We start from the raw sequence: 288,358 nt of genomic DNA on the forward strand, positions 1-288,358 counted from the left end.
ACCAAAACACTGAGCAAAAATACTGTAAGGGTATAAACCCCCACACCGTATACACAGCAGATACGCAACAAATACGAAGCAGATTTGATGGTGCAGATTTGATGCTGTGTTCAGTTATTTAGATCTAATCTGCTTCGTATTTGCTGCGTAAATTAGTAAATACGCTGCGTATACTGTGTGTGGGTTTATACCCTAAGGCTTTGTTCACACAACGTATAGAGACCGGTCGCTCCGTGTCCCCGGCCGGGTCACGGAACGGCCGGTCTTTGCACGGATCATCCCGGATGGTACTTAAGTACCAGCCGGATGATATTTCGGCTGCAGGGTTCTGATGCGGGTGCATCAGCGTGCGCCCGCATCAGAACTTCCCCCTGCACACAATGAAGCAAGCGTCCGGAGCCGCTTGCTTCATTGTGTGAACTGACAGGGTTTCCTATGGCCCCAATTCACTGAATTGCGGCCGCAAAAAACTGACATGTCAGTTATTTGCGGCCCCTTGCAGGATCCCGGCCGGAGGGCATGCGATATGTATATGCTCCGGCCCCCATAGATATATGCTCCGGGATCCCATAGAAAGTAAGGCATTGTTCACCCGTACAAAGTACGCCCGTTGTTGCCGATGGCAACAACGGCCGTACTTTTACGTAGTGTGAACACAGCCTAAGGAAACATAGCCTTAAAATGTCTAAGGCCCCATTCACATGTCCGTGTCAGTTTTTACTGTCAGGAAATCCTGATCGGGAGGCCTCAAATGGCATCAGGAAAGCATCAGGATTTCCTGACAGTAATCTATTTTTACCTTCAGGAAACCATCAGGAAATGTCTTCAGGAATTCCTGATCCGAAGAAAAAATAGGACATGATGGGAGATGAAGTTCTGCAAACTGGATGGTCACAGCTTGCAGAACTAAAACTCCCATCATGTCCGTCTGACAGGTCATGATGGGAGTTGTACTTCTGCAGCCTGTGGCCATCCAGGTTGTAGGGCATGATGGGCAGCGGTGGAGCCGGGCAGAAGAGTGGAGTGGGTCCGGGTGTCGGGCAGGCAGAGAGGTGTGCTGAGGTTGCGGGGGTGCCGGCGGCATTTCAACTAATCCGGAATCTCAGGCACTTTCCTGATGTACATCAGGAAAGTGCCTGTGATTCCTGAGCTTTTATGGGGGCGTCCGTGTCGGAATTCCGGACGAAAATAGGACTGGTTCTAAAAAATCCGGTTCCATTTTCCGGAACGGACACCCTTCCGGAAAAATCCAGTAGGGTGTCCGTCACTAATACAAGTCTATGGGTCTGGAAATACGTCCGGATTTCCTGATAGGAAATCAGGGTGTTTTTTACTGCCGTGTGAAGGGGGCTTAACTTGGGCTAAATGTTTTGGCTAGCCTTCCGTAAGCTTCTCAGACTACATTATGGAAATTGTGTCCCAATCCTCCCAAATTTAAACTGGTATAACTGGCTGGCATAAACTCTGCTTACTACAGTACAGTAGTAAATGGTTTTAGAGCTACCGGCCTCAGAATGATACATGATGCTGGGAGTTCCGTTAAATTTGTTCACAGTCTTCCTCCCCCTCTCTCTCAGCATAGCACATGCCAAGCCCCCCCCCCACTTCCTGTAATCTGTCTTTCTTAGGCTGTTAGTAGAGACATTATTCCTACCAACAGGCAGAGGACAGCATACTGCGGAGCAGTAAGACACCTAGCGGCCAGGCCTTCAGAGTTGTTTTTCTGGGGTAAGGAGTCATTTTTGGTAAATTAAGTGATTTACACAAATGTAAAAAGGCTATCAAATGAATTGAAGTGTTTTGAAAAGAGGGTGACCATTAAAAGTACTCTAAATTATATATATGTTACCATGAAATATTTGCTCATACAAATACTTCCACAGCGTTCTTCCTACCGTACTGCCCCCTATCCTGCTGAATTCCTAGCCAAAGCCATGAATGCTGAACACAAAATGTGATCAGGGAAAACACCTATTCTGGCTGCACGTCGACCCCTGTCCATCGAACGTGTTGTGGTTTTTACTTACAATTTGAAATTTATATAACAATGACATGTAACTAATGATTCCCAAAGTAACATTTTTGATCTGATAGACCACATCTTTTCAGCATTAAAAAAAGTTCTTGATGATTAATTATTAGTTTACTTGGATTGCAGATTCTTCATACAAAAAGTAAAAAAAAAAAAACTTAAAAAAGTTTCACAAACTATGGCATTTTATTTCATGTTTTTTTCTTACATGTCTTTACAATATAGTACATTGTTTACCACCTATTGGACTTAATATGGTATGTCTTGTAAGCTCAATGGAAATTTTCTAAAGTTCCAAAAACACTTGTAGTCCAATGTATTAGGTTTATGAAACAAAAATGAAATGTACCTAGCATGGAACAGAAATACAAAACAGAAAAAAAGATTAATATAAAAATAAAAACTACACAAACACATTAAGTTAACATGTAAAATGGAACACGCCAGAAGGTTTGAATGAAAACTATATTAACAGTCTTGGTTATATAGAAGCACTGCAGTCAGTTTACTAGCCTTAACTATAATTCCAAGCAATGTACAATGTACACTAATGCTCGCCAAAGGCTAGGTTCACATGTGTGTTTGGCTCTCCACCACAATTTTTCTTTTCTGTGCAACCGGGGAACAGAGAAACAGAAATAAACGGATGACTTTGAAAAGACCTGTGTGGTGAGATTGTCAGGTTGATCTCTAACTTGTCACTGCACAAGGAAATGTCTCTTTGACACTCATGGATCCCCTAAAAAATTGTATTTGGGGTCAAATAGCCCACCAGCAACTTCTAGACAGATATGACGTCAGGGCACTTAAATCAAAACTGAAATGAAATTTAACCCTATACAATCCCCACCCATAATCTAAGATTGTGTGTAATAGCTTTTTATTACACAAATTATGCTGTTTTTTCTGCAGCACATCCTGACTCACACCCTGAGGCTATGTTCACACTACGTATATTTCAGTCAGTATATTTCAGTCAGTATTGCAACGAAAACCAGGAGTGGATTAAAAACACAGAAAGGATCTGTTCACACAATGTTGAAATTGAGTGGATGGCCGCCATATAACAGTAAATAGCGGCCTACGTTATGTACCTTCGGTACAGTGTACCTCCCTAACAGCAGCCAGTCAACCTTTCTGGATCAGTGTCTTCTGGCGGTAGAGGATTTCTTGGAGGGTCTGTTGGTTTTTGGGGGGGGACCTCAATATGGCGTTGGACCCTGTTCTGGACTCTTCGTCCGGACACTCCTCTCTCCCCTTTTCTTCCCTGCATCGCGCCAAAAGGTCTCTTTACTCCTTCCAGTTGATGGATGCATGGCGCATCCTGCACCCGCAGGACAAAGATTTCACTTTCTTCTCTCACCCTCACAATTCTTACTCTCGTATCGATTATCTTTTTGTTTCCCACTCTCATCTGGACCGTGTGGTCGCCGCCTCTATAGACCCGATCTCCTTTTCGGATCACGCTCTCATCTCCCTCTCTCTCTCTTTTCCCCTACCGCACCCTAGATCGTGGCGCTGGCGCCTTAATGAGACCTTACTGAAGGACCCGGGGGTCCTCGCCGAAGTGCGAACTGAACTAACTAATTACTTTTCCACCAACGTCACCTCCGACGTGTCCCCATCAGTGATCTGGGAAGCTCACAAATGTTACATCAGAGGCACCCTTATTAAGCTCGCATCCCGGCTTAAGAAGGAACGCTCAGCGAAGATAAAATCACTGGTCTCCCAGATCGCTGATCTGGATAAAAGTCATAAGCGGACTCTTACCCCGACCGTGGGTGCGGAGCTGGCCGCCCTCCGTAGCAAGCTCCGGGACCTTACCTTCTCCTCTGCCAGGGCCTCGCTGGCGCGTTGCCGCCGCCACTATTTTGAATTCGACAAGAAGCCGGGCAAGACTCTGGCTCGTGCGCTCCGGGTCCAAAGGGCTCGCTCCTTTATACCTTTCATATCCTCTCCGTCGGGCTCTAAACTCTCTTTAACCTCGCACATAGCAGACGCTTTCCGTTCATATTATCATGAACTGTATAACCTTCCACCCTCGATGTCCTCTTCGGTTGCTTTGCGCTCGGCGATTTCCGATTACCTGTCGAGCTCAGGCCTCCCCTCCCTGCCGGAGGAGAGCATATCCCTATTGGAGGCCCCCATCACATCCACGGAGTGGAACTGGGCTATCAAATCCTCCCCGTCGGGAAAGGCCCCTGGCCCTGATGGGCTTACGCTTCCGTACTACAAAATCTTCTCTCCCCTGCTCCGTGATCACTTTCTAGCGGCCTATAATTCCCTTACTGCCGATTCTCATCTTCCCCTCGACTCCCTGCGCGCCCACATTACCGTTATCCCCAAGGACGGAAAAGACCCCTCCCTTTGTCAGAACTATCGCCCTATCTCCCTCCTGAACCTCGACCTAAAACTCTTTTCCAAGATCCTGGCCTCCCGTCTCACTCCACTTCTACAACCTATCATTCACCTAGACCAAGTGGGCTTTATGCCCACCCGGGAGGCCAGGGATAACACCACTAGGGCCCTTAATCTCATACACTATGCCCACTCTGGCACCCCACCCACGATGCTCCTCTCTACGGACGCGGAGAAGGCCTTTGACAGAGTCGGCTGGCACTTCCTGACCGCCACCCTCCAACATTTGGGACTAGGTCAGAACTTAAATATATCGGGGGTACGAGTGGGGTCGGTCACCCACAAGGTAGCGGCCTACGCGGACGATCTGCTCTTTTTTCTCACCCACCCTACGGTTTCTCTCCCCAATCTTCTCTCTGAACTTACCAGATTTCAAACCTTATCCAACTATAAAATTAACCTTCAGAAGTCCGAGGCGCTGAACCTCTCTCTTTCCCCCCTCGCTGGCCTCCACTCTCGCAGAATCTTTCCCTTTTTGCTGGTCGAGATCCTCTCTATCCTATCTAGGAGTCCAGCTTACCCCCTCTATCTCCGATCTATTCAGGGTTAATTTCCCTCCTATGCTGAAAAAGATTGAAGCGGACTTGTCTGGGTGGCACCGGGGCACCTTCACTTGGTTCGGCCGTTGTTCCATCTTCAAGATGAACATCCTTCCTAGACTTCTGTACCTCTTTCAAGCCCTGCCGATGTCGGTGCCCCTGAGCTTCTTCAGACAACTTTCCTCTTTGCTGACCAAGTTCATCTGGGCCCACAAACAGCCCAGAATAGCGAAATCAGTCTTGTATCGGCCAAAGACGCGTGGTGGGCTGGGCCTCCCCAACATTCTTCACTACTATGTAGCCAGTCACCTCGTCAGGGTTATAGACTGGCACCGACACTGTTCATCAAAACTGTGGGTCGGCCTTGAAATGTCTCTCGTCCCCCTCTCCCTGTTGGCGGCTCCTTGGCTTCCCAACTCCAGCAGTCGTCCCGACTCTTAAGATCTGCCAGAAATACTTCTCCTCGGCCTCTCTAGCTCCTCACCCATCCCCCTTGTTTCCGGTCATCGGCTCCCCCTCGTTTTCGGCTGGATCCGCTGACCCTGTTTTCCGGGAATGGCTCCAAGCTGGCTCCTTCCGTGCACGTAACTTTCTGCGGGGGTCAGCCTGGGTGTCCCTTACTGAACTCCGTGATCTCCCCGACCCTGCCCCTTTAGGGTTCTGGAGAGCCCTACAGTTGCACCACTTCCTACTCTCCTTACCTGCTCCATCCTCTTTTTCTCGCACGCTCACTCAGCTAGAAACGTTATGCCTTGGTGTGGGCCCTCTCCGACACTCTCTCTCCCTTCTATACGCCGTGCTGGGCTCCCCCCCGGAACAGCCGCCTCCTCCATTCCTTACCGCCTGGGAACAAGACTTACACATCTCATTTACGGGCCCACAAGTGGACCATATTTATACTTGTACTCATACCTCCTCCATCTCCTCCCGCTTACAGGAGGCGGGTTATAAGATTCTCTCTAGATGGTACCGGGTTTCGGTCCGCCTTCACAGAATCTTTCCTGATGTGTCCCCCCTGTGCTGGAGAAACTGCGGTGAGGAAGGGACCCTCCTCCATACCTTCTGGAGTTGCCCCAAACTGGTCCCCTTTTGGAGAGAGGTTTGGCGTATTGCCTCGACCTTTACTGACTCTCCTTTACCTTTCACTCCGTCACTGTTTCTCTTGCACCTGTCGGACATCCCGCTGAGAGGCTATCGCCGCTCCCTTCTCCGCCATCTGGTCAATGCCGCCAGGGCCTGTATCCCTGCCCTCTGGAGGCAACAGGCTCCCCCCACCGTTGCTATGTGGTTACGGAAGGTGGAGGACCTGAAATATATGGAGGACCTTACCGCCCAATTGCATGACCGGAACTCCAGGTTCTTTCAAACCTGGTACTACTGGGAACAGTTCGCTGATTCCGACGAATATAAGACCTTCATCTCTCAGTGAGGTGCCTTGCTCCCCCCCCACCTCCCCTGTTTTGTTTCTTCCAATGTTGATGTGTATGCAGATTGTCATCACCCTTGCCCTTCGTGTGCTCCTTGGTGTTGTAGCTTCCCCCCTTTACCCCTCCCTCCCCCCTCTCCATTTGTTACTGCCTCTCGCTCCTCTCTACTCCTGAGCGACAGCTCTTTTTTCTCTCACATGATGAGTCGCCCCCCATTTTCACAGATGGCCTCCCCGTTGTGGGAGTTACTCGGTGTAAACTCTGTTGGTAATGTTGAGCCATGTTGGCTCTTTGTCTTATAGTTCGCGCACCCGACGGTGCTGTGTTCTTACTCTGAAGTGTACAGCTGATGGTATACTTGTATCTTTTTGGAAAATTTTGAAAATGAATAAAATTTAGAATTCAAAAAAAAAAAACAAAAAACAAAAAAAAAAAACAGTAAATAGCGGCCATTATTTCAATACAACAGCCGTTGTTTTAAAATAACAGCAAATATTTGCCATTAAATGGCAGCCATCCACTCAATTACAACATTGTGTGAACAGATCCTTTCTCTGTTTTTAATCCACTCCTGGTTTTCGTTGCAATACTGACTGAAATATACTGACTGAAATATACATATACTGACTGAAATATACGTAGTGTGAACGCAGCCTGAAGCTGCTGAAAATCCTCACTGCCTGCTCCACTCTGTCTCCCCTCCTCTGTCCATCCCCTCCCTTCTCAGACAGTCGTCACATGATCTTGTTCTCTTCCTCTACCAGGCAAGCTGTAACAACTCATCTGTAACCCCGCCCACCACTGACATCACACAGTAATCACCTGGCCAAGGGCGGGGAAACAACAGCCTCTCCTGAGCAGTATAGGTGAAAAGAGACACTGTGGTTTCATCTCTAATCTATGTAGATGAACAAATAGACAGAAGGATAGATACTGTGTTTACTGTGCAAAGCAAAAGCAGAAGCAGATCAAGAAACATGGGCTGAAACATCCAGCAGTTAGCTCTGGGGTGCCATGCATGCTGGGAGATATAGTTTCCCAGCTGGGTGCCATAATGGAAAAAGTTGGAATTTTTGGGTACGAGCAGTGTATACAAGTAGGAAGGGTGTCAAACAATTAGTGGGCAATTGGTGAGTTCACCTATATGCTTTTTGTACATTTTATTTTCATGGGATTACTGGAGTTCCCCTTTAACCCAATTACATGGTGGTCTCAAATACACTTTAAACTGATGAGTTTATTTCCATATCTCTGTTACCCAAACATAATTAAGGAGGAGAAACAAGCACAGTTACGAACCTAGCCTAAGAGGCAAATGACATCCCGGAGAGAAACATAGAACTGATAGTGTTCAGAATTTGCTCACAAATAATTCCACCAGTTTTTGGATGTGTAACAAGTAAAAAAATGTCCATCTGATTCTGCTCTGAAAGTTAAAGGTACGGAAGTCATCATTATTATAGCGCATTTCCCATCACATTTATTTTTATTGAAAAATGTCAAGTGTACAAACTGAATGTCTGAAGAATATAGGACACGGATAACTGGACTGAAGTACTATTAGAACCAAACAATCTGTGCTTTATTTTACGAATGCCAAGTCAAGCCAATGACATCTGCAAAGAGAAAAACTGGTTTGCTTTCATTAACCATCGCACATTACACTTTCAACTCAACAGTTTCTGTTGAAGAATATTATTATTGGAAAAAAAAAAACAATTAAAGCACAACACATTTAGGGTCATTTACCAAGTGCAGTGCCTATGTACACAACAATGAATAATACAAACTGACTAGTAATATATGGCAGCCAAGCCTATATAACTACTCCCTTTCACTACCCAACATACCATGATATTCACAGACTGGATTATTCCATCACTAAGACAGACCACTATAACTCAAGGCAAGAGATGAGTGAAGCAAGCTTTGTTAGAGTTTAGACAAAGCGAAAAATCAGCTTTTGAATCCCGATGTCTGCCTGCTACGTTGAGAAGGTGGATACAGCCCGAGGACTGTCTGGAAAACATGCAGCCAGTATGCATCCAGCACTGCAATACAGGTTTTGTGTGGACTTGGCATAAAATTACAACTTTTTTTGGCCTCTGATGACCGCTATTTCGAACCCAAATAATGGCCGCTATTTGTGGAATAATGGCTGTTGTTTTTAAACAGCCATTATTTGAGCTCGAAATGACATCCGTAAAAAAAACAAAAAACCTGCCATAAAGCAATGGGGGATATTTATGAAAAGTCCTGCACGAGGCATACGCCAGAGAGAAGGCGCAGATTTACCCCTTCTGCCTGGCGTATGCCTGCCGTATCTCCTGCAGCATGGCGGGGAGGAGGTGTGGCCTCCAAGCACGCCTCATTATTCATGATTTACACTTGCCAGTAGGCATAAATCATGATCCAAATCTACACCTGCTGGAAGATTTGGTACACCGGGTGCAGACTCGTGCAACCGGCCAGATTTACATGCACCTCTTAGTGAATCCGGCTGAGAAAGAGTACGACAGTCTTCATAAATCCCCCCCAATGTGTGGTTGTGGACTTGCATCGCAAGTCCACAGCAAATATGCTTCTAAGAGTGTATGCAGATTTTGTGTGGATATTTCTGTAACATAATATCCACATAAGATAACATTTTTTGTGGTTAAAAACAGGTTTTATTTAGTGCATTCTATGGCACAATTCACATTATGTTTTGGGGCTCCAAAACCATATTTGGATACCATTAATATATTGTCATTCTGTTAAAAAGCTATGCTGACTTAGGGCCTGTTCACACTTAGCAAATTCAGCGGAATCCCACGTGCCTCAGTGTCAAACAGAGTGGCGGAATTCCGCGGTGGGCCATAGACAAATTTGCTCAGTGTAAACAGGCCCATATACTGCACCGTAATGCCCATTCAATTCCCATGCAGCAGGCCCATTCATTCCTAAACATGATCAACTAGTGACTAAGGGGGACAATTAACAAAGATACGGCGGGCTGTATGCCAGGGAGAAGGTGCAGATTCGCCCCTTCTCCCTCGCGTATGCCTGCCGTATTCCCCACTCGCCCAATCCCCCCCCCCCCCCCCCCCCGCACCTCATTTATCATGATTTACGCCTGCTCGCAGTTGTAAATCATGGTGGAAATCGACACCTGCTCCAGCCATATGGCAGAATTAATATATATATATATATATATATAATTTTTTCTAGAAGAAGGAGAGGGGAGGAATGCTGGCAGCACGCTGATGAGAAAAGCACCATGAACCCACATCGCAGCCACAGACACAAGAACGATACTGTTATATAAACAACTTATGCTAAACATCACGTTGCGCCAGCCTGACGGCGCAGGACAGGATACTACTGACCATTTATGGACTAACCAATCAGAGTGTGACATGTATGTGTCTTGGGGCTTAAAACCCCGCCTGCATTAAACATTTATATATATTTCATGTGAAACCAAATAAAGGGTGAGTGCGCACTCCTAAACTCAGCTGAGTGAAGAGGATATACAGTCTTTTTGCCTGGTGTCATGTCCTTATCGCTACTTAATTTGGACAGGGATAGTCACTTGGGAATAAGGGAGATAAAATGTAAATCTTGCCTTATCAATACTACATGTCTTGTACTGCACTTTACCTGTGCTAGGATGAGCTGCTCCTTTGGGAACCAGGTGATGGCAGTTTCATTTAATTTTTTTCTGGGACCTTGTGTGATCTGTACAGGACCCTGAAAATGTTCCTGTCCTCTACATAGAAAGGAATTTACAGTAGGCTTCAGTAGCTATTTCTGACTGTTGTATGTAAGGATTTTATCCATATTAGTAATCTGCTTATTTTTCACTAAACATACAATGGTTGTCCTGGAACCAAATAATATTGTATGTTGAGGGACCACTAACAATATATATATATATATATATATATATATATATATATATATATATATATATATATATATATATATCTTTACGTTAGCGACATGGTACACTCATTTTTTAATATCTATAGAGCAGTTGTTTACCGTGTGTACGCTGGGAGGAGTATATACGGTGAGCCCTTGCACCTGTGAGTTGCTGCTGCACCTTCTGTTTTTTGTCTGTACTTAAGCCACGAGCAGCATGCAACCTGCAGTGTGAATAGATGTGCGGCCAATTTTCCCTTTTTTTCTGTTGAATGTGGGGTGTGTGGCTACCTCCTGTTGGCCTGCACTCCACCCATGTCTCAAGGGTGCTATAAAAGAGATCATTTGGCTCCTATCTGCCCAGTTGTAGGCTTATTCAGCCCAGGAGAGGCCATTGCTAGTGTGAATATGCTAGAGTAGGGACCATGTCTCGAGGACGCCTTAACGTTGGCGACATGGTACACTCTGTTTGATGAAATAGTTTGCTAAGATCCTCATTTTTTAATATCTACAGAGCAGGTGTTTACCGTGTGTACGCTGGGAGGAGTATATACGGTGAGCCAAACTGGATCGGGGGGAGGGAATGGCAGGTCCCACTACCAAACCTACCTGCCATTCCATGTACATTCAGGCCCGGCAACAATAAATAATAACTCATCTCACACTACATATCACCCTAGGTGAGATGTACACCCCCTCGAACACTTCTCCAGTGACATGTCTACTATATAATACTATATATACTCAGAATATACAGTACATGGGGGAAGCCCTCAGTAGCTGTGTATGCGCCAGCCTCTGCAGAGCAGCTTAAAATAACAATTACAGCCCTGCAACTCTGTGCACAGGTCCTATTCTTTTTAGTAAGGTTTGTGCATGGAACTTACACGTGGTTAGAAAGTTTCCACAGCAAACTGAACGCCCGGCAACAGCTGTGGTAGCACACAGAAATTCAGGAGCCTGGAACTATCCCTATTGGCTGTACCAATGTTTTCTCGTACTTCCTAGGGCAGCATCCAACTTCTTCAGCCACCGGTATGCAAATGCCGAATGATGGGACTCAAGCATGCTCCAGTTGCACTTATCTCTATCCGGTACACTAAACAGCCCGGGGTACTAAGAACAGCCCTGGGCAGGAGAATGCAAAGCTGAAAGGGACTGTACTACCAGGCCCAGGCTGAAGCACTGGAGGCGGGCCGACCCACCCCCAGTGGGAAGAAACTCCAGCCCCTCCATGATGTAACTCCATTAGAATCAATGGAACCCTATCATAGAGGGGCTAGGGTTTCCTCCCACTAAGGGTGGGTCGGCCCGCCTCCAGTGCTTCAGCCTGGGCCTGGTGGTAGAGTCACTTGAAGGTGAAGATGCTGCAGCTGCACATTTTCCCTTCTCCCAGCAAAAGATTCAGAGCTGTAAATGGTTTTATGTGGGGCCAAATGTTTAAGCCTAGCAATGCCCCTGGTCTGTAGTGCAAGAAACTGGCATAATGTAAGCTTGTTTACAACTACTGCGTTACAATCTGCACAGCACTTTGTAAAGGACCCTTAATATATTTACTGCAAAACCAGCATATAACATACAACAGTAGCCTCCTCCTGCCACAGCGGAAGGCATCAGGAGCAAAACAGAATTCCCAGTCTAGTTGGAAACAGTTATTGCTTGAAGAAAATCTGTTTACCTCTACGTCATAAAAAGTGCACTTAAGTGCATGGACAACACATCAAAAATGCAATAGAAAATAGTGCCTGTCTGTACTTGCGTTGCTGTAAAGTATAAAAAGAAGTCCATGGCCTCAACAAGTTGAACAAGAGTAAGTGCAAAGTGCCTGGAAAAGTCCCTCTGTCACCTGCACTCAACAGCCATTGCATTCTGTGTTGATGTTGATAGGGATGGGTCTGCTAAGGTCAACATTACAGCTGCAGTGATTGAACTTGAAGAAGGTGATGATGACATGGTGGACAGAACTGCACCTGTGAACAATAAAACATTAATAAAAAAAAAAAAATGACATTAATCCAATATGCATAAGCCTTCTACATACAGAAGAGAAATGTATGAAGTGGCTCTACATTAAATTATAGTAGGGGAGGGTGTATGAAGCGGGTCTGCATGTAATTAGACTGGGGTGTGGTTATGAAGCAGCTCTAAATGTAATTATACTGGGGGAGAATGTATGGAGTGGTTCTACATGTAATTATACTGGAGGCAAGGGTGTATGAAGCAGCTCTGCATGTAATTATACTGGGGTCTATATATGAAGTGGTTCTACATGTAATTTTAGTGGGGGGAGGGTGTATGAAGTGGCTCTGCATTTAATTATACTGGGGGAGAGTGTATGAAGTGGCTGTACATGTAATTATACTGGAGGCAAGGGTGTATGAAATTATACTGGGGGGGTATGAAGCAGCTCTACATGTAATTATACTGGGGGGGTATGAAGCTGCTCTACATGTAATTATACTGGGGGGTATAAAGCGGCTCTACATGTAATTATACTGGGGGGGAGAGTGTATGAAGCGGCTGTACATGTAACTATACTGGGGGGGTTTGAAGAGTATCTACATGTAATTATACTAGTGGGGTTATAAGGCGGCTCTACATTTAATTATAATGGGGGTTATGAAGTGTCTCTACGTGTAATTATACTAGGGGGTTAAGAAGTGGGGTCTACATGTAATTAAACTGGGGGGTTAAGAAGCGTCTCTACATGTAATTATACTGGGGGGAGAGTGTATGAAGTGGCTGCACATGTAAATATACTGGGGGGTTATGAAGCGGCTATACATGTAAATATACTGGGGGGTTATGAAGCGGCTCTACATGTAATTATACTAGGGGGGTTATGAAGCGGCTCTACATGTAATTATACTGGGGGAGAGTGTATGAAGTGGCTGTACATGTAATTATACTGGAGGCAAGGGTGTATGAAATTATACTGGGGGGGTATGAAGCAGCTCTACATGTAATTATACTGGGGGGGTATGAAGCGGCTCTACATGTAATTATACTGGGGGGTATAAAGCGGCTCTACATGTAATTATACTGGGGGGAGAGTGTATGAAGCGGCTGTACATGTAACTATACTGGGGGGGTTTGAAGAGTATCTACATGTAATTATACTAGTGGGATTATGAAGCGGCTCTACATTTAATTATAATGGGGGTTATGAAGTGTCTCTACGTGTAATTATACTAGGGGGTTAAGAAGTGGGGTCTACATGTAATTAAACTGGGGGGTTAAGAAGCGTCTCTACATGTAATTATACTGGGGGGAGAGTGTATGAAGTGGCTGCACATGTAAATATACTGGGGGGTTATGAAGCGGCTCTACATGTAAATATACTGGGGGGTTATGAAGCGGCTCTACATGTAATTATACTAAGGGGGTTATGAAGCGGCTCTACATGTAATTATACTAGGGGGGTTATGAAGCGGCTCTACATGTAATTATACTGGGGGGGTTATGAAGTGTCTCTACATGTAATTATACTAGGGGGGTTATGAAGTGGCTCTACATGTAATTATACTGGGGGGGTTATGAAGCTCTCTACATGTAATTATACAGGGGGGTTATGAAGTGGCTCTACATGTAATTATACTGGGGGGTTATGAAGCGGCTCTGCATGTAATTATACTGGGGGGAGAGTGTATGAAGTGGCTGTCCATGCAACTATACTGGGGGTTATGAAGCGTCTTTACATGTAATTATACTAGGCGGATATGAAGCAGCTCTGCATGTAATTATACTGGAGGCAAGGGTGTATGAAATTATACTGGGGGGTATGAAGCAGCTCTACATGTAATTATACTGGGGGGTATGAAGCGGCTCTACATGTAATTATACTAGGGGGTATGAAGCGGCTCTACATGTAATTATACTGGGGGGGGAGAGTGTATGAAGCGGCTGTACATATAACTATACTGGGGGGGTTTGAAGAGTATCTACATGTAATTATACTAGTGGGGTTATGAAGCGGCTCTACATTTAATTATAATGGGGGGTTATGAAGCGTCTCTACGTGTAATTATACTAGGGGGTTATGAAGTGGGGTCTACATGTAATTAAACTGGGGGGTTAAGAAGCGTCTCTACATGTAATTATACTGGGGGGAGAGTTTATGAAGTGGCTGCTGGGGGGTTATAAGTCGGCTCTACATGCAAATATACTGGGGGTTATGAAGCGGCTCTACATGTAATTATACTAAGGGGGTTATGAAGCGGCTCTACATGTAATTATACTGGGGGGGTTATGAAGCGGCTCTACATGTAATTATACTAGGGGGGTTATGAAGCGGGGTCTACATGTAATTATACTGGAGGTTATGAAGCGTCTCTACATGTAATTATACTAGGGGGGGTTATGAAGCGGCTCTTCATGTATTTATACTGGGGGGGTTATGAAGCTCTCTACATGTAATTATACAGGGGGGTTATGAAGCGGCTCTACATGTAATTATACTGGGGGGTTATGAAGCGGCTCTGCATGTAATTATACTGGGGGGTTATGAAGCGGCTCTGCATGTAATTATACTGGGGGGAGAGTGTATGAAGTGGCAGTCCATGTAACTATACTGGGGGTTATGAAGCATCTTTACATGTAATTATACTAATGGGATATGAAGCGGCTCTGCATGTAATTATACTGGGGGGGTTATGAAGCGGCTCTACATTTAATTATACTGGTATGGTTATGAAGCGGCTCTACATGTAATTATATTGGGGGAGAGAGTGTATGAAGTGGCTGTACATGCAATTATACTGGAGGGCAGGGTGTATAAAACCGCCGTACTGTGCCGACACCCTTCTACATGTAATTAGACTGAAGGAAAGGGTGTGTGATTTGGCCCTATGATTATAATGTAGGGGTCAATTAAGTAACTATACATGTAATTTTATTGGGGGAGGGTGCATGAAGAGGCTCTACGTGTGATTATACTGGAGTAAGGGTGTATGAAGCTGCTCTATATGCAATAATACTGGGTGGGTATAAAGTGGCTCTACTGGGAGAGAGAGTGTATATGAAGTGGCAGTACATGTTAATATACTAGGGGAGGTTGTATGAAGTGGCTGTACATGTAATTATACTGGGGGAGGGTATATGCAGTGGCTATACATGTAATTATACTGGGGGAGGGTGTATGAAGCTGCTCCACATGTTATAATATTGAAAGGAGGGTGCATGAAGTGGTTGTACATGTTATTATACTGGGGGGGAGGCCACATGTGATAATACTGGGGGAGGGTAAATTAAGTGGTTGTACATGTAATTATACTGGGGGGAGGGTGTATAAGGCAGCTCTACATGTAATTATACTGGGGGTTGTATTAAGTAGCTTCACATGTAATAATGCTGAGGGGACTGTTATGAAGTGGCTTTACATGTAATTATACTAGGGGAAGATGTATGAAGCAGGTCTACATGTAATTATACTAGGGGAGGGTGTATGAAGTGGCTGTATACCCTTCCCCAGTGTAAAAAGCAACTGATCAGCTGTTCCCACTTCCCACTTTTCCTTTAAAAGGGTTCTCCAGCAAAAAAAAAAAAAAAAAATTAACTGATGCCAGAGATTTGTAATTTACTTCTATTTAAAAATCTCCAGTATCTCCAATCTTTCAGTACTTATCAGCTGCTATATGTCCTGCAGGAAGTGGTGTATTCTTTCCAGTCTGAAGAGCATGAGAGGTTTTTATGGGGATTTGCTTCTGTTATGGACAGTTCCTGTCACGGACAGAACAACTTCCTGCAGGTCATTTATCAGCTAATAAGTACTGGAAGACTGGAGATTTATAAACAGAAGTAAATTACAAATCTCCTGCATTTTCTGACACCCATTTTTTTCACTTGATTACCCCTTTAAAGAGGTTGCATAAGTAACCTCACCACTAAGGCTTTGCAGGGGCACCACTTAGGCTATTTTCACACACAGCAGTGTTTTTTGTTTTGTTTTTAAGGCTGGAAACACACACACACAGCAGTTTTTGCGCCAAAACCAGAAGTGGATTAAAATAGGATTGGAAACATAGAGGGAGCGCATTTACTTTTCTTTCCTATTGGACCCACTTCTGGTTGTGGCATAAAAACTTTTGAACCAAAACTAAGAGTAGATTTAAAAGTGTTGGGTCCACCACTGGTTTTGGCTCAAAAACTGCAGTGGCAGCTTAAAAAAACAAAACAAAAAAGCACATCTGTGTTTGACAGCCGCCTTACTGAGGCTTTCTGCCATTACCATCACTATTACTGTCAAGACACCTGCACCATTGATCATAGTATGTGGGCCTGGTTTTATCTGCATGTAGCAGCCATGGTGTAAGAATATTTCCTTATTTTATCAATAACTATGAGGATTGGTATGATGTCTATCAGTATTGTATATTGGGAGAATCCTCTGACAGCCAAGGCAGGTTTATCAGATCAATCTAGTATCTGAGAGGACTACAACAAGGGTAACAGTTCAATATTTAAAAAATGTAAACAAACAAACACATACTTTCTCTTTCTTTTTTCTTAGAATGCTTTCTTCTTCTATCAATGGAAGCTACTTCAGATTTTAATGACAGATAATGTTTGCGAAGTTCCTGAAGTTTTTCCTGAAGAAATGCAATGCGTTCAACACTTGACATGTTTTCCAGGTCAGCTGCAAATAAAAGTAAATATTTTACAAGGTAATGATTATAATACTTAAAGGGGTTTGCTAAGATCAAAATTTCAACAGCTGTAATAGGGGAGGAGTGCACGCGGGAACCAGTAAGGTACTGATGAGTAGGGGGTTACCCAGTCACTGATTTCATACTGGTGGATTATTCTAAGGATTTTAGATTTTATAAAACCCCTTTAAAGGCAAAAGAGCTTCCTTCTGTGCAGACAAGGCAGTTTTCCAGCCTCCTCCCCCCTCACTTCTTATCTGTTGCAGAGAAGCAAAGTGAAGACAGGTTTGCTGTGTACATTATAACCTATGGAGGGACCGAGGGGGGTGAGTATGCAGGGAGAGGAGAGAACCGGCTCGTGCAGTTTGCAGTATAGGGGCCAGCACAGCACAACTTGCATTTAACTATGTCTCCGTTGAAATGGAAAACTAGTAGTGAGCTACTTAACAAAGGGAATTGGCAGGTAGCACTAGCTGAGACTGCCCTTAAGATTCTTCATAGGGCATATTATGTCCCTGCTAGGTTGCATGCTGTAAACCCTAAGGTATCTCCACTCTGTTTTCGACGGTGCAATGCTATTGGCAATATGCATTATATTTGGTGTTCCTGCCCCATAGTACAGACATTGTGGTCACAGGTGGTTCAGCTGGTGGTGGACGTGCTTGGACAGTCATTCCTCATTAGCTTATGTGAAAGATATTTCTTACTATATCCCTATGTGACTGCATGACGTATGTTGTACTTTTATTTTTCCAATTTCGTACTGGACTGCAGCTACATGTTTTGTTTATTGTGTGTTAATATTTCTGGAGGCCGAAAAAGTCCCAAAAGCCTTGTATTATACTTCTTATTTCTTTAAATAAAATTGATTTTCTCGACACTACAAATAAGGAGACTATTTTTACCCCATTCATAGCAGAACAATATACATACATAACTGGAAGCTCCACTTGTAGACTTTAGGTAGACGATCATTATATTCCTTTGGAAATGATTCTCTCTCTCTTGTTTTGACATATTTTCCTGGGGTAGACAATCCTTGAGACATTTTGGTATGTTTCGATGTTGCTCCAGAAAATGACCTTGAAGTCTGATGTTTTGAAAGACTTTCCCCACCAGAAAGGTCTTCACTATCACTGGTATTAGCTGGAGGAAAGACAAATGGAACTGAGCTTAGCACTGATACTAGGATTTTTATACAGTAACACAGTATAGTAGTATCATGGAGAAATACTGAATACTGTAGTTGTACATAAGGAAGCCCACACATTTTAACTATTTGGATCAACCCACTTCAATTGTGTTTCTAATAAGAATCTTAAGAGGCAACTATAATGCATTGTGTGTGGACCAAAACTCTAAGAGTTAATTAGGGAAAATTGGACTGCATTGCACTGAGGTTTGTAACTACATCAGTTTCCAATAGTAAATAATGGAAGTGCAATGTGTTTACACCTTAAAGGGGTACTCCAGAAAAAATAAATTTCAGATCAACTGCTGTCCAAAAGTTATACAGATTTGTAAATTACTTCTAATAAAAATCTCAGTCTTCTAGTACTTATCAGCTGCTGTATGTTCTGCAAGAAGAGGTGTATTCTTTTCAGCCTGACACAGTGGTCTTTGCTGCCACCTCTGTTCATAGCATTAGCAACTCCCCATAGAAAACCTCTCCTCCTCTGGACAGTTCCTGGTGGTGGTAGCAGAGAGTAATGTGTCAGATTAGAAAAAATACATCACTTCCTGCATGACATACAGCAGCTGCTAAGTATTTGAATGCAGAGAATTTGAAATAGAAGTAATTTACAAATATGTATATCGCTAGATTTCCCCTTTCAGGGTGTGTTGCAGTTGGCTGTATGCAGTAGGTTGTTCTATTTCTTGTTTTTTTAAATACTTGCCTGTTTTAGTCATTTAGCTATTGGGTTGTAACTACTAAAAAGCACTTTAAAAAAAACACAGCATTTCAGTACATTTATCATCTGCGCAATTTACTTTGTGTCTGTGCATTTTTCCTGTGCTGTGCAAAAAACACACAGACCTTGTTAAAAATGTATCATTAGCTGCACAGGCCTAATTGTGCAATTGTGTCTTGATAAATGTTACTTAAAAATTTACACTGTGCACAAAAACATCAAATTAGCCAAAATAATGGCGCAGTAAGAATACAAAATATGCCCCTACATACTTACTGCAAATGGCCAACCGCAATGCAACTGAAGGGCAACTAAACATTTTTAGAACTATAAATTTGCATCTGCGACTCTGTACCCACAATCTGACCCCCCCAAACCGATTGTACCTTCGGATAGTTGCTTTAAATCCAAGATCTGTCCTGGGGTCCGTTCGGCAGGTGATGCAGTTATTGTCATAAAAAAAACAACTTTTAAACGTGCAGCTTCGTGCCCTATGGCCACGGCTTACATTGTGTAAGCATTAGGCTGGCACAACCTCTCCGTCCCCCTTCCCCACCCTCTCCATCATTAGGAATGCTCCAGGCAGATTGTCTACTATTCGGCAGCTTTGTGAATACTGAACATGGGCGCACCTGTGCAATGTTCACACAGGAGACAATCTGCCTGGAGCATTTCTAATGATGAAGAGGGTGGGGAGGAGGGACGGAGAGGTGGTGCCAGCCTAATCCATACACAATGTAGGGAACGAAGCTGCAAGTTTAAAAATTGTTTTTTTTATGACAATAACTGCATCACCTGCCGAACGAACCCCAGGACAGAACTTGGATTAGAAGCAGGTATCCGAAGGTACAAGTGGTTTGGGGGGTCAGATTGTGGGTACAGAGTCGCTTTAAAAATAAAATTAAATGTAAGAGCATCTTTGGCACAACGATCTGATGAAAATAAATGTCCCAGGAATGCAAAATGCAAATGGAAGGAATCCCACTTCCAGCTACTAGCTCCATGCTTACCGCTTCTACACAGGCACATTTCCCTTTCTTCACATCCTGGTGTCTCTCTCCCACAACCCCAAACAGGTATTTAACTCTTTTAACCTATTAAAGACTAGAACATTTTAATGTATTTTTTTCTATTTTCAATTCCCTCCTCATCCTTAGGGAGTAATCGCCTGTTTGCTTTTTGGAAGAACCAAAAGGCATCTATGGCCCCCTACAAGGGTCCTTTTACACACACAGATATCTGACAGATAATTTGACAGATTTCTGAAGCCAAAGGCAGGAATGGATTTGAAAAGAGGAGAAATCTAAATCTTTCCTTTATGACCTGTTCCCTGTTTATAGTCTGTACCTGGCTTTGGCTTCAAAATTCTGTGTGTGTAAAAGGACCCTTACACGGAGCGATAATCTGCCGAACCAAGGCAATTTGGCAGATCATTGTCCTATGTAATAAAGACGATGACAATGATTATGGGCTGATCGTGTAGCATCGCTACGTGTAATATCAATGCGTGCCCAATGGCTGATGACTGTAAAAAAAAAAAAAAATTATATATATTCATACATACATACATATACATACCTCCCATTACATTCAAGGACTATATGTGGGAACGGTGGTAGTGGTGTTGGTGGGAGTGAAAATGGATGTGTGTTTTTGATCAAGTTATTTTTGTAATGGTTAACTTATAATGGATCTGTGTTTATAGGCAGCAGTTATACATAATATTTTGGTCAGTATTTGGAACCCACTCCTGATTTGGTTAAAAATACTGATCAAACTGTGTAAATCCAGCCTAATTATTGTAAATTATACCATTCCTACAATGAAGAATATACAAAAACAATGAAATAAATATACTTACAAATTTTCCGTTTATGAGTAACAGACTTGTGGTTTCTTTTGAGCTTCTTCACTGTGCAATTTTCAATATGGTCACCGTTATCTTCTGCAAGTCTTTTTAGGCCTATTTGTAATAGAATAAGAAGATGATGATTGTAACAGAACAGAACTACAAACCTATGGAACTTCAAAATACTAATGTATCTAAAAGATGTTAGTAAAATGCCTTCTAATCTGTCAATCACTATCAATGGCTGCACTCTGTCCCCTGTCCCCCAAGTCCGCTGCCTTGGGGTCACCTTTGACTCTGCCCTGTCCTTAAACCACATATTCAGGCCCTGACCACCTCCTGCCGCCTTCACCTCAAAAACATTTCCAGAATCCGCTCTTTCCTCACCCCTGACTGCACCAAACTATTGGTACATGCTCTCATTATCTCCCGCTTGGACTACTGTAACATCCTCCTCTCTGGCCTTCCAGCTAACTCCCTTGATCCCCTCCAGTCTATCCTTAACTCTGCCGCCCGACTAATCAACCTTTCCCCTCGCTTTGCCTCTGCCTCTCCCCTCTGCCAATCCCTCCACTGGCTCCCCATTGCCCAATTTCACTTTAAATTGTTGACCATGACGTACAAGGCCATCCACAACCTGTCACCTCTGTACATCTCTGACCTGATATCCCACTACCGTCCCTCAACCAACCTTCGACTCCCCCCTTGTTCGTACCTCGCACAACCGCTTCCAAGACTTTGCCCGAGCCTCCCCCATACTCTGGAACTCGCTACCCAGACACATCAGTCTCTCATCCACCATCAAGTCCTTCAAAAGTAACCTGAAAACCCACCTCTTCAAACTAGGCTACAACATACAATAACTCTGCATCACACTTGAATGGCTGCACTTTACCTCCTGTTTCTCTCCCTATACCCTATAGATTGTAAGCCCTCGCGGGCAGGGTCCTCTTCCCCCATGTACCAGTCTGTCTTTTGCCTTCATGTAATGTTTTCTGATCTTGTTTTGTTCCTGCCTGTTGCCTATCTATTGTATTTATAAATAAATAATAATAATAATAAAAAATGTATCCAAAAAACACAGGTAGTTTTTTACAAAAACAGTGCCTCCCCTGTCCTGTGTGGTATTACAATTTGGCTCCATTCACTTCACCGGAATTAAACTGTAAAACCCCACACCCAAACTGAAGACAAGAGTGGTGGTGTTTCTAGAAGAACCTGTATAACCCCTTTCATGGATGTGAATGTGCGTAAAAATCAAGAGAATTGAGAAGCCGTTAAAGGGAACCAATCACGCTAAAATTGGCCATAAAGCTAAGAAAACGTGCTGGTACATCACCCAGCACGCTTCCAAAACATACCCTTGTAGCCTGCGTCCCCTGTACATATAGACCGCAAAGTTAGTTTAACAATCTCGCTGTATGTAAATTACCAGCCAAGTAGTCATAGTGGGCGTGTGGCTGGTCTATTAGTAATGGTCCTGGGCTGGTTTCGGCGCTGTAATCATGCCCCTCTGGGGGTGTTGGAAAGCGCCGCATGCTGATGTCACCCGGGGGGCGGCATTGCATGTCTGCGACGCCGACGTCTTTACTATGCTGCACATGCGCAGTGCAGCCAGAGAAGACGCTGCTGTACTGCGTCTGCGCGGCGTGGTACAGCAGTGGCTTCTCCCCCCGCCTGAACCCGCCCAGGACCGTGACTAATAGACCAGCCACACGCCCACCGTGACTACTTAGCTGGTAATTTACATACAGCGCAGGAGAGATTGTTGAACTAACTTTGCGGTCTATATGTACAGGGGACGCAGGCTACAGGGGTATGTTTGGGAAGCGTGCTGGGTGATGTACCGGCACGTTTCCTTAGGGCCCTATTCCACTGGACAATTATCGTTCAGAATCTCGTTAAATCGTTCAAATCTATACGATAATCGTTCGGTTGAAATGCAGTTAAGGATTAACGACCAAACGAGAAATCTTTGATCGCTTCATAAGACCTGGACCTATTTTTATTGTTGCTCGTTCGCAAAACGTTGTTCGGTCATTTGCAGTAGATACGAACGCAGTAGCGAAGAAATAGCGATGAGAAAACGATCGCAAATACGATCATAAGTAATGATTATCGTTCCATGGAAATGAGTGAACGTTTTCAGGTCTTTTGCAATAGCGGTCGTTTGAGATTGTTAAATCGTTAACGATTATGCAAACGATAATCGTCCGGTGGAATAGGGCCCTTAGCTTTGTGGCCAATTTTAGCGTGATTGGTTCTCTTTAAAAGGATGCATTTAAAAAAACAATGGTTGACCTCAGGGAGATCAACCAAAACACTGCAGAGACATCACCACGTGTTTCTCAACGTCAGGGCATCTAGGAACATTGCCCCTGGGAAGTCAAATATGCAAAAATACTGCAGAGACACCAACGTGTGTATCTCAATGTCAGTAAGCTAGCCAGATCTTCCTCAGGGAAGAAACAACCATCCATCTATCCACAGACAGCTGTTTCAAGGTATTTGCCCCTTATCAGTGTTGAGTCGGGTTCTGGCAAGTGGGAGCAAAGCCTAGTAAGTGCATTCTGTCATGGTTTTCGGCATTCTCCTGGACAAAACTACATGCTGTGTTATTCTGTGTGGGATCTTTGACAAAATCTGCAACAGAATTTTCTAACAGCGCTGAAAAGGACCTGGGGGTATTGGGGGTAGTAATCAGCAAGCGGGAGCAAAGGCTAATAACATCATGGGATGCATCTAAAGAGGCCAAAATGCTAAAGATGAGAACAAAGTTTTGCCTGGTCAGAACACATATGAAATGTACAGCACCGAGCAACCGTATATAAGAAGGATGCATACCAAGACAGTTTATCAGATTTAGTTTACAAAAAGGACGTCTTAGGGGCGATCTGATCACAATGTACAAATATATGTACAGAGATCTTTCTAGTGATCTACTTACACCTAAGTCTGTAACCATGACAAGGGGGCATCCTCTATGTCAGAAGGAAATAAGGTTTCACCATCAGCATAGACGGGGATTCTTTACTGTTAGAGCAAATAGACTATGGAACTCTCTGCCACATCATGTTGTCATGGCTACTTGATTAAATAAGTTTAGGGGATGCCTGGATTTTTTTCTCCATAAATATAATATTACAAGTTGTGGGCACTAGATTACATGTGATAGGACGCTGATCTAGGGATTTATTCTGGCATACTGGAGTCAGGAAGGAATATTTCTCCCAGTGATGGAGCAATTGGCATCTGGCTCATGAGGTTATTTGCCTTTCTCTAGGTCAGCACAGTAGGGTTATAGGTTGTTTCTCTTATCTTCCTTAAACCTTACTAAATATTTAACTATGTAAATTCTAACACAGATGTGAACGCTTGCATAGTAGCTGATTTACTGTACATAATCCTTACCTTTTTCTTTGCTCTCATTTTCCAAGTGGTTACTACTACTGGAACTGATACTGGCATCAAATCCAGTAGGTGAAAGATTTCCCTCTGACTGCAGATCTTGTAATTCACAAGAAACACTGTCTACTTCAATTGTGCTATTTGTTTCACTCTTCATGCTTTCAACTTCCTCTTGGTTCGTTTCCACATTTTCCAGGCTTTCAATGGTTGACTGTGTTCTTCTGTATTCACTTGAAGATAAGGTGGACTCTGGCGTCGTAGGGGGTGTATTCAGCACTGAATTACTACCACTGCTGGGAAAGTCAACTTTTTTATCACCAAACTCAACTGTTTTCTCATCAGCTGCTTTAAACTCAATGCCATCAGTTATAGGTTTTAGAAACTCTGCTGACAAATCTCTACTTTCATCTTTGACTGGCTGGGCAGTCGAATTAAGAGAAGCATCATCTCGATTCACACGAGGTGGAGATGCTGCTCCTTCTGTATCAGAGTCAGAGAAAAGTTCTTTCAAAGTCTTTTTAGGCCACTGTCCTTGAATACTGGACCAAACATCTTTGCGCTCTTTAGCCCGAGCCCTTTCCTCTGAATAATTTAATAGTTTTGTTCTTTTTTCCTGCATATCTGCTAAGCTTGTGTAGAAGCTCGATGCTCGTAAAGTTTTCTTTTTGTCATCTGAACTGCTTTTTTTTACAAATAAACCTTTTGGTTTGGGCGTTTCCTCATCAGAAGAAGAAGTGATTGGGTCAACTTCGAACTGATCAAGCGTCTCTTTGAATTTGTTATTTTCATCCTTTAAGTTCGAAGTTAAGAGTTTTCCACAATCTACTGTTTTTTTCCTGCCACATTTAGACTGTGATTTGGTTACTTTATCTACAAAGTCTTTAACAAGCTTTTTCCGTCTTGGAGTCTCCAGTTCAGAGTCTGTGTCATCTGTAGACTCCTTCTCTTGTTTCACAGCCGAGTGTTTTGAATCGATTTTTTTACTGTTTACTCTAAAGTAATTTTCTTCCATTCCTGTGACACCGTTCTCTTCTGTTTGTGTAGTCATGTCGCTCTTAGTAATGCTCGTTTTTTGATCGGTTTCACTGTCATCTGCAGAATTTTCCGTAGCTGCAAGAAGTGATGTGATGTATATGTATACATATATATAAAACACATATAGCAACTGCTGTAGAAAGATCAAATTGTGTATAAAGAAGACATAAAAGTACATATCACTCAGATCAATACTCACCAGATTACAGTTATTACATTAAAGCGTACCTGTCATGAACAAGTATGCTCACCCGATTGACGTGAAATCCATTCTGCCAACGGAAGTTTGGTATCGAGGAATACAACTAAGCCGGGTCATTATTGACCTGGTGTGGTCGTATCCAAGGATACCTGAATAGGTATACTGCGGGAGGATTTCCTAACATACACTTTCAATAGAAGTCTCTGACAAGTATACACATACATCAACCAGACAAAAAAAAAACACTGTATGTTACCCTTTTCTATGCAATGCCTCTGCACAAAATATGATATATACCAGTCTAGGAGATGCCAAAAGGACTCACATATGCCATCTGTTGGGCGAAAGTGTATGGCTATGCTATGACGTGTCTAGTACAATTGAATTTAGTGTTTAAGCACGACTACAGGAACATTTCTGTCAACTAGTTCTATAAGTAAAAACAAGAGTAAGGGCCCTATTATAAGGAGCAATTATCTGCCCCATCAGGCAAAATCGGTCAGACATCGCCCCATGTAATAAAGACAACGATCAGCCGAGGAGCCGAACATCGGCTGATTGTTGTCTTTCAGCAAGTTTGAAAATCATTGACTGCCAACGCCAATTGCTCTCTTTTCCAGAGTGATCTCTGGAAAAGTAAAAGTAAGATAAGGGCCCTTTTACACAGGTTGACCTAATGATGCAAGCAAAGTCTTTTACCAAGCTCAGTCCTATGTGCAGCCAGGCCAGGTGAACGATCAATGTAATGTTCATGAAACTTATTTACTTCATCATAGTTAGCTGTGAGGCTGACTAACAATGATTTAAAAGGAAACTCAGCAGGTACAAACAAACCTGTTAATATCTCTCTATAGCCGCCTACCTCATCTTTCCGGCATTAGTCTTTTCTTTGGTGGCTTTGCCATTTTTGAGAAGGAAAGTAATATGTAAATGAGCTGGTTAGGAGCACTGGGGCAATTATTAACACTGGAGGGCCGAGGAACGCCTCCAGTGCTCCTAACAAGCTCATTTACCTATTATTTTTTATGAAAGTTCTCAACAACAATTGGACCAACAAAGAAAAGAAGACAGCCACCAGAAGGATGAGGTACACAGATGCAGGGAGATATCAGCAGGATCATTTGGACAAACCTGCTAATAGTTTCCCTTTCACTGGCCAAGCAGAAGTTGTAATCAGCTGTGGAACTCGTTTTTTTGATCGCTGCCCTTTAACATAAAACTATTTTTGGCAGTGAGCGTTCCGATCTGCTGATAATTGGCTTATGTAAAAGGACCCTAAATTAATCAGAGTTACTATAGTTCATACTCTGGCAACAGATTATTATTTTTCATATGATGATGGTAAACTACAACTACTAGTGATAACTCTAAAATGACAACAGTTTTACTAGGACCCATCAAAATAGATTGAATGAGATAAAAAAAAAACAAAAAAACATTTAAGGATAAAAACTAAAAAGAACCTTAGGCTGATGGAAGTAATACAGAAGGTAACTGTGCTCTAAGTAAAACCTACCAGTACTGGTCATAGATTTTAGTGATCACTGTTTTCCCAACATGCTGCTACTCTGTCTTCTATATTATGCTTTCCTAGCCTACATTCAAACTATGTTCAGTAGTTTTTCAGGACTGTATATGATCTCTGCAATCATCCGCAATCCGCAAAAGAATTGTCCGTACTGCATTCGTATATGGTCTGTACTAGAACTTGTCAGTAATTATCGTGAATCCGTAAAACACGGATTACAGATCTAAAAAACTATGGACAGTGTGAAAAAGCCCAATAGAAATCAATTGGCCTTAAGTTTGTCTATAACTGCAGATCCACATTACCAAGCAAACTTACGGAAAGTGTGAATGTAGCCTTACTCTGCTTAATTTTTTTTAAATACTTAAATGGGGAGAGATCAATAAATTTAGGATGACTAAATGTGGAGAAAGGATGACTGTGTTTCTCTGAAAATAAGAGCTAGCTTCATTTAAAAAAAAAAGAAAAAAAAAAGGTCCTAGTTACAGTCAGCTGACCAGATCCCTGACACTGGGTGCTGAGCATCAGCCAATCTGTGCCGGACTTGTTATGCCCTGCCCCCAACTTCTCAATACAAGCTGCAGGAGAGGCAGGAGTGGTAAGAAGATGGGGGGGGGGGCAGTATGGGGACTAACTGCAGAGGGAGATTATACAGTATGGGAGAAGAACTACAGAGGGACTTACATCAAAGGAGCCTAACAACAGTGGGACATACAGTATTGGTGGCTAACTACCGTATAGAGTGGGGCTACAGTGTAAAGGCATACTGTGTTTCTCGGAAAATAAGACCTACCTAAAAAAAAAGCCCTATGCCTTTTTCAATGAAAAAAATAAAATAATGTCTTATTTTTGGAGAAACATGGTAGAAGTCATCAGGGACCACCCCAGTGACTTGCCGCTGGACAGTGTTGTGAGCATTATTTCTCTGAAACACTGCAGTGGTTCAGAGTATAAAATATACCATTGTACAAAGGAAGCCTTTTAAGTGTTTCAAGCTACCCGAGGTTCAGACAGCATGAAACTGAAGATAGGCTCCCTTTAATGAATAAATCAGAGGCGTGGACTGCTGCCTGGTCTGCTCCTATGAATGTTCTTATCTTTTGTGCTATTATGTTATATGTACCTTGAAGACCATTCAAAATAGAAGTAATTTCTAATGGCTTCAATGGACCTGAGCCAGAATTTTTACTTTCTGAAGAATCAAATGGTGACTCGTCCAAATCACATGACTGGAATAAAGGTCGTGAAAATAGTCTGCATTGTTTCGGGCAGTTTTCATCTTTTTCTGACTTGGATTTGCTGTTATCTGTTTCCATCTTACTCTGTAAAAAAAGAAGAAAAAAAAAAAGATTGTGAGAATGCTATAAACCTGTTTTAGAAGAAATATTTTTTAAAAAACAAGTTAGTAAATATAAATGAAAGAAAAAAGAAAGCTAACATGCATATGTGTTCACAACGATTTAGAAGAAGGAACATTATCAAAGAGATCCTCAGCTATCATGGCTTAGAGCCTAGAGGGCCAAAAAATCCAGAAATGTCATAAAAATAATCTACTTTCACTTTGCCTACAGGAGCAATGAGGCCAGAAGTTGTAATTATGATAGTGTAATGGTTTTTTCCTTCAAATCAATTAGTGTCAACAAGTGTTATAGATTTTTAATTCAAGTCTTCCAGTCCAGTATCAGCTGCTGTATGTCCTGCAGGAAGTGGTGTATTGTTTCCTGTCTAACACAGTGCTCTCTGCTGCCACCCCTGTACACATCAGGAACTGTCCAGAGCAGGAGCAAATTCCCATAGAAAACATCTCCTGCTCTGGACAGTTCCTGACATGAACAGAGGTGTCAGCAGAGAGCACTGTGTAAGACTGTAGAGAATACACCACTTCCTGCAGGACATATAGCTGCTAAGTACTTGAAGATTGGAGATTGCAAATTGCAAATCTATATAGCTTTCTGACACCAGATGATTTGAAAGATATTTTTCTACTGAAGTTAGAAACAGAAGATTGTAGAAGAAAAATCTAGTCTGCCCTTTTAGTATTACCTTCTTCTTATTATCTTTGGATAGATATATGTTTATCCCCGGCATGTTTATATTCTGTTATTGTAGAATTATCAACCACATCTGCTGGACGTTTGTTCCAAGCATCTACTACTCTTTTAATAAAGTAATATTTTCTCACATTGCTTCTGATCTTTCCCCCAACTAACATCTCACTCTAAAACTCTAAAAACACTTCCCCCGAACCTTATTTAGTAATTTAACATAATTAAAAGTTTCAATCATGTTCCCCCTTTCTCTTCTTTCCTCCAGACTATACAAATTCAAACCTTAAGTCTTTCCTGATATATTTTATGCCCGACTCCCTCCCCCATTTTTTAATCCAGTCTTTGGACCCGTTCTATTTTATCAATATCCTTTTTTAGGCGAGGTCTCCAGAACAGAACTGAGTATTCCAGATGTGGCTTCACCAGAGCTCTATACAGCGGGATCACAATCTCCCTCTTCCTACTGGTTATACCTCTAGCTATACAGCCCAGCAAATGATTTGCTTTCCCTACTGCCTGGTTGCACTGGTGACTCATTTTAAGGTTGACAGAGATCACTACCCCTAAATCCTTCTCCTCTGCAGCCTTTGCCAACAAAGAACTGCTTGCTATAATACTCGGATGGAGAATTCCTTCTCCCCAAGTGCATTATTTTACTTTTGGAAACATTGAACTGCAGTTTCCATTGTTTGGACAACTTATCTAGCAAAGCTAAATCATTTTCCATATTACTGACACCTCCGGGAATATCAATAAGAGCCACTTCCTTGTGCAAAAGTGCGTGTAAAGGGGGCCTGCCACCCCACGTATCGCTACACAGCATGTGAACATGGACGTTCCATCAAAAGTTTGTTCCGAATGGACCAGAAAAGCTCTTAGTGAGCCGTGGACTTGAATTTGTTTTCCTTGTTTATGGTGCGTTCACACCTACAGGATCTGCAGCTGATTTTCTGCAGCAGATTTCATTTAAATAACTGAACACAGCATCAAATCTGCTGCAGATCTGCTGCAGATCCTGTAGGTGTGAACGCACCATTACAGTGTTTTTGCAAAAGTGGTGAAAATGTCTACTGAATGTAAGATGTAAATTTGTCATCCATAAAAATTGCATTAGATATATTTACGTGTTGTTTACATTGGACCTCCAGGAATATCAGCAAACAAAGAAACCTTAACTACCAAACTTTCTTCTATGTCATTTACAAACATATTAAAAAGAATAGGACCCAGAACAGACCCTTGTGGCACACCACTGGTAACCAGTCTCTGCTCAGAAGATACACCATTAACAAACCTCTGATATCTATCCTTCAGCCAACAATAAATTCACTGAACTATCCAGTCCAAACTTCTCTATCAGCTCTCCATGGAGAACTGTATCAAAGGCTTTGCTGAAGTCCAGATAGGCAATATCCACAGCATCACCTTCATCCAGCACTTTTATAACATATTCAAAGAAATCACATTAGTCTGACATGATCTGCCTGCAGTAAAGCTATGCTGGTTTGGATCCATCAAATTGTTGATTCTTAGGTGATCCATTATATTCTTTTTAGGAGAGTTTTCATCATTTTTACTACAGATGTTAAGCTCACTGGCCTGTAGTTACTGGGCTCTTCTCTACTACCCTTCTTGTGGATGGGTATAACATTGGCTGTTCTCCAAGCAGGAACATCTCCAGTTAGGAGAATTGGTTATACAGATCTGTCAGGGGGGCAGCAATCACAGATCTGAGTTCTTTAAGAACCCTGGTGTGGACACCATCTGGACCCATCACCTTATTCAACTTTAAATAGGAAAGTTCCTCTGACAGTCAGCTTTTACTGAGCCCCAAGCCGTTTCAGACATGGGAGGCTGGAAGTAAGCATTAAGGGGCGTCTGCTACCACCAACATTTGGCCTTGTCTGCTACCACCAACATTTGTGCCTTCCCAGTCCTCTGCTCTAGCACTACTGAAAAGCACTATACAGAGCAGGGTCCCGTTTCCCCCTGTACTGTATATTCTTATACATGGGGGAGTTACCCTCCTGTGTATATCGCTGTCCCCACTCATTGATGATCCGATCTGCACCCGCAGGCCCCCTAGTTGTCTTCTGTACTGTGCAGTAGGGATCGGGCTCCTATCATTGACTCAGCGGACATAATCTCAGCACTTTCCCCCCTAGGCTCCTCATTGCTACTTTTTGCAGCTTTAGCCCTTCTGTCCCCTGGCACTTCTTTCAGCTCTCTGCGCTCTTATAAACCTGCTCTGTGCTTGCTGGTTTCCGCTAGCCCTGTCTCCTCTGCCCTGCAATGTGCTTAAAAATAAAACTGCAATACAGACTGCAAAGCAGGTGCAATCTTCCCTACAATGAGGGGTCCTTTAAAGAATTACGGCATTTAATCAGACACTGAGATCTAGAATTAACATGGAAAAGTGAAGAATGTCACTGCAAGAGCATTTGTGGCGTCTGGTACCATAGATATTTTACCCTATCGAGTGGCAAAACTTGAGCCAAGATGATTGTGTATTGCATCAGACAGCTCGGTCTGTGGACTCGATGTATGTTCTACGAATCTAATTACATTGAGGTTACATTACTATCAGAGGCTGTGTGCACTGTGGAGAGGCTAATGCTAATGTGAGTGGATTCTAAAGACAGATCTCACTCTGCATGCTAAGGCTATGTTCCCAAAATGTAAGAATAAGGGCAAGCAATGGCCATATACACTCCTAATACAGTACTCCATTCACCAACAGTGCACATACCATATGGAATGACAACCATCTAAATAATGAGGCTATGTTTACACACCTTCAAGATGATGGCCGTTTTATTGGAAGGACGGGATTTAAAGGAAAATAACAGCTGTTGCTATACAAATAACTTCTGCTATTATAAAATAGTAAACGGCCATTATCTTGGGAACATGGGAACATATGGTGTCCGAGCCAAAGGGATTGAACAGGAAATAAAAATACCTTCATTTTTCTCCTATGTTTTATTTTCGGTACATTTTTATCTGCCGGCCTGATGGTCTTGTCAGCTTTTAAAAATTCTTCGTATCTAGAAGTTCAAGAGTAAATAAATGAATTGATTGATCTGTGAAGTTAGAGGGGCAGTTATCTCGCATGCACAAGCACTACATGGAGAGGATACACACATTTAAGTTTCCTTAAACATTAATCAGCATAGTCGCCTACAAACGAGAGCTGATCAGCGAGATCAGTGCAGTGCCTTTACACGGCACAGCAAATCCAGTGGCCAGGCTGCAAGAACGATCCTTGTATTGATTGTGCAGCCGTGGTAGCTGACAGCACAGATATGTATATATGGAATATAATGGCTGTCAATCATTCTGGAGTGGACAAGGCTTGAAGATAGAGCAGAGACCGAATGCCAGATCATAATCAGCGCGAATGGTGAGTATAAACTGCTGCTTGTGATAGATAGATATATATACACACACACACACACACACACACACACACACACAATTTTCTCATAAGAAATCATTGAAATGCAGACAATTGGTTCCACACCCCCAAAATAATGATTTTTTATTCTGAATAACATGTAAAACAAATGAAACAAACTGCAGAATATGTCATTCCGCAGCTGGCACCCGCCGGCGGACTGATGCAGGCGAGTGTCTCCACCCGTGTCATAGACTCCATGTTATGCACGGGCGGATTCCATCGTCCGTCCAAAGAATGAATACGTTGGACGGAGAGCGGAATCCGCCCGTGCATAGAATGGAGTCTATGACGGACGGAGACGCGCGCCCGCATCAGTCCGCCGGTGGGTGCCAGCTGCGGAATGCACAAAGGGTTATCCTTCGCTTTTCCGCAGTGTGTATGAAGGAAGGGACAGCCGAATCTAGCCCCCACAAACCCCCCCCCCCCATCCTCCGAGATAGTGGGAAGATCGATCGGAACTGATCTTCCCACTGCTGGATAAAGGTTACCACCTGTACGGTGATAACTTTTATACCAGCACCCTCCTCTTCCGGTCCCTCGCTGCCTGAGCTACTGTAGCTTGCGGCACGATCCGAAAATATCAGAAGCAGTAATAGAGCTCTAATATTTAGCAGCCATGGAGCGGACCCAGCGCTTCTGGATATGAAGGACCCCGTATCGCACCAGGGCAACATTTTCCAGGTGATGTCCCCCACACTGGAAAACAGGAGACCCCAGAAGAAGTGCAGAGTGTGGCGTAACAGGGGGATCAGGAAGGACGCCATGTTCCAGTGTGACGCCTGTCCTGATCACCCCGGCCTCTGCATACTGGATCGCTTCAAGGCGTACTACACGTCATTGGAGTTCTACATTTTCAAAATTCTTTCCCTTATTCCTATTTCAGGGGTCACGTTGATCCAGGGATTATTCTGATCGCCATTATCGAGTCGGGAAGGAATTTTTTTCCCTGTGATAAGGCTACTGTCATCTGCCTTACGAGGGTTTTTTGCCTTCCATTTTCAACCTTATAAACTAATAATTGGCCTAATACCCCCAAATAAATTAGAATGGTCCCTTTTCCCCAGCTAAATAGGTATGGCCGCCATTCCCATTAGAGCAGTGATTTTCAACCAGTGTGCCGTGGCACACTAGTGTGCCGTGCCACATGGTCGGGTGTGCCGCGGGGAAAGTTCCCCAAACTATGGTGCCCCTGTGAAGCAGGAGAAAACAATAGGGGAGAGAAACCTGGAGATGGGGGAGAAACAGGGGAGAGAAGCAGGGGGAGAGAAACATGGGGATGGGGGAAATAAACAGCGGAGAGAAGCAGGGGGGGGAGAGAAGTTTGGTGTAGAGAAGCAGAGGGGGAGAGAAGTATGGTGGAGAGAAGCACGCGGGAGAGAAGCACGGGGGAGAGAAGCACGGGGGAGAGAAGCACAGGGGAGAGAAGCACGGTGGAGAGAAGCAGGGGTGAGAAGTATGGTGGAGAGAAGCACAGGAAAGAAGCACAGGGGGGAGAAGAAAACAGGCCCAGGTTTCATACTGAGTGAGTATAAATACATTTAGAATCTAGATTATTAACTATATGTATAATATGTACTGTTTTAGTGTCATTTTGGTTGGTGGTGTGCCCCGGGATTTTTTAAGTATAAAAAGTGTGCCGTGGCTCAAAAAAGGTTGAAAATCACTGCATTAGAGGATGCCATGATGCAATTATAAACCCTCTGTGCTGCCAGGGCAGTAGAAACCCCCCACAAGTGACCCCATTCTGGAAAGCACACCCCATAAGGAATCTAACGAGAGGGGCAGCGGGGATATGGCCCCCTGGTGACGGCATTTGTGCCGTGAAATTGAAAAAAATTGTATTTTTTATTTTCACAGCACATGTTCTACACATGTGCCCATCACCAGTGGGGTCCATATGCTCACTGTACCCCTTGTTGGATTCCTTATGGGGTGTAATTTCCAGAATGGGGTCACTTGTGGGGGGTTTCTACTGTCCTGGCAGCACAGGAGCTTTGTAATTGCGACATGGCCTCCATCCTCCATTCCAGCCTCTAAATGGCGCTCTGTCCCTTTGGTGGCTTGCCCTGTGCCAATATGGCACATTATGTCCACATGTGGGGTATTTTCGTACTCGGGAAATTACTCTACACGTTTTGCGTTTATATTCTTTTTAAAACCCTTGTGGAAATGGAAAAAAATCAAGGCTAGACCAACATTTAGTGTAATTTTTTAAAAATTTTTACTCTAAATCATTGATCTTGTCATGATTTTTTCATTTTCACAAGGGGCTAAAAGATAAAAAAAACACAAAATGTGTAGAGCAATTTCCCCTGAGTACGGAAATACCCCACATGTGGACATAAAGTGCCATGCAGGTGCAGGGTAAGCCTCCAAAGGGAAGGAGCGCCATTTGGCTTTTTTGAGGCTGGATTTGGCTGGAATGGATTTCTAGGGGCCATGTTGCATTTAAAAGGCCCCTGTGTTGCCAAGACAGTTGAAACCCCCCACAAGTGACCCCATTATGGAAACTACACCCCTCAAGGAATGTAACAAGGGGTGGAGTGAGCATATGGACCCCACTGGTGACGGGCACAAATGTGGAACAATGTATCGTGAAAATGAAATATTAAATTTTTTACAGTATAATGTTGGTCTAGCCTTGAATTTATCATTTTCACAAGGGGTTAAAAGAGAAAAAAAACACACAAAATGTGTAGAGCAATTTCCCCCGAGTCCGTAAATACCCCACATGTGGACATAAAGCGCCATGTGGGCGCAGGGCAAGCCTCCAAAGGGAAGGAGCGCCATTTGGATTTTGGAGGTTGGATTTGGCTAGAATGGATGATGAATGCCATGTCGCATTTACAGAGCCCTTGTGCTGCCAAGACAGTGGAAACCCCCCACAAGTGACCCCATTCTGGAAACTACACCCCTCAAGGAATCTAACAAGGGGTGCAATGAGTATATGGACCCCTTGATGATGGGCACATTTGTGCCGTGAAAGTGAAAAAATTAAATTTTTCACTTTCACGTCACATTATTCCACATTTGTGCCCGTCAACAGTGGGGTCCATATGCTCACTGCACCCCTTGTTAGATTCCTTGAGGGGTGTAGTTTCCAGAATGGGGTCCCTTGTGGGGGGTTTCCAGTGTTTTGGCAGCACGAGGGCTCTGTAAATGCGACGTGGCCCTTGAAATCCATTCCAGTGAAATCCAGCTTCCAAAAGCCAATTGGCGCTCCTTCCCTTTGGAGGCTCGTGCTGCGCCCGCTTGGCACTTTATGTCCACATGTGGGGTATTTCCGTACCCGGGAGAAACTGCGCTACATGTTTTGTGGGTTTTTTTTCCTTTTATCCCTTTGTGAAAATGAAAAATTGAAGGCTAGAACAACGTTTTAGTGTAAAAAATACTTTTGTCTTTTTTCACGCCACATTGTTCGGAAAATCTGTGAAGCACCTTTGGGGTCCAAATGCTCACCGCACCCCTTGTTACATTCCTTGAGGGGTGTAGTTTTCTAAATGGTGTCCCTTTAGGGGTGTTTTTTAGGTTTTGGCACCCCAGAGCCTCTGCCAACCTGAAGTGGTACAGTCAGAAATGACCAAATATAACGGAGCCATTGAAATTCACTAGGCGCTCCTTTATATCTGAGGCTTGTGGTTGCGTCAAATAGCGCAATAGGGCCACATATGGGGTATTTCTATAAACTGCAGAAACGGGGCAATAAATATTGGGGTGCATTTCTCTGGTAATAGGTTCAAAATTATGAAAAATATTGGATTACAATAAAATCTCTGCACAGAAAATTTAAATTTTCAAATTTATTACACACTTAGCTTTTATTTCTGTGACTCCCCTAAAGGGTTAAAAAACTTTCTGGATGTGCTTTTGCAGAGTGTGGGGGTGCAGTTTCTGAAATGGGGTGCTTTGTGGGGCTTTCTAACACACAGTCCCCTCAAATACACTTTAAACCTGAACAGGTCCCTAAAAATATCAGATTTTGAAATTTTACAGAAAATTTGGAAATTTGCTGCTAATGTTTTACGCTTTCTATTGTCTAAAAAAAATGAAAGATAGTTTAATAAATGCCGCCAACATAAAGTAGACATGTTGCTAATGCTATTTAATATATAATTTATGTGGTATAACCATTTTCTGTATAAGCAGAAAAGTTTTGTTATTGGTCAGGTCGGTACGAACACAGCGATATTCATTTTATATAGCTTTTGTTACAGTTTAAGGCATTTATTACTGTAAAAACTGTTTGTGTCTTGAAATTGTAAAAGCAGTAATATTTAAATTTTTTCGCCAATGGAGTTATGTGAGGGCTTTTATTTTTTTGCGGCATTTTTTGCTGACATTTTTGATGGTATACCTTTTGGGTACATCTGACCTTTCGATCATTTATAAAGGGGGATGGGGATTATGTATATTTATTTATTAAATTAATTAAATGATTGATTTAAATTATTTATTTTGTGCGGTGTTTAAACTTCACTTTTTCAGGTGCATCTATAATACATTACAGCACATAATCTGTGCTGTAATGCATTATAGAATGTATGAGCTGTCAGAACAGCTGACAGCTCCTTCATACGATTAGGTCATTGACTCATTGCAGGGCCTAATTGTTCTAATCCATAGCAGCCCAGTCGCATAAAGCAGTGTCTGGGTTGCTATGGGTTGCTTGCGCGGCTCCGGGGGGGGGGGGGGGGGGGGGGGGGGGGGGGTGGAGTTTAGGAGGGAGCGGATCTCCCTCTGGTTGCCCCATAGACACTGCGGTGCTTATGGGGTTAACTGCCCGGGGAGCGGCTCCCCTCCGTGCAGGAACATCACTGTCCGATCGTTGTTAGCAACAGCGGGGGGAGGCAGGAAGAGAAGGACGTTTGGGCAATGTCATTATGCAGGAACTACCTGCATTACATGATGTTTCCCAAACGTCATTTTGCTGCAAGGGGTTAAAAAAGAGGTCAGACCGATTTTTTTAGCAAGTGCTGGGGAGGATAAAAGAAATAACATGCTCTTACCTCCCCGCTCCAGTGTTGGTGGCTGCATACCGCTGCTGCGTTTCCTGGGTCCCGGGGTCTTCCTGGTCTAAGTGGGGACTCGGGTCGACCCAGGTCTCTGCTCAGACCAGGTAGCGGCCAGGGACCTGGGACCGGAGCGGCAAGATGCGGCCACCAGCGCTGGAGTGGGGGAGGTAAGAGCACTTTATTTCTTTCAACCTCCCCAGCCATGCGAAAAAAATGGGTCTGGCTGGACTTCTCCTTTAAGTGACTAAAGTCAGTGACTTCAGTCACAGTTGAAGCACTACTTCACTGCACCTTGCAAACAGCCAACCAGCCTTAATAACTCATAAGCAGAATACATATTCCCTTATACATGTGTGGTCATGACATTATTATCATAGTATTTGTAAGCCTGTGTTATACAATACTCTTCTATCATTCTCCTGGGTCATACCTCATGTGTTCTTTGATGCCCACGGAATACATTTCAAGGTCTTCCTCCTCTTCATTATCTTCTCCTTTAATCTCAGTATTGCTCTCCATAACTTCATCCTCCTTCTTCAGCAAACAAGTTCTAATGTTTGACAACATCAAATTATGTCAAAGTCAATGAAAATCTTCTCTAACAGAAGAAACTGACAATATATTTAAACACATCAGATCATGTGGTTATCTAGACATTAGAGGTATTCCAGTGGGGCTTTTTTTTCCCTTTCAAATCAACTGGTGCCAGAAAGTTTTATAGATTTGTAATTTACTTCTATTTAAAAATCTCCAGTCTTTAAGCACTTATTAGCTGCTATATGTCCTGCAGGAAGTGGCATATTCTTTCTAGTCTGACACAGTGCTCTCTGCTGCCACCTCTGTCCATGTCAGGAACTGTCCAGAGCTGGCAAGGTTTTCTATGGAGATTTGCTCCTGCTCTGGACAGTTCCTGACATGGAAAGAGGTGGCAACAGAGACCACTGTGGCAGACTGGAAAGAATACACCACTTCCTGCAGGACATATAGCAGCTGATAAGTACTGAAAGACTGGAGAATTTTAAAAATAAGTAAAATGTATATAACTTTCTGACACCAATGGATTTGAAAGAATTTTTTTTTCTAAAGTACCTCTTTAGCTATGTTAATAAGCAGCGGAAATTCTGCTGATTTTCCATGTGGATTTTCACACAGGAAATCCACAGTTGACTACAGTTACAGTCATGGCCGTAACATTTTACGGACCTCTAGTAAGCACTAGAGTGCAGATTTCTTGACCTGCACAATGTCGATTTTTGCGGAAGGAGCAAGGATTCCTTGTTCATTTTCTTTCATTCACCTCAATAGGAAAATGAAAATAAAATCTGCAATCAAATCCTTTAGCAGCAAAGTCCACAGATGCAGAAAACGGTTTAAAAAGTCTATCTGGTCCTAGTTTACTGATCTCTTCTGATGACATGGTGTAACCGCATTACAGGCTTCATCAGTCACTGAGGAACCAGCCAGAGAACCAGGAAAGCCATAGCAAGGCAGCAGCAGAAAGCCTGTATACAGATTCTCTGGGCATCCGCTACAGAAAATCACCATGAAAACAAGCAGAATCTGGTGCAAATTTTGCAGCTGCAGATCTAGGGTCAGAAAAGCAGCTGAATTACCTCATATGTGTGAACTCAGCTTAGCGTCTATAATGCTATGTTCCCACACATGATTTTTGTGTGGATTGACATTACAGAAAGGCTATATTCACACACTTGAAATTTAGTAGATGGCTGTTTTTTTTAACACATTGCCTGTTGTTTTGAAATAACACACATTATTTGCCATTAACTTAATTTTAAGGATGTGAACACAACCTTTCTGTGTTTTCATTCTGTTCCTGGTTTTGGTTGCAAAATACGGAGCAAAAATACTGTGTGGGAACATAGCTTAATTTTGCACATAATACTTTATCAATGCATCATCAGGATAAAACTAGATCGGATTATCTTAATGATGGAATTTTTTGAAAGGAACACCTTACTCTTCTTTTTTCTCAACACCACAATAGTCTTGCTCTTGATGGATATTAACACCTTCTGGTACACTGATTTGTTCATTTGTTGCAATGCATTCATGTTTCTCTTTTAAATCTCTCTCACTCTGACATGGATCATCTGGGTCTTTGACCTATTGCAAAAAATAAAATAAGTGAAAAAGAAAGCAATCAACCAACTGCACCGAGAATACGCGGGGTTGGGGGGTTGGCGTTTGATCGCTCATCCCGCTCACCACATCCTGTCACTCTCCAGTTTTCCCTGAATAGGCTGTGACAGCTGTGAGCCTGCAGGCTGCCCTCTCTCCCTATTCAATTGGATCATTAATCACTGATACAAGTGAATAGCTGAGTGGCAGGAGAGGGGAGCCCTATGCTGCCTGTCATGTCACTTCCTGTGTAATGCCAGTAGAGTGGTGATTAGCTCCGCCCACATTACACAGGATGCAGACCTCACCAGAAGAGGCCACAGCACCGGAACACAGCAGGAGCCTGGACAGGGGAGATCACCATCATGCCCTGTTGATGGGAATGGTAGTTTTGCAGACTGTGGCTTTCCAAGTTCCAAAACTACAACCCTCATCATGCCATGTGGCTCTCCAGGTTGTAGAACTACAACCTCCATCATGTCTTGCTGACTGTTCATGTTGGGGGTTCTAGTTTTGCAGCCTGTGGCTCTCCCAGTTCCAGAACTCCAACCTCCAGCATGGACTGTCATCAGGGCATGATGGAAGTTGTAGCTGTGCAACCTCTAGTTCTCCAGGAGTTCAAGAGCTACAACCCCCATCATGTCCAGTTGACAGTCTACGATGGGAATTGTAGTTTTACAGCCTGTCGCTCTTCAGGTTCCAGAACTACAACCCCAGTGCGGACTGTCAACAGGGCATGATGGGAGTTTTGTATCCTGTGGTTCTCCTGTGTGTTTATTCTTTATCTAATTGGTGGGAGCAATCAGAAATTTTGCACCAGGGTCTAAGCAGCTTTAGCTTCGCTTCTGATTATAACATGGGAGCTGTTTATGCAGCAACAATGAAAAATTAAGATAAGCCAGAACAATAAAGTCATTTAATGTAAAACATAGCAGTCACATGGAACAAGGCAAGCACTGCAAATAAGAATAACTTCAATTGAAGAAAAAAAAAAAAAAAGGCCCAATAAAAGAGAAAGAAGAAACAGATAGCTGGTGAAGAATAAAATTGTACGTTATGCTTATTGTCAATATTATCTGCATGTGTCATTCACAAAGGGCAGCCATTGCTGATATGTAACAACTAGGGCATTTTAGAAAAAATTCTAATTTTTAAGGTTTCCCTTGAGCAACACAACATGGAAAAGGCATGAAATAATCATTTGTATACTGAGATCTCAGAGGACACATGGATATGATGGTTCCCTACAGCTGGACATGGGTCAGACACCATTTAACATAAAACTTCAAAAATCTCGAAAACAGAGCAAAATGTATAAAAAAAACTTCCTTACATTTTTTTAATGATCACCTTCTGCTATTTGGAATATGTTCCCAAAATTCTTGTTGTGGGGAACAAATAATAAAAATGAAGCCACAAACCATTTCCATTACTCTGGCCCCCTAAACGTTGCACTAAATGATTCGTAGAATAAAACAGGTTAAGGTTGTAACACTTACAAGTTCTTCCTCTTCGGATTGCACTTTGTCGGTATTAATGCAGACATCATTCTTTTCACAAGGCTCTTCTCTGACATTTTCCACAATTTTGGCTTCCTGTTTCAGTGGAACGTTGCTTTCCGTGACATTGTCTTTATTTGCTTTTGCAACTTTTGTTGGCAGGTCCATATGGAAAGAAATATTGGTCGAAGTACAGTACTCTTCAAAACCATACAGATATCTGAAAAACAAATCAGGATGCATATAACTGATGGGGCTTGGCTTCATTACAAAACCCTTCTTTATTAGACATTTTACAACAGGGAAATTTCCTAGGAAGTACCCTAAAAGAGCAAAGAGCAAATACAACGAGCATTGCTTGCTCTGAAAAATCCAACAGAACCATGCAGAGCAAAGTGTTGGATAATGACCAATTACAAGCAACTCTTCATCTTTAGCCCCTTTTCCACGGGCCGACTGAGAGGAACAAACAAGAGCTATTAGCGCTTGTTTGCTCCTCGTTCCCTGCTCTCTGCCGCTGCTGCTCCACGCGGCAGCAGTGAGCGGGTGAGTCTAGGGGGCCGCGGGGAGGTGCGGGGGGCTGCCCAGTTAATCGCTAGAGCGTCCAGGCAGCCCATAGCATACAGCAGCAGATTGTTGCTGTATGAGTCGTTTGTCTTTCAACATGTTTGAAAGACAAACAATGCAAAGATCAGCCGACATGAAAAAAAAAAAAGTTCTATTTCACTACGCAAATATTTTTTTCCTGGTTTCGCAGCATATTTTATGGAAAAATTAAGTCGCCATTGCAAAATACAATTAGAGGCTCAAAAATAAGGGGTCATGTGGGTCTGTAGTTGAAAGAAAGGAAGTGCTATGGCCTTTTAAACATGGGGAGGATAAAAATGAAAGCGCAAAAAAGAAAATTAGCCCAAACCTGAAGGGGTTGAATTTGACCCAAAAATCGCAAACCTCGCAAAACGAATTTTCGTCTGCTTTGCTCATCTCTATTGAGGATGAAAGTAAGAAAATCCTTATTATCTGAATTTCATGCATTATTCTAAGATGCTGTTAATTTCCCTTTAATGCTTTAGTGATTGCCAATACGCCTTATTATGGCAGAGTCAAAATAAATTCATGCAAGCTGCTGCTCCCTCTGTACCTACCCACAACCATAGTTTAAGGGCCCTATTCCACCGGCCGATTATCGTTCGCATAATCGTTATCGATTAACTATCTCAAACGACCGCTATTGCGAAAGACCTGAAAACGTTCACTCATTTTCATGGAACGATAATCGTTACTTATGATCGTATTTGCGATAGTTTTTTCTTCGCTATTGTGTTCGTATCTACTGTGAACGACCGACCGACGTCTTATTCAATGCGAACGTTTTGCGAATGAGCAAGGATAAAAATAGGTCCAGGTCTTATAAAGCGATTAACGATTTCTCGTTCGGTCGTCAATCGTTAACTTCCTTTTTAACCGAAAGATTATCGTTTATATTCAAACGATTTAACGATAATCTGAACGATAATCGTCCGGTGAAATAGGGCTGCAGTCAAATCATGACCACAGCATGGAATGGATTACACAATCTCAGCTTGCTGATCGATATTCATTAAAGCTGAGGGCCCTCTGAAGGACCCCAGGCCGGCCATGTAGATGCCTGTATACAGATATGCCAGAGGCATGGCTGTGTATATTGTTATACTGCTAACGGGCACAATGTAGTGCAGTGTATTGTACCAGCGATCAGGATAATGCTGATGAAGGTGGAACTAGTGCTAAGTAATAAATAAATAAAAATAAGAAAAAAAAAAATTTATAAAAACTCCCCTAACCCTACCCCCAAATAATAAAATGGCCTTTATCCCAAATACAAAATGAACTGTAACAAAAAACAAAAGCAAAACACTATATGTTTGTTATCCCACGCCCGTAATAACCCAAGCTATAAAATTATACCATTATTTATAAAGCACAGTGAATGCATTAGTATTACTTTATTTTGTCAATCCGCTTCGGAAAAAATGTCAAAAAAGGAGATCAAAGAGTCTTATATAAATAAAAACTATACATTTTCCCACAAAAAAAAAAAGACACTTCATCATGAGAAAGATAAGAAAGCTATGGATCTTGGAATGTAGTTTTTTTTATGAAAATTGTTTCTGTTGTGCTAAATTTAATTTATTACTGAAAAACATTTTTCCAAACTAAGAAAGTTGCTTGGTAACTAATGCCCAAAATAGGTTCATCACTACAGAGTTAAAGGGATTTCCTGGGAGTTTAAAAAATTACTATAACAGCAAGAGATTGTTGGCAGAAAAAGCCCCCCCTCCTCCATCTAGTCTGCCCTTTTAGTAATTGCTTTCTTATTATCTTAGGATATATATATGTTTATCCCAGGCAGGATAACATATCTAGATTTAACTACTACTGGAAGTTTGTTCCAAGCATCTACTACTCTTTCAGTAATATTTTCACATGTTGCTTCTTTCCTATGACTTGTCCTCTTGTTCCAATGTTCAGTTTCTTCCCTCTTGAACATTATTTGGTCCTTTAACCAGGGCTGTGGAGTCTGAGCTAGTTTTGGCTAGTCTGAAAAAATGTACTGACTTCAACTCCAGCTTGAAAAAAATCTTTAAAAATTTTATAATTGAGTTTTCATATGAATTTTATGAATGTTACTTATCCCCTCGGTCCCCATCAGCCAATCAGTGCACTGCAGCACTGATTGGCTGATGGGGACTGACGGGAGCCAGGAGCCTCACATGCAGCCGCAGCGCCGAGCAGGTAATGTATGCTCCGGGTTGGGGGCTGCGGGGATTAAAGGGGCCGGGTTACAGCAGAATGAAAATTCCACTGCGGATATGTAACCCCATAGAACTTCACACTACCAGGATCCGCAGCGGATTTCGCTGCAAACTCGCAGCATGAAATCCGCTGCGAATCCGGTACGTGTGAAGCTACCCTTAAGTTGGAACAGTAAGTGCTTAGTACTTCTACTTCGTTAAGCTAATCTAATGTAAATGTTTGTTTTCCTTCTTTTTATAGTAATGAAGCTTTAGACCCGGTTTCCAAGTAATTCTAATTTACAGTTCTGTTTTCTCTCTATCAACAAATGAAAAGAATAAATCTGCATACACACAGGGATGACTAGTCACTGCGGAACACACTTACTTTTTGTAAGCACATTTAACATTATAGCCAGCAGCTGAATTTAGAACAGGAATCCCAAGGTCTTGATAAACTTGTTTCCAAACTGCTCCACTTTCAATCTATGAATACAAAACAGAATAATCAAAGGCATAGCAAAAGTGTGAATAATGGTGCGTTTACACAGAGAGATTTATCTGACAGATTTTTGAAGCCAAGGCAGGAATGAATTTTTAAAAATGACCTGTTCCCTTTTTATAGTCTGTTCCTGGCTTTGGCTTAAAAAAATCTGTCAGATAAATCTACCTGTGTAAATGCACCATAAGACTGAATCAACTAAACATAGACAATAATGAAAGACAAAGTTAGGCACAAGAAAGCAAAAATCAAAACGGTAAATACTTACGTTACTAAATCCTCCGAGTTTATGTACAAGACGGAAAAGTTTAAAAAGATTCAAGTTTCGGTACCCCAGTACAGGTCTCTTGTTGATGGGTGTTCCTGGAAAAAGTTGAAGAACATTTAAGAATCACAAGCATAAATGCTCTTTAACTTTTATTTTATTTTACTGCTTTTAATAAATTAAAACTGAAAAAAAAAACATAGAACACTTCTATATTTTGGTGTATTTGAGAAGGCATTTTTGCCCCATGATCTGTACTTTCTATTGATATCTTACTTGTGTATATATAGGACTCTGATCACTTTTTATTTAATTATTTCTGGATGACATGTGACCAAAAATCTGGAATTTTGAACTTTTTTTTTTAAAACTTACACTGTTTACCAGTATACAGGTATATCTCTCTTAATTTGAGAAAATGGTCCCTATACCCCAAAACGCATTGTTGCTAAAGACAAATAAATGTACTTTTATTAGTACCTGCCTTGGATACTTCTCATTCCCATCGCTGTGAAGAGTCTACAGAAGTTTCACACTTACCAATTGAACTAAGGTAAGTGGACACTGCAAACTACCTGCCTCCTCTGTTGGGACCCAGTAACTCTGGACCCCCGCAACCTTGGAACCTACGGCTACTCCGGCCCACCTCACTTTCTCCACTGATAGCGTTTGTAGATGTTGTGCCCTTAGTACAACATCATAAGGTGAGCGATTTCAGGGAGTTTACTATCACCCAATTCTCTCAGATTTCACCCTATGCTGCCGTGCACAATTCTGTTCAATTTTCACCGTTTGTGTTAACTTAATAGTTCGGGCAATTCCACACATGACGATAGCAGATATGTTTATTTTTTATTTATAAAATAGGAAAAGGGGGGAGATTTAAACTTTATTATGAGATGGGATTTTTTATTAAAAAAACTTAAAATAAAACAACTAAATAGTAGTCTTTCTAGGGGACTCCTAAGAGCAATACTATGATTTCTCATAGGGAACAATGCAACACCTGTGCATTGCATTGATCTATGTAATCAGTGCTAAATTACTAAGGGCTGCTGAAGGCAGCCACTAACGATCACCGTGCCAGGAAGAGCACCATTACTTCACTGAGGCCCGGGCCAGGAAGTATTACAGATCGGCCTCCCATGATCGCATTAGACACTAGACTACTATGGAAGCCTTTTTAATGTAATTTAATAGCAACTGTCCCAGTCTCCTGTTCAAAAAACAAAGCCTGAATAGTACTCTTACCTCTGTCTTCCATAAACTTGTAAAGTTGTTGCAAAAAGTTTTCATTTTCATCAGGAAACGGTTCCACTTCATCCTATCACAAAAAATGAAACATAATTATATTTAGAAGTAAACAGAAGAAATTCTTCACTAGTCACAATGAAAACATCTATGTGAATATGCACATAACTACATATGAGCAATGACCGTACAAGGTATAATACATGACTATAAATATTATTATATTATCACTACAGTTGCCCAGTGAAATTGGCGGATTTACTGACACTAAATATTTCCTATATGTATGTTATTTCCTACTGATCAGCAACAACATATTACACAGCATGTGTGGACTATCATAAACAATGATTTGTAAGGAATTTATTGATGAGTGATGACTACTTTATATGAGAATGAGTGGTCCTTATTACTCAACACTTGCAGATATGATTAATTCTAGAGCCAAATTTTTAGCTTAAAGGGAACCAATCACTGGAAAAAAGCATATAGAGTTTTTGAAATGTGCTGTTAGAGCACACAGCACACTTGCCACACGTGTTTACATAGCCTCCCGTGCCTTCCCCGTGTAAGCCGCAAAGTAACTTTATAAAACTGGCGCCCTGTATGCTAATTACCTGAGGTAGTCACCTGGGCGGTGTTCGGCTAGCAGGTAGTCACGGTCCCCTGGGCGTTCTTCCGCTGTAATCACGCCCCTCTGGGCGTGATTCAAATGTCAGAGTGGCTGTGGCGTCACTCGGGAGCGCGCCGTGCCCAACGTCGGCGCGCTTACGTACTGATGCCAGACGACGCCGCACATGCGCAGTGCAGCCGCTTCCATTCCGGTTGGACTGCGCCTGTGCAGAATAGCCTCGAACTCCGGCTAACGGGCTATTCGAGGCTATTCTGCAAAGGCGCAGTACCACCGGAATGGAAGCGGCTGCACTGCGCATGTGCGGCATCAGAATGTCACAGCTACTCGGCCATTTGAATCACGCCCAGAGGGGCGTGATTACAGCGGTAGCACGCCCAGGGGACCGTGACTACCTGCTAGCCGAACACCGCCCAGGTGACTACCTCAGGTAATTAGCATACAGGGCGCCAGTTTTATAAAGTTATTTTGCAGCTTACACGGGGAAGGCACGGAGGCTATGGAAACACGTGTGGCAAGTGTGCTGTGTGCTCTAACAGCACATTTCAAAAGCTCTATATGAGTTTTTCCGGTGATTGGTTCCCTTTAAAGGAAAACTAACAGCAGGTTAGAAGACTCTTTAGTCAATATGTAAATTTTGTGGTTTGGTGCACTGGGGGTTGGGACTACAGCCCTCCACCAGCCCGCCCCTCCTGACAAATATTAAGATGACACTCTATCCATTCATCACAGAAAAACACTGGATAAATATTCATAAGGAGGCATTTCCAGATCAGTGCAACAAACCACCTAATTTACATATGGTTTAAAGTGAAGATTTGGCAAAAGCAGCACTGAGAATATAGTCGTCTAGTTATAGTCACCTAACCTGCTGTTACTTTCCCTTACTCTTTCAAACACACAGGGTTTAGATAAAACAACTAGAACACTCCAATTTTTACAGTCCCACCTGCCATTACCATTAACACCACCTTTTTTCTTAGGCTGGGTTCACACTGCGTTTTTGAAATCCGTTTTTTGAAAAAAACGGATTGCAAAAACGGATGCATTTGTGTGCATCCGTTTTGATCCGTTTTTCCATTGACTTCCATTATAAAAAAAAAAAAAACGATCAAAACGTATGCTAGGCAGTGTGAAGCCTTAGTCACATGGCTTAGATCACTTTTTTTTTCATGAAACCAACATACACTGGGTGTGTGGATAGCTCAACAGTAACTGATCAGCGAGGTGCTGACACCCCAAACCCACATCAATCTGCTGTTCGGTGTTGCACTACCCACTGAACAGAGTTTGTCTTCTTTCATTGTGTAGTGGTGGCGATGTGTAACTTGGCTAAGCTCCTATTCACCTGAATGGGGCCTGAGCTGTAGTTGCACATCACTACTACTGTGCAGTGATTGTATGCCCTGTGAGTTTTGTAATTTACTTCTATCTTAAAATTTCCAGTCTTCCAGTACTTAGCTGCTGTATATCCTGCAGGAAGTGGTGGATTCTTTCCACAATGAGGGTGGGTTCACACTACGGAACAGGGACGGATAATCCACTGCGGATTTTGTCGCTCGCCCCAACTCGCGCACATCTCCACCCATGCCACAGACTCCATTCTATAGTCGGGCGAATTCCACTGTCCGCCAAAAGAATTGACTTCTTCTGAATTCTTTTTTGGACAGCGGAATCTTTCTGACCATAGAAGGGAGCCTATGGCACGGGCAGAGATGCGCGCGGGCGTGAGCGACAGAATCCACAGCGACATTATCCGCCCCTGTCCCACAGTGTGAACCCACCCTGACACAGCGCTCTCTGCTGCCGCATCGGTCCATGTCAGGAACTGTCCAGACAAGTAGCAAATTCCCACAGAAAACCTCTCCTAAGGGGCCAAGTCTGCACATGAGCAAAGACAAGATGCAAAATCTACAAGAAAACAGCAAAAATGGTCACACTTGCCTCTTCTTCACTACTGTTGTCATCTTGATCGTCTTTGGTCTCCTCATCCTCTGTTTCACTACCTGAGCTTTCATCTTTCACTTCAGCCTTCCAGGTAGTGGGGATAGTTTTATTTCCTATGAATTCCATGGCATAGTCTAGAGCTTAAGAACATAAACAGCGTTTGACATATTTCACATAATTCCATATCCCCTTTGTATAACAGGAAAGGTTAAACATGGATGAACATTGATGAACTGACGCAAACAGCTGAGGACCAGGAAAATGGTTGATCCTCTGCTGGTCGTGTTTAGCGCAGGCTTCACAATGTATCATTATTGGCTGCACATCTTCCTCAGTAAACAGGGGATGTGAGACCTATAGGATATACTGTACATATAGAATATACATATATTTGTGCTGTCACACAGCAGTACGTAATTACCTAGTGTACTGCTTGTGATCCGGCATCTGGCTTTTCAGTCCAGCCACTGCTGTATTCTCTGGACCCCGCTTCTTTAGAATCATTGACAGCTGGAGGAGGCAGGGCCTGAAGATGCAGCAGTGGCCAGAAGTCTGGGCAGCCATATGCTGGATCATAAGAAGCGCAGATGGTAAGTATACACACTGCTTGTGAACTGAAAACTGAAACAGCACAGATATATACATATCTAAGACTCATTGTGCATGTGAAACAACTTTCCAATCAAATTACAGTAACAGTAAACACTGGAAGTAAATTTAAGATGAATTTGCCAACATACACCACTGACCTACACTTTGCCAGTGTATGGGCATAAAATGGCTTCTCTCAACCACAATGCAACTTACCTCTCTGGCTCCTGCACTGCTACCGATATTATGCCGCTCTGGTCCTTGCGGTGGCACTCGGGTTCCAAAATGTGACGTAGCAGGCCTTCTAGCAAGCACAATATCAGTGGCAGAATTGAAGCCAGGAAGTTAAAAGCATGCAATTATTTTTTCTGTTCAACATTTCCCCGGACATACAACTAAAAAGTGTCTAGACATCACTAATGGGCCTATTTAGCCCAATAGGCCTTTTAACAGAGGTGTGGGAGTGCACTGGCATCGTGGAAGGTTGGCTGTGGACATTTCATCGTGACTACCCAGAGAAGAGAAAGCTCTGCTACTAATTATAGTTTAAAGTGAATGTACGATTAAGTGCATCGCTTTGTGTTTTTTACATGAACAGATTGGCACCGATGCAGGTTCCCACGATGGTCTGTTCCCGAGCATTGCCCGGCATCAAGCACTGGGGGTGGACCTGCCCCCCCCCAAGAGTGATGATCTCCCCTCACCTCTGTGACACAGCTCCATTGATTCTAATGGAGCCACATCACAGAAGTGAGGGGGTTTCATCATACTGGGGGTCGGCGGGCCTGCTCCCAGTGCTTCATGCCAGGCCGATGCTCGGTAATAGAACGGTGTCATGTGCGATTCAAAAAAAAGGAACACGGCACTGGCATCTCCACGGCGGTCTGTGCATGTAAAAAACACAAAGCTATGTACCTAGTGGTACATTCGCTTTTAGCCTTTAAATGTCGTGGTTAAAAGGGGTAGTGCGGCGGTAAAGAATTATTGACAGAATAACACACATTACAAAGTTATCCAACTTTGTAATGTATGTTATGTCTGTGAATGGCCCCCTTCCCCGTGTCCCACCACCCCCACCCGGGTACCCGACGTGCCGACTCGTCTCCGATCTTCAGTCTGCGATGTTGTCTTCGGAAGGCCGGCCCGAATCCCTCTTCAGTGTCATCGGCTGCTCAGCCGCGATTGTCTGAGCATAACTGTGCTCAGCCAATCGCGGCTGAGCATCTGATGACGCTGAAGAGGGGGCCGGCACTCAGGACGCTTGGAGGGATTTGGCCCGGCCGCACTACCCCTCTAGAGTCTCACTGTAGTTTTTGTGCAGAAATCAATAGCACAAGCGATTTTAAGAAGCTTTGTAATTGGGTTTATTAGGGCTATCTCCCCTGAAGTCAGCACTGACCTCTGAATACTGGCTTTCACAAAGCTCCCACTGTGTAATATTTTGTTCTCCGCTCTCTGCTGGCGACTAATCTCCCTCCTCTCCCCTCCCCTCTCCAAAGATTAGAAAGGGTCTGATGTAAAAAAGATGCAATTTCCTGATAATGAGCAGTGAATGAGAGAGAGGAGGGGGGAGGGGGCTGGGGAAAGTCTTTTTGAATGCAGATAATGGCATATTTGCCTAATAAACCCAATTACAAAGTTTATTAAAATCGCCTGTACTATTGATTTCTGCAAAAAAAAACTAACAAAAAAAACAAAAACAACAGTGACACTTTACATCACAGCATGTATAAAATCTAGATGGCAAAAAAAAAAAAAAAAATCTAGATGGCTCTCTAACCCTATCAACGGCAGCCCAGGGACACAATCACTGGGAGCCCATGGGTTTCTTTGGCAGCTTGGGGCCCTCTAATGCCCCGCCATGTGAGTGCCTTTGGCATTTTTGCATAGACTGCCTGTCAGTGTTATGCACTACAGTACCAGTGAAAATGTATTGTATGAGCGATCAAAAGATTGCTGGTGAAGGTGTAAGAGCACTAATTTAATTTGTAAAATTATGTTCTGTTTTTTAAGTGTTAAATAAAATATAACTAAATCCCCCATATAACCCCCAAATAACAAAATGACATATTCCTCAGTACCACTTCCACACACACAAAAATGTTAATAAATGTTAATCAATTAGTTGAACCCCAAAATAGCGTAACCTTTTTTTTTTTTTTTTGCAATAAGCCACTGAATCGAATAGCACAGCTGACTACGGTATTACATATAGTTTAAAGGGAACCAATCAGCCCAATCCGCTGAACCGCTGTATACAGCTCCTGCAGAAGCTGCGGTACGTACCGACCGCGGCTGCAGCAGGAGCTGTATAACCTAAAAAAAGCACTTTAATCCCCCTGGCACGTGACAGGCAGAGGCAGGGAGGTAGTCATCTGGGCGGCTCCCCACCCGTGTCTAGTCATGCACTCTTCCTGTCAGTGCGCTCCGAGGGATGATTGACAGGCAGAGAGGCCAGTAACGGATCTCTCTGCCTGTCATTCATCTTCTCCCCGCCTCTGCCTGTCACGCACCCAGGGGATTAAAGGGCTTTTTTTTCGGTTTATTTCAGTGTAATAAAGACAACAATCAGCTGATGAACACGAACATGGGCTGAATGTGTCTTTTGGTCCTGACCTAAAATCGGCTGCCAACAGCGCATCGGTACGTGTAACAGCGATGCACGGCCGGGGGACGTGGAGAGGTACCTATATACTTTATTATTTTACACTAAAGGCAAGGGCTGCATGGACATCGCTAAAAATATTTACATATATAGCCCTTGCTGCACCATAGTCGAGCCAAGTAATAGGCTCAGTAAACGTGTGCCGATCTAGCAGATCGACGCTAGTTTTCATTGGTGATCTGGCCGTGTAATATGGCCCTTAGTCTTATTGCCTACTATACCACTGGTAAAGACCATCCATAACTCATAATCATGACTATGTTTTTCATGTATATTATTCACTCCAACTTAAAGGAAATGTGTCACCAAACTTAATGTTTAAATAATGTTTTTATGTTAAACAATTTAGTTTTGGAGTTCGAGTTGACGTTTTTTCTAACATTTTATTTTTCTATCTATATTATAAAATAATCCTGAGATCTTGCAGTTTTCATTTTCACCACTGGGGTAAAACTAAGCGGAGACTTCCTATTGTGTCTTTAATGATAAGTGGGGGCAGCTGTAAAGTGATCTGTACAGCATTGCAGCGACAAATGACATCAGTACATACAGGAGACAATAGTAGCTCTCTGTGGAATGACCTCTTCACAGGTCACAGAACATACTCAGTAATGTTTTACATTCATCTTAAAGCGACTCTGTACCCACAATCTGACACCCCAACCTCTTGCACCATCTGATATTTGCTTTTAATCCAAGATCTGTCCTGGGTTCAGTTTGGCAGGTGATGAAGTTATTGTGCTAAAAAACTATTTTTAAACTTGCTGTAAGCCTACGACGCCTCTCCGTCCCTCCTCCCCACCCTCTTCACCATTTGGAACGCCCCTGGCCAGGATTTTTGCTAATGATCACTTGTCTAAACACTGCACATGTGGTGGATTGTTAAGGCACATAAGCAATGTTCAGCAGTTGTGGATTATAACAGGGGCGTTTCGGGCGGTAGCCCGGGGCCCTGAGCTTCTGGGGGGCCCATGACCACCCAAAAAGACTTATACTTTAAGTGGTGTACTGTCTCCTGGCTACACTTCCGCCATGATTTGCAAAAATCACAGGTTTTTTTATGGCAATTTTGCACAAATCAGGACATCATGACATTATCTGTCCTGTACTATGAACGCCAGGCTAGTGCTGCCATAGTTAAAGGGGGGGTGGGGGTGGGGCCAGGCTTGGTGAACAGCCCAGGGCCTATGGTAAAGTTAATCCGCCCCTGATGTTCAGACAAGTGATTAGAAAAAATCCTGGCCAGGGGCATTTCTAATGATGATGAGGGCGGTGAGGAGGAACAGAGGCGGTGCAGGCCTAGGGCACAGGTACTCAACGCCATGCCAATTTGACACAAGGCTACAAGTTTAAAGGTTGCTTTTTAGGACAATAACTGCATCACCTGCTGAACAGACAACAGGCCAGATATTGGATTAAAAGCAGCTATCTGAAGGTACAAGTGGTTTGGGGGGGGGGGGGCAGATTGTGAGTACAGAGTCGCTTTAAGGGAACAGACTTTGTCAATTGTCATCTATGTCCATGAGGCTTGCTGTAAAGCATATCACTAGTTGCTGTTAAAAACAGCTCAGGCAAGATGGCTGCCCCATAACAATGTACAAAAGAATAAATAAAAGAAAAAATCCCATTCCGAAAATAGAAACAGATTAGAATAAAAGAACATGTTTTTTTTGTATCTGACTCCTATTAATAAAAGAAAATCTAGGTGACACATTCCCTTTAATTGTTCTGACGATTTGACAGATTAAGCACCTTTGTCCATTAGATGTAACATAGTAGAATGGTTAGTAAGGCTGAAAAATGACCCTCTGCCATCCAGATCCACCTATTCGTTTGCAGTGTTGGACATGAACAGCAATAAACAGTAGTAATAGCATGCTTCAATTATTGCTGGAATCATACAACTTTATACCCATTTCACATCCTATATATAGATGCCATAGATATAAAGAACAAGTACAAGCTGCTCCTACCTGGCTTTAATATGCAGTCATTTTTAAAGGAAACATCACCAATGTCACGGATTTCAGTCTTTACAACAGAAAAGCTGTTAAATAAAAAGAAGTTATTAGATACTGAACACAGCCCATTGTCCCTGGCCGGAAAATAATAATTCCACTTACAATTTCCCATCCTTAAAAGAGCGCACTAATGTAAATTCCTTCTTAACAGCAATATCATCACGGCAGTCTGGTGAAACTACCTGTTAAGGAAAAACACATTGACACACCTGAGTTTCAGGAGAAGAAAATGTCATCTAAATGCAAGGAGACAAGACTAGCTACTAAATTATGACTTATGTATGGAGCACCAATGCTTTCATTCTCCCAGACATATAGTCATGGCTTCCATTCTTAACAGACATGACTACTGTCAAAGTTATGTATTTAAACAGATTTCAGTAAATTAGGGCATATCAGCAAAAACTAAGAAAGAAAACAAAAGACAAAAAAGTTACATTCTATTGTAACTTAAAGCAAACCTATCATTTAAACAAACACCTGACATATTATAGGCCACATGTGAGAAGTGTGTATCAGTGGAGACTAGGTGCTGAGAGCCCTGCCAATTGCTAGAATGAAGGGAAAGATGCGCTCTGCCTCTTCCTTGCTGCTCTAAATTTCTGTTAATAAGAGCGGTCTATGGTTGCAACCAGGGCTGTGGAGTTGGCAAGCTGCAGCGCCGATTCCAACTCCTGAATTTTATCAGGACTGACTCTGACTCCTGCTCCTTTATAAATGGTCGGTCATATACCAGGGAAGCTATTTATCACATTGGCTCAGCAGCTTTTCACTAATGTTCTACATGATCCTGGGGCGACTTCTGAGGGAATAAGCAGATTCTCCTGTGTGTGCAGTGGATGCAGCTAGTCTCCAGCCTCCATGTCCTGAACTACTCACAACTAGACTAGATGGAGCAGGTGGTCTTTTCCTGCTGACAATCTTCTATGTTTCTAACTAAATATTCACCATACTTAAAGAAACACTGCTAACAATGCCAGATACCTGTAATATAGAGGTCAGCCATAGTGATATAGAGGGGGTCACACATAGTTATATAGAGGGGTTACTGTGGGTGTGGGGGCACGCCATAGCACGCACACACACAGCCTGCTGCAGCCATAGCATGCACACACAGCCTGCTGCAGCCATAGCATACACACACAGCCTGCTGCAGCCATAGCATACACACACAGCCTGCTGCAGCCATAGCATGCACACACAGCCTCCTGCAGCCATAGCATACACACACACAGCCTGCTGCAGCCATAGCATACACACACACAGCCTCCTGTAGCCATAGCATTCACACACACACAGCCTGTTGCAGCCATAGCACACACACACACACACACACACAGAACCTGCTGCAGCCATAGCATACATACACACACACAGCCTGCTGCAGCCATAGCGCGCACACACACACACACACACACCCAACTGCAGCCATAGCGCACACACACACAGCCTGCTGCAGCCATAGCACACACTCACACACAGCCTGCTGCAGCCATAGCATATACACACACAGCTGAAGCCATAGAACACTGAAGAAAAACACCACATTGAGGACAGAGGTTACTGCTACACTACTTAGGTCTTCTCCTCCTCTATATTACACAGAATATCATTATATTACACTGCTGCTCATATACAGTCATCCAGCATCCAGGAAGTGAACAGCACAGATCTCCCCCCACACAATGGACTCCTCCAGCTCATAAACAAACTGCCAAATAGTGACTGACAACTTTTCCTCTACCATCCTTAACTAATAGGGCCAGTGTCCTATTAGAATGTTGCTCATAATATATATTGATGAGCAAAACTTATAAAATTCATATCAAAACTCAATTTTAAATTGTTCTAAGATTTTTTTAAAGCTAGAGTCGGAACATTTTTTCCAACTCCAACTCCGACTCCAGCCAAAACTAGCTCCGACTCAGACTCCACAACTCCACAGCCCTGGTTGTAACGGCAGTCTATATAACTTGCAGAAGATAAAAAATTGCTAGAAGTTCCTTGGCTTTTATTATAATTTTATCTACTGATACAGGATTTATAGAGCGGGAAGGGAGAGACAGAGCATCCGCCCCATTTGCTCTAGGTATCAGCGGGGGTCTCAGCAACCGGACGTAAAAAGTGTATATCAGTGGCATGTCAGAAGTTTGTTTAAATGATAGGTAAACTTAATGAACTGTGCTCAGATCAGATGTTTTTATAACATCTTATAGCCTAATGTGCCCCGACTCCACAAGTGCCTTTAATTTATTACTATGCTCCCTAGTTCATTAGATATAGAGGTTTTACTATTTAGTTAACTATTCGCTTTTTTAAATAAATTGTCCGATGGGGTGTGAACGCTAGGCTTTGTGATTAGGGGGCTGAGGGTTGTAAATAATGTTCAGGGGGTATGATTGTAAAGATCCCAGTCCCACCTCCGGAGCTTAGTATTAATACCAAATTTTGCTAAATTTACCATCTATCTGAAAATTAATTGAAAAGTACTGATTTAATATTTCGGGAACCTGCTGTTAGTTTCTCTTTAATGTTCTTTTTGCTGGGTAACAGTAAAAACTATGAACAACATGTACTCACCTGCCCTGCTCCTCAACGACTAGTGTTCTAACTGAGACCTGTCCTGGAAATGCAAAGCACTTCCAGGTCTTGGTCTCAAGACGAAAGTGTCTCCCAGTGACTATTGGCTACAACAGTGACAAAACTCAACCAGTGAGGTGGCCAAGAGATTATAAAGTCTAAAATATGCTAAAGTTTGAACCAATATTGTCTGACTTCTCTTCCTTTGTGTTGTAAAAGCTCTTACAGAAACTGACCTGGGGAGATTTTTATATACTTAAAGATACATATAAAAAAAAGCTCTTACCAACACTGGAACCCAAGTGCTTTTCTTTTTGTCTCCAACATTTAAGGAAACACAAACAACCTTCCCTAGTAACTCATCTCCAGCTTTGTCCTCTTCCTCATCGTCATCACTGGATGATGTGGATGACTCTTCCTCTGGACTAAAATATACAAAAATATGTAAATGCAAATGAAAGACACATAGACCATAAAGGGGGGTGGAGTGGGATCTCACTAAGACAACCCATTTTTTGTGCCCTATTAGGGCATATGAATGTCACAGAGTGCTATGTCCAGCTAGGTACACAATTTTTCAATCCAGCTGATGACCAAAGGAGGCGGCTGGCTAAACAGTGCGGGGGAGTCGAGGAGTGCCCTAGTGCTCCTAACAAGCTCATTTACATATTTATTTTTAAAGTTCTTGAAACCAGTGCGGTGCTGGAAAAAAAAAAGGTACACGGCTGCAGGGAGATGTCAGCAGGTTCATTTGCATGTACTCCAAATACAGTCCTGCTATTAACTGGTCCCAACTGTAACTGGCAATTCTATTTTCTAAATGATTCTCCCTTGCAGCCTGCCTATTATGTGTTTTCCTTCTTTCCATCTTTTGTGAGCTGCCCTCCAAGGTTCACCTTCCTTGTCAACTATCTGATTTGGTCACCAATCACCCCACCATTATTTCTAAAAATTAGAAAGCATAAAGTGTGCATATTACATATGCATGAGGGCTGTATACACAGTATATAGTTAGCAGTGTCCGTGCAGCCCTTATTGTTTACATATAAATTTTATGATTTTCTATTTACCTGTCCAGGCTCCCCCAACGGCCTGCAGCTTTTCTCCCACATTCTCTGCTCCCTTGCTCCAGCTCTTTAGTGACAGGCCGCTCAGCCAATCACTGACCGAGACAGGACAGTTCCGCAACCAGTGATTGGCGGAGCAGCCTGTCACTGAACAGCTGAGGCCAGAAGTGTCAGCGGCGGTTACAGGAAACAGAGAAGACAGGAACAAGGCAGTAGGACACCAGTGGAGTCTGGACAGGTAAGTATAAACTTTACATATAGTGATGCGCAGCCGGCGCCCAATGAATTTTAAACATGTTGAAAGACAACGACCAGATGTTATTCAGCTCCTCTGTGGAACATTGTCTGTATTACATGGAGCGATATATCGACCTGATAATCACTGTGTAATAGGGCCCTCATGCCCTGCTGGTTCTTAGGAATGGACTATCGCTGTGTGCGGAACCAGGCAGCGGTTCAAAAAAAGAACTGCACCAGCAGTCACCGGTCTGTAGGGACATAGCTAGGATTCATAGGGCCCCATAGCAGAAAACTGTACCCCCCCCCCTCCACACACACACACACACACACACACACACAAAGCAGTGCATATACATGTGCATATACATATTCATATATATATATAGCAGAGAGCCAATGGCTGCTTGCTCTGTTAGTCCACTGTATTTAAAGCGACTCTGTACCCACAATCTGATCCCCCCCAAACTGCTTGTATCTTCGGATAGCTGCTTTTAATCCAAGCTCTGTCCTGGGGTCCATTCGGCAGGTGATACAGTTATTGTCCTAAAAAACAACTTTTAAATTTGCAGCCCGTGCCAAACGGGAGTATCTGTGCTCTAACTTTGCACCACCCCTCCGTCCCTCCTCATCATTAGGAATGCTCCACGCAGATTGCCTCCTATTCCCCACCTGTGTCTGCCCGGCACATGGGCTGGATCGTTAAGGACCTGTGCAATGTTCAGCATGTAGAAAATGTTCCAGTAGCATTCCTAATGATGAAGAGGGTGGGGAGGTGGGGTTGAGGGACGGAGGGGTGGTTAAGTTAGGGCACAGATGGCTGCAAGTTTAAAAGTTGTTTTTTAGGACAATAACTGCATACCCTGCCTGACGGACCCAGGACAGATATTGGATTAAAAGCAGCTATCCAAAGGTACAAGTGGTTTGGGGGGGTTAGATTGTGGGTAGAGTCGCTTTAACTATAAGGACCCATTAGGTGCTGTTACGGTTAAGTACATAGGTGCAGGAGCAGACTACCTTCTGATTAACCCCTTATGTGCTAAAGTGTGTAAGTGATACAAAACTCACATGCTGCAGCACATAAAGGGTTAAAAGCAGAAGAAAAGGGGATGGCTAGTGCACTGTTAACCCCTGACTTCTGCAGGATCTCTGGAAAACAAAGGTCAGGGGTTATCAGAGCAGTGAAGCAGAGATCTCCTTCTCTTCTGCTTTCAACCCCCTTTTTTGTTGCAGCATATTAATTGACTTTGGGTCACACAGTAGTATATACGGGGTTTAGCAGAAGGACATAGGATGCTCTTATCTTCCCTGTGCATCCCTGGGCCCCCCTCCCCCACGAGCCCCATAGCAGCTGCCTACCCTGCCTCTATGGTAGCTATGCCACTGCCGGTCTGTTAAAAGCCTATAGCGATGTACCTGGTGGTACATTCGCTTTAATAACTTTTTTTTGCCTTCTGGAGACTGGACCTGGATTTCAGATAAGTATAGTTATTCTGCTTTAGTTAAATCTAAATTGCAAACTTCCTTCATATTACATCTACTGTCGATTTAGACTTTAAAAGTTATAATAACAGTGACAGTTTAAGTGATACATTCCCTATAAGTGCAAAGGTGCCTCTAGCCTTTAAGTTGCTCACACAGTATTTTGGTTCTTATTTTAGTACTTTAACCATACCAAAGAAAACTTATAATAAAATCACTCCTAAAAATCCTGATCAAAATGAGGACCAAAACACTGTGCGTAAACCAAACCTTACCATTCATATGTGACCAATTGGATCATAAAACAGTTTTAAAATGGATACAATAATGTATTGTGTAACCCAGAAAATTTTTTAATGAAATGGTTGTATAAATGTTATAATCCATAGGACACACTCACATGTGATTAGATCTTCTCCCCCGATTTGTTTTCTTTCCTATCACAGGAGTTCCAAAATGTTCTGGGTTGGTCAGAGGGAGTTGGTCTAGTGTCTGTAGAAGAAAAAAGACATGAACATCATCAATCACAAGCTAATACATCTTATACTATTATGGTGTTAAACTGTGACGAGTTACTCTGCTGAGGTTTGTCAACTTTTATAGCCAGTTCTACACACAGACATTTGTCATGCTGCAGCATGTTGCGACTAATGCACTGGTACATGGTCCCTTTAATGCTTTTTTGTTTTGTTTTTTTTTTTAACTTTTTTTCTTCCTATTGTTTATTGACAATGACATGAATATCTCATTAAAAGGAAACTAACTCTGACCTGTTGTTATATTTCTATAGGGTTGGGGGTGCAGAGACTGAACATAGTTTTCTTACCTTCATCCTCAGCACCATTTATTAATATGTAAAGAATGAGGTGGTTTGGTGCACTGGAGATGGTACCAAGTATTTATTCAGCGCTCTGCAGTGATGAGTGGCAGGAGTGATGTCATTATTTAGGAGGCGGCCATAGGCAGGTGGTAAGATCAGTGCACCAAACATATTACTATTCAGGATTTAACATAAATAGTGCTAACAAGCAAGAAAACTACCTTTATTGTCAGTGTCTCTGGCCATAGGGGAATATAATAACAGGTTAGTCTTCTAACCTGCCATTCGTGTATACATCTATGGATTATACCTGTTATGGAATAGTTATTTCATTTGTATCCCCAGCCTTAGAAATGTCACTGCTACATATACTCTGCTCCAAATTTAAAGTCAATCTGTCAGCTGTAATCTAAGGGTCCTATTTCACGGGCCGAGCAGGGCCCTATCAACGATGTAAACGAGCGTCGATCTGCTAGATCGGCGCTTGTTTACTGGGCCTATTCCACGGGCCGATGATCGTTGAGCGAGGGCTGCAGGGACCATAGCGATGCGCAGTGGGGTACCGATGATTTTAGGTCTGGCGCTAAGGGTATAAACCCACACACCATATATGCAGCGTATTTACTGCTGCGATACGCAGCAAACTCGCAGCAAAATCGCAGCAGATTAGATCTAAATAACTGAACACAGCATCAAATCTGTACCAACAAATCTGCTGCGTATTTGTTGCATATCTGCTGCATATACGGTGTGTGGGTTTATACCCTAAATAAACGATCATCCGCTCATCGTTTTCTCTACTCCACTGAGCAATAATCAGTCGAATGGGGCCGATTATCGCTCCCGTGGAATAGGCCCCTAAGTTCCAAACTGCTGACACTGTAAGATCAAGGAGACAGATGCTACCTCCTATATATCAAGCTGTGCTTCCAGAATGTAGAGAAACGCTTTTATTTTCTGGTATATAAAGAGTCAGCGAAGCATTCCCAAGCCCCTGAATAGCTGCAAGCTGTAATGTCTCCTCTCTCCTCCCTCACTGCGTAACTGACACCTAGAAGCGGAGTCCCAGTAGGGTATAGGGAGGGGGGGGGGGGGCTGTTACTGCTTGCTGTACTTCAGGAACTTGGGAAAGCCTCTCTGGCTCTTTGTACAAATCAAATTAATTAGTATTAGAATTTATCTAAAAGTTTAAGTACAATTGTTCACTGAAAGACCTTAAAGGGGTTATCCAGAGCTACAAAAACATGGCCACTTTCCCCCTACTGTTGTCTCCAGTTTGGGTGGGGTTTTGAAGCTCATTGAAGTAAATGGAGCTTAATTGCAAACCACACCTGAACTGGAGACAACAGTAGGGGAAAAGTGGCCATGTTTTTGTAGCGCTGGATAACCCCTTTAAAAGGAGAAGTCCGGCAAATTTTTTTATTAAAACATTGTATTGCCCCCCAAAAGTTATACAAATCCCCTATGTACACTTATTATGGGAAATGCTTATAAAGTGCTTTTTTCCCTGCACTTACTACTGCATCAAGGCTTCACTTCCTGGATAAAATGGTGAGGTCACCACCCGAATCCCAGAGCTGTCCAGGCTGTGGCTGCTGGAGAGGATGATGGCAGAGGGACACATGGCACTGGAGTGACACTGAGCATCCCTTTGCCATCATCCTCTCCAGCAGCCACAGCCCCCACAGCTCTGGGAGTCGTGCTGTGACATCACCTTTCTATCCAGGAAGTAAAGCCTTAAAGCAGTAGTAAGTGCAGGGAAAAAAGCACTTTATGTGCATTTTCCGTCATAAATGTATATTTGTATAACTTTTGGGGGGCAATACAATACTTTAATAAAAATTTTCGGTGGACTTCTCTTTTAATATTTCCTTTAAAAGTAAGAAATACGTATATTTGAAATAGTAGCAAAACCCCAATAGCAAGTAAATCCTGTTAGGACAAGGAGACACATGGTACCTTTTAAATATCTGTCTCTGCTTTCAGAACATAGAAAAATGCTTTTATTCTATAGTCATAGCAGCTGCCACAAATACAACTTTTAAGTCCCTATGTACTTGGGGGTGCCATTCACGTGTTTGGCGGCATACGTGCCACTGACTCGGCTGTTACTATTTTGCTTACCCATTTATGGTCATCTGTGGTGCTTTTGTCCCCTCAGAATTTCCTCAATGGGATTGAAATACATAGGGACTTACAAGTTGTATTTGTGGAAGCCACTGTATTTTTGCAGGGTAATTCAGGGTATAGGGGAAAGCTAGCATGGAGGAGTCGTCCTTCTTGGGGTGAGACGCATAGAGGATAGCGTAAGGCTGTAATAAAGCACGACAGCCATAAATTCCATTTTCATTTTCTACTCGTACAGTCATATGATTGAAAGCAATACCCGCCTCCCATACACACTATGAGCAAAATTCCTGGGAATACTGAATACCAGTAACACTGTGGAAACCAGCAGAACATTGCCGCACCAATCTCTTAAAGAGAACCAATCAAAAGGGTTGTGCAGACATGGCTCCCAGATGCATCCTACAGATCTAGGATGCAGCTCTTCTAGGGAAAAAATCGTTTCACTGCGAGTCCCGAAGCAGGGGCAGCAACTTGTCATCTGGGCGGAGAGCTCCCTGCAGGGATGATTGACAAGCAGAGAGGCAAGTTAGTGGCTACTGGGGACACCTACTACAAGGGCGGCCTTGGCGACTAGAGAGGCTATCTACAAGGGTGACCCTAGCTACTGGGGACACAACCTACAAGGGTGAGACACTGGCAACTGGGGACACTATCTACAAGGGTGACACTGGCTACTGGGGACACTACTTACAAAGGTGACCTTGGCTATTGGGGACATTTCCTACAAGGGTGACCTTGGCTACTGGGGACACTTCTAACAAGGGTGACCCTGGCTAACGAGGACACTGCCTAAAAGGATGACCCTAACTACTGGGGACACAATTTACAAGGGTGACTCTGACTACTGGGGACCAGGGCCATATTAATAGCGGCTGCTACCCTTGGCACTAAACCTGAAGACGCCCCACCTCACACCAGTTAGCATCATGAAGAAATGCGAGCGTGGTTTCAGCCACATGCATTTCTCTGCATGTAGAAACAATGACTGAATCACGGTTTTCATGGTTTTTAACTGCTTAAAACATACACAAATTTCACCACAGTATTGGTAAATTGGTAGGTAGTAGCTCCAGGCGTCACATTGAACACTGCCATACCAGACCTGACCAATTTCACCATACCCCGCCCCAAAAAGACACCAGATTTACTGGCAAGTCTAAACTAAAAACAACAAAAAAGTTGTTTCTTTCCCCTGCTCCCTGGTGCTGCTCTAGGCACCGGACCACAGGTGCCTAGTGGTAAATACGGCCCTGCTGGGGACACTACCTACAAGGGTGACCCTGGCTACTGAGGACACAACCTAGGGTGACTTATTGCCATTTGGGGCACTCTTTGTAGGGAAAAGAATGTAGGAAGCAGGAAGAGTGTGAAGCTGAAGATGTCCTGTACAGATAAATCATGGCTGGAATAAACCTTTTGGGCAAGGTGTATATAATATGTGTATACAGCTGCATTTAAAAAGCTAATTAGCGGTCCCGGCGATCGGACGGTGCCCCCTAACAGCCGCTGTCCTGGGCTGCAGATAGCATCCGGGATCACAGCTGTGATTTTTTTTCTTTTAAATCTGCTGGTGTCAGAAAGTTATACCGATTTGTAGTTTTTTAAATTTAAAAATCTCAAGCCTTACAGTACTTATCAGCTGCTTTATGTCCTGCAGGAAATGGTGGATTCTTTCCAGTCTGACACAGTGCTCTCTGTTGCCATCTTTTTCTAGGTCAGGAACTGTCCAGAGGAGAAGAGGTTTTCTATGAGAATTTGCTGCTGATCTGGACAGTTCCCTACATGGAAAGAGGTGGCAGCAGAGAGAACTGTTTCATACTGGAAAGAATACACCACATCCTGGGGGACACACAGCAGCTGATAAGTACTGGAAGACTGGAGATTTTTTTAATAGTAGTAAATTACATTACATTACTTAAACAAAAAAGTGTGCACTCCGTGGAGTTAGACACTCGTCGGCGCTGCACTGCAGAAAGGTAACTAATATGCTGCTGTCTAGATCTTGAGGATTCCGTATCCTCGATGTAAATTTACAAATCAAACCAAATTACCAGTATGATCAATAGCGCTATAGTACCAAGGAGATATAGTGTCTAAAAATAAGTATGACATAAAGTGAATAAATTCAGGTGGTTATACTAAAAGGCAGCTAATAGTCCCAGGTATATTTGATCAGCTGTTGCACAACACGCTCTGGAGTGATATACAGCTAGTTGGGGAATCCCGTAGTTCCTACCTGTTTTGTGCCGTAATGTAATGTTTTACATTACTTATCTAAATGACTGTCTGACACCAGCTGATTTGAAAGAAAAAAATTGTTGTAGTTCTCCTTTAAAGGTATAAAACTAAAAAGAATACAAATACTAGGGTTGCAACTAGATGAATAGGACCTCTATACCATGAGCAAGGCGTTAGGAAATGCAAGGAACTCATCCTATAAATTACATAACAGCACACATTTTATAGACAATACACGAACAGCCTAAAAAAACAAAACACTCATACAGAAGATTTTCGGAAACCAGTACGCAATAGGAAAATTTTAAGGTGATTTTCAAAGCCAGAAATGCATTTAAACAGCAGTCCCCAAGTCTTTCCTTTATATACATGTCCTCCGTTTACAATCTGGCCCCGGCTTTAGAAATTGCATCAAAACACCTAAACCTGGGAAAACATCTTCAGTTTCCAAATCGTTCTGCCCTAAGGGGACCAATTACTGTTATCATTCAGTCATTGAGTAACAGTGTGATACAGTGTTCAATTAGTACAGTACAAGGCTATGTTCACACTATGTAAAACTTCGGCCGTTGTTTTGAGGTTTATAACTTGGATGCAATATATACGAACTACGGTCGTACAATGCACACTACATATCAGACAAAGGCCGTTGTTTATAAGGCCCCGTGAAAAATGAACATGTCAATTATTTCTGGCCGGTAATGCTCCAACAACGGCTGTGGATTTAAATGCGGCCGCGAACGTAAAACTTATATCTGCCGAATTAAACTTAATTTTCATGTAAAAAAATTTCTGAGTGGTTTCTCGGGCTTGACACAGTATTTAAAGTAAATGACCTGTGTCAGCCCGCTTAGAAACATGCTAGGAAGCAAAATTAAACAATGGCCGTATTTTAACGACTAGCCCGTATGCTCGTATTTCTACAGCCATAGATTCAGGCGTACATGTCCGGCCGGGTGAAAACAATGGCCGTTAATTAACGCTGTGTGAACATAGCCCAAGGCTGTATTGCTAAATAGACAAGCTTACATCCATATGAATATCCATATCCATACATCCATATGAATACAGATACAGTACATGCAGATTTTAGTTGCTAAATTAATCATGATAAAAATGTCAACATTCACAAGAAAAGGTTTGGGCATCTTGGAAGTTCATACTTAAAGTATGAACTTCGATCACAGGTACCAAATTTTTTTTTTGCACGACCTGCTTGGTGCCGGTGCAGCCCTTTTTTCTAAATTTTGCCGGGTTCCTGCGCTCTGCACCATTTTCTATTTGAGCACAGGCCCAGCTCGCAGCACTGGGGGCAGGCCAGGAGCCCCCAGTGTGACCATAACCTCTCCCTCCAGAGACATGTCACCAAAGGGAGTGGTTATGGTAATGCCAGGCCTGCCCACAGTGCTCCAAGCGAGTGACGTTTTGAAAAGGACTGCATCACTGGGATCCCCATGCCAGCACTGAGCAGGTTCTGCAAAAAAAAATAAAAATCTTCTGCTGTAACTACCTGCTCCAGGTAATTTAAATCATTACATGCCGCTGTTGAGTGGGCAAGTATACTCCCCTCATCGAAAGTCCATTGCTGAGGCCTGGCTTCCGAACGATCTTAATGGCAATCCTATCCTGGGGACCTTCTGAAGACCCCCGGGCCTGCCATAGATATGCCTTTACAGAGCCCTGTCAAAAGGCAGCATAATGCTGGCATATACAATACAATAGCCGTTCAGTGTATTGAACCACTGAGCAGTAGATTACTAGTTAATGTACACTAGTGTAAAAATGAAAAAAGTGTAAAATAAAACATAATAAAAAATAAATCCCCCCCTACCCAACCCCCTTAAAATTATAAAGTGACATTGTATTCACCATACAAAATAAACTATTACATAAAACATAAAAAAACACACAAAAAAACAATACGTTTGGTATAACCGTATAACCATAACGAGCTAAGCAATAAAACTATACTGTCATTTATACCGCAAGGTGCATGCTGTAAAAAAAACAAAACAAACAAAAAAACAGAACCAGAATTGCTGTATTTTGTCAATCCGCCTCAGAAAAAAACATTATAAAAGAGATCAAGAAGTCATACATATCTTATTTTTACCGCATACTGAATAGCATACGTTAAGTATTAAAGGATAGTCCAATAAGATTTTGGTAGAAAACCTTGGAATCAGGTGTATCGATGGCTGTACTTTTTGCACTTAGGCTGGGTTCACACTACATATATTTCAGTCAGTATTGTGGTCCTCATATTGCAACCAAAACCAGGAGTGGATTAAAAACACAGAAAGGATCTGTTCACACAATGTTAAAATTGAGTGGATGGCCGTCATTTAATGGCAAATATTTGCTGTTATTTTAAAACAACGGCTGTTATATTGAAATAATGGCAGTTCTTTACTGTTATATGGTGGCCATCCACTCAATTTCAACATTGTGTGGACAGAACCTTTCTGTGTTTTTAATCCACTCCTGGATTTAATCCACTCCACTCCATCTTCACTTTCCTTCTCTGTAATGTAGACAACTTTGCCTTAAGGGCCTTGTCAGTACAGAAGAAAGCTCTTTTCTCTAATAAAACCTATAAGAGTTTCATATAATCGCGTGTACTACTAACAGTTTCTCTTTGTACCTCTGTTTTTTTCTTTGACAGAGCACCAAATGTCCAACATCTAACATTCTGGTAAGCATTCAGATCTACATGAATAACAACTTTTTGACAACTAGAAAGTGATATTATAAAGTTAATGTACAGAACACTTTACATGCATTGGTTGAAGCAGTCTTACTAATTTTGCTTCATAAAAAAAACTTTTAAAAATAGAAATACTTAGTCTTACTTACTTCACTCTCTGCAAAATGTCTCTCTCCCTTTAAGCAAAGTGAAGATCTTCTTAAAGTTTTTTCATCACCATCATCAAACACTATTAATAAAACAAATATTCCATAGTTAGTTCAGTTTACAGATTATACTTCTTCACTTAGATTTGAGATAGCATAACTTCAATCTTTGGCTTGGAGAACATTGATTATCTACAGATTGATTATCTACTATTGATTTAAATCAGCTGGTGCCATAGAAAGATTAGAAGGTTGTCGGCAGAAAAAGACCACTGGGTCCATCTAGTCTGCCCTTTTAGTACTTCCATTCTTATTATTATCTTAGGATAGATATATGTTTATCCCAGGCATGTTTAAATTCTTTCATTGTAGATTTACCAATCACATCTGCTAGAAATTTGTTCCAAGCACTCTTTAAATAAAGTAATATTTTCTCACATTGCTTCTGATCCTAACCCCAACTAACATCTCACTGTGTCTGTGTGCCAGACAGTTATGCAGATTTGTGATTAAGTTCTATTTAAAAATCTCCAGCCTTTCAGTACTTATTAGTGTATTCTCCCCAGTCTAACACACTGCTCTCTGCTAACTCCACTGTCCATGTCAGGAACTGTCCAGAGCAGGAGAGGTTTTTAAAGGGGATTTGCGACTGCTCTGGACAGTTTCTGACATGGACAGAGGTGGCAGCAGAGAGCACTGGGTCAGACTGAAAAGAATACACAACTTCCTGCAGGACATACAGCAGCTGATAAGTACCGTAAGACGAAAGATTTTTAAATAGAATTTACAAATCTGTATAACCTTCTGACATCAGTTGATTTAAAAAAAATAGATATACTGCATAGATCAATGAGATCTATGTTCATTGTTCTGCTGCAGCCGAGAGCAATAGATTACCGAGCCAGGATCAGCGCAATTATGGCGCAGACACCCGGCTTGTACAGATGTGGGGATAACTCCTCCGCGATCGCGTTGTGGGGATGGGAAGGGGGGGGGGGGGGCGATCCGCCCACTAGACCACCATGGATGAAGAAAAGAAGCGACACTGTCACCCCCTTTGTGCATTCTGACATCTCTACACCGATGTAAAGGGTAAATTTAGCAGCTTTCATACCTTATTTTATATCATAAGTCATGGTGCTTGTTCAAGTAAAAAGTGATCTTTTATCAACTGCAGATTGTGTTAAGTGGGTGGGGCATTGCGACATTAGCGCCCCTTAGCCCCACCCACAGCGCTACCGTTGGTCACGCCCCCTTGAGGCCCATTGGTGGGCCGACCTAGAGGGGGTGGGGCCTAGACCTTTAGACCAGTCTGTTCCAATGGCCGACGAGGGGGTGGGGCCAACGGTGGCGTTGTGGGCGGGGCTAAGTGGAACTAATGCCGCGAGGCCCAGCCCACTTAACACAATCTGCAGTTAATAAAAGGGGACTTTTTACTTGAACAAGCACCATGACGTATGATATAAAATAAGGTATGAAAACCACTAAATTTACCCTTTACACCTGTGTAGAGATGTCAAAATGCACAAAGACGGTGACAGTGTCACTTTAAATGCAGCTGTCAACTTTGACAGCTGCATTTAAATGGCTAATTAGCAGGAATGGCGATGGGACCGTGCCCATTAATTGTCACGGTCCTGGGCTGCAGATAGCACCCGGGATCGCGGTGGTTCAGAGCAGCAACACAAACTGATTGTATGGTGAAAAAAAGTAAATTTTTTTTTGTTAAACTGTATTTAAAAAAATACTTTTAATACAATACTCTAATATGTTGAGTAAACTAGCTCACAGCTGCCACTCAAAAACAAATGGCTTAAACAAACCAGATTATATGCATATCATTATATTATAAAAGTGCAACTGAATATGTTCAAAACTCACCGACTGTGTACCAGCTTGCATCAGTTAACTTATTGATAACAGCTTCCTGATAAGTGCCATCTAGACTTTTGATTTGTACCACAGCTCCAATCTGTTACAAAAAAAATCAAAATGTAAAATTAAACATTAACCACTTCAGGACCAGGCTAATTTTCATTTTTGTGCTTTCATTTTTTTTCCTCCAATGTTTAAAAGGCCATAGTGCTTGCATTGTTTCACCTACAGACACACATGAGCCCTTATTTTTTGCAACACCAGTTGTACTTGACAATGACAGACTTAATTTTTCCCAAAATATGCTGTAAAAAAAATTATTTGTGTGGTGAAATTAAAAAAAAAAACACTTTGTTGGGGGGTTTTATGTTTAGGATGAGTCAGTACGATTACAACGATACGTAACATGTACAACTTTTATTTTACCTGACTGTTTTTAAAAAATTTTAATCTTTTTTTTTTTTTAATTAAATGTTCTTAAAATCGCTTTATTACTGTCCTTTAAACACTGTTATTTTTTGGTCTATGGGCCTGTATTTTGCAGAAAAAAAGCAAAAGTTGCATGCTGCATGTGGCTAAAGTACAGACAAAAAACTGAAAGTGCAACAGCAAGTGCAAGTGCCTATCGTACATACTCCCTCCAGCCTACACACAATAAAAACCAGCACTAGAGATATTAAAAAAATTGAGGATCTTAGCTAGAAAACCATTTGATCAAACAGAGTGTACCATGTCACCACGTTAAAGGGAACCTGTCACCCCCCGTGCCGGGGTGACAGGCTCCTGACCCCCGTTAGAGCCCCCTATACTCGCCTAATCCCGCCGGGTCCCGCTTCTGGAGGTGGTCGGGTGATGAAGATCTCAGCCGCTGCAGCCCGATGCACGCGCTGAGAGATGAGTCCAACACCCATAAAGAATGACAGGAGAGTCCAGCGCTCCGTCATTCTCTATGGGTGTTGGACTCATCTCTCAGCGCGCGAGCGCCGGCTGCAGCGGCTGAGATCTTCATCACCCGACCACCTCCAGAAGCAGGACCCGGCGGGATTAGGCGAGTATAGGGGGCTCTACCGGGGGGTCGGGAGCCTGTCACCCGGCACGGGGGGTGACAGGTTCCCTTTAAGGTGTCCTCAGAGACATAGTCCTCATCTAGCATTCTCACACTAGCAATGGCCTCTCCTGGGCTCCACTGCAAAAACTGCACCCCTAAAAGTATTTAAAGTAACATAAGTTTATTAATCCTTTAAGTATTTCACAGAAATTTAGGCAAGTTGGAGGAGAAATTTAAAATTTTCATTTTTTGGGCAGATATTCCATTTTAATCCATTTTTTCCTCTAACACAGCAAATACTGACTGAGAAATACCACCCACTATTGATTCCATTTATTCCAGTGTTTTTGGGAATCCCCCATATGTGGCTGCAGTGCGTCACCTGACTCAACCACAGGCCTCAGACATGACAGAAAACTGTTGAATTTTTGGGCCTTTTTTATTTCAGTTTTTTTTTTTTTAGCCATTATACCATATCACAGAGGCCTTGCGGTGTCAAAATATTTGTGTAAGTTGTGTAAGTTGATATTTCCATCTGTACCATTCTGAGGAACACGTGACACCCTGATATTTTAATAAATTTTTTATTAGATGGTATGGGAAAAAAACATAATTTAGGAGATATTTTTCATCGTTTATTGTATGCAGATTACTATATATTACATATGACATGTTATCGTTATTCGTCAGGTCGGTACGATTACAGTGATATCCATTTTATATGGCTTTTATTATAGCTTATGACGTTTATACTATAAAAACTGTTTGTGTCTTGCATATTGTAAGAGCAGTAATATTTTAAATTTTTCGCCAATGGAGTTATATGAGGGCTTTTTTTTTTGCAGCATAAGCTGATGTTTTTAGCAGTACACCTTTTGGGTACATGTGACATTTTTCTATATTTTTTAGGGAGCGTAATTAACAAAAAATTTCATTTTGGTTTGTTTTTTTATTTCTATTTTTTACGGCGTTAATCGGGCGGTATAATTAATGTAGAAAATTTAGTTAATAGACGGGGTCATTACGGACGCGGCGATACCAAATATATGTATCTCATCTATAGGGGGTCATTTAAAAAAAGGGCATAGGGAATGAGTATATTTATTTATTTATTTTATTTATTTATGTATTTGTTTGTGTGTGTTTTAACTTTTGCAGGTACATACATATAACCAGTGCTGTAATGTATTATAGAGTGTATGAACTGTCAGTACACTGGCAGCTCATTCAAATGATCAGGTCCCTGCCTCAGTGCAGGAGCCTAATCGTTTTACTCATAGCAGCCCAGATGTATTGGGCAGCGTCTGGGTTGCTATGGTTACGATCACACAGCTCCGGGGGGTGGGGTCAGAGGGAGCAGATCTCCCTCCGAATACCCCATAGACGCTGCGGTCCCATGGACCAGGGCGCCTATGGGGTTAACTGCCTGGGGGGGGGGGAGCTACATGTAGCGGTGCGCGGACGGCAGCTGACGATTTGCAAAAGAAATACATTACCTATCCAAGGTCCAGGGCTCCTCCTGCTCTTCTTCTCCCAGGGTCCCGCACGCTGCAGCTTCAGAGCGCTCTGTCTTAGCTGACAGGCCGCTCAGCCAATCACAGGCCGGGATCGCCGTGGCCAGTGATTGGCTGAGCGGCCTGTCAGCTAAGACAGGCCCTCTGAAGCAGCAGCGCACGGGAGAAGAGGAGCAGGAGGAGCCCTGCACCCGGGATAGGTAATGTATACAAGTTTAGCAAAGCCTGCAAGCCCTTATTAAACGATTATGAGGCCGTGTAACAGGCCCTGTAAACAAGATCTGCTAGATCGGCGCTCGTTTACTGTTATTATCGGGCCCCATCGGCCCATGTAATAGTACCCTTATCAGTAGGTAGATAGCATCAATACAAAACAATAGCAGCTCCCTCTGGAATTCCTTTTCAAAGGTCACAGAGCACGCTCAATGTTTTACATTTATCCCAAGGGGCCAGATTCTGTCTTTCGTCCCCTAAGTCCACAAGTCTTGCTGTAAAGTTAAAAACAGCTCAGGCAATATAGCATATTCTAATTAGTAAAAAAAAATAAGTGACACCTTTCCTTTAAAGTGGACCTGTCACAGGGTTTTAGGTGATTAAACTGGAAGGTTGGTTCACTGTGATGAAGACTTAACTAAATAAAGACAAAGTGAAGACTACAAAACTGTGAGTAAATCTCTGAAATTTTAGGAATTAAGTATACACATGAGAATGCTCCAGTTTAACATGTATACTGTATATGCGATTGAAAAGTGGAAAGTGGAATCCCTTAGCACTGTAGAGCGTTACAGACTAATATACAAATCGTCAGGGGAATGTTTTTCCCACACTGAGACTTTATATTGAAGTGATTTCACACATAGGTTGCTTTTACAAATTGAGACCTTCAATGAGTTGTCTTTTTACGAGCTCCAAAAGCCAAAAAAACAGGATTACTGATTTTTTTTTATTTATTTATATAATTATATTTTATATAATTTATAAAAAGTGAACAAAAACTCCCAATTGCACCAATATGATACCAATAAAAACTATAGACTATGTCACAAAAATGAGCACCCAACCAGCCCTGTAGGTGAAAAAATAAATGTGTTAACACTGCCTATATACATATGTGTGTGTATTGGGAACTCAAGGAAGTATTGGTAGATATTTACAATTTCCTGACAACCACAGTTTAGTTTGAAGCATTTTGTAAAATACCAACAATAATATAGATGTAGTGCAAGTATAAACTTTATAAAAAAACAATATTTTAGAAACAATTACCTTCAAGGGACCTTTAACATGATCGTCCTGTACCTCCACTGTTGTGGCATCCCGTCGAAATGTTACCTAAGAAATATGAATTGAATATTGAATAATGCTGCATGAATTGAATATTGAATAATGCTGCATCTTTAATGCAACAGCAAGATAGAAATAAGAATACGGTGACTGACCGGGAAAGAACGATTGTCAAAAGATTAGATATTAAATAAGAGTGTATAGTTTTGATCGGTCCGGGTCTGAGTGTTCAGAGATCGGGAGATAGAGCCGGGCGTGTCCTCTCCTGGCTCTGAGTTACGTGATCAGTCGGACTTATGGTGCGTTTACACAGGAAGATTTATCTGACAGATTTTGGAAGCCAAAGCCAGGAATGGATTTGAAAAGGGGAGAAAACTCAGTCTTTCCTTTAGGACCCAGTGCCTGTTTATAGTCTGTCCCTGGCTTTGGCTTCAAAAATCTGTCAGATAAATCTGGCTGTGTAAACGCACCATTACAATGGAGCTCTATAGAGCCTGACTGATCACGTGACTCAAAGCTGGGAGAGGATGCGCTGCAGTCAGACCCAGACCGATCAAAACTTTTGACATGTCTCTATGACACGTGAAAAGTTTTCTAAAGTGACAGTGACACTTTAAGCTGGCTTAAAAGTGGTACTCTCACTTGTTTAAAGGGATTCTGTCACCTCCAACCAACCCTCCTCAAAAACCTTCATCTGTGTGTCATCTGTAAGTAGGATAAGGGGTGCTGATTCCAAATCTGTAATTTGTAGCTTTCTACTCCTTAGTTGTTTACCGTTGTAAGCCTACAAAGTGGCCATGTTGATGCATAGAGAGGACTACTTAGGAATGCAAGAACATAGAAAGCTAAAAATTGCAGATATACAGTAGTATCAGAGTTGTATACTCTTTAATTGTATAAATCTACTGATAAATTAGCAACTGTTTGGAGGTGTTAGAGTCCCTTTAAACTTCATTCTAGATATTTCATAAGATTAGGCCACTCAGACCCTCTGCGATAGCTAGTTATAAGCAGGTAAAGCCAAAGGCAGTACATTCTGCTCTTAGTCTGACAGAAAAACCCAAACAGGTAGCAGACAGGTAGCTCGATGCTCAAAGCTTCACCCACTGATGGTTGCAAAGGGTTTCAGGACTGAGATCCAGTGCGATCTATACTTTTGCCATGTCGGTACAACCGCTTTATTGGTGGAACCCATTTATAAGCGAGCACATTGTGGATGATTGACAAAATGTCCTAATAATTATAAAGCTGCTTACTAATATACAGGACAATATAGCATGATATTCTGCACTTTGGCATCTTGTCCGGTCAAATGATAGACACCCCATGACAGAAAAAGGACAAACCCCCATTAAAGTTACTGGAGTCAATTAGACACCAATCCATTGGCTGTTTGTGTTCTGTAGAAAATAATTAAGATTATACTTGCCAGTCCAGGCTCCCTCTGGCATCCTGCTACCTTTTCCTCGCTGACCACAGCTGCTGTCCTGTCTCAGCCACTGATTGGCTGAGCGGTCTGTCACTTCAGAGACGGCATCAGAAGCAGCTTTAGTGAGCGGGGAAAAGGGAGTAGGATACTGGGGAGCCTGGACAGGTAAGTATAAGCCTTATTTTCTATACACCTTTCATCAGACATCACTATTATACGGAGTGATGCATAGCTGATGGCCGATGATTTTTAAACCGGTTGAAAGACAATGATCAGCTAATGATCGGCTCCTTGTCTAATCGTTGTCTTAATTACATGGGGTGATATCTTCTCGAATCTAGCTGACAACTGCTCTGTGTTGTACTGCTCTAAGCCTATTTGTATATTATGCATTATCAGAAAACTATGGGGAAGATTTATCAAACATGGTGTAAAGTAAAACTGGCTTAGTTGCCCCTAGAAACCAATCAGATTCCACTTTTCATTTCTCACAGACTCTTAAGAAAATGAAAGGTGGCATGCAATTGGTTGCTAGGGGCAACTGAGCCAGTTTCACTTTACACCATGTTTGACAACTCTCCCCCTATGAGTAAAACACATAAAAGATAATTATGTAGGATGTTGTTCAGTTTACAGCACAGCTTACCTTCACTTTCACCAGCCTTTTTGTTGCCTTTATTTTGGCTTCACAAAATGCACCTCTGTATTTAGCGCTCACATCTGTTCCAACTGAAAGGAAGGGAGGTTCATCTAAAGACTAAGAGAAATCACGATTTACTTTTAGTAATATTATTCTTTTTCACAATGAATAGTACACATTTACATTTAAAATAATTTAATCTATATAATAAAGATTAATGTCTGTCCGTCTTTCTGCCTTTCCTCTATAGACTTCTGATCGCCTGAACCACTTGAACCCAAATTTGGTATGCAGCTACATTGGGTGCCCAGGAAGGTTAGAGCAAGGTCCTTGCAGGTATTAGTCCCCCAGGGGCAATTAAAAAGTGTAAAGAAAAGTTTTTAAAAATATGCCAAAGCTCCTCCCCCAATTGAAAGTTAAACTCATCCGCCTTTCCTATCTTATAAATAAACATGTAAAAATAATAAAACATTTTTTTATATCGTAGCATGCGAAGTTGTCCAATCTATTAAAAAACAACAATATTGTTACCTCAGAGTGAAAAATATAAACAAAAAGCGATAAAAACTGCCTCCATTTACAGTAACATGGGAAAGGGAGATACAGGAGACCATTACTGCAGAGGAGTGGAAGAAAGCTTTCACATTTGCCCACAGGATGCCACTGGCACGCGCAGCTCAGGAAAAAATTATAAACTACTGGCAAGATGGTATAGGTGCCCCAGCCATCTTCATTTGATATTCCCTACAGTTCCCGAGACATGCTGGCGCTGTGGCACAGGGAGAGGTAACATGCTCCATATATGATAGGAATGCCCAGAGGAACATTTTCTTAATTTATGAAGCTATTTCGGGCTCCTCTTTTGAGCTGTCCCCCAAAATTGCCTTCATCAAGAAGATAATAGCAGCCAAAACGTTCTATCAGGACCAGACAGAACAAAAACAAACTTCTATGCAAGGAGCTCACCACAAGTCTCAGCTAGACGAGTCGATCATACGCTGTAGATAATGAGGGGGCGTATATACTCATTGTCTACAGTGTATGATCGACTCATCTACCTGAGACTTGTGGTACCTCTACCTATGCTCCTTACATAGAAGTTGTTTTTCGTTCTTCCTGTTCCTGATAGAACACTTTGGCTGCTATTGTCTTATCCCCAACGCTGCTGGGGTCTTAGGAGCTGTACCACCTGAATGCTTTCATTAGAGTTGTGCCTACATTTGCACAACTACACAAGGTGAGTGAGCCTTCACTCTATGATTCACTTACTCCTGTTCACATTGGATATATTGCACTAGAAAGCGCCCTTAGCCATTTAGTTTCCCCTCTATCAAGAAGGGCATATTGAGACATCTACTGGTGGCCGCTAGAGCGCTCATCCCAAGACACTGGAAGGATGTTAATCTGCCTACGGTCCTAGAATGGGTCCATGAGGTCAACATGATTAGAAGAATGGAGGAGTTGACCACTGAGAGCGTAGGGACCCCTGGTGACACTCATCAGACCTGTGTTTCTTGGACACAATTCTTAGATTCTCAGTATTTCCTTACATTGATAGATTAGAGACCCCTCTTGAATAAGAGTGCTGTGTGTTTTTCTTTTTCTTTCTTTTTACATACACATACTCTTATATACACCCTCCAAAATTTGCAGACTTAAATTTTTTTTTCCATTTCCACCTCAAAAATAATATTATTGGGGTTCCATCACACATTTTATGGTAGATTGAAAGGTGCCATTACAAAGTACACTTTTCCTGAAAAAACCCCAAAAACAACAACAACAACAACAATCTCATACATGGCCCTGTAGATCGTTGTCATCAGCTGATCATTGTCTTTATTGCTCCTTTAAATAGAGGCCTTAGGTTGTTGTTTTATTTGGCCACACTTTTCTTGCTTAGACTATTCTTAGAAAGGGTGTTTGTGATGTCACCACGCTGCCTTGTATTATTTTTTTTTTTTTTTTTGCTTCATATATAAAATATAAGGGTGGGAATGTAATGTCATGTACTCGAGGAAACATCATTACCAATGAGTAACTACTGTTCGACATGACAGCACCATGGAAAGAATACCAGAGAAGAAAAAACTAGAGAGGGATAACAGCCTCCGACCAAAGGCCACACCCAAAGAATCAGCAAGATCTAACCTATAGCCACCCAGCAGATAGAAACACCACTCTGTTATGCCCTAGAAGTAACAATAACTCTGATGGAGTGGGGTCTGAGCCTATAGCCCCTATTACACGGGGCGGCATGAGGAACAAACTAGCGTGCAAAAGCGCCAGCATCGAGCAGGTAAGAGCTGTGGGGGGGCACAGGGAGCTGTGGGGTTGACTGCCTGGGAGATCGCTAGATCATCCGGGCAGCCCATAGAGGATAGAAGCGGTCTGCTCCTATTCCACGGAGAGACGGCAGCAGATCGTTGTTATCTAAGTCGTTTGTTTTTCAACATGTCTTCTATTACAAGAGACGATTATCGGAAGAATACAGACGATAATCGTTTCGTGTAACAGGGTCTTAAGAGGAGGAGAGAGAACAGAAGAAGAACAAGATGAACAGATGGTCTGGCTGATCCATCCAGGTATAGGAGTGGCTACTTGCTTTGCACCCTTTATTATCCCCTGAAAACTGGACAAAAAGTGATCTAGATCTCGTAAATTCTCTGGTAACTTTTAGGTACTGGAGCACACCACGACTGACATCCAGAGAGTGGAATTCTTTTTCCGTGTCCAACGCCCATAGAAAAATACTGCTCCGGTGATTCACAATGGACGTTGGACTGTCATTTACATATCGCGCGCAGACCATTGGGCGGCGATTTCTCCGCGGTGGGACCAGCTTATGGAGCGGAACTTGCAGGACGTGGCAAGTATCTGGGGCTCTACCGGGGGTGCCAGGCAGGCTCTGCCCCGGGTTCCGGGGTGAGAGATTTCCTTTAACAGAAATTTTTGTCAAGGGTTCAAAAAGAGCATCTGTGAGTCTTTTAAAAACTATGCTAACGTCCTAGGTAGACACAGGACTAGAGACCCTAGGAGAAACCCTAGCGCTGCTCTGAAGAATCTCATAATCCAGGGGTGAATAGTAAACTGCTCATTATACAAAGCCCAAGGTCGAAGCCTGCCCCTTCCTGTGGCAGGTTTAGGTCCCTTTTCTAGACCCCTTTGAAGAAAATCAAGAATATTAGCTAATTAGATCTATGAAGACCTATCTTAGCTGTACCCAGAAAGGAGAAAAAAAAGCTTGCCATTTTCAGTTTTTTTAGGCTTTATTTATATTTTCAATTTTGAGAAAATTAAACAGTACTAAAATTGTATAGAAAATGGTACAGTTCTGACAGCACAAACCCCTAGACAGTAGTTCACACACTGAGGTATAAAAGTATATGAAAGCAAAGAATAACACCATAATTGCACAATAGTTGTGCATTAGAACAAAAATGGATGTCACTGGTTTTCTGCTTTTTTAAAATGTAGTTATTACTGCATGAGAGAGATCATGACTTCTAAAGACTATTCTTTCAAAAGCCAGGCCATCAGGTGCCTTTTGGATGTATCGGTCTCTGAGAAAGTAAATCCTTCTGATATGAAAGTAGCCACCGGTCTGCTAATAACATCGATCTGAAACACAAGAATCAGGCTCTGCTAGTCCAAAAGGGTGCTATGATGGCTCTGTCCTGCTTGTTTTTTTACAGCACTCTTGGTATTAAAGGGGTAGTGCGGTGTTATGGTGCGTTCACACCTACAGGATCTGCAGCTGATTTTCTGCAGCAGATTTCATTTAAATAACTGAACACAGCATCAAATCCGCTGCAGATCTGCTGCAGATCCTGTAGGTGTGAACGCACCATAAAAGCGGTTTTTGACTAAATAACACACATTACAAAGTTATAAAACATTGTAATGTTTGTTATTTATGTGAATGGCTCCCCTCCCCATGTTTCTTACCCCCCCCCCCCCCGCCCGCTAGACCCGGAAGTGTAATTCTGCATACTCACAGAATTACTGTCGACCCCTTCAGGATCCATCCCTGAACCCCAATAATTCCAACTGTAGGGGTCTGGAATGGATTTGGGCCCAAGGGACAACAGGGATGGCGGCTGTGAATAAACCCAAAAGAGACATACCCGTCCTGATTAATGTCACAGGATTTGTATTGAGAGAGAATGACCATGGTTTGCAGCTTTTGGATTTTCATTTCCGGAAGAGACTTCCGAAAGTCCAGTAGAATGCCGAGAAACCTTTTCTGCTTTTCTGTTATCAGGGAGGATTTTTCTAGGTGCACCATCCAGCCCAGCTTCTTTAGGATGGATAAGATCTTTTTTAGCAACACATGGAATTTTTCCTCTGATTCTCCTACTAGCAAGAAATTGTGCAGATAAGGAATAAACAGTCCTTCTTTCTCCTTTATATGGGCTGCCATCTTAGCCACTAATTTTGTGAACAACCAGGGAGCAACTGATATGCCAAGTATCAGGGCTCTGAATTGGGGAATTGTCTATCTATGGATATCCTCAAAATTTTTTGTAACTCTGGGTATATGGGCACATGCAGATAGGCATCTTTTGAGTCTATTGAAGCCATAAAACAGTCTTGAGGTAAAAAATGCTTTTTATTGTCTCCATTTTGAAATGCTGGTATTTTTATGCTGGTAAGTTTATTTCACTCTAATTTTTGTCTGGCTGTTGAACCAAAAACAAGGCGGAGTAAAAACCCTGACCTTTCTCCTTGTCTGGTGCAGGAATAAGCACTTCTTTGTCTAAGAGAAACAGAACCTCTAGTTCTAATAATTTCTGTCCACTTTCTCCTGAGTGACTTCTTGTCACCATGAAATCTAAATGCACGCCATCTCTGATGCACTGATACTTCCAAGAACTTCCTCAATTTTTTTCCCATTCCTGGGCGAAATGGCATAATCTGCCCCCCACTGGCGTCACTGGGATGAAGGCTTCTTAATAGGTTCTGACTTTTGGGAGAACATATAACCTGTGGACTTATTGAACCCCTTGCCTCTACAAGAGCCCTTTTTCTGGAATTTATCCTTTCCTAAGTTACAAAAGGAGCGGTATGGTTTGTTTTGAAAATCGTAGGGAAACCCCTTCTTTTTGTTATCTAACAGGTCATTTAGCCCCTTCATCCTCAGAATCAGACATGGAAATGGCTGGGGCTTTTGCAAGAGGGACCGGACCACTATCAGGAACATTCACAGGAATATTTTTGAGTGCATTTTGTATCTCTTCCTTGATAATGTATTTAACTGAAGACAGGATAGTTGCCACAGAAGGAACTTCGGCTGCAATCATTTTAGAGATTCAATTTTCACAAGTAGGCTTGTCATAGTCTGAACCTAGTCTTTCTCTACACAATTTGCACTCTCTGTGTTTGGAAGATCTAGACTGTTTAGAAGATTCATCCTGACAATAAAACCTTTAACAATAGATGAGATGAGATAAGGCTGCTGGACCAGAGGACTCCTTCTTGATCTCACTGCTGGAGCTCATGCTGGATACTGTAGACCAAGTTTTTTTTTATCTAAGAGCTGAAATGACTGACTGACGCCATCAACGTGTTCACTCTCCCTCGAGACCCAGCTGCTGAAGAGGATTCCCGGTCTCTGATGTCACTTTGGTGTGCCAGCTGGGACCCCCACTCTACGGCACTGCATAGCGTGTCACACAGAGAATGCCGGTGTCTGGACAGAAACGTGTTCTACTGCAGCAACCAGTGCGCAAGGACTCCTGGCTGGCTGAAGCAATGGACTCACCACCAGCTGCCGGAGATGGCGAGTCGGACTTAGGCCGTGGCTTGTACATGCTCCTGCGGCCTGTACAGGTTCCAGAGAGAGGAAAACCCCAGTGATGATATTTTGCCCAGCGCAAACACTGTATCCTCGTTGGGGCAGACGGGCTTCTTCTGTATACATTTCTGAGACTCACCAGTACTCCAGGCTTCCCGTCAGGGATAGGAAACCTTAATCTTTTTATCCTCCTGGTTTCTTGTCCCTGGTGGCGGCGTCCCTCTCTCTCTGTGGTACTGTCACGTCAGTAAGCAAATAATGGCACTGCAGTCCAGAATTTGCAATGCCTGAATTCATACCTCCTAACTGTCCTTATCCGGCGGGACAGTGTTGATTTTGGGGTGATGTCTCACTGTCCAGCGACAGCCCCTATGCTTGGATTAGGTGAGTATACATTTTACTTTTTAATTTTTGTGTTGGGCCAATGGAGGGGGGCATTATTACTATGAGGGCACAGGGGGAATTATTATTATGGGGGCACAGCACAAGGGATTGTTTCTATATTGGAGCATTATTGCTATATGAAGGGCACACCAGGGGGTATTATTACTATATGGGGGCAGAGCAGGAGACCCTACATGCATTGGGCAACCCAGATACCTACTCACTTTAGTGCACATTACACCATAAAATGGAACTACTACAGTTTGGCAGCCTATGGGTGGGAAAAGGAAATGAAATTGATGGAAAAGTGCAGAGCCTAACATGTTTGTCTGGCAGGTTCTGAAGAGATGAATTGTAGCTGCAAGAAATCATCATGTTGGTCTGGGCCAGATGGAGAGGAAAAGGGAAAGTGACGCCTCAGATCAAAGAAGACGTCACATGTAAGTCACTGGCTGTAACTGCACTGTGATAACTTATATGGCGTGCAGAACCTGTGCACCATTTGTATCTACCTCCATATGGGTCAGAGTATAAGGGGATACTGGTGTTTGTTTAGTGGATGTTATGTAGCAATGGTATGGGGTATTATCACTATGCAGTGATAATATTTCTTTTTTTTATAATGGTAATAAGTGATGTAAATATGGAACATGGCTTAAGTGGGGGCCTTAGTTATAGAGTGAAGTTATGGGTGTGGCTATGTCCCTATATGTACTCTATATTATGGTACTACTTCTGAGAATAATTTGCATACAAAACAGATTACACAATCATTGCCCAATAGCATAATATTGTTGGAAGGTAAGAACTGGACACATACCTTCATAACTGCTGCAAGCTGAGAAAATGTTTTTGGAGTTTTCAAGGTTCCAGTCTTAGACCTGTTCCAGAAGACAAAACAATAAACATCTGTTATCAGGTATCAATGTAGATTTGATATAAGAACTGGAACTTGGTTATTCATGGCTGAGGGTGTGCTGTATCGACAGTGATTGGCTGAGCAGCTTGTCACTTCAGACACTGGGGGGAGCAAGTTGAAGTTAGCAGGACCTCAGGGAGCGTGGAAAGGTATACAACATTACTATTTTACAAGGGCTGCACAGGCACTGCTAACAATATTGGGCCGCATATGGGCTCACTAAGGATGCCTTTACAAAGAGAGATTTATCTGACAGAATTTTAAAGCCAAAGCCAAAAATGGATTTGAAAAGAGATACCTCAGTCTTTTCTTTATGACCTGTTCTGTTTATAGTCTGTTCCTGTCTTTGGCCTTAAAAATCTGTCAGGCACCCTAAGCGAGCACTGATCTAGCAGATCGGTGCTTACTTACATTAAGTTATCAGGCCCTGTAATACAACCCTAAGGCTGCCGGAAAAACATGGATACAGCCATGGGCTGTTAGGGCTGCATTAAAATTTTTCAGCCACCGCTAATAAAATGCTGAGAGTTCGAGTTCAGATGGACATGAGCGTGCTCAAGGTTTGGTCATCTCTAGTAGTGACAAAAAGGTATCCCTAAGGCTGCTTTCCCACGTTCCGTGATCCTGACGGATCACGGACGTGGAATGCATGTACCGGAGTCCCCCTGCGCCCGGTCAGCATCTGTAATTAGATGCTGGGAGCGGGGGAGACTGTACCGCGCGGCTGATTCATTACAGTGCGGCGCTTATGAATACAGTCTCCCCCCGCATCCAGCATCTAATTACAGATGCTGTCCGGGTGCGGGGGGACTCCGGTACATGCATTCCACGTCCGTGATCCGTCAGGATCACGGAACGTGGGAATGCAGCCTAAGGGTAGGTTCACACTGTGTTTTTGCTGTCCGTTCAATGGATGAGTTTAAATGGTTGATTCTTTTTTCATCTGTCCACTTCTCCCCCCAACCACATAAAATGGATATGTTAAACGTACAACAAAAGGCAGAGTAAATCTATATAGTGATCACAGTGAAAGAAGCTATTCAGATTTGGGGTTTTATCTAGGCAAGGAGCCGAAAGGAGTAGTCTAGGATTGGAGGAATGTTGCTCCTCTATTTCCGTCAAAAGTAGCAACACACCTGTCCTTAGGCTATGTTCACACTATGTAAAACTATGGCCGTAGTCCTCGCCGCAAAACTAGGGCCGTTGTTTTGAGGTTTATACCATGGTTGCAATATATACGAACTACGGTCGTACAATACACACTACGTATCAGACACGGACGGTAATGCTCTAACAACGGCCGTAGATTTCAATGCGGCCGCGCACAAAATACTTATTTCAGACAAATTTTCTGTGTGCTTTATTGGGCTGAGCGCAGAATTCCAGACCTGTTTCAGCCTGCTTACAAACAGGCTAGGAAGCTAAAGTAAACAATGGTGCACACATCCGGCCGGGTGAAAACAACGGCCGTTAATTTATGTAGTGTGAACATAGCCTTAGGCTGCGTTCACACTACGTATATTTCAGTCAGTATATTTCAGTCAGTATTGCAACCAAAACCAGGAGTGGATTAAAAACACAGAAAGGATCTGTTCACACAATGTTGAAATTGAGTGGATGGCCGCCATTTAATGGCAAATATTTGCTGTTATTTTAGAACAACGGCTGTTATATTGAAATAATGGCAGTTATTTAATGTTATATGGCAGCCATTTACTCAATTTCAACATTGTGTGAACAGAGCCTTTCTGTGTTTTTAATCCACTCTGGTTTTGGTTGCAATACTGACTGAAATATACTGACTAAAATATATGTAGTGTGAACGCAGCCTTAGGCTATGTTCACACTACGTATATTTTAGTCAGTATATTTCAGTCAGTATTGCAACCAAAACCAGGAGTGGATTAAAAACACAGAAAGGATCTGTTCACACAATGTTGAAATTGAGTGGATGGCTGCCATATAACGGTAAATAACGGCCATTATTTCAATATAACAGCCGTTCTAAAATAACAGCAATTTGTCATTAAATGGTGGGCATCTAGGGCCGTCTTACCCATTGGGCATGGTAGGCGGCTGCCCGGGGGCCCCCTGTGTCCTAAGGGGCCCCTGCCAGCTGTCACAGCGGGCAGGGGCCCCCTAGGACGCAAGGGTCCCCGGGCAGCCGCCTCCCATGCCCAATGGGTAATACGGCCCTGCGCGCCCCCCCCCCCCCTTTCCCCTTCTCTTGCGACCGCAAGCACTTTCTTGCTTGCGGTCGCAAGAGGAAATCCGGCCCCGGCTGATGCGTCGCTCCCCGGGGGATTCTCAGGGAGCACACGCATCAGGAACCTCAGTGCGCGTCGCTGGGGCTTCCTGTACCGGAAGTCCCGGCCTGGGCGCACACTGAGCTTCCGGATGTGTGCGCTCCCGGAGAATTCCCCAGGGAGCGACGCATCAGCCGGGGGCAGAAGAGGAGAGGAAGCAGCGACGGGGGAGCGCTGGTAGGTGAGTTGGGTGTTTGTTTTTTTTATCTGCTGTGCAGGGGGGAGCCATCTATAAGGGGGGAATACGGGGGAACCATCTATAAGGGGGGATACAGGGGGGAGCCATCTATAGGGGGGATACAGGGGGGAGCCATCTATAGGGGGGATACAGGGGGAGCCATCTATGGGGGGGATACAGGGGGGAGCCATCTATAAGGGGGGAATATGAGGGAGCCATCTATAGGGGGGATCCATCTATAGGGGGGATACAGGGGGAGCCATCTATAGGGGGGGAATACAGGGGGAGTCATCTATAGGGGGGGTACAGGGGGAGCCATCTATAGGGGGAATACAGGGGGGAGCCATCTATAGGGGAGGATACAGGGGGGAGCCATCTATAGGGGGGATACAGGGGGAGCCATCTATAGGGGGGATACAGGGGGGAGCCATCTATAAGGGGGGATACAGGTGGGAGCCATCTATATGAGGGGGGGGATACAGGGGGGAGCCATCTATACGAGGGGGGGGGAGCCATCTATACGAGGGGGGATACAGGGGGGAGCCATCTATAAGAGGGGAATACGGGGGAGCCATCTATAAGGGGGGGGGGGGGATACAGGGGGGAGCCATCTATACCGGGGGGGATACAGGGGGGAGCCTTTATAAGGGGGTAATACAGGGGGGAGCCATCTATAAGGGGGTAATACAGGGGGGAGCCATCTATAAGGGGGTAATACAGGGGGAGCCATCTATACGGGGGGGAGCCATCTTTAAGGGGGGGGAACAGGGGGAGCCATCTATAAGGGGGGGGGGAACAGGGGGGAGCCATCTATAGGGGGGATACAGGGGGAGCCATCTATAGGGGGGATACAGGGGGGAGCCATCTATAGGGGGGGATACAGGGGGGAGCCATCTATAGGGGGGGATACAGGGGGGAGCCATCTATAGGGGGGGATACAGGGGGGAACCATCTATAGGGGAGGATACAGGGGGGAACCATCTATAGGGGAGGATACAGGGGGGAACCATCTATAGGGGGGATACAGGGGGGAGCCATCAATAGGGGGGGATACAGGGGGGAGCCATCAATAGGGGGGGATACAGGGGGGAGCCATCTATAGGGGGGATACAGGGGGGAGCCATCTATACGAGGGGGGGGGATACAGGGGGGAGCCATCTATACGAGGGGGGGATAGAGGGGGAGCCATCTATAAGGGGGGATACAGGTGGGAGCCATATATATTAGGGGGGGGAGCCATCTATACGAGGGGGGGGATACAGGGGGGAGCCATCTATAAGGGGGGAATACGGGGGAGCCATCTATAAGGGGGGAATACGGGGGAGCCATCTATAGGGGGATCCATCTATAGGGGGGATACAGGGGGAGCCATCTATAGGGGGGGATACAGGGGGGAGCCTTCTATACGAGGGGGGGGATACAGGGGGGAGCCATCTATAAGGGGGGAATACGGGGGAGCCATCTATAAGGGGGGAATACGGGGGAGCCATCTATAGGGGGATCCATCTATAGGGGGGATACAGGGGGAGCCATCTATAGGGGGTAATACAGGGGAGAGCCATCTATAAGGGAGTAATACAGGGGGAGCCATCTATAAGGGGGTAATACAGGGGGGAGCCATCTATAAGGGGGTAATACAGGGGGAGCCATCTATAAGGGGGTAATACAGGGGGAGCCATCTATACGGGGGGGATACAGGGGGGAGCCATCTATACGGGGGGGATACAGGGGGAGCCATCTATAAGGGGGGGGGATACAGGGGGGAGCCATCTATAGGGGGGATACAGGGGGAGCCATCTATAGGGGGGATACAGGGGGGAGCCATCTATAGGGGGGGATACAGGGGGGAACCATCTATAGGGGAGGATACAGGGGGGAGCCATCTATAGGGGGGATACAGGGGGGAGCCATCTATACGAGGGGGGGGATACAGGGGGAGCCATCTATAGGGGGGGATACAGGGGGGGAGCCATCTATACGAGGGGGGGATACAGGGAGAGCCATCTATAAGGGGGGATACAGGTGGGAGCCATCTATATGAGGGGGGGATACGGGGGGATACAGGGGGGAGCCATCTATAAGGGGGTAATACAGGGGGGAGCTATCTAAACGGGGGGATACAGGGGAGCCATCTATAAGGGGGTAATACAGGGGGGAGCCATCTATAAGGGGGTAATACAGGGGGAGCCATTTATAAGGGGGTAATACAGGGGGAGCCATCTATATGGGGGGGATACAGGAGGAGCCATCTATAAAGGGGGGGATACAGGGGGGAGCCATCTATAAGGGGGGGGATACAGGGGGGAGCCATCTATAAGGGGGTAATACAGGGGGAGCTATCTATAAGGGGCCAATACAGATGTGCAGTGTGTAGAGAGATGAGGATGGTGACAGAGTGTGGAGCCTAATATGTCTGTCTGGCAGATTCTGTGGATTCGTGGCTCGGAGAAGTTCTCATAACGGCACAGGGCAAATGGAAAAGAAGATGAAAAAGGAAGAACTCCGATCAGAGAAGACGTCCCATGTGAGTCACTTGATGTATCTGCACTGTAATGTATATGGTGTACAGAACCTGTGTAGAGCTTGGTACCTCTATATGACTGGATGAGGTGATAGTGATCTGTGTACAGTGGATTAGTCAGTAGCAGCGGTGGTGTTAGTCAGTATGTGGTGGTAATATTTGTTGCTTGTTATCTGGCATATATATAGAGAAGGGCAAAACAACATGTCTCATATAGACAGAGGAGCAACAACATGACTATTATATTATATATGAACCATGTTGTTTCCCTGTATTCTGTATACAGGGAAACAACATGGTTCATATATAATATAATAGTCATGTTGTTGCCCCTCTGTATATATGAGACATGTTGTTTTGCCCTTCTCTATATATAAGCCATGTTGTTTCCTTGTATATTGTATTATACAGTATACATACAGGGAGACAACATGGTTCTCATATATAATAGTCATGTTGTTGCCCCTCTGTATATATGAGACATGTTGCACTGGTGTGACAATAAACCCTGCAGATTGCTGTTGGAAGTGCTGTCTCCATTGCGTTTTTTGGATACTTTGAAGCCAACCTGGTCTGGTTTGGTGAGGCATGAACGCACGGTTATTTTTTGTTTTTGCGCTGCTGAAAGACTGTGTTGTGAATTAAAGTTTATGTTAACAATAATTTGTATTTTTTATTGTACGTAATTGTACTGGCTAGGGGCGGGGTTGCAAAGATGGGGGGTTTTGATGGCGGCGGCCGCGGGGGGTGGGGCCCAATTCGCACCTCTGCCCAGGGGCCCATAATGCTGTTAAGACGGCCCTGCGGCCATCCACTCAATTTCACCATTGTGTGAACAGATCCTTTCTGTGTTTTTATTCCACTCCTGGTTTTGGTTGCAATATTGACTGAAATATACATTTACTGACTGAAATATACGTAGTGTGAACGCAGCCTTAGATTGTATGTGGTATTACAACCTGGAGTCATTTATTTGAATACAACTCAGCTGCGATACTACACACTTACTGAGGACAATAGTGGTGAAGTCTCTAAAAGAAAGCAGCCATGGTTTCTTATCTTCAATAACCTATTGCTGGCCCTGTGTAACCAGTGGTATCACTTAGAGCATCAACTACAGCTATGTGCAGTGTATAATCACACCAATCTGACTATTAAAGTGCCATATTTTAATCCTTTAAATGATTGGGCACAGATGCAGCTGCTGACAGTATTTTGGATGCTGTGGAAACGTCCTAGGCACAAGTGAGTTACATGCATTTGACTTATTCTTCTTAGTAGGACTTGTGCATGGAACTCAGCCTTTTTGGCTCCTTTACAATAAGCCCCCTGCTGGAAAACGTTGATGGTACATTCAGCATGGGCCTCTTCAGGACTTCAGGACTATCACAGGAAAGTATTATAAAATAGAAGTGTATGAAACATCAGTCTTTTTCAGTTGTATAATTTTTTGAAATCCCCAATAATAAGAATGTGTGTTGTTATTAGCAATGCCAATGTACAATGTCTCGCTCATTGTATGCAGAACTGGAAGAGCAGTTTCAGGCTGGGTTCACACTATGTATATTTGAGGCTGTATTTGGTCCTCATAGCAACCAAAACCAGGAGTGGATTGAAAACACAGAAAGGCTCTGTCCACACAATGTTGAAATTGAGTGGATGGCCGCCATATAACGGTAAATAACTTCCCTTATTTCAATACAACAGCCGTTGTTTTAAAATAACAGCACATATTTGCCATTAAATGACGGCCATCCACTCAATTACAACATTATGTGAACATAGCCTTTCTGTGTTTTCAATCCACTCCTTGTTTTGGTTGCTATACAGCCTCAAATATACGTAGTGTGAACATAGCCTCAGGGTGTATAAAACGGTGCAACATGTATTTGTTGAACGTCTGGAAGCCCAGATCCCAGCAACTTGCAACACTTAAGTTAATCCCATCGCAGCCTATTATACCTCACCCATAAAGCCATAACACCAAACAATAATTAGCCGTACTCAGAACGTTCTATCAATTACCAACCGTTCATCGTTTGATGAAATAAGACATGTTAAAGGAGAAGTCCGTCGAAAATTTTTATTGAAGTATTGTATTGCTGCCCAAAAGTTATACAAATCACCAATATTCACTTATTACAGGAAATGCTGATAGTGTTTTTTTTTTCCTGCACTTACTACTGCATCAAGGCTTCACTTCCTGGATAAAATGGTGATGTCACGACCCGACTCCCAGAGCTGTGCTGGCTGTGGGTTACTATGTGGTGTTACAATTGCATCAGTACAACATGGTTCAGGAAGTATGTGCACCAATCTGTACTGATATTATTCTATTATTACTCATAGGCATACACTAACTTAGCTACTGTAGTGGCATCTCTCTACAGTACAGTAAAGTACTACAAAGTTCTCTCTGCCGCTCTTCACCAGGGTCAGGATGAACTGCTCCTTGACAGAATATTTAAAAAAGAATGTAATTAAGAAAAAAAAAAAAACAGTAACATAAGAATTAAAGGCGTTTTGAGCATTGGAAACAAGATGACGGGCGCTCCATTGTACTAGTGCACGGTGTATACTACACTGAAGAAGGTCCTGTCCTCTACATAGTATTACATTTATAGCCTCCAGCAGCTGTTTCTGATTCTAATGTTCCTATTTTTTTATTCTTCAGTTTTCTTATTGTGGGTAGACATTTAAAGGGCAAATCTGGGGGAAAAAAAAAAAATCACCAAGCTGTCTACTGTTCTGAGTTTTAGCCAATGTCATTTCAGCTATCTGCTCATAAGCATAACCTAATTTTTTACTGTGTGCTTAGAAAAGTAGATCTGTCTGTAAAGTAAAAGCAGTGTACACTAAGGGGGGATTTACGAAGCGTACGCCGGAGGCGTATGCCAGGGAGGAGACATCCGATTACACTCGCAGGCGTAAATCATGATCAAAGTCTACACACAAAGGCGACTCTTAGGGCCCTATTCCACCGGACGATTATCGGTCAGATTATCGTTAAATCGTTCGAATCTAAACGATAATCGTTCGGTTGAAATGCAGTAACGATTAACGACCGAACGAGAAATCGTTGATCGCTTTATAAGACCTGGACCTATTTTTATCGTTGCTCGTTCGCAAAACGTTCGCAAATCGTTCGCATTGAATAAGACATCGTTCGGTCGTTCGCAATAGATACGAACGCAATAGCGAAGAAATACGGAAGAAGAAACGATCGCAATTACGATCATAAGTAACGATTATCGTTCCATGGAAATGAGTGAACGTTTTCAGGTCTTTCGCAATAGCGGTCGTTTGAGATCGTTAATCGTTAACGATTATGCTAACGATAATCGTCTGGTGGAATAGGGCCCTAAGTGTATCCTGCCGAAGAACAGGGGGCGGGGCACACTATTGCACTCCTCTTTGCATAGACCAACAAGTCCTTACTTCAATGTATAAAAAATTATAGTGGTGGGATGACAGTTACCAGTCCCAGTGTCCTGACTGCAAGGGCGGACTGGGCCAGGGGGGCATTTGCCCCCCGGGCTGGTCTTCCCCCAGTATAGGGCCACACTGCGGCCTCTGATAGCTGGTTAAAGAACTCAGGGCCATGCCATGGCCGCTTACTGACCCGGCCCTCTCCAGTTTTTATCACCTGAAGAGGGCTATGGGGTAGGTCCGTGCTGCTGGTGGCCGATGAAGCCCCGCCCCCTGTACAACCCCTGTGCTTTTAACTATAAGCCTATGAGGCCTACAGTTAAAGGAGAAGTCCGTCAAAAATCTTTTATTAAAATTATTGTATTGCCCCCCAAAAGTTATACAAATCACCAATATACCCTTATTACGGGAAATGCATATAAAGTGCTTTTGGCTCCTGCACTTACTACTGCATCAAGGCTTCACTTCCTGGATAAAATGGTGATGTCACAACTGGACTCCCAGGGCTGTGCGGGCTGTGGCTGCTGGAGAGGATGATGGCAGAGGGATGTTCAGTGTCCCTCCAATACAATAGAGGAAACATATAAGTATTTGTGTTTTTTTGTTTTTGTTTCTTATTATTATTACTAATCGGGGGTGCACACTTGAGGTATTTTAAGGAGGAATAAACCATGGGTGGGGGATTGCCTAAATCTACAGGGGGTATTGCCTGGGGAGGGGGGGGGGGGGCGATTTTGAGAGCAAGAATGGTAAAAACTATGGTGAAAAAACAAAAACTGAAACCCCAGTTTCCCAGCATCTTGTATTGTAGTCAGTATGATGTGGCCACCCAGCTTTCCCACCATCTGATACTCAGTATAATGTGGTCACCCAGCTTTCCCAGCATCTTGTAGTCAGTATGATGGAGGTCACCCAACTTTCCCAGCATCTTGTAGTCAGTATGATGGAGGTCACCTAGCTTTCCTATCATCCTGTAATCAGTATGATGGAGGTCACCCAGCTTTCCCCGCATCTTGTACACAGTATGATGTGGTCACCCAGCTTTACCACCATCTTATATTCAGTGGCTCGTAAATCTATACTGAAAACCATATCAGCACAATTGTGCCAATTGGTTCCCTTTATAGGAGCTCTCCAGCCTTTACCTACTATTACCCTTCCACATCAGTGTAGGAACAGTAGATTGCAACCCAGACCTGTACCTCTTCCAGCGGCTGTATTCTGACAGTTCGGATAACTTTCTTCAAGTGGCCCTTGAAGGATGGGCTGCTAGCCGGCTACTCATGGGCCAGTGCTGATGTGCTTGCCCCCCAGGCTATAATTTGCCCGACAGCCCCTGCCTGACAGACCATAAACATAGGAAGAAGTAGATAACTGCATCCAACAAGCATTGTAATAATAATAAAAAAAAACCCTGTTTATTCCAGCCTGGCAACTTAAAGGGAACCTGTCAGCGGGGACGCAGTCACAGAGCCAGCCCGACCCCTCCCCCCCCCGATGCAGCCCCCAGATACTTAGCGAGTCCCGCTCCTGGAGCCGATCCCGGGACGAAGATATCAGCGCCCAAACCGTGCGTGCACGCTGCTGAGATGAGTCCGGTGCCCATAGAGAATGAGTGGAGCTGCCCGGGGGCTGCATCGGGGGTCGGGCGGGCTCTGCGCCAGTGTTCCCGATGACAGGTTCCCTTTAAAGAGGATGTTCAACTCCATGCAAATTTTCTTTTTAATGCAGGCGTAGTAGCTTTAGCTTACCCAAGTCCCCTGTCAATTTTTGCTGTGACCTGCTAAGTTTTGGGGCCACCATGGACTGTTTTCTGTTAAAGGGGAACTCCAGGTAGAGGTAAAAAAAATGAACCTTCTGCAGAAGCAAATAGCATTTCTTACCTATCTATCCCAGTTTTGAAACTACCAAAAATCCATTTGTTTTGGGGGGTTGTGTTCTGTATTGTGATTCTTTACTTCCTGATTGAGCAGTTGTACATAGTACTACAGGTTGCAGAATGCATTGCTTTCCCTCAGCTGCTAATCACAGTCCCCCACCCTGCCCATTCCATGCCCTATTCTGTTGCAGAACATCTAGGCTGTATTCTCTACCTGTAACCCCACACAGCACACTGTATTCTCTAGCTGTAACACCACACAGCATGCTGTATTCTCTACCTGTAACACCACACAGCACGCTGTATTCTCTACCTGTAACACCACACAGCACGCTGTATTCAATACCTGTAACACCACACAGCACGCTGTATTCTCTACCTGTAACACCACACAGCACGCTGTATTCAATACCTGTAACACCACACAGCACGCTGTATTCTCTACCTGTAACACCACACAGCACGCTGTATTCTCTACCTGTAACACCACACAGCACGCTGTATTTACTCCCTGTAACCCCACACAGCACACTGTATTCTCTAGCTGTAACGCTGATATTGAAATAAAGTAAAGAACCTTTTTAATTTTTTTCTTTTAATCTCCATGCACATATTATGATCAAGCATCTTTTATCTTTGAAGTTGAGCCCAACAACAAGAACTTTATCCAATATTATCTTACATGGGATGCATGGCCGTTTGTCGGCCCCCGCACACTCACCGCATCATTGGCCCCCTTAGAGATCTGAATAGGTGATCCGTGCGGCGTCAAGGAGGGAGGGTGGGGCAGACATGTGAGTGAGACAGCTCCGGGGTCTGTGGCCCCCCAACCCCGGCGGAGGGGGGGTGTAACGCACCGTGGACCCCGGAGCTGTCCCACTCACATGTCTGCGCCATCTTCCCTATTCGGTGCCGCACAGATCACTCATTCAGATCTCTGATGGGTCCTCCAGTAGGGCAGTGATTACATCATTGTGCCTGCTGGGGCGACTGACAGGCCCAAGATAAGAGAAGAGGCCAGGAGAGAGGAAGACCAGCTCCATGACAGTATTAGGTGAGTATCGTTTTTTTTTTGTTTGTTTGTTTTTTTTTTTTGGGGGGGAGGGGCAATACAGGGGGCACATTATAAGTATATGTGGGGCAATGCAGAGAGACATTATTATTATATTAGGACATAGCAGGGGGTATTATTCCTATATGGGTGCACAGCAGGGGGCATTACTACTATATGAGGACACAGCAGGAGACATTATTGCTATATTAGGACACAGCAGGGGACATTATTCCTATACGGGGGCACAGGAGGACATTATTACTTTATGGAGGCACAGCAGGGGGAACTAGATTTGCATTTCCAGGGAAATACATAGTGCTTGAAAAGAGCGCCCCTTTACCAGTGACTTCCATTTAACTTTAATCCTGGGTGCCGTCCCTTTAAGAGCGACTTGGCTCCCGTCCCTTTAAGAGCGACATGGGTCCCTTTAAAAGGGACCAATTTCGCTCTTAAAGGGACCCATTTCGCTCTTAAAGGGACCCAGGTCGCTCTTAAAGGGACCCATTTTGCTCTTAAAGGGACCCAGGTCGCTCTCAAAGGGACCAATTTCACTCTTAAAAGGGACCAATTTCACGCTTAAAGGGACCAATTTCGCTCTTAAAGGGACCCAGGTCGCTCTTAAAGGGACCCATTTTGCTCTTAAAGGGACATATTTTGCTCTTAAAGGGACCTAGATCGCTCTTTAAGGGACCCATGTCGCTCTTAAAGGGACCCATGTCGCTCTTAAAGGGACCCAGGTCGCTCTTAAAGGGACCCATGTCGCTCTTAAAGGGACCCAGGTCGCTCTTAAAAGGGACCCATTTTGCTCTTAAAGGGACATATTTCGCTCTTAAAGGGACCCAGGTCGCTCTTAAAAGGACCCATTTTGCTCTTAAAGCGACATATTTCGCTCTTAAAGGGACCAATTTCGCTCTTAAAGGGACCCAGGTCGCTCTTAAAGGAACATATTTTGCTCTAGAAGGGACCCAGGTTACTCTTAAAGGGACCATTTTCGCTCTTAAAGGGACCTTGGTCGCTCTTGAAGGGACATATTTCCCTCTTAAAAGGACCCAGGTCGCTCTTAAAAGGGACCGGGCCGCTCTTAAAGGGACCCAGGTCGCTCTAGCGACATGGGTCTCTTTAAGAGCGACATGGGTCCCATACCTTTTGGAGTGTCCCGTCCGTTTAAGAGCAACTTGGGTCCTGTCCCTTTAAGAGCGACTTGGATCCCTTTAAGAGCTACATGGGACCCTTTAAGAGCGACTTGGGTCCTGTCCCTTTAAGAGCGACTTGGGTCCCGCCACTTTAAGAGCGACTTGGGTACCTTTAAGAATGACTTGGGTCCCTTTAAGAGCGACATGGCTCCCGTCCCTTTAAGAGCAACTTGGGTCCCTTTAAGAGCGACATGGCTCCCGTCCCTTTAAGAGCAACTTGGGTCCCTTTAAGAGCGACATGGCTCCCGTTCCTTTAAGAGCGACTTGCGTTCCTTTAAGGGTGACCTAGGTCCCTTTAAGAGCGATCTGAGTACTTATAATGGTAAAAAACATTGCTCGGTTACCATGACAATCTTACTCATGTCGGGAAGACAAAATCGTTAAGGACCTTCCATATATTACATCTTCTATTGGCCAATAGTGGACATGTGACTGTGGATGGTGTGATACATTGCATGACGAGACCTTAGAGTTCCTATTGGCTGCTATATTTCAGCTATTTGCATATGTGCTGTGATTGGCTGTTAGCGGTTAGAGTGTGGCCATTATTTGCAATGGGCCATTATTTTCTATGGGAAATTTGGGGTCGTTTAACGTAAATTTCTTAAAACGACAATCCGATCGAAACGAAAAATAGATAGCACACCACACACCGCCAAGGGCTTCGAAACGCAGTTTGAACGGAGTGTGTGCACAAAGCGGTTCGGGCTGTATTACGCGCAGAAAAATGGCTGGAAGAAGAAGAAGAATACGGATTACAATATAGTGCTTTTCAAGCACTATAATTATTACTATATAAGGACACAGAAGGAGGCATTATTACTATGAGGACACAGCAGGGGACATTAGTACTATATGGGGGCACAGCAGGGGACATTATTATCTCTAGCTGTAACGCTGATATTGAAATAAAGTAAAGAACCTTTTTAATTTTTTTCTTTTAATCTCCATGCACATATTATGATCAAGCATCTTTTATCTTTGAAGTTGAGCCCAACAACAAGAACTTTATCCAATATTATCTTACATGGGATGCATGGCCGTTTGTCGGCCCCCGCACACTCACCGCATCATTGGCCCCCTTAGAGATCTGAATAGGTGATCCGTGCGGCGTCAAGGAGGGAGGGTGGGGCAGACATGTGAGTGAGACAGCTCCGGGGTCTGTGGCCCCCCAACCCCGGCGGAGGGGGGGTGTAACGCACCGTGGACCCCGGAGCTGTCCCACTCACATGTCTGCGCCATCTTCCCTATTCGGTGCCGCACAGATCACTCATTCAGATCTCTGATGGGTCCTCCAGTAGGGCAGTGATTACATCATTGTGCCTGCTGGGGCGACTGACAGGCCCAAGATAAGAGAAGAGGCCAGGAGAGAGGAAGACCAGCTCCATGACAGTATTAGGTGAGTATCGTTTTTTTTTTGTTTGTTTGTTTTTTTTTTTTGGGGGGGAGGGGCAATACAGGGGGCACATTATAAGTATATGTGGGGCAATGCAGAGAGACATTATTATTATATTAGGACATAGCAGGGGGTATTATTCCTATATGGGTGCACAGCAGGGGGCATTACTACTATATGAGGACACAGCAGGAGACATTATTGCTATATTAGGACACAGCAGGGGACATTATTCCTATACGGGGGCACAGGAGGACATTATTACTTTATGGAGGCACAGCAGGGGGAACTAGATTTGCATTTCCAGGGAAATACATAGTGCTTGAAAAGAGCGCCCCTTTACCAGTGACTTCCATTTAACTTTAATCCTGGGTGCCGTCCCTTTAAGAGCGACTTGGCTCCCGTCCCTTTAAGAGCGACATGGGTCCCTTTAAAAGGGACCAATTTCGCTCTTAAAGGGACCCATTTCGCTCTTAAAGGGACCCAGGTCGCTCTTAAAGGGACCCATTTTGCTCTTAAAGGGACCCAGGTCGCTCTCAAAGGGACCAATTTCACTCTTAAAAGGGACCAATTTCACGCTTAAAGGGACCAATTTCGCTCTTAAAGGGACCCAGGTCGCTCTTAAAGGGACCCATTTTGCTCTTAAAGGGACATATTTTGCTCTTAAAGGGACCCAGATCGCTCTTTAAGGGACCCATTTTGCTCTTAAAGGGACCCATGTCGCTCTTAAAGGGACCCATGTCGCTCTTAAAGGGACCCAGGTCGCTCTTAAAGGGACCCAGGTCGCTCTTAAAAGGGACCCATTTTGCTCTTAAAGGGACCCATTTTGCTCTTAAAGGGACATATTTTGCTCTTAAAGGGACCCAGGTTGCTCTTAAAAGGACCCATTTTGCTCTTAAAGCGACATATTTCGCTCTTAAAGGGACCAATTTCGCTCTTAAAGGGACCCAGGTCGCTCTTAAAGGAACATATTTTGCTCTAGAAGGGACCCAGGTTACTCTTAAAGGGACCATTTTCGCTCTTAAAGGGACCTTGGTCGCTCTTGAAGGGACATATTTCCCTCTTAAAAGGACCCAGGTCGCTCTTAAAAGGGACCGGGCCGCTCTTAAAGGGACCCAGGTCGCTCTAGCGACATGGGTCTCTTTAAGAGCGACATGGGTCCCATACCTTTTGGAGTGTCCCGTCCGTTTAAGAGCAACTTGGGTCCTGTCCCTTTAAGAGCGACTTGGATCCCTTTAAGAGCTACATGGGACCCTTTAAGAGCGACTTGGGTCCTGTCCCTTTAAGAGCGACTTGGGTCCCGCCACTTTAAGAGCGACTTGGGTACCTTTAAGAATGACTTGGGTCCCTTTAAGAGCGACATGGCTCCCGTCCCTTTAAGAGCAACTTGGGTCCCTTTAAGAGCGACATGGCTCCCGTCCCTTTAAGAGCAACTTGGGTCCCTTTAAGAGCGACATGGCTCCCGTTCCTTTAAGAGCGACTTGCGTTCCTTTAAGGGTGACCTAGGTCCCTTTAAGAGCGATCTGAGTACTTATAATGGTAAAAAACATTGCTCGGTTACCATGACAATCTTACTCATGTCGGGAAGACAAAATCGTTAAGGACCTTCCATATATTACATCTTCTATTGGCCAATAGTGGGACATGTGACTGTGGATGGTGTGATACATTGCATGACGAGACCTTAGAGTTCCTATTGGCTGCTATATTTCAGCTATTTGCATATGTGCTGTGATTGGCTGTTAGCGGTTAGAGTGTGGCCATTATTTGCAATGGGCCATTATTTTCTATGGGAAATTTGGGGTCGTTTAACGTAAATTTCTTAAAAACGACAAATCCGATCGAAACGAAAAATAGATAGCACACCACACACCGCCAAGGGCTTCGAAACGCAGTTTGAACGGAGTGTGTGCACAAAGCGGTTCGGGCTGTATTACGCGCAGAAAAATGGCTGGAAGAAGAAGAAGAATACGGATTACAATATAGTGCTTTTCAAGCACTATAATTATTACTATATAAGGACACAGAAGGAGGCATTATTACTATGAGGACACAGCAGGGACATTAGTACTATATGGGGGCACAGCAGGGGACATTATTACTGTATGGATGTACAGCAGGGGATCCTACATACAGGGGGCCATCCACATACTTACTATCTTTAGTGCATCATGCAGAATTACTAGTTTGGGAGGCTATAAGAGGGGAAAAGGGAATTAAGTTGCTGAAAGTGCGGAGTCTAAGATGTTTGTCTGACAGCTTCAGAAGAGACGAATTGTAGTTGCAAGAAATTGTCACGGTGGTCCTGGCCAGATGGAGAGGAAAAGGAAAGCGATGACTCAGATCAAAGAAGATGTCACCTGTGAGTGACTGAATGATGTTTTTGTATTCAGTAAAACAATATTTGGTAGGAGTACAACACCACTCTATGCCGTAATACACACACGGTTTCTTCCTAGTAACACGAATCTTGATAATCTTGAAAAATCTTTTAGCAAGATTCACCCCTGATGCCAAAATGCCCTAGAAACTGCCCTGATGAGATATACGGTTTATACCTTGTTTTTTGTGCCGGTGGGACTGGCAGGGTTGGCTCTGATTCTCTCTCCCATTTAGCACCATTTAATTGTGTTACTGCATCATTTTTGTAAAGATTCGCCACTGTATACGTGCAAAAAAACGGTGTTATTTATTCATTCGTCCATGAATAACAGACAGATTTTCTTAGCACGAAGTGTTGGCGTCTTACCTGCTAAGAAAATCTGTCTGTTATTCATGGACGAATGAATAAATAACACCGTTTTTTTGCACGTATACAGTGGTGAGTGCCGCTTTATTTCTACTCTTTTATGTATGAACTGTGACTACTGATTCAAAACTACCCAAGAGCTGAGCACCCCACTCGTGAATGATTAATTGGTCTGCACATGAAGTCCAGCTAAGCACATAGTGCTCCCCAGAAGCGTGGTTTATAACTTGCTGTGCCGGTCTTTCTCTACCATAAATACTATGCTTTTTGTAAAGATGCTGCAGTACTGCAATGAATTTCAACATGTGTGAACACCGCCCTAATTTCACGCCAGAGTTTTGCACAATTTGCAAAGTTTCAGCAGTTGCTTCTGGCCGGTCAGAGATAGTGAATTACTCTTGGGATTTGGGGATTCAGCCAAGCCTCCTTTGACATCACGCCCTGCCCCCTGTCTGCATCATCAGCCTGCACGTAGCAAACACAAACAATGTGGGACAGAGGCATTGAATTTTTGTCTCCTAAGGTGGGAGAGAGGTTTCCTAGACATGACAGACAGACTGACCAACTACCCCCCTCCTAGGCCCAAGACTTCCTTTCTTGGAGATTGTTGTATATACTTTGTTTGATTATGTATTTTAATGTATATCTAATAAAATTGTAAATTTTAAGCTTATCCTTTCTATATCATTGATTGTTCTACTAAGGCTAGGTTCACACTGCGTTTTCAGCATCCGTTTAACGCATCCGTTTTTTGCAAAAAACGCATTAAAAACGGATTGAAAAAAACGGATTCATTTGTGTGCATCCGTTTTTCCATTGACTTCCATTATAAAAAAAAACGGATCCGTTTTTTTTGGCGGACCAAAACGGACCAAAAAACGTTGCTGACCCTATTTTTCTGGACGTTAAAAAAACGGATCCGTTAAACGGATGCTGAAAACGCAGTGTGAACCTAGCCTAAGCAAGGATTCTATATTCACAATCTGAGTTGGTGTCCAGTGAACGACACTACTGCATTACGGGGTGAGAGACCCCTTGGATGCAATAGTTTGTCCTCCATGGATTACACCTAGTTCTCATTCCCACCTGGCCACAACTAAAAATTCACTGCAGGGGTGGGGGGAACATTATAACGAAATTATTTATACTTCGCCGTCCTCCTGCCCCCACCGGTCTTCTCTAGCTGCAGCAGCAACTCGAGGTCAGGGATGCCTGTTAAGCCAATCAGTGACTGAGGCAGGACACCACTGCAGTAACCAACTGGCTGAGCTGGTACTTTTGGCAGCAGTCAGAGAGAAGATGATGCAGCATTACAAAGGCATGGATAAGTATACATTTTTATGTTCCCGCGCCCATCTGCCTGCAGTAAATTTTTAGTTGTTGCCAGACTTCTTCTTTAACCATTTGCTAGAAGTATTTACACCTGGATTTCCTTTCCCTTCCTGCTCTAGACAATGACAGGACATCACCTGCTAGACCAAGACATAGGGCCAGAGAATTGCTTTGCCTAGACTAAACAGGCAAGTACTGTTGTGCTGAGAATACAGCACACTCGTATTTTCATAAAAGGACAGTTGCCAGAATGCTATGAGTGTTAGGAGAAAAGAGGGAAGTCTTGGTTTACTTTTAAAGGAGGCACAGCAGGGAGTCTAATCACACCTCAACTTCCGATGTTTCATCTTGGTCTCTCTGCTGATAAACATGAAATTGCCTTAACAGGCAGTGGACAGTAAAGGAAAGGGAGACACCTAGACGCCAAGACTTAAAGGGGTTATCCAGCATTAGAAAAAGATGGCCACTTTCTTTAAGAGACAGAAAAACTCTTGTCTCCAGTTTGGGTGTGGTTTTGCAACTCAATTTCATTAACGTGATTGGAGCTTAACTTCAAACCCCACTTGAACTGGAAACAAGAGTCGTGCTGTCTCTGGAAGAAAGCATCCATGTTTTTCTAATGCTAAATAACTCCTTTAAAGAGTACCTGTAATTCCTGTAAAAATTAACCCCTTAAGGACAGAGCCAATTTCGATTTTTGCGTTTTCGTTTTTTCCTCCTTGTGCTTAAAAGGCCATAGCACTTGCATTTTTCCACCTAGAAACCCGCATGAGCCCTTATTTTTTGCGTCACTAATTGTACTTTGCAATGACAGGCTGAATTTTTGCATAAAGTATACTGCGAAACCAGAAAAAAAATTCAAAGTGTGGTGAAATTGAAAAAAAAAACGCATTTTGTTTATTTGGGGGAAATGTGTTTTTTACGCCATTCGCCCTGGGGTAAAACTGACTTGTTATGCATGTTCCTCAAGTCGTTACGATTAAAACGATATGTAAGATGTATAACTTATATTGTATCAGATGGCCTGTAAAAAATTCAAACCATTGTCAACAAATATACATCACTTAAAATTGCTCCATTCCCAGGCTTATAGCGCTTTTATCCTTTGGTCTATGGGGCTGTGTGAGGTGTCATTTTTTGCGCCATGATGTGTTCTTTCTATCGGTACCTTGATTGCGCATATACGACTTTTTTGATCGCTTTTTATTACAATTTTTCTGGATTTGATGCGACCAAAAATGCGCAATTTTGCACTTTGGGATTTTTTGCGCTGACACCGTTTACCGTGTGAGATCAGGAATGTGATTAATTAATAGTTCGGGCGATTACGCACGCGGCGATAGCAAACATGTTTATTTATTTATTTGTTTACTTTTATTAATAACCTGGGAAAAGGGGGGTGATTCAGACTTTTATAAGGGGAGGGGGCTTTTTACTATTAACAACAATTTTTTTTTTACTTTTACACTTCTACTAGAAGCCCCCCTGGGGACTTCTAGTATATACACTTTGATCTCTCATAGAGATCTCTGCAGCATAGATATGCTGCAGAGATCCAGGACATAGGCACTCGTTTACGTCCGGCTGCTGCAGCCGGAAATAAACGAGTGCCGAGCCGGGGACGGCGCCATCTTGGAGCGGTCCCCGTCCAGCTTCAGAAACGGAGATCGCTCCTCCGGGATAACATCCCGGAGGAGCGATCTCCCCACTAGACACCAGGGATGACGCTGCGTCCGGTAATCTTCAATAACTATATTTAGACAGTCCAAAGGGCGACAGCGCTCCATAGCGAAGATCAGAAGGACAAGATGCAAAGGGGTTAGGGGTGCATAGCAACCCTCACCTGGTATGGTTGTGCAAGTAGGGAGGCACAACACTCTTAAGCATGTTGATCAAGGACCGCAGCCACTCCCGATATCCACACGGAAACAACGAAACAGAAACCTCCAACTCCAAACTACACGGATTGTGGGGCGCAGGTCCAACTTGAGATCGAGGCACAGTAGGAATAAAATAGTTTTATTGTAGAGACTCAACGCGTTTCGGAACCGCACCGGTTCCTTTCTCAAGGGTCATAATGACTTATGACTCTTGAGAAAGGAACCGGTGCGGTTCCAAAACGCGTTGAGTCTCTACAATAAAACTATTTTATTCCTACTGTGCCTCGATCTCAAGTTGGACCTGCGCCCCACAATCCGTGTAGTTTGGAGTTGGAGGTTTCTGTTTCGTATATTTAGACAGTGACCAGGAAGTGAGGGCAGGAGATTCGAAGCTCTGCTCCCATTTTGATAAATCACAGTGCAGGGAGAGAAACAGATAAGCAATGAACCCCAAAAGGCGCAAATTCTTGCTAAAACTGCTCTATTTTTACATTGAATTTCGGTCATAAATTACAGAATTTTACAGTTAATGGCAAAATTCTTGCCTAAATCACATCATTATTCACAATTAATCGCACTTATAGCACCATGGTGCTATTTTAGCCAGAAATGCCCCAAATGTGGTAAAACTGCATAATTTTTTTACCATAATTTACAGTAATAGTGCTATTTTAGCGAGAACTGCGTCAATCGCTGTAAAATTGGTTAATTTTTGCCAGCAAGTTTTTTGTAAAAATGGCACAATTTTAGCAAGTTTGCGGTAAAACTGGGTCTTTTTTTAATGTGAATGGTCAGTGAAAATGGCTTGATTTAAGAAGAACTACACCAATCATGAAGAATGTAGTTTTTTTGTTGTAAATTTGTTGTAAAAGTTGCATTATTTTAGCCTAGATTGTGCCAATCGTGGTAAAATTATGTAAATTTTCACCATGAATTTGGCAAATTCAAAACTATAAAAATGTAAAGGAGAAGTCCGGTCAAAATAATTTTTTATATGTTATTACTTATGGAAAGTTAGATAAATTTCTAATGTATATTAATTATGGGAAATGCACATATACTGCACATATACTGCTATTTCCCTTAATTTAGTAGATCATGAGGGTTAGAATTCTCTCAGATACAGTGACGTCACGACCCAGGGTGTAATTGCTATGGAGTGTCCATAGTCTATGGGACTTTATTGTTTCTATGGATGTCTATGTAAAGAAATATAATGTAGTGTACAGTGTGCTTTATTGAATGAATACATTTCTGGAATACTTTGCTCCCCAAAGTATTCCATAAATGTATTCAATCAGTACATTAGGAGGGCACCGAGCATCTACCTCCCCCCTCCCTCCCTGCTCGGTGGTGCTGCTGCTGCCCACATATACACTGTAGTACTCCTCCCATCATCTCCCATGATGGGGGAGTAGTACCAGGGCCATCTTCATCACCAGTAAGCCGCCGAACAGCCCCCCCCCCCGCCGCACTAAACTACTATTCCCATCATCTGCTCATAGTATGTTCGGGGCTAACCGGTGATGAAGATGGCCCTGGTACTACTCCCCCATCATGGGAGATGATGGGAGTAGTAGTACAGTGTATATGTGGCAGCAGCACCGAGCAGGGAGGGAGGGGGAGGTAGATGCACAGGCACCCCTCTCCCTCCCTGCTCGGTGCCCTCTTAATGTACTGATTAATACATTTATGAAATACTTTGAGGAGCAAGGACACTTGCTCCCCAAAGTATTCCAGAAATGTATTCATTCAATAAAGCACACTGTACACTACATTACATTACTTTACATAGACATCCATAGAAACAATAAAGTCCATAGACTTCTACATATAGAGCGCCCCCTACTGGACACTCCATAGGAATTACACCCTGGGTCGTGACGTCACTGTATCTGAGAGAATTCTAACCCTCCATGATCTACTAAATTAAGGGAAATAGCAGTATATGCGCATTTCCCATAATTAATGTACATTAGAAATTTGTCTAACTTTCCATAGGTAATAACACATCAAAAATAATTTGGCCGGACTTCTCCTTTAAGGAAATGATAGATGTGACAATCTTAGGGTCCATTTACACAGACAGATTATCTGCCAATATTTGAAGCCAAAGCCAGGAATGGATTTGAAAAGAGGGAAAAATCTCAGGCTTTCCTTATGACCTGAATCTCTGTTTATAGTCTGTTTCTGGCTTTGGCTTCAAATCTTTGTCAGCTAATCTTTCTGTGTAAATGGACCCATATACACAAAGTATATAGGATAAGTTCAGGAGGTGACCTGATGGAGAGCAGTTGGAAACTGCAGTTCAATGTTTCCAAATATAAAATAATGCACTGGGGGAAGAGGAATCCTCTATCAGATGTATCGGCAGTTCTGTGTTAGAAAAGGCTGCAGAGCAGAAGGATTTAGGGGTAGTAATTTCTGACAGCCTTAGGGCCAGTTGCCTCAGTCTCACACAGTGTGTCTCTGGGTGGACTAGGGCGAGCGAGCCCTCCCTTAGACTGTGTGAGACTGAGGCAGGCAGAATTCCACTGCAGTTTGAACTGGCCCTTAAAATGAGCCACCAATGTAACCCGGTGGTAGGAAAAGCAAATTGTATGCTGGGCTGTACAGCTAGAGGTATAACCAGCAGGAAGAGGGAGATTGTGATCCAGCTGTAAAGGGCTCTAGTGACATCACATCTGGAATGTATTGGGTTTTTTGGGGGGGGGGCCTTGGGGTTTGGTCCCCCTACCCTGCATGCGCACGCTTTGCGGGGTTGGCGGTTGCTGACCGACACAGTGTGGAGCTAGTGTAGGGAGTTATGTGAACCAGGAGATCAGCACGTGGTACATGAGGCAATATGGTTTGATCAAATTATATATCAACATCCTAGCGTTGGTTCTTAAATGTAGCCGAGAGGCATTAGTGTCAGCCATAGGTGTGAGGTGCAGCGCTCTTTTTCTCTCTCCGCATCGCATTTCACATCTGGAATACTGTGTTCAGTTCTGGAGACCTCACCTAAAAAGGATATTTATAAAATACTGGCATAAAACATAACAGGAAAGACTTAAAAGGAGAAGTCCGGCGATAAATTTTTATTAAAGTACTGTATTGCCCCCCCAAAAGTTATACAAATCACCAATATACACTTATTAGTGCTTTTTTCCCTGCACTTACTACTGCATCAAGACTTCAATTCCTGGATAAAATGGTGATGTCATGACCCGACTCCCAGAGCTGTGTGGGCTGTGACTGCTGGAGAGGATGATGGCAGAGGGACACTGAGAGACACAGGGCAAGAGAGGGACACAGAGCATCCCTCTGCCATTATCCTCTCCAGCAGCCACAGCCCGCACAGCTCTGGGAGTCGGGTCGTGACATCACCATTTTATCCAGGAAGTGAAGCCTTGATGCAGAAGTAAGTGCAGGGAAAAAAAGCACTTTAGAAGCATTTTTTGTAATAAGTGTATATTGGTGAGTATATACATTTTGGGGGGCAATACAATACTTTAAGGGTGCGTTCACACCTACAGGATCTGCAGCAGATTTGATGCTGTGTTCAGTTATTTAAATGAAATCTGCAGATCCTGTAGGTGTGAACGCACCATAATAAAGATAATTAGATATTAGAGGACAGCATCTCTTCTCAATTAGTTCAACTCTATTTAGCCATGTTGCATACACAAATTTGCAATGTTTCGGCCTGTAGACACTGAGCCTTTCTCAAGCATAAATGAAACTCTTCACCATATTTATATGGCAATTCACCGTCTACTGTGCAGTAGGGACATATCAGCAGGTTAGAGTCATATATACTCAGTCAAGCTCCGGCAATAGGCAGATAGGGGACCGATGGCAGATTATAGGCCTGCTGTAAAAAGGCGTCTACCTATAAATACCCTTAAAAGGTACCTGTCATTATAACTTTCAAAACCTAAATCAACAGTATATGTGATATAAAGTATATATTTATTAGTTATCATAAAAAACACGGCATTTCCTGTGTTCTGGCTCTTCTTTCCCCCAAAGATTGTTAACACATGAAGTCCTTTGCTTTCCAGGTCATCTGCACTCACAGAGAAGGCAGTCACTTGACTGATAGACACATTGAGAAGTGACACTCCGTACAGGCCAGACTTCATGTGTTTAGGTCGCTTTTTATTAAACCAGCACAAGACTAAAAAGCGGTCTTCAGGAGACTGGACCTGGATTCCTGATAAGTACAGCTTTGTTATATAGCATGATAAGGGAAAAATGATATTGCAAACTTTGAAAGTTATAATCAAAGGTACACTTAAACGACCGCTGTGAAAAGGCGCTTCAGCAGTCATTAACCCCTTAAGGACCGGGCCTACAATGGCCTTAAGGACCGGAGCAAATTTTATGAATATGACCTGTGTCACTTTATTCATTAATAACTTTGGGATGCTTTTACCTATCTGGCTGATTCTGAGACTGTTTTCCTCGTGACATATTGTACTTCACATTTCCTGTATATTGGAATCGATACTTATAACGAATATTTATAAAAAAAAAACAAAATAACGTGAAGAATTGTAAAAAAATGCATTTTTTCCAACTTTAAGATTTTTCTGCTTATACAGAAAATGGTTATGCCACATAAATTATATATTAAATAACATTAGCAACATGTCTACTTTATGTTGGCGGCATTTATTAAACTATATTTCATTTTTTTTTTACAATAAAAAGCGTAAAAAATTAGCAGCAAATTTCCAAATTTTCAGTAAAATTTCAAAATCAGATATTTTTAGGGACCTGTTCAGGTTTAGGCTGGGTTCACACTACGTATATTTGAGGCTGTATATTTGAGGCTGTATAGCAACCAAAACCAGGAGTGGATTGAAACACAGAAAGGATCTGTTTACATAATGTTGAAATTGAGTGGATGGCCGTCATTTAATGGCAAATATTTGCTGTTATTTTAAAACAACGGCTGTTTACATTGAAATAATGGCCGTTATTTACTGTTATATGACGGCCATCCACTCAATTTCACCATTGTGTGAACAGATCCTTTCTGTGTTTTCAATCCACTCCTGGTTTTGGTTGCTATTAAGACCACAATACTGACTGAAATATACTGTGTGTGAACCCAGCCTTCAAAGTGTATTTGAGGGGACTGTATGTTAGAAAGCCCCACAAAGCACCCCATTTCAGAAACTGCACCCCCTAAACTCTGCAAAAGCACATCCAGAAAGTTTTTTAACCCTTTAGGGGAGTCACAGATATAAAACCTAAGTGTGTAAGAAATTTTAAAATTTTTATTTTCTGTGCAGAGATTTTATTGTAATCCAATATTTTTCATAATTATAAAATTACCAGAGAAATGCACCCCAATATTTATTGCCCCGTTTCTGCAGTTTATAAAATACCCCATATGTGGCCCTATTGTGCTATTTGACGCAACCACAAGCCTCAGATATAAAGGAGCGCCTAGTGCATTTCAATGGCTCTGTTATATTTGGTCATTTCTGACTGTACCACTTCAGCTTGGCAGAGGCTCTGGGGTGCCAAAACCTAAAAAACACCACTAAAGGGACACCATTCAGAAAACTACACCCCTCAAGGAATGTAACAAGGGGTGCGGTGAGCATCTGGACCCCACAGGTGATTCACAGATTTTTCCAACAATATGGCGTGAAAAAAGACAAAAGTATTTTTTACACTAAAACGTTGTTCTAGACTTCAATTTTTCATTTTCACAAAAGGATAAAAGGAAAAAAAAAAAACACAAAACATGTAGCGCAGTTTCTCTCGAATACAGAAATACTCCACATGTGGACATAAAGTGCCAAGCGGACGCAGGGACGAGCCTCCAAAGGGAAGGAGCGCCAATTGGCTTTTTGGAAGCTGGATTTCACTGGAATGGATTTTAAGGGCCACGTCGCATTTACAGAGCCCTCGTGCTGCCAAACCACTGGAAACCCCCCACAAGTGACCCCATTCTGGAAACTACACCCCTCAAGGAATCTAACAAGGGGTGCAGTGAGCATATGGACCCCACTGGTGACGGGCACAAATGTGGAAAAATGTGACATGAAAGTGAAAATTTTCATTTTTTCATTTTCACGGCACTAATGTGCCCATCATCAAGGGGTCCATATCCTCATTGCACCCCTTGTTAGATTCCTTAAGGGGTGTAGTTTCCAGAATGGGGTCACTTGTGGCGGGTTTCCACTGTCTTGACAGCACGAGGGCTCTGTAAATGCGACATGGCGTTCATCATCCATTCTAGCCAAATTCAACCTCTAAAATCCAAATAGCGCTCCTTCCCTTGAGAGGCTTGCCCTGCACCCACATGGCGCTTTATGTCCACTTGTGGGGTATTTACGGACCTCGGGGGAAATTGCTCTACACACATTTTGTGTGTTTTTTTTCTCTTTAACCCCTTGTGAAAATGATAAATTCAAGGCTAGACCAACATTATAGTGTAAGAAATGTAATATTTCATTTTCATGCCACATTGTTCCACATTTGTGCCCGTCACCAGTGGGGTCCATATGCCTCACTACACCCCTTGTTACATTCCCTGAGGGGTGTAGTTTCCATAATGGGGGTCACTTGTGTGGGTTTCAACTGTCTTGGCAACACAGGGGCCTTTTAAATGCAACATGGCCCCTCGAAATCCATTTCAGCCAAATCCAGCCTCAAAAAACCAAATGGCGCTCCTTCCCTTTGGAGGCTTACCCTGCACCCGCATGGCACTTTATGTCCACATGTGGGGTATTTCCGTACTCAGGGGAAATTGCTCTACAAATTGTGTTTTTTTTAAATTTTTTAGCCCCTTGTGAAAATGAAAAAATCAAGACAAGATCAATGATTTAGAGTAAAAATTTAAAACAAAATTACACTAAATGTTGGTCTAGCCTTGAATTTTTTCCATTTCCACAAGGGGTTAAAAAAGAAAATAAACGCAAAGCGTGTAGGGTAATTTCCCCTGAGTACGAAAATAACCCACATGTGGGCATAATGTGCCATATGGGCACAGGGCAAGCCACCAAAGGGACAGAGCGCCATTTAGAGGCTGTATGGAGGATGGAGGCCATGTCGCAATTACAAAGCTCCTGTGCTGCCAGGACAGTAGAAACCCCCACAAGTGACCCCATTCTAGAAATTACACCCTATAAGGAATCTAACAAGGGGTACAGTGAGCATATGGACCCCACTGGTAACAGGCACATATGTAGAACATGTGCCGTGAAAATAAAAAATAAAATTTTTTTCAATTTTCACGTCCAAAATGTGGCCGTCACCAGGGGCCATATCCCCGCTGCCCCCCTTGTTAGATTCCTTATGGGGTGTAGTTTACAGAATGGTTTCACTTGTGGGGGGTTTCTACTGTCCTGGCCGCACAGAGGCTTTGTAATTGCATCATGGTATCCTCTAATGGGAATGGCGGCATACCTATTTAGCTGGGGAAAAAGGACAATTCTAATTTATTTGGGGGTATCAGGCCAATTATTAGTTTATAAGGTTGAAAATGACAGGTGTCCATCAAATTCAACCAGTGTTGATCCAGAGGAAGGTAAAAAAACCCTCGTAAGGCAGACGACAGTAGCCTCATCACTGGAAAAAAAATTCCTTCCCGACTCCATAATGGAATAATCCCTGGATCAACGTGACCCCTGAAATAGGAATAAGGGACAGAATTTAGATAATGTAGAACTCCGCCAAAAACTACGATAAGAAAGGAGTTGCCGATAAATGCCGCACTTATGTGCGGCACTTATCAGCAGACCGTGGCTGTAGGGTATAGGAAAAAAACACCTACGTTAAAAAGGAGGAGTTGCTGGTCAGCGGCGCACTTACGTGAGATGCTGATCAGCACTCAGCGGCGATAGGGTGCGGGGGGGGGGGGAACTACCTACTGAGGTGTCCAAAGCAGGTATTTAACCCTTTCATGGGGTACTTATATCGCCGTGATCGGCCGGCCGGGACAGGACGTGGCACCGTGGCCACACATACTTTAACATGCTTTCCGGGCCACCGATGACCCGGAAAGTTGCAGGAAAGCTGACGATCGTGCCGACAAGCAGGGATGGCCTGCTATACATTATAGCAGGCCATCTTTCCCGATCGCTGCGTGTGTACACACAGCAATCGGGGAAACCGCGGGCGTAAATGTACGCCCGTTTGCGTTAAGGCACAGGTTTGGGGGGCATATGCCCGAGGTCGTTAAGGGTTATCCAGCGAAAATCTTTATGTCAAATCAAAACGTTATATAGATTTGTAATTTACTTCTATTTTAAAAATCTATTGCGTGCCCCCACAGTGACCTATATCACTATGTGTGACCCCTCTCTATATCACTATGGCTGACCTCTATATTACAGGGATCTGGCATTGTTAGCAGTAGTTTCTTTAAGTATGGTGTTAGTTAGAAACATAGAAGAGTGTAAGCAGTAAAAGACCACCTACTCCATCTAGTCTAGTTGTGAGTAGTTCAGGACATGGAGGCTGGAGGATCCACTGCACACACAGGAGAATCTGCTTTATATACAGGTATTCCTTTATTCCCTCATAAGTCGCCCAGGATCATGTAAGACATTAGCGAGAAACTACTGAGCCAGTGTGATAAGTAACTCCCCTGGTATATGACTGGCCATTTATGAAGGAGCAGAAGTAGGAGTCGGTCTTGATAAAATTCAGGAGTCGGAGTCTGAGCTGCAGCTTACCGACTCCACAGCCCTGACAGGAACAGTAATAAACCAAAACATAAGCCACTTTGGAGTTACTTTTGCTATAGCCTCGCTAATGGTTTTCCAAAAAATCTGTATGGAGGGGCAGACCCACCAAATATGCTTGTATGTACCAGCTGCTTGAGAACACCTCCAGCATAGTTTCTGAAGGAGAGAGGCCTGCTCTGAACAGAAAGAATGAAGTTTTTTACCATCTAGTATATAACTTATATGCACTCTCCTGCGTTTTCACTCAACATGAGAAACCCGTGTGAGTGTGAGGCTAGGGCTGAGAAAGTAACCCCCAATTCCTTTTCTGAAGCATATAAATAGGACGGTTTGTAGGATGCAGGGGGTGTCAGCAGCTTATTATAGATCACTAATAACAATTTAGGTGGGAACTCAGACGCAGAGATTAAGTCATCCATCCAAAAGGAGGTGTAAGGAGGTGCAAATGACTTGAGATTTGTAAATAGAAGTAAATTACAAATCTATACAACTCCTGAAACTACCGTGTTTCCTCGAAAATAAGACAGTGTCTTATATTAATTTTTGCTCCAACGATTATTATTATTATTATTTTCAGTGGATGTCTGGTGTCCCACAAAAGGTGTTGCTATTGGTCACCACCCTTCGCAAAAGTCTGTACTTAAAAGAATAAGTGGTAACGTAGCAGTACCAAAGTTTTTACCACTAGATGTCGTTGATACAAGTATTTGTGTTCCAGATATTGCACAGCTGTAGGAACTAAAGGGTTATTGTTTATCTTTTCTACCACATGGATCTGTACACCAATAGAGTTTTTACCTTTCTCTTCTCATATTTTTAAAAATCCCTAATATTTTTCTGGGGACTTGGTTCCCTGTTCTGTCTATATTCTGTTTTTGAAAAACTGTAAATAGAAACCGATTTAAAAAAAAAACAAAACAAAAAACAAAAAAAACCCTAATAAAATGCCCCAATAAACACTTATGTTACGCCCTTTCCCATTATACAAATGAAACACTTTTGCATTTTTTCCTCCTCGCCTTCTAAAACCCATAACTCGTTGATTGTTATACACAGAGCTTATTTTTTTGCGGTATCAATTTGACTTTCTCATTAATTCTTTCAGTTTACTATAAAATGTACACCGAACAGAAAATATACATTTCTGGGGTGAAAAGAAAGCCATTTTGTGAACTTCGGGTCATTCTGTTCTTACACCATGCAAGTTGCAGTAAAAGTGACCAGTTTCAGTATTCTGTGGGTAAGTGTGATTAAAGCGAAAAATCCAATTTTTGGATTTAGGACTGGAGGCTTATATACCAGAAACCCCTATAAATGACCCAATTTGGAAACTACACACCTTAAAGAATTAATCTAGGGGTATAAGGAGCATTTTGACTAGGGATGCACGATGCACCGAAATATCGATACTACTATCGATTTTCGGGCAAAAAAACGGTTCGATACCAGAATTTCCTGGTATCGAAATTTTATGTTAATTAGCATTATAGCGCAGTTTAACAAAGTATAGAGCAGAGAACACGGCCGGCGGCTATCTGAGCGCCGGCCGTGTTCTCTGTGTGCTGCCCCTGCTCCCACCTGTCACTTCCTCCGCGCTCTCTTTCCCTCCGTTCCCGGCGGCGCCAATTTCAAATAGCCGGCACATAGCAATTGCTAGTGCCGGCTGTGTAACTGTGTAGATGCCGCTGTCACACTGACAGCGGCATTAACCCCTCCTGAGCCGCTCCGTATGCTGCAGGGGTCGGCTACTGTGTGTAGCAGACCCCCGCTGCCGGTGTCTCTCTGATAATAGGGTCCGGCTCAGCCAGACTCTGTTATCAGAGAGATGATTTATGTGGCATGTGGAGCTGAACGGAGAAGAGCGGGACGTCCGGGAGAGGAGGACAGAGAAGGCTGGAGGTGAGGAAGCTGAAGACGGAGAGTGGGGGTCGGGGAGAGGAGGACGGAGGAGAAGGCTGGAGGTGAGGAGGCTGAAGAGGGAGAACGGGCGGTCCGGGAGAGAGGAGGACGGAGGAGAAGGGAGAGGAGGTGAAGAGGCTGAAGAGGGAGAACGGGCGGTCCGGGAGAGAGGAGGACGGAGGAGAAGGGAGAGGAGGTGAAGAGGCTGAAGAGGGAGAGCGGGCGGTCCGGGAGAGAGGAGGACGGAGGAGAAGGGAGAGGAGGTGAGGAGGCTGAAGAGGGAGAGCGGGTGTTGGGGAGAGGAGGACGGAGGAGATGCGGCCACTCCATCTGGCTGCACTGTGAGGTGGGGGCCACAGGACTGTGAGGAGGAGCGGCCAGGGCCCTCAGATAACTCCCGGGCAGACATCAGTGGGGGATGACCAGGAGGTCGGCCGTGCTCTGATGGGGGAGGGGGGCTGTAACCTGCAGATTACCCTGCCGCCCAGATCCTGGTCACCAAGCCCTGGAAGCACAAAATGTGCAACTACAACCCTCATCATCCCAATAGCTGAACTGTGTGTGTTACATGACTACAGCCCTCATTATCCCAATAGCTGAAGTTTGTGTTACATGACTACAGCCCCCACCATCCCCTTGATAGCTGGTGTGTGTTACATGACTACAGCCCCCACCATCCTCCTGGTAGCTGAAGTGTGTTTTACATGACTACAGCCCCCACCATCCCCTTGATAGCTGGTGTGTGTTACATGACTATAGCCCCCACCATCCCCTTGATAGCTGGTGTGTGTTACATGACTACAGCCCCCACCATCCTCCTGGTAGCTGAAGTGTGTTACATGACTACAGCCCCCACCATCCCCCTGTAGCTGCAAGTGTGTTACATGACTACAGCCCCCACCATCCTCAAATAGCTGAAGTGTGTGTTACATGACTACAGCCCCCACCATCCCCACTGGTAGTTGAAGTGTGTGTTACATGACTACCAGCCCCCAGCATCCCCCCTGGTAGCTGAAGTGTGTGTTACATGACTACAGCCCCACCATCCCCTTGATAGCTGAAGTGTGTGTACATGACTACAGCCCCCACCATGCCTCCTGGTAGCTGAAGTGTGTGTTACATGACTACAGCCCCCAGCATCCCCCTGGTAGCTGAAGTGTGTGTTACATGACTACAGCCCCCACCATCCTCCTGGTAGCTGAAGTGTGTGTTACATGACTACAGCCCCCACCATCCTCCTGGTAGCTGAACTGTGTGTGTTACATGACTACAGCCCCCACCATCCCCTTGATAGCTGGTGTGTGTTACATGACTACAACTCCCATCATCCCCAGCTAGCTAGTGTTTCAATTTCTATTCTTGTGAGGTTTTTTTTATGTAATTTATTCAGTATCGAATTGGTATCGAGCATTGAAAAAAAAAGTTGGTATTGGTATTGAACTCAAAATTCTGGTATCGTGACAACACTAATTTTGACCCTACAGGGGCTTGAGGACAATATTTACCATAGGCCATAAAAAAAATTGGAAAATTTAAATTTTCCAATAATATATCCGTTAAAGTTTCTCATTTGAAAAGGAACACGAGAAAAAACGCACCACAAAATCTGTAACGCAGGTTCTCCTGAGTACAATGGTACCCCATATGTGGGCGTAAACCACTGCATGGGCACACAGCAGGGCTCAGAAGGGAAGGAGCGCCAATTTGCATTTTCAGTGCAGATTTTGCTGAACAAGTTTCTGAGCGCCAGGTGCGTTTGCAGTGCCCCTGTAGTCGCAGCCGAGTGAAACCCCTCCCATAAGTCACCCCATTTTGGAAAGTTCACCACCTCAAATAATTCATCTTGGGTGCAGTGAGCATTTTGACCCTAGGGGTATTAGAGGAAAATATTCAAAATTGGCCGGGTAAAAATTAAAAACTAGAATTTTTCGAATAATATGTTCTTTTTATTATACATTTCTCAGTTTCCCGAGGAACAGGAGAGAAAATTCACCCCAAGAACGATACCCCATATTGGGCATAAACCACTGTATGGGCACACAGCGGGGCTCAGAAGGGAAGGAGCGTCAATTTGCTGGAGCAAAACTGCAGCTAGTAACAGTTATTAGAATAACATAGTTACTAAAATAAAATAAAAACAATAAGATCACAGGTAATCTGGGGTGGTTACGGGCAACCTGTGGTGGTTACGGGCAACCGCGGGGGTTATAGGTTATCTGGGGTGGGTACGGCAATCTAGCGTGGTTACGGGCAATCTGGAGGGGGTCACTGGCAATTTGGGGTGGTTATGGGCAACGTGCGGTGGTTTACGGGTAATTTGGTAGTAAACCGCAATTATTACTATAATAAAAAGTGTGTGTTTTATTTTATTTGTATGTTTTTCACTTTTTGTACACTTACACTTTTTTTTTTTTTACTGTACTACTATGATCACTGTGATATTTCTATCACAGTGATCATAGTTCAGTGACAGGGACCAAATTAGGTCCCTGTCACTTAAAATTTCGGAGTTGACCTGCTTCAGAAGCAGTCTGACACACTTCAGAAGCACTCTGGACGTCGAAGACGAAGGACCTCCCTGGATCAGGTGAGTGTATGGGGTGGGGGGTGACTGGGCGACGTGGGGGGGGCACACTTCACTTTTATCCCCTGTCACCAATTATTTATGTACAAAAGAAAAAAAGGGGTGGGAGCTGCTATATATCTGCAAACTGGATGCTGCTTGTGTTCCATTACAGAACACACTATGAATAGACACAGAGAAACACAAAAATGGCGCACCCACAATGTATACAAATCTCTTAGATTCTCAATAATATCTTTATTGTCACATATACAAAAACAACCGCAAATGGACAGTACACCTAAAAACCCAATAAAGGTAAACCATCACAGGAAAAACACATTCAATATGTATGTCATTCCCACCGCAGACCCTCAAACAATAAATCATCCAGGCCATGTAACTTTTCCTATGTGAAAATATATCTTAGTAACCAACACTAATAATGAAATACCTTTTTGAAGTGCAAGTGCCCATGTAAGTACATCCATAAATAAATAAATAAATAAAATAAATACAAACATGAGTAGAAAATATACTCTGTAAACCTATAAAATGTGACTATGTGCTGGGAAAAACCTATATACAAACAAGTCAGTTAAGAAAAAGTATTAGATCGCTTGTCACCCAGGGCTCTGAAAAAGGGGCTCCGGACTGTAGACCCTACGCATATCATCACATCAAGTGACTTCGTCAGGGGTAATGGTCTAACTATACACACATTATTTTATATCCATCTGCCCCGAAATTGAAAAAATATTTACAAACTAAACTTATTTCAGGTGTCCGTTACCTGGTTAGCTGAGGAGGAGTATCTGTATGCCCCATCATGGCGTAGTGTTGCATGCGTTTCACCTAATGTGCATGTCCGGATATGCGTCCCACCGGACATGTGTTCCACCATGCTTTTCACCTAATGCGCATGTCGGGATATACATCCAACCGGACATGCGTTCCACCATGCGTGTCACCACACTATGTACCGGAACTCCATTAGCACTCCTCTCTGAGTCACGTGCCTGATAGTCACATGATCGCTGTTAAGTACTACTCACATTAAACAATATAATGAAACAAATAAATTACATCACGATTTAACTACGAAATATTGATGAACCTATTTACCAACCCATAAACTAATAATATCTCATATATCACCTGTGCATGCGCACTGTCAACCTTTATGATTTATGGTGACAGGGGATAAAAAGTGCATCACTGCACTGGGTAAAAGCATTCAGCAGTATATAGTATATACTGATGATCACTTGTACAGGGGCCACACCGGGTGGTCCCCCGATCACTGCCCCATGCTCTCTGCTACCTTCAGTGGCGGAGAGTATGGGCTTTGATTATTTTTACTTTTCCATCACCTGTGAACATAGCCTGTTCACAGTGATGGCGGCGGCCATCTTGGAAGTGATGGCTGCCCGGGAGGGATAGTTACTGGCCACTCGGCCTGGATTCATGGTGAGGGGAGATGAAACACTGCAGCGGCGACGTAATGCCCGGGTACCAGCGGCCCGCCGCTATAATGTTAATAGCGGCGATTGCCGGTGTAGGGGCCTGCCGGGACCAGACCCCACACACTGCCCCGACCCCTCAACTACCTCCGGCAGCTAGGGGAATGGGGTGGGGGCCTTACCAGCTCCACAGGCTTATTCTCTGCCAAGCTGATGGCAGCAGAATAAGGCCCCTTAGTGACCGCCGTAAAAAGCCGTATCAGCGGTCATTTAGGGGTAAATTTTAAAGAAAGATTTTATTTTTTTTTCTTTTAGCATGCCTAAAATTGCGCTGTTCTAACCCATAGCTTGCGAAGTAATCCATCGGCACCCCACAATCATGTTGCTGGGGTGCAGATTGGACACTTGACAGGTGTGGCTTCTGCTATTCAAATAATTCAATGCACTTCATTCAGTGATTGCATTACATGGCAGCATTGGAAGGGTTCCCTCACATCAACTGACATATATATGTATTGCTGGCACAAAGGGTTTAATACTGACAGGGAGGAATTGTTATTTGTCATTACTGAGTCCTACAGATCGGTCATATTGTTATTGGGGGGGGGGGATTTGATCTGGGAATCAATTGCTGACAGAGACTTTATACAGAGCCTATGGTGGCAGTGTGATCTCTGCCTTAAAGTGACACTGTCACCCCCTTTTTGCATACTAACTTCTCTTCATAGATGTAAAGGGTAAATTAGCAGTTTTTATATCTTACTTTACATCATACACCACTGTTCAAAAGTTTGGGGTCACATTGAAATGTTCTTATTTTTGAAAAAAAGCACTGTACTTTTCAATGAAGATAACTTTAAACTAGTCCTAACTTTAAACAAATACACTCTATACATTGCTAATGTGGTAAATGACTATTCTAGCTGCAAATGTCTGGTTTTTGGTGCAATATCTACATAGGTGTATAGAGGCCCATTTACAGAAACTATCACTCCAGTGTTCTAATGGTACAATGTGTTTGCTCATTGCCTCAGAAGGCTAATTGATGATTAAAAACCCTTGTGCAATCATGTTCACATATCTGAAAACAGTCTAGCTCGTTACAGAAGCTACAAAACTGACCTTCCTTTGAGCAGATTGCGTTTCTGGAGCATCACATTTGTGGGGTCAATAAAACGCTCAAAATGGCCAAAAAAGGAGAACTTTCAACTGAAACTCAACAGTCTATTCTTGTTCTTAGAAATAAGGCTATTCCATGCAAGAAATTGCTAAGAAATTGAAGATTTCCTACAACGGTGTGTACTACTCCCTTCAGAGGACAGCACAAACAGGCTCTAACCAGAGTAGAAAAGAAGTGGGAGGCCGCGTTGCACAACTAAGCAAGAAGATAAGCACATTAGAGACTCTAGTTTGAGAAACAGACGCCTCACAGGTCCCCACTGGCATCTTCTGTAAATAGTACCCGCAAAACACTAGTGTCAACATCTACAGGGAAGAGGCGGCTGCGGGATTTTGGGCTTCAGGGCGAGTGGAAAAGCAAAAGCCATATCGGAGACTGGCCAATAAAAAAAAAGATGGGCAAAGAACACAGACATTAGACAGAGGAAGACTGGAAAAAAGTGTTGTGGACGGATGAATTTAAGTTTGAGTGTATGGATCACAAAGAAGACGTTTGTGAGACGCAAAACAAATGAAAAGATGCTGGAAGAATGCCTGACGCCATCTGTTAAGCATGGTGGAGGTAATGTGATGGTCTGGGGTTGCTTTGGTGCTGGTAAGGTGGGAGATTTGTACAGGGTAAAAGGGATTCTGAATAAGGAAGGCTATCACTCAATTTGCAACGCCATGCCATACCCAGTGGACAGCGCTTGATTGGAGCCAATTTCATCCTACAACAGGACAATGACCCTAAACACACCTCCAAATTGTGCAAGAACTATTTACAGCAGAAGCAGGCAGCTGGTATTCTATCGATAATGGAGTGGCCAGCGCAGTCACCAGATCTGAACGCCATTGAGCTGTTGTGGGAGCAGCTTGACCGTATGGTACGCCAGAAGTGCCCATCCAACCAATCAAACTTGTGGTGGCTGCTTCTAGAAGCGTGGGGTGCAATTTCTCCAGCTTACCTCAACAGATTAATAGCTAGAATGCCAAAGGTGTGCAATGCTGTAATTGCTGCAAAAGGAGGATTCTTTGACGAAAGCAAAGTTTGATGTAAAAACAATGTTATACAATCATTATTTCTAACCTTGTCAATGTCTTGACTCTATTTTCTATTCATTTCACAACTGTATGGTGGTGAAAAAGTGTGACTTTTCATGGAAAACACAAAATTGTTTTTGAACGGTAGTGTACGTCATGGTGCTTGTTCAAGTAAAAAGTGATCTTTTATCATCTGCAGATTGTGCTAAGTGGGCGGCTTCAAGGCAACTGCACCACCGTAGGCCCCTCCCCTCCGTGACATCATTGGCACATAGGCCCTCGCCCTCGTCGATCATTGGAACAGGCTGGCCTAAAGGTCTAGGCCTCACCCCCTCTAGGTAAGCCCATACCAATGGGCATCGAGGGGTGGGGCCTATGTGTCAATGATGTCACAGAGGGGTGGGGCATGCAGTGGGCAGAGCTAAGTGGCGTTGTCGTGGAGCCCCGCCAACCACATTCTGCAGATGATAAAAGATCACTTTTTACTTGAACAAGCACCATGACGTATGATGTAAAGTTAGGTATGAAAACTGCTAAATTTACCCTTTACACCTGTGTAGAGGAGTCAGAATGCAAGGCAATGTTTCTAAACGATTCCATCATTGGGGTACTTGGCTGGAGCATCTCATCACATGGGAGTACTTGACTTGAAGAGGTTGAAAAACACTGGTATATAGAATCAGAAATTTTTAAAAAGTGGATATCGGTTTTGAAACTAAAAATACTGGTATTGTGATATCACTAGTCAGCAGGGTGCACCCTTATAGTCCGATACTGTCAGCACTGTTAGGACAGAGAAACATTGTGTATGGCCCTTGAGAAGAGGAATGGTAACACCTACACCTACTTATCTATTTATAGATGTAAAGATAATAACTAAGACATTATTGCAATGCAGGGATTTGAAAAGATTATTCACAAATGGATTCTCATGAATACAAATACTGACTAAAACGGACCTGTCAAAAAAGGTGACCAAACCTCCTAAACTTTGGGATCCAAGATTATTACAGCACATACAGTATGATCATTACAAAAGAAACAATTATCAACCAAACTCAATTTCAACTACCTGAATGCAGCCTCATAGCACTTGATGGCAATATGGTTAACTTGCTGATAATCCAGTACAGGAATACAGAAGGCTACCTGTATTGGTAACACATTGTAACACACAGCAAATATTTGTCAATTCTTAGAAGAATAGAACATTCTCATCAGTCAGAAATGGAAAAGCAAATGCTTTTAGTTAATTATTATTATTATTATTATTATTTTTACACCTGTTAAAAGTGAAATAGACAGAATAGGAAATGACTGCCCATTTAAACATAGTTACAGGTAAAGCACTATTCTATGACAAACTCAGATGGGATAGCGTACAGACATCATCCGAGAGGGACACAAGTCTACAACAATAACCGTTCACAGGGTGGTAGCAGTTCATGTGCCCAGGCTTCAGGTACCAGATTCTTCCACACAAAAAGGACACATCTGTCTAAACCTTCCTCACCTCAATAATCTATCTCTACAATGTTCTTAGTTGCTAAGAAACAAAACACTTTGTGGCATATTTATCAAAGCAAACCAGTTTTCTGGTAATTTTGCATTGAAAACAATGGCATTTAGACACCATGGGGGAGATTTATAAAACATGTTGTAAAGTGAAACTGGCTCAGTTGCCCCTAGCAACCAATCAGATTCCACTTTTCATTCCTCACAGACTCTTTGAAAATGAATGAAAGAAAGGTGGAATCTGATTGGTTGCTAGGAGCAACTGAGACAGTTTTACATTACACCATGTTTGATAAATCTCCCCCCTTATCTACCGCCTTTTTTAAGGGTATGTTCACATTGAGAAATAGGCAAGGAATTTCAAGCTGAATCCAGCTTAGTTTTATGCTAATTACGCTTGAAATTCTACCTGTAAAATATGTACAGAGCAATGCCCCATTATGTATGGGATTTCCGCTCTGTTGTTTACATGGCGAAATTTACACATGGAGGGGCAAGATTTAAGAAAGAGTGTAAATATACACCTGGTGTAAAATGCCCACAGCAACCAATTACAGCTCAGCTTTCAGCTTTGGTAAAATATAAGAGGAGCTGTGTACTGTGAAAACATACAGTCAAAATACAGTCTATTGCGTTGGGTCGGAATTTTTGATATTTCTCCGTGCAGGCGTCGGGGGATGTTTTGTGGATCCTCGTCTCCCCGAGACCTGGGCACAGGAGCGGGCGGGACCGGCACATTCTCCGTGTGACATGGTGGTGGCGGTGAGGAGCTGTTACAGAAGAGCGTGTGTGACTGATGGGATGCCTTAGTGAGGATGGACTGTGTGTATGGAGTGATGCAGCAACCGTGTGGTGTCTCCTTCGTCACATCAGAGCTGCTGTCTATAGCCCCTTGACCCCTTAAGGTCAAAGCCAATTTCATTTTTGCGCTTTTGCTTTTTCCACTTTATGTTTGAAAGGCCATAGCGCTTGCATTTTTTCACCTAGAGACCCATATGAGCCCTTATTTTTTGCGACACCAATTGTACTTTGCAAAGACAGACTTTATTTTCCCATAAAATATGCTGCAAAACCAGAAAAAAAATCATTTGAGCTGTCAAATTGAAAAAAAAAAAAAGGAATTTGTTTTCATTTCAGGGAGTTTCGTGTTTACGCCGTTCGCCCTGGGATAAAACTGACGTTATATATGTTCCTCAAGTTGTTACGATTACAACGATATGTAACATGTATAACTTATTTTATTTGATGGCTTTTAAAAAAGTCTAATCATTGTTAATAAATATATGTTCCTTAAAATTGCTCCATTCCCAGGCTTATAGCGCTTTTATCCTTTGGTCTATGGGCTGTTCGAGGTGTTATTTTTTGCGCCATGATGTCTTCTTTCTATCGGTACCTTGATTGCGCATATGCGACATTTTAATTGCTTTTTATTACATTTTTTCTGGATTTGATACGACCAAAAATGCGCAATTTCGCACTTTGGGATTTTTTTGCACACTCGGTGATACCAAAAATGTTTATTTATTTATATTTATAAAATGGGAAAAGGGGGTGATTTGAACTTTTAATAGGGGAGGGGATTTTTTATTAATAAAAAAACATTTTTACTTTTTTTTTTACATTAAAGGGTAGTGCGGTGCTAAGAAATTATTCACACAAATAACACACATTACAAAGTTATACAACTTTGTAATGTATGTGAATCACCCCCTTCCCTGTGTTCCCCCACCACCCGCACATGTACCCGGAAGTGTAGTGTACCATACATACCTGACATGCGTCGTCCCCCGTCCCCGATCTTCTGTCAACGAAGTAATCTTCGCCGCATCATCGGCTGCTCAGCCGTGATTGGCTGAGCATAACTGTGCTCAGCCAATCGCGGCTGAGCAGCTGATGATGCGTAACTTTGTAATGTGCGTTATTTTGTGAATAATTTCTTAGCGCCGCACTACCCCTTTAACTAGAAGTCCCCCTGGGGGACTTGTATATCCACAGCACTGATCTCTCATAGAGATCAATGCTGTGTATATACACAGCAAAGATCCATTGGATCGGTGATAGATGGCTTTGGTCTGCTGCGGGCCATAGCAATCTATTGCCGAGCCAGGATCAGCGTCATTGCGATGCCGAGTCCCAGCCCGGCCAGAAGCACGGATCTCCCCCCCCCCCAACCCCGCGATCGCATCGAGGGGGGGAAGATCCATCCCACTAGGCACCAGGGACACCGGGAGCACAGCATCTTAATGCAGCTGTCAGGTTTGACAGCTGCATTTAGATGCTTAATTAGCCTGTGCGGCAACGGGACCCGTTCCGGCTAATAGAGGAGCTGCCCGGCTGTACATAACAGCCGGGAGCAGCGCCGTTCAGAGCGGGTCCCTGCGGGACCCCTCTCTGAACTCCCCCCGCGTCACCATGACTTATCAGATACGTCATGGGATGCTAAGGGGTTAAGGACCCATGCTGTACCAGTCAAGCTGTGACCCAACTCTGAATGCCGCCGCTCCTGGCTGCTATCAGCAGCTGGAGACCGTGGCTATAAGCGGGCGCAGACAGATCGACGCACCTAGCTAATTAGCCATTTAATTGCAGCTGTCAAACCGAAATCTGTATTTGAATGCAATGAAAAGCCCTATCCCTAGTGTCTAGTGGATATGGGGCGACCCATGCTTCGCTAGTTTGGTATGGCAAAGTGGGTATGGCTTAGAAAAGGGCTGTGAGATAATTATTGTTAAATTATCGTTACCGCGACTATATGTGCCATTAACCGTGATATTAATTTAAGCCATTATCGCCCAGCCCTAATATATGCTGTATATCTATCTATATACCCAAACTCAATCTTCCCATTATAGCAGAACAAAAAAAAAAAAGACAGCATCTTTCAAATCATTCATTTACCCTCTTTCTCCAAAAATAAGGCCTACTTGCCTTCAACTTTCAGACTTTTTGGAGTAAGCTTGAAATCTGGTGCGTTTACACAGAGAGATTTATCTGACAGATTTCTGAAGCCAAAGCCAGGAACAGACTATAAACAGAGAACAGGTCATGAAGGAAAGATTGAGATTTCTCTTTCCATAGAGATGCCATTTTCTCCTCATAGGGTACAAACACACACACACCGTATACGCAGCGTATTTACCGCTGCGATACGCAGCAGATTAGATCTAAATAACTGAACACAGCATCAAATCTGTACCATCAAATCTGCTGCAGATCTGCTGCATATACGGTGTGTGTGTTTTTACCCTAAAGGAAAGATTGAGATTTCTCTTCCCATAGAGGCGCTGTTTGACACTGAGGCAGGCAGGATTCTGCCACATTTGCTCAGTGTGAACATGCCCTAAACCATAATCCAATAATAAGCCCTAGTTACAGTCAGCTGACCAGATTCCGGACACTAAATGGCTGATGCTTAAACCCAGATGGGGGTATGGAGTGTATGTGAGCCAACTGCAAAGGGGAGATGGAGGTATACAGTATGGGGACTACCTGCAGCGGAGGATAGTATACAGTTTGGGGGGAGGGAGGGAGGTATAAAGTATGGGAGAACAACTACAGAAATGGAGAATGTTATGGAAAACAACTACAGAGGGGGAGGGAGATATACAGTATGGGGGAACAACTACAGAGGGGGAGAGAAGTATACAGTATGGGGACTAACTGCAGAGGGGGATGTATACAGTATGGGGAATAACTAAAGTGGGTGGGAGGGAGGTATTCAGTATGGAGGCCTAACTACAGAGGTACTTGCCCCTGTAGCCTGACAACAGCAGGACATACAGTATAGAGTGAGGCTACAGTGTAGGGGCATGTTGTGTTCCCCAAAAATAAGTCCTAGCCCTTTTTTGCCAAAGTAAAACATGGTATATCTGGATAGGCTGTGTTGCAACAAAGTTGAAATGTTTATTAAAGATCATTTTCAAGGGTTAAACCTATGCAGTCAACATATAGTCTGATACAGATTACTGACACCTACACCCTAACAACCTAGATAAAAACAAAATACCAATAAAATCACAAAAGAGCTGTATAATCAGTGCCTAATATATAAAATGAACAGAATTGTCTGTTGGTCAGTATGACAATGGTGGATCGGCCGATTTATCATCTCGGACATAGAAATTAGCTCACTTCATTCAGATACAAAACACTGGAAACAATAAGTCGCTGGATTGCAAAGCAAATCAGACAGTAACTTTCAATTTCTACAGCAAACTGCACCAGTGCAAGAAGAGGGGGCGAGGACAGCTTAATCCATAAAAAGCTCATTGGGGGCAAAGATTTTATACAGACATTGGAATGGGAAAAAATGTGGGCGCAAACATCAAATGCAGGTCTTCCAACAAACAGGAACAACAACGGACAAGAGAGCGAGGACACTGGGTGCTTTTTAGTAGATATTGCCGTTTCAGTTGTCTCTGGTCAGATCTGCACTTTAGTAATCCTGGTTATGGCTCCTATTAACTGTACAGAGGAACCGCCTTTGCGGACACAACAATATACTTATTTTTTGCTGAAGAAGGAGGACACTCTTTACGGCCATCCATCCCCCAATACATACAGTTCTACTGACATGGTGTATAGAGCAATCTTGCTGGGTTTTCTCCCGGAAAGGGCTTTATTGTCTCTTGGCACTTCGGGATTTATCACAATGTAACAATATAAATAAAACTAACAGCACAGATGTCTCCTTCATATTGTTCACCAATATACACAGAGAACCTGACAACTGGATTGACACTTCTTTCCAGAAAAGCAACAGAATGTATAGGAGGCATCAGATATCTATTGTTATATGCAGGGAAGGCATCAAGAGAAGTCATGGAGCTGAAGAGATAAATGCTAATGCGGAGTGGAGACCTGATTGTGGATGGGGACTCTTCTGCACACTGCTGTGTGTCCCCTGTTATTGTTGGCAGGCAGTATTAGCAGGGCATCTATTCTAGAGAACTGCACACCGCAGTAACATATGCCTCCCCCTCCCTGCAATCTCCTCATACATACACTGGCTGGGGACCATACACACAGACACATGTCAGCAAGAAAGACACTTGCTACACTTTGTTCTATAGATGGATCACACATATAGCATCCTCTGTGTATACAAATGTATCATCCCCTGTATACACACACTTTGCATTATACATGTATCAGCCCTGTATATACACATGTATCATCCCCTATATATATACAACACTTTGCATCATACATGTATCATCCCCTGTATATACACATGTATCATCCCCTATATATATATATATATATATACACACACTTTGCATCATACATGTATCATCCCCAGTATATACACATGTATCATCCCCTATATATATACACACTTTGCATCATACATGTATCAGCCCATTATATCACTCAGCTCTATAGTAAACAAAGGCCTAATGGAAACTTACGGATTTGTTTACATCCATGGGACATCAGCGGGAGATGCCGGCTCTGATCCTCCAACAAAAGCTCTGATCCTCCAACTTGCTATAGCCCGGATCCATGGATCAGCAGCAGAAACTTCCCAGTCTCTTCCCAGCTTACAATAATAAATAGTGATGAAAGTAAAATGTAAAGAGCTCAGCCCCGGGAAGAGGTTCTGCAGCAGCCTGAGCGCGGCAGGCTAGCAGCTGTGAGTGCCGTGAGGCATGAGACAGACGGTGTTGCAGCAGGCCTGGATGGGGAGGATGGAGACAATCAACAAGCACCTCGCTGGGGCACCAGCACACAGCCCGGGCACCAGCACACAGCCCGGGCACCAGCACACACTGATTTCACCTGTGCTCTTCACATGACGCACAGGACGATGAGGAGAAGAACGTTATGGAGATCACACAACACCAAGCGAGCCCGTGCCAGCCCAGAGCCGCCGCCGCTCCCGTGTCACACAGCAGCAGTGAGGGCAGTGCCCGGGCACACAGCTCGGGATGCGCTGACACGGATCGAGGCTTACATGTGTCGGGGCGCGGAGCTGGGACAATCGCTTCTTCTTCCCTTTTGTTCGTCCGCCGTGCAGAGCGAAGCGCCAGTGACCATTACATCTCACTGGATTATCCCCGGTCTCCTCCACCCTCCGCTGCAAGATCCACAGTTCTAAAGCAAACGATCCCGCACCTGCTCCACCACGAGTCCCTAATGTTTGTCCATCAGCTGCAGCTGCTCCCGGCCCGAAGCGCAAGGTTACAGAACAGAAGATGCGCGATCATCAACCTCGTCCGCGTCTTGCCGAGCGCTGCTGCCCCCTCCCTCACACACCGAACCGTGCCGTCATCGCAAGCCCCTCAGCCCCGCCCACCGACTGCTCTAACTGTCAGCCCCAGGACAGTCCCTCTCGGGCGCTCATTGCTGGCGGCTGCAGTCTTCCTTTGTTCGCTATTTGTTCTAGGAAGAAGATCCGAGGTATCATGGGAAACGTAGTTCACCAGGCTAGACAGCGCTCCTCCCCCGACTTGTCTCTACGTTACATAAACTACAAGTCCCAGAAGCAAACCCGACTAGCCGGTGCAGTAAGGCGTCATCCTCCTAGAGTATCCTCACAGTCAGTGACTGGTGCTGCCTTCACGGATGTGGAAGGAGGGTTGCGAGTTGACGGGCTTCCTGTGAGAAGTGACGGTCCCGGAAAACTAGGCAGAAGCAGCAGTGCAGCATCTTTGGTGACGGGTGAGTTACGGTGTGCTGCAATCTCTGCTGTGTGACTTCCCATGTCTCCTCGTGAGGTGTGGAGAGCTTGGTGATATAGCTCGGTGCTATGCGGAGAGCCCGGTAGACGTGTCTGTGCTGGCCTTACCGCAAGAGGCTTTAGGCATGGATGCGTGTATCCGGTACTGTATGCAGTAATATAGGGCGCAGTCGCGTTTTACCCCCAGCCTCTTGTACAGTGGGGTACATCTAGAACTTTTAGAGCTGATGCTATGCATTGTCCTATAGGTGAAAGTTATAGTTTAGTCCTCTTGTCGCCAGGGCTGTGGAGTCGTAAGCCGCAACTCCGACTCCTGAATTTTATCAGGTCCGACTCTGACTCCTGCTCCTTCATTAATGGCCAGTCATATACCAAGGGAGTTATTTATCACACTGGCTCAGCAGCTTCTCCCTAATGTCCTAGATGATCCTGGGGCGACTTATGAGTGAATAAGGAATACTGTATATAAAGCAGCTTCTCCTGTGTGTGCAGTGGATGCAGCTAGTCTCCAGCCTCCATGTCCTGAACTACTCACAACTAGACTAGATGGAGCAGGTGATCTTTTACTGCTTACAATCTATGTTTCTAACTAAATATTCACCATACTTAAAAGGAGAACTCTGGATAGAGATTAAAAAAATGAAACTCCTGCAGAAGCATAATGCATTACTTACCTGTCTATTCCAGTTTTGAGAGTACCAAAAAATCCATTTGTTTAGGTTTTTTTTGCTCTGTATTGTGTTTCTGTACTTCCTGGCTTAGCATTTCACAGCATGCAATGCTTTCCCTCATGTGACCACCCCACCCTTTACAATCAGAAAATTAGTGCTGCACCTGCTTCTGGCCGGGCAGAGATGGTGAATCAGTCAGGGATTGGGTTATCCAGCCAAGCATCCTGTGACAACATGCCCTGCCACCTGTCTGTATCATCACCAAACACACACAATGTGAGACAGAGGCATGGAATATTTGTCTCCTAGGGGGGAATAGCAGCAGGAGCAGGAGATAATGTTAATTGGCACAGAGGACATTTTTTTTCACTTCCTGGATTTCTATCAGCTACCAGTGTGGGTACAGGAACAGTAATACATTGTATAGACACATATATATATAACTTTTAATGTACTTTAATAGAAAACAAGTTTTTTTTTGAAACACTGCTAACAATGCCAGATCCCTGTAATATAGAGGTCAGCCATAGTGATAGAGAGGAGTCACACATAGTGATATAGAAGGTCACTGTGCGGGCACGCAATAGCATACACACACACACACACACACACAGCTTGCTGCAGCCATAGCACACATAACACACACACACACACTGCTTGCTGCGGCCATAGCGCACATAAACACAGCCTGCTGCAGCCAAAGCACACACACAGCCTGCTGCAGCCATAGCATACATACATACATACACACACACACACACACACACACACACTGCTGCAGCCATAGAACACTGAAGAAAAACACACAATCCTCTCCCAGAGAGAACGCCACACTGAGGACAGAGGTTACTGCTACACTACTTATGTCTTCTCCGCCTCTATATTACACAGGATATCTTCATATTACACTGCTATTCATATACAGTCATCCAGCATCCAGGAAGGGAAAAGCACAGATCTCCCCCACACAATGGACTGTTCCAGCTTAGAAACAAACTGCCAAATAGTGACCGACAACTTTTCCATGACCACCTGTATGTAATAGGGCCAGTGTCCTATTAGAATGTTGCTTAAATATATAATGATGAGCAAAACTTGTAAAATTCATATCAAATTCAATTCTACATTTTTTTTTAAAGATTTTTTTTTAAAGCTGGAGTCTTCTGAGTCGGTACAATTTTTTTTTTTTTTCCGATTCCAGCCAAAACTAGCTCCAACTCCGACTCCACAGCCCTGCTTGTCGCTGCGGTTTGTGACTTCTGTATAAGGGACATACTAAAGGACCTATTACACAAAGCGATTACCTGTCGTATTCGTCCAATATCGACCGTTACGGCCGTAATCGTTTAGAGTCAGGGCGCAACGATCGCCCAACAGTAACCCCTAAACGTTTAAGTGTACAGTAAGTGACAAGAGCACTCCTGTCGCCATCCAATGGACAAAGTGACCTCATATATTCTATAGAGTCATTGCATACAGAGTGAACTTTTTCAAGCGTTTATTTCTGATAAAGTTAATGATTGATTACAGCCAAGAAAAACCCTAAAGTCAATATTTCAGAAAATTACAATATTATATAAAACCAACTGGAAAAAAATGTTAACACAGAAATGTCGACCAATTGAAAATCTGTATAGTAAATGCCCTCAATACTTGGTCTGGGCACATTTTGCATGAATGACCACATCAGTGCGACAATGTGGCATGGAGGCGATCAGCTGATGGAACTGCAGAGGGGTTATTGAAGCCCAGGTTGCTTTGAAAGTGGCCTTCAGCTCATCTGCATTGTTGGGTCTGGTGTCTTTCATCTTCCTCTTGACAATACCCCATAAATTCTCTATGGGGTTAAGGTCTGGCTAGTTTGCCTGGCCAATCAAGCACAGTGATGCTGTGGTTAGTAAACCTGGTATTGGTACTTTTGGCAGTGTGGACAGGTGCCAAAATCCTGATGGAAGATGAAAACTCCATCTCCAAAAATCTTTTCAGCGGAGGGAAGCATGAAGTGCTCTAAAATTTCCTGGTAGATGGCAGCCTTGACTTTGGTGTTGATGAAACACAGTGAACCTACACTAGCAGATGGACATGGCTCCTCAAACCATCACTGGTTATGGAAAATTCATACTAGACATCAAGCAGCTTGGATTGTATGCCTCTCCACTCTTCCTCCAGACTCTGGACCTTGATTTCCATAGAAATGCAAAATTTACTTTAATCTGAAATCGGCACCTTGGACCACTGATAAACAGTCCAGTTGTTGTTTTTCCTTGGCCCAGATGAGACGCTTCGTTGTTTATTGGTCAGGAGTGGCTCGACACATGGAATGCAATGCTTATACCCCATGTCCTGCAGATGTCTGTATGTGGTGGCTTTTGAAGCAATGACTCCAGCAGCAGTCCACTATTTGTGAATCTCTCCCAAATTTTTGAATGGCATTTTCGTTACAATCCTGCTAAGACTTGCGGGTTCTCCGTTGCTTGTGCATCTTATTTACCACACTTTTTCCTTCCACTCAACTTTCCATTAATATGCTTTGATACAGCACTCTGACAACAGCCAGCTTCTTTAGCAATGAACTTTAGTGGCTTACACTTAGGAAGCCACTGCAGGTGTTTTGGGTTAATTATTCTAATTTCTGAAATACTGACTTGGGTTTTTCTGGCTGTAATCCATAATCATCAACTTTAACAGAAATAAACGCTTGAAAAAGTTCACTCTCTATGTAATGACTCTATAGAATGAGGTCACTTTTTGAATTGAATTACTGAAAGAAAAAAAAAAACTTTTTGTTGATATTATAATGATGCAAAAATTTTACATCCCATACAGCCCCATAGGTGAAAAACTAAAACCGTTATAAAAGTCATAGTAGAGCAACTTTAAAGCGATGCTGTACCCACAATCTGACCCCCCCCCTTCCCCCCCCAAACCACTTGTACCTTCGGATAGCTGCTTTCAATCCAAGATCTGTCCTGGGGTCCGTTCGGCAGGTGATGCAGTTATTGTCCAAAAAAACAACTTTTAAACTGGCAGCCCCCTGCCCAATGGCCGGGGCTTAGATTGTGTATGCAATAGGCTGGCACACCCTCTTTGTCCCTCCTCCCAACCCTCCTCATAATTAGGAATGCTCCAGGCACATGGGCTGGATCGTTATGAAACCATGCATATGGTTGTGTTCAGACTGACATAAAATAAGGATGACATGTCAGTTTTACCATAAAGTGCATTTACAATTTCACCCCATAATATTTTGGGGGTTCCATCATATATTTTTTTTTTTGGTAGCGTAAAAGGCATTGTGTACACTTGTTCCTGAAAAGAACAAGCCTTTACATGGCCCTGTAGATGAAAAAATAAAGGCGCTATAACTCTTAGAGGGCAAGGAAAAAATGAAAATTGGTGCAGTCATTTAGGCAATTTTAGGCTGCATCGTGAAGGAGTAAAATCACCCCCCTTTTCATAGTATACAATTAAAACATGTAAAAATAAATATTATATATTGTAGTGTGCATAATTGTCCAATCTGATAAATTATAACATTGGTCCCATACAGTGGCGGTCTTTGGCACCAAGCACCCCAAGCGATCGCTTGGGGCCCCCACGCCCCGCTCTTGTGCTCAAGACTGCTGGACAGGGCTGCTGCCCCGCTCGCTGCTGCCATCTGAACTGTAACTATGAGCACTCGTAATGAGCGCTCATAGTTACATGCAGCAGCAGCACTTACAGGGCGGGAGCCATTGGCTCCCTTCCTGTCAGTCACTCTTGTGGCCGCAGGAAGGCAGCTTTGTCCTTGTGGTGCCGGCGCTCCAGTGACAGTGCGGCCTCTTGTGATCGCAGGGAATACACTTCCTGCGGCCACAAGAGAGAAGAGGAGACGCCCGGACCCAGTTGAGTCTAAGGGCCCTATTCCACGGGACGATTATCGTTTGGATAATCGTTAACGATTAACGATCTCAAACGACCGCTATTGCGAAAGACCTGAAAACGTTCACTCATTTCCATGGAACGATAATCGTTACTTATGATCGTAATTGCGATCGTTTCTCTTCGCTATTTATTCGCTATTGCGTTCGTATCTATTGAGAACGACCGAACGATGTCTTATTCAATGCGAACGATTTGCGAACGAGCAACGATAAAAATAGGTCCAGGTCTTATTAAACGATCAACGATTTCTCGTTCGGCTCGTTAATCGTTAACTGCATTTCAACCGAACGATTATCGTTCAGATTCGAATGATTTAACGATAATCTGAACGATAATCGTCCCGTGGAATAGGGCCCTAAGTGTTTGTTTTATTGTGTTTTATTGTGTTATATACTATAATGGGAGGGGGAGCACACAGGGGTCTGTTTAACTGATGGAGCACACATCGGGGGTCTATATAAAAGGGGGGAGCACACAGGGGGGCTATAGACTACTGGGGCTTCACAGAGGGGTCTATATACTACTGGGGGCAGCACACAGGGGGTCTATATACTACTTGGGGCAGCAGAATGGGGTCTATATACACCTTGGAGAGCACACGGGAGGTCTATATCCAAGTGGGGAAGCACACAGGGGGGCTATATACTACTGGGGGAGCACACAGGGGTCTATATACTACTGGTGGGGCACACAGGGGGGGCTATATACTACTGGGGGAACATACAGGGGGTCTATATACTACTTGTGAGGCACACAGGTGGTCTATATATAACTGGGGGAGCACACAGGTGTCTGTATACTACTGGGGGAACCACACAGGGGGTTTAAATACTACTGGAGGAGCACACAGGGGTCTATATCAAAGTGAGGGAGCACACAGGGGGGCTAAATACCCCTGAGGAAGCACACAGGGGGCCTATATACTAGTGGGGGAGCACACAGGGGGTATATACAACTTGGGGCAGTACACAGGGGGTCTATATACAACTGGGGCAGCACACAGGAGGTCTATATACTTCTGGGGAGCTCACGGGGGGGCTATATATAACTGGGTGAACACACAGGGGTCTATATACTGCTGGGGGAAGCAAACAAGGGGTATATACTACTGGGGGCAGGACACAAGTGGTATATACTATTGGGGGCAGCACACAAGGAGTATATATTACTGGTGGTAGTGCACAAGGGGTATATACTTCTGGGGGCAACACACAGCGGTCTATTGTTTTGGAATGCGTGTCGAGGGGGGGGGGGCCCAGACATAACTTCGCTTGGGGCCCTAGAAATGCCAAGACCGCCCCTGGTCCCATATAGTAAACAAAAAGAGGGAAAGACTTCAGAATTGCTGCTTTTTCACCTATCGCCCTATGACAGCAGCCCTGGAAAGCTCCACCTCCTACTCCAATTGAACAGGAAAAAGAATCCCAGGAGATAGGAGGTGGAATTTTCCTTATATCTCCCAGAATCTAACTAAAGAAGATTCACACTGCGACAATCAGCGATTCTCTGTGCTACCGGCATCCCTGCGACGTAAGGCTCCGGGGTGAGCTGCTGCATAGTTTGGACACTCTGCAGAGCTTCTGCCCACTCCATGATTACTAAAATGCTGTGGTTACTAAGGAGTCCCAAGGCACTGAAACTGTTGTCACTCCTGCAAAAACTCGTTATGGTGGGGTAAAAGGGGCTCCCCCTATGTTTTTTCTGTATCAAGGTTTCATATTAGTTTTTACTTTATGTTCCCCCTACCCTGTATTTTAGGAGACTCCTAAGAAGGCTAGCTCTAAGCGTAGAGACTGTAACATAGTAAATAAGGTTGAAAAGAAGACAAGAGTCCATCAGGTTCAACCTAGGAGAATCCTACTGTGTTGACACAGGAAGGCGAAAACCCCTATGGGGCAGAAGACAAACCGCCCCGCCACAGGGAGAAACTCCCCCCCCCCGACTGCAATGGCAACCAGAACTATCTCGGGATCAACGCATCACCAAAATCGAATGCCCTTAACTTGTAATATTATATTGTTCAAGAAAAGTATCAAGGCCTCCCTTGAACTTATTTAATGAATCGGCCATGACAACCTCATGTGGCAGAGAGTTCCACAGTCTTACCGCTCGTACAGTAAAGAACCCGTGTCGATGCTGATGATGAAATCTTCTTTCCTCTAGACGTAGAGGATGCCCCGTTGTCATTGTTACAGACCTAGGAGTAAAAAAGACCACTACAAAGATCTCTGTACTGTCCATTCATATATTTGTACGTTGTGATCAGATCGCCCCGAAGACGTCTTTTTTTCTAGCTTAAATAACCCCAAGCTTGATAACCTGTCTTGGTACTGTAACCCACCCATTCCCTTAATGACCTTTGTTGCCCTCCTCTGCACCCGCTCTAGTTCAGCTGTGTCCTTCTTATATACCGGTGCCCAAAACTGTACACAGTATTCCATATGTGGTCTGACTAGTGATTTATAAAGAGGCAAAACTATGTTCTCATCTTTAGCATCTATGCCTCTTTTGATGCATCCCATTATTTTATTAGCCTTGGCAGCTGCTGCCTGGCACTGATCACTAAAGTTGAGTTTACTGTCCACCAATACCCCCAGGTCCTTTTCGGAAGTAGTTTTACCCAGTGTTTTATTATTTAGCACATAACTGTACTTATTATTTCTATTGCCCAAATGCATAACCTTACATTTATCCACATTAAACTTCATTTGCCATTTCTCCGCCCAAGCCTCTAGCTTCTCCAAATCCCTTTGTAATATGATATTATCCTCCTCTGTACTGATTACTTTACCCAGTTTAGTATCCTCTGCAAAAATGGAGATTCTACTCTGTAGCCCTTCTACAAGATCATTAATAAAAATATTAAAAAGAAGTGGACCCAACACTGACCCCTGTGGTACCCCACTAGTAACTAAAACCCAATCTGAATATTTTCCATCAATGACCATCCTCTGTTTTCTATCACACAACCAGTTACTTACCCATTTGCATACGTTTTCCCAAGTCCCAGCATCCTCATTTTGTAGACCAACCTTTCATGCGGCACAGTATCAAATGCCTTTGAAAAGTCCAGATACACAACATCCACAGCCTCCCCAGGTCCAGTCTATAACTTACCTCTTCATAGAAGCCGATCAGATTAGTCTGACTGGACCGATCCCTCATAAATCCATGCTGGTGCTGCGTCATAAGATCATTTTCATTAAGATACTCCAGTATAGCATCTCTTACAATCCCCTCAAATACTTTACCTACTATAGATGTTAGACTTACGGGCCTGTAGTTTCCAGGATCACTCCTTGACCCCTTCTTGAATATTGGTACCACATTAGCTATGCGCCAGTCCTGTGGAACAATCCCTGTCGTAATAGAATCTTTAAATAATAGGAATAACGGTCTGTCCAACACAGTATTTAATTCTTGCAAAACTCTAGGATGGATACCTTCTGGGCCCGCTGACTTATGGATTTTAATGTTTTTAAGGCGTTTTCCCACTTCTTGTTGTGTTAGGCAGGTGAGATTTATGGGAGGATTAACATTATCTCTAGTCATGTCGTCTGTTATGGGATTCTCCTCTGTGAATACAGTAGAGAAGAATGTATTTAGTAGATTGGCCTTTTCCTCTTCCCCCTCCACCATTACACCCAGATTATTTTTGAGGGGACCAACATTTTCGGTTATAAGTCTTTTGTTGTTTATATAGGTGAAGAACATTTTGGGATTCGTTTTACTTTCTGTGGCTATCCTTCTTTCTGTTGCTATTTTTGCTTCTTTTATTTGCGTTTTACACATTCTATTCTGTCTATAGTTGCTCAATGCTTCCCCACTACCTTCTTGTTTTAGTTGTCTGAATGCTTGTTTCTTATCATTTATTGCACCCCTTACAGCTGTAGTTAACCACATTGGATTTCTCTTATTTCTACTACGTTTATTCCCATATGGTATGTGTCGTTCACACGATTTACCCAGGATGCTCTTAAATATGTTCCATTTCTCTTGTGTACTTTTATTTCTGAAGGCATTGTCCCAGTCTATGTTCCCAATGTTTTTGTAGCCCCTCTACTAATTTTATTGAAGGATAATTGAAAACTTACTATGTTATGGTCACTATTACCTAGGTGACCCCCCCCACCTCTATTTTTGATATTCTGTCGGGCCTATTGGTTAAGATCAGGTCCAGAAGGGCCCCCCCTCTTGTTGGTTCCTGTACTAGTTGGGAAAGGTAATTATCTTTTACTATTTCCAAAAACACGCTTCCCTTCCTGGAGCTGCAGGTTTCTGCTTTCCAGTTGATATTTGGGTAGTTAAAGTCCCCCATAATAATGACTTCCCCCTGCTTCGCTGCCACATCTATTTGTCTTATAAGAAGATTTTCTGATTCTTCCACTATACTTGGAGGTTTATAATTTTATTATTCTTCGTCCCTCCCCTTATTTCTACCCAAAGAGACTCCACATTATCATCACATATATCCTTTCGCAGAATAGGCTTTAGGCATGATTTAACATATAGACAGACCCCTCCCCCTTTCTTATTTTTACGTTCATTTCTGAATAGACTATAACCCTGGATATTAACGGCCCAGTCAAAGGTCTCATCCAGCCATGTCTCGCTTATCCCCACTATATCATATTTCTCTTCAACCATTATGAGTTCTAGTTCCTCAGCTTTATTAGTGAGGCTTCGAGCATTAGTATACATACATTTAATATGTTTGTCCATATTCCCTTTCCTTTTATCACTAGTGACTATTCTAACCCCTCCCGCCGCTCCACCCCCAGTTCCATAATCTAGGCCCAGCTCTCCATCTAATCTGTCTTTATTTACTATATTGTAGTTGCCCTCCCCCCCCCCCCCCCCCCCCCCCCCCCCCCCGTCCCTAGTTTAAACACTCCTCCAACCTCTTAGCCATCTTCTCCCCCAGCACGGCTGCACCCTCCCCATTGAGATGCAGCCCGTCCCTACCGTAGAGCCTGTAACCGACCGAGAAGTCGGCCCAGTTCTCCATGAACCCAAACCCCTCTATCCTACATCAGCTCTTGAGCCACTTATTTACCTCCCTAATCTCCCGCTGTCTCTCAGGTGTGGCTCGTGGTACAGGTAATATTTCGGAGAATATCACCTTGGAGGTCCTAGTTTTAAGCTTCCTGCCTAAGTCCCTGAAATCGTTTTTAAGGACCATTTCCTACCTCTAACTTTATCATTGGTGCCAATGTGCATCATGACTGCTGGGTCATGGCCAGTCCCTCCCAGTAATATGTCAACCCGATCCACAATGTGACGAACTCGAGCGCCAGGAAGGCAACACACTGTTTGACGATCCCGGTCTTTGTGACAGATTGCCCTGTCTGTCCCCCTAATAATTGAGTCCCCCACTACCAGTACCTGCCTGGCCTGCCCTGAACTCCTGTTTCCCACCTTACTGGAGCAGACACCCCCCCTGGCTTTCAGAGGCAGTGTCCTGCTGCAGCAATGCCACCCCTGAATCAACATCCCCCTCATCCGCCAATTTGGCAAACTTGTTGGGGTGTGCCAGATCAGGACTGGCCTCCCTCGCACTCTTCCCTCTACCCCTTTTTCTAACTGTGACCCAACTAGCTGCCTCTTCCTCCTGTACCTCCATGCTATCACTCTCTCCCCCATCTACCCCTTGGAGTGCTTGCTCAGTGAGCACCAGACCCCTTTCCAGTTTGCTAATGCATCTCAATCGTTGCAGCTGCTCATTTAGAAACTGCACCCCCAACACTCTGCAAAAGCACATCCAAAAAGTTTTTTAACCTTTTAGGGGAGTCTCAGAAATAAAAGCTAAGTGTGTAAGAAATCTTAAATTTTCTGTGCAGAGATTTTATTGTAATCCAATAATTTTCATAATTATAAACCCATTACCAGAGAAATGCACCCCAATACTAATTGCCCCGCTTCTGCAGTTTATAGAAATACCCCATATGTGGTCCTATTGCGCTATTTGACGCAACCACAAGCCTCAGCTATAAAGGAACGCCTAGTGAATTTCAACGCCTCTGTTATATTTGGTAATTTTTGACTGTATCACTTCAGGTTGGCAGAGGCTCTGAGGTGCCAAAATACTGGAAACCCCCCGCAAGTGACCCCATTCTGGAAACTACACCCCTCAAGGAATGTAACAAGAGGTGCGGTGAGCATTATGACCCCACAGGTGTTTCACAGATTTTCAGAACAATGTGGCATGAAAATAGAAGAGAAATTTTTTTACACTGAAACCTTGTTCTAGCCTTCAATTTTTCATTTTTACAAAGGGATACAAGGGCGAAAAAAAAACAAAACGTATAGCACAGTTTCTCCCGAGTACGGAAATACCCCACATGTGGACATAAAGTGCTAAGTGGGTGCAGGACGAGCCTCCAAAGGGAAGGAGCGCCAATTGGCTTTTGGAAGCTGGATTTCACTGGAATGGATTTCATGAGCCATGTCTCATTTACAGAGCCCTCGTGCTGCCAAAACACTGGAAACCCCCCACAAGGGAGCCCATTCTGGAAACTACACCCCTCAAGGAATCTAACAAGGGGTGCAGTGAGCATATGGACCCCACTTGTGACAGGCACAAATGTGGAACAATGTGACGTAAAAGTGAAAAATTTCATTTTTTCACTTTAACGGCACAAATGTGCATGTTATTAAGGGGTCCATATCCTCACTGCACCCCTTGTTAGGTTCCTTGAGGGGTGTAGTTTCCATAATGGGGTCACTTGAGGGGGGGTTCCAGTGTTTTGGCATCACGAGGGCTCTGTAAATGCGACATGGCCCATGAAATCCATTCCAGTGAAATCCAGCTTCCAAAAGCCAATTGGTGCTCCTTCCCTTCAGAGGCTTGTCCTGCGCCCGCTTAGCACTTTATGTGCACATGTGGGGTATTTATGGACTCGGGGGAAATTGCTCTACACATTTTGTGTTTTTTGTTTTTTTTTTGTTTTTTGTTTGTTTTTTCCTCTTTTAACCCCTTGTGAAAATAAGAAATTCAAGGCTAATATGTAATATTTCATTTTCACGCCACATTGTTCCATATTTGTGCCCGTCACCAGTGGGGTCCATATGCTGACTACACCCCTTGTTACATTCCCTGAGGGGTGTAGTTTCCATAATGGGGTCACTTGTGGGGGGGTTTCACTGCTTTGGCAACACAGGGAGTTTTTAAATGTAACATGGCCCTCGAAATCCATTCTACCCAAATTCAGCCCTAAAAAGCTAAATGGCGCTCCTTCCCATTGGAGTCTTGTCTTGCGGCCGCATAGCGCCTTAAGCCCACATGTGGGGTATTTCCGTACTCTGGGGAAATTTCTTTACATGTTTTGTTCTGTTTCTTCTGTTTTAACCCCTTGTGCAAATGAGAAATGTCAAGACTAGATCAATGATGTTGTGTAAAAAAAAAAATTTTGGCCTAGCTGTGAATTTTTCATTTTCACAAGGGTTTAAAAGAGAAAAAAACACAAAACGTGTAGAGCAGTTTGTCCCGAGTACGAAAATGCCCCACATGTGGATATAAAGCGCCATGCGGCCGCAAGACGAGCCTCTAAAGGGAAGGAGCGCCATTTGGCTTTTGGATGCTGGATTTTGCTGTAATGGATTTCAAGGGCCATGTTGCATTTGCAAAGACCCTATGCTACCAGGACAGTGGTAAACTCCCACAAGTGACCCATTCTGGAAACTACACCCCTCAAGGAATCTAACAAGGGGTGCAGTGAGCATATGGACCCCACTGGTGACTGGCACAAATGGGGAACAATGTGACGTGAAAGTGAAAAATTTAGTTTTTTCATTTTCACAGCACAAATGTGCCCCTCATAAAGCGGGCCATATCGTCATTGCACCCCTTGTTAGATTCCTTGAGGGGTGCAGTTTCCAGAATGGTGTCACTTTTGGGGGGCCTCCACTGTCTTGGCAACACAGGGCCTTTTGTAAATGCGACATGGCACTCACCATCCATTCTAGCCAAATGGCGCTCCCTCCCTGCGGAGGCTTACCCTGCACCCGCCTGGTATTTTATGTCCACATGTGGGGTATTTTCATACTTGAGGGAAGTTGCGCTACACATTTAGTGGTGTGTTTTTTTTTTTTTTTTTTTTTTTTTTTATCTTTTAACCCCTTGTGTAAAAAAAAAAGAAAAATAAGGACTAGATCACTGTAAAAAATTATTTTTTTTTTTTTTTTTTTTTTTTTACACTAAATGTTGGTCTAGCCTTTTTTTTTTTTTTTTTTTTTTTTTTTTTTTTTTTTTTATTTCCACAAGGGGTTAAAAGAGAAAATAAATGCAAAACTTGTAGGGTAATTTCCCCTGAGTACGAAAATACCCCACATGTTGGCATAATGTGCCATATGGGCACAGGGCAAGCCACCAGAGGGACAAAGCGCCATTTAGAGGTTGGAATGGAGGATGGAGGCCATGCCACATTTACAAAGCTCCTGTGCTGCCAGGACAGTAGAATCCCCCCACAAGTGACCCCATTTTGGAAACTACACCCCATAAGGAATCTAGCAAGGGGTGCAGTGAGCATATGGACCCCAGTGGTGACGGGCACATATGTAGAACATGTGCTGTGAAGATGAAAAATACACTTTTTTTTTTCATTTTCACGGCACAAATGTGCGAGTCACCAGGGGGCTATATCCCTGCTGCACCCCTTGTTAGATTCCTTATGGGGTGTAGTTTCCAGAATGGGGTCACTTGTGGGGGTTTCTACTGTCCTGGCCGCACACAGGCTTTGTAATTGCATCATGGCATGCCTCTAATGGGAATGGCGGCCATATCTATTTAGTTCCGGAAAAGGGACAATTTTAATTTATTTGGGAAAATTAGGCCAATTATTAGTTTATAAGGTTGAAAAGGACAGAAGTCCATGAAATTCAACCTGTGTTGATCCAGAGGAAGGCAAAAAACCCTTGTGAGGCAGACGACCGTAGCCTCATCACAGGGGAAAAATTCCTTCCCGACTCCATAATGGCAATCAGACTAATCCCTGGATCAACGTGACCCCTGAAATAGGAATAAGGGAAAGAATTTAGAACTCCAATGACGTGTGGTACGCCTTGAAGCAATCCTTTATGCAGAGGCCGGGGTGATCAGGACAGGTCTCACACTGGTAAATGGTGTCCTTCCTGATCCCACTTTTACGGCACACTCTGCACTTCTTTTGGGATCTCCCCTTTTTTCCAGTGTGTGGGACTTCACCTGGAAAATGTTGTCCCTGTACGATACGGGGTCCTTCATATCCAGAAGCGTTTGGGCCCGCTCCGTGGCTGCCAAATATCAGGGCTTTGATCACTGCTTCCTGGAATTCAAGGAATTTCCCCGGGTGGCTGGCATATCGGTACAGCACAAAAGCGTTGTACATCGCTGTCTGTACCAGATATACGGCCACCTTTTTATACCACCGTCTAGTTTTTCTCGTGGCGTTATATGGTTTCAGGAGTTGATCTGAGAGATCAACTCCTCCCATATACTGATTGTACTCTAGAACACAATCAGGTTTGTTCACCACATTTGTGGTACCACGTACAGGGACAGGGGTGGCGCTATTCCTGTGAATTGTGGTCAAAATAAGGACATCGCGTTTGTCCTTATATTTGACCAACAACATATTTTCACAGGCATAGGCCCTGCTCTCCCCCCTTTTTTGCATCAGTTGTCTAACAGGGTGACTTGGGAGGCCTCTTAGATTTTTTCGGATCGTGCCGCAAGCTACAGTAGCTCAGGCAGGGGGATGCTGGTATAAAAGGGGATGCTGGTATAAAAGTTATCAACGTACAGATAATAACCTTTATCCAGCAGTGGGAAGATCAGTTCCCAAACGGTCTTCCCACTGACTCCGAGGATGGGGGGCATTCTGGGGGCTGGATTTGGGTGTCCCTACCCTCATATACTCTAAGGGTACAAACCCACTTGACGTATTTGCTGCGTGAATCAGTCGTAAAAATAAGCAGGCAAAACGCAGGTTGGCTTTATACAATTGTTCTGTGTTAAAATACGCAATTGCGTATTTTTGAAGCATGAAGCTACATGCGTTTTTCACACAGGTTGTTAACAACTGATGCTTTGCTAACAACAAGCTTCACGCTTCAAAAATACGCAATTGCGTATTTTAACGCAGAACAATCATATAAAGCCAACCTGCGTTTTGCCTGCTTATTTTTAAGACTGATTCACGCAGCAAATACGTCAAGTGGGTTTGTACCCTAAATCTGTAAGTGTACCCTGAGGTACTCTCACAGAGTTTGTATAGTTTCACGACATACCGTGATCTTTTATTGGGAAGGTACTGGCAGAAATGGAGTCTTCCTTTGAAGCTCAGGAGGGACTCATCTACTGAGATGTATATCCCAGAGAAATACATCTCAGTAAATTTGGCTGAGAAGTGATCTATGACCGGCCGTACTTTGTACAGGTGGTCATACGAGGGATCATCCCGTGGGGGCACCTTGCATTGTCATTATAATGCAAGAATTTTAGGAGGGCTTTGAATCGAAACCGTCCCATGGCCATACTGTAAAGTGGGATATTATACATAATATCCCCACTCCAGTATTGCCGAATTGTGTTTTTATTTTACTAGGCCCATGTGCAGCAGGAGCCCCCAAATGTTGTCATTTCGGCTGCATCAGTAGGTGTCCACGCCATGAGCCTAGCAAAAGAAGAGGAGGGGTTCTGGGCTATAAATTGGTGCGTGTACAGGTTTGTTTGCGCCACCATCAAGTTTATAAGTATAGTCATCAGAGAAATAGAGCTTGAAAAAGTCTATTTCTCTGAGACCTGTGGGGTTAATTTGGATTCCCGCCGTTGCCATAAAACCAGGAATCCGGGGCTGATAATTTTGGGGGTATGGGGTCACCTATCTGGGGGGCTGGATGGGGTCACCTGTCTGGGAGGCAGGGGGCGGGATGGGATGACTTGTCTGGGGAGCAGGGGGCGGGATGGAGTCACCTGTCTGGGGGGAAGGGGGCGGGATGGGATGACTTGTCTTGCGGGCAGCCCGAGGCATCCTCCTTGGACGCCTAGGTGGAAAGTTTTCATCAATGGATGATGATGATGATGAATGGAGGGAAGAAGGATCCCCCCCCATTCATCCTCACTGGCTTTTTCAGTGTCTGAGGCAATAAGTGCTTATGCCTCCTCCACCGAAAACACTCTGGGACACTTTTTATTCGGGGATTGGTATATGGGGGGTATGTAAATGTAATGTGGTGTAGTGTAAAACTTTATTTCAAGTAATGTAATGTGGTGTTTTTATACATGTTTTTCACCGCAAGGGGGGGGGGGGGGGGGGGGGGGAAAACCTACGCCAAAAAAGAGTTGCTGATAAATGCCGCACTTATGTGCGGTATTTATCAGCAGACAGTGGTGGTAGGATATAGAAAAAAAAAGGGGGGGGGGAAGGGGGAAAAAACCTTACACCAAAAAAGAGGAGTTGCTGATCAGCGGCGTACTTGCGTGCGATGCTGATCAGCACTCAGCGACTAATTTGTGTATTATATACACTAATCAGCCGCTAGGGGGCAGTACAAGTACCTACGAAGAAAAACAACAAAAACTGATGGGAGCCGAGCGGAGATGACTGAGAACCACGTGGACGCCGCGGGACCGCAGATCTTCTCTCCAGCGCCGGGATCCGGTGAGTATGGTGCTCACACACCACACACACACCTTCTCTGCACACCTCAGCTAACTGACTGAGATGTGCAGAGAAAAGTAATAATATTTATTTTTGCTTAGATCACCGCTATTGGCCGGCCGGGCTTGGCCGGCCAATAGCGGCGATCTGGAGGGTGGCACCATGGCCCCCTTCAGTATACACACACTAATGGTGATTGGTGCTGTCTTGGACAGCACCAATCACCATTGATTTCCAGGCCCCGGGTCATCGGAACCGGAAAGTCGCTGTAGTTGGCTGATTTGAATAAATCAGCCGATTACAGCGATCGTCAGTACGGGGGGTGTAATCCACCCCCTGTGCCGACAAGCTACGATGGTCTGTTGTGTATTACAGCAGCCAACGTTACAGAATCGCTGTGTGTTTACACACAGCGATCCGGTAAACATCGGGCGTAAGTGTACGTCCGTTTGGGCTAAGTACCACGATGCGGGGGCGTACACTTAGGCTTGCTATCGTTAAGGGGTTAAAGTGGCGGGATCACATACTGGCAGCGGAATGAAAATGTCCCAAGTGATCGCATTGCGTATACATAAAAACGCACATGCTCGAAGGCATGCGTTCCACGGATATATAACCCATATGGGGCAGACGCAGTGCCCGTATTGAGGTTTATCTGTTCCATATGCGCTCCAATCTTGGACAATGTGCGTTCCAGATGTGTTCCATAAGAAAACATGCGGTACAGATAAACATATTTACTAAATAGTTATGTAGCAGGTAGGTATACCCACAGTTCTCTAATTATGATACATAGGTGTACCAATAAATAGATAGTCACATAGGATGACTTTCTCATATGTAAATTGCAAGATATTACATAGGCATAGGTAACCTGGGACGATCTCTGATACAGTAAAGGTGTGGGACAATATTGCCGTATGAATTTATTTTTGCAGGATCTGATATATTTAACTAACTTATACTAACAAATAAACGATGATGCTTTTAAGGATTAGGATACTGATAATCTATATGGTAACCAATTATACATATATCAGTGGGACCTCATCACTGTGATATAAAAACAGATATACTAGTCCTCTGTTCTAGGACTACCAATATCGGGCAATCTTTGTGGTGTGATTTTTATGCGATTCCTACAGATTTGGTTAAGATTCCAGTAACCAGTAACAGTGAATGTTGGTTAGACTATCAGCAAGAGAATTGATTATAGAAAACAATTAAAGGAAAGGGCTTCATTGATCCCAAAAAAAGTCACAAAGTCCCCTAATATCAAACTGCTGTCCCGTGGTGAAGGCTGTATTGGTTTTAGTTTTCTCACAAAATTGCATGCCTTGCATCCGCTGCATTTGAATTGACCTACCGATCGGTGTTGTAGCCAAGTTACTTCTCTTACGCATGCTTGGTAATGGCTATGCATCATGCGATCTATTAGACTCTGTTCCTTCCTATATGTTATTAGTAGAGATGAGTGAATAGTATTCGTTTGAATAGCTATTCGATTGAATACTGCACTATTCGAAAGATTCGAGTTCGATTGAATATGTGATCGAATATTCGAATCTAAAATAACTTTACTAAAACAGCTAAACAATTTTTATTAGCTGTTTTAATAAGGTCTATGCTCCCTGGGAAAGCAGGAAAAGCCGTATTTCCCTCTTGACATGACAGTACCACGAAGAGAGGGACCCCGCCCCCAGGGACAGGGAACCTGAAGTAGAAAGGATTAGCCCTCCTCTCAACCTCCGTGTGGTTTCCTGTCTCTAGCGGGAAGCCTGGAGTACGGAGGCTCTGTGCTTAGCTTCTGAAGGGATTATAATGTTCGGAGCTTCCTCTCTCGCTGGGGCCTTCCTGGTTTGGAACATCCTGGGGAATGACTCTATGAAGTGCCAGTGTAGCGCGTTAAGCCCAACTCACCACTCCAGCCTTTGTAAATTTCGGCAAATGGAGCTGGACCGGAACCCTCGGAGTCCGCTGAAGATGGTCGCGGGGTGTTTGGAGGTGAGTAGAGAGCTGCAGTGGTTGGATCCACAGTGCGGCCTATTTCCGGTCCGGCGTGCGGGACTTCCGGTTTGGCACTGCGCAGTGACTTAGCACAGGGGAGTCCCGTGGCGTACAGGAAATGACCTCTGACGCCGGATAAAGCACAGGAGTGCGGGGTGGTGCAGTCTCAAGGCAGCAGACAAGCCATGAGTTCCAGCAGCGAGGCGAGGAAGGGATCTTCTGAGAAAAGTGCACATGCTTCTTCCGGGTACTGTTTTTCTTTTCCCAGGTCGGGGTGGTAAGATGACCAACACAGTGTTTTGTTTTTTTTTTGTTTTTTTTTTTTTCTTTTACGTATAGGAGTCTTCTAGGAAGTCAAAAACCTCCCAGCATAAAGAATGTAGAATATGTAGTGGAAGATTTAGTTCAGATATGATAAACCAACATGTGAACAATGTATCTCTAAAATGATTGCGGCAGAAGTACCTTCCGTAGAATCTTATCCTCGGTTAAGTATATAATTAGAGATTAAATACAGAGTTCTTTAAATATGCCTACGGCAGCCCCTGTTAGTGCACCAGGGCTATCTCATAAACCCATATTTCTGACCACGAGGAAGAGGGGGCAGCAGGAGATAACAGTGCAGAATACGCTCACTCGGATGACTCTGATACAGACACAGGAGGAAAAGCCTCATTTTCCTTAGATGATATTTCTACTCTAGTTAAAGAAGTCCACCATGAATATTGAGGAACCCGAGGAGCCCAAGTCCATCCAGGGTATCATGTTTGGGGGCTGGAGGAAAGAAGAGGTTTTTCCGCTCCATAGATGCATATCAGCCCTTATTGGAAGGGAATGGAATAGACCAAAAAAAGTGTTTTGTACCTTGACCTGTCAAAAGAAAATACCCTTTTGAAGAATCTGAGAATCCCTCCTTGGACAGGCCCCCCAAGATTGATGTATTGTTTGCAAAGATCTCCTGCAAAGGTTCTCTTCCCTTTTGAGGATCATAGGTACACTCAAGGACCCCATGGATATGAAGGCACAGGGGTTCCTTAAGAAATCCTGTGAGGCTGCCACAAGGGCTTTCAAGCCAAACATTGTAAGTACTTGCGTCACAAGATCGATGATACTCTCCCAGTTGGAAGAGTGAGACATCTTCAAGCTGAAGATGGTAAACATGGAATGATAGCCGCATTGCCTCTTCTGAAGAAGTCTGCCTCCTTCCTGGCTGATGCATCTACAGATGCACTTAGGTTTCCTGCCTGATCAGCGGCTCAGTCCAACTCTACTCGTAGAGCCTTATGGCTAAAGAATTGGTCGGGTGACGCAGCAGCCAAGGCAAAACTATGTACCATACCCTGTGAGGGAGAATTCTTATTCGTAACAGTATTTGATGACCTCTTAGATAAAGCGGCAGATAAGAACGATTTTCCAGCTACCTCTCAGAAGAAACTATTCCAGTCCTTTCGTGGACAAGGAAAGGAAAATTTTCTGAAAAAAGGAACAGACAGATCAAACGGAGGAAGAGGTTATAACAAGTCCAGGGGATACATGTTCTCCCAGAAGTCTGACACAACCAAGAAGTCGTCCTCACAATGCGCCATTTCTCACAGGAATGGGAGAAGATCTGCGGCAGCACATGGGTACTTCAATCTATTCAAGGTGGCATTCGCTTAGATTTTGTCTCCCTTTCTCCCACTCACTTTGTAATAACACAGGGCTGCTCAGGATCAGAAGGTCTGGAGTCTCTAAAAATTGAAGTACTATCCTTTGTGGAAAAAGCAGTTCTTGTTCTAGTACCAAAGGCAGAGAAAGACCAGGGGCTTTATTCCATTTGTTTCTAGTAAAAAAAAAAAAAACGGATTGAAGCCCTTAAATCAATATCTACCTTACCAAAGATTCAAAATGGAAACAATAAGTACTGTAAACTTGCTTTTTCAGGACTGTTTCATGGCATCCGTAGACTTAAAAGACTCCTACCTTCATGTTCCTATTCACAAGGATTTTCAAAAATACCTGAGGTTAGCCATCTGGATCGACAACTCCCTGGTCCATCTGCAGTTCAAAGCCTTGCCTTTCGGCATTTCCATTGCACCACTTGTCTTCACCAAGATAGTGGCAGAAATGGCAGCGCACATAAGGGAGGAAGGCGGCTTCATTCCATATTAAGACAATTTCCTGTTTGTGGCAAGATCAAAAGAAAGGCTTTAAGCAATGCTGGAAAGAACCTTGTCCATCCTGGCGAAACTCTGGTGGATAGTGAATTTCAAAAAATCATTATTAAACCCCAGAAAAGAAATAACTGTTCCTGGGAATCTCTCTGGACTCGGTAGCTCAAAAATCGTTCCTTCCCTTTTAGAGAAGATAGAGAAACTAGAAAGCTTAACTCTGTCTTCTACAAAATCCTGTAACATCTATACGCAGGGATATGTTGCTTCTGGGTCTATTCACAGCAGCTATTTCAGCAGTCTCGTGGGCCCAGATACGTTCCAGGCCTTTGCAGCTTCTGGAGGCATGGGATGGATCTCCTAAAGGTCTCGACCAAAAAATCACCTTATCTAAGGTTACCTTGGAGAGTTTTGCTTGGTGGTTATCTAGAACAAATCTTTCCTCAGGTCGTAGCTGGTCGTTTACCTCACAGAAGGTCATACCCACAGACTCCAGTCCCTCAGGTTAGGGGGCTCACCTTAGACTTCTCAATTTCCTGGGTACCTGGGATGAACAATATCTCATTAGATCTTCTAACTTTAAAGAATTAGCAGCTATTTACTTCGCTTTAACAGTAGTGGTATCACACATAAAAACTGTAATGTTAATATTTTTTCGGATAATTCCACTGCACTATCCATTATTAATAGGCAAGGTACTACCAGAAGTACCCTATTACTGGATATGTCTTATCACATTTTTTTTCTTTTGCCGAACACAACCTTGAGTCTATCAGCAGTCCACCTCAAGGGGGTTCTGAACGTGAGAGCAGACTATCTCAGTCAACATCAGCTCCTGCAGGTGGAATGGCGTTTGAACCCATCGGTTTTTCAAATGATAGCAGACCTATGGGGGAGGCCGGTGAAACAGGTGACAGTTTCTTTTCTTGTCCCCAGCGGACTGGCTCCTAGGCGTAGATGCCCTAAGTCAGACATGGTCGTGGAGTCTAATGTACGCCTTTCCTCCTATGACATCCGGAATTTAATTTAGGATTTGGAGAGCTTTTTTTTTTTCTCTTTTCTGGGGTCTGATAAAGTGGATCTTCATAGACCAAATATTAGATTTCCTGCAAAGGGGTCTAGAAAAGGGCCTTAAGACAGCCACCTTAAAAGTTCAGGCATCAGCCTTAGGAGCACTTAACAATCAGCAGGTGGTTAGATTTTTTTAAAGCTTCATCTAGACTTTCTCCTAGGATCCATAGTTCAGTACCTTCCTGGGACCTAAGTATAGTGTTAAAAAGCCTTACAGACGCTTCTTTTGAACCTTTATTGGAAATATCAGTCAAAAATCTTACTCTTAAAGTGACACTGTCACCCCTTATTTGCATTTTGACTGCTATATAGTATAGTGGAAGAGTCAGAAAACCTTCTTATAAGACAAATAGATGCGGCAGCGAAGCAGGGGGAAGTCATTATTATGGGGGACTTTAACTACCCAAATATCAACTGGAAAGTAGAAACCTGCAGCTCCAGGAAGGGAAGCGGGTTTCTGGAAATAGTAAAAGATAATTACCTTTCCCAACTAGTACAGGAACCGACGAGGGGGGGCACTCCTGGACCTAATCTTAACCAGTAGGCCAGACAGAATATCAAAAATAGAGGTGGGGGGTCACCTAGGTAATAGTGACCATAACATAGTAAGTTTTCAATTATCCTTCAATAAAATGATTAGTAGAGGGGCTACAAAAACATTACATTTCAGGAAGGCTAATTTCCAAAAACTAAGAGAGGACCTTGGGAACATAGACTGGGACAATGCCTTAAGAAACAAAAATACACAAGAGAAATGGGACATATTTAAGAGCATCCTGGGTAGATCGTGTGCACGACACATACCATATGGGAATAAAAGTAGTAGAAATAAGAAAAATCCAATGTGGTTAACTTCAGCTGTAAGGGGTGCAATAAATGATAAGAAACAAGCATTCAGACAACTAAAACAAGAGGGTAGTGGGGAAGCATTGAGCAACTATAGACAGAAGAATAGAATGTGTAAAACGCAAATAAAAGAAGCAAAAATAGCAACAGAAAGAAGGATAGCCACAGAAAGTAAAACGAATCCCAAAATGTTCTTCACCTATATAAACAATAAAAGACTTAAAACCGAAAATGTTGGTCCCCTCAAAAATAATCTGGGTGTAATGGTGGAGGGGGAAGAAGAAAAGGCCAATACATTTTTCTCTACTGTATTCACAAAGGAGAATCCCATAACAGACGACATGACTAGGGATAATATAAATCCTCCCATAAATCTCACCTGCCTAACACAACAAGAAGTGGGGAGACGCCTTAAAAACACTAAAATCCAAAAGTCACCGGGCCCAGAAGGTATCCATCCTAGAGTTTTGCTAGAATTAAATACTGTTAGACAGACCGTTATTCCTAATATTTAAAGATTCTATTACGACAGGGATTGTTCCACAGGACTGGCGCATAGCTAATGTGGTACCAATATTCAAGAAGGGGTCAAAGAGTGATCCTGGATACTACAGGCCCGTAAGTCTAACATCTATAGTAGGTAAAGTATTTGAGGGGATTGTAAGAGATGCTATACTGGAGTATCTTAATGAAAATAATCTTATGACGCAGCACCAGCATGGATTTATGAGGGATCGGTCCTGTCAGACTAATCTGATCAGCTTCTATGAAGAGGTAAGTTATAGACTGGACCTGGGGGAGGCTGTGGATGTTGTGTATCTTTTCAAAGGCATTTGATACTGTGCCGCATGAAAGGTTTGTCTACAAAATGAGGATGCTGGGACTCGGGGAAAACGCATGCAAATGGGTAAGTAACTGGTTGTGTGATAGAAAACAGAGGATGGTCATTGATGGAACATATTCAGATTGGGTTTTAGTTACTAGTGGGGTACCACAGGGGTCAGTGTTGGGTCCACTTCTTTTTAATATTTTTATTAATGATCTTGTTGAGGGACTACAGAGTAGAATCTTCATTTTTGCAGATGATACTAAACTGGGTAAAGTAATCAGTACAGAGGAGGATAATATCATATTACAGATGGATTTGGAGAAGCTGGAGACTTGGGCAGTGAAATGGCAAATGAAGTTTAATGTGGATAAATGTAAGGTTATGCACTTGGGCCATAGAAATAATAAGTACAGTTATGTGCTAAATAATAAAACACTGGGTAAAACTACTTACGAAAAGGACCTGGGGGCAGGGGCGCCGCAATGATGAGGCGACTTGAGATGTCTGCCTCAGGCGGCGCCACCAGCTGTAATCATGGGGGCGGCACACTGACACTGACACAGCAGGGCACACACAGCCGCTGCAGTGATCCTGATTGTGCCGCCGCATAACAACTCCCAACCCCCCCCCCCCCCCCCCCCCCACGGCCGGTATTCCGGACGCAGGTTAAGGGCTGCAGCGGCCGCCTACCCTGTGTCCGGAGCCCGGAGGAGAATGAAGTCCGCCTCTGCTCCGCCCCTGCTCCGTCCCCCCCAGCCACTCACCCAGTAACAGGCCGGAGGAAGATGTCTGGCTCTGTCCCCGCCCCCAGCCTCCTTCCAGTGCATGCAGCGTCAGGCCGGAGGAGAAGGAGGGAGATGCCGACAGCCCAGGCGCACTAATAGCAGACAGCCCATTGGCTGTCTGCCTTGTCAATCACCGCCACGCTGTTTCCGGCCACCCGCGCGCTGGTAACGTCACACGTCTGCAGCGGAGAGAAGAGGAGCTGTACACAAGCCTGCCAGATCACTAGGTGAGTATATAGGGTATCCTTTTTTTTATTTTAATTAGTTTTGTAACTACAATCAGAATTCTGGAATTAATGGGGTTGGGGGATCTATTAATGGTGGGGACCTTACAGGGGATAACATTTATAGGGGGGGGGCTTGTCTCCATGAGGTACTACTACACCCAATACTACTACTAAAACCCCCAATACTGCTCTACTACCCCACTAATACCCCCAATACTGCTCTCCTACTGCCCCAAAAACTACCCCCAATACTGCTCTCCTACTGCCCCCAATATTACTCTTAAACTGCTCTACTACTACCCCCAATACTACTACTAATACCCCCAATACTGCTATACTGCTCTCCTACTGCCCCCAATACTACCCCACTAATACCCCCAATACTGCTCTCCTACTACCCACAATACTACTCTTATACTGCTCTACTACTACCCCACTACTACCCCCAATACTACCCCACTACTGCCCCCAATACTGCTCTCCTACTGCCCCCAATACTACTCTTATACTGCTTTACTACTACCCCCAATACTACCCCACTACTACCGCCAATACTGCTATCCTACTGCCCCCAATACTACTCTTATACTGCTCTACTACTACCCCCAATACTGCTCTCCTACTGCCCCCAATACTACTCTTATACTGCTTTACTACTACCCCCAATACTACCCCACTACTACCCACAATACTGCTTTCCTACTGCCCCCAATACTACTCTTATACTGCTCTACTACTACCCCCAATACTGCTCTACTACTACCCCAATACTACTCTACTACTACCCCAATACTACTCCCATTACCATTCCTACTATTACCTCCACTTCTGATACTACTACTACTACTACTCCCAAAACTGCTACTCCCCTTATCTACTACTATACCTCTCATCTTCTATGCTTCTACTGTTACTACACCCCTTAGCCACTATGCCTCTACTACTACACCCATCAGAATTAGCAAAGAATACATTTTTAAAAAAATCAAGATTTAAATCTAGTATCGAGAAAAAAATCAAAAGAAATCAAGATTTTATGTTTTGCCCATATTGCCCAGCCCTAGTTCCAGCCATGAGGTAAAGATGGGAGTTGTAGTTCCAGCTGTCAGGATAGGAGTTGTAGCTGCCGCTATGAGGTCAGGGTGGGAGTTGTAGCTGCAGCTATGAGGTCAGGGTGGGAGTTGTGGCTGCAGCTATGAGGTCAGGGTGGGAGTTGTAGCTGCAGCTATGAGGTCAGGGTGGGAGTTGTAGCTGCAGCTATGAGGTCAGGATGGGAGTTGTAGCTGCCGCTATGAGGTCAGGATGGGAGTTGTAGCTGCCGCTATGAGGTCAGGATGGGAGTTGTAGCTGCAGCTATGAGGTCAGGATGGGAGTTGTAGCTGCCGCTATGAGGTCAGGATGGGAGTTGTAGCTGCCGCTATGAGGTCAGGGTGGGAGTTGATTGTTGGGGATGCAAGAAGAAGGGCACTTTGTAATATGCTTACAATGATAAAACCTCCTAAAAAGGACAAGAGAATCCCTTTGGAATTGGAAGTTAGTGCCTAAAAGAATCTGCATGGTGTACTCAGTCTACTTATGTGTCTTCTTTGTCTTTTTCAGTGTTGTGAGAGTTTGGCCGGAAACCTTGATTTTGCCTGTCGATGTCAAGAAAGTATTCAGAACTATCCCAGAGTCTTTGCCCCGCAGATCTCGCGTCATCCTATAGTTCGCCTTGGGCAGCAGAGAGGCTAGAATCACCCCTGCCTGGGGGTATTGGTGGGATGCATCAAAAGAGGTATTGATGCGAAAGATGAGAACATAGTTTTGCCTCTTTTTTTAAATCACTGGTCAGACCACACATGGAATACTGTGTACAGTTTTGGGCACCGGTATATAAGAAGGACACAGCTGAACTGGAGCGGTGCAGAGGAGGGCAACAAAGGTCATTAAGGGAATGGGTGGGTTACAGTACCAGGACAGGTTATCAAGCTTGGGGTTATTTACGCTAGAAAAAAGACGTCTTAGGGGCGATCTGATCACAATGTACAAATATATGAATGGACAGTACAGAGATCTTTGTAGTGGTCTTTTTACTCCTAGGTCTGTAACCATGACAAGAGGGCATCCTCTACACTTAGAGGAAAGAAGATTTTATCAGCATCGATGCGGGTTCTTTACTGTAAGACTGTGGAACTCTCTGCCACATGATGTTGTCATGGCCGATTCATTAAATAAGTTCAAGGGAGGCCTGGATGCTTTTCTTGAACAATATAATATCACAAGTTATGGGCATTAGATTTCCGGTGATACGTTGATCCAGGGATTATTCTGGTTGCCATTGGAGTCGGGAGGGAGTTTTCTCCCTGTGATGGGGCAATTGTCGTCTGCCTCATAGGGGTTTTTGCCTTCCCTGGATCAACACAGTAGGATTTCCCTAGGTTGAACCTGATGGACTCTTGTCGTCTTTCAACATTATTTACTATGTTACTATGTTAAATATGGGCAGGGCCTCGCGGCCTGTGTGCCACATTGCTCCGCCCCTAGCGCCCATCTGTGACGTCATCGCTGCATAGGCCACGCCTCAGCAGCCATTGGAAGGGCCACGCCCCTCTGCAGCCATTGGAAGGGCCAGCCTAAATCTCTAAGCCCCACCCCCTAGATTGTCCCACACCAATGGCCGCTGAGGGGGCGTGACCTATGCTGTGATGTCATGAATGGGCGAAGCTAAGTCGCACTAGGGGCGGAGCGATGTGGCACAAAGGCTGTGAGGCCCCGCCCACATATACCAATCCACAGGTGATAAAAACGACGTTTTACCAGAACAAGCACCATGTGGAGAGCAGTCCAAATGCAAATACGGGGTAACAGTGTCACTTTAAGACTGCCCTGTTAGTGGCAATAACATCAGCCAGAAGGGTGGGGGAATTAGCAAGTCTTTCCTGCTGTGAACCCTACACAAAATTATTATAAGACAGGGTTGAATTTAAACCAGACCCTGCTTTTTTGCCAAAAGTTTTACCAGATTTCCACCGCTCCCAGGAGATAGTTCTGCCTTCCTTTTGTGAGAACCCTGCTAATGAAAAGGAGCATGAATTTAACTGTCTGGATGTGAGATGTGCTGTCCTACAGTATTTAGAGGTCACCAAACAGTTTAGAAAATCTAAATCCTTTTTTTTTTTTTTTTTTTTCAATTTTTTTGGAGCCAACAAGGGTTGTAAGGCTAGTAGTATATGCAAAAAAAAGAGTCTGTGGAGCCTCAGTTATGAGTCTCAAAACACGGGATAGCCAGATAATCTCTAGCCTGTTGCCAACGGGGTGCCTCCATGATGGGGAGAGCACCACACCACCCTGATAAATAATCCCTTAAGTCCCACTTGGTTGCGGGTATTGGAACATTGACAAAAGGGGCCACCCTGTTGTTTCCCTGTCTGTCTAACTCGAGGTGCGAGTATTGCGATCATGACAAGGGCTTGCAAAGGCAGGCCTCCACCCACAGACAGCTGTGGGTGGAGGCCTGCCTTTGCAAGCCCTTGTCATGATCGCAATACTCGCACCTTGAGTTAGACATTGACAAAAGGGGCCACCCTGTTTCCTAACTTACTTACTAAGCCCTGACTTAGTAGTGGAAGCAGTCTAATAGACGGACTCCATTACTAAGTCTATATAGTAAAGATATAAAGACACGACACAAGTGAAAAATATTTTTTATTCGAATAAAAACACAACCACACCCCTTGACTATTTTTTATAAAAAAAAAAAAATCCCAACAACCGCTGTAATTCACAGGATACCGATATCTGAAAAACAAAAAGGGAGAAACTCACAAAAAAACAAACAGGAGCACAACACCCATTTGTGTGAGCGGTGTTGTGCACCTTACAATATGCAGCATCTTTACAGAATGCTGCTTACAGTGTGGCACCCAAGGGGTTAAGGGAGGATGCATTTTATCCCCCTTAACCCTTTGGGTGCTATACTGAACAATCTGGCCCCCAGGGGGTTAGTAGGTTAGGGTCCCCACTTAACCCCTTGGGGGCCAGACTGATGTCAGACTGCACCCATAACAGCAAGGAAGGGGTTAAGTGACCCCCCCCCTTTCCTTACTGGGATGGGTGTAGTGCAGGGGGGGAGCTTTCTACTTACCCTCCGATGTCTTCTATCTTCTCTCTTCGCTGGTCCATGGCACACTGAGCTTAGTGTGATGGGACCGGCTCTTTATATGTCGGCTTAGCCAATCAGCTGAGCAGACATATAAATCAAAATGTTTCTTCTAATGTTGCTATTGTGATAAAAAAAAAAATAATATAATAATAAAAATAGCATCATTAGAAGAAACATTTGCTGTTCTAATTTAAAGTAAAGTATTAGTTAGTACATTGAGCTGTATTACCGGCAATAGGTATTGCCGGCAATAACATAGGTTCCTGTAGTAGTTAATATTTAATTAATAAAACACATTTTCATTCTAATAAAGTTATTTTCGTTGTTCAATAGCTTAATTAAAACGAATACATACTTTTGCAATTAAATATACATATTTATTTATATATTTTTTATTAACAGTATATTTAATTGATAAAGAATAGATTAGTTTTAATTAAGCTATTGAACAACGAAAATACCTTTTTTTTAGAGCGAAACTTTTGTTTTATTAATTAAATACTAACTATTACAGGAATCGGCATTATTCCTGGCAATTGCTAATTACCGGTAATACGGTGCCCTGTAAAATTTGCTTCCCTGCTTTCCCAGATGCATCCAGAGGTGTTTGCATCACTTTCTAAAGATGTCTTTGACTTGGTGACTTCTGATTCGTCGAATCTTCATTTCCAGGTTCCAAGGATTTTTCTCCCATAGACTATAATGGGTTTCGATATTTGATCAAATAGTCTAATATCTGGAGCTATTCACATCGAATATTTCACGATTCGCTCATCTCTAGTTATTAGTAGGCAATCTGTTATTTTATGTAGTCTCTGGTCTGCCAAAAAAATCAGCTAATGTTTATTCAAGATATGGCGAATTTGAGGAGATATGTCATGGAGGGAAGGGCTGTCACAAACTCTTAGTATATGGTCAGCATATACACTTTTGCCCTGGGTCAGCGAACCCACACCCGACACTATCTGTCTTCCTTTTAGTGGGCTGGTGCCCTTGTGTAATTTCGGTAGGCATTAGAGAGTGGCAACCTGGTAAGTTTTTGGAACACATGTAGATGTAGTCATATTATTTTTGGCTGATAAGACCCGCCTGTATCCCTTGATTGAGGATCGAGGTTAGCTCCTTGTGAAAAATCTTTGTGGGATCTGACCTCTGATCATCTGATCAGAAACAGATATTTCTGTACATTTCATGATCCAAGACCACTAGATTACCCCCTTTATCAGAGGGTTTTATAACCACAGAGTCCTCCTTCTCTAGGTTATTTAGGGCTAGTTGTTCCTTTCTTGTGAGATTGTATCTATGGGAAGTATCTTGTTGCATAGCCAATCTCTCCAGGTACTGTGAGACCAGCTCTAAAAAGATGTCTATGCTGATTGTATCTGATGCAGAAGGCATCAGTGTACTTCTAGGTTTCAAGTCTGTAAAAAGCTCCCTGGCCTGGGTCCCTTTGTGCCTCTTCCCAGAGATCTCCCAGAGCTTGTACATCTAAATCTAAAACTAAATCTTGCAAGGAGATGCCCAGTTCCTGACATTGCCTCCGATTATGGAAGTGGAAAAATCTATGCCACTTGAGTGTTTTGCAGTAGAGATGCAGGTCCTTAATCTAATTGAATAGATTTAAATTTTGTTACGGGTACAAACGATAGTTCTTTCTGTAGGACTGGTATCTGTTCCTCTGTTAGCTCTTTACAGGAAAGATTGACGATTTTCATTCGCTCCCTCTCCGGTTCCGTAGCGGGAATGGGGGGTCCTGCGCTAAAAAAAAAGTAGCAGAGGAGGAGCCAAAGGAAGAAGATCCCCTCCCTTGTTGTTGCCATCTTCCATCTCATCTTGTTCTCCTAGTGTTACCACATCCTCTACCTCTGTTACCTTGAAGGGGGGGGGGGGGGGTTCTCTCACTGTCTGAGTTTTCAGGTTTCGATTACAAGCAATCTGTTACACCAGCTTCTTTTTCTATAGGAAGTTCAAAGTTAGAAGCTTTTTGGTCTTTGCGCACAAACTGTTTGTGTTTCTGATTCCCAATGATGTTGGGGTATTTCTCCACCATGTTTTGTAAGAGTTTCTTGTTTGGCAAATTCAGGGTCTTCCTTAAAAGCTGTTGCTTTGAGGCGATTTCAAGATTCTGTTTCTCCGCATCCATCAGCAATTGCATAAACCGTACAGAGCTATCATTAGCTTCTTTTTCCCATTTAACCAGAAGATCCAGTATGTTTACTTTCTTTGCTGGTCTAAACTGAATACTTTAGGCCCTTTTGGAACAATCCTATTCTTGATATAGTTGTTCAAGGCCTGTGTCCCCCCACCAAGATTTTGTTTTCTTCTTATAAGATTGAGTTAGTGCCTTGAATGTGGATTTCAAGGTTTGTTTTACACTGGAAGGTTGAGAAGGCATCTGAAAGAGCTTCCTACTCATCCCACAGCAGCCTAGTCGGTTCTCTAGGGGTAAAGTCAGGAAGGCCCACAGATGTGAGGAAGGATTGGAGGCCTCCTTAGAAACCTAAGGGGTTTCTCTTTTCCAGGTTCAGAAAACTTTAAAAAGCCAGCACATTGACGCCAGGCACCATTGGGAGGTCGGTTATTTCTGCTTGTATCAGAATGGGTTAAAAGTTCTCATAGTTCCTTTGTGTTGGATACAATAAAGTACGGCTTTAGAATTTCTTTCGTGTCCTCCCTATGAGACGATTTGTAGTCACTGATCTCGTCTCAGATCTAGAGCGTCATGTGGCCTTATTTCTCATGTCCAGTCCTTAATAAATCAAGAGGTTTTGGTTCCAGTCCCAGAAGATCAGAGGGGAGATTTGCACCACCCTTTTTTTCATAAGAAAACCTAATTGTTCCTTCAGAACCATTATTAAACCCTTAAAGGTAGAAGTCCGGTGAAAATTTTTATTAAAGTATTAACCCCTAGACGACCCTGGGCATACAGGTACGTCCTGGGCCGCCTAGGGGTGTTCAGAGCAGGGCCGTGCGCCGCCCCCGCTCTGAACCGCCGCAGGACATCGGCTATTAGCGGGCACAGTCCGATCGCCATGCCCGCTGATTAAGTAATCCAATGCAGCTGTTAAAAATAAATTAACATGTTTGGTATCGCCTTGTGCGTAATCGCCCAAAATATGAATTTATCACATTCCTGATCTCGCACGGTAAACATCGTAAGTGCAAAACCATCCCAAAGAGCAAAATTGCGCTTTTTTTTGTTTGCATTAAAACCAGAAATATTGTAATAAAAAGCAATCACAAATTCATCATGGCGCAAAAAATGACACCTCACACAGCCCCATAGATCCAAGGATATAAGCGCTATAAATATGGTAATAGAGCGATTTTAACCCTTTAAGGACATGGCCCATTTTCGTTTTTACGTTTTCGGTTTTTCCTCCTTGTGTTTAAAAGGTCATAGCACTTGCATTTTTCCACCTAGAAACCCACATGACCCCTTATTTTTTGCGTCACTAATTGTACTTTGCAATTACAGGCTGAATTTTTGCATAAAGTACACTGCGAAACCAGAAAAAAATTCAAAGTGTGGTGAAATTGAAAAAAAAACCGCATTTCTTTTATTTGGGGGAAATGTGTTTTTACGCCATTCGCCCTGGGGTAAAACTGACTTGTTATGCATGTTCCTCAAGTTGTTACGATTAAAACGATATATAACATGTATAACTTATATTGTATCTGATGGCCTGTAAAAAATTCAAACCGTTGTTAACCAATATACGTTCCTTAAAATCGCTCCATTCCCAGGCTTATAGCGCTTTTATCCTTTGGTCTATGGGGCTGTGCGAGGTGTCATTTTTTGCGCCATGATGTGATCTTTCTATCGGTACCTTGATTGCCCATATACGTCTTTTTTATCGCTTTTTATTACATTTTTTCTGGATTTGATGCGACCAAAAATGCGCAATTTTGCACTTTGGGATTTTTTTGCGCTGACGCCGTTTACCGTACGAGATCTTGAATGTGATTAATTAATAGTTCGGGCGATTACGCACGCGGCGATACCAAACATGTTTGTTTATTTATTTGTTTACTTTTATTTAAAACCTGGGAAAAGGGGGGGTGATTCAGACTTTTATTAGGGGAGGGGGATTTTTACTATTAACAACACTTTATTTATTTTTTTTACACATATACTAGAAGCCCCCCTGGGGGACTTCTAGTATATACACTGTGATCTCTCATTGAGATCTCTGCAGCATAGATATGCTGCAGAGATCCATGAGATCGGCACTCGTTTGCTTTCGGCTGCTGCAGCCGAAAACGAACGAATGCCGAGCCGAGGACGGCGCCATCTTGGACGCGTCCCCGGCCGGCATCAGTAACAGAGATCGCTCCTCCGGGACAAGGTCCCGGAGGAGCGATCTCCCCCACTAGACACCAGGGAAACGTTGCCTCCGGTAATCGGAGGCAGCTGTCAACTTTGACAGCTGCCTCCGATTAGCTAATTAGCGGGCACGGCGATCAGACCGTGCCCGCTAATAGCAGCGGTCCCGGGCTACTCGCGGCACCCGGGATCGCGGCACTTCAAAGCGGGGCCGCCGCGGGGCCCCGCTTTGAAGTGCTAGTGCGGAAATATGACGTACCGGTACGTCATATGTCCTTAAGAGATTAAGGAACATATATTAACAGTGATTTGAAGCCATCAGATAAAATAAAAGTTATACATGTTGCATATCATTGTAATTGTAACGACTTGAGGAACGTAAAAACAGGACAGTTTTACCCCAGGGCAAACTACTGATTCACATATAGCAACTATTTGATTTACGACTTCAGGTCCGAAGTTTGCCGCCGCATCAGCTGGACTTTGTGCCCTCACCACCCTATTACTGTGTGATATTAGCAGTTCCTGTCAGCGCTGTTTTTGCGCGTGTGTTGTTGTTACTTGTATGTTGTCTTGGATATTGCTGTGCCACTTTATGTATCTTTTGGAACTTATGCAACTTTCACTTGTGCATGACTGGTCTGATAAGCTACTTCTAATACCATGTTTATTATGGTCATCTTTTCTCTTTTTAGCAACTGCTGGCTCTATAATGCACCGCATTTCTGATCATGTGGTCTGTGTGTTATGCATGTTTGTGTGATTATTGCCAGATTACACTTTGTATGCTGAGCTTTAGAGATATCGACAACTGTTTATTTTTCTGCAACACTTCACCATGCCCAGCGTACTTCTATCAAGCTACTATACATGTTTTCTGTATTCTCCTGCATTACATATATAGCATATCTCTGCATTATATACCTGTGAAAATTATTTTCTCTACTGTTAAAACCTATATTTCAAAAACCTCAAACTTTTGAAACGTTACCCCAGGGCAAGCGGTGTAAACAAAAACCCTCCAAATATAAAAATTTTAAAAAAATAAAAAATTCACCACACATTTAATTTTTCCCTGCTTTTGCAGTGTACTTTATGAACAAATTCAGCATGTCATTGCAAAGTACAATTAGTAACGCAAAAAATAAGGGCTTATGTGGGTTTCTATGTGAAAAAATGCAAGTGGTATGGCCTTTTAAACACAAGCAGGAAAAAATGAAAACGCAAAAATTGGCCTGGTCCTCTAAGGGTTAAAGTATTGTATTGTCCCCCTAAAGTTATACAAATCACCAATATACACTTATTATAGGAAATGCACATGAAGTGCTTTTTTTCCCTGCACTTACTACTGCATCAAGGCTTCACTTCCTGGATAAAATGGTCATGTCACGACCCAACTCCCAGAGCTGTGCGGGCTTTAGCTGCTGGAGAGAATGGTGGCAGAGGGACACCGGGCACTGGAGGGACACTGAGCATCCCTCTGCCATCATCCTCTCCAGCAGCCATTTTATCCAGGAAGTGAAGCCTTGATGCAGTAGTAATCGCAGGGAAAAAAGCACTGTATGTGCTTTTACCATAATAAGTGTATATTGGTGATTTGTATAACTTTTGGCGGGCAATACAATACAAAATTTTCACCGGACTTTATGTTTTTGCACTTTTGCGTACACCTCTTTATGTGAGGTAATAGCTAGAGATGAGCGAACCTCGAGCATGCTCGAGTCCATCCGAACCCGATCATTCGAAATTTGATTAGCAGGGGCTGTTGAAGTTGGATAACGCTCTAAGGTTGTCTGGAAAACATGGATACAGCCAATGACTGTATCCATGTTTTCCACATAGCCTTACGGCTTTATCAAACTTTAGCAGCCACCGCTAATCAAATGCCGAACGATCTGGTTCAGATGGACTTGAGCATGCTCGAGGTTTGCTCATCTCTAGTAATAGCACTTGCATTTCACCGACAGACCCACATGAGCCCTTATTTTTTGCGACGCCAGTTGTACTTTGCAATGATGGACTTCATTTTCCCATACAATATGCTGGGGAAGTGGAAAAAAATAATTTGCGCTGTCAAATTGAAAAAAAAAAATAATTTGTTTTTATTTCAGGGAGTTCCGTGCTTAAGCCGTTTGTTCTTACGCCGTTGGTAAAACTGAGATGTTCTCTATGTTCCTCACGTCGGTACGATTACAACGATATGCAATGCAAATTGTACTTTTATTTTTTAATTGACGGCTTTTAAAAAACTAAAACCTTTTTTAAAAAATAAAAATAATTGTGTTTAACCCCTTAAGGACCGGGCCTGAAATGGCCTTAAGGACTGACGCAAATTTTTTATGAATATGACCTGTCACTTTATTCATTAATAACTTGGGAGTGCTTTTACCTATTCGGCTGATTCTGAGATTGTTTTCTTGTGACATATTTTACTTTATATTTCTGGTAAATTGCAGTCGATACTTATAAGGAATCTTTATAAAAAAAAAAACATTTTTCCAACTTTGAAACCTTTTCTGCTTATACAGAAAACAATTATGCCACGTAAATTATATATTAAATAGCATTAGCAACATGTCGTCTTTATGTTGGCAGCATTTATTTAACTATCTTTCATTTTTTTTTAGACAATAGAAAGCTTTAACCCCTTAAGGACAGAGCCTGAAATGGCCTTAATGACAGAGACAAATTTTATGAATATGACCTGTGTCACTTTAGTCATTAATAACTTCGGGATGCTTTTACCTATCCGGCTGATTCTGAGATTGTTTTCTCGTGACATATTGTACTTTACATTTCTGGTAAATTGGAGTCGATACTCATAACAAATCTTTATGAAAAAAAACCCAAATAATGTGAAAAAATGTGAAAAAATGCATTTTTCCAACTTTGAAACTTTTTTGCGTATACAGAAAGTGGTTATACCACATAAATTATATATTAAATAGCATTAGCAACATGTCTACTTTATGTTGGCGGCATTTATTAAACTATTTTTCATTTTTTTTACACAATAGGGAGCTTAAAACATTAGCAGCAAATTTCCAAATTTTCAGTAAAATTTCAAAATCAGATATTTTTAGGGACCTGTTCAGGTTTAAAGTGTATTTGAGGGGCCTGTATGTTAGAAAGCCCCACAAAGCACCCCATTTCAGAAACTGCACCCCCCAAACTCTGCAAAAGCACATCCAGAAAGTGTTTTACCCCTTTAGGGGAGTCACAGAAATAAAAGCTAAGTGTGTAAGGAATTTGAAAATTTTAATTTTCTGTGCAGAAATTTTATTGTAATCCAATATTTTTCATAATTATAAACCTATTACCAGAGAAATGCACCCCAATAATTATTGCCCCGTTTCTGCAGTTTATAGAAATACTCCATATGTGGCCCTATTGCGCTATTTGACGCAACCACAAGCCTCAGATATAAGGGAGCGCCTAGTGAATTTCAATGCCTCCGTTATATTTGGTCATTTCTGACTGTACCACTTCAGGTTGGCAGAGGCTCTGGGGTGCCAAAACCTAAAAAACACCCCTAAAGGGACACCATTCAGAAAACTACACCCCTCAAGGAATGTAACAAGGGGTGCGGTGAGCATCTGGACCCCACAGGTGCTTCACAGATTTTCCGAACAATATGGCGTGAAAAAAGAAAAATTTATTTTTTACACTAAAACGTTGTTCTAGCCTTCAATTTTTCATTTTCTTAAAGGGATAAGAGGAAAAAAAAGACAAAAAATGTGTAGCGCAGTTTCTCCCGAGTACAGAAATACCCCACATGTGGCGATAAAGTGCCAAGGGGGCGCAGGACGAGCCTCCAAAGGGAAGGAGCGCCAATTGGCTTTTGGAAGCTGAATTTCACTGAAAAGGATTTCAAGGGCCATGTCGCATTTACAGAGCCCTCGTGCTGCCAAGACACTGGAAACCCCCCACAAGTGATTCCATTCTGGAAACTACACCCCTCAAGGAATCTAACAAGGGGGGCAGTGAGCATATGGACCCCACTGGTGACGGGCACAAATGTGGAACAATGTGACGTGAAAGGGAAAAATTTCATTTTTTCACTTTCATGGCACAAATGTGCCCGTCATCAAGGGGTCCATATCCTCTTTTCCCCCCCTGTTAGATTCCTTGAGGGGTGCAGTTTCCAGAATGGGGTCACTTGTGGGGGGTTTCCAGTGTTTTGGCAGCACGAGGGCTCTGTAAATGCGACATGGCGTTCATCATCCATTCTAGCCAAATCCAACCTCCAAAATCCAAATGGCGCTCCTTCCCTTCGGAGGCTTGCCCTGCGCCCACATGGCGCTTTATGTCCACATGTGGGGTATTTACGGACTCGGGGGAAATTGCTCTACACATATTGTGTGTTTTTTTCTCTTTTAACCCCTTGTGAAAATGATAAATTCAAGGCTAAACCAACATTATAGTGTAAAAAATGTAATATTTCATTTTCACGCCACATTGTTCCACATTTGTGCCCGTCACCAGTGGGGTCCATATGCTCACTACACCCCTTGTTACATTCCTTGAGGGGTGTAGTTTCCATAATGGGGTCACTTGTGGGGGGTTTCAACTGTCTTGGCAACACAGAGGCCTTTTGAATGCAACATGGCCCCTCAAAATCCATTCCATCCAAATCCAGCCTTCAAAAACGAAATGGTGCTCCTTCCCTTCGGAGGCTTACCCTGCACCCGTATGGTGCTTTATGTCCACATGTGGGGTATTTACGGACTCGGGGGAAATTGCGCTACACATTTTGTTTTTTCTCTCCTCTTTTAACCCCTTGTGAAAATGATATATTCAAGGCTAAACCAACATTATAGTGTAAAAAATGTAATATTTCATTTTCACGCCACATTGTTCCACATTTGTGTCCGTCACCAGTGGGGTCCATATGCTCACTACACCCCTTGTTACATTCCTTGAGGGGTGCAGTTTCCATAATGGGGTCACTTGTGGGGGGTTTCAACTGTCTGGCAACACAGGGGCCTTTTGAATGCAACATGGCCCCTCGAAATCCATTCCATCCAAATCCAGCCTTCAAAAACCAAATGGCGCTTCTTCCCTTCGGAGGCTTACCCTGCACCCGCATGGCGCTTTATGTCCACATGTGGGGTATTTCCGTACTCAGGGGAAATTGCTCTACACATTAAATGTTTTTTTTTATCTTTTAACCCCTTGTGAAAATGAAAAAACATGACAAGATTAATAATTTAGAGTAAAAATTTTACAAAAATTACACTAAATGTTGGTCTAGCCTTGATTTTTTTCCATTTCCACAAGGGGTTAAAAAAGAAAATGAACACAAAACGTGTAGGGTAGTGTCCCCTGAGTACGAAAATACCCCACATGTGGGCATAATGTGCCATATGGGCACAGGGCAAGTCACCAAAGGGACAGAGCGCCATTTAGAGGCTGGAATGGAGGATGGAGGCCATGTCGCAATTACAAAGCTCCTGTGCTGCCAGGACAGTAGAAACCCCCGACAAGTGACCCCATTCTGGAAACTACACCCCATAAGGAATCTAACAAGGGGTGCAGTGAGCATATGGACCCCCCTGGTGACGGGCACTTACGTAGAACATGTGCCGAGAAAATAAAAAATACAATTTTTTTCACTTTCACGTCCCAAATGTGGCCGTCACCAGGGGGCCATATCCCCGCTGCCCCCCTTCTTAGATTCCTTATGGGGTGTAGTTTCCAGAATGGGGTCACTTGTGGGGGGTTTCTACTGTCCTGGCAGCACAGAGGCTTTGTAATTGCATCATGGCAAGTCTCTAATGGGAATGGCGGCCATACCTACTTAGCTGGGGAAAAGGGACCATTCTAATTTATTTGGGGGTATTAGGGCAATTATTAGTTTATAAGGTTGGAAATGACAGGTGTCCATCAAACTCAACCTGTGTTGATCCAGAGGAAGGCAAAAAATCCTCGTGAGGCAGACGACAGTAGCCTCATTACAGGGGAAAAATTCCTTCCCGACTCCATAATGGCGATCAGAATAATCCCTGGATCAACGTGACCCCTGAAATAGGAATAAGGGACAGAATTTAGATAATGTAGAACCCCAGTGACGTGTGGTACGCCTTGGAGCGATCCAGTATGCTGAGGCCAGGGTGATCAGGACAGGTGTCACACTGGAAAATGGTGTCCTTCCTGATCCCCCTGTTACCCCACACTCTGCACTTCTTCTGGGGTCTCCTGTTCTCCAGTGTGGGGGACGTCACCTGGAAAATGTTGTCCTGGTGCGATACGGGGTCCTTCATATCCAGAAGCGCTGGGTCCGCTCCATGGCTGCTAAATATTAGGGCGCTATTACTATTTCTGATATGTTCGGATCGTGCCGCAAGCTACAGGGCAGCGAGGGACCAGAAGAGGGGGTGCTGGTATAAAAGTTATCCCCGTACAGGTGGTGACCTTTATCCAGCAGTGGGAAGATCAGTTCCCGGACGATCTTCCCACTAACTCCGAGGATGGGGGGGGGGGAGTGGGCATCTGGGGGCTGGATTCGGGTGTCCCTTCCTACATACTCTAAGGGTACATGCACACTGCGGAATCGCGACAGATAACCTTTCGTGCATTCCACAGCTGGCACCCGCCGGCGGACTGATGCAGGCGCACGTCTCCACACGTGTCATAGACTCCATTCTATGCACGGGCGGATTCCGCTCTCCGTCCAACGTGTTCATTCTTTGGATGGACGACGGATTCCGCCCGTGCATAGATTGGAGTCTATGACACGGGTAGAGACATGCGCCCGCATTAGTCCGCCGGCGGGTGCCAGCTGCGGAATGCACAAAGGGTTATCCTTCGCCATTCTGCAGTGTGCACGTACCCGAAATCTGTAAGTGTACCCTGAGGTACACTCACAGAGTTTGTAGAATTTCACACCATACTGTGATCTCTTATTGGGACGGTACTGGCGGAAAAGACGTGTCTGGGGGACAGCGTACACTACGCTACCCCCCAGACATGTCACTGGATGATGAGGATGAATGGAGGAAAGAAGGATCCCCCCCATTCATCCTCACTGGCTGTTTCGGTGTCGGAGGTAATAATAACGTATCCCTCTGACGCCGAAAACACCCTGGGGGCCATCTTTATACGGGGATTGGTATATGGGGTATGTAGTGGTGTAGTGTCAAACTTTATTCAATGTAGTGTGGTGTAATGTAGTGTTTTTTACGTGATTTTTTACAGTAAGTATAAAAAAAAAACCTACGCCAACAAAGGAGTTGCTGATAAATGGCGCACTTATGTGCGGCACTTATAAGCAGACCGTGGCAGTAGGATATAGAAAAAAAACACCCTACGCCAAAAAGGAGGAGTTGCTGATTAGCAGCGCACTTTCGTGCGATGCTGATCAACACTCAGCGGCGATAGGGTGCGGAAAATAGAAAAAAAAAAATTTGGAAAAAAAAAACCCCTTTTTCTACATTCTGAATATCCCTGTAGCTGCTGATAAGTGTATTACACATATCAGCCGCTAGGGGGCAGCAGAGCGCAAAATCCGGAAAATGACGAGGCTGGAGCCGAAAATAGCCGAAAGAAGACGACGGGGACCGCCGGAAAGACCCGAAGACCGAACGGAATGACGGAGGACGCCGCGACCCGGAAGACGCCGATCAGGAGCCCGGGACAGGTGAGTAATGTACAAATACCTGCTCTGGACCCCTCGGCTACCTAGCTGAGGGGTCCAGGGCAGGTATTTACTATATTGTGGGACTCTGATCGCCGTGCCACCGGCCCGATCGCCGTGAACGGCCGGCCGGCCGTTCACGGCGATCGGGCCGGTGGCACGGCGATCACCATTACTTTTTACAGTAATGGCGGTCGGTGCCGTCCTCGGACAGCACCGACCGCCATTTTTTTTCCGGGTCATCGGGTCACCGATGACCCGGAAAGGTTCCGATCGCCGCTATTGGCTGATCTGAATTGATCAGCCTATAGCGGCGATCGTAAGCACGGGGGGTGTTAACCACCCCCCGTGCCGTGAAGCTATGATGGCCTGCTATGATTTATAGCAGGCCATCTTCCCCGACCGCTGTGTGTGAACACGCAGCGATCGGGGAAACATCGGGCGTACCCATACGCCCGTTTGCGTTAAAGCCCAGGCAACGGGGGCGTATGGGTACGCCCGATGTCGTTAAGGGGTTAAACATTAGCAGCAATTTTCCAAATTTTCAGTAAAATTTCAAAATTAGATATTTTTAGGGACCTGTTCAGGTTTAGGCTGGGTTCACACTACGTATATTTCAGTCAGTATTGTGGTCCTCATATTGCAACCAAAACCAGAAGTGGATTAAAAACACAGGCTCTGTCCACACAATGTTGAAATTGAGTGGATGGCCGCCATATAACAGTAAATAACTGCCATTATTTCAATACAACAGCCGTTGTTTTAAAATAACAGCAAATATTTGCCATTAAATGGTGGCCATCCACTCATTTTCAAGATTGTGTGAACAGAGCCTTTCTGTGTTTTCAATCCACTCCTGGTTTTGGTTGCAATATGAGGACCACAATACTGACTGAAATATACGTAGTGTCAATCTAGCCTCAGTGTATTTGAGGGGACTGTATGTTAGCCCCACACAGCACCCCATTTCACAAACTGCACCCCCAACACTCTGCAAAAGCACATCCAGAAAGTTTTTTTTAACCCTTTAGAGTCACAAAAATAAAAACTAAGTGTGTAAGAAACTTGAAAATTTTAATTTTCTGTGTAGAGCTTTTATTGTAATCCAATATCTTTCATAATTGTAAACCTATTACCAGAGAAATGCACCCCAATATTGATTGCTCCGTTTCTGCAGTTTATGGAAATATCCCATATTTGGCCCTAATGCGCTATTTGACGCAACCACAAGCCTCAGATACAAAGGAGCGCCTAGTGAATTTCAATGCCTCAGTTATATTTGGTCATTTTTGACAGTACAACTTAAGGTTGGCAGAGGCTCTGGGGTGCCAGAACCTAAAAAACACCCCTAAAGGGACACCATTTAGAAAACTACACCCCTCAAGGGATGTAACAAGGGGTGCGGTGAGCATCTGGACCCCACAGGTGCCTCACAGATTTTCAGAACAATGTGGCGTGAAAAAAAATTATTTTTTACACTGAAACATTCTAGCCTTCAATTTTTCATTTTCACAAAGGGATACAAGGAAAAAAAAACACAAAACGTGTAGCACAGTTTCTCCCAAGTACGGAAATACCCCACATGTGGACATAAAGTGCCAAGGGGGTGCAGGACGAGCCTCCAAAGGGAAGGAGCGCCAATTGCTTTTGGAAGCTGGATTTCTCTGGAATGGATTTCAAGGGCCATGTCGCATTTGTGCTGCCAAGACACTGGAGACCCCCCCACAAGTGACCCCATTCTGGAAACTACACCCCTCAAGGAATCTAAAAAGGGCTGCAGTGAGCATATGGACCCCACTGGTGACTGGCACAAATGTGGAACAATGTGACGTGAAAATTAAGAATTTAATTATTTCACTTTCACGGCACAAATGTGCCTGTTATCAAGGGGTCCATATCCTCACTGTGCCTCTTGTTAGATTCCTTGAGGGGGGTGTAGTTTCCAGAATGGGGTCACTTTTGGGGGGTTTCAACTGTCTTGACAGCACAAGGGCTCTGTAAATGCGGACATGGCGTTCATCATCCATTCTAGCCAAATCCAGCCTCTAAAATCCAAACTGCGCTCCTTTCCTTCGGAGGCTTGCCCTGCACCCACATGGCGCTTTATGTCCACATGTGGGGTATTTTTGGACTTTTGGACTTCATTTTCACACCACATTGTTCCACATTTGTGCCCATCACCAGTGGGGTCTGTATGCTTACTATACCCCTTGTTACATTCTTTGTGGAGTTTAGTTTCCATAATGGGGCCACTTGTGGGGGGTTTTTACTGGCTGCCGAATATCAGGGCTTTTATTACTGCTTCCTGGAATTCAAGGAATTTTCCGGGTGGTCGGCACATCGGTACAGCACAAAAGCGTTGTACATCGCTTTCTGTACCAGATATACGTCCACCTTTTTATAGCACGTTCTAGTTTTTCTCGTGGCATTATATGGTTTGAGGACTTGATCTGAGAGATCAACTCCTGCCATATACTGATTGTAGTCTAGAACACAATCAGGTTTGTTCACCACGTTTATGGTACCACGTATAGGGACAGGGGTGGCACTATTCCTGTGAGTTGTGGACAAAATAAGGACATCACGTTTGTACTTATATTTGACCAACAACATATTTTCACAGGCATAGGCCTTGCTCTCACCCCTTGCCATCAGTTGTCTAACTGGATGACTTGGGAGGCCTCTTAAATTTTTTCAGATCGAACCGCAAGCTACAGTTTCTTGGGCAGCGAGGGACCGAAACAGGGGGATGCTGGTATAAAAGTTATTAATGTACAGGTGATAACTTTTATCCAGCAGTGAGAAGATCAGTTCCCAAACGATCTTACCACTAACTTTGAGGATGGGGGGTATTCTGGGGGTTGGAGTTGGGTGTCCCTACCCTCATATACTCTTAAATCTGTAAGTGTACCCTGAGGTACTCTCACAGAGTTAATTTCACGCCATACCGCGATCTTTTATTGGGAAGGTACTGGCGGAAATGGAGTCTTCCTTTGAAGCTCAGGAGGGACTCATCTACTATGATGTATTTCTCTGGGATATACATCTCAGTAAATTTGGCTGAGAAATGCTCTGAGCGGCCGTACTTTGTACATTCAGTCATTGAGGGATCATCTTGTGGGGGGCAACTTGCATTGTCGTTATAATGCAAGAAGTTTAGGAGGGCTTAGAATCGAAACCGTGCCATGTCCATACTCTAGTAATGCCGAATTGTGTTTTTTTTTTTGTTTGTTTTTTTTTTTTTTTTTACTGGGCCCATGTGCAGCAGGTCATTTAGGCTGCATCAACAGGGATCCACGCGATGGGCCTAGCAAAAGAATAGGAGGGGTTCTGGGCTAGAAATTGGTGCGCGTACAGGTTTGTTTGCACCACCATCAGATTTACAAGGTCACCAGAGAAAGAGCTTGAAAAAGTCTTTCTCTGAGACCTGTGGGGTTAATTTGGATTCCCGCCGTTGCCACAAAGCCAGGAATCTGGGGCTCATAATTTTGGCGGTCTGGGGTCCAGATGGGGTTGCCTGTCTGGTGGGGGGCGGGATGGGGTCACCTGTCTGGAGGGGCAGGATGGAATGATGTGTCTGGGGGGGTAGGGGGTGGGATGGGATGATGTGTCTGGGGAGCAGGGTGCAGGATTGGATGATGTGTCTGGGGGGCAGTCCTAGGCGTCTTCCTTGGACACCTAGGTGAATAGTTATCATCACTGGATGATGATGATAATGAAGATGAATGGAGGAAAGAATGATCCCCCCCCCCCCCCCAATTCATCCTCACTGGCTGTTTCGGGGTCTGAGGCAATAAGCGCGCATGCCTCCTCCACCAGAAACACTCTCTGGGACATTTTTATATGGGGATTGGTATATGGGAGGTAAGTAAATGTGATGTGGTGTAGTGTAAAACTTTATTTCATGTAATGTGGGCTAGTGTAGTGTAATGTAGTGTTTTATACAGGTTTCCCCCCCCCCTTACTGTTAAAAGCATATGCCAAAAAAGAGTTGCTGATAAATGCCGCACTTATGTACGATACTTAGCAGCAGACAGTGACTGTAGGATATAGAAAAAAAAAGGGAGGGGGAAAGGGGAAAAAAAAAAAAAAAAAAACCTATGCCAAAAAAGAGGACTTGCTGATCAGCGGCACACTTACGCGCAATGCTGATCAGCACTCAGCAGCGGAAGGGTGCAAAAAAAAACAACTACCTCTTCACCCCAAAGCCAGTGATTAGTGTATTATATACACTAATCAGCCGCTAGGGGGCAGTACAAGGTACCTGGACGAATATTGCCGAAGAAGAAACGAGAGCTGAACACATGAAGATAGAAGAGGACGCCGGGGACCGCAGATCTTCTCACCGACAACTGGATCCAGCGAGTATGCTGCTCGCACACCACACACACCTTCTCTGCACCTCTCAGCTTACTGACAGAGGGGTGCAGAGAAAAGTAATAATATTTATTTTCACTTAGATCGCTGCTATTGGACGGCCAATAGCGGCGATCGGGAGGCTGGCACCCTGGCCCTCTTCAGTATACACAATAATGGTGATTGGTGCTGTCTCGGACAGCACCAATCACCATTTATTTCCGGGGGCCCCGGGTCACCGATGACCCGGGAACCGGAAAATCACTGTAGTTGGCTGATTTGAATAAACCAGCCAATTACAGTGATTTTCGACACCGGGGGGCTAAGGTGGCGTGCTGTAAGTTACAGCAGCCATCGTTACCCGATCGCCGTGTGTTTACACACAGCGATCAGGTAAACCGTGGGCATAAATGTACGTCCGTTTGCATTAAGGCACAGACTTTTTGGTCTTTGCGGCTATGTGTGGTGTAATTTTTTTGCATCATGAACTGTACTTTCAATCAGTACTTCACTTGCGCACAAAACTTTTTGATTACTTTTTATTAAAAAATCATTTGAAATCTGTAATTTTGGAGTGTTTTTGCGTTTACTGTGTTGGTACCATGCTTGCATAAATGCACCTTTTTGGTCACTTTTTATTACAATTTTTCTGGATTTGATGCAACCAAAAATGCGCAGTTTTGCACTTACGCAGTTTACCATGAGCAATCAAAAATGTGATAATTATAAAGTTCAGGCGATTACAAACACGTTGTTACCAAATATGTTTACTTATTTATTTTTATTTATAAAATGTGAAGAGGGGGGTCATTTGGCCTTACTATCCTGGGGAACTTCTATATACACAGCATTGATCTTTCATAGAGGTCAATGACGCTTCAGTCCAAAACAATGTATTGCTGAGCCGGGGTGAGTGTCAGTGCGATGCTGAGGCCCGCCTTCCAGGACAGCTATCTGACGGTACAAGTGGTTTGGGAGGTTAGATTGTGAGTACAGAGCAGCTTTAAACACTACTCCAATGTCTTAGCCATTTTCTCCCCAAGCACACCACTTCCATCCATCCTATTCAAATGAAGCCCGTCCCTATGGTAGAGCCGTTAACCTACTATATGAAGTCATTCCAGTTCACCATGAGCCCAAACCCCTCTACCCTACACCAGCTCTTGAGCCACTTATTGACCTCCCTAATCTCCTGTCTCTCTGCTGTGGCGTGTGTTACTGGTAATGGTTGGTGCCATTACCATGATTTGTCATCAAAATAAAGACATCATGTTTGTCCTTATACTTGACCAACAACAAATTTTCATAAGTAAGGCTCCCATGGGACTGTTATGGGAGGCCTGTTTGGTTTTTCCCTACAGTACCACATGCTGCAGTAGCTTGGGCAGCGAGGGACTCGAAGGAGGGGGATGCTGATGTAGAAGTTATCCACATACAGTCGGTAACCCTGATCCAGCTGTCTACCAGCAATGTACGTTAGTAGACAGCGTATCATCCAGATGGCAAAAAGCTGTCGGTCGTATACGTTCTGTAAAAAAAAAAACTAACTTTCCCGCCTCTCAGAACTCTAAACTACTCCTTCACTCGTTATTTGCTGATCAGTCAGTAATCACTGAACAGGAGGCAGAAGGAGACCCGTCAGCAGCTGCAAAAATAACCTGAGGCCACGCAGGGGATCAGCCAGGCATCAAAAAAACGCTATGCCACCAACAATCCCTATGCCGCCAACTGCCTGGTGGCACACAACACAATGGCATGGGGGGGCGGCAGCAACTGACAGTGGCGGCATTAGGAGTAGCAGCATTACAGAAGCAGCTGCTGCAGAAGACAAGAAATACTATGCCACTAACAATACTGAAGGATGTTAACAAAACCAGCCCGACAAGGTGGGGATCAATATTTTATATTACTCGTTTTGCTTGGCTGGTCAGTGGTCACCTGGCGGATGACACGACAACCACCTCCCTCTAATGCACCACCAATCGCCATGCAATTCTAGGTTAACCAGGCCCGGAATTTGCCCGCAATGCTGTAAAAGTAAAAATGGTGACTCGGTGATCGTATTAAGTGCATCAGTGTATGTACCCGGTATCCTGAGGGGAGCTCAGAAACTGCTCAAATGTTTGCGGTACTGTACTGATAAAACTGTGCGGCTGTGTCAGCACAGTAATGTGAACATTCAAACCATTTTGGAGCTCCCAGCATCATAATGAATCATTATGTCAGCACTTCTGTGATTTGGCTCTGAAGCACATCTTCCATGCGTGGACTGTAGTCACAGAATGTATGAACGCACCCTTACAAAGTACCTCAGCTTGACAGGTATAGTAACATTCCTGTAACCAAATATTTCATAGTCTAGAACCTCAATAGTTTGTGCTGGAAACCTTACTTTTATTGTGATACTCCTAAGGGTACAAACCCACTTGCTGGATCTGCAGCGAGTCCTCTTGCTGCGTATTTGCAGCGAGACTCGCTGCGGATCCCGGCCCTATTCTTTCAATGGCAAACAAAATCGCAGCAGGGATGTACATCCCTGCTGTGAGTTTCTCCCCAGCCCGCCCCGTTAACCCCCCGGCCGCCCGATCGTGGATTACATACAAGATATGCAAAAGTAGTGTGTGTGTGTGTGTGTGTGTGTGTACAACCTAATATAGTCAACGAGAAGAGATGCTGAAAAGGTACAAGCAGAACTTCTTGGTATCCCAGATTAGTAGGTGTAATACGTATTTGGCGGGTGGAGTTATTGGCGGGCGATCTTATGGATATGCAGTCACTTTAGGGCCCTATTCCATGGGACGATTATCGTTCGCATAATCGTTAACGATAAACGATCCAAACAACTGCTATTGCGAAAGATATGAAATCGTTGACCCATTTACATGGAACGATAATCATTACTTATGATCGTTCTTGCGGTCGTCTTGTTGTCGCTATTGCGTTCATCACTACTGTGAACAACGTCTTATTCAATGCCAACGATTTGCGAACGGGCAATGTTAAAAATAGGTCCAGGTCTTATGAAACGATCAACGATTATCATTTAGATTCTAATCACTTAACGATTATCGTTCAGATTATCGTCCCGTGGAATAGGGCCCTTACTAACCGACCCTATTGTAGGCGACCCAGCACAGGAACCTACCCCTAGTACTCCTGTTACTCTTTATACTGTTTAAGTGATGCTGTTTAAGTGATGCTATCTCACTAAAAGCAGTGCCTGTCTAACTACTGAGAAAAGCTGGATATATGCCAAACTACTGGTACAAATAGCCTACAACACGATATGTGCCTGGAAACAAGTGACAATGCAGAAGACGGAGCCAAGATAATAAGGAGCCTGCTGATTGTAGTGTGCCCATTTCAGATTTTGACAAAAAGTGGTAACCAAGGTGATTAGAAAAACCACAGGAAACTAAGCTGTGTATGATACCTATTAAAAGAAATGGTGTGTTTAGAGGACCCAGGATACCATACGTTATCTGGAGTCCAGCTAATAGAGCCAAAGCCAAATTCAGGTTTTTGAGTACTCCTTTTCTTAACCAAAAAGATGCATTAATCTGTGTAAAAGGAAAAACTGTGATTAGCCCACAGTAACCGATCGCAGCTCAGCTTTCATTTTACCAGAGCAAATTAAAGGAGAAGTCCAGTGAAAATTTTTATTAAAGTATTGTGTTGCCCCCAAAAAGTTATACAAATCCCCAATATACACTTATTAAGGGAAATGCACATAAAGGGCTTTTTTCCCCTGCAATTACTGCTGCATCAAGGCTTCACTTCCTGGATAACATGGTTATGTCACGACCCGACTCCCAGAGCTGTGCAGGCTGTGGCTGCTGGAGAGGTTGATGGCAGGGGGACACTGAGGGACACAGGGCACTGGAGGGACAATGAGCATCCCCCTGCCATCATCCTCTCCAGCAGCCACAGCCTGCACAGCTCTGGGAGTCTGATCGTGACATCACCGTATTATCCAGGAAGTGAAGCCTTGATGCAGTAGTAAGTGCAGGGAAAAGAGCACTTTATAAGCATTTCCCGTAATGTGTATATTGGTGATTTGTATAACTTTTGGGGGGAAATACAATACTTAAATACTAAAAATTTTCCCCGGACTTTAAGTTAACCTGTGATTATTTTGGTTTTACATAATTGATAAATCTGGGCCTGGGTTTTAGTACAAATCACAGGCCCAATCAACATAGAAAAGTCACTAGTTTTTGTCAAAGCCCAATGGAAAGGGCTTAGTGGAAAGGGGAAATGGATCCTCCACCACACCCACAATTGCCAGATATAATGGTGTATATTGCATGCTAAGGCACACAGGAAGCCATAGGTGTGCTTATTGTATTAAGAGACCTTTGAGTTTACAAAACCCCCAGGTTCTTACCTACAGTATGTTTCCTGCTGACACTGTGTATCTTGTTTTGGCATCCTTCCACTCCTCAGAAACCTTTTTCTGTCCATTATCTATTCACCGTCTTGCCCCTGTGGCTACTTTCCACAAGAACACTACATCTTCCTGTAGTCTTTGAAGCACCCCATCGTGACATCATCATTTGGCCACCACCTAACCCCTTTGCCACTTCCTGGAATCTCTCCATCCCTTCCCCACAATGTCTCGGTCTCCTTCTGGTCCCTGGTAAATCCTGAAATATAGGGAAACGTTAGCGAGTAGTCTCTTGAGAGCACTACCGCTGTTAACTTGGGATAACTTTCTGCCTGGATAGGACATCTGCTATTTCATTTGTGTGACCCGGGACATACTGTTGTCCAGTGCCCTGGCCCAGAGCGCTTTCAGGAATAACTTCCTTGACTTTGTGCCTCCTGTTTTGTTCCCATAGGCAATCGCCATTTTGCTGTCAATGTTAACCAGAACGGACTGTTGTTGGGGAACTTTCTTCACCAACTTTTGACAAGCTACCCTTGCTGCCCGAATCTTTAAAGTATTTATGTGAAGGGACTTTTCTTTTTCTGACCAGGTACCTCTTAGGGTATATTTACACAGACAGATTTTCCACTGCAATTTTTAAAGCCAAAGTCAGGAACAGACTATACATAGAGAACAGTTCATAATGGAAAGACTAAGGGGTCATTCACGCGTCCATATAATTAATTATGATGTTGGGAGCCCCTAAGCACTAACATACTAACACAGACTCACGGCTGTGTCAGTTTACTAGCGCAAACTTTTAAACTGTTTAGAACCTCCTGACCTCATAATTAATCATGATACTGGGAGCTCCCAGGTCCAGTCTGCAGAATGCCGTTTGTCAGTGGGAATGGCAGTCTGGAATGGTGTAGTATTCAGAAACCTAAAAATCAGGGCTTTGGAGTCGGTAAACGGCAGCTTTGGCTGCATTCACACATTCCGTGTTCCACACGGATGTGGAATGCCTTTAACAGATTCTATTTCTAAATAATTATTCACCTTACACAAAGAAACTGCTAAAAATGGCAGATCCCTGTGATATAGAGGTCAAACAAAGGCTAGATTTATCAACTCGTGTCAGCATCTGCGCTTTTGAATCATTGCAGCCCCAAACGAATCACCCGCTCAGCCAGTCAGTTACTGCAGGATTGGGAGCCTGGTGGGGGTGGCCATGAGCCATGATGCTGCATGGGGATGGGGGTTCACGGGGATGGGAAATTGGGGCTTCTTTATTATGATCCCACCACCCCCTGCCAGCCCGCCTGGATTTTGGCAGTAACCTCTCTTATGTAAATTATACTTATCCCCTATTGACTTAGGCTTTAGAAGGGGGTGGGGGCACACGGGCCCTGAGGGGCAGGAAGGCACAGCCAAAGCACCACATTGAACTGTCGTGAATAGCCTAAATTATTTCCCATAACAATGAGTTAGCAAACCCATTATGGAGCGAGACTACTCATCTGGAGCACTGCCATATTGTAGAAGCACCCATGAAGACAGTCCCTGCTCCGCGTTAAATCCCCCCCCCAAAAAAAAAATAAATAGAAATATTATAGATCTAATTTTTATCAGAAGTCCTCGTTTAATCTCCAGCTCACAACAACCATATGTTCCCTTTCGCTTTCCTTTTCCAATTAAAAAAGAAAACACACCCCAGTACTTGTCCCTCTCTGCACATCTATATATCTGATGAAAAGGTCGCATGTCTTTGAAACGCGTCATATTTGTGCTGATATTTATTCTAATGAATTCTTTTAATATAGATGTAGTCATAGACTACTTTTTTATGGACAGCGCTGACCTAGAGTACCAGTCTAGTCTGATGTGTCTGGGGGCCAATTTGTGCACTGCATTTAACTATGAGCGCAATGTCTGCCCTGAAGAGAGCCGGATGGATGATGTCAATCTCGTAAACGCAGCGAATGGTCAAACGACTTTTGATCTTTCAACATGTTCTCAAATTGTCGTTGGTCGTTCGCAAAAAATTTGCAGATCGTTCAGTGTAAACAGGCTTTCAACGATTTCACCTATGTGTGAGATAGGCTTAAACGATAGCCTAACAAATTTCCCGTAGGTATCTGCACGGCAGCCTTAAAAACCCACGGCAATTACGGAACTTCCGCCTCCTTTCACGAAGCCTGCTCACTTTAAAGGGAACCAATCACCAAAAAAATTGATATGAAGGCAATAATATGTGTTAATACACCCTCTAACACACTTTCTATACAAGAATCTATAGCATCTGCCTCTGCCCCATACACCCCAAAATCATACTTTGATCTTGTCCCCGCTGTATGCAAATTCCAGTAAGGTAGTTATGTGGGCGTTTGTACAGGCTGAGTAGTCACGGCCTTGGGGGGCGGGGTATCGCTGTAATCATGCCTCTATGGGCGTCATACACAGCCCCCTGTCACTGCGTCATCATCTGGGGGCGGGCCAGGGGGTGTAACTGAGATTCAAAGCACAGCGGCTCCATATCCCCCCTGCACTGTATATGTGTAAACTGTCCTCACACACAAGCAGCTGCTGCCTTACACAGCCTCCCGGATTGGATGATTTTACACCAGCAGCAGCCAGAAGGGTTAAAATTATTCAGGGACACTCTTATTCCCTCCTCTCTCTCCTCATGTTCTCCATGTGACTCCATCGCCCTGTGACAGCAGCGGCCCCCCTCCCTCCTCTCCCCTCTCCTTTCCTCCTCCTGCCCTTGGTGCCGCACTCCTTATCACCCATCTCCCTCTCCTGACAGAGTGAGCGGCACCAGAAGCACACAGGAGAGAGAGGAGGGGGCCACACACAGTAACTGCTAAAGGGAAGGGGGGATGAGAGCGTCCCGGAATGATTCTGCAGCCAGCTGCTGGTGTAGAATCATACATTCAGGGAGGCTGTGTCAGGCAGCAGCTGCCTGTGTGTGAGGACAGTTTACACATATACAGTGCAGGGGGGATATGGAGCCTTTGTGCTTTGGATCTCAGTTACACAGTCCCAGGCCCGCCCCTGGTGGATGATGCAGTGTCAGGGGGCTGTGTATGACGCCCATAGAGGCATGATTACAGCCAAACCCCACCCCCCGAGGCCTTGACTACTTTGCCTGAATGTGACTATAGTACTTGGAATGATGAAACGCCCACATGACTACCTTACTGGAATTTACATATGGCAGGGACAAGATCGAAGTATGCTTTTGGAGTGTGTGGGGCAGGGGCAGATGCTATAAATACATGTATGGAAACTGTGTTGGAGGGTGTACTAACACATATTATTGGCCTCATATCGATTTTTCAGGTGATTGGTTCCCTTTAAAAACTGGTATAGGCAGCATAATAACTACTAAGCATGTGAAAATGATAAATTCCTGGGTTATTTGCCCAAAAATACATGGGTACTAAAAAAAAATGATGATGTGGTAGTAATTAATCCATTCAGGATGGGTTTTAACAGAACTGCTTTGTTTTCTATGCTGTGGTTTTTCAGTTGGCTTCAAACACTTCTCAAGACAAGATGACCAGCTCGTCGGAGAGAATCTTACTGGAGCCTTACAAATACTTGCTTCAGCTGCCAGGTATTTTATGGTTTATCTGTGTTTTAGTTTATTGTTTGCATATAATGTGTATTGCATTTTTAAATGGAACCTGTCACCACTTTGATGCTGTGAACCATCAGTGAGTGTTGTCCCCAGCTATTTCTCCCTGCCTCACCGTCCAGGGAGGAATTTATCAATCAAGGCTGGTGGGACAGGCAAGCCACTGAGGAACACCCCTGACTCTTGGTTCAGGTAGACTCTGTGTAGCAAAGCTTGTGTATTATTTAATGGCATCTTTGGTACATATACAACAACTTTATAGTGTCACTGTCGATATAACTTTCAAAATATAAATCAACAGTAGATGTGATTATAAAGCAAGTTTGTTATTTACATTCATTATTTTTTTTCTTGGTTGTGAAAAACACAAAACCTGTGTTCTGACTTTCCTGTTTTTTTCACCAAAAAAAAAAAAAAAAGTCCTGTGTTTCCCAGGCCATCTGAGCACTCACATGGAGAAGGCAGTCATGTGATTGACAGACATATTGAGCCGTGACCCTCTGTACTGGCCGGTACTGGACCCTCTGTACTGCAGCAGTTCTGCAGCAGATTTGATGGTGCAGATTTGATGCTGTGTTCAGTTATTTAGATCAAATCAGCTGAGGATCTGCTGCGAATCTGCTGCAGATCCGCAGCAAAAAATCCACTGCGGTACGGTGTGTGTGAAGATACCCTTGGGGAACAAACCCACTTGCCGGATCTGCAGCGAGTTTCTCACTTTGAATACGCAGAGAGACTCGCTGATTACCTGTTTACTCAATGGCAGAGAAAAGTTTGTCCGCAGCCCGCCCTGTTAACCCCCCGGCCGCTGGAGACTAAACATCACCGGGTCCCTGCTCCTGCTTGCTTTCAGGGCTTCTTGTGTCTTCAAGTTCTGTTCAGCCAATTAGTGCGCTGCGACTGGGCAGCGCACTGATTGGCCGAGTGGGACGTGCCGGGAACTGCCGAAGCAAGCAGGAGCGGGGACCCGGTGATGTATAGTCTCCAACAGTCGGGGGGGGGTTAACGGGGCGGGCTGTGGACAAACTCGTAACAGGGATGTACATGTCTGCTGCGAGTTTCTGCCATTGAGTGAACAGGGCCGGGATCCGCAGCGAGTCTTGCTGCGTTTTTGAAGTGAGAAACTCTCTGCGGATCCGGCAAGTGGGTTTGTACCCTTAGGGTAGCTTCACACACACCGTATCGCAGTGGATTTTCTGCTGCAGATACGCAGCTGATTTGATCTAAATAACTGAATGCAGCATCAAATCTGCTGCAGATGCAGTGTGTGTGAAGGCACCCTAAGTCTGTTTTTCTTCAACCAGCACAAGTCAGAAAATCTCCCTCAGGAGACTGGACATGTATTTCTGGTAAGTACAGCTTTGTTTTACAGCATAACAACAAAAAATAATGAATGTATATTGCAAACTTGCTTTATTTCACATCTACTGTTTTAGATTTTGAAAGTTCTAACAGTGGCACTTTATATTAATACCTTTCTTTGGGGAAGGGGATGTTATTGCATTCACTGTGCAGTTATTGTATTTATTGAGGTGATATCAAGTTTTATAAAAAAAAATAAAAAATTAAACATGGTCAATGGAGTTTTTTTTTTTTTTTTTGTTTGTGAGTCTTTAAAGGGGTAATGCAGCAATTTTTTCTTTTTCTGCTTTATTAACACACATTACAAAGTTATATAACTTTGTAATGTGCGTTAATAAGCGCTCTGGCTCTGGATAGCTGCTTTTAATCCAAGATCTGTCCTGCTGTCCATTTGGCAGGTGATGCAGTTATTGTCCTAAATACAACTTTTAAACGGACGTGGCTTAGAATATCTGTGTCCTAATTGCACCACCCCTCCGTCCCACCCTCTTCATCATTAGGAATGCCACTGAAACATTTTCTCCATGCTGAACATTTGCACAGGTGTCTTAATGATCCAGCCCATGTGCCAGGCTGACACAGCTGACGAATAGTAGGCAATCTGCCTGGAGCATTCCTAATGATGAGGAGGGCGGGGCGCAGGGACAGAGAGGTTGTGCCAGCCTAATGCATACACAATCTAGGCCACTCCCGTAGGGCACAGAGCTGCCAGTTTAAAAGTTATTTTTTAAGACAATAACTGCATCACCTGCCAAACGGACCCCAAGACAGATCTTGGATTAAAAGCAGCTATCTTAAGGTACAAGCGGTTTGGGGGGTCAGATTGTGGGTACAGAGTCGCTTTTAATAGAATATATATACCAAATAACTGTCTACTCTGTCCTCTTCTCCCGGGCTACATTATGGGTCATTGTCAGCAGGGGGCAGGCCTGGTCTCCTTCCTCTTCGCTGTTTTTCACAGCAGTGAATGGGAAAGGAAAAGGCTTCTGGTGCTCATGCGCACCAGCAGCCTTTTCATTGACTGGTGCGCGTCACATGGCTTCCAGCTTGCTCAGCCCTTATTGGCTGAGCTTACTGGAAGCCATGTCATGCACAACAGCAGACTTTTCTCTTCCATTCACTGCACCCGGACCCGGAAGTGAGGCCGGCGGGCAAAGATTGCGGGGACCCGTCCGCAGGAAATTCGAGCGGCGATCGGCACCGGAGGGATGGTAAGTATATTTCCTGTGTCTGTTTTTATTTCTTTTTTCCATTTGGGGGGGGGGGGCGCGCCGGAGTGCTCCTCTAAATAGTGCAATCATTTTATAGTTATGGTTCTAAGGCTGCATTCACACGTAGATTTTGTGGACCTACAGACGGTGAATGCGTGCAATGGATTGTTTCCCTGACTGGCATGATGTATTGATATCATCACGGCAGCAGGGAAACTATTTCAATCGCATCGCCACTGTAGATCTTGAATTTATCCACTAATTGAATTGATGTCCACTAATGATATTCATACACGTAAATTTTTTTTTTTGTAAAGGTGGGTGTCAATAGTTACTTGGGGTATGACCGTTGCCATTACCCCAAGGGGCTAAAGAACAGCACCTATGGGCAGTATCGGCAAATATGCAATATTGTACCTCTGATGCTGATTTTATTGCACAAGCCGAAGTTCTTCACAAACTTTTTCAGAGGGTATCCAAAAAATATATGTAAACTTAATAATAAAAAAGAACATCACAATTAACCCCTTAGCGACCCATGACGTATCTGATACGTCATGGTGCCGCAGGGGGTGTTCAGAGCGGGGTCCCGCAGTGCCTCTATTAGCCGGCGCGGGTCCCGTTGCCGCGCCGGCTAATTAAGCCCATCAATGCAGCTGTCAAACCTGACAGCTGCATTGAAGTGCTTTCCTCCATGCCTTCCTGGTGTCTAGTGGCACGGATCGCAGGGGGGAGATCCGTTCTTCTGCCCGTGCCGGGCCTCAGCGTCGGAATGACGCTGATCCCGGCTCGGCAATAGATTGCTGTGGCCTGCAGCAGGCCATAGCAATCTATGACCGATCTAATAGATCTTTGCTCTATGAGAGATCAGTGCTATGTATATACAAGCCCCCCAGGGGGGCTTCTAGTGTATGTAAAAAAAAAAGTAAAAAAGTGTTTTTATTAATAAAAAATCCCCTCCCCTAATAAAAGTCCAAATCACCCCCCTTTTCCCATTTTATAAGTATAAATTAATAAATAAATAAATTAATAAACATATTTAGTATCACCGCACACGTAATCGCCCGAACTATTAATTAATCACATTCCTGATCTCGCACGGTAAACGGCGTAAGCGCAAAAAAAAATCCCAAAGTGCAAAATTGCGCATTTTTGGTCGCATCAAATCCAGAAAAAATGTAATAAAAAGCGATCAAAAAGTCGTATATGCGCAATCAAGGTACCGGTAGAAAGAACGCATCATGGCGCAAAAACTGACACCTCACACAGCCCCATAGACCAAAGGATAAAAGCGCTATAAGCCTGGGAATGGAGCGATTTTAAGTGACATATATTTGTAAACAATGGTTTGAATTTTTTACAGGCCATCAGATACAATATAAGTTATACATGTTATATATCGTTGTAATCGTAACGACTTGAGGAACATGCATAACAAGTCAGTTTTACCATAGGGCGAACGGCGTAAATGCAAAACTCCCCGAAATCAAAACAAATTTGTTTTTTTTTCAATTTGACAGCGCAAATGATTTTTTTCCGGTTTCACAACATATTTTATGGAAAAATTATGCCTGTTATTGCAAAGTACAATTGGTTTCGCAAAAAATAAGCGCTCATATAAGTCTCTAGGTGAAAAAATGCAAGTGCTATGGACTTTTAAACATAAAATGGAAAAAGCAAAAGCGCAAAAACGAAAATTGGCTTTGACCTTAAGGGGTTAAAGGAACATGTAGATATGGGCAAAACTTTATTACTGAATTTAATAGTGGTACAAAAGAAATAAAGACTACTGAATAAAAAGTGATCCTCTTTTTTTAAACCCTTTTGCTTTTTCTTCCTCGTGTTTTAAAAGGCCTATGCGCTTGCATTTTTTCACCTACAGACCCACATGATCCCTTTTTTTGCAGCAATTGTACTTTGCAATAACACTTATTTTTCCATAAAATATGCTGCAAAACCAGAGAAAAGATTTGTGCTGTGAAATTTTTTCTCCATTTTGGAGAGTTTCGCATGTACGCAGTTGCCCTATGGTGAAACTGACTGTAATCCTACTGACTTGAGGAACATGGATAACATATGATATGTAACTTGTATAACTTTTTATTTTATTTGATGGCTTTTAAAAACAATGAAAACCATTTTAAAAAAATCTAAATGTTCTTAAAATTGCTCTTTTCTGATCCCTATAACGCTTTTGTTTTTCGGTCTATGGGGCTGTGTGAGGTGTAATTTTTTTGCACCATGATCTGTACTTTCTGTCTGTACCTTGCTTGCGCATATGTGACTTTTTGATCACTTTTTATTACAATATTTCTGGATTTGATGCAACCCAAAATTTTGCACTTTGGAATTTTTTTGCACTTATGCAGTCTACCATGCGTAATCAGGAATGTGATCATTTTATAGTTCAGCGTATTATGCACTCGGCGATACCAAATATGTTTATTTTTATTTATAAAATAAGAAAAGGTGGTTGATATAAACTTTTACTATAGGAAGAGTTTTTTGTTTTTTTAATAAAATTTTTTTGCATTACATTAACATTTAGACCCATTAGGCGACATTTTACAATAAACTGATTTTCGTCTATATAATGCATTACTCTATGTGATCGATTACAAACGACTGCTGGAGTCCATTGTAAAGGAATGCCTAGCCGCGATCAGCCTCATTGTGGTGCTGACTCCCAGGCTGGCAAGTAGCATGGATTTCCCCCTTGCATTGCTGGGGGGTGGGGGGGGGGGGGGGAGATCCACCCACTAAACCACAAATTATGCTTTTTGAGGGTCATTTAAGTGCCACTGTCACTTTTGACAGCGATATTTATTTAAATGTTATTAGCCGACATGGCGATCACCCTGCACTGACTGATAGCCCCAGGGCTGATAGCAGCCCGGAGCAGCGGGATTCAGGGCAGAGTCGTGGCCGACCCCCACCCCGAACCACACGAGCGGACTCATGACTTGCCAGGTACATCATGGGTCCTTAAGGGGTTAAAAACCATTGTACCTAATAATCCAAATATCACTTATCGGAAGACAAAAAGCCTGCATATTTCTTTGTCTCCTAGCTGTCTACGTTGAGAAAAAGAAACTACTACTGGTAGTGCTGCCATGTGCAGTTATACATCACGGTGCAGGCTCACATGGTGTCTGTGCTGTATGTGGATTCCACAGAAACTACTGTGAGCTTTAACTCCTTCACTACTAAAGAATCATTCAGAACTAGAGAGATCTGTGATTGTTCTTCTTACGTCAAACATAGTCTATCTAGACATTATATGGTTATCAGGTATGGAAGGATGGGGCAATAGTACCATTTGAGCAGTTTCGAGAAACTTATGATGTCCCTAACACTAGATTCTATCAATATTTACAATTTAGGCATGCTTTACAAGCGCAAGCTACCAAAACGTCTTTGGACATACATGCTCATCCATTGCTACTGGAAGTTGGGAGTAAAGGTCTCTCGAAAGGTGCCATCTCCTATGCCTATACACAACTATTGGATATGCATATAGAACAACACACACTGGTGATTAGGGAGAAGTGGGAAACTGATGTTGGGCCCCTAGACAACTCCCAATGAGAAACTGCTCTTTCTAATATTCCCTTAATGTCCATGAGTGAATCACAGAGATTGTCACAGATTTACTTAATTCAGGACCCCTGTCTTTTAGCATAAAATAGGTCTTCGTCCAGACATGCAGTATCCACGTTGTGATATACCTGATGCCCACATCCTCCATATGTTCTGGGCTTGTGGAGCCCTGGATACCTATTGGAGGGAGATAAAGGATTTGCTCAACCGAATATTTGGTGCAGATATAGCCCTGACTCCTACACATTATTTACTTTGCATGATCGGGGACCTTAACTTAGACGACTATACTGAACTCTGTATCCAACGTATCTTAGATCAGGCTCGTAAGACTATTGCCTACCACTGGACACACCACTCCCCACCTACTCTGAGATGATTAGCATTATCAGGTTGGAGAGGGGTGTGTACTATAATAGGCGATGCCCAAAAAAGTTGGAAAAAGTTTGGGGGCGGTGGCTTGACGTCTGGACTGCCGACTGCTATTGTACTCCAAATTTGTAGGAACCCTATGCAAATGTTTTTGAATAACATGATGTAACTGTTGGTGGGCGGTTTGTATTGAACTGCCTTCTACTCTTGATGTTGAAGGGTTAGACAGGTAACCAAACGTTGTGCAATGACTACACTGGAGCGTAGATCTGTATGCTGGAATGGGTTAGGATGCCATAGGCTTCTTTTATAATTTAAGTACTTACACCAAGGTTTTGTTAGGTTTAGAAAAAGAATACTTTATTTTCTAATTTGTTCAAATCTTGATACTACAAATTGTGTATATGATTCCTTCTGTTCTCCTCGAATGCTGTCTCATGTGCGCAAATTTTCTACTGTTTTGCGGTTCTTGACTATGTGGTCTAGGAGCCTGTGTTTTTATTTCTGTGTTTTTGCTGTAAACAAAAAAAAAAGTTAATATAAATGATCTAATTAAAAAAAGACATATCGTTAAACATGGCAGTGACCTTAGTAGTCTTAAACTTACAGTTCTTGAACAAATCCCACTAAATGTATCAAATAGAGATAGGCTTTTGATTAAAGGGAACCTGTCACCCCCCGTGCCGGGGTGACAGGCTCCCGACCCCCCGTTAGAGCCCCCTATACTCACCTAATCCCGCCAGGGTCCCGCTTCTGGATCTGGTCGGGTGATGAAGATCTCAGCCGCTGCAGCCCGGAGCGCGAGCTGAGAGATGAGTCCAACGCTCATAGAGAATGACGGAGCGCTGGACTCTCCTGTCATTCTCTATGAGCGTTGGACTCATCTCTCAGCGCGCGCGCCAGGCTGCAGCGGCTGAGATCTTCATCACCTGACCAGATCCAGAAGCGGGACCCGGCGGGATTAGGTGAGTATAGGGGGCTCTAACGGGGGGACGGGAGCCTGTCACCCCGGCACGGGGGGTGACAGGTTCCCTTTAACTGTCAAACCTATTGGATATTTCAGTTAGATACCCTGGTTCCCAATGGGCTTAATGAAACCATTAACAGTATTAAATAATGGTCCTTTTCTTTTTGTGGAGTTTTATATTGTTGTATATATTGTTCTATGTATTGTAATTTGTAAATGCATTGTGCTGTATACTTGTTTTAGTGTTTTAATTCATGTTTTTTTTTAAAAAAAGTTGTTTTTAAAAATAAATAAATAAGCTATACTTTAAAGCATTCTAGTGGAGTTGGCCAGGCCTGTTAAACCTGTCTGTATCTCTCTTATACTGTATGGCCTCCTCCTATGTAATCTGTGATATAGAAGATCTCCAGAGAACAACAGACTGTACTCTCCTGGTCCACATATTCTTTATGTAACATGACTGATAAATAATAAAATTTCTACTGGAGCAATACAGCTGACACAGCTTTCACAGAATTATCTACCTGTGCAATAATACGGCTGACATCAGAGAACAATAGACTGTGTGTCCCAGAGAATAATAGACTGTGCTCTCCTGTATTACTTGGCCTCGTCCTGTGTAATGTGTGGTACAGCTGACTCCAGAGAATAATATACTGTATTTTCTTGCCTTATAAAGTCTCTACCTCTGTATTATGGCTAACATCGGAGAATAGACTCCATTCCATGTCCATTCTAGTAGCGGAGGCACTCAAGCTAGTTTTACTCTGTGTCAGCTGGCCCTTATAGACCGTGCTCTCCTGTAGTATCTGTATCTGTGTAATATGGATGATACTAGACTATAATAGTAGTTTTGGGTTACATTGGGTCTCATTTCTTATTGAATATTTTCTAGGACAGTGGCTGGAAGACAGATAGGAGCTGTAAAGGTGAAGAGTATAGGGGGGTGTTGCTTGTATGGCTGACTGAGCAGCCTTGTTTTAGTGAGCTCCTGCAGACCTGACCAAATATCCTGCTTGCCATCCATTTTTTTTGGCCAACCCCCTGTTGCCACTGCTAATCTGCTGCCACCTGACTATTTGGGACGTGCAGAAATGCCCTCAGGCTCACCTAGGTGCAGTCACAGCATGTTTACAGAGGCTCGGGCCAGTCTCTCTGGGATTCCCGGGCACCATCTTGCCTGCATGGTTCTCTGGACCCGCTCCTCCTATACTCCTTCATACCGGTCCAGGAGCACAGCCGCTACGGGACACAAGCGGACACCGGCACAGACCCTCTACACCTCCCTCCTGGACTGGAAGAAGCCGCCCGGCTGCCAAAGCCCTCCTTTTCCTCTTTTACACCCCCCCCCCCCCCCCCGCCCGCCATCTTGGCGCTCTGCCACACCTGCTCTGAGTGCTGACTACAGTAAGGGCTGCCGTTCCTGCTCCGCTCTTTACCTGGTCTCAGGGGAACCTGGTTCCAGGTCTCTGGATGCCAGCTCCCAGGCCCCTGTCTCTTCCTCAGCCAGAGGGCGGTCGCCATTTTGCTGGACCACGTGAAGGGACCTACTGCGCCAGCTGCCTGGGGGGTGAGTCGTGGTGCTGCCGCTGGACAGTGACTGCTCCCACACTAAGACAGTGACAGACGAGTGGTGCAGTAGTCACCTCACCGATGCGAGGAAGCAGACGTAAGACCGCGCAGACTGTGGACAGTCCAAGGAAAGAAAATATGTCCGCCTCACAGGCCGATGCAATGCCAAACACTTTTAAGGTCCCAGAGACTCCTGCCTGATCTGCAGAATCCCTGACACAACTCAGAGCTAGAGCGGCACTGCGGTTGGGTCAATTCTCTAGACCACATTCCCCTGAACGTCCACCATCCTCACCACTCTCTCTGTTCGAAGGTTCTCCGAGCCCCATACAGCCTTTGTCACCTGCTGATTCTCCACTTGAGGCTACACAAATAGATCAAAAGTTTGCAGAAATCCTGATGGCCATTAATGTGTGCCAAACTACTTTGACATCTAAAGTGGATGAGCTGAAACAGGACTTCACTATTATCAAACATGACCGGCAAAAGCTACGAGACCGCACGTCTGAAGTGGAAAGATCTGATGAGCTGAAAAACAGACTAAGAAGAAACCATATACGTCTGGTCTGTCTTCCTGAGCATACGGAGGTGACAGATGCAGATGCCTTACTGAAGAGATGGCTGAAGGACATACTTGAACCCTCCACATTCACCCAATTCTTCACCATTGAATGGGCCCATAGGGTCCCCTCAAGACCGGGCCCTCCAGGAACCCCCACGAGACCACTGTTGGCTAAATTGTTGCACTTCCAGGACAGAGACTCTACTCTCTGTGCGGTCAGGCTGAAGGGGGAGATCTTGTATAACAACACGAAGGTCTCCTTTTATCCTCATTTTTCTGTGGCTGTACAAAAACAAAGGGCCAACTACACTGAAGTCCGCAAAAGGGTTCTCCTGCGCCAGGATCTTTCCTGCCAGACTGCAGGTGGTTGATGGTCTCACCACTCGCTTCTTCAATACCCTGGATGTAGCTCTAGCTTTGGCAAGAAATGCCAGAAGTGTCGCGGCTAGAAGTCCTCGTCCACTAGCCTAGTGAACTCAAGCTGTCGCACATGGTGTTCCTTATACTGTTGCTGTCTCCTGGGGACAGGCCTACCTCTTTGTCAGGTTTAGCAGGAGCTGATAGATTAGTTAGTGTTAGAGTTCTCTAGTTGAGTCAGTTAGCTACCTCCTATTAAGCTTAGTTTGGTATAGGGAGGCACAAGTTGGGGTTGGTGTTAAACAGGGTTCCAGGAATCTCCTGGGTTAACATGTTTTTTGCCTTTAGGGCTTTTATGCATATGTATTTTGATAACATTTGTTGTTTCTTTCTTGCTTCTCTACAGGTCTATGTGGTAGTGTTTGAATGAATGGTGTGTGTGTCTGGTCTGCTGTCTCCTGCCTCTCCTCCCCGGTCTAGGTCTCTTAGGGGGCTGTCCTCTGCAGTGGCCTCATGTCTCCTAGTATAACCATGGCGAATATCAAGGTACTGGCCTGGAATGTCTGGGACCTTAACTCTAAATTTAAGAGGGCATTCGTTATGGACTTTGTTAAAAAAAAATAGTCCTAATCTGATTTACCTGCAGGAGACACACCTCACTGGGCAGAAGGTTTTAGTACTTAAAAAGGCGTGGATAGTGCGCGGATATCACGCCTCTTATGCCAACTACTCCCGTGGGGTGTCTATCCTGGTGGCCAAATCACTTCCCTTTGTAACCTATGAGGGCGAGTGTGACCACTTTGGTTGCTACGTTATACTACATTGAGCAGTTGCAGGTTTTCTATTCACGGTAGTGGCTGTATATATCCCCCCTCCATTCCAACTCTCCATCCTAGAAACAATTGCAGCGGTAGTGCCTGCCGTCCCTCCAGCCCCCACGTTGGTAATAGGTGACTTTAATGCTGTTCCTAATCCATCCTTAGATCGTATGTCCAGAAGTGATCCTGCTAGCGGGGCGTTTACCTCCTGGTGTGATTCCTTTGGTCTGCACGATATCTGGAGGTGGAAGAACCCCACTACCACGGTCAACTCCTGTTACTCTGCTGTGCACAAATCTTTCTCAAGAATAGACTTAGCACTTGGGTCTCCGGTCCTCCTTCCATTGGTTTCTGACATTTCGTATACCCCAGGGGCATTATGATCACTCAGCCATAGTGGTGGTAATTCAGACTCCGCCTGCACCGCAATCCAGACTGTGGCGCTTGCATCAGTCTTGGTTGTTAACGCAATAGGTGACTGACACAGTTCAGAAGGCTCACAATAACTATTGGAAGTTTAACTCTTCTCACCTGGATCCACATATTAGGTGGGACGCATATAAAGCCGTGATAAGGGGGTCATTCACTCTGGGGATTGCATCCTTTCGCAAATGCCTGCTCTCCCGAGAGGAGAAATTAGATGGGAGATTGGAGGAGGCTGAAGTCCTATTTGCCTCTGATCCAACTGAGGTGCACAGAGGGGCATGGTTCCAGTTACAGAGGGAACATCTGCTGCTGCTGCAGACAGATAAAACTAAACGTAACCAGCTTTTCACCCAGGCTTCGGCGTTTGCCTTTGGGGACAGAAATGGGAAGCTCCTGGCCTACTAAGCCCATGCTCCGGGCTATGTGTTAATTGTGACAAGGGCTCCTCTTTCCCCTCCCACGTGCAGTACCCAGTCCCCATCTCCGTTGTCCATCAGTTTTTAAATACCTTGGGGTTATGGTTTCCCCTGTAGTCTCTCAATTCCAAAAATTGAACCTAGACCCGCTTTTGGTTAATACTGAGTCCAAGCTTAAAGCTTGTGCCTCCCTTCCATTGTTGCTTTTGGGGCAGTTGGGTCAGCTGGTACGGACTGAGTTTGAGTTGCGCACAGATGACCTGGTTAAGCCCTTAACTAATATTTACACCCTTCCTCAATCAGTGTGCCTCAAACCCTATGATAAAGCCCATGCAAAATGGCTGAGTGACATTCCTGAGCTTACTGCAGATGTCTGGGATGATGTTACTGATTACTACATGTCCTCTGTGGTGAGCACACAAGACCAATTCATACAATTTCGTTTTCTACATAGGGTATATTTCACCCCAGCTAGATTAAAACTGCTGGGGATGGCTGCTGAGGATGACCGTTTCAGCTGCCACAGTGATACAGGGACTTTCCTACATTCAGTGTTTTCATGCCCTAGAGTGCTGCCTTTCTGGTCGTCAGTGCTGCTGTTTCTCCATCAGCTCTTAGATTTCCCATGGATTCTGTCTCCCAAGGTATGCTTACTAGGTGTCAAAAACACTATTGTGTTAGGCAAATATAAGCTCCTTTTTTTTTCCGCATCCTTTTGTTTTGTGCCAGAAAGGTGATCATGGCATGGAAATACCCTGATATTCCTTCTTAACACAATGGAAGTCCCTAGTCAACTCATATATGCCCCCTATATAGAGCGCTCTATCAAAAGAGGAATTGTCCCAAAAAGTTCGACAAACTATGGTTGCAGTGGCTGGCGGTTCCTGATACGGCCACCCCTACACAGTTGAGGTCGAGAATACTTTCTATAGGGGCCGGAAGGCTGAGGGTGGGGGGCGGCAGGGTGTAAATGGTGTGTGACTGATTGATGTGTCCGTTCATTTATGATGTGTTATGGTTCTGTCCTCCAGTTGGGGTCCCAGGCATTGAGTTGCCGCTATTGGCATATAACCCTTTCGGTTTGGGGGTACTTTCCCTGATCACAATCTGTCTCAGAAAATTATACTGCTTAGATAATGAGACTCCTGATGTTTATATCTATATGATATTATGTTTATTGGAGAGATCGACCAACCAGTCCTGTATTAGGCAGCTTGATGTTTGGGGGGATTGTTTGCTTATTGTGCATTGTTCTGTATTGACAAAATTGCATTAATTAACTTTTTTTTTTTTTTTAAAAAAAGGTGAAGCGTATGGGCATGAGGACCCAGAGAGAGGGAAAAGACAACCCATTAGAAGTTAAAAGGAAATTGGGAGTGGGGGAAACAGGACAGTCCCACAGCAGAGGGTGGGGACAAACAGACTGGAGACATTTTTTGTGTCACCAGAAAATAAAGTTACCAAAACTCAAACAGGGAGGGAAGAGGCAGAGAAAAAGAATGGGATGGAGGGATGAGGAGGAAGCAGGAAGCAATAAGGCGGACGCAGGAGAAGCAGCTAGTGTACAAATCAGTATGGTAGCTCTGGTGGTCAAAGTAATTTTGTGCAAGCGGATGCAATGTAAAAAAACAACAAATATAAGAGACTGTTATAAGACTGGGGACAGCTGTTGATGAAGTACATTCTGAGATAAATGCTGTTAGATTAGAAGTCATGCTGGCTCAAGATGATTTAAAGAAAATCAAAGGAAGATTGGGAGAGGTAAAGGATAAGACAGGAAGGTTAGGGTATATTCACACGGGCTGCGAGTCTCGCTGCGAGCCCGGCAGGTCCTGTCAGTTCCCATACACTACATACTTGCTGCGGTCTAAACGACCGCAGCGAGTATGTAATTATACCGCGCTTAACCCCTTCTACTCCCGCCGACTCCCCCGCTGTAAGCAGCATACATTACCTGTCCTTGCTGCACGGGTCCGGCGTCCTGCTCTCCCGTCCGGCCAATTAGTGTGTTGCCCAGCCGCAGCCACTGATTGGCCGGGCGGGAGAGCAGGACGCCGGACCCGTGCAGCAAGGACAGGTAATGTATGCTACTTACAGCGGGGGAGCCGGCGGGAGTAGAAGGGGTTAAGCGCGGTATAATTACATACTCGCTGCGGTCGTTCAGACCGCAGCAAGTATGTAGTTTATGGGAACTGCCAGGACCTGCCGGGCTCGCAGCGAGAATCTCGCTGCGAGCCCACCCGTGTGAATATACCCTTAGAAAGACAAGTAGATGCAAAAATGTAAGTAATCTAGGAGGACCTGACTTCCTTTGGTTTATGGAAAAAAATATCAGTGTGGATGGATGGGAAGGGGTTGGAATCATAAGTGGTTGTATTAAGTAGGAAAAAGTGGTGGTGAGAAGGAAGTAATGGCACAGTTAAAAGGAAAGGCTGCACAGTTGGAGCACTTTTTCATTTGGGGGAGGGGGTGACGAGAGTTGTTTTTTTTTTTTTTTTTGTCTTGAAGATAAATTTTATGTTGCAGATCCTAGCATGGATTGTGCAGGGCTTGGCGGAAAAAAACCCCCCAAAGGGCTGCCATATCTAGAGTGGTAAACCAGCCATCATGTTTTTGATAGAGACATACCTTACCAGAGAAAGAAATAGCTGGGTCAATAGGCCATGGGTGGGATTAGATTTTCACTCTGTTCATATAGCCTATTCAAGGGGGGTGAGCGTTTGCATATATAAGAATATTAACTGTCAAATATTGATATCTAAGATAGAGGAATGATATGTATTTCTGTATATGAGGTTGGGAAAGAGAAAAATTCTGAGATTCATCTATGTCCCCTCACCCTATTACCCGAAAGTGATTTGGAATCTCTGCAAATTTATGGAAGATATGGAGGAGGCTCCAGGGATGGTAATAGGTGATTTTAATTCAGTAATGGATGAGTCCCTGGATGGGTTAGATTGCAACAGGAGTATTGGGTCAGGGGGACAACCTAATTATATAGACTCAGTAAGGAAATAGGGTGGTGGGATATATGGAGGGTCAAGAATCTTCATTGGATAGACTATTCTTGCTATAACAAATCTAAGGGTGACTTCCGGTTCCAGCGCACGACTAATGGCCGCAGCCTAGCCGAGCTCCGCGCCACCCCGCACTGCAACGCTCCCTCCCGCACACTTATCGGCGGCAGAATCGGGGCTTTGACCCTCATCCGAACCCCCTTCATACCGGGAGTCGGATGGACAAGTTTGTGAGACGCGGCGGGGAGGGGACACAAGCACAGTCCTCCCAGACCCGGCAGCCTCGTGAGAAGGAGAGGGGCAAAGACAAGATGGCGCTCCCGCCACAGACACAGCCTACAGCGAGGAGAGCATCGGCAGACCGACAAGGTGAGGAAGATGACTCTGACTTACCGCTGACACCGCTAAGTGCCTGCCTCGTAGATGCAGATGGGGAGCCCCTGTTGCCTGGTCTCAACCTCACTTGCAAAGCGCTGGCCACGGAGGTGGCGAAAATCCTAGCCCCAGACCTCAAGTCCTCCCTAGAATCTACAGTAACTACATCTCTGGCACAGCTCCAGGGAGAGATAAAGCTCCATTCCTCACAGATTTTAGAGTTACAAGAGAGAGTAAGTGTTATTGAGGATGAACTGATTACAGCAAAAAGTCAGCTCCAGTGAACCCTCAGACAAAATGCCTACCTCAGAGATAAAACCGACGATCTAGAGAACCACTCACGCAGGAGTAACTTACGTATTGTTGGTCTCCCGGAATCTATTTCAGCATTGCAGCTTATAGATATATGCTCTAAAGAACTCCCGGCAGCTTTAGGTCTGACTGCCACGTTTACTGTAGAACGGGCTCACAGGATTGACCCTCTTCTCCATCAGACACCAAACTCGAGGCAACCCTCTGACAATAAACCGCGACAAACTATAGCTAAGTATCTTAACTATGCAGACAAAGCCCTATTGCTTCAGACCTACAAGAAATCAGACTTACAAGAAATCAAACACGGATGTGCTTCTAAGAGGCCATAAAATGCTCCTTTTTTATGATTACTCTGTGGAAGTGGTTAAACGGCGAAAGGCTTTTTCGCAAATATGCTCTACTCTTATACGTAAACAAATCCGCTTTGCCCTCCTGTTTCCAGCTGTGCTGAAAATCATCTGTAACGACGGCTCATTCCAACTTTACCACACGCCTGATGAAGCCTGGACCTTCCTGGATACACTCAAGGAGCCATCTTCACCGCCAGCAGACAAAACAAAAAGACGCAGAACAGACTCACCGCCGATAGAACAAGAACTCGACATGGAGGTTGCGACCCGATCACACTATACTTGAGGAAGAGGACTTCTCTAGGTTCATGTACTGCCATTGATAGGTGGTACTCCACAGTCTACCATTTTTTGTTTACGTTTTTGTTACGATTTGATCTTTTTTCATAATCTCCCCCCCCCCCCCCCCCTTTTTTTTTTTTTTTTTCTTTTCTTCCCCTCTCTATACAGTACTCCTGCCTTCTCCACCCCCTTGCTCCCTCTCCTAATACCACTACTTTCCTCTCACTTCACCTCTATTCTGGGTACGGAATCTTTCCTTCATGTGCTCTTCTATGTCTGATCCTGACGAGGCTCATAGGGAACTCAAACCTTATCTTTCTTAACTACATGCCACATTTTTGTCATATGCAGAGATCAAACCACCCATATGATAATTAGCGTTCTCTCCCATGTAACGGTCGAATGGAGGACATTTAACCTCAGAGTAAGATGCAGGGGTGGTTTACGACCTCGGTTGGGTTCTATAAAATATAACAACTAGCGGTTTGGGTTTAGCGAGACCCTTCTCATTATTAGTGTGAAAAAAGTGAAGTCCACTATGTTTTGGGACTCACGCTTTCGGGAACATAATTTCCTTATGCTTGTTCTTTTGTTATTTAGTTCTAACTTGTTTCTTGTTCTGCCCTGTGTAGAAATGTACCTTACAATGCTATCTACAGAGATGATGCTGAGTGAGACCAACCGACGAACCAGACTGATACCACCTGTGATCCGGGACATACAATCAGATCAAAATCGGGTATGAAAATCACATGATGGAACATACATAGGCTGCGATCACCCAGTAAAAGATCGCTAGTACTGCGACATTTAAAAAAACTATAGTCAGATGTGGCTCTACTACAAGAGACACACCTAACTAAAGCTGATTTTTTTTAGACTAAAAAAAGTGGTGGGTAGGTGAAGTCCTAGGATCCCCGGCGGTAGACGGTAAAGGTGGTGTGATTATTTTGCTACATAAACAGATGTCTTACACTATCCTGGACAAATTAGAAGATGATCAAGGCAGGTTGATCCGCATCATACTGGACTCTCCGGTAGGACGCCTTTCTTTGTATAACACGTACGCCCCTAATACTAAACAAACACACTACTCTCATTCAACTTTGTCATGGTCCAGGATAGACTACACCTTGGTGTCACGACTCTTGCTAAGTAAAGTAGTCAGAGCTGACATCCATGATCTAGTTATCTCAGACCATGCACCAATTGGTCTAGTATTAAGAGAATCAGTCCCAAAGGGAACAGATATCATCTGGCGCTACTCCACGTATTTAGCGGAGGATGATGACTTCTGCCAACTATTAAAGCACTGGTGGATGGAATTCACTAACAACAACCCCAAACAGGACTGTTTCAATGAAAAAAAAAAACTAAACAATTGTATGACACACTTACTCAGACCCTTAGGACAGCTTATACCCTCTTTCTAGATAACCCTATAGAACAAAATAAACTGGGGTGGACGGCAGCGAAAAAGAGCTTTGAAGTAGCCCAAGAAAAATTAAACGACATCACTGGAGACCAACAATTAGCCAAACTATACCGTTTTGGCAAGAAATCGGGCTCATTGCTAGCTAATCTAGCAAGAGGACAAAGAAAATGGTCACATATAAAAAAAAACTAGTAAATAATGAAGGGGTGTCCCATGAGGATCCGAAAAAGATCTCAGACCTCCTGCAAAAGTACTATAGAGACCTGTATACGCAAAAACCTCTCCACACGGAAGAAGGTAACACGTTTTTGCAAAACCTTTCTTTGCCCCGTTTAGATGAAGAGGCACTAACTGCCCTCAACGCCCCTATAACACTGGAAGAACTCACCTCAGTAATTAAGGATCTCCCAAACCACAAAGCACCTGGCCCCGACGACTATACGGGCGAATTTTATAAAACTCTAGTAACGGATGTAGTCCCCTCACTATTAGATACATATAATTCTATTATCAAAGATAAGACAATGATGCCGACGGGCAATGTGGCACTGATTAAAGTAATATACAAACAGGGAAAAGACCCCACCCACCCTAGCTCTTACCGCCCGATTTCGTTGATCTAAAGATTCTTTCTAAACTAATGGCGAACCGCCTAGCCCTAGTACTCCCTGACCTCATAGGCCAACATCAGGTAGGCTTTATTAAAGGCCGTTCGGCCGTCACGAACATACGGAGAGTGTTGGCGATCCAAGATGAAGTCATGAAAAGGAGATACTCCAGCCACTCCCCAGCCCTGTTAGCCATAGACGCGGAAAAGGCGTTTGATAACGTCAGCTGGGAGTGGCGGGAGTGGCTGGAGTTATTTCTCGATAAGTTTGGCATATTAGGACCTTTTCGTGACTTCCTTAGCACGATTTATACCAGTCCAATGGCCAGAGTACACACCCCAGGCTTCCTATCAGCTATCTTCCCCCTCCAAAAAGGGATGAGACAGGGGTGTCCCCTATCCCCCCTTCTTTTTAACTTGGCCATGGAACCCCTGGCCCAACATCTTATACGTTCTGACATCTTCCAAGGCATACAAGTAGGAGCTAGGGAGGTGAAGGTCGCCTGCTTTGCCGACGATGTTCTCCTTTTCCTAGAACATCCGGAATGCCATACAGAAAAAATACTCAAAACCCTAGAATATTATGGGACGTTTACGGGATATAAAATAAATGCAAGCAAATGCCAACTACTGTACTCATCCCCACATTCTGTTCACCATCACTCGCCTTTGCTGCTGTCCATCACCAGTAATACCCTAGTCTATCTGGGAATAAAAATAGGCAGGACCCCAAGTTCAATCTATAACCTCAACTATCCCCCCCTCATAAAGAAAAATTGAAACTGAGTTACATAGATGGATGACCCTCCCACTGTCGATATTAGGCAGAATACACCTCATCAAAATGATGAGCTTCCCAAAACTTTTATACCCTATTCAGACTATCCCTATGTTGATAAAACACACAGACATAAACAAACTCACAGCACTCTTCAACAATTTTGTGTGGCAGAAGAAGAGAGTAAGAATTGCGTACTCAACTCTTTGCTTACCAAAAGCTGAAGCAGGAGCACAACTGCCAAACATCAGATTATACAACCTAGCAGCACTGCTGCGACACGCCAGGGACTGGATCCTTAACACCAGCCATTTCTCGAATCTCCTACTAGAATCAGAACTAGCTACCCCGTGGGCCCTGACTGCTCTTTTACATACAAAACATGCGGAGATGCCTGCACACCTTAGAGCCAATATACTGTTTAGAGACACGGTGGCAGCCTGGAGACATACTCGTAAACTTTACCATCTACCATTCTCTCTATCGAAATTCTTCCCTTTGTGGAACAACCCTTTACGTGCCTGAAATCACAAAACATAAACTTATTGGCAGAGCTACTAGATACAACGACAGGGACATACCGAACCTGAGAAGAAGTATCCACTAAATACCGTTTGCCCCTGACACAAAAACTACAAAATATACAAACCTTTAGCTTCTGCAAAGCGAGAGTCAAATTGCTCCGTATTGCAGAGAAACCTGGTAATTTCGACCACCTGATGACAACCACAAACACTCATTTTTCACTATCACAATTATACCATTTGCTGCTAGAAGAACAATCACTAGGCTTGTCTGATAAGATTTTAGGCCGCTGGGCAAGGGAGCTTTCGGGGGAGGACCTCAAAACAAAACTGTTAAATGGCCTAACATTTGTTCGATCAGCTACGCCAAATGAACGACTAAGAGAAACACACCTGAGAATACTCCACAGGACAATTTATGCTTTTAATTTTCAGCGCAAAACGCCCTCGGACTCTTACCTGCAGCATTGCCCAAAATGCAAAACCCCTGCCACCAACCTTTTCCATGGCCTATGGACCTGCCCGGCTAGCCAAACCTACTGGGGTCTCATACGTGACCTAATTTCCACTATTTGGGGTAAAGTACTACCATTATGCCCGTTAGGCTATTTGTTTCATTATCTCCAAGAAAACCCTACTGATGAGACGAGCACTGTTATTGCCACCAAAGGTATACATTTATTGTTATTAATAACAGTTAAAAATATTCTGCATCATTGGTTAGATGAGTGCCTTCCCTCCATAGCGGAAAGACACTCAAGGACACACTACACTGGGAACTGCTACACGTCCTTAAGGCAAAAGAACAATCCACAAAAACATTTATTCTAAAATAGCGTAAAGTAATAGAACACAGCCTCAATGTAGAGGAGAGAAAAAACCTCATGGAGCATTTCAAGCTCACTGGTTGGTATTGTACAGAAGACCTCAAGGGTACTTTGGGTGTGTTGAAGGTTTGATGTCTTCCCCCACAGGGATATCCAAATACTGCAATAAACTGTTGGTCGGTCTCACTCACTCACTCACTCACTCACCCACCCGTCCATTTTCTTGCACTGCTTCTTTTAGTACGAACACTACCACTCTGGTAGGTATAATATACTATTCTTTTGGTTACGACTTGACCTTACATATTATATGTTTTCCAGGGCCCTTATGTTTTTGTTTTTTTTGTTATTGTTTCACCTTTATGCTATGTCTTTTACTCTTTTGTGTATTCATGTACAGTTGTTTTCACCAGTTATAAGTGACAGTTGTTTAAGGATACCGGCCCCTACATATACTTGTATGGCAACTAGCCTACCTGGTATGAGATGTTCTTTCTTTTTGTGTGTCTACCCTAGCTACTATGAACATCTCTAGGACACATTACTTCATGAGGTAGCCACTATAGAAAGCCATAATTATTTGGTACACTGTGCCTTGGCCATGTCTTTGTTGGATGTAATCTAGTGAAACACCTGTAAAAATACACCTTGTATCAGTCCTACCTATGCATGTCATGCAGTTATGTATGACTTTTGTACAATGTCCTTTTTTCTGAGCTATATCGATATAAAAATTTTCTTTAAAAAAAAACAAAAACAAATCTAAGGGTACCCTATTGAGGATTGATATGACATTATGCTCCCAAGACTTTTTTTATTTATTTTTACGGGTATTGTTGCTATAAAATATGAAGCAAGGAGTATATCAGACCATGCTCCATTGTGGGTGAGACTGAGTGTGGAGGGATGCAAAGAAACGGCTAGGGGAAAGGGTCTTAAAGAAATGACAGTCTGCTTTGCAGCTTGATTTGGAGGGGATGGAAGACTCCTATAAAATTATGGTGGAAATAAATGGGGGGGGTTTAAAGAGAAATGTGAATATTTGGAATCGGGCAGATTGACACAAGGGGGGGGGGGAGTAGGGAATGAATTAGGAATTATTATAGGGAAGGCATGGGAGAAAATGAAATAGATGATAGGAATAACTGCCATTATGGAATTCACACCAGTGTATGTAAAGTAAAAAGAATGGAGATTTTGGCACAGATTAGGGATTAAAAGACACATGAGGAAATGAGGAAAGTGTTTGGTATTTTTTCAAAAAGCCTTGTTCAAATACATTCAACTGAAGCACTCGGTTATGAAGCATACAGCAATTAGAGAGGTTAAGGTTCAAGAATCAAATTTGGTAAATTTTTGTAAAATATCAATTCTAGAAAGAAAGTGGTTTCAAAAATGTATAAATTGTTATCTTATAACACAGAAAAAGATTAAATGGAAAAACAAAGTGGGAGAGGTAGCGATAAGTGAATAAGATTGGGCACGAATAAGGTATCACAGTGATTTCTTTAGTACCAGGCTTAATACACGCCATATAGCTTGAATAAATTTAATAAGAGTTCAAACAGAATTGAAGTAGAGTGTCCAAAGTGTGAGCGAACTTCAGCCATATGCTTTTTCAATTAAACAAAGTAAAAAGGTACTGGAACCAAATGTTGCACTTGGTTTAACCCCTTGCCTCCGCAGCCTGTTTTGTCCTTAATAACCAAGCTCATTTTTCGAAATCTGACCTGTCTCACTTTATGCGCTTATAGCTCAGTGATGCTTTAATGTATGCTAGCGATTCTGAGAGAGTTTTTTCGTCACATATGGCACTTTATATTAGTGGCAAAATTTGGTCACTACTTTGTGTGTTTTTTGTGAAAAACATCAAAATATCATGAAAAATTAGTAAATATTGCATTTTATGAACTTCTGAAATTCTCTGCTTCTAAAAAAGGAAGTCCTAGCATATACATTAGTTAATAAATCACATTACCGATATGTCCTCTTTATTCTGGCATAATTTGGAACACATATTTTACTTTTTTAGGGTGTTATGAGGCTTAGAAATTTATTAGCAAATTATCACATTTTGTGAAAGTTTTCAAAACTGATTTTTTTAGGGACCAGTTCTTTTTTTAAATGGATTTAGAAGTCTGGTATCCTGAAAACCCCCATAAGTAACCCCATTTAGGAAAATAGACACCTTAAAGAATTAATCTAGGGTTATAATGAGCATTTTAACCCTACAGGGGCTGGAGGAAAGTATTCACAATTAGGCCGTAAAAAATCGAAAATGAAAATTTTCAAATAATATATACGTTTAGATTAAAGTTTCTCATTTTCAAAAGGAACATGAGAAAAAAAGCATGCCAAAATCTGTAACGCAGGTTCTCCTGAATACAATGGTACACCATATGTGGGCGTAAACCACTGTATGGGCACACAGCCGGACTCAGAAGGGAAGGAGTGCCAATTAGCTTTTTTAATGCAGATTTTGCTGAAGAAATTTCTGAGCGCCAGGTGCGTTTGCAGAGCCCTTGTAGTGTCCTTAGAACAGAATCCCCCCAAAAGTCACCCCATTTTCGAAAGTACACCCCTCAAAGAATTCATCTTTTGGTAGGATGAGCATTTTGACCCCACAAGTATTAGAGGAAAGTATTCAAAATTAGACAGTAAAAATGAAAAACACGAATTTTTCCAATAATATGTTCGTTTAGGTTAAAATTTCTCAATTTCACGAGGAACAAGAGAAAAAAAGTACCGCAAAATCTGTAAAGCAGGTTCTCCTAAATACAACAGTACCCCATATGTCGGCATAAACCACTGTATGGGCACACAGCCGGGCTCAGAAGGAAAGGAGCGCCAATTAGCTTTTTTAATGCAGATTTTGCTGAAGAAGTTTCTGAGTGCCAGGTGCATTTGCAGCGCCCCTGTAGTGTCCGCAGAAGAGAACCCCCCCCAAAAGTCACCCCATTTTGGAAAGTGCACCCCTCAAAGAATTCATCTTGGGGTGTGGTGACCATTTTGACCCTACAGGTATTAGAGGAAAGTATTTAAAATTAGACAGTAAAAATGAAAAACTCAAATTTTTCCAATAATATGCTCATTTAGTTTGAAATTTCTCAATTTCACAAGAAACATGAGAGAATCCGCACCCCAAAATTTGTAACGCAGGTTCTCCTGAGTACAACGGTACCCCATATGTGGGCATAAACCACTGTATGGGCACACAGCCGGGCTCAGAAGGAAGGGAGCGCCAATTAGCTTTTTCAGTTCAGATTTTGCTGAAGTAGTTTCTGAGCGCCAGGTGCGTTTGCAGTGCCCCTGTAGTGTCCGCAGAGCAGAACCCCCCCTAAAGTCACCCCATTTTGGAAAGTAAACCCCTCAAAGAATTCATCTTGGGGTGTGCTGACCATTTTGACCCCACAGGTATTAGAGGAAAGTATTCAAAATAAGACTGTAAAATTGAAAAACTCGAATTTTTCCAATATGTTCGTTTAGTTTGAAATTTCTCAATTTCACTAGGAACAGGGGAGAAGCTGCATACCAAAATCTGTAATGCAGGTTCTCCTGAGTAGAACGTTCCCCTATATGTGGGCATAAACCACTGTATGGGCACACAGCTGGGCTCAGAAGGGAAGGAGCGCAAATTAGCATTTTCCGTGCAGATTTTTCTGAAGAAGTTTCTGAGCACCAGGTGCGTTTGCAGCGCCCCTGTAGTGTCAGCAGAATAGATTCCCCCCAAAAGTCACCACATTTCGGAAAGTACACCCCTCAAAGAATTTGTCTTGGGGTAGGATGAGCATTTTGGCCCCACAGGTATTAGAGTAAAGTATTCAAAATTGGCCAGTAAAAATGAACAAACTTGAATTTTTCCAATAATATGTTGGTTTAGTTTGAAATTTCAAAATTTCACAAGGAACAGGAGAAAAAATGTACCCCAAAATCTGTAATGCAGGTTCTCCTGAGTACAAAGGTACCCCATATGTGGGCATAAACCACTGTATGGGCACACAGCAGGGCTCAGAAGGGAAGGAGTGCCAATTTGCTGGAGCAAAACCGCAGCTAGTAATAGTTATTAGAATAGCGCAGTTACTAAAATACAATAAAAAAATTAGATTACAGGTAATGTGGGGTGGTTACGGCTAATCTGGGGTGGTTACGGGTATTCTGGGGTGGTTACGGGTAATCTGGGGTGGATACGGTCAACATGGGGTGGTCACGGCCAACCTGCTGTGGTTAAGGCAACCTGGGGTGGTTAGAGGCAACTTGGGGTGGTTACGGGCAACGTGGGGTGGATACGGACAACCTGCTGTGGTTACAGACAATCTGGGGTGGTTACGGACAATCTGGAGGGGGTCACTGGCAATGTGCGGTGGTTACGGGCAACGTGCGGTGGTTACGGGCAACGTGCGGTGGTTACGGGTAATCTGGGGGGGTTAGGGGTAATTTGGGAGTAAACTGCAATTATTACTATAATAAAAAGTGTGTTTTATTTTTGGTATGTTTGTCACTTTTTGTACTTTATACATTCATTTTCACTATATTACTATGATTACTGTGATATTTTCTATCACAGTAATCATAGTTTAGTGACAGAGACCAAATTGGTCTCTGTCACTTTAAATTTTCAGAGCTGGCTGGTTGTGGGGGGGGACGCTATCACTTTTTATCCCCTGTCACCAATCATTCATGGTGACAGGGGATAAAAAGTGCCTGGAGCACATGGTACAAGCGATCACTGCCCCATGCTCTCCGGTGGCGGAGAGCATGGGGCTTTCATTCATTTTTACTTTAGATCACTGTGAACAGACAGTCTGTTCACAGTGATGGCGGCGGCCATCTTGGATCTGATGGCCGCCGCGGGGAGGGGGGTTAGTGATCGGGGCACTAGGGGGGCTGATCTGGGGTCTGATTTTACTTATTTCATCTCCCCCCACCGTGGATTCACGGTGGGGGGAGATGAAATGCAGCGACGGCCGTTTCGGCGGTCACTAAGGGGTTAATGGGGGTCAGCTGCGGGATCGCAGCTGATTCTCATTATCTCCGGTGCTTCACTCAGATGAGAGCGGGATCGCTGTCCCTGCAGCGATCCCGTTCTCATCACAGACCCCCGTCAGTAACAGGAACGTATATGTACATTCCTACTGCACGGGGCATGTGCAATAGGAACATATATATACAGATTGCTGACGTGAAGGGGTTAATGGTGTTTATCGGGTGGTATATTTAATGTACAGGTTAATAGAGGGGGTCATTACGGACGCGGCGATACCAAATATGTGTATCTTATTTATAGGGGGTCGTTTATAAAGGTAGGGTTGGTGAATGTGTATATTTATTTATTTATTTTAACTATTTATGTATTTATTTAATTAATTTGTAATTAATTGATTAATTAATTAATGTATTTGTGTGTATTTACTTTTGCAGATATATATATATATATCATGCATTACAGCACATGATGTGTGCTGTAATGCATGATATAGTGAATGAGCTGTCAGCTTTACAGCTGACAGCTCATTCAAAGCTGAGTACGGGGAGGGAGCCAGAGCCGGATCCGGGCAGGGGTGAGCCAGGGGAGGGAGAGGGAGGGAGCTGGGGGGGGACGGGGAACGGGGGAGCCGGAGCAGGAGGGGGGGGAGGAAAAAGTGGATGAATGGGAAGCCGGATCGGGGGAGGTGGGGGCAGGGGGGGGGGGGCTGATCTCATGGATGGAGAGGGGAGGGGGCCGGATCGCATGGGGAGGAGGGGGGGGGCCGGATCGCATGGGGAGGAAGGGGGGGGGGGGCCGGATCGCATGGGGAGGAAGGGGGGGGGGGCCGGATCGCATGGGGAGGAGAGGGAGGGGGGGGCCGGATCGCATGGGGAGTAGGGGAGGGGGCCGGATCGCATGGGGAGGAGGGGGGGGGCGGATCGCAAGGGGAGGGAGCAGGATCGAGGCGGGGGGAGCTGCAGCACAGAGAGGAAGCTGGAGAGGGAGCTTGACTGGGGCGGGGGGAGCAGCACGGGGTCAGAGCAAGAAGGATAGAGGCTGGGGGAGGAGATCAGCAGAGGTGGCAGGAGGAGGCAATGTCCGTAGCCTCCTGATGCCGCCCTGATCAGCCGGAGGCATCAGATCTCCCCATAGACGCAGCGGTCGCAACGACCGCGGCGTCTATGGGGTTAACTGCCCGGGGGGGAGCACGGCTCCCCTCCGGGCAGTGGCAGCGGGAGGAGACTGTGTTACACAGCCTCCTCCCGCTGCCCGATCTCAGATAGGGAGAGCGGGGGGAGGCAGAAAAGGCATGACGTCCAGGGACGTCATGATGCATTCTGGCACTGCTTTTCATGACGTCCCTGGACGTCATATTGGGGGAAGGGGTTAATCTAGATTAAAGGAAATCTGTCAGCACTCCGGCCCTACCACTGGTGCTGACAGTGTTCTTCAGTTGGCAGTCCCCTAGTGAGCATATTATATTTTGTTAATTTGTCCGTTAAGTGGATGATGCATAATCGTACATCTCCTACTGTAATTTAAGAGTCAAAGAGGAATTGTGGTTCACCATTGGTGCCACACTCTAGCACACCTCACCACTCTTTCCTCCTCCCTCTCCTTCTTGAATAATCAATGCTGCCTGGCCTCCTGCTTCCTCAGCTGTCAGTATGTGCCAACAGAGGACTGATCTTCAATCAGATATAGTTGAATCTCAAAGCCTGTGTTGGAGCCATGGTCTAGGGGTAAATCAACTGTCTAGAGACCACCAGCACATCTTTCTTTGGTTTGGATCCCTTGATGGAAATTAAATATAGATCTTAACTTTTTTTCTCATTATTAAATCGTAAAAGGTGCAAATCCCAGTCATGTTTAAATTAGTTTTTTTTTTTAATACAATATGAGAAAAATAAATTTTTATTTTTTATTTTTCGCATTATTGTATTAAAAACAAATTTTACTTATTTTGAGCTGATTGGGAATTCTTTGCACTTTTAAGAATGATACAATAATGATAAAAAGAGGGGGAAAAAGACCATTTCCATCAGGGGATTCAAACCAAAGGCCTTCTGGTGGTCTATAGAAAGATAATTTACCCCTAGACCACAGCTTCAACACATTTGGGCTCAGAGATTCCACTATATCCAAGTCTTTCTTTCAGATACAAACTTCCTACAGAGGACTGATCTGCAATCAGAGACACTGGCTGACAGATGAGCAAGCAGGAGGCTTTGATTATTCATGAAGTGTGGCACAAAACGCTGACCCACAACTCCTCGTCGACTCATTACTGTAGGATACCAAAGATTGTGCATAATCAACTCCACAGACAAATTACCAAAGGGTAACATGCTCACTAGGGGACTGACAACTACAGCACACTTGTCAGCACCCAGCCCATACCATTTAAGTAGGGAAGAAATAACAGATCCTAAAATGTTGCTGTTGGGAGACCCTAAGGAGATGAATGGTTCAATGTGGCAGCAAAAATTACTTTCTAAATTCTTGTTGGGTATAAGACTGACAATAGCAAAGCAATGGATGGCGAAGGAAGCACCACCAGAAAAAGAATATGTACAAGCTATTAACAGGTTGATTGACGGAGAATTTTATAGGCATGCATGTACAAATAGGAGAACATAACAGGATTAAATAATTAAAATAAAGATATGAAAAATGAATCTGAGGTCTTTGGGTACGGCATTCCAGAGAACTAGTGCTGCACAAGTGTCACGGCCGCGGCGGCGTCCCGTGTTCCGGGCCACCGCCGCAACCTCCTCCTGCCCCATGCAGCCGCCGGGGTCCTTGTGCAGGGACCCGGCGCTGCTGCTAGTTCGGCCCCTGGGGGCGCCTCACCTCTCCTCCGCTCCTGTCTCCGTCTGTGCCGGCCGGCGCGTGCGTCCCCGCCTCCTAACAAACGTCATTGCGAACAGTGAACAGCGTAGATGAAAAGGGGGAGAAAAGTGCACGGATTTGGTTAATTATATATATATATAACCACTTTGTACCTATTTAAGGCTTGATGTTACACATGTATATTGCTCAGCTTGAGAAAAGCTCATAAGGATTGAGCTGAAACGTTGCTAATGCACTTTGTGGGAGAAATAAACCTTACGATTTGAACACGAGCTGTTCCGGAGTGCCGCAGTGATCTTCTTATATATATATATATAGTGATCAAAAAGTCTGATCTTCAAAAATATGGTATTAATAAAAACTAGAGATCATGGCAGAAAAATGACATCTCATACAGCATACATACATAAAAAATAAAACTGTTAAGCCTCACAATAGGCCCATTTTATTAATAATTAATTGCCAAAAAAAAGAATTTCATTGAAAAAATATATACCGTATTTTTTGCTTTATTGGACGCACCTTTTCATAAGGTGCACCCCTGATTTTAGGGGAGAAAAATAGAAAAAAATATTTGAACCCCCTCCGCTCGCCCAGCCTGCCCCCTCCAGCCCCACATAGTATCCAATCCCCTGTTATAGTGCCCCACATAGTAGCCAATGCCCCCATATAGTGCCCCACATAGTAGCCAATGCCCCATGTAGTGTGGCCCGACCAGAAAAACAACAAAGCAGTAACTCACCTATCCACCGGTCCCAGCAGCATATGCATAGTGAGTGGCAATGAAGGGAGCGGGCTGGGCAGGCGGGACAGCTTCTATGCTTCCCTGCACAGCATAGTGGGTGGGACGCGGCAGTGCTCGGCACTGCTTGGAGCCGTCTTCGCTTTATAGGACGCACTTAATTTTTCCTCCCACTTTATACAGCGAAAAATACGGTATAACATTAGAGAATCTGTGTAAATTTGCATATGGTTGTGTTCTCGCTGACCTATAGAATAATCATGTCACTTTTACCATTATAGTGCATTACGTAGACACAGGAACCCCCCAAATGTTACCAAATTGCATTCTTTTTTACAGTTTCACCTATTTATATCTTCATAAATAATAACTTTGGGATTCCGTTATACGTTATGGTAAAATGAAAGACACCATTACAAAGTACAACTACTCCTGTAAAAAAAAAAAAAAAAGCCCTTACATGGCCCTGTAGATAGAAAACTGAAAGTGCTAGAGCTCTTAGAAGGGGAGGAGGAAAAAACGAAAGCACAAAGGTCACAATTTGCGCAGTCCACTGGGTAATTTTGGGCTTGGTCCTCAAAGGGTTAATGCCCAGGGCCTATTTTTCAAATCTGACCTGTCTCTCTTTATGTAGTGATAACTCTGTAGTGCTTTTAATTATCGCAGTTATTCTGAGATTTTTTTTTGTTTTTTCGTGACATATTCCTCTTTATGTTTGTGGTATACTTTCGTTGATTTTTGTGAAAAACACATTTGCGCAAAAATTAACATTTCTTTATATTCAAAATTCTCTTTTCCTAAGAAAGATATAATTCCTAATAAGTCACATAAACTAATTATTAATGCAACATATACAACATGTCTACTTTATGGTGACGTCATTTGGTGAACTTTTGCTTTTTAGGATGTTAGAGGACTTCGAAATTTTGCAGCGATTTTTCACATTTTCATGAAAATTTCAAATTCTGATTTTATTAGGGACCAGTTCAATTCTGAAGTGGATTTGTGGGGCCTGTTAGTGTTAGTTACCCCCATAAATCCCTCCACTATTAAAACTGCACCCCTCAAAGTATTCAAAGTAACATTTCATAAGTTTATTAACCCTTTAGGTGTTTTGTAGAAATTTAAGCAAGTTGGAGGGGAAATGTAAAAATAAAATTTTTTTGGGCAGATATTTTTTTTTTATTCCATTTTTTTTTTCCTCTAACACAGCAAATAGTAAATGAGAAATACCACTCACTATTGATTCCTTATTCCAATGTTTCTAGAAATCCCCCATATGTGGCCGCAGTGCATCACCACAGGCCGCAGACATGACAGACCTGGTGAATTGTGGGGCTTTTTTTTTATTTCAGTTTTTTTTAGCCGTTCTACCATGTCATAGAGGCCTTGTGGTGCCAAAATATTTGTGTAAGACAAGTTGACGTTTCCATCCGTACCATTCTGGGGGACATGTGACACCCTAATCATTTTTTTATAAAATTTTTTATGAGATGATATGAATAAAAAACACAATTTAGCAGCGGTTTTTCACCATTTGTTTGTATGCCGTTTACTATACGTTACATATGACATGTTATCATTATTCGTCAGATCGGTACAATTACAGCGATATCCGTTTAATATAGCTTTTGTTTTATAGTTTATGGCATTTATACTATAAATACAGTTTTGTCTTACATATTGTAAGAGCAGTAATATTTTTATTTTTTCGCTAATGGGGTTATGTGAGGGATTTGTTTATTTTTAAACAGATGTCAGTAAAAATACATACGATTCGGCACTCGCTCCAGTTCCACTTTGCTTTATTTAGCCATACACAGGACACCGATGCACAAGAATCTGGTAGGCACAGGGCTGGTAGCCACAGGGCTGTGACGAAGCGCTGTGAAGCTTGAAACAATCGTTGCCTACCAGATTCTTGTGCATTGGTGTCATGTGTATGGCTAAATTAAGCAAAGTGGAACTGGAGCGAGTGCCGCATCGTAAGTATTCTTACTGACATTTGTTGAAGTCTATTTCTATTGCATGCTGAGCACTGAACGTGTCCAGGTGAACCGCATCCATTTGACTGCTGTGAGGTGGGGAGATAGTGCCGTGACTCTATTGCTCTATTTTTTTTTTTTTTTGTGGCATAAGCTGACTTTTTAGTGGTACACCTTTTTGGGTACATGTGACATTTTGATTTCTAGCTTTTATCTATATTTTTAGGGGGCGGGATTAACAAAAAATTGTTATTTTAATAGTTTTTTATTTATAAATGTAACGGTATAATGTAACGGGGTCATTATGGATGCGGTGATACTAAATATATGTAAAGTGCTGCGGAATCTGTGTGCGCTATACAAATAAAAAGCAATAGATGTATCACATTTATAAGGGATCATTTATAATAGGGGATGGGGAATGTGTATATTTATTTATTATTAGGTACATCTATAATACATTACAGCACATGATCTGTACTGTAATGTTTTACAGAGTGAATGAGCTTAGAACCACAGAAAAGTGCCCAAATAAATGTGTCCAAATGCACCTAAGATGCTAATCAAAAAAAAAGGTTGATGCCCAAAGGAATCACAAAAAATGCAGGACAATCCTCTGAAAAACAATCTTCTAAAAAAAGAACATAAAGGATCACCTAAGAATCAACAATTTGATGGATCCAAACCAGCATGGCTTTACTGAGGGCCGATCATGTCAGACTAATCTCATTGATTTCTTTGATTATGCCACAAAAGTGCTGGATGAAGGTGGTGCTGTGGATATTGCCTATCTGGACTTCAGCAAAGCTTTTGATACAGTTCCCCATAAAGAGCTGATAGAGAAGTTGGAGAAAATTGGACTTAATCCCTGGATAATTCAGTGGATTTGTGGTTGGCTGAAGGATAGATATCAGAGGGTTGTTAATGGTGTATATTCCGAGCAGAGACTGGTTACAAGTGGTGTGCCACAAGGGTCTGTTCTGGGTCCTATTCTTTTTAATATGTTTGTAAGTGACATAGGAGAAGGTTTGGGAGATAAAGTTTGTCTGTTTGCGGACTACACAAAAGTGTGCAATAGGGTTGATATTCCTGGAGGTGTCAGTAATATGGAAATTGATTTAGCTTTGCTAGATAAGTGGTCCAAACAGTGGAAATTGAAGTTCAATGTTTCCAAATGTAAAATAATGCTCTTGGGGAGGAGGAATCCTCTATCCGAGTATCACATCGGCAGTACTGTGTTGGAAAAGACTTCAGAAGAGAAGGATTTAGGGGTAGTGATTTCTGACAGCCTTAAAATGAGTCACCAGTGTAACCAGGTGGTGGGGAAAGCAAATCGTATGCTGGGGTGTATAGCTAGAGGTATAACCAGTAGGAAGAGGGAGATTGTGATCCCGCTGTATAGAGCTCTGGTGAAGCATCTGGAATACTGTGTCCAGTTCTGGAGACCTCATCTAAAAAAGGACATTGATAAAATAGAACGGGTCCAAAGACGGGCTACAAAAGTGGTGGAGGGTGTGAGGCATAAACCATATCAGGAAAGACTCAAGGATTTGAATCTGTATAGTCTGGAGGAAAGAAGAGAAAATTCCCCCTTAAGTATGTTAAAGGACAAAATGAGGTTCAACGGGAGTGTTTTTAGTAAAAAAAAAACTGAGCTCAAGAACAAGAGTACACAGTGAGAGGTTAGTTGGGGGAAAGATCAGAAGCAATGTGAGAAAATATTATTTTACTGAAAGAGTAGTAGATACCTGGAACAAACTTCCAGCAGAGGTGGTTGGTAAATCTACAATAACAATTTAAACACGCCTGGGATAAACATACATGTATCCTAAGATAATAAGAAAGAAAATACTAAAAGGGCAGACTAGATGGACCCAGCGGTCTTTTTCTGCCGACAGTCTTCTATGTTTTTATGGCAGTTGTTCAAAGGGGGGCATTATTTGTGAAGCAGTGTTAAAGGATGACTCCGGCCAACACATTTTTTTAATATGTTATTACTTATGGAAAGTTAGACAAATTCCTAATGTACATTAATTATTGGAAATGCACAGATAGTGCCATTTTCCTTAAAGGGAAACTCCAGGTAGAGGTTTAAAAAAATGTATGCAGAAGCATAAAGCATTACTTACCTATCTATTCCAGTTTTGAAACTACCAAAAATCCATTAGTTTTGGGGGGTTTTGTTCTGTTTTGTGTTTCTGCACTTCCTGGTTGAGCAGTTGTACATCATTTACATGTGTTACTGCATCATTTTTGTGAATACGCTGCAGTACTGCAATGACGCTCCAACATGTGTGAACACAGCCCAAATTTCACTGCACACTTCTGCACAATCAGCAAAATCAGTGCAACACCTGCTTCTGGCTGGTCAGAGATGGTGAATCACTCAGCCAGCCAAGCCTCCTGTGACATCATGCCCTGCCCCCTGTATGCATCATCAGCCTGATCTCATAAAACACACAATGTGAGACAGAGGCATGGAATATTTGTCTCCTAAGGGGGGAGAGCAGGAGACAATGTGGATTGGCACAGATGCCATTTTTCTTCACTTCCTGGATTTCTATCCGCTACCAGTATGGCAGAACCGTACAGATACGGTAATACATTGTATAGACACATCTATATAACTTTTAATGTACTTTTAATAGAAAAATTTTTTCCTTATCCGGAGTTTCCCTTTAATTTAGTAGATCAAGCAGGCTTCAGATTCCCTAAAAAAACATGTCATAAATCAGTGGTTACAGTACACTATGCTTTATTGACTGAATTCCATAAACGAAGACGGCACCAAGCAGGGAGGGAGAGAGGTGCCCGTGTATCTAGCTCCCTCCTTGCTCGGTGCTGTGAGACACATACTGTACTACTCAGCCCATCATGTGCTTATAGTATGAGGGAGCCCCGCTGCCGCTGCTGCTGTACAGCACAGCTGTTCACATCACCAGCACCCCCCTCCCAGCCCCGCCGCTGCTGCTGCACAGCCGTTCACATCCCCTGCCAGGCAGACTTCCAAGCTCGCCGCCGCGCCCACCTCCTGTCGACTCCATCCCTGATGTCATCCCCGGCAGCTCTCATCATCCACTGCCGGGGGCGACATCAGGGAAAGGCAGGGGATGAGAACGGCTGTACGACGGCGGCGGATCTGCCCTGGTACTACTCCCCAATTATTTGCTCATACTATGAGCACATGATGGAAGTAGTGGTACATAGTATGTGTCCCACAGCACAGAGCAGGGAGGGAAGGGGGAGGTAGATGCACGGGCACGTCCCTCCCTCCCTGCTAGGTGCCGTCCACGTTTATGGAATACTTTTGGGGAGCAAGGACACTTACTCCCCAAAGTATTCCATAAACATATTTAATCAATAAAGCATAGTGTACTGTAACCACTCATTACATTCAGCTCCATAGACAATACAGTTCCATAGACTTCTACATATAGTGTGCCCCCTGCTGGACACTCTATAGGCATTACACCTGATTCGTGAGGTCATGGTTTTTTAGGGAATATGAAGCCTGCTTAATCTACCAAATTAAGGGAGGCACACTATATGTGCATTTCCCATAATTAATGTACATTAGGAATTTGTCTAACTTTTCATAAGTAATAACATATATTAAAAATTACTTTTGGCCGGACTTCTCCTTTAAGTTGTTCAATTCTATTAATAAACGGTTAAGGGTACATTTACACAAAGATTATCTGACAGACTGTCTGCCAAAGATATGAAGCCAAAGCCAGGAACAGACTATAAACTGAGAACAGATCATAAAGGAAAGCCTGAGATTTCTCCTCTTTTCAAATCCATTCCTGGCTTTGGCTTCAAATATTTGGCAGATAATCTTTCTGTGTCAATGGACCCTAATGCTGCGTTTACACGGAACGATTATCGTTTGAATTTTCGCAATAACGATCGCATTTGAGCGATAATTGTTCCGTGTAAACACAGCAAAAGATCAAACAACGAGCGAGAAATCGTTCATTTTGATCTTTCAACATGTTTTCAAATCGTCATTGATCGTAGGCTTAAGCGATCTTAAAAACTATCGCAATTACGTTTTTTCTTACGAATTTTCTAACGATTTATTCGTCTAAACTCTTATCGTTATAAAAACCAAATTGTTGCTTCAAAATTGTTAAACGATCGATTGGGCAAATTATCTTTCCTTGCTGCTTTACCTGTATTTTTCAAAACACAGCATTTGAACCTGACCTATTTATGATGGATATCTCAGAAATTTAGACAATTGCATGATTTTGTTACTAATAAAAAACACCTTACACTGTCTAGATACCAACTTCTCATAGCTGAATTTCCTTTTGACTGTGGCGATTTCTTACACTAACTTTGGAGTCTACCATTTTGTATTCTCTGTGTTGTATAGTGTTCTTAATCCACCACTGTCTCCCAACAAAATTATGCAAAATAGCGCTCACACCTCTAAGGCAGTTTATCTTTAATGTCCATGAACAAGTAAAACACAAGCTAAATTGACATGATATAAATTTTCAGGTAATGTTAAAGGATAATTCTTGGAAAACATATAAAATAAAAGTAAGGGCAAGAGGTAGTAGGCACCATCTCTGTTGATCATGTCATTGAGAGTGTTATATGAGCAGCATCGGTCCTTAGCGGTGGTTGACACCTGCTATGTATAGAGAGGCCTCAGATCCGTGGGCCAGTCAGGAAAGGCGTTAACCGTATTTGCTGGGGGGAAACAGTGTTTTTACTTTTACTTTTTTTTACATGTTTTGCAAAAACATTTTATTACCATCACAAAACCATTGTATAGGCAAAATGGTTATGTTATAACACATGTTCTGTGTTCCCAGGTAAGCAGATCAGAACAAAGTTGTCTCAGGCTTTCAACCACTGGTTAAATGTCCCAGAAGATAAAACACAGGTATGACTCTTCAATTAGTAAAACTTATTTCCATATTAATTATTATGAGTTAAAGGGGAACTCCAGGTAGAGGTTAAAAAAATAAACCTCCTGCAGAAGCATAAAGCATTACTTACCTATTTATTCCATTTTTGAAACTATCAGAAATCCATTTGTTTTGGGGGGTTTTGTTCTGTTTTGTGTTTCTGCACTTCCTGATTTTCTCAGTTGTACACAGTACTACAGGTTCCAGAATGCAATGCTTTCCCTCAGCTGTTCATCATAGTCCTCCACCCTGCACATTCCCCACCCAAATCTATCGCAGAACATCTAGGCTGTGTTCACACATTGCAGTTTCATTGTGTTGCTGAATTATTGGCAGTAATTTATGATTTCATTTTGGTCCCACCCACACAGCACGCTGTATTCTCTACCTGTAACACCACACAGCGCTATATTCTCCGCCTGTAACACCACACAGCATCTGTATTCTACCTGTAACGCTGATATTGGAATAAAGTAAAGAACTTTTTGAATTTTTTTCTTTTAATTTCCACGCACATATTATGATCAAGCATCTGTTATCTTTGATGTTGAGCCCCACAATAAGGCTCTGATTCTGTCTGCCGTTTAGCATCATTTGCTTGTGTTACTGCATCATTTTTGTGAATACGCTGCAGTACTGCATGTGAGCACAGCCCTAATTTCACTGCACACTTCTGCACATTGAGAAAAATCAGTGCAACACCTGCTTCTGGACGGTCAGAGATGGTGAATTATCCAGGGGATTGGGGGATCCAGCCAAGCCTCCTGGGACACCACACCCTGCCCCCTGTCTGCATCATCAGCCTGATCTCAGCAAACACACACAATGTGAGACAGAGGCATGGAAGATTTGTCTCCTAAGGTGGGAGAGCAGTGGGAGCAGGGGACAATGTGGATTTGCACAGGGGCCATTTTATTTTCACTTCCTGGATTTCTATCAGCTACCAGTATGACAGAACCGTACAGATACAGTAATACATTGTATAGACACATATATTTAACTTTTAATGTACTTTTTAAAGAAAACAAGTTTTACTTATCCGGAGTTTCCCTTTAAAGTGTCACTGTAGTTATAGCATTCTAAATCAACTGTAGATGTGAAATAAAGCAAGTTTGCAATTTATATTGACTGGACCTGGATACAAGTGAGTACAGCTTTTGTTTTAAAACAGGATTTAAATTTTTTTTTCTTTATATCACATCCCCTGCTGATTTAGATTTTGGAAGTTCTAAGGACACTTTAAAGAGGATGTACCACCAGGTACATTCTCTTTAATCTGACACAGGTATAGAACGGCGCCGTCACGGTTCCCGTGTACGGTGCCATTCTATCCATGGGTCCCGGGCCGGCCAGCCCCCAGTGGGAGGGAATTCCCTCCCCTGTATGACGCGGCTCCGTTAGAATGGTGGTGCATCCTCTTTAAAGACGCACTATGGTTTTCAGTTGTATAAAAAATTTTCACCAATATTGTAGTATCATTTGTAACAAGTAGAGCTTGATGATGATGTTTTATAATATTTTTTTTTTTTTTTTTTTTAAGGAGAAGTCTGGAGAAAATCATTATTTAAAAATTAACTAAATGTTATCAAATCAACTGGTGTCAGAACTTTATAGAGATTTGTAAGTTTTCTTTTTTAAAACGTCAAGTCTTACAGTACTTATCAGCTGCTGTATGTCCTACAGAAAATGGTCTATTCTTCCCAGTTTTACACAGTGCTCCCTGCTGCCACCTCTGTCCATGTCAGGAAGAGTCCAAAGCACTAGAGGTTTTCTAAGGGGATTTGCTACTGCTCTGGACACACAGCAGCATTGAAAAGCAGTGTCCCTAGACAGTTTCATCTTATTTGCGCTACTGAAATAATTCAGGGGCATCTTTCCTTCATGATTCTATATTGTGCTGTTCCCCTGTTATCCCTCTTGGAAATTTATGAATACATTAATCACTGGGTGTTACTCTCTCTGTGCAATACTGCTCTATCTGCTAAATAGGGCAGATATCTCCCCATGTAATAGAAACATGGATAAGCCTAGGAGGAGCTCATTGGATAATTTAAACATGTTTAAAAATCATGTACTGCTGGCTACGCATCTCCCAGTGTAATAGACTTGCTAAGTAAGTGCGAGCCACCAACTGGTCGCTTTTTTTTTTACAGTGCGGGGTTTGGCCGTGTAAAATGCCCCTACACACTGACACTGCCCAGTAGTCACTGACATTATCAGACTATGAAGACACATCCTATTGAGCAGAGGATTTTTAACACCCAGTATATAGACCCCCGCTTTGTGCCCCCCCCGGTAGTATATAGCACCCCTGCTGTGTGCTCCCCGAGTTATATAGCCCCCCTGTGCTCCCCCTCCCATATAGTATATAACATAAAAAAACAAACACTTATACTCACCTGGGTCTGGGCGTCTCCTCTTCTCTGGAAGGCCGTTCTCCCATTGTCCTGGCGCTCCAGTGACGTCACTCGAGCGCGGAAACCAGAGGCAGGGACAGAGTGGCCTTTTTATCAGTGCTGCTCCTGCGCGGTAACTATGAGCGCTCATTACGAGCGCTCATAGTTACTGTGCAGAGGGGAGCAGTGCAGCTCAGTATACAGGTATACTGAGCTGCAGCAGGGGACCGGACAGCTGGCCTCCACGGTCTGCCAGTTGAGGACCCCTGGCATAAACGAAGAAAGGGAAAAAACGCCAGGATATGAGGTTTTCTTGTATTTAAAAAAAAAAAAAAAAATCTAAATGTCCAATCTACACAACTATGGTACTAATAAAACTAGAAACATGGCGCAAAAAATTACACCCCATACAGCCCAGTAAGTGAAAAAATAAAACTTATAACTGTCAAAAAATGATTTCTGTAAAAATAAAATAAAATATTAGAAAAGCTTTCGTTGTTTTCGGATGGACCTATAGAATAAAGCTATCATGTCAGTTTTACTGTATAGTGTGTTACGTAGACACGGGGAACCCCCAAAAGTTACAAAATTGCATTACCTCCCTCCAAATTTCAACCCATAAATAATTCTGGGGTTCTGTCATACAATTTATGGTAGATTGAAAGGTGCCTTAACAAAGTACGCCTGTTACTGAAAAAAACAAGCCCTTACATGGCCCTGTAGATGGAGAAATAACTGTGCTATAGCTCTTAGAAGGCAAGAAGGAAAAAATTTAAATCGTCATGGTCTTTAAGGCTGCATTCACATGTTCCGTTCCTGTAATGGAGTTCCCCCCGCCCAGGCTGCATCTGTGAGAAGATGCTGGGAGTGGTGGAAACTGTATGAATATCCGCCACGCTGTAATAAAGCAGCTGAGTGGCACTGTCATTACAGTGCAACATATATTCATACAGTTCCCCCGCTCCCGGCATTTTTGTCTTTCAACATGTTGAAAAATTATCATAGGTCGTTCACATACATGTTTGTGTAATAAGTTGTTCGCCAATAAAACATGTTGTGTGGGTTGTCCTAAGGAACGATTAGCAACCATATAACGGTGTAAAAACGATCATTCATAAGAGTAATCAGTGATTGTAATAACCTCAGAATCTTTACAAAATCACTAGTTATTGCTAGCTAGTGAACGATCGTTATGGCGAATCTTTGAACGATAATTGCTATATGTTATACGGCCTTAACTCCACATTTAGGGTACTATTAGACTGAGCAATATTTAACGATAAATGATCGCAAATGAGATCATTTATCGTTAACCTCAAATCATTCACCATATTACACAGAACTATAGACGTTACGATCATTACTACAATCATTTACTCCATCTGATACCAGCAAAAATTTGGAATTGCACTAAATGATTAGTAAACGAATGCGGAATTAACATGAATGATTAACAATGATTTTAGGGTCAGATCTAAATCAATAATCAACAACACATGGACAATTTTTTGATTGTTTCTTGCAATTACACAGGGCGATTATCATCTAAATTTTAACGATTTAATGATTTATGCCCTGTGTAATAGGGCCATTATTCTCAGCCACTTAAGGCCCTGTTACACCAACAGATTATCTGACAGAATTTTTTGAGCCTAAGCCAGGAATGGACTATAAACAGAGCAGGTAATAAAGGAAAGACTGAGATTTGTATTCTTTTCAAATCCATTCCTGGCTTTGGCTTAATAAAAAATTGTCAGCTAATCTGTTGGTGTAATAAGGCCCTTAGTAGCAGGCTTCTACAGGAGCCTTTGTGCTGAGCCCATTTGCTGCAACTTTGACAGCTCCACAGGGCTGGGAGCGGTAAGTGTGTTGGATTACTGCTGAGATAAGGTGGCCGGTAGAGGAGTCTGTACACACACCTATGTGCGCTTCCAGATCCAACCAGGGAGTGAGTCATCAACTCGCCCACTGCTGATAACACAGAAGTGGTCAGGAACCTTAACAATGAGATGTAAACACATCAGGTGGCCTAGCTTGGAGCCAGAGCTAAAAATGTAATGAGAAACAATTGCAGACTTTATATAACATTAGGTCATTAAAAGTTAAGAAAGTTGTGGAGATAAGAATACCCCTTGAACCTCTTAAAGCAGAAGGCCCATGAACTGTAAAAAATGGCAGGTAGGCCGAGGGGGAGGTGGGGGGGGGATAACAACTCACCCATCCCTGTGCCTCAATTGTGCCGCTTCGGGGTCCTGTTCACCGCCGTCTGTCATCTGCAGGAAACCGAGTATGTCGTGTACCAGGCTCCTACATTACCAACCTGACTGAGCAATTGCCCACCCAACCAATCCGTGACTGGGGTGAGCCACCGATCTATTCATGTTTAAAAAAAAAAAAAAAAGTCAATGTACCTAGTTGTACATTCGCTTTAAAGCGTAACTGTCATTTCAGGGTCATTTTTTTTAAAACATTAAATATCAATAGTACAAGCGATTTTAAGAAACTCTGTAATAGGTTTTATGTACTAAAAGAGTTTCCTTCTGTAGTGAAAAAGCAATCTCCCAGCCTCCCCCCTGACATCAAATGAAGCAGGATTTCTGTCTCCATTATGTGGCTATGGAGAGGGGAGGGGCTGTTAGGAGTGACTGAGCACGGAGGATTTCTGCAAAGCACAACATCCTGCAATCTTCTCTCAGTAAGTTCATAGATAAGCACTGACCTTTCTGACCCCAGAATCCTGCGGTTTAGGTGCCCAGAGAGTCTACAAACAGCTGACCTTCATGTCACCTCTTCCTGCTCCCTCATCTCCCTCAGCCCCTCCCCCCTTCATAGGCTTACAATGGAGAGAGCAGAGCCTGTCTTCACTGGCTTCTCTGTAATGAAGACATGTTTGCCTGATAATGCACAGATAAGAAGTCAGGGGGGGAGGCTGGGAGATTGCTTCTTGAGTACAGAAGGAGGCTTTTTTGGCTGATAAAACCTATTACAGAGTTTCTTAAAATCGCTTATACTACTGATTTCTGCAATAAAAAAATAAATATGACAGTTACTCTTTAAGCCTGGTGTTAAAATATACTGGAAAACAAATAAAAATGAATTCTGTAGTAAAATTGGGGAAAAAAAAGCTATTTTTTAAAAAAAATGTATGGGGGTTGTATTTTGCCGTTTGCAATGTGGTAAAACTGACATGTTAACTATGTTCCTTAAGGGTGCGTTCACACCTACAGGATCTGCAGCAGATCTGCAGCAGATTTGATGCTGTTTTCAGTTATTTAAATTAAATCTGCTGCAGAAAATCAGCTGCAGATCCTGTAGGTGTGAACGCACCATAAAGGAGTACTCTGGCGATTTTTTTTTTTTTTTTTTTTTAATTTTATTTATTTTTTTAAACCCCTTCCCTCCCGGGCCAATTTTTGTTTGTGTTTTTCGTTTTTTCCTCCTTGTGTTTAAAAGGCCACAGCGCTTCACCTACAGACCCACATGAGCCCTTATTTTTTGCGCCACTCATTGTACTTTGCAATGACAGACTTAAAGTGACACTGTCACCTCCTTTGTGCATTTTGACATCTCTACACAGGTGTGATGGGTAAATTTAGCGGTTTTCATACCTTATTTTATATCATACGTCATGGTGCTTGTTCAAGTAAAAAGTCATCTTTTATCAACTGCAGATTGAGTTAAGTGGGCGGGGCCTCGCAGCATTAGCACCACTTAGCCCCGCTCACAACGCTACAGTTGGCCTGCCTCCTCACCAGCCATTGGAACAGGCTGGCAGAAAGGTCTAGACCCCACCCCCTTTACGTCGGCCAACCAATGGGCGTCAAGGGGGTGGGACCAATGGTGCAGTTGTGGGCGGGGCCACACCCACTTAATACAATCTGCAGTTGATAAAAGGACACTTTTTTTACTTGAACAGGCACCATGATGTATGATATGAAATAAGGTATAAAAAACGCTAAATTTACCCTTTACACCTGTGTAGAGATGTCAGAATGCACAAAGGGGTGACAGTGTCACTTTAAAATCATATGCGCGGTGAAATTGAAAATAAAACGCAATATTTTTTATTTGGGGTGGTTTTGTGTTTACGCCATGCACCCTATGGTAAAACTAACATGTTATCCATGTTCCTCAAATCAATACGATTACATCGATATGCAACTTGCATAACTTATTTTATTTGACAGCTTTTAAAAGATTAAAACTTAATAATTGCTCTATGACCATGCTTATAAAGCTTTTATTCTTTGGTCTATAGGGCTGTGTGAGGTGTCCGTTTTTGCCCTATGATCTGTACTCTTTGTCGGTACCTTACTTGTGTATATGCGACTTTTTGATCGCTTTTTATCACAATTTTTCTGGATTTAATGCGACCAAAAATGCCCAATTTTGCCCTTTGGAATTTTTTTTGTGCTTACGCAGTTTACCGTGTGAGATCAGGAATGTGATAATTTAATAGTTCTGGCGATTACGCACGCGGCAATACCAAACATGTTTGTTTATTTTTATTTATAAAATGGGAAAGGGGGGGTGATTCTGACTTTTTTATTAGGGGATGAGATTTTTTTTTCACATACAGCAATTAGAATCCCCCAGGGGGATTATTATACACAGCACTGATCTCCCATTGAGATCAATGCTATGTATATAATAGAGCACTGATCCATCAGTGTAACGAATCTCGCCCCTGCGATCGCATTGCGGGGGCACAGATCCGCCACTAGACACCAGGGAGAGGGGCTGCAAAGAACTTTTAAATGCAGCTGTCATGTTTAACAGCTGCATTTAACTGTATTTAAGCAGAAAGCTAATCGTGGCGGTTCAGAGTGGGGTCGCGGCCCTGGCCCGGCCAGTGTAACGAATCTCCCCCCCTGCGGTTGCATTGCGGGGGCATAGATCCGCCACTAGACACCAGGGAGAGGGGCTGCAAAGGACTTTTAAATGCAGCTGTCATGTTTGACAGCTGCATTTAATTGTATTTTAGCAGAAAGCTAATCGTGGCGGTTCAGAGTGGGGTCGCGGCGCAGCCCCTCTTTGAACTGCCCCACCCACTGCAAGACGTACTGGTACATCCTGCAGAGGATAGGGGTTAAAGGGATTATCCAGGGCTACAAAAACATGGCCACTTTTTCCCCTCTCTTGTCTCCAGATTGGGTGGGGTTTGGAACTCCGTTCCATTGAAGTAAATGGAGCTTAATTGCAAAGACGAGAGGGGGGAAAAGTAGCCATGTTTTTGTAGCACTGGATAACCCCTTTAAGCTTAATTAACACACATTACGTATTTCTACAACTTTGTAATGTGTGTTAATAAGCAATCTGGCATCAAAAGTGAGGGAGATCCGAGTACAGGGACGTGGCCCGCGGGAGTTTCAAGCGGCACTAGTCACTGGAGGGGGAAGGTAAGTATATCAGCTGTGTGTGTCTGCGTTTCTTTTTTTTTTTTCTTTTTTTTTGGAGGAGGCTGTCAGAGTACTCCTTTAAGTCTCTTCCTTATCTAAGTTTTTATATAGCGTTTTTATTATTTTTTTACTAATAATGTTACTTTAAAAAAATAAAAAAAGGTGCTAAAAATAGCTACAATTCTGATCCTTATAATGTTTTTATTTTTTGTTCTATGGGGCTATTTGAGGTGTCATTTTTTTTGCTCCATGATCTGTACTTTCAATCAGTACCTCACTTGCGCACATGAAACTTTTTGATTACTTTTTATTTAAAAGATTTTTTGAAATCTGTAATTTTGCAAGGTTTTTGCGTTTACTGTGTGAGATCAGAAATGTAATAACTTAATATTTCAACTGATTCCTCTACCGGTGATTACAAAAACAGTGGTACCTCGGTTCTCAAACTGCTTGGAACTCAAACTGTATTTTCAAGAAAAGTTTGCTTTGGTTCTCAAACTCTTGCTCGGTTCTCAAACACTTTTCATGCACCCAGGCTTGAAGTACTCTGTATATGAATGTTTTTGCGAGTGTGGATGGTGGGTTGTACCTGGTGAGTTTAGCAATGGTAAGGCTTCACATACAGTACAGAACTGTATAAGACTGCTGGAGTGCATATACAGTACAGTAGTAGTCCAGTCAGTGCACCGCCATCTCCCATCCTGTACTGTGTAAGACTGCTGGAGTGCATATACAGTACACTTCAGCACCAGCATCTCCCATGGGGGGGGGGGGGGGACTCTATACAGTAAAGGATGAGTGAGGAGTTAGTGACTACTGTACTATAATTGCTGGTTTTGTTGAATGTTTCTTGTTTGTAATGTCCTGTACAGTATATAGTGCTGTTCTTTAATGTACTGTATAGATTAAACTGGGCGCTTTTCAATGTAATAAATGAGTACTGTAGATAATTATTGGTGGCTGCTGGAATCAATTAAACACATTTACATTATTTCCTATGAGAAGACACTGCTCGGTTCTCAAACTGCCTTCCAGAACCAATTAAGTTCTAGAACCAAGGTACCACTGTATGTTGATTATTTTTTAAATTTTTTTTGCTTAAATGGGAAAGGGGGGGATGATTTAAACTGTATAGAATGCTAGCCTTTTTATATGGGACTGGATTTTTTTATATATTAAAAATGTTTTAGGAGACATCTATGAGCAATACCATGATCGCTCAAACAGATTAATGCAGTACATATGTTCGGCATTATTCAATCTCTTCACTCGATTGCTACAGGCTGCTGAAAGCGGCAATCCCAGAGCCAATCCCATAGCCAATCAGCTAAGAGACGCTGCCTGGGAGGCACTGTGTATAGAGCAGGCTCAAGCGTGCTTGTCCTTTGTGGTCAGCAGGCTGCTTACTGACAGCAGCTCCCTGTGTACCCCATAGAGCTAAGGCTCTGCTCCTGCAAGCTACGCTTTCCCACTCTGTGCTGACTCTGTCCATAAGATGGCTGGGTGTGAAGGTGCTTGGCCACCTTATGGACAGAGTCACCACAGAGCAGGAGGGCATAGTCTGGAGGAGTGGCCTCTGGTTTAGCTTTGAGGTACACAGGGAGCTGCTGATAGTAAGTGCAGTGAGTACACAGGAAGCTGATATCAGTAAGTGCTGTGAGTACATAGGGAAATGCTGTCAATAAGTGTTTTCTAATACACTAATACTGTACATTGAACAATTTTACAAAAAAGTGGCCAACAAGTAGCTTTTTAGACAAATGCAGTTCATGTCTGAATTATATGATAAGTCTCTTACTTGCAAGTTGTGTGTGGAAGGGTAGATATTACCCTTTTTAAAAATATCCATCAACATGAATAAATTCATAGATGTTAAAGGTGTTGTCCATGCTGACAAAAACATGGTTGGTTTCTTCCAGAAACCACTCCATTCAGTTTGGCTGTGGCTTTGCAGCTCAGTTCCAAGTTTTAGTGAATAATCCTAAACTTGGTTATGTTTTACAGCGGGTCAATGCAGGATAGCTGTCTGTGACTGTTTTGTCATACACATGGCCTCACAAATTCACACTTGCAGCATATGCACATAAACATTTTAGAATTACATCTAAGCAGCTGTATTTTGGCAGTTTAACTGACCTTTGTATGACCAGCAATTAATGCTAGCCCAAATGTAGCCCAAATGGGCTATACTGTGATAACAAGTTCCACATCCAGAGTACTCTACAGGAGTGGGGTAGAAGAGGTGAGGAGGGGGGGGGGGGGGGGGGTCAGAGGCTCATCACTTGATCCAATATGCAGACTAGTGTTTTTGAGAAGTAGTAGTGTTTAGTGTCTATTCTAAGTGAATGGAGCCAAATTGTAATACCACACACAACCTGAGGACAGAGTTGGTGCTGTTTTTTTTTTTTTTTTGTAAAAAAGTAGCTGTGTCTTTCTAATCCTGCATAACCTCTTTAATACAGAAAGCAGTAGTTTGTAGCCCTCCCACCTCCCAGGGGGGACTCCTATGAGAAATGCACCGATTTTCTCATAGGGATCAAGGTAGTACATATGTAGTGCATTGATGTATGTATCTGGAGCTTAAAGGGGTTATCCAGCGCTACAAAAACGTGGCCACTTTTGCCCCACTCGCTCCAGTTCAGGTGCGGTTTGCAATTAAGCTCCATTTACTTCAATGGAACTGAGCTTTAAACCAAAATGTGCAGACAAGAGTGGTGCATAAAGTGGCCATGTTTTTGTAGCACTGGGTAACTCTTTAAATTACATGGGGCTGCTGAAACCCCTAGTTATTAGTCGCAGAGTCAAGATCAGCGTCATGAGATTGCTAAGGCCCACTAAGTGTAACATAGAAACATAAAAGATTGTTGGCAGAAAAAGACCACTGGGTCCATCTAGTCTGCCCTTTTAGTATTTCCATTCTTATTATCTTAGGATAGATATATGGTTTATCCCAAGGCATGTTTAAATTCTGTTATTGTAGATTTACCAACCACATCTGCTGTAAGTTTTTATTCCAAGTATCTACTACCCTTTCAGTAAAGTAATATTTTCTCTCGTTGCTTCTGATCTTCCCCCAACTAACCTCTCACTGTGTCCTCTTGTTCTTGAGCTCAGTGTAACAGATTGGGTTCTCAGGACCGCATTATGAGAACCTGATCTGTCATTAGACCACCAGGGATAGCTTCTTCTTTTTCTCTTTTTTTTTTTTAAACCGTATTTAAATGCTGCCGTCAGTTTTGACGACAGCATTAAAATAGTTAATTAGCCGGTGTTGATAGCAGCCATGAGCCCTCTCTGTAACCTCTTAGGGTAGGTCATAGGTCCTTAAGGACTTAAATGGAAATAAATTACAAATCTACTTTCTGATACCAGTTGATTTGAAAGAAAAAAAAATGTCACCAGAGTACCCCATTAATTTCTTGTTTGCTTTGTAATTTTCTCATTGTGAATAAATATGCATAATATTTGTATTTTGTAATAACAGGTCATTATTGAAGTTACCGAGATGTTGCACAATGCCAGCCTACTTATTGATGATATTGAAGATAATTCCAAGCTTCGCCGAGGTTTTCCAGTTGCCCACAGCATCTATGGTGTTCCGTCTGTTATTAATTCTGCAAATTATGTTTACTTTCTGGGTTTAGAGAAAGTGTTAACTCTTAATCATCCACAAGCTGTCCATGTTTTTACTCAACAATTACTTGAACTCCATCGTGGTCAAGGCTTAGACATTTACTGGAGAGATACATATACGTGTCCCACAGAAGCCGAATACAAAGCTATGGTATTGCAGAAGACAGGGGGTCTCTTTGGATTAGCTATTGGCTTAATGCAGTTGTTTTCCTCATATGACAAAGATTTAAAGCCACTGTTAAATACTCTTGGACTTTTCTTTCAAATCAGAGATGATTATGCAAATTTACACTCCAAAGAGTATAGTGAGAACAAAAGCTTTTGTGAAGATTTGACAGAAGGCAAGTTTTCATTTCCTACAATACATGCTATTTGGTCAAGGCCTGAAAGCACTCAGGTTCAAAATATATTGCGCCAGAGGACAGAAAATGTAGACATCAAGAAATACTGTGTTCACTACCTTGAGAATGTAGGTTCTTTTGAGTATACAAGGCAGACTTTAAGAGAATTAGAAAATGAAGCCTATGGACACATCAAATGTCTTGGAGGAAACCCTGAGCTAGTGTCAATAATAGAACAACTTAGTATAATGTATAAAAATCCATCACAGTGACATTATATTGCTTATGATGCTAATAAAGGGCTATCATTTTAATCCACTGTTGCTTTTTTTTCTATATCTTAAAATGACAAATCACTGAACTGCATGTAGAATGTGTGCACCGTTTTAATGTTATCTTTTTCTACTTAATTTACACTTCCAGTGACACCTTGAAATGATCTAGTAAAATTGAATTGAAAATGGTCTTCTAGAACAGTGATTTTCAACCTTTTTTGAGCCGCGGCACACTTTTTATACATAAAAAATCCCGGGGCACACCACCAACCAAAATGGCACAAAATGACACTAAAACAGTACATATTATACATATAGTTAATAATATAGATTCTAAATGTATTTAAACTCACTCAGTGTGAAACCTGGGCCTGTTTTCTTCTCCCCCGTGTGCTTCTCTCCTGTGCTTCTCTACACCATACTTCTCCCCCCTACTTCTCTCCTGTGCTTCTCTCCCCCATACTTCTCCCCCCTGCTTCTCTCCCCCATGCTTCTCTCCTGTGCTTCTCTCCACCATACTTCTCTCCCCCCTGCTTCTCTCCACCATACTTCTCTCCCCCCTGCTTCTCTCCTGTGCTTCTCTCCACCATACTTCTCCCCCCCTGCTTCTCTCCTGTGCTTCTCTCCCCCATGCTTCTCTCCTGTGCTTCTCTCCCCCGTGCTTCTCTCTTGTGCTTCTCTCCTGTGCTTCTCTCCCCCGTGCTTCTCTCTTGTGCTTCTCTCCTGTGCTTCTCTCCCCCATGCTTCTCTCCTGTGCTTCTCTCCCCCGTGCTTCTCTCTTGTGCTTCTCTCCACCAAACTTCTCTCCCCCCTGCTTCTCTCCGCTGTTTCTCTCCCCCCTGTTTCTCTCCCCCATTGTTTTCTCCTGTTTCACAGGGGAACCATAGTTTGGGGAACTTTCCCCGCGGCACACCCGACAATGTGTCGCGGCACACTAGTGTGCCACGGCACACTGGTTGAAAATCACTGTTCTAGAAGAAAGGCCAATATACACCAGAAATTAGTTGCTAAGTTGAAGGGAAGAACCTCCCAGGTTCTATTCTATGGAATTCTTCCTGTTCCATGTGCATTGCAGGAGAGTGAATAAACTGTAAGAAGTTTTATAGTAGAATCCAGTATACACCTCCACAAAAATACAGGTATTTCGGGCTCAGGTCTCACAGTGGTGGTCTTGGATAGTATAGAATTAATAAAATTATATAGATAAAATGATTTATTCAATAAAAAAAAAGTATATGATACAAAATATTTACTTACCGTTAATTCCTTTTCCACAAATCCTTCATGATCACACCATGAATGGAGGATGCTCCCTTAATCTCTGTAGGGACAGGACACACTTAAAGGGGTATTCCAGGGAAAATCAATAATTTAGCAAAGGAAAGGGTTAACCAAGGTTAACACTTTCCTAATATACTTACCTGTTGTTTTTTGGCCCCCCAAGGAGATCTCCGGTCCGGTCATGTGATCTTGCAGCTTGTGGCTCGGATCCTCTTCTCCTTCCGGTTCGGTGACGTCACCCGGCCGGCGTTGCTCTCCGTCTCATTAGCAGCAGAGCACTGAACCCTGACTGGCTTGGTAGCGTGCAGCCAATCAGGGCTCAGTGCTCTGCATCCCCACACGCTTCAGAGTGGGGGTCCCCTGAGGCTGCAGTAATTTATCAGGGGTCGTCGGGCTCAGTGCCGGTCACCAGTTACATGGGCCGGCACTGCACTACAGCAGGGGTCTGGCGTCAATCATCACTCCGCAGAACCCCCCCCTTGTCAGCGATGCCGACCGAGTCCCGGGAGGGGATGCGGCGGGCGGCATTACTTCAATTATAGCTACCAGACACCCGGCCGCCCGCCGCATCCCTTCCCCCCAGGGACTCCGGGTCGGCATCGGTGGGGAAGTAATGTTTATCGGCTGCTGATCCCCCGGGGGCTTGGTGGTTGTAGGTGTGGTGTGTTACTGAACCATAGTGTGAGCGCTATCAAAGCTGCAAGGCTAAGGAAGCCTGTGGGATCTGCTGCATCTAAACGGTGAGACCGTGGCCTTTTGTTTATTCTGGCTTACCTGAGAGAAAGGACTGTTTATTTTTTTCTTGAAGTGGTTTTTCATTATGCTGAAGAAAAGCTATTATTATTTGTAAGACTGTGTTCACACAATAAAGTGTCTTTTGATTGACTGGAACCCATGCCCAAGGACTATCTTTGAGCTGAACCCCCACAATAAGTATAAAAATTAACCCGAACATCTCCCATTTACTTTAATGGGGTTCGAGTTCCAGTTTGATTTGAACCAAATGCACCTACTGTTTGAGGTTCAACTCGAATTCAAACAGTTTATTGTCCATTCATCACTACTGAGAAAATTATATTCTACTTTCAACTTGTGGCCATTTTATGTGTAGCAGCACAAGTAGCCGTGTGGGGGTGTCATGCAGAATATATTCTGAGAACTCACAAAAATTACTCAATACTTCCACCTTGTGGCCATTTTGTATGTAGCAGCACATGTAGGTGTGTAGTAGGGATGGTCCGAACCCTCCAAGGTTGAGGTTCGTATGAACCCGAACGCTCGGCATCAGATTCCCGCTGTCTGCCCGCTCCGTTTACCGCTGTCCTGGCAGCATAGGGTCTTTTTAAATGCAACATGGCCCTTAAAATTCATTCCAGCAAAATTCAGCCTCCAAAAGCCAAATGGCACTCCTTCCCTTCGGAGGCTCGTCTTGCGGCCGCATAGCGCTTTATGTCCACATGTGGGGTATTTTCGTACTCTGGACAAACTGCTCTACAAGTTTTGTGTTTTTTTTTTCTCTTTTAAACCCTTGTGAAAATCAAAAATGGCCCTTGAAATCCATTCCAGTGAAATCCAGCTTCCAAAAGCCAATTGGCGCTCCTTCCCTTTGGAGGCCCATCCTGTGCCCGCTTGGCACTTTATGTCCACATGTGGGGTATTTCCGTACTCGGGAGAAACTGCGCTACAAGTTTAGTGTTTTTGTTTTCCTTTTATCCCTTTGTTAAAATGAAAAATGAAGGCTAGAACAACGTTTCAGTGTAAAAAAATTTTTTTTCTTTTTTCACGCCACATTGTTCTGAAAATCTGTGAAACACCTGTGGGGTCCATATGCTCACCGCACCCCTTGTTACATTCCTTGAGGGGTCTAGTTTTTTAAATGGTGTCCCTTTAGGGGTGTTTTTTATGTTTTGGCACCCCAGAGCCTCTGCCAACCTGAAGTGGTACAATCAAAAATGACCAAATATAACGGAGGTGTTGAAATTTACTAGGCGCTCCTTTATATCTGAGGCTTGTGGTTGCGTCAAATAGCGCAATAGGGCCACATATGGGGTATTTCTATAAACTGCAGAAACAGGGCAATCAATATTGGGGAGCATTTCTCTGGTAATGGGTTTATTTTTTTTTTATTTTTTTTAATTTTTTTAAATCTTTCAAAAGATGGTAATGGGTTTATAATTATAAAAAATATTGGATTACAATAAAATCTCTTCACAGAAAATTTTAATTTTCAAATTTCTTACACACTTAGCTTTTATTTCTGTGACTCCCCTAAAGGGTTAAAACACTTTCTGGATGTGCTTTTGCAGAGTGGGGTGGGGAAGGGGGGGGGGGGGGTGCAGTTTCTTAAATGTGGGGCTTTCTAACAAACAGTCCCGTCAAATACACTTTGAACCTCAACAGGTCCCTAAAAATATCTGATTTAGAAATTTTACTGAAAATTTGGAAAATTGCTGTTCATGTTTTAACCCTTCTTTTGTCTAAAAAAAATGAAAGATAGTTTAATAAATGCCGCCAACATAAAGTAGACATGTTGCTAATGCTATTTAATATATAATTTATGTTGCATAACCATTTTCTGTATAAGCAGAAAAGTTTCAAAGTTGGAAAAATGCATTTTTTCACAATTTTTCATGTTATTTTGTTTTTTTTTCCATAAAGAGTCGTTATAAGTATCGACTCCAATTTGCCAGAAATGTAAAGTACCATATGTCACAAGAAAACATTCTCAGAATCAGCCGGATAGGTAAAAGAATCCCGAAGTTATTAATGAATAAAGTGAGACAGGACATATTTATAAAATTTGTTTCTGTCCTTAAGGCCATTTCAGGCTCTGTCCTTAAGGGGTTAATGGGATTCGATATTCGATCGAATAGTTAAGTATCAGGGTCTACTCAACTTGATATTCTAAAATTCGAATATTTTACTACTCGCTCATTTCTGAGAACTAGAAGCCATTTTATTACATGTTGCTTTGTGTGTGTGTGTGTGTGTGTCATCCTGAATGTGCACCAGTAACTCACAAAATTATACTCTACTTCCACCTAGTGGCAATTGTATTAATATCAGCACATGCATCTGTGTGTATGTCATCCAGCATGTGAACTGAGTACTCACAAAATGATACTCTACTTCCACCTAGTGGCCATTTTATGTATAGCAGAACATGTAGGTTTGTGTGTGTGCGATCTAGAATGTGTACCGAGAACTCACAAAATGGTATTCTCCTTCCACCTTGTGGCCATTTTATGTAAAGCAGCAAATGTAGCTGTGTGGGGGTGTCATCTAGAATATGTACTGAGAACTCACAAAATTATACCATACTTCCACCTTGTGGCCATTTTGTATATAGCAGCACATGTAGGTGTGTGTGTGTCTCATTCATAATATGCAGTAAGACCTCACAAAATGATACTTTACTTTCACCTTGTAGCCATTTTATAAATAGCAGCCCATGTAGAGTTGTTTGTATGTGTGTGTTATCTATAATATGCATAATAGAACGCACAGAATGATATTCTACTTTGACCTAGTGGCCAATGTATTTTTAGCAGCACATGTAAAAATATGATCTGAGAACTAAAAAAAAATGATACTGTACTTCCACCTAGTAACCATTTTATGTATAGCATTAGGTGTAGCTTTTTGTGTATGCGTGTGTCATCCAAAATGTGAACTGAGAACTCACAAAATGATACTTTACTTCCACCTAGTGGCCATTTTATATACAGCAGCACATGTAGGTTTTTTTGTGTGTTACAACCACATTGTGCACCAATAGCTCACAAAATGATACTCTACTTCCACCTAGTGGCCATTGTATTTAGAGCAGCACATGTAGGTTTGTGTCATTAAGAATATATACTGAGAACTAAAAAAAAAATGATACCGTACTTACACCTTGTAGACATTTTATATATATAGCATTACATGTAGCTTTGTGGCTATTTTGTATATAGCAGCACATGTAGAGGCGTGTGTGTGTATGTGTGTGTCATCCATAATATGCACTTAGAACGCACAGAATGATATTCTGCTTCCACCTAGTGGCCAATATATTTATAGCAACACATATAGATGTGTGTGTGTGTGTCATTAAGAATATGTACTAAGAACTAAAAAAAATTATACTGTACTTCCACCTACTAGCCATTTTATGTATAGCATTACATGTAGGTTTGTGTGTGTGTGTCATCCAGAATGTGCATCAATGATACTTCAACCTAGTGGCAATTGCATTTATAGCAGCACATGCATCTTTGTGTTTATCATACAGAATGTGATCTCTACTTCCACCTAGTGGCCATTTTCTGTCTAGCAGACCATGTAGGTTTGTGTATGTGTGTCATCTATAATGTGTACTGTGAACTCTCAAAATTATGCTTTACTTCCACTTAGTGGTCATTTTATGCAGCTTTGTGTGTGTGTTACAGTACATCCAAAATGTGCACCAATAACTCACAAAATGATACTCTACTTCCACCTATGTAGGTTTGTGTGTGTGTGTGTGTGTCATGCAGAATGTGTACTGAGAACTAACTAAAAAACAAACAAACTGTACTTCCACCTAGTAGCCATTTTATGTATAGCATTACATGCAGCTTTGTGTGTGTGTGTGTGTGTGTGTGTGTGTGTGTGCACCAATAACTCATAAAATGATACTCTACTTCCACCTAGTGGCAATTGTATTTATAGCAGCACATGTATCTTTGTGTGTGTGTGTGTGTGTCATCTAGAATGTGAACACACAAAATGATACTCTACTTCCACCTAGTGGCCATTTTATGTACAGCAGCACATGTAGCTTTGTGTGTGTGTGTGTGTGTGTGTGTGTGTGTGTTACATACAAAATGTTCACCATAAACTCACATAATTAAAAAACTATTTAAATCCCAGAGTCCCAGCTCTTCTACAGTTATGCCAGTTCCATGAGTACCTTAAGTCAGAACCACAGCGTACCACCCTCAATAAAAAGGTGATCAGGTTATCATCAACATGTTGAGAACAGCAGCCATCTTATGACAAGGTGAATGTCCTGAACTCCTCGGTTAACTGATGGATATTTATAACAACACCAGGCACTCTTCTACTGGCTACTCTCTGTTCTACCTGAAGTTTTCACGACAAGGCCATTTGCGGGAGGATGGTGCCTTAGGAATTCAGGTTCCAGACTCTCTAAACCCTCTGCCCCAAACTGATTGGGTGAAATAGCACCAGCGGAGAATTCACGAAGCACGGGAGATAGTAGAGCACAACATGGAAGAAGCTCCCAGAAGACAGGAGGAAAACTATAACTGGCGTGCTAATGCCAGCCTCTGATAATTGGTGACCGAATCTGGCTGAAGAACGACCACTGTTTTGGAAAATTTGATCTGTTTTTGGAAAGAGGAGCCTTATGTGGTCATGGCTATCCCACACGCAGCTACCGGTGTGTACCAGATCCAGAAGACTGGAAGAGTTCCTATCAACGTACACCACAACCAGCTGAAGTTTTGCTACAATAAGAACCTTCCAGTACGGCCTGCTGTACCCATGTCTCTTCAGGAAGCCTCAGTTCCTTTCCGGCTTCCCTCCATTGGAGATGTCCTCTTCAGAACAGAGCCACTATGTTTTCCTTTTGATCCCCTGGCACCAAGAGAGGTTTCCTATGGTCTGCCAAGAAGCACAGATCACACACAATACCTCCATGTTCCGGCGGACCCATACTATTCTGATTCTGAGACTCCTAGAGAAGAAGTGCCCCTGTGAAGATCAGCCAGGTTCAACAAAGGACGTCACCCTGAGTGCCACAGGGATCTCAATTGAACTTTGAACCATATTTAGCTAAGTTAGGAACAGAAAAAAAAAAGTTTAAAAGCCATGGACTGATGGACTTTGCCACTTGTACATATGTTTTGCCTGAGTTCCAGTTCTCTAGTTCCTCTGTAGTCAGGATACTGCCCTGCTCTGTTCTGACGTGTTCCCGGCATGGGTTAGAGTGTTCCTTGGTTACCTCTCCCTTTGGTGTGCTTAGCACTGCATAATAGACATAGAAGATGTAGTAAAAGAACTGTTGGTTTCTATCTGCATTTGTACACTTAGGTGACTAGACTCAACTGAACTGCGTCCCTGACAGGGGTCCTGTCATAAGTCAGGTCCTGGCATAACCTTTACAGGGAAACTCCTCCTACAGGCGTCTATGTATGCCTGCCTGTGAGTGGTGGGGAGGAGTGTGTGCAGGAGCAAGAAGGAAAGAGATAGGTTAGAAGACATGAGCACCTCCTATGGGTCAGCAATTAACACATGGTATAAGTAAAACATTAACACATGACTACCTTCAGCTGTGCATCACATATAAATACATATAAAAAATACTAACACCTAGTGGGGAAACTGAATATCCTTCATTGACCACTTAACCTGAGAGTTAAAGGCTTTTTTGACAGGTGCACAGGAGAGAGAAAAACCATCAGTGGTGGGACACCACATTACCACTAAAGGGTAATCAGTACTGTCCATCTCTGGCTCCTCATCCTTTTCTTCTTCATCCTGATCATCACAGAGCTACTGTGTGAGCTGAACTGCCGTCCTGCACCCGCCCTCGATCTAGAACCAATAACTGAAAAAGACCTATACAGTTTTGAAACAGTTGGGTCCGCCACATCCTCCGGTAAGTAAGGTTCTGTGTCTACCTCCTCCTCTTCCTCCTTCTCCATCACTGCTGAGACCTGCTGCCGCAGAGTGCCTACAGCTTGTTCAAGTAAAAACAAGAACGGTGATGGTGACAAGGGCATCGTCTCGACTGACCATTTTGGTGGCCTCTTCAAAACTGGCAAGGATGGTGCGCAGAACCTGTCTCCACTCTCTAGGAGTGAACATCCCAAGGTCCACACCACTGCTAGTCAGGCCGTGCGACATTTCGTACATAATAGCATAACGCTGCTGCCACAATCGTTGGAGCATGTGGAGCGTGGAATTCCAGCATGTTGCCACTTCACATATAAGATGGTTGATGAGGAGGCCCAGATCACGTTGCAATGCTGCCAGTCATACCGAAGCAGGGTGCGAACGCCAAAAAAGGGAACTATAACTTCGAGCCTTCTTAAGAATACAGTTAAAACCCACTTAGCACTTAAAGGGGAACTCCACATAAAGAAATCTTGTTTTTTATTAAAAGTACATTAAAAGTTATATAGATGTGTCTATATAATGTATTACCATATCTGTGCGGTTCTGCCACACTGGTAGCTGTTTGAAATCCAGGAAGTGGTGAAAAATGGCCTCTGTCCCAATTCACATTGTCTCCTGCTCCCACTACTCTCCCACCTTAGGAGACAAATATTCCATGCCTCTGTCTCACATTGTGTGTGTCTGCTGAGTCCAGGCTGATGATGCAGACATGGGGCAGGGCGTGATGCCACAGGAGGCTTGGCTGGATCCCCTAATCCCATGAATGATTCACCATCTCTGAACGGCCAGAAGCAGGTGCTGCACTGATTTCACTCATTGTGCAGAAGTGTGCTGTGAAATTAGGGCTGTGTTCACACATGTTGGAGTTTCATTGCAGTACTGCAGCGTATACATAAAAGTGATGCAGTAACACAAGTAAATAATGCTAAACGGCAGAGAGGATCAGAGCCGGCTCTGCCAATCCCACCTGGAAAAAAAAAGAGGCAAGTCCTTATTGTGGGGCTCAACTTCAAAGATTAAAGATGCTTGATCATAATATGTGCGTGGTAATGAAAAGAAAAAAAAATAATTCAAAAAGTTCTTTACTTTATTCCAATATCAGCGTTACAGGTAGTAACTGTGTGCTGTGTGGGTGGGACCACAATGAAATGATAAAATACTGCAAATAATTTAGGAACACAATGGAACTGCAATGTGTGAACACAGCCTAGATGTTCTGCAACAGATTTGGTCGGGAAATGGGCAGGGTGGAGGACTGTGATGAACAGCTGAGGGAAAGCATTGCATTCTGGAACCAGTACTGCATTCTTGGAACTGCTCAACCAGGAAGTACAGAAACATAATACAGAACAACCCCCCCCCCAAAAAAAAAAAAAAGGATTTTTTTTGTAATTTTAAAACTGGGATATATAGGTAAGTTATGCTTCTGCAGAAGTTTCATTTTTTTAACCTCTACCTGGAGTTCCCCTTTAAGAAATGATCGGTCTGAGTGCACAGAGCCATCCACAGCTCTTGACCTGTTTGTTGACTGTCTCCAAGACAAATTAATTTAAGAATGGCCTGGTTTCTCTTGGCACATGATGCTACCTGTCGAAGTTGGGGATCCTGGCACCATCCCAGCAGTTTTGGAGACTGTCGATGAAGATCCAGAGGCACCAGAGGCAGTGTCATCCACCAAAGTCACCCAGTGAGCAGTCAGGGATACATAACGACCTTAACCGTGCTTACTGATGTAAGGAAAAATTCTTTCTTACCAATCAGGACCACAAACACTGGAGTTAAAGGACAACTCCGGCGAAAAATTTTTTTGGCTTATTTAACACACATTACAAAGTTATATAACTTTGTAATGTGGTTAAATACCCGGTCTGGCCCCCTTCCCCCACTTTCCGACCCCCGACCCCCCACCCCGGAAGTTAAAGAATATATACATTACCTATTACGGTCGTCACGGTCCTCTTCTCTGGTGTCGGGTGATGTCAGAGCTGGGGGCGGTCCGGGTCTTCTTCCTCCTCGGCGTCTTCATTGAGAGTGAATGGGAGAGAAAAGGCTGCTGGTGCACATGCGCACCAGCAGCCTTTTCATTGGCTGGAGCGCATCACATGGCTTCCAGCTTGCTCAGCCCTGATTGGCTGAGCTTGCTGGAAGCCATGTGATGCGCTCCAGCCAATGAAAAGGCTGCCGGTGCGCAAGCTCGCTGGCAGCCTTTTCTCTCTCATGGACCCGGAAGAAGGAGACATCGCTGGACGGCGGACGCAGGTGACGGTGAGGCGGACGGCGGACGAATGGAGTGGCGATCGTCACCGGAGGGATGGTGAGTATTGTGTCTGTGTGTGTCTGTGGTTTTTTTTTGGGGGGGGGGTCCCGCCGGAGTTGTCCTTTAAGTTAAGATTTGTTTTACTTGCCGACAAGGAGACGACACCCACAGAGGGTCTAAGGGCCGTCTGAGGAAGATACATTGTACTTAGCTTTTATGAGAGTTAAGACAATAAAGAGCTATTTTTACAATATCTGGTAAATACTGATAAGAAATCTGTTTGTCTAGGTGTCAATGAGCAGACTCCTAAATCTTACTCCGGACCCCTTCCCTGACACATTTTGAACTCATGACATCCTTTCTCATACATTCCCTAACTGTGACTTCTTCCTGGCACAATAACTTATTTTAAGCAGTACATATCATTGAGTATATCAATAATCCATATTATAAGAATTCAATTTAACCCTTTATGATATATATTATACATTTTTCTAACAACTGGTCCATGTGTCTGTAGTCAGATGGACTTTGGTGGACACAGATGCAGCCAATGCACTTGATATATTTTCTACAATGTGCTGGGCTAGGGCAGGGACAGCTTTTCTTGCAAAGAAATGCTTGCTAGCTGTCTGTGTCTACCAGGCGGAAAGGCAACATTTCCAAAGCCATCAGCCTGGCGATGCCGACATTAAGTTTTTTTGCTTTGGGATAGTTGGGGTGAAAGCAATTCTTATGCTCCCACACCTGGTACCAAAACGGATCCTTCAAAGACTTAGCAATCCCACAGTGATCTTCTAAAGTGCAAAGCGCAGGTATACAACTAGAATAGGGTAGTTAGTGGTATATTACCGCATTTGCGGTTACCAAATGTATAACTCCCAATATAAATAGTGGTAAAAACAAATAATTTATTAATAGCAGCGACGCGTTTCGGCACAAGCATCCATAAGTGCCTTTCTCAAGCCTAACAACAACTCTAGATCTCACGCCATTTATGTGTGTATAGTACAACAGGTCACAGCACAGCACTTCCGGTTTCACGGAGCGCCGCAAGTATATATTCTCAATCATCGGATACAATTCAAGTAGTAGCATAAATGCGATACAGTCAAATATCCATTTTACAGACATATGAACAAAACACAGATCATATACTTACTGTCTTCTGACTCCCCGTCCATGTTCCTTTCGCCGGAAGTGAATGTAACTGCGGCGGAAATACATGGGACGTATTGAGTCAGTATACACAGTTCACGTTAATAGCGTAACTTTGCGTAAACAACTTAAGTGCATTAGCACTTACCGACCGCTAGATGGAGATAAATCAACGTTCACAATTACATAAGTAGCACAAATACACATAGTAATCATTATCCTCCATTCGATGGTACTGAAATCTTTATCATAAAACAATGAAAAATAAAATATAAAAAATGAATAAATAAAAAATACTCAATAATTCATTAATTAAAGGGGTATTCCCCCCAAAATTATTTTTGCATTAATACGTTGCCCACCCATAACTTTCCATCTTTCCAATATAAATTTATTATGGATTCTGCACAGTTTTGCTGTTATCTAGGTGCCCCAACTCCCACAGATTGCATAGAATCATCAGCTCTCAGTCCACTCCGACACGCTCCCTGCTCCTGGCCCCGACCCTCCGAGACGGCATCACGTTTCCTCCATCTCTTCAATGGGCCGGGTTAGCGCTTCTAACCCGGCTCACTGAAGGGAGGGAGGACAGTGAGACGCTGCAGCTTTCTGCCTCTCTGACAGCAGCACCCCCACTGTGTGCCCCTCCCACACGTGTCGCGGTGGCCGCTTGCAGCCTCCGATAACTGCAACTGTGTAGCGGCGCCCGCCATAGAGATCACCCGTATCATACATCCCCCCCCCCACACTGTGTGCACGACCCCTTCACTCCTCCCCCATCCAGCTCACCCGTGCCCGCCCGCAGCCCCCTCACCCGGGGCCGCCGGCAGCCCCCTCACCCCTGGACGCCCCCAGCCCCCTCACCCAGGGCCACCGGCAGCCCTCTTACCCGCAGCCTTCTCGCCCGCAGCCTTCTCACACCTGGACATCTCAGCTCTGCTACATCGTTCTCACTATCTCAGCTCTTCTACATCCCCATTACATCTCAGCTCTGCTACATCGTTCTCACTATCTCAGCTCTGCTGCATCCCCATTACATCTCAGCTCTGCTACATCGTTCTCACTAGCTCAGCTCTGCTACATCCCCATTACATCTCAGCTCTGCTACATCGTTCTCACTATCTCAGCTCTGCTACATCATTCTCACTATCTCAGCTCTGCTACATCGTCATCAGGCATAAGCATTGCATGATGGGAAATGTAGTTTCCTATCTTGATTATAGACCATCTTTTAGAAAAACTTGTAACTCAGGAACGGAAGCAGCTAGAAAGACGGGAGACGGCTCAAAATTCTCAGGGGGACTTGGTGAGTAAGACCAGCTAGGTTTGGAGGCATTTCATTTTTTTTTAGCTCTTGGGGGGAATTCCCCTTTAACTACCACTTAGATGTGTTCTATTACTTCATTCAAATCATCCGGATGTAGTGATTGGATTCTATATATCCAGTAGGTCTCACGTTTATTTAGTACTGCTATTCTATTGTGTGTACCTATTGGGACTTGTTCAATTGGAGTGATTAGAATTTTATTAAAATCTCTATTATGCACACAACGAAGGTGACGCGACAGGCTACGTTTTTTTAAAAAGTGGATGAATAACATCCCTTTTAGTCAATTTTATCGGACACGCAAGAATTGCACGAATACTGAAGATTTTAACATCAAAAATGAAAAAGAAACGTTTTTCAGAAAAGAGCTATCCCAAAAGACTAGTGGAGGGGGCCTTTAAGAAAAATTCTATGAAAACCCAGAGTGATTTGTTGTTACCAAGTCGTGAAAATCAGAGAGATAAAACTGGCGACCTAGAAAGATCACGGTTTAATTTTATTACTGCATTTAATAATAGTAATGTTTTAATTAAAGAAGCTCTGGAAAGGCATTGACACCTGCTTACCTCCGACCCCGTTCTAAAAAGATTTATCCCGGGAAAACCCAATCTTACATTCAGAAGAGGTAAGACCCTACGGAATATTATAGCACCAAGACTAAAACATCTTAAAAGTAGAGGAGATGAAAGGATGCCAGAAGAAAATAATAAGGAAAGGTGTGTGGAAATGCGGGAAAAAACAGTGTGAATGTTGTTTAAACATCTCAGTGGGAACTAATATGTTCAAATCAAATATAACAGGAGAGACGTTCAGGATTAAACAGTACCTTGACTGCTCCAGCCCCTTTGTAGTATATCTTCTTACCTGTGAGTATGGATTACAATACATTGGCCGCACTATTCAACCACTCCACAAGAGGGTAAACTCACATAGACACAATACCTTGAAAGGGTTCTTAAAACATAGCCTGTCGCGTCACCTTAGTTGTGTGCATAATAGAGATTTTAATAAAATTCTAATCACTCCAATTGAACAAGTCCCAATAGGTACACACAATAGAATAGCAGTACTAAATAAACGTGAGACCTACTGGATATATAGAATCCAATCACTACATCCGGATGGTTTGAATGAAGTAATAGAACACATCTAAGTGGTAGTTAATTAATGAATTATTGAGTATTTTTTATTTATTCATTTTTCATTTTTTACATTTTTTATATTTTATTTTTCATCGTTTTATGATAGATTTCAGTACCATCGAATGGAGGATAATGATTACTATAAGTATTTCTGCAACTTATGTAATTGTGAACGTTGATTTATCTCCATCTAGCGGTCGGTAAGTGCTAATGCACTTAAGTTGTTTACGCAAAGTTAACGTGAACTGTATATACTGACTCAATACGTCCCATTTAATTTCCGCCGCAGTTACATTCACTTCCGGCGAAAGGAACATGGACGGGGAGTCAGAAGACAGTTAGTATATGATCTGTGTTTTGTTCATGTATCTGTAAAATGGATATTTGACTGTATTGCATTTATGCTACTACTTGAATTGTATCCGATGATTGAGAATATATACTTGCGGCGCTCCGTGAAACCGGAAGTGCTGTGCTGTGACCTGTTGTACTATACACACATAAATGGCGTGAGATCTAGAGGAGTTGTTAGGCTTGAGAAAGGCACGTATGGATGCAAGTGCCGAAACGCGTCGCTGCTATTAATAAATTATTTGTTTTTACCACTATTTATATTGGGAGTTATACATTTGGTAACCGCAAATGCGGTAATATACCACTAACTACCCTATTCTAGTTGTATACCTTGCTTTCCACTTTAGAAGATCACTGTGGGATTCCTAAGTCCTTGAAGGATCCGTTTTGGTTCGTGGGTATACTCCACACGCTGTGTGGATGATCTTGTGCTGAGCTGCGGTATTGGATATATGCCTAAAATAGTGTTGTGCCTATCATTTGCACAACACAACAAGGTGAGTGCATTGACAATAATTCTCTGCACGGTCGTTTAATTAGCTATCACAATATTGCACTAGGAAGCGCCCTTTTTTTTTTTTCCTTCTTCTCTTTTTTCCCACACCTGGTACACAGAAGGCTGGCTGCTGTACAGCGTGCAGGTCACACTGGTGGTAGGAGAAGGTGTGAGCTGGGTTGCTGGTGGTGGGAAGCTGCCGACAGTATCTTGGACTGGAAATGGTGCTTGCTTATGCTGCACTGGCACATCAGCAGCAGAGGGCCGCCTTGCAGGAGCTGGCTGGCAAATTTTAGCCGGGAAGGGGGCACACAGCGCACACAGCACTGGCCCGTGAGTAGCCGGCTAGGGGCCCATCCTCCAAGGACCACTCTATCCCTTACCTATCGTTACCCTCCCCACATCAGTGCAGGGAAGGTAGATAGCAACTCGGACCTGTAAGTCCTCCAGCAGCGATGTTCTGACAGTTCGGAAAACATCTTCAGCCCTTCCAGTCATTTGTAAACAGAGAATTCCTACTGCTCCCTGTGTTACTTTCCTGTATGAGGCTATGTTCAGACGATGTATGACACCGGCTGTTCTGTGACGCGGCCGGTGTCAGATAGGATCATCTCGGCCAGTACTGCTGGATGATCTTCAGCGCCGTTGAATTCAGATGCTGGCGCATCCGTGCGCTCCTGCATCAGAATTCCCCGCTGCTCACAATGGAGCGTGTGGCCAGAGCTGCACGCTTCATTGTGTGAACTGACAGGGTTTCTGAGGCCGCTATTCAATGAATGACATGCCACCGCTAGGGATCCCGGCCGAAGTGTAAACTATGTGTACAGTATGTATATATGTACTATGTGTATACACTCCGGCTGGGATTCTATGCTTTCACATACAATGTGTGTGCTGTATAGATCACGGCTGTTGTTGCAATTTGCAACAACAGCCGTGATTTCTACAACACATACGTTGTGTGAACATAGCCTAAGGGTATATTAGGTAGAATTGTGTGAACATAGCCTAAGGGTAAATTGGGTAGAATTCCACGGCGGAGCTTTCCCCTGCAGAATCTCATCTGTCTCAGTGTGCCATAGCCTGTCTATTGGAGAGGACACTCCCCTCGGCTGCTGCCGCTCTCCACTCAAACAAGTGACATGTTATTTCTCTGAGCGGAGAGCGGCGGCAGCGGAGGAGCGCACGCTCTCCCATAGAAAAGCAGTGTCACACTGAGACAGGCGGCATTCCGCTGTGGAATCCCGCCTCTCTTAGTGTGACAATTCCACCTGATTTACTCAGTGTGAACCAGGGCTGACTCTGATTCCGACTCCACAGCCCTGGTGTGAACATACCCTAGTATATGAGATGGCTCATCACAGAAACAGAACCGTCCCATAGACTTACATTGACAAAGTGGCCCCTTCACACAGAGCAGTAGGAATTCCCAGGTCACAAATGACCATAAGGGCTGAAGACGTTATCCGAACTGTTGGAACATCGCTGCTGGCAGAAGTACAGACCCGGGGTGCCATCTACCTTCCCTGCACTGATGTGGGGGTAATAATAGGTAAGGGCTGGAGTGCTACTTTATAGGGAACCAATTAGCATAATTGTGCTGATGTGATTTCCAGCTGCACAGTATAGATTTACTGTGCAGCTCCCTGAGGCTACGAGTATAAGATAGGTGACCTCCATCATGTTGAGTATAAGATAGTGGGAAAGCTGGGTGACCTCTATCATACTGACTACAAGATGCTGGGAAAGCTGGGTGACCTCCATCATACTGACTACAAGATGCTGGGAAAGCTGGGTGACCTCCATCATACTGACTACAAGATGCTGGGAATGCTGGGTGACTGCCATTATACTGACTACAGAATGCTGGGAAAGCTGTGACCTCCATTACACTTACCTACAAGATGCTGGGAAGGCTGAGAGACCTCCATCATACTGACTACAGGATGGTGAGAAAGCTGTGTGACCTCCATTACACTTACATACAGGATGCTGGGAAAGCTGTGTTACCTCCATCATACTGACTACAGGATGCTGGGAAAGGTGGGCGACCTCCATCATACTGACTACAGGACACTGGGAAAGCTGCGTGACCATCAACATACTGACTACAGGATGCTGGGAAAGCTGGGTGACCTCCATTTTAATGACTACAGGATGCTGGGAAAGCAGGTTTACATCCTTCATACTGACTACAGGATGCTGGGAAAGCTGGGTGACCTCCATCATACTAGATGCTGGGAAAACTGTGTGACCTGAGTATACAGAGAGGGGACAGGGGATCCCCCTCCCTCCATGTAGTGTGACTGCAGGGGTCCCGATTGCTGTGTCAGACTGCTGGAGGCCTCTTACCTCCCACCTTGTGGTCCAATCGACGATCTGCCCATTGAGTCTGCCACAGGCAGATAGAAAATTGAAAGTGTTAGAGCTCTTAGAAGAGGAGGAAGAAAAAAACGAAAGCGCAAAAACAAAAATTGGCACTGTCCACTGGGTCATTTTGGGCTTGGTCCTTAAAGGGTTAATACAAGTACACAAATCCTATGTACGGTTGATTACTGGGTATAAAAGATGTGAAATATTTTTTTGAAGATAGCTCTGAACTTATGTAAACTGAACACAATAGACTTTTGGGCACTATGTATGAATTGACAAATCCAAGATGCAGCCTGCAATACCAAACCTAAGTATTGCTGTCTATGAACAGGAAAATGCTTGCTGAAAAAATTCTAGTTTAAGCTTGTCCCTAAGCTTGCTAACCACCCCACTAACTACCTATCTCACTAATCTTAATTGCAGCATGCATGCAAACAAGCAGACAGTCAGAGAGCAGTCTATGGGTGGGCTGAAAATGGCGTTCAGAGCACATCACACTGACTTTGAGATGCTCATGTGATTTTAGCAGCCAATGAGACGCCTACACCTCAGCAATGTCGTCTCCGACACTTCTATGTGCCCTGCACTGATTGGCAGGCAGAAAAGGCACTCGAACATGATCTCAAACTCAAACGCTAACTTAAACGAACAGTAAAATGTTCGGTTTGGTTTGAGAAACATGTGATGTTCGACTCGAACTTAACTTTTCTCGAACGATTCGAGCAACACTAGTTCTCAGTACATATTCTGCATGACATAGTTACATAGTTACATAGTTAATACGGTTGAAAAAAGACACATGTCCATCAAGTTCAACCAAGGAGGGGATGGATACAGGGAAGGGGGAGGGGTGATAGGTTCTATACATATGCATTTATATTATTTTGCTCTAAGAACTTGTCTAGGCCGGTTTTGAAGCCCTCTACTGTTTTTGCTGTGACCAGATCCTGTGGTAGACTGTTCCACAGATTCACAGTTCTCATGGTAAAGAAGGCTTGTCGCCTCCGGAGATTGAACCTTTTTTTCTCCAGGTGAAGGCAGTGTCCCCTTGTCCTTTGAGGGGGTTTAACCTGGAACATCTTTTCCCCATATTTCTTGTAGGGGCCATTTATATATTTAAATAAATTAATCATATCTCCCCTTAACCCCTTAGTGACCGCCGATACGGCTTTCTACGGCGGTCACTAATGGGCCTTATTCTGCTGCCATCAGCTTTTTACGGCGATGGCAGAGAATAAAGCTGCGGGGCCGGGACGGCCCCCACCCCATCCCCCCGGCTACCGGAGGTAGCTGAGGGGTTGGGGCAGTGTGTGCGGTCCGTCCCGGCCCCCCCCCTTACCGACGATCGCCGCTATTAACGTTATAGCGGCGGCCGTCGGTAAAGAGGATTACCGGTGCCGCCGCCACCTTTCATCTCCCCCCGCCGTGAATCTACGGCGGGGGGAGATGAAATAAGTGTATATCAGACCCCAGATCAGACCCCCCTAGTGCCCCGATAACTAACCCCCCTCCCCCGGCGGCCATCATTTCCAAGATGGCCGCCGCAATCGCTGTGAACCGACTAACGTCGGTTCACAGCGATTAAAAAGTTAAAATGAATGAAAGCCCCATGCTCTCCGCCACCGGAGGTAGAGGAGAGCATGGGGCAGTCATCGGGGACCCCCCTGTGGGGTCCCGGTACAAGCGATCAGCGGTATATACTATATACCGCTGATCGCTTGTACCATGTGCTCCTGGCACTTTTTATCCCCTGTCACCATAAATGATTGGTGACAGGGGATAAAAAGTGATGTCCCCCCACCCCCCAAGTCGCCCCCCACCCCCCCTGTCACCCCCGTCCCCGAGTCACCCTCCCTTCCCCATATACTCACCGGATCCACGGAGCTCCTTCCTCCTCGACGTCCTGGCTGGTTATGAAGTGCGCATGCGCTTCACAACCAGCCAAGCTCTGAAAATTTAAAGTGACAGAGACCAATTTGGTCTCTGTCACTGAACTATGATTACTGTGATAGAAAATATCACAGTAATCATAGTAATACAGTGAAAATGAATGTATAAAGTACAAAAAGTGACAAACATACAAAAAAATAAAACACACACTTTTTATTATAGTAATAATTGCAGTTTACTCCCAAATTACCCCTAACCCCTCCCCAGATTACCCGTAACCACCGCACGTTGCCCGTAACCACCGCACGTTGCCCGTAACCACCGCACGTTGCCCGTAACCACCGCACGTTGCCCGTAACCACCGCACGTTGCCCGTAACCACCGCAAATTGCCAGTGACCCCCTCCAGATTGCCCGTAACCACCCCAAATTACATGTACCCACCCCAGATTACCTATAAGCACTTCAGTTTATCAGTAACAATCCCAGATTGTCTGTAACCCTTCCAGGTTGCACATAACCCCCCCAGGTTCCCCGTAATCATGCCAGATTACATGTAACCCCCCCCCCAGATTGCACGTAACCACCGTGCGTTGCCTCTGACCACGCCACGATGCCTCTGACCACGCCACGATGCCTCTGACCACGCCACGATGCCTCTGACCACGCCACGATGCCTCTGACCACGCCACGATGCCTCTGACCACGCCACGATGCCTCTGACCACGCCACGATGCCTCTGACCACCGCACGTCGCCTCTGACCACCGCACGTCGCCTCTGACCACCGCACGTCGCCTCTGACCACCACACGTCGCCTCTGACCACCACACGTCGCCTATGACCACCACACGTCGCCTCTGACCACCGCACGTCGCCTCTGACCACCGCACGTCGCCTCTGACCACCACACGTCGCCTCTGACCACCACACGTCGCCTCTGACCACCCCAAATTGCCAATGACCCCCTCCAGATTGCGGTGCCCATGTCAGATTACAGGTACCCACCCCAGATTGCCTATAAGAACTTCAGTTTATCCATAACCACCCCACATTGCCCGTAACCACCCCACGTTGCCCGTAACCACCCCAGATTGTCTGTAAGCACAGCAGGTTGCCCGTAACCACCCCACGTTTCCCGTAACCATCCCAGATTGTCTGTAAGCACAGCAGGTTGCCCGTAACCAGCCCACATTGCCCGTTACCAGCCCATGTTGCCTGTAACCAGCCCACGTTGCCTGTAACCAGCCCACGTTGTCCGTAACCAGCCCACGTTGCCTGTAACCAGCCCACGTTGCCTGTAACCAGCCCACGTTGCCTGTAACCACCCCACGTTGCCGTAACCACAGCAGGTTGCCCGTGACCACCACACGTTGCCCATAACCACCACACGTTGCCCGTAACCACCCCGCGTTGCCTGTAACCACCCCACGTTGCCTGTAACCACAGCAGGTTGCCCGTGACCACCCCATGTTGTCCGTAACCACCCCAGATTACCTGTAACCACCTCAGGTTGCCCATAACCACCCCTGGTTGCCCGTAACCACCCCACATTACCTGTAATTTCATTTTTTTTATTTTATTTTAGTAACTGCGCTATTCTAATAACCATTACTAGCTGCGGTTTTGCTCCTGTAAATTGGCGCTCCTTCCCTTCTGAGCCCTGCTGTGTGCCCATACAGTGGTTTATGCCCACATATGGGGTACCGTTGTACTCAGGAGAACCTGCGTTACAGATTTTGGGGTGAATTTTCTCTCCTGTTCCTCGTCAAATTGAGAAATTTCAAACTAAACCAACATATTATTGGAAAAATTCGAGTTTTTCATTTTTACTGGCCAATTTTGAATACTTTCCTCTAATACCTGTGGGGTAAAAATGGTCACCACACACCAAGATGAATTCTTTGAGGGGTGCTCTTTCCAAAATGTGGTGACTTTTGGGGGGAATCTATTCTGCTGACACTACAGGGGCTCAGCAAACGCACCTGGCGCTCAGAAACTTCTTCAGAAAAATCTGCACTGAAAATGCTAATTGGCGCTCCTTCCCTTCTGAGCCCCGCTGTGTGCCCATGCAGTGGTTTATGCCCACATATGGGGTACCGTTCTACTCAGGAGAACCTGCTTTACATATATTGGGGTGACATTTCTCTCCTGTTCCTCGTGAAATTGAGAAATTTCAAACTAAAGGAACATATTATTGGAAAAATTCGAGTTTTTCATTTTTACTGTCTACTTTTGAATATTTTCCTCAAACACCTGTGGGGTCAAAATGCTCACCACACCCCAAAATAAATTCTTTGAGGGGTGCACTTTCCAAAATGGAGTGACTTATTGGGAGATTTTACTCTGTGGACACTACAGGGGCTCTGCAAACGCACCTGGCACTCGGAAACTTCTTCAGCAAAATCTGCATTGAAAAAGCTAATTGGCGCTCCTTCCCTTTTGAGCCCTCCTGTGTGCCCATACAGTGATTTACGCCCACATATGGGGTACCATTGTACTCAGGAGAACCTGCGTTACAAATTTTGTGGTACTTTTTTCCTCTTGTTCCTCGTGAAATTGAGAAATTTCAAACTAAAAGAACATAATATTGGAAAAATTTGAGTTTTTCATTTTTACTGTCTACTTTTGAATACTTTCCTCTAATACCTGTGGGGTCAAAATGGTCACCACACACCAAGATGAATACTTTGAGGGGTGCACTTTCCAAAATGGAGTGACTTATGGCGAGATTTTACTCCGCTGGCACTACAGGGGCACTGCAAACGCACCTGGCGCTCGGAAACTTCTGCAGCAAAATCTGCATTGAAAAAGCTAATTGGCGCTCCTTCCCTTCTGAGCCCTCCTGTGTGCCCATGCAGTGGTTTATGCCCACATATGGGGTACCATTGTACTCAGGAGAACCTGCGTTACAAATTTTGGGGTACTTTTTTCCTCTTGTTCCTCGTGAAATTGAGAAATTTCAAACTAAACGAACATATTATTGGAAGAATTCGAGTTTTTCATTTTTACTGTCTTCTTTTGAATACTTTCCTCTAATACCTGTGGGGTCAAAATGGTCACCACACACCAAGATGAATTCTTTGAGGGGTGTACTTTCCAAAATGGGGTGACTTATGGGGGGTTTTCTCTCTGCTGACACTACAGGGGCACTACAAACGCACCTGGCGCTCAGAAACTTCTTCAGCAAAATCTGCATTGGAAAAGCTAATTGGCGCTCCCTTCCTTCTGAGCCCTGCTGTGTGCCCATACAGTGGTTTACGCCCACATATGGGGTACCGTTGTACTCAAGAGAACCTGCATTACAAATTTTGGGGTGCTTTTTGTCTCATATTCCTTTTGAAAATGAGAAACTTTAATCTAAACGTATATATTATTGGAAAATTAAAATTTTCAATTTTTTTACTGCCTAATTGTGAATACTTTCCTCCAGCCCCTGTAGGGTTAAAATGCTCATTATACCCCTAGATTAATTCTTTAAGGTGTGTAGTTTCCAAAATGGGGTCACTTATGGGGGTTTTCAGGATACCAGACTTCTAAATCCATTTAAAAAAAGAACTGGTCCCTAAAAAAATCAGTTTCACGAAAATGTGATAATTTGCTGATATATTTCTAAGCCCCATAACACCCTAAAAAAGTAAAATATGTTTACCAAATTATGCCAGAATAAAGAAGACATATTGGTAATGTGACTTAGTAACTAATTTATGTGCTACGACTTTCTTTTTTTAGAAGCAGAGAATTTCAAAGTTCATAAAATGCAAATTTTTTTAAATTTTTCATGATATTTTGATGTTTTTCACAAAAAACACACAAAGTAGTGACCAAATTTTGCCACTAACATAAAGTGCCATATGTCACAAAAAAACAATCTCAGAATCGCTAGCATACGTTAAAGCATCACTGAGCTATAAGAGCATAAAGTGAGACAGGTCAGATTTTGAAAAATTATCCTGGTCATTAAGGCCCAAACTAGCTGCAGCACAAAGGGGTTAAACGTCTCTTCTCCAGACTAAACAAATGTAATTCTTTTAATCTCTCCTCATAACTAAGATGTTCCATTCCCCTTATTAGTTTAGTTGCCCGTCTTTGTACCCTCTCCAGCTCTAAAACATCCTTTTTATGAATCGGGTTCCAAAACTGGACAGCATACTCCAGATGAGGCCGCACCAAGGCTTTATAGAGCGGTAATATTATATCCCTGTCCCGTGAGTCCATGCCTGTTTTAATGCATAACAATATCCTGCTGGCCTTAGAAGCAGCTGACTGACATTGTGTACTGTTCTGTAGTCTATTATCTACAAGTACACCCAGATCCTTCTCCATCAGCGACTCTCTCAGAGTAACTCCCCCTAGGACATATGATGCATGCGGGTTATTAGTACCCAGGTGCATAATTTTACATTTATCCACATTGAACCTCATTTGCCAAGTGGATGCCCAAACACTCAGTGTGTCTAAGTCATCCTGTAATATCTGCACATCTTCCATAGACTGTACTGTACTACAAAGCTTGGTGTCATCTGCAAAGATAGAAACATTGCTGTTAATTCCATTCTCAATATCATTAATAAACAAGTTAAACAGAAGAGGGCCCAGTACTGACCCTTGGGGTACACCACTTATTACCGGGGACCATTCGGAGTAGGAATCATTGACCACCACTCTCTGGGTACGATTATTAAGCCAGTTTTCACCCATCAGACGTCCATGAGGAACTGTGTCAAACGCTTTAGCAAAATCCAGGTACACGATATCCACAGCTGCGCCCCCATCCAGGCTTCTACTCACCTCTTGGTAGAAACATATCAGGTTGGTTTGACAGCTTCTGTCCTTAGTAAAACCATGCTGGTTATCACTTATAATACTATTAGCCACTACATATTCCTGGATGTAGTCCCTTATAAGCCCCTCAAATAGTTTCCCCACTATGGACGTTAAGCTTACAGGTCTGTAGTTACCTGGGGAAGTTCAAGAGCCCTTTTTGAAAATCGGCACTACATTTGCCTTACGCCAGTCCCTCGGCACAATACCAGTAAGCAAAGAATCAATGAATATTTCATACAAGGGTAAAGAAATTACAGAACTGAGTTCCCTAAGAACTCTGGGGTGTAATCCATCAGGCCCTGGAGCTTTGGCTACATTGAGTTTATTTAATTTATCTTGGACCATATCTATAGTAAACCAGTTCAGTACATTACATGTGTTCGCAGCACTGGCCCCACCCACCTCAGTACTGGCCCCACCCACCACAGTTCCATCCTCTTTTGTATATACAGAACTGAAGAAGCCATTAAGTAACTCAGCTTTCTCCTGATCCCCAGTTATTAACTCCCCGTCACCATTATTTAGGGGTTCTACATGCTATGACCTTGGTTTTTTTGCATTAATATATTTGAAGAATGTTTTGGGGTTTCTTTTGCTATCTATAGCCACCTGCCTTTCATTGTGAATTTTTGCTGCTTTTATTACATTTTTACAGGTTTTGTTGACTTCTTTGTAATGTTTAAAGGCTAAAGCTGACCCCTCTGATTTGTATTTTTTGAATGCCCCTTTTTTCTCATTTATAGCCCTTCTAACCTCGGTTGTAAGCCATGTGGGATTTGATTTTAACCGTTTATATTTGTTACCCATAGGAATATATTTGGCAGTACAGTTATTTAATGTGGATTTGAAGATTTCCCATTTATTAGCTGTATCAGTATGCGACAGCAGCCGCTCCCAGTCTATGCCAATCTACATGTGCTGGTGAAAATGCAATGGCCACTAGGTGGAAGTAGGGTATTGGTGCACATTCTGGATGTAACACACACACACACAAAGCTACATGTGCTACTGTACATAAAATGACCACTAGGTGAAACATAGAGTATCATTTTGTGAGTTTTCAGTTTACATTCTGGATGACACCCACATACAGAGACCCGCACTGCTATAAATACAATAGCCACTAGGTGGAAGTAGAGTATAATTTTGTGAGTTATTGGTGCACATCCTGGATGACACACACAAAGCTACATATAATGCTATACCTAAAATGGGTATTAGGTGGAAGTACAGTATAATTTTTTTAAGTTCTCAGTTCATATTCTTAATGACACAGGCAAGTCTATATGTGCTGCTATAAATACATTGGCCACTAGGTGGAAGTAGAATATCATTCTGTGCATTCTCAGTGCATGTTATGGGTAACACACACACACACACACACACACACACACACCTCTACATGTGCACAAAGCTACATGTAATGCTATACATATAATGGCTACTAGGTGGAAGTACAGTTTCATTTTTTTTTTTTTTTAGTTCTCTGTAATGACACACACGCAAATCTACACGTGCTGCTATAAATACTTTTTACTAGTTGTGCTTGCTGAATTGGCTACTAGGTAGAAGTATAGTTTAATTTTTTTTTAGTTCTCAGTACATATCCTTAATGAGAGACAGACACACACACACACACACATCTGCATGTGCTGCTATAAATACATTGCCCCCTAGGTGGAAGTAGACTATCATTTTGTGCGTTCTCAGCCCCTATTATAGATAACATGCACACACTTCTACATGTGCTGCTATATATAAAATGGCCACAAAGTGGACATAGAATATCACTTTGTGAGTTCTCAGTACCCATTCTTGGTGACACAGACACAAGACTCTGCTCCCCTTACCCACCTGGGAGCTGCAGATGATTATGTGGTTGTTGTTTTTTTTTGTTTTTTTTTATCGTTGCTTATTAAGTTGTTTATTTCATTTTGGGTATTTACTTATTGAATTGATTGCTCCTTGGTTTATTATTTTTAACATTATAATCACTGTTTGGGATATTTTTAAAATTTTTTGTCATCAGTGATCTATTGGTGGTGGTGTAGTACTGCATAATGTTTTTTGTTACATCATGAGCATTTGTATCATGGTTATTGTTAAACTTCCATAGACAGCTCTCAGTACCATTGTTTTGATTGGAGGGGTTGGTTGCACAGTAAACCCTATTAGGTTCTGTGCTTGTCATATGTGTGGGTTTTTGTGTTTTTAAATGTCTGTATTCAGTAGTTGTGCTAAATAAAATGTATCTGTACATTTTTTTTTCTATTTTTTTGATGTGCAGCCTGTTGTTTCTAAGCTCTCCTTCTTGTCCTGTTTCTTATTTGAGCTAGGTGCTAGCACTCAACTGTATTCCATTTGTAAGTGGACTTTGCATGTGCTGCTATACATAATATTGCCACAAGGTGGAAGTAGCGTATCATTTGTGAGTTCTCAGTTAAAGGAGAAGTATGGTGAAAATTTTTATTAAAATATATTATTACCCCTCAAAAGTTATACAAATCACCAATATACACTTATTACGGCAAATGCACATAAAGTGCTTTTTTCCCTGCACTTACTACTGCATCAAGGCTTCACTTCCTGGATAGAATGGTGATGTCACGACCCGACTCCCAGAGCTGTGCGGGCTGTGGCTGCTGGAGAGGATGATGGCAGGGAGACACTGAGGGACACAGGGCACTGGAGGGACACTGAACATCCCCCTGTCATCATCCTCTCCAGCAGCCACAGCCCGCACAGCTCGGGTCATGACATCACCATTCTATCCAGGAAGTGAAGCCTTGATGCAGTGGTAAGTGCAGGGAAAAAAAGCACTTTATGTGCATTTCCCGCAATAAGTGTATATTGGTGATTTGTATAACTTTTGGGGGATAATACAATACTTTAATAAAAAATTTTGCCGGACTTCTCCTTTAACATTCTGGATGACACACATAGATGCATGTGCTGCTATAAATACAGTTGCCACTAGGTGGAAATAGAGAAAAAATTTGTGGGTTATTGGTGCACATTCTGGATGACACACACAAAGCTATATGTAATACTATATATATAAAATGGCTACTAGGTGGAAGTACAGTATCACTTTTTGTTTAGTTATCAGTACATATTCTTAACCCCTTATCAACAGCGGGTGTAAATGTACGCCCCCGAAGCCAGTGCCTTAACGCAAACGGGCGTACATTTACGCCCGCGGTTTCCCCGATTGCTGTGTGTACACACACAGCGATCGGGGAAGATGGCCTGCTATAATGTATTGCAGGCCATCTCTGCTCGTCGGCTCGGGGGGGGGGTTAACCCCTCCCGTGCCGACGATCGCTGCTATTGGCTGATCAATGCAGATTAGCCAACAGCAGCTAAATTCAGCTTTCCAGGTCATCGGTGACCCGGTGACCCAGATAGCAATGGAGATTGGTGCTGTCTGAGACAAGTCCTTTCTTGGCGTAGGTTTTTTTTCTCTTACTGTTAAAATAAATGTAAAAAAAACACTACATTAAACCACACTACATGTAATTAAGTTTTACACTACACTACATTACACATTTACATACCCCATAAACCAATCCCCAAATAAAAATGGCCCCCAGGGTGTTTTCGGCGGCGGAGGCATACACTATTATTGCCACTGACACTGAAAACAGCCAGTGAGGATGAATGGGGGGGATCCTTTTTTTCCTCCATTCAGCCTCATAATCTTTATCCAGTGACGTGTCTGGGGGTAGCGTAGTGTATACTGCCCCCCAGACACGTCTTTTCCGCCAGTACCTTCCCAGTACCAGTACTGATGCAGGCGTACGTCTCCGCCCGTGTCATAGACTCCATTCTATGCACGGAATCCGCCCGTGCATAGAATGGAGTCTATGAAACTTATGGAGACGCGCACCTGTATCAGTGCGCTGAAGAGTGCCAGCTACGGAATGCACAAAGAGTTATCTGTCGCCATTCTGCAGTGTGCACGTACCCCTTAGGTGTATGAAGGAAGGTACACCCGAATCCAGCCCCCAGAATGCCCCCCACCATTCTCGGAGTTAGTGGGAAAATCGTTAGGGAACTGATCTTCCCACTGCTGGATAAAGGTTACCACCTGTACGGAGATAACTTTTATACCAGCACCCCCTCTTCCGGTCCCTCGCTGCCCAAACTACTGTAGCTTATGGCACAATCCGAAAATATCAGAAGCAGTAATAAAGCCCATTAATTAGCAGCCATGGAGCGGACCCAGTGCTTCTGGATATGAAGGACCCTGTATCGCACCAGGGCAACATTTTCCAGGTGACGTTCCCCACACTGGAAAACAGGAGACCCCAGAAGAAGTGCAGAGTGTGGTGTAACAGGGGGATCAGGAAAGACACATTTTTTCCCTGTGATGAGGGTACTGTCGCCTGCCTCACAAGGTTTTTTTTTTGCCTTCCTCTGGATCAACACAGGTTGAATTTGATGGACTCCTGTCCATTTCAACCTTATAAACAAATAATTGGCCTAATACCCCCAAATAAATTAAAAATTGTCCCTTTCCCTAACTGAATAGGTATAGCCCCCATTCCCATAGAGGCTTGCCATGATGCAATTACAAAGCCTCTGTGCTGCCAGGACAGTACAAACCCCCCACAAGTGACCCCATTCTGGAAACTACACCTCATAAGGAATCTAACAAGTGGGGCAGCAGGGATATGGCCCCCTGGTGACTATTGGGCTGTGAAAATGAAAAAAATGATATTTTTTATTTTCACAGCACATGTTCTACATATGTGCCAGTCACCAGTGGGGTCCATATGCTCACTGCACCCCTTGTTAGATTACTTTGGGGGGTGTAGTTTCCAGAATGGGGTCAGTTGTGGGGGTTTCTACTGCCCTGGCAGCACAGGAGCTTTGTAAATACGACATGGCCTCCACCCTCCATTCCAGCCTATAAGTGGCGTTCTGTCCCTTTGGTGGCTTGCCCTGTGCCCAAATGGCACATTATGTCCACATGTGGGGTTTTTTTGTACTCAGGGGAAATTACCCTACATGTTTTGGGGGAGATTTATCAAAGGGTGTAAAATTTAGACTGGTGCAACCTGCCCACAGCAACCAATTACAGCTCCTCTTTCCTTTCACCAGAGCTGGAAGCTGAGCTGTGATTGGTTGCTGTGGCTAGTTTGCACCAGTCTAAATTTTACACCCTTTGATAAATCTCCCCCTTTGTGTTCATTTTCCTTTTTAACCCCTTGTGGAAATAGAACATTTAGTGTAAAAAATTTTTAATTTTTACACTAAATCATTGATCTTTTTCACTTGAATTTTTCATTTTCACAAAGGGTTAAAAAATAAAAAAAAAATGTGTAGAGCAATTTCCCCTGAGTACGAAAATACCCCACAAGTGGACATAAAGCGCCATGCGGGTGCAGGGTAAGCCTCCAAAGGGAAGGAGCGCCACTTGGCGTTTGGAGGCTGAATTTGGCTGGAATGGATTTCGAGGGCCTTGTTGCATTTAAAAGGCCTCTGTGTCGCCAAGACAGTTGAAACCCCCTCACAAGTAACCTCATTATGGAAACTACACCCCTCAGGGAATGTAACAAGGGGTTACAGTGAGCATATGGACCCCACTGGTGACGGGCACAAATGTGGAACAATGTGGGGTGAAAATTAAATATTATATTTTTTACACTATAATGTTGGTTTAGCCTTGAATTTTTCATTTTCATAAGTGGGTTACAAGAGAAAAAACACACACAAAATGTGTACAGCAATTTCCTCTGAGTCCGTAAATACCCCACATATGGACATAAAGCGCCATGTGGGCACAGGGTAAGCCTCCGAAGGGAAGGAGCACCATTTGAATTTTGGAGGCTGGATTTGGCCAGAATGGATGATAAACACATTTAGGGTATATTCACACGGGCGGGCTCTCAGCGAGATTCTCGCTGCGAGCCCGGCAGGTTCTGGCAGTTCCCATAAACTACATACTTGCTGCGGTCTAAACGACCGCAGCGAGTATGTAATTATACCGCCCTTAACCCCTTCTGCTCTTGCCGGCTCCCCCGCTGTAAGCAGCATACATTACCTGTCCTTGCTGCACGGGTCCGGCGTCCTGCTCTCCCGTCCGGCCAATTAGTGTGTTGCCCAGCCGCAGCCACTGATTGGCCGGGCGGGAGAGAAGGACGCCGGACCCATGCAGCAAGGACAGGTAATGTATGCTGCTTACAGCAGGGGAGCCGGGCGGGAGTAGAAGGGGTTAAGCGCGGTATAATTACATACTCGCTGCGGTCGTTTAGACCGCAGCAAGTATGTAGTGTATGGGAACTGACAGGACCTGCCGGGCTCGCAGCGAGAATCTCGCTGCGAGCCCGCCCGTGTGAATATACCCTTACAGAGCCCTCATGCTGCCAAGACAGTAGACACCCCCCACAAATGACCCCATTCTGGAAACTACACCCCTCAAGGAATCTAACAAGGGGTGCAGTGAGAATATGGATTCCTGGATGACAGGCACATTTGTGCCGTGAAAGTAAAAAAAATAAAAATTTCACGTCACATTGTTCCACATTTGTGCCTGTCACCAGTGGGGTCCATATCCTCACTGCATCCCTTATAAGATTCCTTGAGGGGTGAAGTTTCCAGAATGGGGTCACTTGTGGGGGGTTTCCAGTGTCTTGGCAGCACAAGGGCTCTGTAAATGCGACATGACCCTTGAAATCCATTACTGGGAAATTCAGCTTCCGAAGGCAAATTGGCGCTCCTTCCCTTTGGAGGCTTGTCCTGCGCCCGCTTGTCACTTTATGTTCACATGTGGGGTATTTCCGTATTTGGGAGAAACTGCGCTACACGTTTGGTGTTTTTTTTTCTTTTATCCCTTGTAAAAATGAAAAATGAAGGCTTGAACAACGTTTTAGTGTAAAAAATAGAATTTTTCCTTTTTCACACCACATTGTTCGTAAAATCTGTGAAGCACCTGTGGGGTCCAAATGCTCACTGCACCCCTTGTTACATTCCTCGAGGGGTGTAGTTTTCTAAATGGTGTCCTTTTAGGGGTGTTTTTTATGTTTTGGCACCCCAGAGCCTCTGCCAACCTGAAGTGGTACAGTGAAAAATGACCAAATATAACGGAGGCGTTGAAATTCACTAGGCGCTCCCTTATATCTGAGGCTTGTGGTTGTGTCAAATAGGGCCACTTATGGGGTATTTCTATAAACTGCAGAAACGGGGTAATCAATATATGAAAGATACAATTATGAAAATTTACAATTATGAAAGATATTGGATTACAATAAAATCTCTGCACAGAAAATTTAAATTTTCAAATTTCTTACACACAGCTTTTATTTCTGGATGTGCTTTTGCAGAGTTTGGGGGGTGCAGTTTCTGAAATGGGGTGCTTTGTGGAGCTTTCTAACATACAGTCCCCTCAAATACACTTCATAGCTATGTTCACAATGCGTATGAGTCCGGCCGCATTTCGTATGCCGCCGTACATGTGCGGCTGAAACTACGGGTGTGGGAAAAATTGACATGCGGCCGGATGCGTACGAACCGCGAACATACGCCCATAGTACAGTTATGCTTCCCTAGCTTGTTTCGAAGCGATCTGAAACAGGTCATTTACTTGGAAATCTTCGCCCAGCCCAATAAAACTCACAGAACCTTTTGGATCGAAAAATCAAGTTCAATTTGGCTGAAATAAGTACTTTGTACGGGACCGCATGGAAATCCACGGCCGTAAGTTGGAACATTTCCATCCTCAAACAATGGTCTTGTTCATTTTTCACGGCGCCGTATACGATCCGGCCGTAAGCTCATACGTAGTGTGCATTGTGCAGCCTTATATCGTATACTTTCAAGCGAAAGCATCAACCTCAAAACTATGTGTGTATATTCGCGGTTCGCACTACGGCCGGACTCATATGCAGTGTGAACATAGCCTCAACCTGAACAGGTCCCTAAAAATATCTAATTTTGAAATTTTACAGAAAATTTGGAAAATTGTTACATAGTTACATAGTTAATACGGTTGAAAAAAGACACATGTCCATCAAGTTCAACCAAGGAGGGGATGGATACAGGGAAGGGGGAGGGGTGATAGGTTCTATACATATGCATTTATATTATTTTGCTCTAAGAACTTGTCTAGGCTGGTTTTGAAGCCCTCTACTGTTGTTGCTGTGACCAGATCCTGTGGTAGACTGTTCCACAGATTCACAGTTCTCATTGTAAAGAAGGCTTGTCGCCTTCGGAGGTTGAACCTTTTTTTCTCCAGGCGGAGGCAGTGCCCCCTTGTCCTTTGAGGGGGTTTTACCTGGAACATCTTTTCCCCATATTTCTTGTAGGGGCCATTTATATATTTAAATAAGTTAATCATATCTCCCCTTAAACGTCTCTTCTCCAGACTAACCAAATGTAATTCTTTTAATCTCTCCTCATAACTAAGATGCTCTATTCCCCTTATTAGTTTAGTTGCCCGTCTTTGTACCCTCTCCAGCTCTAGAACATCCTTTTTATGAATCGGGTTCCAAAACTGGACAGCATACTCCAGATGAGGCCGCACCAAAGCTTTATAAAGCGGTAATATTATATCCCTGTCCCATGAGTCCATGCCTGTTTTAATGCATGACAATATCCTGCTGGCCTTAGAAGCAGCTGACTGACATTGTGTGCTGTTCTGTAGTCTATTATCTTCAAGTACACCCAGATCCTTCCCCATCAGCGACTCTCTCAGAGTAACTCCCCCCAGGACATATGATGCATGTGGGTTATTAGTACCCAGGTGCATAACTTTACATTTATCCACATTGAACCTCATTTGCCAAGTGGACTCCCAAACACTCAGTGTGTGTAAGTCATCCTGTAACATCTGCACATCTTCCATAGACTAATGTTGCTAATGTTTTAAGCTTTCTGTTGTCTAAAAAATGAAAGATAGTTTAATAAATGCTGCCAACATAAAGAAGACATGTTGCTAATTCTATTTAATATATCATTTATGTGGCATAACCATTTTCTGTAAAGGCAGAAAAGTTTCAAAGTTGGAAAAATGCATTTTTTCACATTTTTTTTTTTCCCCCATAAAGATTTGTTATAAGTATCGACTCCAATTTACCAGAAATGTAAAGTACCATATGTCACAAGAAAACATTCTCAGAATCAGCCGGATAGGTAAAAGCACTCTCAAGTTATTAATGAATGACATAGGTAAAATTCATAAAATTTGTCTCCGTCCTTAAAGTGACTGTACCACTGTCAAGGTGATGAGTCTACTTTTAGTCACCTTGCATCAATTAACTGTCTCTGTACTAATTAACTAGCCCGTGCCCACATAGCCCGTATTAGAAGCTACAATACAGAACCCATGGAGACAGGACACAGATGTGTGCACACAACTTCCTCTTTTTATTAGAAATGTCTCTCATCTTATAATCGCGGAATACAGGAGTGGTTACATAGTCACATGTATATATTTGATATAACATGATTGGATAAACTTGATCTTTCGATAAAAGTATGCAACCAACGGTTATGTTATTGCATTGATATGTATATAGCAAGTTCAGCAGTTTGTCTGCCTAGCAATTGGCAAGCTGTCAAGATTCTCCTTTAGTCATCCAGAAAGAGGAAGTTCTGGAGGTCCGGTCTTGCAGTTTTAGCATAAGCTGGCTGTCTGGAGCTGAAACATATCTGAATTAACTAATAAGACTCATAACAAATTGAAATGTTTCTCTATAATCTATGATCAATAATCAATACCGACCCTGACAGTCCCCCCTAGAAACATTGAAAATTACCTTAAGCATTTAATGACTATGTTAGACAATTAAAACAATTGAAGAACTTCTTATTAGGACAACTGGATTGATAAATTTATCCTTATCCTCTTCCTGATTTAATCTTACACATCACTGTCTGTATCAGCAGATACATTCCTAAAATCTCTCCCTTTGCCGGGAGAGGGAAAGGAAAGGGGAATTGGATTGGATTCTTCGTTTTCTTGTTTTGAACAATCCCCCTTCTCGGTTGAGACAGGTTATCCCTCCTGGATAACCTCCCTTTGTAGTGGACTTCTGTTTAGGAAATCAGATTCTATTCTTTCCTTATTATGTCCCTAAATTTTTACCCTAAAGGAGTCTACTATTTGGGTGGTTAAGGTTATAGTTGTCCTTTATATGTGTAATTGTGTTTTACTTATTGGTCAGTTTATAACCCTCAATATGAACCATAGTTTCCAATGGGGGAATATCCTCAGCAGTGTCTTTTTCCAAACCATCCTCCTCTAAGTAGGCTAGAGTCGGTGTGGCTTCATCTATACCTTTAGATATCAGCTTCTTAATACAAGGGATAATACAAACCACAGCAATCAGTAAAGTTAGCAAAACAATTCCTAATACCATCCCTGCCTGTGCCAACCACTTCTGCCACCCACTCATCTAAGAAAAATATTTGTCCCATGGATCAGTTACTCCTGAGTTCTTGTTCATCTCAGCAGACAGGTCATCTAATTTTTCAATAGCCAGAGTTATTTTCCCATTAGGCCCAGTATTGTCTGGTATACAAGTACAATACAACAGACACCTTGTATCATCTTACAGACTCCTCCTTTCTCTGCTAACACCATGTCTAGGGCCATTCTGTTTTGGAAGGTCATAATGTAAATAGGGCCTACTTGCTCTGACAAACCTTGAAGTGCATCTCTGGTATGGTTAATGAACCTCTGTTGATTGTAATACACATAGTTTATCCATGCCACATTTTTGTTTATAGTCACCCAGGGAAGTATTGATTCAAATCCTGCTTTCACTTCATCCCTGGCCTTGAACTCATCTGGCAGCCCCCCTTGGGACTCCTATCACATCTAGACACACATGGGGGTCAAAATTCCCTTTGGGGTGTGGATCAGCAGACCTTTTGCGTCTTAGGTGATGAGGGGAGACTTGTTCTAGTTTGCTCTCTTCCAGGGGCAATATATGAAGAGGCATTATAGCTTTAGCCAAAGCACATTCCCCAGTCCAATTTCCTGCAAGTCTGGATCTAATCTTCATGTCCTCACATATCCAGAATACATCGGCTACAGATTGTACCTGGTTGATAAGTTCCTCACTGTTGGCATTGCTATATCTACCACAAAAGCCTGGTTTAAACTTGCCTAAATTCCTACCACCCCCTTCACTAGTAAAGCATGTATAATTCCCAGGGTATATTGTGATTCCCTGACTCGGGGTAGGTGTTTTGGTGGCTATGGGATATTTTCCTTTCCATGTCTCACAGTCTGGGTTTGAAGTGGGGCGATTAGTAAACAGGCTAAGGAAACACTGTTTCAAGGCAGGGTTTAAATGTAATCATCATTACCAGTGTTCCATCCTACAGCTCCCTCCCCAATAATCACACACAGATCCCCACAGGCAGCAACATCACAGAACTCAAATTTAAAAGTTTCCACTTGGGCACTTGATGAATTATACCAAAATGTAGTTACTCCTTGACTTTGTGTGATTGCTACTTCCTGCGTCCTCACCCCCACCCAAACCAAACATAACATGAAAAGGATATATGTGTTTTTCATGGTGAAGGACAGGCGGCAGACACTTTCTTGCAGTGTGAAGCGTGGACCCAGGTAGATTTTCCTCAAGTTTCAAAGAGGTTGGGGACACCAGGAGCACTTGAAATGGGCCTTAAAATCGGGGTTCTAGAGTGTCTCTGACGTGCTTCTTTACAACCACAAAATTGCCTGGCTGAAGTGAGTGAGTACTTTGGTCAGCTTCAGGGTCTGGAATGGAGGAAAAAACTGCAGCATGTGTTATTTTCAGCTCATTACACAGATTCACAACATACTTAACAAGACTATCATTTCCTGCTGTCAACTGTTGGGGATAGTAACTTCCAAGCCTAGGGGACCACCAAACAGGATTTCATTTGGGGTGAGGCCAGCGGGTTGCCTAGGGGTGTTCCTAACAGAGCAATAGGTAGGATGTCAGGCCAGGGAAGGGACAGTTTCTTGCTAGCTTTTAGGATTTTATTTTTCAGAGTGGCATTCATCCTCTCTACCTTCCCACTACTTTGGGGGTGATAGGGAGTGTGTAGGCCTAGATCTGCCCCTACTATTTTCCAAATCTCCCTGGTTACATCTGCGATGAAGGCTGGGCCTTGGTCACTTTCAATGACCTCTGGGACTCCAAATCTACAGACTAGCTCGGTCAAGAGTTTTTTTTAACTGTGAGTTTGGCTGTCATATTGGTGACTGGGTAGGCCTCTGTCCATCCTGAGAACATGTCTACCACTACTAAAATGTATTTGTACTTCCCACTTTTTGGCAGTTCCATATGATCAATTTGGATTATCTGAAATGGGTAGAGTGGCTTGGCCAGGTGTTTCTTTGGGGTAGGTATTGTGCCTCCTGGATTACAAGTGTTACAGATGTCACAACTTTTAGCATAAGTGGCTGCTGTAGTTGAGATTCCAGGTGCACGGTATAGTTTAGCAATTGCAGAAATCATCTGATTCTTTCCCCGATGGGTAACTCCATGGGCCCATTGTACCACTGTGGGATACAAAGCTCTTGGTAGGCAAAGTTTCTTTCCTTTCCTCCAGAATCCATCTTGTTGAATCTCAGCTCCTTGCTTTTCCCATTCCTTCTTTTCTTCTGGGCCTGTTTGAGTCTGAAATTGCTTCAGTAGAGTAATGCCTGGATTTGATATTCCTTGTTGTTTGGTTTCTCCCTCTTCTTTCTTCTTTTTTCCTGCTCTTATCAACACATGTATGCCAATGCCAGCCTCTGCTTACTCTCGAACCTGTGGAAGAAGTGCTGCAGCTTTTGCTGCCAAATCTGCTCTGTGATTGCCTCTGGCTTCTTCTGTCTCTGTTCTGCCATGAGCTTTTATCTTCAAAATGGCTACTTGAGTTGGTAGATGGAGAGCTTCCATCAAAGTCTTGACGGCTTCATGGTTCTTGATGGGTGTTCCACTAGCTGTCTGGAAACCTCGCAGGGCCCACTTCAGGCCAAAATTATGCGCTATTCCATGCGCGTAGGCTGAGTCAGTGTAAATATTGGCGATCTACCCCTCTGCCAGCCGGCAGGCTTCAGTCAAGGCCCTGAGTTCAGCTTCCTGGGCCGACATCCTAGAAGGTAAGGGAGCTGCCTTCACGGTCTCCGATGAGGTAACCACAGCAAAACCACTATGGAATTGTCCCCTTTCATCCGCGTATCTTGAACCGTCAGTGAAGAAAATGTAATCAGGATTGTCCAGTTTAGAAGCAGAGACAGTGGAGGGTTGTGAAGTTTCTGCCTCCATTTGTTTAAGGCGATCATGATAGTCATCATCAGGACTTCCCTCGTGGGGTGTTTGGTTAGGGAATATGTCTTCATAATCTGACTGATAGTCCCCCCTTGAGAGAGGAAGCAGAGTAGCAGGATTTAAAAGAGTACATCTCTTTAACCCCTTAAGGACAGCGCCAATTTCGATTTTTGCGTTTTAGTTTTTTCCTCCTTGTGCTTAAAAGGCCATAGCACTTGCATTTTTCCACCTAGAAACCCACATGAGCCCTTATTTTTTGCGTCACTAATTGTACTTTGCAATGACAGGCTGAATTTTTGCATAAAGTACACTGCGAAACCAGAAAAAAATTCAAAGTGTGGTGAAATTGAAAAAAAAAATGCATTTTGTTTATTTGGGGTAAATGTGTTTATACGCCATTCGCCCTGGGGTAAAACTGACTTGTTATATATTTCCTCAAGTCGTTACGATTAAAACGATATGTAACATGTATAACTTATATTGTATCTGATGGCCTGTAAAAAATTTAAACCATTGTCAACAAATATACGTCACTTAAAACCGCTTCATTCCCAGGCTTATAGCACTTTTATACTTTGGTCTATGGGGCTGTGTGAGGTGTCATTTTTTGCGCCATGATGTGTTCTTTCTATCGGTACCTTGATTGCGCATATATGACTTTTTGTTCGCTTTTTATTAAAATTTTTCTGGATTTGATGCGACCAAAAATGCGCAATTTTGCACTTAGGGATTTTTTTGCGCTGACGCCATTTACTGTGCAAGATCAGGAATGTGATTAATTAATAGTTCAGGCGATTATGCACGTGGCGAAACCAAACATGTTTGTTTGTTTGTTTGTTTGTTTGATAACATCCCGGAGGAGCGATCTCCGCCACTAGACACCAGGGAACAGCGGAATCCGGTAATCGGATGCAGCTGTCATGTTTGACAGCTGCATCTGATTACTGTATTAACGGGCACGGCAATCGGACCGTGCCCGCTAATACGTGGGGTCCCGGGCTACAAGCGGCACCCGGGACCGACGCGATTCAGAGCGGGGTCGCCGCGCGGCCCCGCTCTGAACGTCCTTACCGGCATCAGGGCGTAAATATACGCCCGATGTCGTTAAGGGGTTAAGGTAACATATTCTGGCATAAGCAAGGAACATTGGAGACACATGTTGCGCTGCATAGAAAGATGAGGTTGTTGAGACTGGTTGAGAATTGCTTGAAGATCGTGAGAAGCAAGAATGAGTGGATAACCTAGAACAATGTCTTCAATCTTGTCAAGGAGGGCCTGGGCCGCTAGAACAGCTTTGAGGCATGTAGGCACTGAGCGAGCCACTGGGTCTAGTCTGCATGAGTAATAGCCAAGATGCCTCATCCGATGTCCATGTTTCTGAGCTAAGACTCCAGAAGCAAGGCCTTGATCTTCTGAGATTAATAGGTAGAAAGGCTGATTGTAATCAGGTATCCCTAGGGCAGGGGCTTCCAAGATCAGTTTAAGTTTCCAGAAACAGTCTTCAGCGTCAGGGGCATATCTTCTTGTTTCCACAATGTCTTTGAAGGAGTCATAAAGAGGGTGCATAAGAGCAGAGGCATTCGGTATCCACTGACGACAATAGGTGATCAGACCAAGAAAAGCTTGGAGCTGTGTTAAGGTGGTAGGTAGAGGGATTGCTTGGACAGCTTTTTTGCGTTCTTCAGTGAGGTGTTTGGCTCCTTCTGATATGCAATGACCAAGGAAGACAACTTTCTTGAGGCACCACTGAAGCTTGGACTTAGAGACTTTACAATTTATGGACGACAAATGTTGTAGAAGACTGATGGAGTGTTCCCGGCAGGCAGATTCATCTGGAGCACAGAGGAGTAGGTCATCCACATATTGTAGTAGGGTTATCTCCGGGTGAGCCAAGATCCATGGTTGTAGACAAATCTGAAGAGCCTGAGTGAATTGATTTGGGAGAGTTTTGGGCTCCTTGGGGCAATCTGGTCCAGATGTATTGGGCCCCTCGATATGTGAAAGAAAATGGGTATCTGCTGTCCTCCCTCAGAGAAATGCTGAAATACGCGTTGGCCAAATCTATGACTGTGAAACAAGCCGCAGTAGGAGGGATTTGGCTGAGAAGGGTGTGGGGATTTGGTACCACAGGGGTCTCCAAAACAGTAACAGCGTTCACAGCTCTGAGATCTTGAACCAAACGGTATTTGGTAGGTTCACCTGGTGCAGTTCTTTTCTTGACGGGAAACAGAGGAGTATTTGCTGGAGATATACATCGGATGAGTACTCCTTTAGCCAAAAAGGTATTGATTTACTCTTACAGAGATTTCTCTTGTCCAGCCTTCAAAGGATACTGTGGTAATCGGTGTGGAAATGCTCCTTTCTTGAGGAGAACACCAACAGGCACCACAGGGAGCAAACCAATGTCATCAGGACCTGTGGACCAAAGACTTTCAGGAATCAAGGGTATTACTTCAGGAGGAATGGACATCTCCAGGCTTGGGAGGATCACAAGAGTATTCACCGCTTGAAGGGCACACAATTTTTCAGATGAGGGAGTATTCTCCAAGTCCAGGTACATTCCAGAAGAGTCATATCTGATAGTAGCCCCCATTTTTGTTTTGTAGGAGGTCTGCACCCAATAAATTGGTTGGGCAGGAGGGAGAGACAAGAAGTCTGGATAGTATATTTTGATGACCAACAGGTACCGGATAGGTAAGACGTGTCTTGGTAGGATTTCCATCTACTCCAACACAGGGAATAAAATCAGGAGAGAGAATGACCCCAGGTGAAATATCAGAAGTCTTTAGTATAGATCTGGCTGCACCTGTGTCCACTAAAAAAGGAAGTTTATGACCATTCACTGGGAGTTTAACTGTTAGAACAGGGCCAGATTGGTAATTGGGGTCATTGGTGAGATTGGTGAAAACAGCAGACGCAGGCTTGCCAAAATCCTATAGTTGTCCAGGATAGAATTGGTCTTGAAAAGGAGGACCCTGTTGGTTGTAGCCTTGAGGAGGAGGAGGAAAGGCTTCCTGATCTGGAGCTTGGTAACGTCCTTGGTTAGGTGCCTGGTAACGTCCTTGATTATGTGCTTGGTAACGTCCTTGATTATAATCCTGATAGTTTCGTCGTGATTGCATGTTGAAATTTTGGACATTCTGAGTCCCTCGATGGAAAGAGCGACAATTCCTCTGTAAATGTCTGTGCTTTCCACAAAAATGGCAGGTGATATGTTTGGGTGTCATGTGTCTGGTATATGGTGCTTGTGGGAGCTGAGATTGCTGTGGTCCATGGTATTGGTTCCCAGGATAAAGTTGTTCAGGTTGATTAATCATTATTGTCTCAGTCTGGGATGCTCCTGAGGCATCCATAACTTCTTGCAGGACAGCCACTTTGGTTCCAGCTTTCTTTGGTGGAGCAGTTTTAGTTCTTTGCTTCTCAATGGCTTTGGCAATGAGCAAGACTTGATTCTCAGGTAAGTCCACATATTCTGGTCTGGATTCTTCTAGTTTCTTCTGGATGGGGTCCAATAGACCCTTTATAAAGGATTCTGAGTTGGAGTGAAAGGTACATATCGAGAACGCTCTTGTTGCAATAGAGTAGGGTCAGGTGGTGGCAGTGATGCTGGTGGTGGTGGCTGTGGTAGTCTTGTCTCTGCTGCTGCTGCTGCTGCTGCTGGTGGTCGTAGTAGTAGCTGTGTCTCTGGTGGTGGCGGTGGAAATTGCATTTCGATCAAAGGTAATGGGGACTGTAGTTGAGGTTGTAGTGGTGGTGTTGGAGGCTGTGGCAGACCTGGAATCAATTTCTCTTTTATCGGGTTGTGAGACGGAGCCATCACATCTGCAAAGCAATTTTTCACTTTCTGCCTGTATCTGTGTGCCCCCTAGCTGCACAATATGTTTTGCTACTCCCCCTATGTGTTGCAGTCCACCATTAGCAGGGTTTACAATGGCTGTAGTACGTTGACGTGCAATGTCTCCTACACCTATATTAAGGGTAGTTCCTGTGTTTCATAAAGGTGCTGTATAAATTGGAGTAAAAAGTGCAGACATGTTGTCAAAATCACGGGTGTCAAAGCTGACTCTGGCAGGTTTTGGGGGCCCCCTAGTAGTAACATATCACAGGATGATAGGTCGATATGAGTCAGAGGGGGATATAAACTGCCTATCAGCTTCTTGTGCTAAATCTCCTGGTTCTGAAGCTATTTCAGGGGTAGTGGAGAAAGCATATCTCTCAGCTTGTGTTAGCTCAAGCTGGGCTTGCGCTGCGATCTCAGTTCCCTCTTTTAACTGCTGAGGAGTGACCAGAGTATTTCCTGGGGTTTCAGTTTCCTTTTTCAATTGCTGCGGAGTCAGCAGAGTATTTTCATATTGGTGTTGCGTTATAATGAGAGAGGCCAGGTTTGTGGCAGGTAAAAAATAAGCTCCGTAGGCAGTTAATAATGGGTATAATGGATCTGGAGTAGGCCCCTTGGGTGTTCCAAAATGGCCACTGGCACTGGAAGTTCCTGTATTGGAAGTTCCGACAAAAGAGGAAGTGGAAGAGGGTGTAGTGGGCTGGGATGTGTCAAGATGGCTACTGAATACAGGAAGCTCATCTTGGACAGGGACGGATGGCGTAGGTTTGCATGACGGGGCAGGATTGGGGCGTCCCCTTCCACAGCTACAACAATACTCAGCAGAGGGTGGATTCTGTGGGTGACAATTCGGACACTCCCAACATTGAGGCTCGCCGCCATTATAAGGTGGTGGCACATCTTTCTTAATGTGATACATATATGCATTAACACTTCCCTTTTTGTCCTGAAACTCTATTTCAATATAGCCCTGTTTTGCGATTTCAATCGCTGTTCGTTGCCAAGCTAGAGCAGCTGGGAGTAGTGCATTGTCTTCTAACACCCCTTTATTCTCTTTTACAGCCTTAGCCCATTGGTTCACCTGCAGCATTCCTTTTCTATGCATATCACAGAATCCCATCATTTTTTTTACATTAGTCATGTGTCTCTTTCCCTCTCTTTTGGCCACCAATTCGACCGCGCTCTCAGTTTCAACAGTTTTCTTACTGTTCGGGCGCCATTGTCAAGGTGATGAGTCTACTTTTAGTCACCTTGCATCAATTAACTGTCTCTGTTCTAATTAACTAGCCCGTGCCCACATAGCCCGTATTAGAAGCTACAATACAGAACCCATGGAGACAGGACACAGATGTGTGCACACAACTTCCTCTTTTTATTAGAAATGTCTCTCATTTTATAATCGCGGAATACAGGAGTGGTTACATAGTCACATGTATATATTTGATATAACATGATTGGATAAACTTGATCTTTCGATAAAAGTATGCAACCAACGGTTATGTTATTGCATTGATATGTATATAGCAAGTTCAGCAGCTTGTCTGCCTAGCAATTGGCAAGCTGTCAAAGATTCTCCTTTAGTCATCCAGAAAGAGGAAGTTCTGGAGGTCCGGTCTTGCAGTTTTAGCATAAGCTGGCTGTCTGGAGCTGAAACATATCTGAATTAACTAATAAGACTCATAACAAATTGAAATGTTTCTCTATAATCATAATCTATGATCAATAATCAATACCGACCCTGACACCACCAGGCCCAGGCTGAAGCACACAAATCTACATGTGCTGCTATATATAAAATGGCCACTAGGTGGAAGTAAAGTATCATTTTGTGAGTTCTCAGTTCACATTCTAGATGACGTGCAGACAGATGCACGTGCTGCTATAAATACAATTGCCACTAGGTGGAAGTAGAGAATCATTTTGTGAGTTATTGGTCCGCATTCTGGATGAAATACACACACACAAAGCTACATGTAATCCTCTGCATAAAATGGCTACTAGGTGAAAGTACAGTATCAGGAATGCCTTGAGAAAGCGCTTGACGGTGAGGAAATGTGCGTGGGAAGGGAGTGAGTGCCTCTCAGATGTTTCTGCTTTGTACTGTCTGATGATAACAAAGGTGAAGTTTTTAAGGTGAAGTGCTGTTTTACTACTTCTACACATTGGCAACTAGGTGGAAGTATAATATCATTCTGTGTGCTCTCAGTGCATATTATGGATAACACACATGTGCACACACATCTAAATATGCTGCTACATATAAAATGGCCACAAGGTGGAAGTACAATACTCAATACAGTACTCATTTTGTGAGTTCTCAGTACACATTCTGCATGGCACACACACAAACCTACATGAGTAAATACAATGGCCACTAACCCTACTGGCCTACTATGCAATTAAATATCTATTTTTAATACCTACGTTCCCGAGACCTCCCTGCGCCACGAATACTCCACTTTGGAAGTGTGCACCCTTAGCGTCACACTCCCTTCTCTGCACGGTTCACTGCATCCTGATACCACTGACGTGAGGCATCTCGTCCTGGGCTCCTGGAGTGGCAGCATCGAGGTCTTCTTCCTATTCCATGCGCTTACAGGTGTTGTGCTCTCAGTACAACCCTACCAGGTGAGCACATTCCTCATCACTTTCTTGCATATGTGACGAAATCGATTCACCCAGGGAGCGCCTATCCTTTGTGTTTTCAGCCTTTCCACAATGGCCACTAAGTGGAAGTGGAGTATCGTTTTGTGAGTTATTGGTTCACATTCTGGATGTAACACACACACACACACACACACAGCTACATTTAATGCTATACCTAAAATGGCTACTAGGTGGAAGTACAGTATCATTTTTTTTTTTAGTTCAAAGTACATATTCTTAATACACACAGGCAAACCTACAAGTGCTGCTATAAATACATTGGCCACTAGGTGGAAGTAGAATATCATTCTGTGCGTTCTCAGTGCATGTTATGGATGCCACACACATACACACAACTCTACTTGTGCTTCTATAAATAAAATGGCCACAAGGTGGAAGCAGAGTATCATTTTGTGAGTTTTCAACGCATATTATGGATGAGACACACGCAACACGCCAACATGCGCTGCTAAATACAAAATGAACACAAGGTGGATGTAGAGTAACTCTCAGTACATATTCTGGAAGACACCCCCACACGGCTACATGTGCTGCTGTACTTAAAATGGCTGTTGTCAGTTATTGGTATACATTCTGGATCACACACACACACACACACACAATGCTATACATAAAACGGCTACTAAGTGTAAGTACAGTATAATTTTTTTTTAGATCTCAGTACATATCCTTAATGAAACATGCAAATCTACATGTGGTGCTGTATATACATTGACCACTAGTTAGAATATCATTCTTTGCGTTCTTAGTGCATATTATGGATAACAAACACACCTACACACCTACATGTGCTGCTGTACATAAAATGACCACTAGGTGGAAGTAAAGTATAATTTTGTGAGTTCTCAGTTCACGTTCTGGATGACACACGCACATAGATGCATGTACTGCTATAAATACCATTGCCACTAGGTGGAAGTAAAGTAAAATTTTGTGAGATATTGGTGCACATTGTGGATGGCACACACACACACACACACACACACACACACACACACACACACCCACACCTACATGTAATGCTACACATAAATGGCTATTAGGTGGAAGTACAGTATCACTTCTTGTTTAGTTATCAGTACATATTCTTAATGGCACACACACAAATGTACATGTGCTGCTATGTATAAAATGGCCACAAGGTGGAAGTACAGTATTTTTTTTAGATGGTACATATTCTTAATTACACACACGCAAATCTACATGTGCGGCTATAAAAACATAGCTGCTGTATATAAAATGACCACTAGGTGGAAGTAGAGTATCATTTTGTGAGTTCTCGGTTCACGTGCTGCTATACATAAAATGACCACTAGGTGGAAGTAGAGTATCATTTTGTGAGTTCTCAGTTCACGTGCTGCTATACATAAAATGACCACAAGGTGGAAGTAGAGTATCATTTTTGAGTTTTCAGTGCATATTATACATGTGCTGCTGTATACACAGTGGCCTGAAGACGAGTATCAAGTGCATTTTTATTTTTATGTAGCTACAGAATGTGCTGCTTCTGTATATAATATGGCCACTAGGTGGAAGTAGAGTATCACTTTGGGAGGATTACTTTCATGATCATGCAATGGCAGGCAACAAAACCATGGACGCTCGTGACGTAATGACGTTCAACCCGGAAGATGAAATGTGTTCCTCGGTGTGCTCGCAGTGCGGGGAAGGTGTGTAGCAGGGCAGTGCGCTGTGGCCGGTGAGTGTGACGTCATTGCGTTTATTGTGGCTGTTACCGGTGATCGGTCTGGCGTCTCTCGCCCTGCAGCTTCTCATTCTGTTCTGACACTAGTGCTATATGCGATTTACCGGCAGTTCTTATCCCCAGTCTTCAGGATACGGTATATTAGATGTTATCCATAGCAGCTCCATTAATCATCTATGGAGCTGCTGGATATAGCGTGTACAGCGTCCACCCCTCCCCTTGCTGACCAATCTCCCCCAACATGGGCAACATCACAGTCTTTGTCATGCAAGCTACGTCTCAGTGTGGCTCAGTGGCTCCGGCCTTAGGTCGATTTTTTGATCATTAGTCACAAATGATTTTGCCAGCATTAACCTCCATGTGGAGATGCGGCCATTTATTTTGTTTTGCCAAATCACAGTTGTAATAAAGCATAGTTGCCAACATTTGAATTTTTTTTCAATGACACTTTAGCGTTGACAAGAGGTGTGGCCTATTCTGGGTGTGGCTTGATGCCAGGGTTTTTTTCTTTTCCTGAAGTTTGTATTAGGTCCCTAGTATATTTCACACCCCAGTGTCAGGTCCCCAATGTATTAAACACCCCAATATCAGGTCCCCAGTATATTCCACACCCCAGTGTTAGGTCCCCAGTATAGTACACACTCCACCTCAGAGCAGTTTTCATGCTGTGACCCAGAGATAGCACTTTACTGACTTAATATACTGGTAGTTTATGCCCATATGATACAGCTGCACCCATATCATACTACTACTACCCCCTGCATCCTCTATGGGAGGCTTGCATGCCTCCTCTCTCCACGCTGAAGAATGGACAGAGCCTTAGACAAGTAGAGAGAGCTCTGATTCCTGTTCTTTTAAAAGCCAAATTATTGATTAAAAAGTGTGTTGACTTTCTGCTTTACACGCATGGCTCTGGTGTACACACTAATATCTGCTGCATGATCACACACACACACACACACTATAGAAATACACCTATATCTCTGCTGCATGATAATTACCCACAGCTACTATAGTGTTAAAGTGACTGTACCACCAGGCCCAGGCTGAAGCACTGGAGGCGGGCTGACCCACCCTTAGTGGGAGAAAACCTTGACCCACTATGATAGAGATTCATTGATTCTAATGGAGTCACGTCATGGAGGGGCTGGAGTTTCTTCCCACTAAGGGTGGGTCGGCCCGCCTCCAGTGCTTCAGCCTGGGCATGGTGGTACAGTCACTTTAACGTTTCAATAGTTTTTTATTGAAGAAGGTTTTATAATTTTTTTAACAAACAGTAGTAGTACAGGTGTATGTGAACAACATATAAGGTATAAAATCACATATATGTATCAAATACAGTGCAGAACAACAGTGGAGTAGTTAAATAATATCACGGGCAAGTGTATAAATACGGTCCCTGGTGGCCGAGGGGTGGAGCAGTTGTGACCAAGTGCTGCACATTGCTGTTCCCGATTTTACTGGGATGTTCATCGGCATGAATATATCCACTATTGCACTTGCATAGCAAAACAACGATATATATAAAGAACAAAGAGATAAAGTAATCAGAGAACAGAAGAAAGTAACTAAGATATGCAGAAAGGGCAGGCAGTCCCTACAAACCTGTATATGGATGGAAAGGCGTGTAGAAGGGGAGTATGTGTGTGTGCCTTTAGGCAATGTCCAGCGTCCGCTGTATATATGTATATTTGCTTGTTTGTTTGTGTCCCTGTGGGATGGGGAAATCAAGATAGAGGAGGTTTCGGTTGGGGAAGGGGGCCGGATTGGTTAAGTCTGGAGCGGCTTAGTGGTAATGTGGTCGGATTATTGGGCGAATGATAAGGGGAACATTCCCAACCAGCCCACTGTTTAGCAAAGGAGTGCATAGTCCCCCTACCAAAGGCTATGTATCTTTCTAGCGTGTAAATCCTCGTGATTTCAGATAGAATAATGTATGCAATAGGGGGTTTGGAGGATTTCCAGGCTCTGGTTATGGCAAGTCTAGCAATCGTGATGATTTTGCAAACTAATACACGATAGTTACGAGGGATATGAGCCATGTCCATATATAGAAGAGCCATGGCTGGGGATAGGGTGACAGGGATAGAAATAATCGTGGAGAGAATGTGTTGCACCTGAGTCCAAAATAGTTTCAACATGGGGCATTCCCATAGAATGTGTTGTAAGGAGCCCACCTGACCACATTCTCTCCAGCACAGGGGGCTTGTAGAGGGGTACATGGAGAATAATTTTTGCGGTGTGTAGTACCAACGCAATCTTGTTTTTAGTATCGATTCACGTTGTGAAGTACTAATCACCGATTTCAGGGAGTGTTGACATGCTTGCTCCCAATCCATAATTGTATAAGATTTCCCCAGGGCTTTCTCCCAAGTCTCCATATATGGAGTTTTACCCTGGGAGTCTATGCCACTAATCACCTCACATAGGGGTTTAAGGCCTTTAACTGACAGTGAGAAGACAGTAGATATTTGTGAGCACCAAGTGACTTTTTTGTGTTGCCAATCGGGTAAGAGGTGTCTATTTTGCAAATAAAGGAAAAAATCAGTGCGGGGGATCTGGAATATCTGAGTGAGTTCTTGGAAAGATCTCAGTTGACCTCGCGTGAAGAGGTCCATAGTAGTCTGTAGGCCGCGGGAGTGCCACCTGGACAGGGTTAGGAATGAGTCTTTAGGGAGTGAGTATCCTAAGGATAAAATGGGGATGGGGGACATAGTAAATGTTGCAGGGAATCCTCTGCACGTGTGCATTGTTTTCCAGCACTTAAGACCCGCTAGCATTGGTGGGGAGAATGTATCTAGGGAAGGGGATGCCCAGACAGATGCGTATAATAAGGCCTGTAGGTTGCCTCCCGCAAAGGTTGCTTCAATTGCTAGCCAATTTTTCTCTGTGTGTCCCTTCCACCATTCTCGCAGTTGAGACATTAGGGTAGCAGCATAATAAACATAGGGGTCCGGCACCCCCAGACCTCCCCGGTCTATCGGCCGAGAAGCAATTGCGTATGCAATACGTGGAGGCTTCCCTGCCCAAATGAATCTTGAAATAAGCTTCCTTATAGCTTTAAAGTAAGATTGTGGGAGGAGAATCGGAAGCGTCCTAAAGAGGTAGAGAAGCTTTGGCAGCAGAAGCATCTTAAAAGCAGCTATGCGACCCGTCCAAGCAGTTTCATGTTTGGTCATTGAGTCGGCTTGTTTTTGGAGGGACTCTAAAAGGGGGGTGTAGTTATGTTGGTATAACAGGGCAGGTGAAGCTGTAATGAACGTGCCTAAGTATTTAATGGCTACCGGTTGCCAGGCAAAGGGAAAGGATTTTTTCATATTTGATAGTTGGGTAGTGGGGACGTGGATGGGAAGGACTTCTGTTTTTGATATATTCAATTTATAATAGGAAATCTCGCTAAACTCTGAGAGAAGAGCTAAGGCGGCGGGTAGGGAAGAGTGTGGGGACGAGAGGGTAAGTATAATGTCATCTGCGTATAACGAGAGGACATGGGAAGTTTGGCCAATCGTGATTCCTTGTATTCTAGGGTCTGTGCGAAGGAGCTGAGCTAACGGTTCAAGAGAGATAACAAAAATTAATGGGGATAACGGGCAGCCTTGTCTTGTACCGTTGGTAATACTAAAGGGAGGGGATAATGTGCCATTAGTAAAAACTTGGGCCGTGGGGGCAGAGTACAACGCTTGAATGCATCGCAGCATCTCCGCGTTGATCCCAAACCTCTGGAGCACCGAGAAGGCATAGATCCAGGAAATCCGATCGAATGCCTTCTCGGCGTCCAGAGATGCTAGAACCGCGGGGAACCCGCGTGTATGGATGTGGTGCACAATGTTGACGACTCGTCGGGTGTTGTCATAGGCCTGTCTATTCCTTATAAAACCAGTTTGGTCCATGTGAATAATTGAGGGCATGACTAGGGCTAATCTGTCAGCCAATACTCTGGCATAAATTTTTAGATCTGAATTTAATAGAGAAATGGGGCGAAAGTTTTTAGGCGAGTCAGGGTTTTTTTCTGGTTTGGGGAGAGTGACTATTGTGGCCGCCTGATTTTCCATCGGTAGTGTGCCCTGTGATCTGGCTAAGTTAAAAAATTCCAGTAAGTGAGGAGAAATGATGGGGGTAAATGACCTATAATACAGGTTAGTCAGTCCGTCCGGACCAGGGGATTTGTTAGGAGGGAGGGACTTAATAACTTTTTCTATTTCCGCTACCGAGAAGGGGGCATTAAGGGAGTCAAGTTGGGCCGGGCTAAGAGTCGGAAGATTAATTTTGTTCAGGAAGTCGTTGATTTTTTCGGGTGAAGGCTGGGGAGTGTCAGGGTCGTCTTTCAAATTATACAGATCTCCATAAAATTTTTGGAAACATGCAGCTATAGAAGTAGGGTCTATATATTTCCCTTTGGTATGGGGGTCAAAGAGGAACGGGATCTGAGATTTTTGATGCTGCGTTTTGAGCTTCTGTGCCAATAGCTTCCCGGCCTTGTCACCAAGGGTATAGTATATCGCTTTAGTTTTCCGCAGTTTGAACTCAAAATCTAACAGGAGGGCGTCTTTAAGGCGCACTCTCAGGGAGCGAAGCTTATCTGTCAGGTATGCAGACTGGTTGCGTTTTGTGCAGTTGTTCTACTTTTTTGATATCTAGCATCAAAGAGGACACCAACTTTTCTCTCTCTCGTTTGGCCCTACTACCTAATTGTACCATGATACCCCTTATCACCGCCTTATGGGCGTTCCAGATTGTTGCTGCAGAGACTTGTTCAGTCGTGTTGTGAGTAAAGTAGTCTTTCAGTGCCTTCTCTATTTCAGACTTGTATTGCGGCTGTGACAAGAGGTATGCATTACAACGCCAGAGATATGTTCTATTGGGGACGTTTGTTTCCTGAATTGTACACATAATCGGGCAATGGTCAGACCAAGATTTGGTTAGGATAGCTGAGGACGTAACAGATAGTAAATTGGAGGCATCTGTTAGCATGAGGTCCAGTCTGGAATAGCTGTTGTGGAAAGGCGAATAATACGTGTAGTCTATTTCCGTGCTGTGATGAGCACGCCAGACATCAATTAGGTCACTTTGCCACAGCATTCTATCCAGAGAGGGTTTGGTGCGAGAATAGTTTTGAGATACGTCCATTTTCAAATCAGGAACAATATTGAAATCCCCGCTAATTAATACTCTGCCTTGTTTACATTTGGCAACCAGTCTGAGTACCTTACGGAGAAAGCCAACTTGGCCGTGTTGTGGGGCGTATAAAGCCACCAGAGTATACAAAGCATTATTAATATTACATAACAGAATAATGTATCTCCCATTGGGATCTATAATACTATCTACTAATGAAAAGGAAACAGAATTGCGAATAGCTATGGCTACACCTCGGGCCTTGGATTTAAAGGAAGCATGAATTATTGTTGGATAGGATGGGTGGTGGAGTCTATGCGTGTCCTTACTCAGTAAATGGGTTTCAGCCAAGCATAAGACGTCAGCATCCATCTTTTTTGCTTCTGCCCACAGGAAAGAGCGACGTTGGGGGGAGTTAAGGCCTCTCACATTGTAGGAGACAACTCTAAGTACCATAATGGAGACTTACAGTTAAAAGGAGGAAAACAGGTGCGGATGAACAATGTAGAGAGGCCCAACTCCAAGGACCGCGGGAACCACCTGGCACACTTAGGAGAAAGAGGGTTAGAGTAGGGTTGCCTGCAACAAAACAACAAACAAAAAACCACAAAACAAACATGGAACCGAGACAAACAGAGTGCATCACCCGGAGATTTCCCGAGTAGGCACGGGTGGAAGAAGAGAAAAGAAAGAAAGGGTACTGGGGCACCAAAGTCTGGTTAGGATGTACCACAAGGATTGTCCAGAGAACTCGGGTTCGGTAGTCCTGTTCATGGAGCGTTGGAGCGGTCTAGCTGGTCGGAAGGTGGAGAGCGACGGTCACGTCTTTTGTTGGAAGAACGCTGCTGGCGGTCAGGTGAGGGAGCAGAAGAAATGGACAGGTCCCACGATTCCAGTAGACGTTGAGCTTCGTCCAGGTTATGGACTGTGAAAGTTTTGCCATCCCTGCTAATCAGGAGCTTATTCGGAAAGCCCCATTTGTACATCAGTTTCTCCTCTCTGAGAGTACGGGTAGCTGGGCCCAAAGAACGGCGCCATTGGAGAGTGGCAGAGGAGAAGTCTGCATATACTGCAATCTGTTTGTATTTATCCGGGACCGAGTTTTTATTTCTGGTGGCAGACATGAACGCTTCTTTCACATGGAAGAAGTGGAAGCGTGCCAGAGTGTCCCTGGAGGTATCTGGAGGCAAGTGTTTGGGTCGTGGGACCCTGTGTGCCCGGTCTATGACCAGCTCCCTATTCGGGCAGTCAGGGAGCACATCTTTAATAAAACGCTGGAGAAAATGCATCAGTTCATTGGGCATGACAGACTCCGGTATTCCCCGAAATTTCACATTGTTCCGGCGGGATCTGTCTTCTAGGTCAATTAGCTTGCCCCTCAGGTATGACACTTCATCTGCAAGTTCATAGTGCGAGTCTATAAGCTTGTTATGGGAGCCCACTAGGTTTTTCAGCTTATTGTCATGGCGGTTCAGTGTGGCTTCCATGGCTGTGACTGCAGCTTTAATAGGGGCAATCGATGACTGGTAACTGTTGTGCAGGTCCAACAGGGTAGACATCATGCGTCTCATACCGGAATTGGTGGCTGGTGAGTCGTCATCAGGGAATCTTGCCAGGTATACAGACGGGTCTAACCCTGTGGAAGGTGATACTGCAGGTGCTACCCCTGGATGTTGAGGGGCAGTGTGAGCCTGATTACCGCTCTCTGGGGAAGGAGGGAGGGAAGCAGATTCATCCTCCTCTCTGTGGCCATAGCATGCAGAAACGCTGTCTTTATCTGAGGAGTGACCCATAACTGTCTGGTCATCCCCGCTGTCAGTTTGTAGGTGGGACAAGCGTTCATACCTGTTTGATAAGGGCAGGTTTGTAGAGGCGGCCGCTGCATATGAGCGAGGCATCGCAGGCTTGCTGTGTTCTGTGTGCTTGCCTAAGATGGCGGCGGCGCCATCTTGTGAAGCCGCCGGCGGGAAGAAATCCGTCATTCTGAGAGTTACCGGGTCTCCCTTTGCCTCTTTCTGCATCCCGCTGCAATCACCGAGCCTCTCCGGTTCCGGGGATATGCTTGGTTGGCTATTTGCTTCAGTGACGGCTCGAATCTCGTCGCTGCAGGACGGAGCTCACTGACTATGCGGCCATCCGGCTCAGCGCGCAAACCACGCCCCCTACAGTCACTTTAATAGCTCCGGACTCTCAGGATTGCACCTGCACTCCATCCAGTACCATCAGACACTCACCTTCTGACAACAGCCCTACTCCTCCTAGACAAGAGAATGATCACATGATCATGACCTCATGGAATGTCCTTGAACTACGGTAGTAGACTGCAGCATGCGGAGTGTTGTGATGCTGAGCTGCAGGTTACAGGACTGGAGCTCCATAGTGTCAGTACCTTCAGTCAATTCAGAGTGCACAGGGGCCTCCTGTGAGTCATGGGCCCCCAGTAGCCTCCTACCATGACCATTGGGAAAGATGGCTCTGCCTGTGGTGGCTCCATAGACTGGGGTGGGCAATTAATTTTACCATGGGGCCACATGAAATGGTCTTCGAGGGCCAGACCAATATAGTTAACCCAGTTCTGGTGGGGACAGCGGTGAGGTGGGTGGGTGTGTCCGATGGGACATCCTTTTCTTTTTTTAATTCTTCATTTTATTCAATTTTCACATTTTCCATACAAAAGAAAGAACCATCAACTCGAGCATCACCCCAACGGATGCAAAGGCACATACCTAAATAACAAACAGCAATAGAAAAACGAACACAATGGCAATGCCAACACCTTAAGGCTGGGTTCACACTACGTATATTTCAATCAGTATTGTGGTCCTCATATTGCAACCAAAACCAGGAGTGGATTGAAAACACAGAAAGGATCTGTTCACACAATGTTGAAATTGAGTGGATGGCCGCCCTTTAATGGCAAATATTTGCTGTTATTTTAAAACAACGGCTGTTATATTGAAAGAATGGCAGTTATTTACTGTTATATTGCGGCCATCCACTCAATTTCAACATTGTGTGAACAGAGCCTTACTGTGTTTTTAATCCACTCCTGGTTTTGGTTGCAATATGAGGACCACAATACTGACTGAAATATACGTAGTGTGAACCCAGCCTTAGGCATTACAGGGCTCTGAGCCATCCTTTTCCCTTCTCCTTTCCATATGGCCCAGGCCTCCATGATTTCTTCCAGCCACAATTCATTTCTTCAGAACCTGACAGACAAACATCTTAGGCTCTGCACTTTTTCTTCAACTTGATTCCCTATTTCCTACCCATAGAGTCTCATACAGTAGTAATTCTGCTGTTTGGTACCATGTGCAGAAAAGTGAGTAGGTGTGTGTGTGTTGACCCTGTATAGAAATAATGCCTCCTGCTGTGCCCCATATAGTAATAATACCCTCCATATAGTAATATTGCCTCCTGCTGTCCGCCCCATATAATAATAATGTCCCCTGCTTTGCCTACCATATAGTAATAATGCCCCTGCTGTGCCTCCATATAGTAATACCCACTGCTGTGCCCACCATATAGTAATAATGCCTCCTGCTGTACCCTCCTTATAGTAATAATGACTCCTGCTGTGCCCCATATAGTAATACCTCCTTCTGTGCATTCCTTCACAATAATAATGCCCCCTTAAGTGCCCCCATTGGTTATTATTTACTATAAAGTGGACAACCCCTTAAAATATTTTTTATTTCACAGCAGGGCTGTGGAGTCAGTAAGCCGCAGCTCCGACTCAGACTCAACTCCTTAAAGGACAACTCCGTCCAAAAGCATTTTTTAATATGTTATTAGTAATGGAAAGTTAGACAAATTCGTAATATACATTAATTATGGGAAATGCATATTTACTGCTATTTCGCTTAATTTAGTAGATCATGGAGAGTTCAAATTCTCAGAAATTTTGTGACGTCACGAATTAGGGTGTTATTCCCATGGAGTGTCCAGCAGGAACGCACTATATATAGAATTCAATGAGTACCATTGACTTCTATATATAGTGCGCCCCTGCTGGACATTCCATTGGAAGCAATGGCTGTCTATGGAACAGGTCTGTATGCACACATATACAGTCATGGACAAAAGTTTTGAGAGTGACACAAATATTATATTTTCACATGATCTGCTGCCCTCTGGTTTTTATGTGTGTTTGTCAGATGTTTTTATCACATACAGAAATATAATTGCAATCATATTATGAGTAACAAAAGCTTATATTGACAGAATGAGTTAATGTAGCAAGTCAATATTTGCAGTGTTGACCCTTCTTCTTCAGGACCTCTGCAATTCTCCCTGGCATGCCCTCAATCAACTTCTGGACCAAATCCTGACTGATAGCAGTCCATTCTTGCACAGTCAATGCTTGCATTTTGTAGAATGTGTTGGTTTTTGTTTGTCCACCCGTCTCTTGATGATTGACCACAAGTTCTCAATGGGATTAAGATCTGGGGAGTTTTGTTCCCTAAGCCATTTAGTTATCACCTTTGCTTTATGGCAAGGTGCTCCATCATGCTGGAAAAGGCATTGTTGATCGTCAAACTGCTCTTGGAAGGTTGGAAGAAGTTGCTCTTAGAGGACATTCTGGTACCATTCTTTATTCATGGCTGTGTTTTTAGGCAAGACTGTGAGAGAGCTGATTCCCTTAGCTGAGAAGAAACGCCACACATGAATGGTTTCAGGATGCTTAACAGTTGGCATGAGACAAGACTGGTGGTAGTGCTCACCTCGTCTTCGAATAAGCTGTTTTCCAGATGTCCCAAACAATCGGAAAGGGGATTCATCAGAGAAAATGACTTTACTCCATTCCTCAGCAGTCCACTCTTTTTGGCAACAAAGGAACCTCTCCTTGAAGTTCTTGATGATGCGATAGATTGTTGGCTGAGGTGCAATGTTTCTAGCTGCGATACTCTTCCTTGTTAGGCCATTTTTGTGCAGTGCAATGATGACTGCACGTGTTTCTTTAGAGAGAACCATTGTTAACAGAAAAGAAACAATGATGCCAAGTACCAGCCTCCTTTTTAAGTGTCCTGTGGTGTCATTCTTAATCATGACAGATTGATCTCCAGCCCTATCCTCATCAACACTGACACCTGTGTTAATGGAGAAATCACTGAAACAATGTTAGCTGGTCCATTTAAGGCAGGGCTGCAGTGATGTTGAAATGTGTTTTGGGGGATAAAGTTCATTTTCTAGGCAAATATTGACTTTGCAAGTAAATGCTGTTAAGCTGATCACTCTTTATAACATTCTGGAGTATATGCAAATTGCCGATTTAAAAACTGAAGCAGTAGACTTTGTAAAAATTTATATTTGTATCATTCTCAACTTTTGGCCATGACTGGACACTGTACTACTCCCCCATCATCTGCTCATAGTATGAGCAGATGATGGGGGAGTAGTACCAGGGCCATCCCCAATCCGGCCCCCCTGCTGCCGCCACATATGCCCTGGTACTACTTCCCCATCATCTGCTCATACTATGAGCAGATGATGGTGAAGTAGTACCAGAGCTATCCCCATCACCGCCGCCGCCCCTCGTATGTCCGGCGGGTCCGCTGCTGTAATTGAGGCCCCCGGTCTCAGGGGGAAAGTAGGCCCCGGTCTCAGGCCTACTTCTCCTCTGAGACCGGGGACTCAATTATAGTAGGGGACCTGCCGGATGTACGAGGGGCGGCATCGGCGGTGGCGTCAGGGGGTCCGGGCGGGTCCGCTGCTGTAATTGAAGGGACTGAGACTGGGGCCTACTCTACCCCCCCCCCCCCCCCGAGACCGGGGCCTCAATTACAGCAGTGGACCCGCTGGATGTATGAGGGGTGGCGGTGATGGGGATAGTATGAGCAGATGATGGGGAAGTAGTACCAGGGCATATGTGGTGGCAGCGGGGTGACCGTATTGGGAATGGCCCTGGAACTACTCCCCCTCATCTGCTCATACTAAGAGCAGATGATGGGGGAGTAGTACAGTGTATATATGTGCAGACTCACCTGTTCCATAGACAGCCATTGATTCCAATGGAGTGTCCAGCAGGGGCGCACTATATATAGAAGTCAATGGTACTCATTAAATGCTATATATAGTGCGTCCCCTGTTGGACACTCCATTGGAATTACACCCTGATTCGTGACGTCACCAAATTCCTGAGAATTTGAAGTCTCCATGATCTACTAAATTAAGGGAAATAGCAGTAAATGTGCATTTCCCATAATTAATGTACATTACGACTTTGTCTAACTTTCCATAACTAATAACATATTAAAAAATGCCTTTGGCCAAACTTCTCCTTTAAAGGAGAAGTCCGGCCAAAATTATTTTTTATATGTTATTACTTATGGAAAGTTATACAATTTTCTAATGTACATTAATTATGGGAAATGCTCATATACTGCTATTTCCCTTAATTTAGTGTATCAGGAAGTGTTAGAATTAGGGATGCACGATGCACCGAAATATCGATACTACTATCGATATTTCGGGCAAAAAAACGATTCGGTACCAGGATTTCCTGGTATCGATACTTTATGTTAAGCTGCCTAATAACGCAGCTTAACATAAAGTATAGAGCAGAGAACACAGCCGGCGGCTAGCAGAGCGCCGGCCATGTTCTCTGTGTGCCGCCCCCGGCCCCCTGCCGTCACTTCCTCCTCTGCCCGCCCCTTCCTCCGCTCACTGCAGTGATAAGCGATAGCCGTCACACAGCGATCGCATGTGCCGGCTATATAACTGTGCAGAAGCCGCTGTCACAACTGACAGCGGCCTCTGACCCATCCTGAGCCTCTCCAGAAGCAGTGGGGTCGGCTACTGTGTGTAACAGACCCCCGCTGCTAATGACCCGCAGCCCGTCACACCTCAGCCTCCTGTCCCTCCTGGAATGCAGCCGGTGTGAGGAGCTGCGTCTAGGGCTGCACTCAGTGTGAGGTTGGTGAGACTGACTGATGCCGGCTCGCCCTCCGTCCATCTGCAGAGCTGTTCCTATGCATATTCCTGTGTGCACACTCTCGGTGGCTGCGCTTCCTGACCGGCCTGAGTGTGCACACATGAATATGCACGGAGGAACGGAGGACCTGACAGCTGGGAGCTTCCCGGAGCTGAGGGGAGGGGGGATTTGTAAAGGGAGCTAATTTAAGGTGGAACAGACAGCCTGAATCTTGGCCAGCAGCAAAAGTTAATCTTCCTGCTGGCTGAGGTTCAGGTTGTCTGTTCCACCTTAAACTCCCTTTACAAATCCCCCCTCCCCTCTGCTTTGACAAGCCTCATGCTTTGAGTGGTACCGCAGTAAGTGAGAGCAGGGGATGTGTGCAGACATTGCAAACATCCCTTCCCTCTGGTGTGCCCCCCACATCCCTGCCCTCTGGTGTGCCCCCCACATCCCTGCCCTCTGGTGTGCCCCCCACATCCCTGCCCTCTGGTGTGCCCCCCACATCCCTGCCCTCTGGTGTGCCCCCCACATCCCTGCCCTCTGGTGTGCCCCCCACATCCCTGCCCTCTGGTGTGCCCCCCACATCCCTGCCCTCTGGTGTGCCCCCCACATCCCTGCCCTCTGGTGTGCCCCTTACATCCCTGCCCTCTGGTGTGCCCCCCACATCCCTGCCCTCTAGTGTGCCCCCCACATCCCTGCCCTCTGGTGTGCCCCCCACATCCCTGCCCTCTAGTGTGCCCCCACATCCCTGCCCTCTGGTGTGCCCCCCACATCCCTGCCCTCTGGTGTGCCCCCCACATCCCTGCCCTCTGGTGTGCCCCTTACATCCCTGCCCTCTGGTATGCCCCACATCCCTGCCCTCTGGTGTGCCCCCCACATCCCTGCCCCTCTGGTGTGCCCCCCACATCCCTGCCCCTCTGGTGTGCCCCCCCCCCCCACATTCCTGCCCCTCTGGTGTGCCCCCCCCCCACATTCCTGCCCCTCTGGTGTGCCCCCCCCCCACATTCCTGCCCCTCTGGTGTGCCCCCCCCCACATCCCTGCCCCTCTGGTGTGCCCCCCCCCCACATCCCTGCCCTCTGGTGTGCCCCCCCCCCACATTCCTGCCCTCTGGTGTGCCCCCCCCCCACATCCCTGCCCTCTGGTGTGCCCCCCCCCCACATTCCTGCCCCTCTGGTGTGCCCCCCCCCCACATTCCTGCCCCTCTGGTGTGCCCCCCCCCACATTCCTGCCCTCTGGTGTGCCCGCCCCCCACATCCCTGCCCTCTAGTGTGCCCCCCCCCCCCACATCCCTGCCCTCTAGTGTGCCCCTAACATTCCTGCCCTTACACCCCTGCCCTCTGACAGGAACTGACCTGCCAGGCAGAGTAACCCTCTCTTGTCTGTCCAGACCTGGCAGCCTTCACCAGCTCCCTGCAGTGTGGGGGTTGTAGTCTGTACCCAGTGGCGGATTAAATGTACCCTGGGCTGTTCACCCAACCTGGATCCCCCCCCCCCCCCCCCGTCAGTCCGCCCACTACTGCCCCCCCCATGCTGTCCCCAATAAACACAATGTTTGGTCCCTTGCTGCACAGAGGATGTCAGGAGAGGAGGGGGCTGATCTTATAGGGGAGGTCACAGCAGCACAGAGGATGTCAGGAGAGGAGGGGGCTGATCTTATAGGGGAGGTCACAGCAGCACAGAGAATGTCAGGAGAGGAGGGGGCTGATACTATAGGAGAGGACACAGCAGCACAGAGGATGTCAGGAGAGGAGGGGGCTGATCTTATAGGGGAGGTCACAGCAGCACAGAGAATGTCAGGAGAGGAGGGGGCTGATCTTATAGGGGAGGTCCCAGCGTCCCAGCAGCACAGAGGATGTCAGGAGAGGAGGGTGCTGATCTATAGGGGAGGTCCCAGCAGCACAGAGGATGTCAGGAGAGGAAGGAGTGTGCTGATCTTATGAGAGGTCACAGCAGCACAGAGGATGTCAGGAAAGGAGTGTGCTGATCTATAGAGGAGGTCACAGCAGCACAGAGGATGTCAGGAGAGGAGTGTGCTGATCTATGGGGAGGTCACAGCAGCACAGAGGATGTCAGGAGAGGAGTGTGCTGATCTATGGGGAGGTCACAGCAGCACAGAGGATGTCAGGAGAGGAGTGTGCTGATCTATAGGGGAGGTCCCAGCAGCACAGAGGATGTCAGGAGAGGAAGGAGTGTGCTGATCTTATGAGAGGTCACAGCAGCACAGAGGATGTCAGGAAAGGAGTGTGCTGATCTATAGAGGAGGTCACAGCAGCACAGAGGATGTCAGGAGAGGAGTGTGCTGATCTATGGGGAGGTCACAGCAGCACAGAGGATGTCAGGAGAGGAGTGTGCTGATCTATGGGGAGGTCACAGCAGCACAGAGGATGTCAGGAGAGGAGGGGGCTGATCTTATAAGGGGGGGGTTGTATTTTTTTTCGAGGTATCGAACTGGTATTGAGTATCGAACTAAAAAATCAAGTATTGGTATCGAACTCAAAATTCTGGTATCGTGACATCACTAGTTAGAATTATCTCCGAAGCAGTGACGTCACGACGAAAGGTGTAATTTCTACGGAGTGTCCAGCAGGGGGCGCTCTATATATAGAAGTCAATGAGTACCATTGACTTCTATATATAGTGCGCCCCTGCTGGACACTCCATAGGAATAACAGTGTATGTAATGTAATGTTATGCACTGTACTTTTGTGACTTCATGAATACATTTATGGAATACTTTGGGGAGCAAGTGTCCTTGCTCCCCAAAGTATCCCATAAATGTATTCAATGAATACATTTGCTGGGCACCGAGCAGGGAGGGAGAGAAGTGTCATCTACGTCCCCCCTCCCTCCCTGCTCGATGCTGGGAACATAAACAAAGTACTACTCCCCCATTATCTGCAGATAATGGGGGAGTAGTACCTTTTGCTATCCCTATCACCGCCCGCGCCACCGCCACCGCCGCTCACACAGGCGCTGCTTTTCATGCCCCCCGCCGCTCCCCCTCCTCCTCCCGGCTTCAAACTTACTATCGCGCCGCTGACTCCCCGCCGCCCGCGCTGCTCCTCACTATCCGGCTGGCCGCTGACTCCCTCCCTCCCGCTCGTTCGCACGCCCCGTTCCTCACACTATCTGGCTGCCGCTCTCTGCTCTTGCATGCTGGCCACATCAGCCCGCCCCCACCCCGGCCGGGAGCACGGCGCTTCCTGGTGTCCCCGGACGGGGTGGGGGCGGGCATGCAAGAGCAGAGAGGGGCGGCCAGATAGTGTGAGGAACGGGGCGGGTGAACGTGCGGGAGGGAGGGGTGAGGCGCGATAGTAAGTTTGAAGCCGAGAGGAGGAGGGGGAGCGGCGGGGGGCATGAAAAGCAGCCCCTGTGTGAGCGGCGGTGGCGCGGGCGGTGATAGGGATAGCACAGGTACTACACCCCCATTATCTGCAGATAATGGGGGAGTAATACTTTGTATATGTTCCCAGCATCGAGCAGGGAGGGAGGGGGGAGGTAGATGGCACCTCTCTCCCTCCCTGCTCGGTGCCCAGCAAATGTATTCATTGAATACATTTATGGGATACTTTGGGGAGCAAGGACACTTGCTCCCCAAAGTATTCCATAAATGTATTCATGAAGTCACAAGAGTACAGTGCATAACATTACATTACATACACTGTCATTCCTACGGAGTGTCCAGCAGGGGCGCACTATATATAGAAGTCAATGGTACTCATTGACTTCTATATATAGAGCGCCCCCTGCTGGACACTCCATAGGAATTACACCTTTCGTTGTGACGTCACTGCTTCAGAGATAATTCTAACACTTCCTGATACACTAAATTA

The 288,358-nt window shown here is 43.8% G+C and overlaps 3 protein-coding genes across 10 annotated transcripts in view; 2 read left to right on the forward strand and 1 right to left on the reverse strand.

The window, feature by feature from the left end:
* Nucleotides 1-2,218: 2,218 nt before the first annotated feature.
* Nucleotides 2,219-125,897, reverse strand: ARID4B (AT-rich interaction domain 4B). Of its 2 annotated transcripts, none has more exons than XM_069955555.1 (25): nucleotides 125,670-125,897; nucleotides 81,905-81,965; nucleotides 74,910-75,020; nucleotides 72,817-72,882; nucleotides 68,995-69,085; nucleotides 67,117-67,196; nucleotides 59,473-59,564; nucleotides 56,573-56,711; nucleotides 53,809-53,888; nucleotides 53,659-53,732; nucleotides 48,427-48,569; nucleotides 45,852-45,924; nucleotides 44,604-44,698; nucleotides 44,222-44,319; nucleotides 41,060-41,279; nucleotides 39,400-39,545; nucleotides 37,852-37,971; nucleotides 31,912-31,996; nucleotides 28,025-28,223; nucleotides 24,140-25,246; nucleotides 20,741-20,842; nucleotides 17,900-18,112; nucleotides 16,810-16,956; nucleotides 12,169-12,292; nucleotides 2,219-2,381 (listed from the first exon to the last, which is right to left on the reverse strand). In XM_069955555.1, the coding sequence occupies exons 2-25, from the start codon at nucleotides 81,908-81,910 to the stop codon at nucleotides 2,282-2,284; spliced, it is 3,711 nt and encodes a 1,236-aa protein (XP_069811656.1). In that variant the 5' UTR covers nucleotides 81,911-81,965; nucleotides 125,670-125,897; the 3' UTR covers nucleotides 2,219-2,281. The 2 variants fall into 2 exon arrangements, 1 of the variants encoding a protein (XP_069811656.1); XR_011360335.1 differs by having other exon boundaries at nucleotides 2,341-2,381; nucleotides 12,001-12,292.
* An 879-nt stretch (nucleotides 125,898-126,776) lies between these two features.
* GGPS1 (geranylgeranyl diphosphate synthase 1) lies at nucleotides 126,777-227,288 on the forward strand. Of its 6 annotated transcripts, XM_069954437.1 has the most exons (5): nucleotides 126,831-126,921; nucleotides 152,689-152,863; nucleotides 179,453-179,540; nucleotides 215,110-215,180; nucleotides 226,485-227,288. In XM_069954437.1, the coding sequence occupies exons 3-5, from the start codon at nucleotides 179,480-179,482 to the stop codon at nucleotides 227,244-227,246; spliced, it is 894 nt and encodes a 297-aa protein (XP_069810538.1). In that variant the 5' UTR covers nucleotides 126,831-126,921; nucleotides 152,689-152,863; nucleotides 179,453-179,479; the 3' UTR covers nucleotides 227,247-227,288. The 6 variants fall into 6 exon arrangements, with proteins under 6 accessions (XP_069810543.1, XP_069810538.1, XP_069810540.1 ...); XM_069954439.1 differs by lacking the exon at nucleotides 179,453-179,540; XM_069954438.1 differs by lacking the exon at nucleotides 152,689-152,863 and having other exon boundaries at nucleotides 126,833-126,921.
* A 45,121-nt stretch (nucleotides 227,289-272,409) lies between these two features.
* Nucleotides 272,410-288,358, forward strand: part of TBCE (tubulin folding cofactor E) — a 130,604-nt gene continuing 114,655 nt past the window's right edge. The window contains exon 1 of one of the 2 annotated variants that reach the window (XM_069954459.1): nucleotides 272,410-272,484. Coding sequence is in view for 1 of the 2 variants with exons in the window: in XM_069954458.1 (XP_069810559.1) it covers nucleotides 272,584-272,626 (43 nt within the window). In the remaining variant the exon portion in view is untranslated. Of the gene's footprint in view, nucleotides 272,485-272,568; nucleotides 272,627-288,358 lie in introns of those variants that run through there. The other variant, XM_069954458.1, reaches the window with a different exon arrangement.

Source organism: Dendropsophus ebraccatus, chromosome 15 (assembly GCF_027789765.1).
Source record: "Dendropsophus ebraccatus isolate aDenEbr1 chromosome 15, aDenEbr1.pat, whole genome shotgun sequence".
Lineage (NCBI taxonomy): Eukaryota > Metazoa > Chordata > Amphibia > Anura > Hylidae > Dendropsophus > Dendropsophus ebraccatus.

Bases quoted from the DNA above. Each gene is read 5' to 3' on its own strand.
- ARID4B (XM_069955555.1), bottom strand. The intron at 44,699-45,851 runs GTAAGAGTACTA...AACTTTTTCCAG, and splicing joins CAAGTTTATGGAAGACAGAG to GAACACCCATCAACAAGAGA. The intron at 39,546-41,059 runs GTAAGTGTTACA...TTTTTGCAATAG, and splicing joins AATCCGAAGAGGAAGAACTT to GTCAAAGACCCAGATGATCC.
- GGPS1 (XM_069954437.1), top strand. From the start codon at position 179,480: ATGACCAGCTCGTCGGAGAGAATCTTACTGGAGCCTTACAAATACTTG. The intron at 179,541-215,109 runs GTATTTTATGGT...CTGTGTTCCCAG, and splicing joins ATACTTGCTTCAGCTGCCAG to GTAAGCAGATCAGAACAAAG. The intron at 215,181-226,484 runs GTATGACTCTTC...TTGTAATAACAG, and splicing joins TCCCAGAAGATAAAACACAG to GTCATTATTGAAGTTACCGA.